The sequence below is a fragment of the Atractosteus spatula genome, chromosome 9, assembly GCF_055471065.1.
Source record: "Atractosteus spatula isolate fAtrSpa1 chromosome 9, fAtrSpa1.hap1, whole genome shotgun sequence".
Lineage (NCBI taxonomy): Eukaryota > Metazoa > Chordata > Actinopteri > Semionotiformes > Lepisosteidae > Atractosteus > Atractosteus spatula.
The window spans coordinates 17440517-17700977 of NC_142714.1; the positions used below are offsets into that span (position 1 = coordinate 17440517).

Sequence of the window (260461 nt, forward strand, 5' to 3'; positions counted from 1 at the left end):
CATGGGATTCAAACAGTAACAGCGAACAGTGGAGTAGTGGTCAGGGTTTGGGACTTATAACTGGAAGGCTGTAGATTTAAAACTCAGCTGAGGAAGACATTTCACCTGAATGTTTGGTAAAATACACTGCTGTATAAATGTACCCAATGTATGATGCTTTGGATCAAATGTCAGCCACATAAAGTAATAAAATAGTAAATTGAATAACTCACATTGATACTTTGAATCATATAAACTACAGATTTCTAGTGCCTTGCTAAAATACAAAGTAAAATATCTCAATAATAATCAATAATAAAATTAGTTTACAAATAAGGTCAATTTAAAGAATATTTAAAGCATATCTAACATGAAAACATGATTTAATTTAGATTTGAATTTTAGTCAGTGTCAGTTTTTTTGGTTTCTATAAGCTATGTACTATTGCATTTTCAATCTGTGTAATTAATATACAGTATCTCACAGGAGTGTTATTTAAAAAATTCCAAAAGTATTCAAATATTCTCTATCACAAACAGGGGTAAAAAAAATAAAAACACAGGAGACACAGGCATTCCTGAATAATGACACCGAGCAGAAGGAAACAATGAGAGATCAAGGCAGAGAATTGTAGAAAAAGGAGTAATTATTATATAAATGCCGGGAAGACTTTTTGTATGTTAGGCAACACAGGAAATGAAGAACAGTTTCAAGGAAATTGTTTAAGTAATAATGTTTTTAGCTGCAGTAAAATTAGAAAATAATGGAAACGTGTCTTTTTAAATTTTCTTTTTTTTCTTATAGCATGGGCACTAAAGCTTTTTAAAAGACACCCAGCTGACGTGCAAGGAAGCAATATCTATCGGTAAAGACATCAGGGAGTCTGTTTACAACAGATACCAGTAGATAATATATTTCATGCCTGCTGAGCAATAACAACAGATACTTCTGTCAACTGTCAACTTCTGTCAACTTCTAAAACTGGGGTATAATTTCCTGGGAGACATCTAGAACATACATGGTTATAGTGAAGTAGAATCACCAGGGGCATTCAAGAACAAGTTCTGTAGGTGAAAATCTAAAATCAATATGCTATGGGATAAATGTGCATCCACTTGTTCCTAGCTTTGTGCTAGAGGTCTGTCCCACTTCCAACGTAAACATGAATAAATACAAAAGAGTAAATACATGTTGCAGAAGAATTCAGATTGTAATAGCTGCTCATAAACATTTGATTCATTAAAAGTTTTGGTGTTTGAAGTATCCTATAGGACAAGGCTATGCTGAAGTTGACCTGTGTTTTTTATATGCTCTTTGCATGCCCTACAAAATGTCAGGAGGTGAGCATTATAACTACTGTATACTTACTACACTACCTTTAAAATAAATAATAGGAACACCTCAGTCACAAAACACTAAAAGTGTACAGTTTTCAGAAATGTCTAGACAACACTCCTAAGAGATTAATTTGGCATTAACATGGGGATTGTGCCCCATGAATTCTCAGAATAAGAAAGCAGAGAATATAGTTTCCATCACATTTCTTTAACCATGCAGAGAACAAGTTGTACTTTCTGTGATGTGCTGGTCTTTCCAAAACCTTTATGTTAGAACTTGTTCACAAACAAAATCTGAGGATTCTTAAGCTTGTTTTAAAGTGGGTGTACAATATACTGAAGCTACTCTGAAGTAAATCTAAAGGCCAAGCGTAAAAAAGTATATTTGCTCCTCACTCTCAAAGGACAGTGGTTCAAACAGATGTTTGCGTACAGTATCAGATAAAATGAGCAGATATTTATTTAGCTTACTGTTTATTGACTGAAAGCTGGCATGATTTTCATTCACAAGGTTCACCTCCAAAGAAAATGTTAAAACTTGGGATTTTGTTTCTTTCCTTTCTGCAAAATGTTTCTCCAAGTGTTTTGAGATTAGTACTACACTGAATCATACCACTGCAGAAGAAACATGGACATGACTGGTGATTGCATGCCCATCTGTGCTCTGGAGGGGGGTGCTTGTTGGTTATTCGTTTGTTTAAAGAAATGTAAACAAATTTCAAACAGAAGACTAGCCATAACATCAAACATTAATTCCAAATTTGTCTTATCTAATACACAAGAAAAAAATAGAGGAAAAGGAAGAGTAAATCAGCAACATTTATGAAGCCATGAGCTTCTCAATACCACATGTTAGTGAGGGGACACTAACATTGCTGTTTAATGATTCTTCCAGAAGGTAAACTCATCAAGTTTGTTTCACAACCTGCTACTGTTCAGAGTATTTCTGGTTAACTGTTATTCTGGGGAAGGACTTTGAAGATCACAAAAGTACTTGCCCATGAAAAAGATACTGGTATTTAAAAGTATCATGTTACAAAAGGAACATGCTAATTTTCACAAAGCCCTAAATTCAAGGGTGCTCACAATAACCTAGCTTGAAGTGTATTGCCAGTGTTACACTGTTCCTTAACTGCCAACCCCTGAACTGCTCTGCTAGAAAATGAAGGTAGATTTACCAGACTTTGTATTGTATATGAGTCAGTTCTTTCTCCTGGGTGCCTCCATGAAAAATAAATATTATTAACATCTGTGGTACTATATTTACTCGTACATCTTTTTGCACATTAAGACTGAAAAGTTTAGAAAAGTCAAGCAAATGAGCTATAAGAACCCCTACACAGTGAGGTAAACGGCAACAGCTTAGATAAGATTTGGAGTGCAGGATTTCCGCAATTCTAATGGATTTTTTTAATGGATGTATACTATTAAATACTTTAGAATCACATTATTTTGCAGCAGTGTCTTGTTAGGTCAAAGCAAAATGTTATTATTATCAGTTATTATATAGACCTGCTGTACATCTAGAAATGGGGATGGTTGATGTATTGGGATCTGGTCTGTTTGTGAAGAGGAAGTTCACTTGCAGTATATGTACAGTAACTTTCAATGTCACATCCCCAGTTTGAGTTATAACCTTTATCAATATTTGTTCATTTTAAGCACTTTTAATGCAATGAAACAAAACTCAATGAAAATAACCACAAATTAGAAGTGTATTATAGTTTATACTGTTAACTTATTTTTTAACAAGTGTTACCTACCATGTATTAGCCCATCTCTCTAAACAGGCTGCAAGATGTCCAGACATCTTGACACGCAAATGTCTTTAAAAAAAGACAACATTAATAGCTCTAGGGATGAGCCAGGCTCAGAGAGCAGCATGACAGTAAAGTGCATCTGATAAATCCAAGCACTGAAGGGAGGCTAGCCCGACCGTTCCCTGACCCAGCTTCATTTTCAAGCTACTTAAATGCACAGAGCAATTCAAGCAGAACATGTGGAGGTGAAAAAGAGAGGGAATCACGGAATATTATCCGCCCAATTACACAATTCGTATAGAGCCCTGCTGGTAGCACCAACCTCTGCACTTTATGTTCAGTGTGTTTCTGAGCTCAAGCTAGTGGCCTTACATAGCTCCTGCAGCCTACTGGAACATACTGTGGGAAGAAGGAGGATAGAAACAGGAGACACAATACCTGTGAAACGAAACAGGCTGTAGACCCCTAACTAAAAGATAAATGAGTCGCTCTTTGGCTTCAATTTAGTTCTTTGTGCGCATGCATTGTAAATCATCTGATCTGGTTTATATGATCCTGTTTTCAAGTCAAGCAAGACCTGGCATCATGGCTGTTCTGAGTTATAGACTCACACTGGTGTGTGTACTGGTGTGTGTTTTGGTTAAAGAGGCAAAGGAATCACGTACAGTCTCACATCAAAATGCTCAATTAATTGCATCTCAAACCATCTCAACACACGTAAATAATAGAAGCGGGCCAACTTCACCTCCTACTAAATTGCTGCACCAACCTGGATGATGCGCAACAGCCATTATGCTCTTGATATAAATGCTCCAGAGAAAATGCTTTACCAAATAAATTAGGCATGAACTTTACATAGACCATGGACCATAGACATTATGCCCAGAATGGAAGTTAGCTAAGACAGAAGGGTTATCACCATTATTCTTTCTAAGATTTGCATTTTTCACAACCAGGTAGTCCGGACTTCAGTTTAACATCTCACCTGAAAGACACAGCTTTCCTCCTGCAGTACCTGTAGCACCTCCTACAGTTGGTTACCATCATGGGGCACTGGTTTAGAACAGTGGCCTTTACTGTAGCCAATATCCTTTTGGATCTCCAAACTTGTTCTCACACCCCTTATCAAAACACGCTGAACAAGTTCTTGAAACCTAAGACATAGTATGTAAAAACTATGAAATGAAAGAGACAGACATGCATTTTTTCAGTTGCACAGTAAAATTAAGAATACACAAAAATTACACACATTTTGTTAAACACCTAGGTTTGATGAAACAAAATAGTTGTACTTACGTGCCCATGCTTAACTTGTGTTTTTAATTATTTATTCTCTAAAAAACTGGCTTGTTTCCACACCCCCAGAAAAGACATCTTGTACCCCAGGGGGTGCGTGAACCCCAGTTTAAGACCTACTGGTAGAGAAATTCTGTCCTGGTTGGAGGAGTGCCACCTGCTGTACCAAATGCAGAAGCAGGTTTTACTTAGAGGAAGGTGTTCATTAACATTTTCCCATTTTTTAATTTTGACTGTGTCTGGACCAAAGAAAAAAATGTTATGGAAAAAATAAGAATTTATGTATACATGGCCTTGCATCTTTTTTCATTACTGAAAAAAAACTTATGTATAGGTAAGTCTAATGTCTTGGTGAAGAGACATATTTTAGATCTTGTTACCTTCAAAAAGGATGTCATTTATTTAAACTGGAATGCACTGGAAAGCTACTGCAAAGATACGGAAATGTGGAAATAAAAACAATGAAAACTAAAATGATGCAAAACATTTTACCTAATATTTTAATAGATTCCATTACTGTTTCCTGTTCTTCTATTTAAGATTTTTTTATTATACTTTCACTGAAATAACTTTCCAGAATTAGCTTTATTGTAATGGGTGCTTATTATTTGAGATGCTTGCTGACTGTGATCAGTGTTTTGTTCTCAAAAGTAGGTGGTGAACCCTACATTTCACTTTTTCTAGAAAGTTGTTTCATACATGAGACATCTCATGAGCTCCAGACAATTATCCTTCAAAATTCTTATTCTCTGTCATGCCATATGCCCATATGTTCTGGATGAACCCTAAAAAGAGTTTGTACACTTGCAATGCGCAGATCAAAGCAAAAGACAAACTTGTTTCAAAAATGTACTTAAAACTGAACTTAAAACATATTTATACACTCTGTCTGCCGCCTGGATAACAAGTATGTGTGGGAACATTTGCCTGATATGAAATACACAAGTACTGTGAAATAAACATTTTGGATATACAGTATTTCTCTAGTGGAAAATACACATTTACGTAATATTGCACAACTGCGAGACTTTTAGTTCTACCACTATTTTTAAAGTTGTTGTCATACCATAAACATATGTTTGGCTTTCTGTTTGAGACTATGTCTTTCCACATCCAGTATGCATAGTGGGGCACAAGGTGTGAGGAAGTCAGATGTGGTTCAGGGAGAAAGCTACCTATTAAGGAGCAAAGCCTGGTTAAAATGAGACACACCTGGACTGATTGACTAATAAACTCCCAGAGGGAGTGAGATTCCACACGAAGGAGAGGAGCAGATAGTATAGGCTCTGAGTGCAATTGGTCAGTCCCCTTGACTAATGGAAAGGTGTAGAAGAGCAGCCAAGACGAAAGGCATTGCAGTATACAGTATGTTTAGGCTCTCCAGTATGGGAGGCAGGAGAGTGATTTAAATAGAGGTAGGGCTGAGCTGGATTGCAGGCTTATGGCACTCAGTAAGGGAAGGATGATTGAGAAAATATAGCTAAGGCTATACTGAGGTACACCACAAGTGCTGGAAGTGTGGTAGTTTGCCAGGCTCAGTGGGTTGAAGTTCACTGAGAAACAGGTTTGGCCAGCTGGACCAGTGATGACAGACATTAGGACTTGGAGGACTCCAAGGCTAAGCGTGAGAAGAGTCTAGATAGCACTGCTGCTCTTAGTACTCTGGGCTATACCATCCACAGATGGGTGTGCAGACTTACTATGAGAGAGCACAAAGCGGCTGATGTCAGGAGTGCTAGTGTGGTTGTTTGTGCAGTATCCTGGCCAAAAGGGATCAGCTGGTATAGAGAGGTTGTCGTAGTGATAAACATTGTGAAGTGTTGAAAGAGAAACAACTGTAAAAGTGACTACTGTGACAGGGTGATGCAGAGTACTTTGGGTAGAATGGGTCTGAATATTAAAGAGCAATTGATGGAAACCCTGGAAGAAAAACCTAGTCCTGAGAAGACTGTGTAGACTTCCCTGAGAGGCAAACAAGAACTAGGAGCCTTGAGGGGTTCCATCACTGAGAACTATGCATAGCAGACCACTTGCTAGAAGGATGGTAATTAGGGTGCTGAAAATGTTGGCTGCCACAGGGGAGCTGTTCACATGATAAAACAATAGCTATGGAACTACAGAGAAATATCCAAATTAGGTTCATTGGTGGAGTAGCCTCCTCATTTCTGGACTCGCAATTTTTCAGCACTTTTGCAATGTGTGAATTTGTCTGTGCTAGTTTTAGGAATACTATGTCATTTATGAAGATTTGGCAGTGTAGCTGTAGAAATGCGAGACAAAAAAAAATATCCATAACTTGAACCTGGATTAGAGGTACTATAACTAATATTATGAACTGTAACTTCTGAAACTGAAAATTACTAGAACATTATGACCAGAAGGCTTGAAGCATTCAGAGGGAAGGCAGATTTATATAACATTTAAACACTGAAACAGTAAAGACCTCCATCCTCAGTGCTATCTAGCTTCTATAGCATGGAAATCATGGACTTGAATTCAGGTGATTGCCTACCTATGCCAAAGCAGAGGAGAATCAAAATGGTTAAGTTTACCATCGATCAGGCCAAATCCCAAAATCAGGTTGGAGTGCATGTGCATCTTGTCATCTCTGCAGTGCAGGCTAGAGTATTGGAGCAGCCTGCCAGTATTATTAAAAAGTTGCTGTTCTAAGTCTGGGGGATGATGTGATAAAGTATTAAGACTTTCTTTAAGAATAAACACGCCTAATGTAACCAGCTCCTTTCCAGTCTGTATAATCCTTCAAATAGTTTTTAAAAGCCTAAATTACATGTTGTAAATATTTAAATATGAATGAATGGTGTATTTTACATGAGTGTGGTGTTAATACAAATTAAGCAGTGCTCATTAAGGATGTTTATTTCAAAGTGCTAAATCATTAAATTGCCACTTTTTACAGGATCCTAGTGGGTTGTGAATTAAATTGGATTGGCTTTTCACATGCTTATTGTTATAATACCTCAGCAAACCTGTGATTTTTTTTTTCATCCCAACTGCAACATCTCTTCCCAAGAACATACTTCAGCTCAAACCAGAATGACTTTTGTTATGAATGGGAGCTGCTGAATACAATGTCAAAAGTTTCAGAATGAAAACAAATTAGCTGGCAGTTGGTAAAACTATTTTAAAGAATTCTGTTCTTGTTTAAGTATACTCCTGTCTGACAGTTTCATTACTTCAACTGTCCGAGACGTTAAAAGAGAAGCTGGCACTTCAGAACTCGGAAATGGACCTAATTTACTTAAACCTGCGCCGTTCCGTTTGTTATGTACCATTCATTTTTTAAAACGCATTCAAGTTTGCCAGGTCGCACCTAAAAATATTTGATGTATTAAAACAGTCGTAGTTATTATTTTTCCGTGTGCATGAACACTTCGGATCTCGCAATTCCAGAAATCACAAAGTGGTAGCTGATTTTAAGAGCGCGTGATTAAGTGTGCCCTGCCTGGTCCATCAGCCATCAGCAGATGAGCTAACTCTGATGAAATCGGGTTCATCTGGAAGCCATTTCTTCTTTTACTTTTTTTTCCCTTCTCATTTTCATCTTAGTGGAATCCCCCACCCCCTTTTCCCTAGGGATCCCAGGGCTCAGTGACCATGATCTATGCACGCCAGGTCGGCATGGCACGCAAGCCTAGCCGCGTCCCGCTCTCAAGCACGCTAAAACCCCATGGAGGGGAACAAATAACTGTGCATAATAGATGGATCAGCAGTAGAGCACCTTATGTGAAAATGTCACGCAGAGCCACTTAGGGATGAACAGAAGTTGAAACATTTTTTCCCCGTCTCATAAATTACCTTTTTCTGAAAGTTTTGTACTTCTCTTTTACAACGTTTAGCTTTATGCTACTAGAAAGCATCTGTTTCAATAGACGTTATTATGATTCTCTTATGAAAGCCATTTGTCAGCGTGATAAGGTGGAGAACTTTTAAAGACACTTTGTTTAATCTTGTAAATCCAGTTGGAATAAAATTGCTGGAGTTTAGCATCAACTTTATCAACAATGTGTTGTCAAACAGTTTTAACTTTATTCAAATAAATCAAAGTGTTTAAACTACTACAGTATATGCTATTTTATGATAATCTTATTTAATGTAAACCATTGTTGCAATACATCAATGCAAACCGTATTAAAATTTAAGTAGCATAGAGGTTTATTTAACTTAAAACCACGACTTCAGAATGTATAAAAACGAACATATATATTACTTTATTTTCTCCGTTTGTTACAGTACTTGAAAACTAAATTCATTAAAATTAAATTAAATTCGTGTGATATATGTAGTTTTTATTACCAACGTTCTATGACGTTTAAATCATACGTCAATTAATAAATATAACGGAACATTTATCTATATATAAACGTGTATCTTTTAAGCACACATTGTTAAAATCAATCAACAATCAATAAATGTGTAGTTTCTGTGTTTAGACATGCAGAATTTGAAAAACATCGCTAGGATTCAAGTTTCGAGGGAAATAACGTGTTAAGAACTTTAAGATTCAAAATATGACTGAAGATCGTATCTTGAACTAAAATCCACCTTGTTGCAATTGCATGTTTTCTCATAAATAATTTACAGTAGAAAAATGTTATATAATGTCAACAGTAGTTTATTAGTAGTACGGATTCTTCTCCGCGGTTGAAAAGTACTTATGGAGGTTCAGAAAAGTACAAATAATGAAAAAGAAATCAGTCTTTTAAATTATTTCAACATTAAATAATTTTAAAAACTTGTTGCTGAATGATTGCCTTTTTAAAATTATTATCTTTCCAATGTCCTTGTTCCTTTTCTTATGAATACTATACAAATTTCTTTTTCCTTGTGTGCGCAGATCTTAGTGGAATACAATATTATTTATTATCAATACACATGTATTTGAAAAGTATGAGGTTTTAAAGCTTTCTTTTCTGTCGAGGGCAAAACTAAACATTAAAAAACGGTGGACTATCAAAAATATACCAAAAAAATCTTGTCAGTTTTATAAAGGGGAGAAAAACCATCTCCACAAACCCTTTCCAGCCTTGGTTCCTTATAACTTTAAATCGATTTTTTTTTTATTTGAGCTATTTGGCCTACTTGAACTTATCCAAGTTGTGGAGAGAACACAAGTATAAGTAGTTTTCGTAGAAGTATGTACAGTTCCATCAAGGCAGTCTAAAGAACGAATTTAGGAAGCAAAGATATAAGGCAAAGTCACAAATTTAAATTTTATGCAGTTATAGTTCGGGCATTTTTGCGTTTTTATGAGCTTGTCTTTACTTCACCAAGTTAAACACGCAGCTCAAAGTGGCACTAAAAAAATAAAATGAGCTATCCAGGGCCCTGAATCTTAGTTATGTATCTAATTTAGCCAGCAATAAATGCACTCACAGAGCACAGACATAATAACTCTTATGAAGCAATAATAGCAAAAGCTGTCTAGAGCTGTAATGTTAAAAAAATGCTACAATTAGTCCTCTATGAAAAAATAAAAGAGAATATTTCACCCCCAAAAAATTCCTTCTTCATGACCAGAAAATGTCTAACTTTAAAAATAAGTCTAGGTTTTATCAGTGAATATGAAGCTACTATGTATTACATTTCTTTCAGATTGATTAATTACTACAAGATTGTTTTAATGTCATGAATTTCTCAAGAAAACTGATTTGTCCTTGGTGTGAAAATAATTGAAGTATATTTTTAATTTTATTAAAATGTTAAAGGTGTGGTTTGTTAGTTTTATTTTGCCTTAAAAATGAGGTGCATTTTTACTCCCAATATCTGAAAATGATGACAATGCTTATTGTAGCAGTAGAAACACTATACTGTACATGTGCCCTGTACAGTACCTTTGTGTCATGAACATACCATGTTAAAGGCTACATAAGCAATACTGTCCTGGACTACAGCCTTCAACTACAGAGTTGATACAGGTCAACAATACTTATCCAGTCATGCTCTATTCAACATTCTGACCTAGTTTAAATGCTGCTATAATGTTAACGATAACTAGATGCACTTTGGGAAAAAATACTAGCCCCTGAATTTTATTAATGATAAGGGGTCTTCACTGTAATCAAAGAAATACTTCTACTCACCACAGATGTTTTCATGATCTCTGCGGTAATGCCCAGTGAGACTTTGCGACAAAAGTGGTATGACGTTTATCCATTTTCTAAATGCTTCTTCCAGTTCAGGGTCATAGGGTTACTGGAGCCTATTCCGGCAAGCAACAGGCACAAAACAGGGACACAATACACCCTGCATGGGATGCCAGTCCATCACAGGGCAGACACACAAACATAGACACACACTCACACCTAGGGCCAGTTTTCCCAAAAGCCAATTAACCTGCCAGAATGCTTTTGGACTGTGACAAGAAACTGGAGCCCCTGCAGGAAACCCATATGAACACGGGGAGAACATACAAACTCCACACAGATAGCACCCTAGGTTTTGAATTGAACCCAGGGTCCCAGCACTTTGAGACAGCAATGATAACCACTATACCACCGTGCCACCCAGTTGTAGAATCTCAAAATAAAATTTCAGAGTGGTCAGTAATTTTTCTTCAGTTGTTGTAAATGGGCTTTGCTGGTCTTCATATGAGTGTCATGAGAACCTCAACACTGGTTCTGTTTTGACTTTAAACCGTTCTTTCTATTACCTCTCCTAGAGACAGCTGTAGATATATTTTCAGTATAAAAAAGAAAAAAAAGACTTAATGATTAGTAAGACACATAGCTGCATCGTGTTGGAAAATGGGTCAATATTCAGACTGACCTCTGTGTTCCTTATACATTCTTATTCAAACATACACTAACTTAATCATCATCTCACTGTTTTTAAAGTTATATAATTCACAGCAATCATGAAATAACTGTGCAAATAATATAACCACACATTTATCATGGGAATCAGAAAGACTTTAGTCCTCAGAAGGTCCAGGATCTTAAGCAGGCAATCTGCTATAGCTCTATGAGTTGATTTATGTAGGTTTTTTGAAACAATCACAGAAACTTATCAGTTATATCTGTCTTCTCTGTGTTACAGTGAAGAAAAGCAGAGGCTAATGTGATCATCATGTGAAAGCAAAGAATTGCACCAAAGATCTACCATCTACAATGAATAAGTATTAGTTTGAGTGTCTTTAATAAAAATAATTTGTTGACTGGCAACTTAAACTGAAATTTTGAAAACTGTAGCCTTCTGTAGAAAAGTTTTGTTTCCAAATACCTTCTTCAAAGTTTAAGGCAACCCGATGTAAAAGGAAAGCAAAATATTGTGACAGCTTCTGATTGGAAATGGGCTTCTCATGTTTTTATATCATTTCTTTAAGGAATTGCTTTATTGCAAGGGGCCATTTCTCGAGTAAGAATCAGGTTGCCATAAAAAGGCCAGTCTAAGCTAATCCAAAATATGAATTCATTAATTTCAACAGGACTTTACAACAGTGATGATTTACGATGTTATCATTTCCCATATTACTTGCCAGGTATTAGGTAGGACTTTTCAACTCTTGTTCTTTTAGATGAAAATGGAGAAAAGCAGAATCTTTGTCTGGTCATTGTCTGCAGATTTTGGACCTCAGTCAACTCATCTAGCTATTAAGTTTAAATAGTGTTAGATGCCCATGGTTAACTTTAATGAAAGAGTGTCAGGAGGTGTTCTTTGTTCTCTTATTCTGGAGAACAAATATGCGTCAAATTTATTACTCCCGCTCCTGAGCGTTGACCCTAATTTATACCTCACATTACACCCCCCGCTGCCCACCTCCAGCCCCCAGCTCCTTCCATCCCTTCCTCCTTTGCGTGACAGTAGCTCAGTGAAAAGTGGAAATGAGACTAGTAAACAGTGATTAGCTCCAGAACTACAGGGCCCTGGTAACTGCAGCCGTCTCCTTCCAGTCGCCAGCTTTTACATGCAATGTTAGCTCCGAGTCAGCCTCAGGTCAGGGCCACTTTCACAGCCAGGTTATAGGAGATAATCACCGGCAAACACAGCAGCCACACGCAAAAACACATATGCAACCTGGCTTTAAACCTGGCTCTAATTAAAGATGATGGCAGTGTGTGTGTGTGACTGTGTGGAAAGGGAGGTGTAGAATTACATGCTGTGAGGGCTTTCCCACCAGGCTGTATATGATATTGCAGGCAGGAATCTGCAAATGATGCCTATAGCCTTAATATACACAAAGAGCCTTTAATTTTTATATCATTCAAGAGAACAGTAAGAGTCCTATGAAGACTGGATTGTTTTTGAGAGGGTTCTCAAAAATGACATGTCATTTCCCTTTGGTTCATATGATAATTGGAACTGTGGAGGAGGAACTGTTTTTATTACTTTTTAAATTGCTCAAAAGGTTTTCATTACATTTTAGTTTTAGTACTGGTAACAAGTACTGCAAAAATGACAGGTGGTACAAATGCCTACCTCTGGCACAACATTTACAGAATATCTACCACATATTGGACTTGCTGAAATAGAGGCCTGAGGTCTTACATCTTAGTAGATACTGTATGATAGACCCTTGTAAATAAATCGACTACTGCCATCTCTCGAACATTCCCTAAACTACACTGATTTTATTACATTCAGTGGTATTCTTCTTATTTTCCTACTGGAACAGAACAAGAGTTTGAGGAAAAAGCTCTTAAAAAATACAAACATATGAAAAAGCTTCACAGACACAAAAAGGCAAGATATAACATGGATGAAAACTATTACTGTAATATACAGCGTCAACAGTGTCATTAGAAATACAAGAATTCTGCTAGCTTAATACCCACACTTCAAGACCTTGTACATACTGGCGCACTGCAAAAATGACTGCGAAAATGTTCTAATTTATTGCGTGAGCCTTTCCAGGATTTTGCTTTTACATTAACGCTACATAACGTCTGTTATTTCCTACAATTAACTAAAAGCTGGAAAGTAAATGCCCGCAAGAAATAAAAAGAGCATCTATAATTTATTTCAATGGTTAAACCAACATTCCCTGGAACACTACATTAACCAGAGACAGATTACTTCAGATCTTTTGAGCATGACAAGAATGACTCAAAGATTAAGATTAAGGGCATGAAATCTGCATGTCAGTGGTATGTTGGAAGGGAGTATGGAATGTTTTAGTTTTTTTTAACCTTGTTTGTAACTTGCAACCTCCTGTTGTCTCAGATATTTTGAGAGTGGTCTTCCACTTTGAGCAGGAAGGACAAGAAATGTGTTGAAAAAACTCACACTCACTGTGCACCCAATATGGATGGACATGTGTATTCAGGTTGTAGTGCTGACACTGTTGCATTTAGTAGGAATGTCAATGCCAATAATTCTGTTGTTGGTTTGGTAATGACTGACTATACTGACTTTAGTTAACCTTAGAGTTTGTCTTTAAGTGAAAATGAAGTGAAAGTGAAACTCATTGATTTCTTTTTTACTTCAGAGTTTCAAGAAGAACAGCCTTACAAATTAAATCTAAAACTAAGTAAATTAACTAAGTGTGAAATTAAAGAAGTGAAAATTATCATTGAAAAATTAATGGATTCCTTTGAATTCACAAATGGTCTGTTTTCTTTTTCCAAACCTTTTCAGAGTTCACATTTTACTAGTTTCAGAACTTAAGAATTCCCCAAACACCGTTACAAAAAACCTCACCAAATACCAAATATCAGTAGCTTTTTAAAATACCTGGAAATACATTGAAAACCACAAACTAATAGCACAAGAGTAAGATCTGAATATCTTGGCACTTCTTGTGAGTTCCTAAAACATTCTTATAACATATTAGTCTCATATACTGTATAATCTAAATTACCATAAATATCCCCAAATTCACAGGAACACTGAGACTCAATTGCTCATTAATTTAAAGTGACACCTTCATTACTTTATACAGTTTGACTTCAATAATGTTCAGTAAATACTTACTCCACCCAAATAATTCACTTTCATAGCATTAATATTAAAAGGCTAATGCGGCTGGGTTTTTTTTTGGAAGGGTACAAGCATATAATAAAACAACCCCATTAAACCAACACAGATATCACACCAACTCAACTCACAGGGGTTAGATTCCCTCGAGCCAATATGTTTTTCCTTAGGGGTTGTGGGACTCCTTTACAGGCTGATCAGAAATTCTGAGAAGCTTTTTAAAGCCGTAAGAAGTTGCAATGTCACGCCACACAGCACTCCAGGCACTTGCCTGCTGGAAGTGTGAGCCTGAGCAACCCCCTGCTGTTTCCCTGAATAAACAAGCTCACTTTTCACCCCCAGCCTCAATGAAATTCATCACTAGCCCCCAAAATTCAGACTAGGCACGGTATCGCGCCATTTCACATTTTCCATTTCTTAATGGGCCCATGGAATGAAAACCTAGTAAAATAAACACTCCATCTTGAAAGTTCTCCTCAGAATATTTCATTCCCTGAGCTTTCTTCTAACTCCCCCTTCCCTGCAGTCCTAATCACCTCCAAATATGCTTTTTTCTCCTCCTTTGCTGAAATTTTAGTCTCCTCCTTTTGAACTTCTAACTAGACATGTCTAATTATATTAAAAACCCACCAAAGCAGCCAAAATCGCCAGTAGTATTTTGTTTCTGGATTTAACAAACAGGAAAACAAACAAAATTGTTTGTGAAAGCTTTACTTTTTTTTTTTCATACCATGAAAAATTTCTGTGAATGTAAATAGAATACTTGTACATTTGTGCTTTATCTCCTTATCCTTTATTTTGCTGTTTCTCAAAGTACATTTACAACTAACTTCTGTGGTATAATTAAAAGAGCCTTAGGAATATTTAATAATAATTTTACCACAGTCTTAAGTTGAGTGATAGCAGAAGAAACTATACCTTTCCTCATACCTGCTTTGCTGTTTACACATTGACTACCTTCCTGATCAATGCAATTCTGGAAGCTTTTAATTCATGCTTACCTCATGTCTTCTTCAACCTAACAGCATTGTACTGTAGGTCAAATTAGCTGTGATGACATGGACACCTACTGTATTTATAATGATATGGGTTTGCTAATGCCTTATTGAATTGTGAATCTGTGTACACTGGTATTTGTTGTGGGTGTTACACTATAAATGTTGTAAAAGCCAATCAATTATTACATGTTTTAGTTGTGGAATTTACTTTATTTGTTAATTCACAAATTCTCTTAAAGGATTGTGCTAAAGTACCTAGTCCAAGAATGGCCAGTTTCACAATTTTTACATAAACGTGGAAACTAATTGTCTCTAAAATGTTGTTTTATTGCTAAATTTGGCAGCTCATGAACCAAAGTGATTGGAAGAGCCAGCATAATACCACATTTGATGCCAAGAGCAATGGTATGCCAACCACAAGAACATACTTTAGTTCCAGTATTTCTGAAATGAATTTCTTTCAAAAGACAGTATTGCTCAACAAACTAGTAGTCACCTAGTTTGTATGGTAAAGCTCACTGAAATCACAATGCAGCAGTAGTATGATATGAGGAAAAAACAGTAACAAGTTTGCTTGTGTTTCGGTACTTTTTTTCTGTTAGAACTGTATTTCAGTTCACAAAATTCAAAGCTTTGTAATTCATAATTCTCCCTTTTCCCTCCACAAATTTTATTAAAAGTTAACATGTATGTGATTGTGAATGAGCTGAATTAAAAGATTAATCCTTCAGGTCAATTCTTAGTTCTTTGAAAAAAAAACAATGCTCTTTAAATTAAAACTATGAGCTGTCCTAGGAGGTCTGTGCCACATGACCTCCAATTAAGATACCTGTTCTTTTTTCTGAACTGTACACTATTTTAATTTTTCATTTACATGTACAGTATAGGTAGGTTAGGTCCCCTTTTCAGGCCATAAAGGCCCATGGGGGAATGGGGGGCAAGGGCCACCATTTTTCTCAACTATCAAACACTGTGAGTGGAGGTGATGTGGTCAGCATCACACTCTGGCTGGCATATTACCCCTGGAAGGATTAACCCCTGGTACTCAATTGGAAAGCAGGCTGAGTGGACCTGGGAGCCATCTGGAAGGAATCAGAGCAAGATACATCGCTTGCCCCTACCTGGGATTGAACCCGGGACCTTCCAGTCAGGAGGTAGACGCCCTTGCCATCTGATTTACATGTATACAGATGTACTGTATAATTAATTAACTAAAGGGCTACCGGATATTAGTTCAAGGCACATTCATGCAGTCTTTGTCAGCCTGGGAGTGCTCATCCTTCCTCCAACATTCCTGAAATGGTTCCGACTCAACTGTACAGGATTATGGTTTTCCTTGAAAGTTTTAAAAAAGGAGACGTTAACTCCCATCCTGTAATCTGTCAGTCACGCTCTCTCTACAGCTGTCCCTCGTTGTCCTGGGGCAGCCACAAGACACAGTCAGGCACAGTCTCCGCTAAACTCATGTATCGTGTCCAACCACTTTGCTTACTGTTGCATTCTGGGGCTGTGGGAATATCAAATTCCTTTCCTGTCATGCCTGCTCCTGTACCAGCTTGGTGGTCCTGAACCAAGTAGTTAAAACAACCTCATTCCCTTGCACAAACCTCTCTATGTACCCTGTGCCATCTGTATGAGTCGTGTGCCTTGTGATTAGCACTGGGTCTTTCAAAATTTGATTTTTTTTCTCCCAAGCCACAGTTTTTCCCATTCTGGGTGACAGAGATGCTTCTCACATCAGTCAGTCAGGTGTCATATTAACATCAATAGATTTACCTCAAACTTGCAATTAAATGTATAACTGTCCCAAAGAGTGGATTTGTGGATCTTAACAGACTTTGATCTAAGTGGTTTGAAGGTCTTACACATGAGAGTTTTTTTAATTGTCCATTTAAAATCTCTGTAAAGCCTCTGTAGGATCTCTATAGATCATTAGAATCTATAGTTTTATAATCTGCAAAAAGGTACACACCATTTCGCCTTAATCTCTTTTGCAATACCCGATTTTTGTCCGTATTAAAAGTTTCATAATTTTCCTTCAGAAATATTTCTTAATTAAGAGGTATTCTTTTCTTCTGTTTTAGAAGTTTGATACAAAAAAGTTTCGAAATACAGTACTAACAATCAAAACAGCCGCAGAAAACGTAAACTTTTAAAACCCGAGCAGTCATTGCTGGTGGAACATACAAGTTGGAGAATGAAAGTTAATGCCTTCTTGTCACAAGAAAATGGTAATGCTAATAGCAGTGTTTTTTCTTTGGAAAAACACTGCTCTTACCAATTACTTTCTGAGAAAAATAATATTTTCAGTTTTTTATAAGTAATTTTTTAAAATCAGTAATAAGTTCTACATTATTCGCAATTGTGTGCGCAGGGTATTACTGGGAGAAGTCGGAGTACCTTTAAATCTACGAATTTAGGAAACGTTTTAGTGTTTGGAATTAGAGTCATTATCTTCTTGCATAAATAAACTTAACCGCTGACACAGAAACCAGAAACACGAATCCCTTCTTTGTCACATGCAGAAACTTCCTTATTAAAGAACAAGAGCAATTAGTGCCTTAGCTGAAAGGTTAATTAGAATTAATGGAAAATTGTTTTCCAAGACCTTATAAATCACGCAGTGTGGGAGACTCCTGTCGTATTGTGTGCAAAGAATAACAAAGCAGTATGAAATCTTTCCTCACGTCTCTAGCCCCGGACAGACATGTCCCAGTCTAGCTCAGGCAGCTGTGTATCGTTTCCATTCATCGTCAGCATAACCAAAAACACATATATTCTTATTCACAGTTTAACTAGAGACTTAAATGTTTTTGCATATTTGTAGCCATTTTGAAAGGCATGTTTTAGTTTTAAATATTCAAATAAACATTTGTGTTTCCTCTATGGCAGCCACAACAGCGGTATGATAGAAGAGCCCGCAAAAAAAAAGAAAGCTTTGATATTACATACGCTTTAGCTCTTAAAACGATGTTGAACAATATACTGACATAAAGGTTTGTTTATTCTTATGTTAATTGTAATTAAAACACTATATCTCTTATGAGATTTGATTAAGTTTACAGATTTTAAATGTTAAAAGGGAAGCAAACACAAATGTGTGTAGAGAGGACAGTATTTTAGTTAAACTTGCTGGTAAAACTGGGCTGTCAGTGCATTTTCTGATTGACAGTATGCTAAAGTTTACTACGGTATTCTCCCAGTTTTTAAAATGCTTGTATTATGTTTTTTTGCCGTGGATTTGTTAAGGAGTTAGTGTATTGAATAGTTTGACAGACCTCCTTACCATGATTTTACTGTGGAATACTATAGTGTATCACGTCTTCTACATTATATACCACAGTAATCTATTAAAATGGAAAACTCAAATTACTTGAGTTTTTTTTTTACCAAATAATATGAATTTTGGGGGGTCTTTATTTTGTTGGGCTACTGCCTGAACATAAAACGTACAAATTTGTTTTTCAATGTCGAAGCTAGAACAAATGCAAGATGCAAAATCTACAGTAGGTAGCATTTCAAACAACCAAAAACTACAGTGGATTGGGAAATAAAACGTTTTTGATGGGGAGGGAACACTGGAATATTTAATGACATGTGGCATTGTGATTAAAACTTCATTTTCACGAAGACTTCTTGTTTAGTACAATTGTACTCAACCTTTTTCCATTTTATGTTACACATACAAAGAATGGTGAGGCATCATTTTCAATGCTATGCAGATGACCCCGGAATGGAAATGCGGGAGTTACTGTAGTGAATCTTGATATGAAAGCTATAAATTTAATCTCCTTCACAGAACAGCCAAACCCATCCAAACAGTTTTACAGATTTACTACAGAATAGGTGTGTTTTGGGTTTCTTAGACAATTCCATGTTAAACCATCCCCCTGAGAACACTTAATGGGAATCATTAAATCAGTCAATGTGTCGGAAATGGGCTGAAATCCCACGAACCAAACTGCTAATTCCATTCACAAAATGTAAGCGCATACTGCCTTGGCTAGCATCACTAAGTATAAAAAAAGGTGCTCTTTACTGAGATGCAGTAATTCTGTTACACCCCAGTTTAATCAGTTGGAACAAGGCATAGCTTTGTGCTAAAGCAGACGAATGTCTTTGTACACAATAGGCAATATACCCAGGCTGTGAGATCTGATACCTGTATACTGTACATCCAGATACCTACTCTGCTGCTCAGTGGTCCCAGTTAGATCAAAGATATCAGGTAACTAAGCGGCTTTCACAATTTACTGAATGAATAAGCGAGTATCAACAGCAGAATCTTTCTATATTTACTGTATACATACAGTACATACGCAATTACAGTACATCAGGAGAGTCATGTAACACTATTGTAGCCTACGTATAACAATTAATGTTAATTTTAAAATATTACACGTCGAAATGAGTGTTTGTGCTTCACACCTGGACAATTTCAAATTCTGACAAATTCTCCGTATCAGATTCTATATGCATTTTAATGGATTATGTTGTTATGACACCTGTCTCATTACCTTCCAATCCGCAGCTGAGTTTCAACAGGATCCCCTCAGTGTAGGCTATTTAAACAGCACCATAACAACTTAATATGATAACCTTCATTCGCTTTTGTTTATGCGAGAATATACAGTAGATTCAAAGTGCAATATTATAATCGCTAATACTATTTTTGCGTGTGTATTTTTTACATAACCTTAGTGAAGTCCACTTGAGAGGCAGATGTAATTGCAATGACCCAAAACCTATGGCTCTTCGGAACCTATGGCTCACCGTATTATATAAAACGGAGAGCAATGAACTTTTGTGCAATAATAATGATAATTCATAAACAGAAACATTTACCAGAAGAGTTGTGCCAATGTCTTAATCTGTATGCTTTTTTAATGTTACTGCTGCTTAATCTGTAACATTCCCGAGGACAATCTTAGAGTTACATCTCAGAATTGAATGATATTTAAAACCAAATATGAAATTTGATGTGTTGCGTAATTCAAAAAGTTTAATTCATACATATACATCATACTACATTATAGTTCAATTCATACGTGCATATATAATTCACAAAGTTTTAATGTATATCTCTGATCACCATTATTAACTATAAATGTATATATGTTCTAAACTATAAAAATGGTTATCCACCGAACTGATCTGTCCCTTAAAGCGCTTTGAGATCATGCATAAGGGTATACAAGCTGGTTGCAAAGGAATACTTAGCAACCTGGCAATTACTTGGCTGGAATTTCGTACAAATACATAGTTTCTGGTTTTGTGCAGATTCTAAGAACATTGGAACGTGAGATAATTAGTGATCTAGTGTTGTAGTGCACAGCGCCTAATACGTACCCCTGTCCATCTGGTGTTCACCAGAAAGCCTCTCACTCCTGGTAAAGGTCGCGATATAGATGATTTTGCTTTACACAGTATATACAATATATAATAGACTACTGCATTTATGCAGAACCTATTTTAAGATTCTAAAAAGTCACTTAGCATACGTTTTATCTTTCATTAAAAACTTTCAATATACTCCGTACTTTAATTGAAAATTTAAGTTTTATTTTCAATACATTACACAACGTACAACGTCTGGTTTAAATAATTGTTCTCCCTGTGTAACTCTAAGGAGACAGACTTTCATTAATAGAAAAAAAAATGTGTCTCTCTTTGAAAAACCGACATGCGTCGTTACAAGATAATGCTGTTTGTTTTTCAGAATTTACGCACAACATTAAGAAAAAAATCAGAATCATAATAATCTTTAATGTTCCTGGCATGCAAACAATACCCAAACACTTTTAACTTCAAAAGACAAATATAAAAAAGGTTGCATTCAATTTCACTCACTTCAAGCTAGCACTCACATGCGAGACAGACCGTATGAGGAGTTTGGTCCTCCAAAATAACTCCGTAAAGATTATCCCAAATCTACATGTGAGCACATGCTTATATACACAGTACTGTATGTACGCTGGTGGTCAATCTGTTAAATTTCAAACTTTTGTTACTCCAAAATGTGTTCGCCAGAGACGTCCCTTCCTCAGTCGTTTCTACCCTTCTTCAACCTGCTGGATTCAAACACTTCACTGGCTACTGAATATTATTACCTCTGCGCACTTTCTCTCGCTCCTTCTCCTGGAGCGCTCTGAAACCCCGCAGGAATGAGCTCATGTAATGGGGTCTCCGGGGCTGCTACAATGGGAGGAGAATGATAGAAAGCACAAGCCCAGCCCCTTGCACTACAAATGTATATAAGAGACAGTTGTAACCCTAAACAGAGCTAAGTTTGAAGCTACTCACTTTGAAGGAGAAAAAAAAATCATACTCAAGACAGACTTCTGTACCTGCTGAAACTCTACAAACCACTAAAGAATTACCGGACTGGAATCTAACCCACAACTGTACAGAAAGAACACTATCAGCGGACATTGCATAAGACTTTCATACAAAAAAGCACTGGACACAATCCTCAAAGATCAACCACAGATATTTTTTAAACTTTCTTGTGGATATTTATGCAGTTGCATTTGTATTGCAAATCTTTCAGATACATTTTTTATATAATTTCAAAAGTTTAACTACTGAAGAAGCTGTGATCTTAATCCTTAATCAGGGAATTTTAGATCAATTATTTAAATTCTTTCTTATCGTGAGACTTCAATAGTTGTTGCAACAGCAAAATCAGTTTAAATACAGAAGAATAACTTGCCTACCTGCCAGCATGGTGCTTTGGGATTCAGAGTTTGGAGTGAAGGGCAGCAGCAGCATCAGAGAATGGAGTGGACAGGTCCAGCCAGCTCTGGTCGCCTCCTTCGTTTTTCTGTTCTGTTTGGAAGCCTGCCTGTGGGTGAGAAACCTGAGACAGAAGAGACGTCTTCCTGGACCCTTTGCCTGGCCAGTTGTGGGCAACGTTATGCAGCTAGGACAAATGCCCCACATCACCTTTTCCAAACTGGCTAAAAAATATGGCAACGTCTTTCAGATCAGGCTGGGCCGCAATGACATTGTGGTCCTCAACGGCGATACTGCAATCCGGCAAGCTCTGATTAACCACAGTGCAGAATTTGCAGGAAGGCCAAACTTTGTCTCTTTTCAGATTATCTCAGGTGGCAAGAGCATGGTATTTGGCAGCTACAGCAGACTGTGGAAGGTGCATCGGAGAATTGCTCATTCATCCATCCGAGCTTTCTCTTCAGCTAACAGCCAGACCAAGGAAGCATTTGAGAAGCATGTGGTGGGAGAAGCCCTAGATCTCATCCAGGTTTTCTTGAGGCTCAGTGCAGATGGACACTACTTTGAACCTGCTCATGAATTAACAGTGGCCTCTGCAAACATTATATGTGCACTATGCTTTGGAAAACGGTATGGCCACGATGACGTGGAGTTTAGGAAGCTCCTGAGCAGGGTTGACAAATTTGGTGAGACTGTAGGAGCAGGGAGCCTAGTGGATGTCATGCCCTGGCTCCAGGCTTTCCCCAACCCAGTGCGCAGTATCTACCAAAATTTCAAAGAGCTCAATGAGGACTTTTTTCAATTTGTGAAACACAAGGTGATTCAGCACAGGCAAACCTATAACCCAGAAATTACACGAGACATGAGTGACGCCATCATTGGCATCATAGAGCACGGGGTAGGCAATGAAAATGGACTGACCAAAGCTCATGTTGAAGGAACTGTCACAGATCTCATTGGTGCTGGGCAAGACACAATTTCAACAGCTCTGCACTGGATCCTCCTCCTTTTGGTAAAATACCCACACATCCAGGCTAAACTTCAAGAGCAGATTGATAAAGTTGTGGGCAGAGAGAGACTGCCAAACATCGGGGACAAGAGCAGCTTAGCCTACCTGGAGGCCTTCATCTACGAGACCATGCGCTTCACCAGCTTTGTTCCTGTGACAATCCCCCACTCCACCACTGCAGATGTCACAATTGACGACCTCCACATCCCCAAGGACACTGTGGTGTTTGTGAACCAGTGGTCTGTGAATCATGACGAGCAGAAGTGGAAGGATCCTCACGTCTTCAACCCATCCCGTTTCCTGGACGAGAACGGAGCTGTCGACAGGGACCTGACCAACAGCGTGATGATTTTCTCCATTGGGAAGAGAAGATGCATCGGTGACCAGATCGCAAAAGTGCAGATTTTTCTGTTCACAGCCATCCTCCTGCACCAGTGCACCTTCGAGAGCAACCCTTCACAAGAAGTCACCATGGATTGTTCTTACGGCTTAACACTGAAGCCTCTCCACTTTACTTTATCTGCCAAGCTCAGGGACAAATTCATAAGCTTGGTTTCACCAGCATAAAAAGCTAGGGGTTAATCAAACCTTAAATGTCTGCCTGACCTTCATTGGTAGCAGAGGCTCCTCTGTGTTAAAGACAATCGATGACACTCAACAGTGAGTATTGGCCAATGGGTTACAACCTTGTCAAATTAAACTGCACTGATCAGTACTGTTAAGGGATTTCATATTTAATATTTAATTATTATTCTACCACAAATTATAAAGCTATTATTTTTGTAAAGGGTGGTTAAATGTTATATCACATCATATCACAGTAAAGTAAGTTATGCAGGATGGTTAAATTTAATGTTCCAAAACAGGTTACAGAAATGTCAACTGTGACAAGTGAAAGTGCTAGTAAATAGAAGTCAAGGAGTTTGTTAAGGTTGCAACAAAGCATTTTTTTGCCACAGCTATACATTTTCCAAAGTCTTGAGCGTATATTGAGTGTATATTAAAATGTGCGCAGCTAGTACACAGAAAATTGTGTAAGAAATAACAGCTGCCAATGTAAACATGCATCACATAGTGTTTATCCTGTAGTGTACACCAATGTAAATGTGTATGGGTAAAGAGACATTTTTAGGCAAATTTAGTTTCTGAATTGAATGAACTCAAATTAAATTTTCTTCATTGTTAAATGTATTTTTTCTGAAAATAATTACAATTTATTGTTACATTTAAATATTTCACAAAATACCACATTTTATCTTTTTTAAAAGAATCAAGGCAAGTTTGTTAAATGTTGTAAAGTCATACTGTAATTAAATTAATAAAAAAATACACCAACTACTGTAAGTAAAACATGACAGTGTGCTGAAGGGGTTCAAAGAGATTAACTGTTCTTCTTTTGGTACAAGCTGTTGGGATGAAGTGTTTTGTGTTGCAGAACACATTTGCTTTCAAAAACTTTAAAACTTACTGCTTGAGTTAGGAGTTAAATGTCTTTCTTTTTCATCCAAGCTTCATATGAAGCAACAGCCCCAAAACAAATAATTTCCAAAAACTACTTCCACATGTTTGATGTTTGTCATTATGTACACCTCTGTTTGCATATTGAGGCCTTCAACTTATTGTTGTAAACGTTTTAGTTTATCTGCAGTGTTTTGTTACAACAATAGAGTACATAACTCAGAAATGAACTAATTATGCACTTCGTCTTCTGAAAAACACAAACATGTGACTATCTGTTACATGTTTAAAAAAACACACAATTTATAGGATTTGTTTTGTAATTGCTACAAGAAAATGACCTGTGTTGATATGGCTGAAAGTGAGGATCCTCGTGTCATTCTGGCAGGTTATTTTGTGTCAGTGCCAGGGACAGTTCCCTTCTGAAAAGGGCAATGCATAGTCCTTGGTCTCTTAAAGGTGCAGTCTTGATAACAAGTTAGTATACTAAATACAATTTTGTAAATAGCTACAAGCTATTTTGTGAATGAAAAACTTGTTTATTTGGCACATCATACTTATGCCTAAGTGAATTAAATAAATACATTCCAATTTATCTTATTGTATATACATTATATGTAATACAGTAAATGGTATTACTTCTACCCTTAGAATGCAAAACAATTGCATTATTTTCATACAATCAATTTACTATTCTCTAGTTTTATTAAACTTAGTAAACTGTGGTGAAGTGTTAGCATCACCTCAAGCCTTGCATTAGATTCATACAAACTCAAAACTGGTTTAAAGGTATTTAAAGGTTTAAATACCACAGAATTCCAGGGTTCTTTGTCAAACAGACCACAAAAACTACTACGTATTCACTACACAGTACACAGATACAGTATCTGCACACACCTAAAAAGCTAACAAACTAGAATTATTTAGGTGCTGGTGACCTACAATTAGGAACTACTGTGGTGAGATTAGTGCATGGTATAAAATTTTTATTTTACATGCCAACCCAACACCTATTCTTAAATAAAGGAAACAATATAACCTAAGCTTTCCAAGGCTCCCTTAAACTCTGTACCTAATGTCATTTACAAGTGATTTTTTGTCTTTTCTATTTGTATTCTATAATAATAATGAACACAATTTTAACAATTATGTTATCGTGTAGCTTAACTGGAATATTTACAATATAACCACTCCTGTTTTTCCAAATGGCTTTTCATCCAATAAACAAGGGGTTTATAAGAATAAAAATGTATGTATAAAAAAATACCATAAACCTTTCAAACTCCCGAAGAAAATATTGTAGCACTAGCAAAAAGCCATGCAAAACTTTTGAAAAGTAGAACACGATTCTAAGTGCAGGTCTGCAAACCCACTAGATGACAGTTTGTATTTAATGACAAAAATTTACATGTACTGTATTGTAAAAAACATAGCTCGACATTCAAAGCTTCAGGAAGGTCCAGTGGGCAGCACGATGTACTGTAATCTTGTAAGTGTCTCTTAAATGTTGTGAACCCTTGGTGTAGTCTTTGTGTAGTGAATTATCAATCAGCTATAAACAAAGTACTGCACATACAGTAGCAGTGTTCATCCTGCAGTGTACAATATCCTTTGTCCTTTGTCCTTACCACAGCAGGTACAGTATACACCTCTCCAAAGACATGAATTGATGGAATAAACAAAATGTTATAACAGGTACATTAAAATGTTTAAGGCATTATGGTAACCCAATTACAATATGGTAAGGAACAAAAGCAAGCCTACGAGGTCCAGCAGGTCTGACCTTTGGCTTAAATACACAACCAGGTTAGAGTTTAAAACCAATACATCCATGTACTCTACCACCTACAGACATTTTTTATTTCTTAGTTTTTAATATGGCTAGTAGTTGATTAGGGATTAAAATTATCCTTAAATAAAATATCTTCCCTACTCCTTCCTGGCAAAAAATAAATAATTCAGATTCATTCCCTTGAGGAGAAAAAGTTTTATTACCCGTAAGCCTCATTCCTACTATTGCAGAGAGAATGTCTGCATTCATAGACTTTAATTTTGTGCTTGATTGTAACTTCTCTTTTTCTAAAAGATTACCATTTTCTACATTATCTCATGTATTGAATGTATACCTTAAGCTATTTTAAAGTAGCATTGTTAGACATGTTAACATATTTATAAGTAGGCTTTGCATTTATTTTTCGTTATTTTTTAATAATGTAAACTTAGCTTTTTGATATATTTTTGTTCCTTTGTTGTTTATCAACCAAAATGTGAATTCAATTTAAAGTGGATGTTTCTGAAGGATGAAAAATCACTTTCTTTTGTTTGCACAAATCAGCACACTAATAAATACATAAAAATAAAAAAATGAACAAAAGTAACTGAATTAGGCATCTGCTTAAGTACAGTATTTACACATTTCTTATGACTCTTAAACAGGGAATAGGTTTCTCCCTGACTTCATTCAACTTTAACAAATTTCAGAGGGAACAAGAAGGCATCAATTAAGTCAATAAGCAAGCATACTCTGTCCACCTGGAAACATGCATGTTAAAACCATCTTATTACAGGTACATCCCCATGGAAGAATATACAGTATACAGTACAGGAGTAAACCACACACAAGGCCAGACCTCTGCAGCAATATGTTTGCTGCATGCAGATCCCAATATATGAATCTCTGCGAAATGTTTCCTTGCAGTTTTAGTCCTTTCACTTCAGATACATCTGAAATCTCAAAGGCATATTTCAATCTGTCCTCAATTGTGACATATTTTTAATTTAGAAATTTTGACATGTCTCAGCTTTCAGAACGACAGGGCCAAGTTCTTTACTTAAATGTCAGATTGATTCCTTAAGATTTCATTATAAACTTAAAAGTTCATACTGCTCAATAAAGGATGATTCTGACACTTTCAATGTACTTCATTACCTCAAACCCAATTTCTCCCCTTAAAACAAACTGTCAATTGAATTTAGAATAATTCAGATTTCTCTGAGGAACTATCATATTCAAACTCTACTATCAATCATTTCTATTGCAACCAGTCCGTTTGTGTGGACCTCATCAGTTGTTTTGAATGAGTGACCTGCGAGCCCTGGAGCCACAAATGGAGTTCACGTTATTAAACACTAAATAATATTTAACTTCATATTTTCTGTTCAAAGCTACAGTATATAAAATAGACAGGCCTGAATAACCTTATATAAATAAGCCAAAATGTATCAAAACAACACCCCCACTTACAATACTGCAGCATTTTAGAATTTGAAGCTGCAGCTTTATAGAACATCAGCCCTCAAATATACAGTACACAGTACACAATTACAAATCAGTTGCAAGATCCATACACAAGTCCAGGATTCCATAACTTTGAGATCACAATCAACTGTATCAAGTAACTGATTTTCGAAAATGTTTGCTGCAAGGAACAATAAAGTTAATGTTTTTATTTATTAAATTGTTTATCACTCAATTGGCACAACAAGAAGTTTAGACTAACAGTTGCTTATGAATGGATAACAGCTTTGCTGATATGGCAGGTTGCAAATCTAGCCATCACATTGCCCAAACATACCATCTGTTACACTACAGGCCAGTGAAACAAAACATATCTAATAAATGATTTAGAAAGTAGGGACTTGCTCCAACCAAAGAAAAAAAACCCAACATCAGTATTCCAAAATTAAAAAAGACCACACTCCCCAGATCTATCCCCCATAAAAACTTGTAGGAAAAATATCTAATTTCTCTAAATCACAGTGCTAACCAATCCACTTAATTTTAAATCATATGACAGTTCAATGAAAAAATGTTTCGGTAGTGTGTTCACCCTGGAATATAAATTCAGAATATACACAGAAAATATGTATATATTATATTGGCTATATATTATTCATGTTAACATCTGTTATAACCATGTACAGTTTGATAATCAGCTAATGGTAGATGATTAAACTGTTCTCCTGGTGAAAAATAAAGGTAACGTACAGCATAAAATTATGGAAGTCGTAATTTTATTTAACTTCCTGGAAATATATGTCAGACAGGTAGGATTTTAGCATTAAATGAGTTAAATCTATTTTACTCCCTGTCAGAAAGTATCCGTCATTAAAAAATGAAAAGTATATGCCAAAACACATTTTAAATACAGATCACAGGGGCTATTCTCATTTTACCTAAATGCTGATTTTACCTAAAATAAAACAGGCATTTAATCAGTAAAAAAGAGATTTTGTATGTGTTTTTTATGACATCAGCACTGTAGTTACATCCTTTGCAACAGCTGGCATTTTTTTCAGTTCAGCAATAGCTACTATTGCACTATGATCTCCCTCGTTTGCTAAGATTTACTTCAACACTACTGAGTGATGATCTCCTGGAGGAATGAGATCAAGTTGTTAAGTTCAGGAGGGATACTGGGGTCTCCACAGTGGCCACAATGGGAGGAGTAAGATAATAAACCAAGTTCCAGCCCCCAAAACTAAACAGATATATAAGGGAGAGTAACAAGGCTAAATACAGCATTTCTAACCTCATCTACTCAACAGGACTGAAACAGAGCAAGCCTTTGAACCTGTGTCGGAGTATTAGGAAAAATTATTTCGAAGAAACCAAAGCACATGGGCTTATTACAGCAATGCCTTGTCATCGTCAAGATTTACAGTACCAGCGATGAACAGTTTGAATGGATTTTATTTCAGATTTAGAGGTATGTCCATTAATCAAATGTTGGGCAAAAATTAAGCACACTAAAACCTTGCTGTCAGACGGAAGAGTTGCTTTAACATTTTACATCTCATAAATAGTATGTGAATGGAAAAACCCTTTAAAAAGACACTTAAACTGGGCACCTGTGAAAGAAGATTTAACTTTTTTACACCACACAGAGCAGCATCAACATTAAAAAAAATCAGAAGGAGGATTCTGATAATTCATCATGGCACAGAGCAACACAGACTTTAGAGTAAAAGAAGGCACTGCAAAAGACTGGAGTGGACAGGTCCAGCCAGCTCTGGTCGCCTCCTTCATTTTTCTGTTCTGTTTGGAAGCCTGCCTGTGGGTGAGAAACCTGAGACAGAAGAGACGTCTGCCTGGACCCTTTGCCTGGCCAATTGTGGGCAACGTTATGCAGCTAGGAAAAATGCCTCACCTCACCTTTTCCAAACTGGCCAAAAAATATGGCAACGTCTTTCAGATCAGGCTGGGCCGTAATGACATTGTGGTCCTCAACGGCGATACTGCAATCCGGCAAGCTCTGATTAACCACAGTGCAGAATTTGCAGGAAGGCCAAACTTTGTCTCTTTTCAGATTATCTCAGGTGGCAAGAGCATGGTATTTGGCAGCTACAGCAGACTGTGGAAGGTGCATCGGAGAATTGCTCATTCATCCATCCGAGCTTTCTCTTCAGCTAACAGCCAGACCAAGGAAGCATTTGAGAAGCATGTGGTGGGAGAAGCCCTAGATCTCATCCAGGTTTTCTTGAGGCTCAGTGCAGATGGACACTACTTTGAACCTGCTCATGGATTAAAAGTGGCCTCTGCAAACGTTATATGTGCACTATGCTTTGGAAAACGGTATGGCCACGATGACGTGGAGTTCAGGAAGCTGCTGAGCGAGGTTGACAAATTTGGTGAGGCTGTAGGAGCAGGGAGCCTGGTGGATGTCATGCCCTGGCTCCAGGCTTTCCCCAACCCAGTGCGCAGTATCTACCAAAATTTCAAAGAGCTCAATGAGGACTTTTTTCAATTTGTGAAACACAAAGTGATTCAGCACAGGCAAACCTATAACCCAGAAATTACACGAGACATGAGTGACGCCATCATTGGCATCATAGAGCACGGGATAGGCAATGAAAATGGACTGACCAAAGCTCATGTTGAAGGAACTGTCACAGATCTCATTGGTGCTGGGCAAGACACGATTTCAACAGCTCTGCACTGGATCCTCCTCCTTCTGATAAAATACCCGCACATCCAGGCTAAACTTCAAGAGCAGATTGATAAAGTTGTGGGCAGAGAGAGACTGCCAAACATCGGGGACAAGAGCAGCCTTGCCTATCTGGAGGCCTTCATCTACGAGACCATGCGCTTCACCAGCTTCGTTCCTGTGACAATCCCCCACTCCACTACTGCAGATGTCACAATTGACGACCTCCACATCCCCAAGGACACGGTGGTGTTTGTGAACCAGTGGTCTGTGAATCATGACGAGCAGAAGTGGAAGGATCCTCACGTCTTCAACCCATCCCGTTTCCTGGACGAGAACGGAGCTGTCGACAGGGACCTGACCAACAGCGTGATGATTTTCTCCATTGGGAAGAGGAGATGCATCGGTGACCAGATCGCAAAAGTGCAGATTTTTCTGTTCACAGCCATCCTCCTGCACCAGTGCACCCTCGAGAGCAACCCTTCACAAGAAGTCACCATGGATTGTTCTTACGGCTTAACACTGAAGCCTCTCCACTTTACTTTATCTGCCAAATGCAGGGGAAAATGTTTAAGTTTAGATACTCAAGCATGAGGAATTTAGTACTTATCAACACTGTTCCTTGGGATCTATTTTTGAATCAGACTTTAGGAAGCCAATAACATTCAAGTGAGTATTGCGATTGTTAAAAGATTCAGAAATATTTATGAAATATAAAATATGGCTTGTTTAGTGTGCCCTGAAAAATAACAGTGACCAGTAAGTTTACATCAAAGATGTTGGCATTTTTAAATCCATAAAATAGGTTATGCCATAAAATGTTTGAATTTTTTCAGTATTCTTCATATTTTGTTGGAAGAAGAAAAGCCTAACTTAGATATGAAGTATAAATGAACTACACTGTCAGAATTAATGCAAATCAACATTTGCTTTCTTACCATTCTATAGCAATTCCAAATACAGGTAACATTCATACATTACTGTTTGTATACCTTTGGATAAAAAAGAGGTTAAACACTCTTTTTGCTAAAAAAAATCCCTTTATTATGTTAGCCAGCAATTCATGAGCAATGTTAATGGTGATGAACAAGAAAAGATCTCAGATCTCTTTGTGGACTATGGTAATTATGCTGTAAAAGAAATGTGCTTGATGAAAAAGTAAAGCTTGTTGTGGTTTATTCAGACCACAATTTTAAAAAGATATTGAAAGGGCACAATAGAAGTATATTATTCGGCTACTCAAAGCTAGCATCTACATAGGCACTGTTAAGAAGTGCAACGTTTTGGCCGAAACTGTGTTTTCTTTCTTCTTTTTTTCAGCATGGAATAAACCTATTACTTGTTCCTTTGCAGCCTACGCATGTTGACGCAGCTACCCACCTGAACTGTTAGGAAGTGTACCATTTGAAATATGCTGTTGATTTTGAGACGTGGGTAATTTACTCATTTCAAGTAAGCTCCATCCATGGTGAACCACACCAAAGCTAATGTCATGAAATGTTTTCATTCCAGTCCATTGATTCGCAGCTCATCTACTCTCTATTTTCTTTATCTGCCAACACACTTGGCAGGCAGATATTCAAACATTTGAGAAACATTTGTTTTTACCACATCTCATTAACACCATCATAGTGCAAAGCAAAATACCACAAGGCCTTGTGTTTTTTTCCTACAATTTGAAAAATAGGAAAGGTAAAAGTAGTAAAAAAAAGTTTCTAAAAAGAATTTCTAATGCAGAGACAACGTTACAGTAAAACAGGGTACAGGAATCATTTTTCTTCATGTGTACTTTTTTAATTAGAAAGGGATACGAAGGATTATTTTAAAAACCAAACTCCTCCAACATGTGCACACAGTTAACTGCTTTAGGTCATGACAAAATGACTTCTGGGTCACCATGTGCTCGCTGGTCACCCGTTCATGACCCCTGTCCTTACTAAATATAAATTCATGTAGAAATAAAAGATCAAAAGTAAATGTGCACTGAAATGAGAAAAAGTAAAATTAAAATGTAAATTCAACAGAAAACCTTAAAAGACATATTTGTGAAAAAATAAAAATAGAAAAAAGTAAACTGTAAAACCCCTTAAAAAGTTTTAGTTAAAAAATACCATACATGTCACCTTTACACCTACCTTTCAGTTAAAAAAATAACACTAGGACTTTTTCCCAGCATTTCTAAAATTCACCTCCTTACAATAATTAACATACATCTAGATGAAAATAGTGTTGAGATTTGTGTCTTGCTAAAACTGAGACTTCTTACACTCATAGTAACTCATTTATTTTAGAATTACTGTTCTGAAAAAAATATATCACATATATTATATTTGGTTTAACACAATAAATCATTTTGAATTGAGCTAAAATCAGTAAATGCACAGTGCAACTTCCAAAAAGCACAAACCTTTTTTGAACGTAAGATTTAAATGTAAGATAAGTTCAAGTTGCTTGCATTTAAGGCTATGTTGTTACTGAGAAATTAATGTGTTTTAGCCATTAAGAATTGAAGACCAGATGCAAAGCAGTCTATATACTGTATGTAGGTCACTGCCCAGATTAATGATACAGGCGTACAAATAGAACTTAAGCCATAGTGTATAGTTTTGCGATATACATAAACCTTTAGCAATTCAAAAATGCAAGTCAGCTTTTTTTTACATTTTGTTCACATTTTCATCTTTTCTAAATCATTCCTTATAATCATGAAATCAATTACTTTTGGAAGTTCTAGCAACAAAAACATTTTCACAAAGGTAAGGAATGTTCAAACAACTCTCTTGTAAAGAATGTGATGAGATAATAAAAACAATTAAAGAAAAATTGAATATTAATATAATATGTGGGTATATTTGTTCTTTACTGGAAGAATCATAGAAACCAATTATGAATGAAAAAATCACAGCTGATACAAGTCTGCCACAAATAAATGACAATAAGCATTTCAGAACAGAATCCTTGTCATGTTCTGTAATAGATTAGTGCAATGCCCCAACACCTTTCATAATTGATTTCAATTTTTAATGGGCCCCTGTAATGTACGGTTATAAGAATGTTTTATTTCTTGATTAATAAGTATAAACTATGATAATCAAGGTCCTATATGCATTACACATTGTTTTTAATGCATCTTAATTTTAATTTTGTCAACATTTATCTTTTGCATGTTACTTTATGATTCAATACCAGAAAACCAATAAAGTCTTCATTGAAAAAATGATGCATTGTCTATTGTTCTTCACTCAGAAAAAAAAAATCAAAATAAACAAAGAAATAAATACACCTGAGGTCTGGGAAGCTTCATGACACAAAAATAAATTTGAAAAGGTCATTTCTAGTTACAATATAAGAAGATGACAAAAGTCTGCAACAGAGAGGGGGTCATTCCCTTCTTGCTCATTTGGTAGTTTAACAGCTGAGTGAATCTAAAAATTCATCCAGCTGTTTCTTAAATGTGCCCTGAGTTAGCCATCCTGGCCGGAACGCCTGTTCCAGATACCCACGTATCTCTGAGCAAAGAAATGTTTCATATTCTCTGTTCTGAATGTATTCCCTTTAATGTTCCAGTTGTGATCACCATGCTCTTGTTTCAATACCGAATGTGAAAAAGTCCCCTTAGTTAAACCTAGCTATAACCCTTAGGATTTGTATACCTAGATCAAATTTGCTCTGTTTTAGATGAAAGAGATTTAGTTCCCTCAACCTGTCTATATATATGACACTCCCCTGACACTAGGATTAATTTTGTTGTACTTCTTTGCACTCTTTCTAAGGCTATATCTTTTTTGAGGTATAGTGACCAAAACTGAACTGATCTCCAGACACGGTCTTATTAGTGCATAACTTCCCAAAGATTTTACTTCCCAGGATTTAAATTCCACACTTTTTGCTACTCTCCACCTTTCACTACAATACACTCCATTTCAAACTTCAATTTTATGCACAGCATTTTGGAAGGCAAAATTATCTTCTTCATGAAAGTCTGTAACCCTCAGAATTTTGGATGTCCTCAAATTCACATAAGCTTCAGAAAGCTACCTGATACTTAAACAGGATAAGTCTTAGCATTGCCAGGTGGTTTTTGAGGCTCCTTTACTTAAAACATCTATTAAATATAAAAGTTGTGTGAACCACCCCACAAACATTGCAATCCAGCAGTTACTGTAGATGTACAGTATTTTAATGTATAAGTGAAACATAAACCTAAGGGAATAAATAAAATCTGCAAAATAGTTGCTTTCACAAGGTTAACGGCAGAGAAGGCTCAGGCAGTATAAAGTTTTCACTGTTCACATTTTGTCTCAACTCTGGCCCTATGGATTTCTCTCTGACTTGCGGAGGGAGAGAGTAGTCAGGAGGTGGGCTGGTAGCCACAGTACGTGCCTTCAGTTCAATTGCCAGTGCACACAGCACACCACAGAAACAGAGTAGCTGAAAGGGCTTCTTTTAGTAGACAGGTCAGCCATTCCTCTAGGAGGCCTACGCCTCCCGGATCATTTAATAGGAAAACAAATCTTGCATGTTCTATATCTGTACACAGACCCCACCATGTGTAAATTTGTAAACTAATGTTGGGACTCAGTAAAATCAGGAGATTTGATACTGTTCACACTTCTTCTAAAAAAACATAAGAAACATATAAAGTTAGAGCAGACCATTTGGTCCTTCTTGCGGATATGCCTTGAATTAGCAATAGGAAAGAATAGGAAGGCTGAAAAGCAGCTCCATGATGATTTTATTCCCATGACATGAGTTCAAGTTTTGTATCTGTTGTGAAGAAAACTCATTAATATTAACTTGTATCATTGTCATTGAGTTAGCAGTGTGGAGAAGTGAATAGTGTTACTGTAAAATCTTGAATGAAGCACTTTTGCTGTACCCTGAACAAAGGTACTTCCTGCCCTGCTGTATAACTGGGTACTGACTAACCTGATTTTTAGATAAATGAATATTATTAGGCAGTCACCATACAATTAAAGGAAGGATGAGGACTAAGCACCCTTCTCTAGTTTTCTGGTCATTGCTCGTTCTACAAGTCCCAAAATGTCCAAAGAACATTTATCAACGAGTGGAGAAAGACAGGTAACTACATTCACAGGCTCTTTAAAAAAGTTAAAGATGTCACAGTTATGTCACAAGCTGTGAATATGACAGTTGATTAAAGTACAACAAAACCCAAGCAGCACTCACCTTACTGTGTGCCAACACCTGGAGGGGTAGCACTCAGAATTAAGCTCATAATGTAGCCCAGACTTAAACTGGACACATCGGGACTAAAGGGTACAACCCGCAATCCAAATGACCATTTACTGATTGAGTCATTCCAAGGCCCTGAACCCTGCTCCCCACAGCAATGAGCATAACACTTAAACCTGAGCTAGCATCTTCTAGGCCGAGGGGTGTTTCTTTATTGTTTGTTACTTAAAGCGTCGTGTTTTTTGGCAACACAAGTGAATTTTAAAAATAAGGCAGGGTTTTTGCCATGGAAATTGACTCCTTCAGTTTCCCATGGTCTTTCATTCACTCAAATGCAACTGTGAAAAGGTCAGCAAGTCTGGAAACACAAACCACGCTCAGGCCCGGTCTGTCACCCCAGAGCTACTTCTTTCTCACCACTAGCAAGAAATCAAACGAGAGAGAGGCAGGAATGCTTGTAAAGGATTATCCACTTTATTAACTACATGATTTTTATTTTCCATCACAACCACATATTAAACACAGCGTACACCACAGCTGTTCCAAATTACACTTCGCATAAGAGCAGGGAATATATGAACTTATTAAGATACAATAGGTAGAATTAACAAATCAAGCCAATAAAACTAAAGTTTGAATGAAGGCAATTCAATAAGGCAGACTCTAGAACTCAGGTTTGTATTTCTAAAGACAGTGAAGGAGACTAGTGTGGTTTTGAAAGATAGCAGTCTTTAATGTAGATCCATATCTATTTAAAAGTTAATGACATTTGTAGTACAGTACCCCAAACAGAAACCTTTTCTTCTATTCCCCAAATTCCTATAATGGTTTAATAAGCATTCCTAATATCTATACCAATAAGCAGTTTCACAGCTTACAATTTTGAGAAAAATACACGTGTTTTACAGGTCAGACATATTAAATTCTGTTTCCAGTCTACTTTAATTAGTTAATTTTTGATGTAGAAACAACACAATTTCATAGACATCAGACAAAAGAGATTTCTGGGTAAAGCATTTATAAACATAAAATAAAATGGCAATTTGACAGAAAAAAACACTAAAATGTAGCAAAAGAATACTCATTTTTGTCAGTGCACTTCTTTTAAAATCCCAACAACACCTTTTAAAGTTAGACATGGCTTATACTACTATGTTTGAGGAAAAACTCCAAAGTAACAAGGCAAAAACAAGTTAATAGTTTATACTACTACTGCATATGTTATTTATATTAAACTCTGTTTAGATTCAATGACTTAAATTACAGACTCTGAAAACAACTTTATTCTGCAAATATTCTCTGTTCAGCTTTTTTACAAACTGCAGTGTCTTGAAACGGTCAGACAATAATAGGGATTTCAGGATTTGATTTAGGCAAGTTGCAGCTACATTCAGTACAAGTACCCTTTCTCATTATCCAAAAGTACTGTGATTTTAACTTATTATGAGATTGGTAGTGTAGTACATTTTGTATTTTTTTAAACACTTTTCTAGTGTTAACTAAGAAAAATGTACCGGGTTGATCTCAGCTTCCAGTACTATATACCAAATAGTAAAATTTAATATTTTAATCTGAAAGGACACAAAATGGCAAAAATGCCATCAAAGCAGTTTAGTTACTGCCCTCTTGTCACTGTGTCTGAGAGCCTAGTGAGATCATGGACTAAAAAAAGCTCTGTCACTGCTCCATCCAGTGTGACTCTGACTGTTATTTCTGTTTCCAGATCCACAGTCCCATCTCCTACCCATTGCAAACCGGTTAACTGGACTTTTGGATGTGTTTAAGTGGAAACAGATAAAAGAGGTAAGAGATTCTAATCTGTTCAACCACTGAGAAATGCGGTTTCTGTATAACATTCATAAAACAAGTCAAAGTCAAAGGTCTCTTTGAAATGATACTATTCTTTTCCCCACTTCTTTTTACAATTTGGTCTCATGCTCTTCTGAGACTCATTATCTTGTGCTTCCCGGAGGAGGCACCTCATGATTGATTCCTGTTGTCCTTCTTATTTAGAAAAAAAAGAGTAAACTTCTTAACAAGAAAAATGAACCTCAACCTCAACAAAACACAAGATCAGATGTGATTGCTTAACGATCTAATTTGCCTTTTAAACATCCCAGTACTCCTCGGCCACTTCCATATAAACCAGACTGTAGCACCTTTCCACAGATCTTGAACAACCGGATTGATTTTTATGTCACTTGTTTTCCTCTTCAAAGACAACATTTTCCTCCTATAGCCACATCACAGAAAACCCCAAAGAAACCACAGCCACTTCAAATCATCTACAAAAAGTCTGTGCGTCAACAGTTTTAAAAACAAAAAAAAGGAATACAAAGAACAATAAATTGTTTCATTATGAAAATAAAAAAACAAGTTAAGTGATGCCTGGATTGCTCGTATCACCGTTTATGCTATCATCTGTTTCTGCCTAATTGACCAGAATGCAGGTCATTCTCAACATGTGCAGTTCACAGTTCTGTGCTTCACATCTGGGCAAGGGAACGCCTGCTGTGTGTATTAAAATTCCTAATAGGATAACATGTCAAGAGCTGTGTAGCCCTTCGTTACACAACCCACGGATTACTGACATCTTAAGAAAATAGATGGCTGTGTCACATTCTCCCTGCCACCTAGTTCCGAAAGCTGTTATCTGTATGTTTGATTTTATTAATATTAGGAATAGTCCAATTCAGCATTGTTTACAAACTACACTGGAACACCTGGTGTCTCTCTCTGGCTCCAACATTCCTTTGTTTCAGACTCCCAGGCCACAACAGTCCTAAACCTCAGAGTTTATGTGCGAGAAACACTTCTTCAGAAGACAGTTGATAGGAGATAGGAGAGAGATGGACAAGGCCGCAAGAAGTAGGGTGTCTAGGTACTGTATAAGTTACTTTTTTCTTTAAGAGAATGAGAGGTTTTATCTTAAACATTCAGGAACTCTATTTTGATTTTGATTTAAAAGTGCTTGAAATTGTCATAGACTGTACAAAATGCTAAATATGCTATTTAGCTTTAATACAATGAGTTTTAAAAAGAGGGAGTTTGTTTAATTCAGTATTACAGTTTTTCTTTTTTATCTCTTTCATTATTAAACAGATAATTAAAAGCTGAACAAGCTATGTCTGCCTCCCTTTTCAACTCTGAAAATGATATTTGTCTGGGATAATATATTTTACTGTTTGTACATTTGTAACTCCCAGGGTTTAGAATAAAAGATGTTCTTATTAAAATTATCAAATCTCTCCGTTTTACTGGAGATGAGAAGTATTGTAAGTATAAGCAACTGACAATTCTACCTGTCAAAACAATCATCTGTAGAAGTATTTTAGCGTAGTTCAAAATAAGTTTATTTAACTTGTCAAATACTATACTATTTGCAGAAGAGCACAGAAGTCAGCATTTCTAAATATTCTTCAAAAGCATAGTAAAGTTCCTAAAGTTAGTATTGCTACTCCTGTTCTAACAGAGTTATTCTGGATTTTCCAACAAAATTGGTTTCTAGAATTTCATGATGTACTATGTGTATCGACAAAATGGCAAAATAATGATCAACTAGGTACGTTTTCAGCAAATCATTCTGAGGGTCTACAGAGCAATATTGAATGTAAAGCAAAACAGCATGTCACTTTCCTCTGTGGTACGCACTGTATGCATCTTTATGTAATGCAGATATAAAGTATATGTCGTTTACAGCATTGTATGATATACTCAGGTATCTCTAACATAGCAGTAATTTCAACAAAACTGCATCATAAGTAACTGCAATGTTGAAGTGCTTGTGAAAAGAACACACACAATTAGTCTGAAGTCTAAGTAACGGCAACAGAAACTTACAACTCCTCCTGCCAACTCTAAACATTTGCCTGACCACTAAATGATAAGCAGGTTGAGCACCACTTGCCAAACATAATAAAATTATTTTACAAGTATCTTATAATGTATTAAACTCATTGGATGTAGAATAAAAGACTAGTGTATTGTCTTTGTGTTTTTCCCTAATGTAGCATGACACTTTGTTTCAATTTTTAGCTACTATTTTAAAAACAATGCAACACCCTCACAAAACATCCACACACTTCAGTGTAATGCAAAACATCTACCAATATACAAATCATTCTGTCACGTACCGGAATAAAGTACAGATAATGTCCAAAGAGCATCAGTGCACGCATCACGTATAAATATCAAATATCTGTAGCAAAAATAAGTAAGAATATTCCACAGTCAGTACATACAGAATATTTAACACAAAATGTAAAAAAAACACATTGGTTATGAAACTAGGCAGAAGGAATAAACTCTTCGTTCAAAAGCTTAAAAAAACAAACCCAAAAAGAATGTTAGCTGTTTTGTTATACTTAGTTGACTGTTTATCTTGAAGGACTAACTATATTAAAAGCTAAATAGTCTTAGTCTTAATTAATAATATCTTTATCAACAGATCATAATTCTTTAGACATTTAACAATAACCATATTGGTTAGAATTTAATTTATATCTACATATTGCATAATATCACAATTTACAAGTGGGGACAAAATAAAATCACTCTTTCCTTCAGGTAGCCTGTAGTAATTACTCTTCATTTCAATGTAAATGTATGGGTTAGGAATGGATTAGGCTGTTACAGTATATTCAAATCCTTGTATCAAAACACACCTGCATCTGCAAAGAAGTTAGTTTTTCTTTGAATGGATTCAGATATACTTTTTGGAAAATGTTTTCAAATCCTAAAAAAATAAAGTGACGAGACAGAGCAAACAATGGCCAATGTTTAGACTTATAAGGGTTTCCTTCATTTTCTTCAAAGCTTCGTTACCGTTGACCAATACTTGCAAGTGAATCAAAATGTTGGTCACTGTTCTATCAAGCTCTGTAATCTTTTTTCAGAACCAAAATGTTCTGGATCTCTCTAAAGGAAAAAGAACAGGAGAAAGGTACAGTAGATGCTGTTTGATACAAGGACTTGATTGATCACTTGGTCAGCCAACAGCATGCTTTTGAATGCATAGTGGAAGCAAAATCCTTGTGTTAATGTTGTGTGCATCAGTTTTATGAAAGTGTGTGTTGTGTTGTCTCTTCTCGTTTCCTACTGAACCTCGTTAAATTTGCTTCTTCAAGACCTTAAATCAAACTGATCTGTACTTTTAAAATCCCTCCAGTTCTTAATTAATAAAACAAGGTTAGAAATGAGCATGAAACATGTCATAAATGCCAGGTTTCAGCTCTGCTCTTGCTTACGTTTATTCTTTCAAGACATCATTGAATTTTAGGTCCATACTGCACAAGAAAACACGGCTGTATTTGACAGTGTCAGTCCCACCTGGATTTGCACATCATTAAAAAAAAACTTTCATAGCTTCTCAGTAAGAAAGCTGTAAGGAAGCATCCAAGCTTTAATACATTTCAGTTCAATATATTACTTGGAAGTCATACAAATAAAGGAAATTATCTGGGAGACAAAATCCTGAGTGCAGAGAACAGTTAAAAATCAATCCACTGCGTAATTTCCAGACTCAATCAACTTAACTAATTAGGAGCTCAGCTGGAATGAAAACCAGAAAGAACTTTTTAGGACCAAGACTGGGAAACACTGCTGTCAGAGTACAAAATAACAATTTTCAGTATTTTCCAAAGATGATGGAATGAAATAAAAAATTCACAATAGTTACAAACAAAACTCTTAAATTAGAAATTATCTTCAATAAAAAAACAATATTTAAATTAAAAAAAATAAGACAAACATACTTCCATAATACCAGATATTAAACCACAATCATAAATAAAAACTATGTTTGAAAACACTTAAAAAGACCTATTGAGAATGTGCCTTGTTTGTATTGTACTGGCAGTAGTCTTTGGAATGATGATGAAAGCTGTTAGCTCCTCACTGTCAGTTTGATGAATATACTCCTTTTTCATACATCCTTCACTACACAGAGAACGTACTTATTTCCATGCTTTAGTCACAGAAATAAGCAATCCAATGCTTTGAGAGACCCAAATGGAAAGTGTCCTAAATTATATTTTAATATTTATGTCCCTCTGGCTATTGTGGTTTGCCCTGACGAAACCTTTTCCACTGGAGTCTTAAGCCCACTATGAATGATGATATACAGATATCATTTATGCCAGAATTACACCATTGCTTCATTTGAGTACAACATAAATCTTACTTTTTTTTTTGGGTGGGAATGAGTAAATTAACCAAGAAAATGCTGACTTCAAAATTAATGTGATATATGTTCTCACCACACTGAGTTCAAAAAGAGAGGTTTTGGTAACACTGAGCTCTCAAAATAAATTTTATCAGTAAAAGTGACAATACTTACTACGTGCAAATTGTAATAATTGTAAATCCAACAGTTTATACCACGTATGTTTTAATCAATAATCTGCAATTATCTGCTCATGGAATTATGTTTTCTTTTTTATCCCTGCTCATGTGGTTTGGAGTTTTTGTAACTATGAGAACAATGTATTTGTCGGGAAGAGCATTACTTTATTATGAATTAATGAAATGCAGCTATGTTCGGAAATAGTCATAAACTTCTCACTTATTATATTTGCATTCTAGATTTTCACAGTTAAAGAATAACAATTACACTGTTCAATGCACCGTAGAACATATATCTTAGTCGTTACCTATGTAATGTTTAAACATAATAAAAATAAACAATAATTTGTTTCATATTAAGACAAATACAGCATAAACTTCTTTTACATTTGGTATATGTAGGATTTCGGAGTTGCAGTTAGTTCAGGACCAGAGTGGGTGAGTACAGCGAGAGGGCACCAACACATGCAGACACTGTGACTCCCTGCTTGACGAAGGATGGAAGTGTGATTTAAAGACCCACAGAGACCTTCTAGACATTCTGACTCCCAGTGCCCCACCTGTGTGTCCTAGTTGTTTTCCATCTCACATGCAGTACAAGGTTTACATGGAATTCTCCCTCAGCGCCTCTAGTGTTTCTTCTAGGCTTGTGTTGTTAATGACCTGATGGGACAATGGGACAGTGTCGAAGTTATTTCAGGATTTATGACCTTACACCTCATACTTTTGTGTTTTTTTCCTAGTCTATCATGCATTGGAGAGCCCAATGGTATGGCACTATGTATTTTTACCAACAGCTAATGCAACAATTATTTTGAGGTAGTTATTCAATTGGAACTACTGCAGGAAATCACACATCACTGACTCCAACATTCATTTCAGTTTAGCAAAACATTGTCTTAAGTGGAAATGTAATTGCTCATTTTCAGTGTTGGCCTGGTCTTGATTAGAGTTAACTATTACCACAGACTAAAACAAATAAAGACACACAGAAAACAGAGTCACACAACAACAATGACATTAAGCAGTCCTTCCCATTTAATGTCTTAGCACCTCTGACTTGGGCTCTGTCCAAATTAGCCATTTAACCCTTATTTTAAATTGCTTTAAAATTCACCTAAAAGTACTACATATTATCACAAATGTGTTATCACCACATGTTCAGTACAGGAGGCAAAATTCACACATTTTATATCTAAGGCCTTGTGATTTTCAGAAATAAAGTGCACCTCTTTTGGAAGGTTGTTCTCAAGAACTGTTACACAGTAGGCTTTTAGACGTCACACAATATAGTAAAATACCTTTGGTAAAAAATAAGTTAATTATTGTATACTCTGCTCTCTTGGCTCTGGCACCCTATAGTTATCTATTGTTTGACAGATGACTGGGGACTGGAATGTTAATCACCTCCTCAATAGTTATGGAGATGATCAAAGGTGAAGTGGTGAAAAGAGGTACAGATCTGTCTATAAAGGAAACTTTTCAACGTACCAAGTACTTGTGACACCGTGAAGGGCTGGGTATGGCAAAGATCAGCACGAATGGAATGCAGCACATTAAAAAAATACAAAGGTACAAGAAGAAACCTCCACACATTAGTTGCATGTCCGACATGTACTTACCTCGTATGACATGTTGGGCATTTCAGATGCCAATTCTACCCACTTCTTGACTTCTGTGCTGTTGCCCAGATCCCTGTAGCACTACGAACAAAAATGTATTAATAGTTTAAACCATACTTCAACTTTTGGCATACCTGTACATGTTTGTGATGAGTAATTGTTATTTTCTTTCCTAAAAAGGAACACGAACAGCTTACACTACAATCAGTATGTACAAAAAAGTGTTTGAAGTATCATATTAAGAGATATTAATGTGAAGAAATTAATGTGAGATATTAATGTGTGGGGGGGGGGGAGGAAGCAAAACCTGTATCCTTATAAACACTGAATTCATGTGGGAAATCTTTGCTTCCCCATATGCTTAAAACCAAGGTCAATAGGAAAATGGAAACCATCGCGTATCTTCTTTACATTTAAGAGTGCTCCATTAACCCTTGTCCTTGTCAAAGAGAATTATGTTTCCCAATGACCACTTTTCAGTTTGTTCCGAAGTAGTCTCCATTACTGCTTCGAGCAGTCAACAAAACAGACTGCAAAGACGAGTTTGGGAGTCCTTAGAAGTGAAGCAGCTGAAATCAGTGGTTCAAGAATCACTGAACCAGCACGGAGACAGCAGGCCTTTCACTACTGGAACACCAGTTTCCATTAGGGAGGAAATATGTTTGTGTTGACTGTCTTCCCAGACCAACGTTTCTGTGGTTAGCCTTAACTCTTGAAAAACACGGCTATAGACAACATAGCTGTGCTGTGTGGGAAAAGCTAAAAAACAGAACTCTCAGTAAACTGGGTTAAGGGGTACCTATAAACACACATCAAACCTTTAGGTTTCAGAAATGTATTTTCAAATGTCCTTTTTACCTTTACAGTAAGCTTTTCTGAATCAAATCACATGATCTGATTGAGATTTCAATGGCTGCATAAATAATGCAGCGTTACACTCATACCCCAGTATAAGAATGTTCAGTATATGAATTTTCTCTAATCCGAACATGAAGAATTTGTACCTTGTAATGCGTTATAAGAACGGAATTTCGCTAATCCGAAATTTGAAGTTCGAAAGCGACCGACATTGGAAGAGAACCTTCTGTGATCATTTGAATTCAGCACCACGGAACAGCTGTTCATGGGTGCAAGGCATTATGAGTAAGGACGCCATGAGGCAGCAGCGCTTGTTTACGATCACAGCGAAAGCTTGTGCTTTCTTAAAGTGTTTTTCTGTGTTTGTTTTATAGTTGCTATTCATTATGGGCTCTAAGGAAGAGTTTGCTTGTTTCACATATTTTATTTAATTCTGACTAGGTTTTTTTATTGTTCTTGTCAATTGCTTTAGCGTAATAGTTGACAATAGCCTTTACATCATCCAATTGGGGTGCTGCACATTGGTGATATTATTATTATTATTATTATTATTATTATTATTATTATTATTATTATTATTATTACTACAATAGGCAGTCTTCCTTCTAGTAGTATTAGGGATGAATGGTTTGCCTCATCATGGCTAACCATGATGATCAATCAAGAGTCCACAGGCTCTCTGGTGATGCCTGGTGGAAAGCAGTCCTGTAAAGCTCTATATTTCAGATCCCAAAAACTCAGAAGGCCATGCTGATTAGGAACAGCATGCCTGATAAAAACAGGATCTCTCGAAACGGTGATACCACCAATCATTTGGCTTTGGTTTCCCTCACTCACCTTTTATTAGTACAGCAGGTCAAATAATAACAATCAATATAGGATGCTATTCCAATACATGATGTTAATCCAATAAAGCATGGGTATAAGGTTGTACACCACTTACAAATCATAAACATAACGACACTGGGAAATATAATTTGTGATTCACAGCACATTTAAAAAGATCTGAAATAAAATTCACAAATTGTCCTGTGATTTCCTGTGAAAGTACTGAATTGCAACAAAAAAATCTCATTACAGCATATACATTTTTTTTCCTAATATGGATGTGCACAGCTGTATGCACGCCTGTAGCATTATTTGCAGGAACTAGTCCAGGATGCAATTGGGCTGACCACCTGAAGACAGACTGTGCTGTCTGCTTGAGGCCATGAGAACTTCAATCAGCTTCACCCCAGAGTCGCTTCATCTAAGCCACATCTCTTATCTTTGGCTTTCCTTTTCCCTGCTGCACTTATAAACACTGCAAAGTTTGCTCTCACACAAAAGGCTGTTTCTGATCAGTGCTGCTTTATGTACTTATGCCATCGTCTGTGTTTCTGTATGGTAAACTTACTTAAATACGTTTATAGTCTTGAAAATTTTCTGGACGTTAAGTTAAGAAATTTTACAACTGTCATAAATACACAAACTTTTTTTGAACACTTTTACAAACACTGAAGTGTGTTGAATTGAATCCAGTAACTAATTTTATAAACCAGTTGTATACTTGGTTATCTATTGTACTAGTCTCTGGACTCTTACTAACTTGTACAGTATTCATCTTGAAAATAAATTTGTTGAAAATTGATTGTCTTTAGGTAAAATGGGTCCAGTCATGTGCTCTGAGACAGTTTTATCATAAAGCAGTTAACAGAAATTACCAGAATAGTATTCTGTTCTCCAAAAAATGTTTTCAAAAAACATTCACATACTGTTGGAAAACCCATCATTCTACTCATCCAGTCCCCTTAGAGACATATTAAACTTTTATATTCCTTGAAATGACAGCAGCATCAGACTCTGCCTCAAGACTATCCAAACCAAACTTTCAATTGGCAGACTTTAATCAGCCCATATGGAAATGGCTCTGAACAATACAACAATTGCATGTGCTTGTTTTTTTTGCAAAACAAGCAGAATGGATTTCTTTCTTCCTTTGTTTATTTTTTTAAACAACAAAAGAAAGACAGAGAGAAAAATAGGCCATATTCCCGTGAGAAGTTATGGAATGAGGAAATCGATAGCTATTGAGATATCAAGTCTGCTAGCAACTTATGATTAAAATGAGATACAGATCGTTATCGGTGGGGGGTGGAGGGGGATATAACAACAAAATGATTCAAAATTCACCATTGTGGGCAGGAAGACAGACACTCCAATTACAAAAAGTAATCTCTGATGCCCAAGACTATACAAACATTTGTTTTATGATGGTTGAAATGAAGGATCAAAATAATGTCATCTTCTGTTTCATGTTCCACCTTAGTTCTAAGGCCATGTGCATCCCACACAGGCCGAGCACATAAATGTTTTACAGATGTGCTGTTTACCACTTTTGTGAAAAAGGCTCTCCTAATTCACATCAAACCAATGAGATCATGGGAAACACAGGCACACCCTGATGTACATTCTGCCCTATTTCATGTGCATTTCACTTGCTGCTCTTCATCACTTCAGCTGGAACAGCTTCAGGCACCAACAAGTTTGCCCAATCAAGTGGACAGCAGCTTCTGTTTTGGCTGGCAGATCGTTTATTTCTAAGGTGACCGATCAAGCCAAAGCAGTGACAAAAAGGTCAGAGGCAGGCCCCGCCCAGTGTGAACGGGATCTGATCAAAGAAGAAAAAATGGAATGACTGATTTTACTGGTACCACAGATTTTCATGCAGGCTTCTATAAAGGGCCTCATTATAAATTCTGAGAGTTGTTCTCTGAAAAATGTCTTAAGCAATACAAAAACTTATATAAATAAAACCATTAATTTGCCACTAAGCCACACCATTCCTTGGACAAGGTCATTTTAATCCACCAAATAACAGAAGAATAACACTTCCTCTCTGAAAACGATTAATTGCCTTGTCCTTGAGAACACTGAGCTTTCAAAATGAAGAGCCTGTCAGGAAAACCAAGTCAGCCATCCCATTTCAGCTAACCCCAAGACCACTGTACTGTCAGCAGCATATGTGAACATTTTACTTCAGAAACGCTCACACGTCCTACTATTTGTGCGATTTTCTGCTGTCTTATTCTGCTTTAAAATGTTTGCTGCTCCTGAGTGGAGCAGCTAAGCAACTTGTCAGAGCCAGATTGAGCCATATTTTCTAGACATCATGGGTTTGAACTTGGGCCATGTGATTAATGACTTAAGAAGGGTCAAAGCCTGCTGAACATGTCTTCAAAGACCTGTCAACAAGGACTGTTTCAGTTCTTCTGCTGACGCCGGTTCATTTATGAGCACCTTGGGGCTCACAGCTCTAAATAAACAGATGGCTCCACGATGCAGTGGATTGTACGTTGTGTTTATCCCCCTGCCAGTGGTCTCAGGGTGATAGCAATGAGCCAAGAGGGCTGACATTTTGGGATTCCAAGTTGGAGTGGTATAATAAAGAAAATTGGCGGTTCTGAGGTTTTTAGAAAAAAAAGAGAAAACTTCATTTCTTTATGAGGAAAATCATTCCAAACCAAAAATCAATCATAAATCAATAAGATAAAGGCCTCAATATGCAAATGGAGTTGTATAAAATGCTAAACATCAAATATGTAGAAGCAGAATTTTTAGAAATTGTTTGGAGCTCTTGTTTCATAAGAAGTAAGAAACTGCTTCAGCACCAAAAAGAAATAACTCATCCTAACTCAATCTAAAACCAAATAAAATTATAAACATTTGAGTTTATATAAAGTGTTAGGAATAAAGTGAACTTAAGGTCTGCTTCTTAGCCTTTCTATTATACTGAAGCTACTTTGACTATATTTATTATATTACTCTCAGAGACTGTGCTGTGCTTGTGCTAACCTCTTCTTCAAGTATTCTGTTAACTAGAGAAGCAACAACAACATTAAGACAAGTGAGGTGTAATAGTTGTACACACAGACACCCTATCAAGCCTCACTAGATGACTGCAAAATACTGAAAAACTATGAAAAATAAATCCCAAAATTTAATACATAAATTTTATACATAAGACTAGTGCATAGTCCTATTACGTAGGTTTTGTATTAATGAAAAACCTTTGCCTTTTTCATATTTTATTTAGTCCAGACTTTCTATGGCTAAACATTTAAGCCAGCCAAGCATTCTCCACATCTATCCCTTTTAAATTTCCTTTTGGATAGGTATTGATTAGACATCAGGGCCTATTAAAAGAAATATTCCATTTACCTTGGCTATATAGACTCTCACAGCCTTGGAGAAACCAGGGCTCAACTCTTCAGCCTAGGACAAATAAAACATAAAATTAATGACTATAAGCATATCAAAAGTATTTAAATGTAAAAATATACATTTTAAAGTAAAATGTAAAAGATTGCTTGTTTTTGTTATTTTTGTTTTGAACCTACAAGCCTTCATTTCAAATAACAGCAAAAAATCCAAAGTAAAAGTACTGTAAGCCTACTGCTCATTCATTGTATACAGTATCTTCAATTTTGTTCTGCCAAACAGTTGTGGAAATATAATATAATACTAGCACTAACATTTGAATCAAGAAAGCAGAAACAAGATGCTTCCTTGGACTGCAGCTGTTAAAATTCAAATAGCTATGCTACAACCAACTCAAATACATTAAGCCAGATAAATTGCGAAACAGTGCAGCACTAAAATATTTGGAACAAGTAATAGGTTTATTCCATGCTGAAAAAAAGAAGAAATAAAACACAACGTTTCAGCCATGGAGCCTTCTTCAGGTGTGAGCTGAAGAAGGCCATATTGAAAGAAAAAACGTTGCGTTTTCTTTCTTCTTTTTTTCAGCATGGAATAAACCTATTACTTGTTCCTTTGCAGCCTACGCATGCTGACGCAGCTACCCACCTGAACTAAAATATTTGTTAGCAATTCCATCAGCCATATTTAACTTGAGGCATGCATCCTTTTTGATAACTACTGTTCATTTAGCAGATTTGGATTTGATGAGCAAAACATGGTGAATTTTCTTTCTTTCAATGGACAGTCAAGATCACCTCTGTGAAACCCAGAGGAGTATGCATAACAAAGATCAAGCAGGGATTTGATGCCTTTCAGTTGACAAAAGAAGTTTACTCAGAGCCTCAACGGGTGAAGCAGCAGGTAAATAAAAGGAGGCATAAGAAACATGTTTCCGAGCTCGGTGCTAATCATCTCCGGAGTGAGCAGAGGTAATACCTTGAGAAAGTTCTCCAGGGCCTCTTGTACAGTGGCCACGGGGGGGCTCTCGTACAAGGCAGCAGCAGCCTTCTTCTCCAGCCACCCGAGACTGGACACCTGCAAGAAGCACAGGAAAGCACAGCGTTGGACAAGATGGAACAGGCCTGTTTTCACTTTCGCTTGCTCTTCAGTTTTAGCAGAAATGTCCTGCCACGTTTTTCTTCAACGTCTTCTGTAAAGCAAACTGTGACTTGCCCAGAGTTCTGCTCATAGGCTCCTACCATCAGCTAGAGACATCAGTACTATTGGTGACAGTGAGGAAATTAAAAAAAGATATCCATGGAACCCACTGCTCAGATCCAATAGAGTGATTGTATAATTTAGTTTAACTCCTGATTTTACAGGTTAATCTTTTGTGATCTTTTTGGCTTTTTGTATGTGTGTTATGTGCACAATATTGAATCAGTTTTGCATAAAGCACTTAGAAATAAAAAGCTTTGTTTCATATGAAAGCCATGTTTTTCTCTTGTTCTGCTGATGATAACGTCTAGTTGCTGAGTTCATTTACTGAAAGCACCATCTGGCCATCAATAGAGGAGTGTAGAAATTAATCTTTCTTAAAGATATTAAAAAAAATAATTTTAATGACTTTATGTAGTAATTTTTTCTAAAGCAATACAATCACAGTCATTGTGCTAAAACTGAATCTGCATCATTTCATTTTATTTTTACTAACCCTTCAAGAAAATGGATAGTTTGTAAAGAATCTTGTAATGTGCATTTGTCACAAATTCAATTTCACATGGCAAAGGCAAGGTGGGGGAAGAGTAAGTCCTTAAAAGCTATTTCAGTAAAATTAGTACTGTTGTGAATTCCATAATAAAAGGCCAACTCTTTTTTACTTTTATCATCTTTCATGGGATGGGACACAGCTTTTTATAAGGTATTATGTCACAAAAGCATGGTTACCACAAGCAAACACTGACCTGCTACATTATCTCAGTGGGAGTAGGCCAAATATTTATACTCCCAAATATAAAAAAGACACAATATTGCATAATCATAAAATGGTTATACATAAGGAGCCATTATTCTATCATTATTTAGCTGATGTGATCCAGGCCATACAAATTAGTTCTATGCATACATAAAACTGGAAGGAATCAATGACAAGAACAATCAAAGTAAAAAAGTCCCTGTGAGCACAGTTTATTGCAAAATGTAATGGTCTAGCTTTGTGTACTGCAAAGATTCACCCCCCTCCCCCCAAAAAACATCCCAAGATAACAGTGTCAGAGTGGTAAAGGCAGCATTTTGACTGTTTGCTCTGAATGTCTGCCCCAGACATGATAAAATCTTGCTATGGTGGCCATTAATGTTACTTTGATACTTACACGATGAGAAAATCTATTTAATGCCAGTCTTTCCACATTTTTGAAAAGATTAACAGATATAAGCAAGCTGCTTCCAACAATGCTATTGCAATGACTGTCATTTAAATCTCCATATGAAGTTCTTCTCATTATTGCTTCTGAGATAAACCCAAACCATGACATTCCCAGAACAGGGTGATCCTGAACATTATTTATCTCAGCATTAAATTAGCCATATTTTATCATGATGTACTAGAAAATACAATCAGCCTGAGTCCACAAAAGACAAATACTCTTACTGGAGCCACGGTTTATCACAGTACATCTAGAGGATAATTTCCACTTGCCTGTTAAAATATATGTGATTTGGTAGATTTAGGATCCTAACTTGACTGTAAATATTTATTGGAGTCATATAAAAACAAGCCCTTCACCATATTCTCATGTACTCCCTCTATACACATGCAATGTTTCAGGATTTGTTTTTACTTGGCTTAAGCCATGGTCTACACATTCTCCAACATTCTATCTTTCTGCAAGTTTCAACTCTGCTGAATGTTAAAGCACAAGACATTCATTTTATCAATGTGAATGTTCATGCAAATTTTCATTTCTATGTTATAATTGTAGAGTATACTGTACATGGTGCATGCCGTTATTTTTCATGAAACGTATGGATTGTATCACCGAACACATAGTCTGTTTAATAACTTCAAAAAAAGGAGAAAAACAACTTCAAAACCCTTTTGGCTCACAAACCTAAAAACATATTAGGATGTCATTACAAACATTATCCAGCTGGGAATCAACCACAGACAAGTTTTCACTTCTTGAGTGAACTGTCACCACAATCTGCTATCATTAACCATATTGTACTTCGTTTTATGCCAAACAGGTATTACGTTTAGCTACTTCAAACAAATGTAACATAAAGGAAGCAGAAGCAAAGTAAAATAACATATACTGTATATGTATATATCAACATGTGCAGTCGCCTACACATTTAGACCACAGAGAATTCAACTCAAAAGCTGAAACGCTGAAAAGCTGCTGCCTGGCTATATGCTAACTGCGTTTCAGTAGCACTGAGAGAACAGTGTGAGTACTGGGCACGGTGGTAGGGATAGCGTGTGAAATCAAAGCCCTCCAATGGTCCAATTGCAGTGAAATTGATTCCAACTGTCGCACGTAGGTGGGGGGTGAGGGGTAGAAAGTTAAGAGGGGCCTTTCTATCTTCAGAATGGAGCAACAATACCACCCCACCTCCTCCTGCCTTTTGTGGTCAGAGGAACATTCAGCCCTACCTGATGAGGAAAACAAGAAGAAAGTCAGCATTTTGGTGAAAGGTAATAGTTCATCATTAGGCCTTTCCTTCCCAAACAGATTTGAGGAATGTGTATGTAAAGTTGATTCAGACTGCAATCACTTTGTTCTTCAAGATCAGACATGTGTAAGAAGTTGCCTACAATACAGATAATTAGGGTATTTTTGAAGAATGTCACATGGAGAGATTGGCTTTTGGTTACCAAGGAGACAACAGAGAAACCTGCTATACTCCCAAATACAGTATGTCCCTCAAAAGAAAAAAAAATAAAAGTACAGGATCCACTATTAAAAGAAATTTGTACATCATTCTTTAGTATTTTTTAAGTAGTTCATAGGCCATGACAAAATAATAAGCAATTGATTCTAAAATGATCAAGCAATAATATGATGAGTGGAATGTAAATCACAGACAGCTTGATTCTTCAGTCTGTATTCTTCAGTATTTATTTTTACCAAGAATATTCAAGAGAAAATTACCAAATGCACTACTGAATGACAACAGTCTTACAACAGGTTTAAAAATGTTTACATTTACCAACTCAGAAAGAGGCATGAAAGACTACGGTTGTTCTTTAGTACAAATAATAAATAAAATTATATACCTTTGTACAGACCAGATTTATTTTTCAGATTTTTTTAATCTTTCAATGAACCATTTAAGAGTTCATGTCAGTGTTTCACAGAAACTGGAAGAACTGAATTATTCCTTCAGCTGTTGATTCATGCAAAGGTGGATGGAAATCTGCTTATAATAACCATCTTGCAGAGCTGTAAGAATGATCCTGATTGTTTGAACCTGGCAATGTGCAGTGTGGTTAAAGTAAAAAAAATACTTCACTGGAATATTTATTTCCTGACTCGCTATTCCAGTTATATAAATTAAAACTGCAATAAATCAATTAAACAAAATATGCCAAACTATTATTACACTTAATGAGAGGTACAATAAGTACTAAGTACAGTACAGTACAGATCTAAGTTACAATATTAAAAAGGCCAAATGTCATGTGACAAGACTTATTTCTTTATTTCAAATACAGTGCCTTCCTAAATTATTCAGATTCTTGCACAATTTTCACATTCTGTTGTCTTATACCTTGAAGTAGCAATTAAAATGTGCTATATACACAACCTACTTCACATATTCAAAGTAAAAAATAAAAAGAAAGGAGAAAACAGATAATATGAAAGCAAAATGGAAAAGTCATGATGTCTTAAGTATTCAAGCCCTTTGCTGTGGCAGAACTTAATTGATTTAGATGCACAAAATTACTGTAATGGGTCACATCATTAGGTGAATGGCCCTTGTCTTTGTGCACTAAAAGGGGTTCTCATGATTTCTGAATAAATACTTCTGTTTCTGTTAGGTTCCTGAGTCAGGTAGAAGATTTCAAGCACAGATTCAGACATGAAGAGCTTTTAAAGCAAGTCAGGGATAAAATTGAAAAGCACAGATCAGTTGAAGGGCACAAAAGTTACTGATGTCTCTGAATACTGCGAACACTTAATCATCAAAATATAGGAATGTTGTAGCACCCAGATTCTGTCTAGATCTGGCTGTCCCTTCAAACTGAGCAACTGGGCAAGGAAGAAACTGGTGAGGGAAGCTGCTGTGAGGGCAAAGACAACAATTTTGAAAGAGCTTCAGAGTTTAACGGCTGAGATGGGAGAAAAAAGAGTATCCTTGTCACCCCACAAATCTGGCCTGTATGGCAGAGAGGCAACCCCATCTCAAACCCCACATGCCGTTTGTGACAGAGCACAGGTAAGTAATATTGCAAACATGGCAAAAGGTTTGTGGTCGGTTGAGACTGACATTTTGGTACAACCTGGCGCAAAAACCAGCAGAGTCCATCTCCCACTCACTCACCCCTAAAGTGAAGCATGGTGGCAGCATCATCACCTCAGCAGGGACTGGAAATAGAGGTAGGATTGAAGGAAAAATGAACAGAGCAAAGTAAAGGAAAATACAAGAGGAAAATCCATTTCAGTCTGCTAAAGACTTAAAACTGGGGCAAAAATTCACCTTCCACAGGACAAACATCAAAGGCCCAAGACAGATACTACACTGAAGTGTCTTAAGAATAAGACAGTGAATGTCCTTGAGTGGCTGACTTGTCATGACTTGGATTCCATCTAGACTGTGTGGAAAGACTTGAAAACTGCTGTTCATAAGTGAATGCCAAGCACCTTGAGAGAGCGTGAGGAAATCTGCACAGAAGAGTGGGTAAAAAGTTAGCAGAGACTCACTCAAAAAGACCTGTGGCTGGCAAAGACGCTTCTTCTGAATACAGAGTTCGCATTTCTGAAAACTTACACAATCACCACACAGTAGTTCAATTTTTCTCTTTAGGTTTTGTTGACATTGACTGTGTCAGCCTTAGAAGTCTTTAGTTTGAACATTCAGGTTTTGAATAAAATGTTAAGTTGATGAAAATTTGTATGCATTATTTTGCAATTTCACAGAATGGGATACCACAGGAGGGTCTAAATACTTTTGCATGGTGCTGTACCTGCATACAAATTATGAAGGATATTAATACAGTAAGAATGAAAAAAACAGAAACAAGATTAAACAAGTCATAAGCATGCAAAGAAAAAAGCAAAATGTGAGGCCGAAGTGATCAATATTTAAGGTCACTGCCATAATTCCATGTAGCCCATTGAAAGTAAAAGCAAACTAACTAAATTACTGTTGTCGTTGTTATTTTCTTCTACATACCTCACTCTTTACAAACACACATACACACAGAATAATGCTTAGATGGGATGGGTTTCCCATGCTTTCAGGCACAGTTTCAGAAAGCTAAGACACTCCTGATTAATGCAGGATAAACAGTTATGGTTTTCCCCAATGTTTACCAAAATATTATTATCCTTTCTGTATTGTTTTGTACAATTACACAACCTGTTGAAAGAAAACCGTGCCAACAGTGTCATTTTCATTTACTATGCGGTTTAAAACACATGCTTTAGGGGCATTATCATGCTTCACTTACTGTATATGTGAAGCAACATAATAGCCCATACTACCACTTCTTTGTGTTTTATTTTTTTGTGCTTAAACAACCATACTTTTCCAGATACTGCAAGGCTGTAATCTTAAAACAAGATCAATTAAGGGGAGCAGAAAAAAAAATGTTTTCTTCCTGGATTTTTTTCAGTGCTGCTCCAAAAGAACTGTAAATGCTTATCTAGATCAGATTAAACTTTCAACAAGTTTATTGATTTGGCAAGGTCTGAAAAAATGTTCTGTGCATACGCTATTTCTTAAAAATCATTTTGCTTGATTAAGCTGTAAGCTAATTTTCATCTGCAGTCTCTGGGCAGGTACTAAATGTGCTGTAGTCAGCCTGTATTTGCATCTCTGAAAGGAGTCAAACCCGTAACATAATGCATACTCTTGAAAAACACACAAAACACTGTCTACTTTGTCTACAAGTACAGTAATTACTAGACACAGATGACAGGGAATGATGTCTTTGGGCCTAAATCCATAATGCTTGTTAAAGGTACTATGCTCATTTGTAACATACAATCACATCATTGTAATGCCCAAAATATATGTTGCATGCATTAAGAATCCCACATTAAAAAGACATTTCCTTATATCTTATAAACTATGCACTGGCAGCTGCAATTTACTGATCTGTTTCATCTTATTACGTCTTCATTAGTCTAAAAAATGTGCAACTGGTTTTAATTTATATTTCTTCTTCAAATTCTGTGATGACTAATGACATGAACTTTAAGAAAGAGATCACTGATTAATAATAATTGGTCTTCGTTTATCGTTTGAAAGAAAATTAAATTTAAAAGCTCTGCACAATAGTTCACAAAAGGGTTTTGTACAGAAACCTAAGAGTTACACAATGTTGAAATTCAAGTCAAGGCAATGAAAACAGATTAAACTCTTTCCAATTTATACCCTCTTTACTTTGGACCGAAAGGATACTTTATAGTGATGAGAGTGATAAGTCTCTGAAACTCTGGTAATTGCACTGGCAATGGTAATTCATTTTTTAAGTAATTAAATCAAATTTTAATTAATCACTTGACTTTCGGTACACTTTTGCATTATCAAGACTGTTGTATTGCTTGGGTTACACAATTGCCTCTTCCCACTACAATGAACAGGTATGTTAGTAGCCTGTGAAATGTATTAATATAAGCATGTTTCCTGAGAGGCTCGCATGCTGATCGTGTAATAAAACAATTGTGTCAATCCCAGGCTGCCTCTCAGCACTGAGGCCAAGGAAGACCACATAGGCTGACCCGGAGGGGCAGATTGCAAAGAAAAACAGGAGGGGATAAAAACCGCTTAAGAGAATGTTTGTGTTAACAATGAGCTCCGGAATAGCTGTTTACACAGTCTTTTAGCATTAAAGGTATTTTCCTGCAGTTCCTTTTTGTATTTTCAGAACTAAACTGCCTGCACACAAGGTATTACCAATTATTTATTTTTTTATTCCACAAAAATATCCTAATTTGGGAAATACAATCTTATAATTGGTTATTCAGTTTTTTTAAACAATGGGGTATACAATTGATAAGAAGCGCATGAAGGTCCTCCAAATTCTGCTGAACCTGGATCAATCCCCACCCTATTTTTAATGAAATATTTAAATGAGTCTGGCAATACTTATCCAGAACCTTTCATGGTTCAGGTCAGCCAATGACCTGATACAATTTGCAGCGATTCCTGTTGACAATCTGGATAGATCTAGTATTGTAAGTTCTGCAATGATATTACCCTACAACAGTCTGACAAAAAAAAGTCTCAGCATTACATCCAAATGGGATATAACCCTAAAACTGAAGTAAGATAAAACAATTTGAAGGTCCTTTGTACTGGACCTCGACTTGGTTGCATAGACATTATTTGAATAGACCTGTAGAATACTGGAAATGTACAGTAAGTCAGAGGTAAGCACACTAGTTCATGCTTTATGGATCTGTCCTAAAATTCAGGAATTTTGGTCAGAAATCTCTAAGACCTCACACAACAGTCTAAAAGTTAACCTCCAGTTTTGTCCTTATTTGTACACTGAGCATTGAAATAAACTACTGTATTTATGCATGCATATTTTTATAAAATTAAATAATTTTGATTTTGGACAGTAATTAAATGTTTCTGGCATCATTCTGATTAAATGGTTGTTTATGACTGATCATAAATGAGTCACTGAAGTGATTGTGATGGTTCCATAAGCACTAAATCCCTTAATTACTGAGAGAATTAATTGGGCACAGGTGCTGAATAGATATAACCCTTTTCATGTCAAGCCTATTGAAAATCTAAAAGAAAAATCAAGGAAAAATCAACATGCCCTGCTTGTCAAGAAAATGTACAACAATGTACAAGACCAGGACACCCTCATTACCTCCTTATGTAACAATGGCTATCATGCGGGACAAAATATGATAATTATGACATGGATGCTCTACTTGCCTTAATTGAGTGTTTGTGGGACTTTTGGGACAAGCTAGCTGAAACACACACAACTCTGAGCCCTAGATGACTGAACAGACACATGTTAATCCAAGCTCGATGAGAGCAATGGGAACAAGACAGCACCTGTAACCTGGTGTTGGTACACACACTAACCCATGATGTTCACATTAGAGCCCCCATTGAATAAAGTACAATAAAATGTCAGTGCAACACTGTGAATTTGTTTAAGTTATAAGTGATACGTTTCTCAAGATTCTCAGCACACATTATGGAGGATCCTCAAAATGTATTGGTTCTAGACCAGCCATTATGCTTGGGAGAAACCTGACGTGAGGTTCACACAACCAGGACAAACAGCTATTAAAATTTTACACTCTGTATGAAGATCAAGTGGCACCCAATATCAAATAATAATTAATATCAAAATGATATTAAAAAATGAAACAAAACATAAAAGGTGAAGAGTGACTGGAGAACTGAAATAAATGTTGCCTCACACATTTTTACCTTTTTTAACTTCTATTTACTTTTTCTGTCATTTCCATTTTATATTCAATGTGTACTTAACATTAATGTTGTGCATAATGAAAATCCATAAAACCTTAATCACAAAAAATAATAAGGTAATATGACTGCAGCAAGTCTTATTTATATACTGTAAGTCTTATAACGAACGTCTCATTAGTTAAATCTCTGAGGTGATCTGAAGAAGTAAGCCTACACATGCTTTTCATAAGTGCTTAGTTCCATGTCACTTAAAGTACTTTGATACCTCTGATGACCTGTATTTACTGTTTTCTGCTGGTCCATAATTGCTCCCATGTTAAAACAACAAAGAGAGACCTACCTCACACTCCAGTGCATGTCACTGTTCAACTTCCATATATACAGCAAACCAAATACTTTAGCTTATGTGGTTAGCTACTAAACTTTATTTGTTTTTATACGGTATTGTCAAATTATTATGCAGTGTTTAAATTACAGACTGACCTAAACAGGAGAATAAACAAAGACATAGACTTCAAGCCTGGTGTTCTTGGAGTCTGTCAGAATTGCATGGAAAAACCTACAAAATTTGTTAAAGCTTCTCCACAACACTGCCACCAAGCCAAGTCTGTCTTGTGTTCCTGTTGTGGAACTGATTAAAGGCCAAATGTTCACTTTCAACCTCAAATTATCCTGGAAAATGGACCAGATATAGTCGAACTGTGCTGTGTAAATGCTTAATGGTTGAAAGCTAGAATGTAGTAATTTTATATATTCTATTAACCACTTCATCTCATCTATAGAGCACCTCGATCACTAGATCAGGAAATCAAGAGAATACTGAAAGGACCTACTATACAGCTGGTATTAAATACCTTTGGAACTCAGGAGCAATAAAGTTATCATACATTTCAGGAAACATGGTTTGACAAATATATCTTGATAGCACCCTAAGTTCTCAATCACATAAATACACTTTGCATAATTCGAGTAATATTAAGAGCATGACTTAAACATAAGAATTTACAGAGATGATCATAGGGTGTATATAAAATTGTACTAGAGATAACCAGAGATTATATAAAGTTTAAGATAAAAAGTACAATTTGTTTTCTGGGGGATCCAGAGTATCTCAACTTCTAAATATAGTCATTTTGAAGTTTAGAAGCTTAGAAGCTGCTGACTCGCACCTGGGTGATGTCAGTGCCAGTTATAACTAAGATTGCTCAATCAGCAGCACAGCACTGTGTTGTGGTAGGACCACGGAATTGTTTCAAACTGAGAATAGAAGGCACTCCTTTACGCAAAGGGCTATGGGAGTCTGGAAGCAGCTGCCTAACTATTTCGATGATGCTGGTAACCTGGCTTTCTCCCAAGAAATGGCTGGATGAGATCTTTAGATCAGTAGACTACGAAAAAAAAAACAGTAAGATAGACGGGACAAATTGTATCCTCTAGTTTATGATCTTTTTTATGTTCTTGATTGGCAGAGCACAACTGTAGCACATTCCTGGGACCCTTGAAACACCTGTGATTTACACCTCTGACATCAGGGAGAGAAGCGACAATCCAATCCTCAAATCAGTGCTAACTTGCATACTAAGATGCTCTGGAGCTGCAGTATGTCAAAAGTGAAATTATTCTGACAGGTGAGCATGTCTGAAAGTGTTCATTCTTCCCATCCAGGATAGAAGTCACAGCCATTAAAGGCCAGCTTTTAAGCAATTTCAGACTGAATGTTTATAACAACAAGTGTTTTTTTTTAAATATATAAGACTTGGTCACAATCTTAGACAGAACAAGTACCATGGATATTAGAATAGGTTCAGAATTGTTTAAAATTATTATATGCAGCAGTGTCCAAGGATTTTGTATTTACTTTAAAATATAATACATTTCCTGTGATCCAGAAGGGTCTCATCTTAACATTTCTAATTAAATGACTATTGGGTCATCCCCATTTTTACTTCCTTCAGTTTCTCAGAATATAGTAAACATAACATCAGCTCACCTCATAGCACCATCTTCCAAGCATATAGTAACACATTGCATCATTGGGCTTCAATCTGATTGCCCTATCAATATGTTCCTGTAGAAATGGGGAAAAATCAGAAAATGTTAAGAATGTTATGTGAAAGCAAACTACAAAATTATTTTTTCTGAACCATCTGGTTAATCAATGGCAAAACCTTTTGGTACAAGCGAAAAGTATGTGAGATTTAGACTGATAGTGGAAAACATCTAAATGTGGTGGGAAAGAGGTTTCACAATCTTAGTGAGCAACCGTGGTCTGTTTTAAAAATCAAACATGGTAGACATGAATTAATAGCATGAGATGGACTGTTTAAAATACACAATGTTTGCTATTTAAAATAAATTGCTTTAAATGCATTGCAAGGGCAAAATTTGGTTTCAGTACCAATTCAACAAATATCAACTTATTATTTATGCATATATAATATAAAAACACTCCTTGTTAAAAAAAACTTTTCCCCAAAACATAATTAACACACACAAGGTTTCCACAATATTAAACTATTCATTTACCAAAATTCCTAGTAAAAGTGGCTTCAAAAGCAGATAAAGTAGAAATTAACCACAATGGGGAATTACCTTAAAAATGTGTCCACTCTTCAGCCGTCCATGGATACTCTCATAGTGTGAAGTAATCCCAGTGAGAACAGCAAACCTGTGGAAAACACTCAGGGTCAGTGAATGATTAAGTAACACTTTCTGAGTTTACAGGAGACACCCTTCTGAACATGATGGGGTTTTTTTCAGAAACTGAACACCAACCGTCATTGCTGGGTAAATGTTGTTTGTAGATAGGACACACTGAGCCTGTCAGTCTATACAACTAATATCAGATGGGCTTTATTCCCCAGATATAATCAGCAGTTAAACCGGATATACTGAGGAAAACCAAGCATGCCTTCACACTCTGTTGAAAGTCATGACAGCAGCACACACTGGTCATTTCTAAAAAGTGGACTCTATGGTCTTTGGTGGTTTCAAATACACCATTAAGAACAGATACATAGACAACCCTACATACTAATGTTTCAGGAAGGCATAGCTTTACATACACTTTTTGTTGCAAGTGATACAGAAAGATGTCAGCTGCCTTGAAGTCCAATCTAATCAGACCTCAAAAGCAAAGCAGGAAAAGGGCTGTTCATTATTTGGATGGGAGTTCACTATTTGAATTAGGTGCACCTCAGCAATGACTTTATTGGACCACTAATTGTTACTACTCCCTCTGGACCCCAAAATTATAAACCCATGGTGACAAGGTACACAATGCTGTGGGAGGAATCAATCAACCCCATCTGAAAGAGTAGAAATCTGAGCCCAGTGCACTGGTCAAGGACCAATTCAATTGAATTTAATTGTGAACCAAAGGTTATTAATTTCATAAGTTTTCAAAACAAGAACAATAGAACAAAAACCACATTACATTTAAATACCAGCACACCACCATCACTGGTACCCTGGTAAGTCCCCTAAAACAAAATTGGACATCCACAACAGAAGCAGCAGCATGCCAGGTTTTTACTATCCCATCCCTGGAATCATGGACCTGAGCAGGAGATATATAAATAAGACAGACCAGGATCCAATGTTGTCAGAGATTTTTTAAAAATTATTAACAAGTTGCCCTCACTTTTTTATATTTTACACCTTCCACATTTGCAAACCCTAATTATTGATCAACAACTCAGTACATTGCTACAGCCTCCAACCAAGATAGGAGGAACTGTTTTACTGTTTTACCACAACCTCAGCGACTTGCCATTTGACATCTCAACACAGCACTACAGGTGAGTTAGAGCTAACTGGGAGAGCAACGTGTCACCCTGACATCAGTGCAAGCTCACAGGTACCGGGCGAGTACTATGGTAAGTATAGGAATTCACAAACAACTCTAGTCCACCTAACATGGTGTCATCTGTCTGACTGCATGTTGTCACTTCATGAATGCAACTCCCAGTTCCTCTAGATGATTAGAAGCAGTAATTTCACAGATCTTGGTCTCTACTACAATGCTGTAAGAGCTACTAGCAATGAATGAATGCTGTACAATTAGAGGACTGAAACCACAGGCAAAGCACACTGAATGGGAAAAAGCATACAAAAATGACATTAATGAAACTGCTGCTCCTCCAACTATTTAAAACGCCTCTTTATCTTGCAAGAAAATGAATGAAACAGCTGAGTATTTTTTTCAAATTTCATCTGCAGTCAACTAATGTCGAAGGCACGTACTAAGACAAAACTAAAAATTATTTTAATACAAACTAGTTAAATGCTTTAAATATGAAAAAATAACTGTAGGCAAAGAGGAGGTCTGGTTAGTTATTTTTAAAGAGATATTGATCATCTCTAGAAATTCCAGTGTCTTTGATTAGTTTAATATGGTTATAAAAATTAAAGATATTGGTTATTAATCTTCACATCTCATGCACATAGTTAAAATAATACCTTTAGGCTAGATTTCTGTTGTTGTTTATAGCATATCCAAAACTACATCTTGCACACAGATTTTACTGTATGCATCAGTCATCCAGCAAAACAGTTCAGAATTAAAAGTGAATGTTTAATACACTATTTTTTTTATTTTTGTAAGCACATCTGGTATATTTAGTAGAAGAGATGAGACCTTTTGATCAGCAACAAAACATTAAATATATATTCAATGTAATTCTGAACGTTGTGAAATCCTAGCATTTGAAATATCATGAGAATCCATGTTTTAAATCCCCATTGGATACAAAGAAATGAAACTGAATGAGGCAAATGAGAGTAAATATTTTCATAGGCAGTTTCAACACAATCTGACTGTAACCAAATAAGTCTCTATGTTATTTACAAGATAACACACTTGAAAGCAATCATTGAAGACATAAATAAACTACTCCAGTTACACTGCTCTGTTACAGAATGCCCTATGTTTTCATGCAATTCCTATATAAAATGCATGGGAGCACTGAGGTCTGAGCTGTGCTTCAGGAAAGATGTCAACCTTTTGAAAAATCAAACCGTTCTTTGTTTTTTTAATACTTTTAATGTTTATTAGATGATTAATATTTCTGATTAATTAAGACAAATGACTGATGCCCGGCTTCTTGAACAAATGCAGAATTAATTGCAATTTCCCCTTCATTAGCCCAATAGATGTTTAATCAAAAATGAAGGAAACTGATATTTTACGAAAATAAAATAACAAATCCTGCCACAGAAAGAAACTCAATATCTGGAAAAAAGCCTTAAGTCCACATTTGGGAAGTGTGGAAACCATTTACAAGGAATTTATGACAAAAGTTATTTTATAAAGTTTCCACTCTCCCAAATAACACTCTGGGCAGTTTTCTTCTGAGTCGCATGTTATTTCCAAATGTAAATTCCACATAATACCTCAATCCAGGACTAGTGTCATTATAATCTGAGACCTCTAAGACAGAAAGTTATCATAATCAGATAAACGGCATTATGAATCTGGTTTGGATTTGTAGTCCTTAGATGAAGCCTATCAGTGTCTGTGGAGCAGTTGTTCATACAGCATTACAAAATAAAAATGCAAAACAAACAAACTGGTCAATATTTACTTCTGAACCTTCTAATATGCTGCAATAAGATACTTAGAATTTAAAAGGAGCTCCAGGAATATAAACTACACTGAATTCTAAATGATTAAAACTGAGATATAATGGGTTAAAACTGTGTAAGCAGTAAGCAAAACATACCAAGCCAAATTATTCTAAACGGTTCATTAGATGACATCCACAGCCCAGAAAGCAGAGTGGGTTGTAGAGCCTGAAGGTTTGTAAAGAGGGTTTGAAATTTCATGTCCGTATTTCCAATTTCAGCAACCGTCAGGCGTGTTGCATAACTGTAACACTGATGGCTGAGTATCCAAAAGATTCAATACTATTGGTGGAGCTGATAATTCAATTCTGCTGTTTTCACTCCATATTTATATCACAAAAAGTTAAGGTTATTGCAGGTGAAAAGGACCACAAAACAAAAGGTTTTAACAAGGATTACAGTGCAGTTTAGGTTATTTACTTGCAGCAACACAGGCCAGGTTTCCTCAGGACATGATACTCTAAGTACTTGTATTAGAGGTCGTCATGGCATTTTCATTTCTATCTTCATAAAGCATTAGCATTTTGTTCAAGCAGGTTTCTGCCATAGTGTGTAGCTCAGTAAGTCAGAAGTCCAATTTAATGACTAAGGTTTTAGCGATAGATTTACATGACAGACTGGACAAACCCAAAAAGCTTTGATTGAATTTAATTCCACTTAAGCTTTAATTTAATTCGCTTTGAATATTACTGTCAAGAACATTGTTCCGAGAACACTGTTAAAAGGGAGACTGCTTGATGCACACCCTCTTCAATACAATTCAGATCAGTAACAGAACACATCTTAACAAATCAAGAATGAATATTTAATAGGATGCAAGGAGAGAAATAATAAGGCAATGCCTGCAGGGCACAGATCTCACTCAGTTTGTGAGTACCAGTGAGTGTATGACCTTGTTCAAACCACAAGATTCCAGATGACTGCAGTTTGGTTACAATAGCTTCCTCACACGCTGGCGAACAAGGACTTAAACTGTCCTACAAAGCAAAGTACGCAGCACAAGACAGCACGGTGTAGACAGGAGTCGGGGAGTCTGCTCTAAATCTCAGCACTGGGATCACATAGCCACAGAGAAACCATTACAGTGAGGCCTGCACTTTGGCTGACTCCCCCTTACAACAGGCCGCTTTTCCCCCATTTAGACCCCCCTACACCCCCCCCAGTTGCCAGGAGGCAAGATATATCACTCTCGGCAGCACACCACCTCCAAGGTAGCGGTTCTCCATACTGCCAATAAAAATAACTCCAGCCTTCTTTTTCTCTTCTCTGACCAAAGCCGTTCTGCCTCACAGAGAAGTCAAGAGAACTGCCAGAGCTGAATGCCAACAACTACAGGGTTTCAAAAAAATGACCTGACTTAACTAAAACTACGTGGAAAGCGTGCAATCAGCAGGGTCCAGTCATAGGCATGCACGTCTTGATTGTACTTTAAAGTCAACACGTACAGGAGTACTTACAGTATATACTGTAATGCTCACTTTACCAGAAAGAAGACGAGAGCTCACAAAATGTCACTACCAAATATCCATATTGACTGGTGTGCAAAAAGGTGAAAAGGGTATTCATTCAGGGCAGAATGCAGAATTTGCAAAAAATGCATTTAATGGGAAATGTTGAAAATGTGTGCTGCTGGTTGTTTCAAATGCTGGATTAAGGTGAAAAAGAGTGAAAAATGAAGAGATGAAATAAAAAATTCAACTCAGTTAATTTAGGTAGGAAACAAATTAACAAGCATCTCTCACTGCATATTTTGTTGTGCAGTGCAAGAGCTCACTTTGTCTCAAAGTATGAATATGTTAAAACTAAAGAATGTTCTTGAGGCACGCAGCATATGTTATTCAACCACAATAAGGGCTATTGATGCAATCATATTTTCAGTCTTTTTTAGAAGGCATGGTTTTTATAAAAGCAATAAGAAACAAAGATTGCTGCTGCTGAATATAATGATGCCTTTTGATACGGATCAATGGCTAACTGCACTCTAAATCACAGTAAAATGAATTTAGATGTCTTTCGCATTTAAAAGACTAACGTGGAAAAGGATACTCTTTCCACCATTCTGCAATAAGGGCTGTAGTAATTTATCACTTCTAACAGCAGCCCATGAAACAAAGAGCTGAATAACAGAAATTTCTGATTCTAGCATTTGAGGTCTCATTTCAATGGCTATTTGTTTAGAGTGCAGTCAAGTTAAAAAAAAGGTCATAGAGAGTTTTCAAAAAGCAGCTGTGTAGATGTTATTCCCATTATAAACAGTTCAAAATGGAATACAACACAAGTGTGTTATATACAGCTGGGTAACTGATCCAAAAAAAACAAAAAACAAAACGTAACACATCTTGCTATCAAAACTACTTTCAATTGCCCCAATAATGAAAAATCAGGACTGAATGGTACTTTCTGCATCATTCAGGTCATTGCCGAAGACCAGCCTTGATTAATATCAGAATCATTACTTTTGTAATGTTGTTGGTTTTAGTAGCTGCAAATTTTACAGACTTGGAACAAATAACTTCTGTAATATATTTAGAAATGCATTGAAAACAAAATGGGATTTTTAAAAAATAACTGGCAAACAATAACTGCTATATAGTTAGATTTCATTAGACAGAGTTCAGTTAATAAGCAATGACAGGCATTTTTTTAATACAGTATGTACCAAGTAAAGGTGATGACCTTATGGAATGAATAGTTTTATTACCACTTACATAAAAAGTCTGTCTGCTGAGTGAAATGCTGTAATACAATACAGAAATTCAACAATGAATTGGACCTATTAAAGCTACTCTCTGCTACATATTGGCAACAGTTTTTGAATTGGACAAGCACTGTTTAAAGGGATTTGATTCTTGCAGAGATACAAATGTAAACAAAGATTACTTTTCTCACTGAAAAACCCCCACAAAAGCTTAGAACCAACAAGGCATATTGTTTTGAAAACAGGAAATTATAATATTATTATTGCATTCTGAGTGGAATGTGTGGAACATTTTTTAAAATTATGATTATATTAAGCTTCTAACTGCTAGCAAGCACGTTCACCTAAATTGTCCTATTAAGGTACCAAACTGTATAAATTAATGCAAATGTAAGTTGTTTTTAAAAGAGTAACCCAAATAATTTAGTAAGAAGTAACTTCATTTTCTACCCTCTTTTCTTCCTTAAAAATGCTCTTGTCCAGTAATTAATACTCAGACTATGGCACATTCTAACATGCTTGACTATTTAATTGTCTTGTAGCGGGATTATTGAATAAAGTAAACACACATAACAGTAGATTAAGGAGATATTTAGTATCCTGTACAGACCCTGAAACTAAAATAAGAAAATAAAATATTTCAGATATAGTATGACTTGGAATTTTAGCTGTAATCTTAATCTCAAAATTAACAGATCTCCAAGTTTTCTCTTGGCCCATCAGAATTCAAGTGCTCACTCAATTCATGTGTACAGTACTTCATGTATCCTCAGAATATATACTCAATTCAGTTCACTGCCATGCACTGCTTTTGTACTCTATATATAATGGCATGACCCTGAATATAAGACACAGCCATAGAGTAGGAGAGCAAGAAAAATTCTCCCGTACACCAGGAAGTGCACACATTTGTTAGTTATGTTTCCATTGCCATTATGTACACCACTGTTATGCAAGTAAGCATTAAAATGGGGTTTAAATGTTTCAGCAGTGCATACTGTACCTCAACAAACTCCAATATTAACAATTTCAGTTGTTTTGATGAGTTTATAGACACTGCATGCAATTAATTGATTTCTGAGCATTTCTGTGAAACCAGGCACAATTTTCTATTTTCAAGAAGTATGATTATTAGACGAAGAAAAACAGATTAAATGAAGCTACCATTCCAGTAACATGTAACGCAACACAAGTGCCACCTTTTATCTATTTTGAGTAGTGAAGAAGAACTGCAGCATGCTAGACCAGGCTGTAGGATACTGCAGTGTGCTTTCTCTAACATGAGTTTTGATGTACATTCTAGATGGCTGCATCTGTATTAGTTCCTTAAACTTATTTTCAGAAATCACCTCTTGATGCACAAGGTCATCCAAGAATATTGGATTATAGCTACCCAAAACCTATCCTGCAAAGGAAAGGTTAGCACTGCCAGTCAGTCATTTAGCATTGCAGCAGTGGCAACAGAGCTCTATTCAATTCTACCGATAGGATTTGAAAAATCTAACTTCATTAAAGGAAAGCATTACTGACATTTAAGAGCTTGTGCCCACAGACGAATGAACCGATTTGTGTGAGATCTAGGTGTCACTATAGAGACTGAAGACTCATATGGAATTTATAAATACTGAACAGCCGTAGTCCTTGGTGGCCACCACAAATTCCTGTATTCAATCTACAGTAATCCAAAACAGAGGAAGTGTAGTCCTGGGTGAACCAAGATGAAGGGTGCTTTCGTCATTAAATTCTGTCAGCTACAAATGATGAAAGTGTATTTTGACAATTGTCAAGAAAAAAACAGAATTAAGTTGCAGAAAGCACTGTTATTGTATCCAATAAATCCTTACGTTTAAAAGCCCCGTGTTTGATATTTTCCTGTCATATTCTAGGAGCTAACTTCCACAAGACTGGACTCACCAGTGGATGATAATCTAAATTTATGGCTGACTGTGGACACTGTTAAGGAGTAGAAGCAAGAGAGAAAATATTTTTTTTAAAAGGGGATTTTGCTACGAATATTAATTTTTTACATATACTTTTGACATTCCTAACTGCAATGTAGGAACTTGAAAGATTAACACTGTCACACATTTATCCCTTTACACAGTGATAAAAAAAGTACAGTAAATTAAAAAATTAAGCAAGCACATGACCAGGAATCATTCATTGATCTGTATTATTTCTCTAAATACAGTATATCCATTTGGAATACAGCAACATCCTGACAAGTTTCCTGTCATCATCATGGCAGAATTGTATTGGTTCCTGTGCACTTCATAATCACAGCACTCAAAGGACTTCATAACTACTGAAAAACTTTTGACTTCATCGTCCAGGGGTCTATAATGATCATATGAAATGCAAACTAAAGGAGGGAAGTCACAGAAGTTTAAAAATGGAATCTCTTCAACCACAGAGCTTCTACCATGCAATAACAGAACAGCAGAGTGACTGGAATGTATCTCTTTTGATGAAAAAAGGGAGACTCCATAAGTGATAGAAAAGTTGAATTGTCATTTGAATAGTTCGAGTATTCCTTTAACATGTTTAGTAAGGCTCTAGTGCTGAATTACTGTGCATCACCCGAAGAAGGCTCCACAGCCGATTCGTTGTGTTGCTTTTCTTCTCTTTTCAGCATGGAATAAACCTTTACTTGTCCCATTTTTGAATATCTGCAAGTTTTAAGCTTTGTTTACCAAAGTACAGACAGCATTTATCCTGTGGTAAATCTTTAACACTTAAAGTCATTATATTATTTCACTAATGTTTTGGATTTTAATAAAATTGCAAGTAAAAAAAATATCTGAATAAAAAAACTTTGGATTATTAAACCATGATAAATCATTTGTTTCCATTATATACAGTAAGTAAAATATTTAACAGCAAACGATGTGGCTAAGTATTCGAGTTTGGTGTAAAATGGGTGTTTCCATTTTTTTGCACAGCTTTGTATCTTTGAACTCAAAGATCATCCAGATTTTAAATGCTGCTCATCAAATATACAGCATCAAAAATAACAGTAAAGATGGGGAAAAAGGCGAGAAGTGAAAAGACTTTTCAGTGACCTTGATTACATCATGGACCCACTCTGTACTAATGGAGGCATTAAGCCGTTAATGTTTCGCCTATAGATCCTGTTCAAAGATATCCTCTGGAAGCATACTGATGTCATCCAAATGATTGCTTAAGTGCACAAACTGTAGCCAGCTGTAAGCCTTTGCTGAAAGGGATTACACCCTATAAAAGCACTGACAGGGCATTTTTATCAGCAACACAAGCTACACGTGTATTTAATCTTAGCGATGATAAAGTTTCAGCCATATGGAGGACATCCAGCTAGATACTCCAGTAAACAGTTACAAACACTTTTATAATTAACAAACAGACAAAACAAGGGGAAAATGAAAAAAAAAACTTGGAAAATCCCAGTTTCTCTATCTCTAAAAGAATGTCTCTTGCGGGCATGTACCACACTGTAAAAGAAAATTGTTGACTTGTTGATTGATTTCCACACCAAGTCCTGTCTTTGTAATGGTTTTACCATATGAAATGTCACAAAGAAATTGCAATAAAGACAGTTTAACGGGGTATTGTTCTTTGAAGCAGAAAAATAAATTTTGGTTTTAATGCACTTTGAGTAGACACAACTTTCAATATTTGTACAGTTCAAAACTGCTAAACGTCTTCTGCTAAATGAACAGTTTTCAAGCTTTATCAGAACATTTCAACTGTTCATTGATTTCTGAATTCAAGAACCAAACTGGTCACAGATATAAAGACAAAAATAATCAAGTGCAAGCAGAGATTCAAACCAATGGACCAAACAAAGTATTCTACACAACACACAGTTGCTATGAATGTGGGAATTTATCCTTCCTGCAATTACACAACTTAATTTATTATTAAGGATTAAATATGGACAGTACAATGGGGAAGATAAATTAGAGTATTTATAAATTGTACAGATACCCATCTGTTATGAATGTTGAGGTAAAAGGTTGTGAAATGGCTGGTTGCTTTGTTCTGCTACACAATTTTGCTGGAAATATACAAAAACCAAGGTAGTACTGGCTGCAGGCAACCGGTTCACTCCCAAAACTACAGACAAATAATTTCAACACTGGTACGAATGGGAATTTACATACTGTATACCAAAAGGAAGAAAACAATTTAAAAAAATAAATACAAGACAGAAAAGTAAGAACATTTTAAACAAAAGCACATGCATTGTAAGCTGAAGCTGAGCTGACTTAATTTTATTTACTGGTAAGACACCAGTCATCGTGCACAAACCATATGAGAAAATACTTGACTTGTCTGTTTTGGTGGTAATTCAGTCCTCTCACACTGTTAAGAGGTTCCAGATTACAGCTGTGCTCTTGCTTGGGCTCTTAACTTGTCCATCACCTCTGGACTTGTTTTCACCCCCAAGCTTAGTGATGTTGTCAGAAGTAGTCATACAGTATATGATATATATATACGGGTATGTAGTTTATACAGTACATATACAGTCAATGCCCAAAAAACGCATTACATCAGTTACCAAACTGCAGTTATAATCCTGTTAGCTAGATTTCCTGATATACCTGGTCACCACCATAATATGACATAATATGAGACATTTTACGGTGTCCAGATGTACCATTTGGTTTGAAAATTCCTAACCAGATGGAAGATAAACCACTTACAGCAGGAGAGCTATTTTCCTTGGAGGTCTCCCATCCCTGACTATTTTCTGAACTATGCATTGTTTGATCGTTTTGTAGCTGATCTGCTTATACCAGCCCTTGTTAATTTTTGATGCTTCAGGTATCTGCTGCTCTGATTTGCGCCACTTAAAATGTCCTGAGCCACTCAACTAAAGTAAGGCTGACAGGCTTAACATGGCAACATGAAGAAGGCAACATGGAACAACTTTACAATGTGCTGCATAGGCCAGCATATAGTGTTTTACAAACATTTATCTTAAGATTTCAAGAAGCCCAGAAAACATTTGACAAAGTTAAATTTAATCTCTAAATAACTGGGCTTCATAGAAGAGACTGGATAGGGACAGTAAAGAGTTAAACTTGCAAGGTGGTGTGTTTGAACAACTGAGAAGTAAATCTAACTCTCAACAATCCAATTTTCTGGTCAATTTTTCTAGCAGACCATGAAAATCCCATGCTGGGGGTGTCCAATATGAAAATCATTTGTGCACATAGTACCGTGCAGGCTTACTGCTTCAATTACCCAAGCATCTCCTGAGCATACTGCAACTCGTGCTCTGATACACAGTCAAAATGAAAACAAGAGGACCTCAGGGATGCTGGGAGCTGTGTGCACAGCCATACCAAACACAGGCAAACTGGACACCTGCAGTATTCGATTCGAAAAACAATTATGCTAACCTCATCTAGTTTTCAGAAAATCAGGGGATACTGCCAAGTGAAACAACTTAGAATACAAAAGGCTGACTCGAAAATTGCTATCTTTTGTGAATGTACTGTCAGTAGGGTTAGGGGTTATGCACATAATGAGAAGAAAAAATTCCATCGAACCAAAAGATACGACTGTCAGGACTCAACTGGAAAATTAAAGGAAGGAGGCAAAGTGAACTTACCCTAAAGCCCAAACTCTACTCAGGTTACATGCTGATATCAATTTAGCACCTGTGTAACAGCCAAAAGAAGCAATTGTTGTGAACTAACCTCTGTGGTTCTATAAAAAGTGATAACTGCTGCCAAAACATATAGCTTGCGTAATGTGAGGTCTGGAAGCCAGAAAGAGTGTGATTACGTGACCTAGAGCAGTCTGTTAAAGTGGCTGAAGTAAAACCACTGAGGGAATGGCCATATAGCTAACTGCTCTCTTTCTAGTAACTAAAGAACGGAAGATCATAAAACAGAAAAAGAAAGGGAAAAGAAAAAAATTAAAACTGCCCAGGGGTCTTGCATATCTAAATTAAACTGTTTTCCCTAAAGGTGGACACAAGAAGACAAGAAATCATCTAGCCCTTATGTGTAAGAGTTGATTGGGCCAGGTAAAGAGGTGCTTCAACTGGTTGAATGTCAATCCAGGTTAAAATCCAGAAATACAAACACAAAAGTACAAATTTAGCCACCTTATCAAGACACCAATACATGTACAGTATGTCAGAGGCTGGACTAAGTCAGTGCACTGTCACTTAGCCATCTTGGGTATTAGAAACCAGCAATCTCTAAGCTGGCAATATGTTACTCCCAAACATTGTCCATCAGTGATAGGAGAAAACAAGTCTCCTCACCAAGACTGATATCTATATGTAACATGTGTAGTTATGATGATAGTCATTCTTTGCAGACTAGTCTACCACGCAGGTCCTCTTTAGAAATGAATGAAAGTTTTGTGTATTGCCCTGTTTGACATCTGTGAGTAAGGCACAGATGTGCATGATATACTAATTGTTGATTAAGACAGACCAGTCAATGGGAGGATCCAAGTGTGATCGTGATCCGGGCAGGAGTGCCTAGTTACTACAGAATTCTACTTATAACGATTTATGTGAACCTGACTGCACCGCACAACATATATCAAAGCTGGGGATCTCATTTAGTGCCATTCCTATGCTGCATCTTGACATGACAATGTTCCATCAGAACAGTCCATATTCTCATGTTGTTCCCCATAAAAACATCTTTCTTGTAAAATGAGAATGTGATAGCTATGCTGTGGATGCCCTTCTAGCCAGACTGAACATTTGTGGGGGGTGAGCTCAGATGATGATGTGTGGCATCTATGGCTCAGAGATCTCTGAACAGGCACATGCGAGCCAAGGCTCAATGAGTGGAATGAGACAAAATAACACAAGCCAGGATCGTATTACCTGGACATACCCACAAAAGTGACTTGAACAGATTATACCCAAGTTTCCTTTTACAGGCCTAAAGCTGAGTGCTCACAATAAATTACTCAAAATTAGAACTGATCGCATTGCTGAGAACTGCAACTGAGAAATGCTGAATGGTATGCACATGTAATTTTCAGAGCTCACTTCTTTCTTGTTGACTTTGTTTCAAAGACACTAAATTCGATATTTCATAGTTGTCAGAGTTCATTAACAAGAATGCCAGAGCACACTGGTCACACTAGTTCCAATGTCTTTGAACAGCTTAATTAACCAGTGTGCTCCCCAGAACTAAATCTGATAAAGCACCTAGGAGGTAGACCTTTGAAGGCACAATGGAGAAAACTTCAGAAATTCCAGAAACATTTAAAGCAGCCAACCAATGTACTGCATTAGATGCATGCAATGTGCATGGAGGTTTGTCATATGTATGTCATTTGCACTGTATGTACAGTCACAACCAAGATGTCATGGTTACAAAGCAAACAGCACTGTTTTCAAAGTTCTGTTTTTGAAAGGAAGGTTGTCTTGTTAAATGATCTGCATCTTTTAGTCTCAGATCCCTTAAGATTAAGTTCCCTTAATTACTTTGAGCAATACAATATGTTACCTAATCATAATTCACAAAAGACTGCTGTGTATTATGATACCTAGAAATTTGTGTGGCTTTGATTTCTCCCTGAATCTATAAGTAGATTTTATGTATGATAGTGTTTTAGACTTACACCAATATTTTGATTTTCTTTAGAGATTTTCCAAATTTATCTTAAATTGTGATGTTTTAGGAACCTTAGTTTTGCCTTTGTATTGTTTTAGTGAGTTGAAGGCAATAGTAATTACCATTTGACCACAGCTGGCAATTTAAAAACAGTGTAGATGATAATGGTGTAGGGAAAGGAATTGTATACCCCTGTACATACAGTATGGATTTGATTAAACATTCTGCAAAACCATTTTTGAGCAACAATGGAAGTTAGCTTTACACTTTCCAACTCTTCGCGTTTGTTTAGGCCTTTGAATCAGAAGGTAAACAAGGGATGATGACTTAAACACTGTATCCCCAAACTTTCTCCATTCTTATTTTAAATTACCACACTTGCACTTGGGGTGGGAGAATTAATCACATTTTCCCCTCAGAAGTAGCCAGCTTTTTTTCTGCCATCACTGAAAATTATTTTCTGGCTGTGTGTTGGAGGAAATGATTCATTAAATGCTGCCGAACGATGGGGGCAAGAGCGATCCGGTAGCCATTACCGAAAATTAAAACCAGGCTCTTACCTGAGGCCAGAAGCACAAAGTGTGTGAGCTGTAAGAAGGGCCCAGAGGACATGAGGTATACGAAGTCAAAAGAATGACAGCTTTCTCAATTACCTTGCTTAAGTAACCCCTTGCTGCTGTTTTGAAAGCACCAATTTCACAGCAATTAGAATGTTTTGTTGGCATCACCTTCTGATCTGGCACTTGATTAATTCCCTCACTCGTTAAGGTTGAAACCATGACCTTATGGTGCCTGCTACATATGAAATGAGGATCTGGTGTTGATAGAGAGTTGTTACAACTCTAAGAATGGAGAAACTCCTACAGGGTACAATCGACTAGAGGCCAGTTTGATTGGTTGCTAGAATCCATTTGATCTTAAGATGCCATCTAGTCATTTCTTGAAAGAAGCGGAGTATCAGGATCAATGACATTGCTGTGCACCTTAGTCTTGACTATCAAAACCTCTTGGGTAAAAAACTCCTGTGCTCAGCTTCAAATATATTTTCCCTTAGCTTCCTTGTGTGTCCTCTCTGAGGTAGGACTATTATTTTGTGTGACGTATCTAGTGTTTTGCTTTAGACTAGAAAATGATCTAAAATATACTGCATTCTGTGCTGAGCGGTGTAGTATTCACTGGACACTGTCTGGCCCCTGGCTAACACTTAAGCTCCTTTTTATGTTAAATGTAAAACAGGCAATGCCTAGAAAGTTTTCATATCTATCAAAACACACAAGTTGGTAGGCTCCGTCTGGCAGAGGAACAAGAAACTAAGTTAGAAAAAAATATAATATGAATTCAACAGTTAAAATATTAGGCATGAAATTGAGAAATATAATTGCATGTTAAATTGTTAAATGGGTGTCAAGCCATAGAGATAATTATGTTTAATCCAGCGAAAAACTCAAAATTAAATAAGGGTCAAAATTAACTTCAATAAAAGCAAAAATCCAGTAATTCAAAAAAATCATCCTGCACAATGAAAGCAACAGGAGATGGAATCCAGTAAACTGTACCATTCTAAATGATGCCAATGTGAAACAAAAGGTTGTGATGTTCTTTTAGCTGCACTTTCATAAATCAAAATCCATACAGAAACTCATGGTTTAGCCTAATTGTGCTGTTTTGCCAGGAAAACTGATTGAGGAAAGTGTAAATGGGATTAATAACTTCTTTTACAATTTCTTTTACATTCCCCTCAAACTTTCCAGTGCAGGAGAGCATTCTATTTGTGTGATGGCTTCCTGTCTAAAACGTCTATACCTACATAAAACATCTGGATCGTGACCAACAAAAAAAATCCAAGACTACCGCTGAGCTATTGAATGAAAATTTTGTTTAAAACGTATGTGAAGTGCGAAGCAAATTCACTGTCCCGCAAACAAAACAATCTGCTATTTACAGCAAGGCCAGGAATTTTCCAGGTTTTGTGCCTACTGGAACTCCCTTAAAATAATAATTAGATTAGACCTCTTAAAATATTTATAATATTGAGACTGTTATAATGGTTTTAAGTCAAATACTGCGGCCAGTACCTAAAACCACTAAGTACTATCATCTCCCTATATCAAATTTAAAGTTAATATTGGATGAGATCCTTCAATCTATGAGGAACCAAATAAGATAGACAGTGAATAACCTCCTTTCATTTGTACCATTTCCTATCTCCGATATCTGATTTAAGTTCTTTTAACTTTCTGAAAGGCAGTTTCATAGAAACTTAAGAACTGCATCTTTAGATTACACCACATATACACAGTGTGATAATACATTAGTCACTGCTTAGCAGACAAGCAGTTTGGACAAATATTGTTCCACACTGTACAAATTCTGCAAAGTGATAATGAAGCTTATAGGTTATTTTCAATGCATACAAACAGAATGATCTGCAATCCTGAAACCAAATCATATCTCTGCTCTTAAAACTTATGCATTGCACGATTTATATTCATGCTAATATCCTAATATTTACAAGTGTTGATTGAGTGTGGGTTTATATTAAATTAATCTACTGTACCTTACTAAAATGTATAAAGAAAGGTTACTCCTTTTCACTTTAACATACTGTACTTTTAAAATAGCATCTTTAGGTTCTAGAAGGGTATTATTTCCAATCACTACCCTTTTGAGATAGAACTAGAAAGCAAAAAGTCAGTAAATCACAGGAAATTAAATATAATTATTTGCTAAAGATGTTTCTAAAGTGTACATTATGACATGTGAATGTAGACATTTATATTATGTGCACTTACATTTATACTGTATATATACATATTGAACTCACCAGTGATTTTTTTTAATCATCAGTAATGTCATAAACAAGTAGATGAAAAACATCTACTGTCTATACACATTGGTGGAGATGAAATGCCTGTTCCGTACAGTACATGTATGTTTATAAACATATTGTTAAGAGGGCAGTAGGCTTGTCTGAACCACAATCTCCAGAATGCTGTGAGGATTGATCTACTACTCTCGATCCCGTGATGAGCCTAGAGAAAATAACAGATAAAATGATCATCAACAATCAGGAAGCAAAAGCTTCCAAATGCTGGTTGAATATGCCTTCTGGGGGGGGGGTAAAGGGTAAATTCATGATAGGGAGAAGCCTTAACTGTGTCAGAATGAGCGTTGGCTGAGAACTTAACCCACAGACAGCAGCTTATCTGCATCACTGTGAATAATAAGGGACTGTGAAGAAGACTGTTATAAGCACAAAAAAGAACTTAGGCTTTTGTTTTGTGTTGTCCTCACACTGTTAATAAAAGATCACTGTTTTCTACCTTCCAGCTGTATTTGTGTCTGTTTTTCTGGGCCCTCCTATTTTAAAGATCCTGTTACACAGCACCCAAATTCTTGGGTGTGTCAAAATATACTGGATAGTAATATATTACACAGAAACGATTTAAGGTTAATTCCACACTGAAAAGTGAAAAGAGGAAAACATTTTCTGCTGCGGTGTCTTCTTCAGGTATGCTGCATATATATTTGGACTACATACAAGATGTTTCTAAAAACAAAATATTTATACCCACAAAAACTGTCAAATGAAAACAATTTTGCTCCCGTACAAAGGGAATATTTGTATGGTCTTTTAATTAGCATCACACAAATAATTTATCACTGTGAATTTTGAAGGATGTCAAATAATTAAAATGCAACAAAGGGGCTGTGAGGGTCAGGTATAGGTGGCAAGTTTAGCCACAGTAACCACCTTTTATTTATAAGGGCTGTTTCAAGCTGATATATGACTTAGAAGTAAGAGAGTTGGCGCAAGAAGTGTTCAGTTTCAAGTCTGCGGGTTAAGCGCCCAGCCAGTACTCATTCTGATGTGACCGTGGTTGAACACAGTTAAGGCTTTTTAACCACAGATCTACACTGTTTAGCACTTTTACACTCTTTGGTGTGGAACTGTCATTAACCATTTCAAATTTTGTTTGCAGCTCACGACAGAACTTGGCAGAGAACTGCATGTATCACACTGCAATAAATTCCACTTATGCTGCCACAGGCATTCCTTCTAGTTTTCCCTGAAGCAAAACATTTTGTTTACTGTTATCTGACATTACCATGCCAAGACTTACTTGTCAAAGCAGAAGTCTGGCTCTATCATTATTATGTGTCCCAGGAGTCCAAAACTACAATTTCCAGAAAAATGCACATGCAAATATTGACTCATATTGAAACTAGCAACAGCCAGAATAATATTCTTCCAGGGTAATATAAAGTGGGCCTCAACTACAGAGGTCTTTTGAATTGGCATACAAATTGTCCATTATTTAGTGAATGGAAGCAGTCCAAAAACTGGCCATTTCAGCAAACCTCTGAAACTGCTATTACCGAAAAGGGAGCACATACTGTAGATGTACTCAGGCTACATAGAAAACCTAAATTATCTTTTGGCATGGCAAACAACCTGAAGAGAAAAGGACTGAGCAAGAAACAGTATAAAAGGCAGCTGGGATACTCTGTTCATGAATTACAATTTAGTTGTTCAGACTCACTATTGTGGCTTCATGAGTATGTGACAGACAGGAATAAATAATTTATATCTTGCAGTTTATGCTGTGGTATAACATACAATTCATTAAACATATTGTGAGAGATAATGTAGACACGAAAGTCTCTCACAATTATTGGGCCATGTTGCAGCTTTCCGCAGACACATGCTGGAAGGAGACCTTGTTCCTCTGAAAAAGAGAACTTTGGTCTATTGCTTATGACAAATATTTAGACTAGACAGATATAAACTAAAATCTTATTCTTAGGAGAAACAAAAAACAATCTACCCAATATTTCACTGCAGGACTTTCCTGTTTACATCCTATTTTGGTCTTTAAAATTAAGTCTTGCATTAAAAGAGCAGGCAAAGTAACAACAATAATTCATTAAGGCCTTCAGCTTATATCAGCACTTAAGTCTTTTCTTTGTATAGCATGTGTTCTTTAATGAAATACTTTAGTTAGTGAAAACTTTAATCTGACCTGTTTAGAAAATGCATCTTAAAAGGTTAAACTACTGGAAAATAATTCAATTTACTGACACAGCAACTGTCGACAAAGACACAGCTGTGTTCTTTTGCAACTCCTCTTAGGGAAAGACTTGGAGCAATGCCTAAAGCTTCAATAACTTGAAAATTTAAAAACTGGATTTGATAAAGATATTCTGACAATGCATTTTCAGTTCCAATATGACTGTGATTAACCTGTTAAATGTATTCGATGAACACAAACATCCAATCAGACTTATAGTATAACCCCTAATGATGTTTTAACTCCAATAAAGAAAAATATAGGACAGGGATATAAAGATAGAACATTCAAACCAAGTAATTTTAAGACACTCAAGCAGAGAGAAACATCTATCAATTCAGTAACCGATGAGCCTATTACTATCATAAAGACAATTACACCTCTTCTGTGTGTAAAGAAATTAGACCATGTTAGTTCCAAAAGAATCTTAGCTGCAATGTAAGCCACTTCCTATAAAACCACAAAGCATGTAGACTGGCTAGAGCTGAAATCATCTCTAAATACCACTCGAGCTATGATTAGGAGTTACTTCTGAAACCATTTCCTGTCACATTTTGAAGTTCCTTTTACCCTTTATCGAGGAAAACGTGAATGTTTTTAATTTACGGGTCCAGAAAAGAACACCAAAATGAAACATCATTAGAAAAAAAAAACAGCAACACATGGAGTTAATAGAACACAGTAGTCCAATGACATCATTGTCACATAATTGACCTCCATTTTTTTTCTTATGTATTAAGTGCCAAACTTGTTTGAAGCATTTGTGTGTCATTTATCATTTGTTATAGCATTTGAAGAACATTTCTGCTTCCAGACTGGCATACCATTCATCATAATTCTCCACTCAACTAATCATCATTTTCGAAACATATAATTCTGTATCACCCGAGCTTATGTTGTCTCTTTTGAAAAGATAAAGGAACAAGCTGGTTTTAGCAGTTAATTTCAATAGCCTATGGAGCGAAATAAAATATCCAAGGACAACCAATGTGAATTCAAAAAAAGAAAGAGTATTATTGGGTCTGTCTTGTCAAATTGCACAGCATTTATCAAATTTTGTGAATTGCAGTCACTTTAGGTTTTACTGTAAGCTGCTCAATCATAGCCGGTGTCCGTAACAATAGGTTATTTGATGATATCATCCAACTTTGGCTGAAACATGTATTCCCTATAACTGTCCTCATCTGAGAACAGTATTCTCAGTTTGAAACTGAGCTACTACCCACCACACACAAAACAACAGATCTCAAATCAGAACCTCAGCGAGCACTACAAAATAATCACAGCTGGCATACAAAACTACGTCATGATAAACTGCTGAAATTTCCTCAGATTTTGGATGTTATTATCGGCCATAATTTCAATATAAACAAAAAGAACTTAGACTGCATCCTGTTCTGTAGCTGTTGTGCTTCTGGACATAATTTTTGTGTCTTTTTTTCCAATTTTTAACAAACTCAAGCTGTTCTTTATGCTCAGCTGCGTTTTCTTCTATTGTACAAAAGTACTGAGAGGCATTATTGAAAGGCTGTTTATAAACCATTATTAAAGGTGCATTTCATGTTGATTTCATGTTTAACCAGTATAAAATCCTGTTATTCTCTCTTTGTAATTCACTATGGCTGCATTTACTCAGAGAGGTATTTAAAATATCAACCGTTGCTAAATAGGCTTTTCAGAAAAAAAAACACGATTTCCAAGTAAATAAATATGAAAGTCTTTTTGGACTTCCAAGTGGCTCAGAAAATAAGGTTGGGTCCTGTTGTTCAAGCATATTAAACTATGGGGCAGAGAACAACTGGGAGCCTTTAGAAAATGTTTTACAGTACATTGTGTAAGATCAATAATCACACACGGAACCTATTTTCAGCAGCTCTGACAGAGGTGATGGAGGGTCTGCTGACCTGCAGTTCTGAATGTAATACTTTATAATTGATAAGAGGATTATTGGCAATAATTATACATTTTAAACGATGCATTGCTGCCTTGCAGTGCTAGGAGGCCTGGGTTCAATACCTTGGGTGCTACAGTATCTGCGTGGAGATTGCATGTTCTCCCTGCATTTCCTCCAGGTTTCCTCCACTTTCCTTCCACAGTCCAAAGACATGCTGATACATTCATTAGCTTCTGTTATAAATTGGCCCTGTCATGAGTGTGTAAGTGTGTTTATATCTGTGTATGCCCTGGAATGGACTAGTGCCCTACCCAGGGTGTATTCTACCTTATGTCTAGTGCTTCCTAGGACAGGCCCTGGGCCACCGTGACTATGAACTGAATAAGAGGGTATTGAAAGTGTTGTGAAAACAATGAATTGTGAAATGACTTCAATTTAAATTTAAGTTAATTCACAAGTGCTTTCTGAAAACAGGTCCTTCTACTAGAAGATGTTGAATTCCTTTTCTGCGGTCCAATAGGTCTTAGATCAGAGTAACAGTAGGTGAAACTGCAACCAGGGATTCCCAAGGATCTGTGTGCAATTGAGCAAGCTTCCACAGGGCTGAATAGTCAGAAAGCAAGCACATAGAAGGATATGAGTTCCTGACATTGCACATGCTACGATGAAGCAGTGAGATGACTTGATTCACTACAGGTGATTTTTTTTTTAAAAAGTACTACAATTACTTACTAATAAAAATACTGATAAATCTGATTAGTCAATGTAAGAGAATGAATTCCAGATGTGAGGGAGGGATATAGAGGTGTATTTCGCAGAGACAGCACTGTGCAGAAGTATTAATGTAGAAGCACTAATACTAATGCAGAAAAATGCCCCTGTTTTACCTTAACATCAGACCTCTACATTGACACATTCTGACAAATCTGAGGATTTTATTTTACAAAAATTAAGCTACGCTAGCAGAATGGGTTTTACAAGACGCTGGTGTAAAATAGGATCTCTCTGTTCAGATGAGGTAATATAATTGACAGAAAAAAAGTAATGATCCACCTTTCTCTATGACAATGGAATACAAAGGAAAATAATATGGAAATAAGTTGAATAAGAAAGGTATACAATGTGCCAACATTTTAACTTCTAAAAGATGCAATATTGGCTAAGCCTGAGTGACTTCTGAACTAACAATATGATTTTCAGTTACACTTGTTTGTATCGAGGCTGATAAAGTATAATAGTCTTTCATAACTAGAAATTCTTAGGGTCTCATAGATCAGCTGTCCATCACAATCTACTTAATAATCCTGCTGGCCTCTTAATGAGTAATCACTGAAGCTGGCAACTCCTCGATATTGTATATAACTTTGTAATCTCTCCATATATCTGTCTGAAGCTACATCTGACAATAACACCACAACCCACTGTAAGTGTACGTACAAATACTCAGAAATGTAAATCAAAGCAAAGTTTTGAGCCATACCACTTGTGACATTCAGCGCTTTGATCATCCTTCAGGAGAGCTGCTTCTGCTTCTTCTCGACCTATAGGGGAAAGATACAGAAGAGATGAGAAACATTAGAATGTTCTTCACTTTTGTTTTTCAGCTCTAACATTTCTATGATATATAAGAGAGCAGAGGCTATAATCACAACATCAATACACATGTACCTCATAGATTATAAATGCTGAACATATATTGATGCAGGACTTCCTTTCCATAAAAGGCCCTTTGCAAACTAAAAGCAGCTAACATATACTGGATGTACAATTTGTAGTTGACCAGATTTGGAGTGAGATAGTATGTTTAAATTCAATCTGCAAAGCAAAGGCATTCTCCTCAGGTTAAAGGCACTAGATAGGCGGCAGTTCTCTTTTTAAAATGTAGAATCACCATTTATTTTTGCTCAATTCAAATTTGCTCACAGCTATGAACCCAGTGATAGCACAGGGGGAAGAATGAGGAAGGGTAGTCAGACTCCTCTGTCTCTCCACTTTCAACCCACTTGTCTTTTAACACATCACAGGCAACACAGTCTCATAACGAAGTCTGAGTAGTCCCTCACTGACAGTACAGCAGACACGCAGGCATCCTTGAGACTGCAGGGCTGAGAGAGCTCTGGCCTACTAATTTCATTCTAAAGCAAGCAGCACACAGTGGAATCCCCATCACAGACAGATAGTAACATGACACTCTCAAACCCACAATCCTACAGGTGACCCTATACTTGGACAAGCACCTTTACTGCTTGAGCTACTCTGGAGGCCTTTAAACCCTAACCTGGCATGTGACTTAACTAAGAGATGTTTTTCTCTATTTTATTCTTCTCTAAATGTGTTTCTCTTCAATGTACTGTAAATCTTGCCCAGTTTCTTCAATAGTACTTCTTTTTACGTACTCCTTTCAGAATTATTAATCGTTGGCCACTGACCTATGACACTCAGAATTATAGTGGAGTCACATTACAGATAAAGGACCTATTCAACATTTTGTATTGGCTAAGATCAGAGAACAAAACTGTTTGAATTAGGTGACACACCCCAAAAGAAATACCACAGTATGCCTCTGTATGACTTTAAAAGAATACAAAATGATGTGCCTTTGACTTATCCCCGAGTCAGTGAATGAAAAAATATAGTTCCTCTGATAGTAACACATGATCTTCTTTTGTACTTTACAAATTCAAAGCAAAATCCATCTTCTCCAAAGAATTTAATGGGCAGGATTCCACTAATGTAATTATAATTAAATCTGTGTTGCCCATAATAATTTGCAGTTGTATGGAAGATGTGATATTGTTTAGAGAATTTGAGATCACTTAAGGTTAAAACAGAGACATGCACACTGACCAGACTTCGAGTGGAGGGGTCAAAGAAAAGGGTTAAGGTCACTGTGGTAAAAAACACAGAGACTTTCACACAGTAGCTTGAAAAAATAATCCAAATGGTGTGCGAAATAGTACTGAAAAAAAGGGTGGACTGTAATGAAAAGAGATGTAAACATCTTTATAGAAGGGTTAATGAGGAGCAGCTGGTAGAGGTACATGCCGTCTGAAATCAATAATACAGAAGAAAAAACAGCCATGGTTTCCCTCAGGTGGACAAACACACCAACAGGCCTAACCCTTTCAACACCAAAAAACCACACCTGCATAAAACTGCAGATATGAAAAAAAATCAGACACCTCGTTGTTTTTAAATAAAAAAATAAATACAAATCCAAGTGAAAACAAGAATATAACAGGCAAATGAAGAACGGAGAGTGTTCATCATGTGTTCACAGGAAGGATCATTTTGTTCAAAAAAGGAATATTCTTCCTTCCAGTACATCTTGAAAAAACATTTAATGAAAAATGAAAAACAAATTAGTTATGGAAAAATATTTGCACTGTTGTGTTCTAGTCTAGACTGACTAAAGAATAAATGGTATTAAAGGTAAATGACACTTGGGTATGGTAAAACCTGATGACACAGCACCTATATTCAGAAACTCCATTCCCTGGCAACATTCACAACAAGGTCCATTACTCAAGTCAGACAAGCAATGGAAACAGGCAAGTTTCTCCCATTTGCAGTGAGGCAACAACATGCAGGTCTGCCAATGAATAATCTCAATACCATCACCATTTGAACACAACCTTCAAAAGATTCAGCACTATTGGTGGAAGACACATTTAAAAAAAAAATATATGAGCGATGATAATGCCTTTAAGTAGTGCTGGGCGATAATTCGATAATGATAATTATCGCGATATAATTTTCCTCAATATAATTTTAACAAAGTTCGATAAATGTTCGATATATATGTTTATGCTTTGCGCATGATATGCGCATGCGCACAAAATACTGCGCGAGTGTGCGTGCGTGTTGCAGACCGGGCAGCTAACGTGGTGTTGTTTACCCACACGGTGGTGGCTAACAGGATTGTAGTTAGAGTGGAGAAGAGCGACACTGAAGCAAATGTAGTGCTGCCAACGACCAGCTCGAAGGACGATGACATCGTCGACAGAAAAGGTCATTCAACTTTATCACACTGCTGTATTTAAATTTTTTTTATTAAGATATTTATTTTGTAAATTTTACTCATGCATATTTTGACATAAAAAAGACTTGAATACTCTCTACCTCAGATTTGTTTAATGTTTCTACTGTTTGGCAAGTGTTTGTTGTGTTCTTAAAATAAAGAGTTGTTTAATTTACAAATTAACTGTCTGGTTCCTTCAACTTTCACTCAGGAGAAAAAATCTGCCTTTAAACTTGAAAGAAATAATGATTTGACATTTATCGTGATAATTATCGATACCGACTGATATGAAAATTTTTATCGTGATAATGTTTTTGGCCATATTGCCCAGCCCTACCTTTAAGCATGACTGACTCATATCTGGAGCTAAAAGAGAACATTTCCATTCTGTTTACTACCTGGACTACATACAGTACACATAAAATGCACACATTGCCAAAACCGGAAGCTATTCAAACAATTAATCAAACAGAAAAATTGTAACAAAATGAGCAATTGATTTCTGAAATATTATTCACTTCAAAAGTAAACATGGAAAAGGATCATTGGTATTACGAATAAACTTTTTCTGAGATAACATTTATAGAACTTTTGTCTACAACAAATACAAATCCTGAACATTTTTCTCTATTCTTTCCCCAAAATAAAGGTCAAAGAAAACACCTCACCAGGAGATAAAAAGTATCGCCTATTAATAAAAAAATGTTCTCAGGTATTAATAGCCTACACTTATGCCAGCAGCCATATCACCCTGCAACTCACAACTGGCAACCCACTGAAGCTAAGCAGGTGTGAGCCTGGTCAGTACCTGGATGAGAGACCTCCTGGGAAAAACTAAGGTTGCTGCTGGTGTTAGTGGGGCCAGCAGGGGGCGCTCACCCTGTGGTCCATGTGGGTCCTAATGCCCCAGTATAGTGACGAGGACACTATACTGTAAACAGGCGCCGTCCTTCAGATGAGATGTAAAACCGAGGTCCTGACTCTCTGTGGTCATTAAAAATCCCAGGGCGTTTCTCAAAAAAAGTAGGGGTGTAACCCCAGCGTCCTGGCCAAATTTCCCATTGGCCCTTACCAATTTCATGGCCTCCTAATAATCCCCATCTATGAATTGGCTACATTACTCTGCTCTCCTCCCCAGTGAGCGTTCTGGCGTACTATGGCTGCCGTCGCATCATCCAGGTGGATGCTCCACATTGGTGGTGGTGGAGGGGAGTCCTCATTACCTGTAAAGCGCTTTGAGTGGAGTGTCCAGAAAAGTGCTATATAAGTGTAAGCAATTATTAATTATTATTACAAATAAAACATAAAATGTTTACTTGTAAATTATTTTACTTATTTTTGTCTTAAAGCTAGCACATGAGATGTGACTTTTCTTTAATGTCCATAATTCCAAAGCTATTCTTATCTCTGTATGGAAAATAAAAAAATAACAATTCTGTTAGAAAGGCTAGCTGAACTAGAAACACCACATAGGCCCCAAAGGGTCAAAAGCTCTGTTCTGGTTTCTGAGGTAACAAGAACAACTGCAAATCATGAACTGTTCATGATTAATCAAAGTGGAAGAAAACAAGGCCCTTAGCTAGAGGAGGCCTCATCTTACAGAAAACAAGGAAGTCAGTATGCCTCACTAAATCATCAGTTTAACTTTTATCCATGCTGCAAAAGGCATCAATTATAGCTTTCCAAGAATACAAATCAGCCCCTTAGCAGTACTAAATACAAAACTGCTGTAACAGAACATTGGAAAAGGTGGGAATCCTTTCGCACCTATCAAAAACAAGAGAAAAATACAGACTGCAGTGGGGTACAAGTTTGAAGGAATTCCACAACACAGCCAGGAGTCCCTTCAGAACAAAACCAGGTTTGCTGGTTTCTGGACAAGTGCTGGTTGGAGAAGCCCAATCTGTGCTTGATCTCAGTCAGAGCAGGTTTGTGCCATGGTTGATTTTGTGCCAGGCAAGCTGTTGTCCATTTAGTGCACCAGGCCCTGCCCAAGGCGTCTGTTCTTATTCCCACTTCCTCAACTGATGCCAAAAAAAGACTGAAGGAATGGTAACATATTGTTCTGAAACTTTGCTCAACTGCATTGGGAAACTCTTTCATCTTCTAAGACCTGCCCTCGTGAAAGCCTTCATTACACATTTTATCCCATTAGCTATGAGTTAGTTACCATGTTTGTGCTACAGATGTAAAAGCTTTTCTTACAGCTTCACAGACTGCATTGATCACTGACATGAAACAGCTGCATCAATCTCCGTGCACAAGGTATTGGGGGAAAAAAAAGACAGAATGAAGCCCATGCAAAATAAATTGATTACATGGGAATAAAATACAGAATGTTGACAAAATCTGTCCTTAAAACAGGAATATTTACTAGGTGTCACAATTGCAACAGAAAGCAACAGGAAAAAAACCAACAAAATTCTTAAGTCATATCACATAATGATTCTTTCATAAAATTATGCTGATAAACAGAAACGCAAAGTAATCGCAATTGTATTTCACCTATCTTTTTTTAAATGTGATTTACATACCATTTCAATAAAAATGATTATTAATGCTTTTATCAGTCAACCGGTATGAAAATGTAGTATATGTATGACCATGTCATTTATTCATTACTAACTACTTGCAGGATTGCCACCCTTTCCTGAAGCAGAAATTTAATAGAACTCGCCCAGTATTATACTATGAAAATGTCAATTAAAGAAGTAAAAATGATCTAGTAAAGTGGCAAATAAGTGCAGCAAACACTCATCACCATAGGCTCCCCTTAATGTGGATTTTCACAGGGAACCTTTAAGAAATTCTGGGCTAAACCATCCACAATCACTCAGTCTATTACCTGCCTACAGTGTGGTACAGACTTCCCCTTAAAGCAGTTCTCTTTAGCCTTTTCTCTTTTCTCTTTTTTTTCTCAATTCTCTTTTTGCTCAGCATCATTTACACTCTGCCCTTCTAGTTCTCCCCAGTCAGACATTCATCCCCCTAACCTCCACTCTGAATCTGCAAATGTCTTTCCCAGGTTTGACCATTTGTAATGTGGATGTCTCCTGTTGCCTCTACCCACAGGTCTTCACAGCATATAAATCCTTACACTCTGTAGGACTGTCATATAAGACCCCTGTAGGCCCTGGCTTTTACCATTACAGACGTTCTTGTTATAGCTGCCTGGTCTACAATGAGAATACCTCACTTGTTTCGAGTTAAATCAGTTAATGCAGGCATTAGTCTTCTGCATATGAAGTCAAGTTAAAGTTTTACTTTCCTCATCATCCTTATTGACAGCTCGGGGGGACTGAGCTGTCTGTTTTTCATCCATGTCTGCAAAAACTGCCTCCAGAATAGTTGGTGTATTAACCAAATTTCTAGTCAGATGCTGCATTAAAATATTGGGCCATTCAACCTAAATAACCTGCCGAGATGTCCTCTGGCATCAGAATCAACTTATAATTAGTGATTCAAGTGAATGGAGTGCAAAGTCCATTTTGAGTAATCTATCAATTTGCTGTTCTCACTAGAATATAACTTAGAATATAACACTAGAATATAAATGCTGTGATGAAGATATTGATCTCTCAATTCACTGCTGTATCAGGTCCATTTTCCCATGAATATGCATAAGACTAACAGTTTAACGGGTCAAAGTTCTACAGTAAATTAAGTTGATCGAAATTTACAGGAAACCTCTGTCAGTCTGTGATTTACAAACAATATTTTTCATGTGCTTCAACTCTGTAATGTTTCTTTCTGTGCTTGCACCTATATTTAATTCTAAATGCAGGGTGATTTTTTATTAATTTGACTATTCTTAAATGGTTATATGCAAACTTAAGTGCATACTTAAAGTACAGAAATCCTTAAATACTGAACCACGCCTGGCTCGAGAGGCATTCTTGAGGCTTCTAGAACATTCTCAGAAGCCAGAAACTTCTCGGACAGTCTCCATTACTCAATTCAAAATTCATGCATGCGTTTGTTTCTTCAGCCTTACCCACCACATCTCATCCCAGTTCTCTATTTACTCTGCACCCCTGCATCGGACTATGCATGATCACAGTCTTTTGCTGCTTTTAGTTGGCATGTGCGTGTTAAAATCATTATACACACGTAAACACAAATAAGGGAAGACAGCACTGTAAAATCATTAACTTCATTCTTGGCATCGGATTCACCAATCGTCACCATCAACAGAATATAAAGTATGTTCATGTGCATACAATACCCATCACATCTACCTGACTATTACCGTTATCAGTAACTGCAAAGGAATGCACTTCATGCTTGTTTTTAATATAGTCCCTTTTATAATGGAAAACTGCAGCACTGCACTTATTTTCTGTCATGCTCTGTTGTTATGTTTACTTACAAGGCGTATTAGGTATACTCATGGTATATACAGTATATCTAGTGTAGAGGAGACTTTTCACAGTGTATTAGTCTTTCATTATCTGCGGGCAGTTCAGGAATATATTCCCTGGGAATGTGGAGGACTAGATGCATATATACTGTATATATGATTTCATTATTCCACAGAGTTCAGATTTTTTGTATGAAAGGTGCTTTTTTAGAAAATATTTTTTTACCTGAAATGAAAAGTATAGGTTGCATATGCTTTTTAGTCAGGACCTTGTCTCATCCGAAAGACGGAGTCCACTACAGTATAGTGTCCCCGTCACTATACTGGGGCATTAGAACCCGCACAGACCACAGGGTGGGTGGGCCCCACTGGTCCCACTAACACCTCTTCCAGCAGCAACCACAGCTTCCCAGGAGGTCTCCCATCCAGGTACTGACCAGGCTCAGCCCTGCTTAGCTTATGTGGGCTACCACTTGTGAGCTGCAGGCTGCAGCTAATTCCATTAGTTAATTAAATTAATTAAACTGTAAGCTTCCACTTTTCCACTCACAGTCCTGAATATCTGTTGATCAACGATAAAAGCTCACAAAATCTTAATAAGATGTGTAGCACAAACCCTTTTTGACAAAGTAGAAGATCACACGCTATACTGAACTTACTGGCTCTTGCTGTTTGGAAGAAACTGAAATGTTAGGTAAGTTGTCTCTCAATCCCTGGCCAAGGAAGGAGAAAATGAAGTACATCACCTTGTTCAGCGTAGGATTTTCTCTCTTCTTTGTCTTCTGTGATCTCACACATGTCGTTATAGGAACGTGCCAGTCGCCATTGGAATTCTTTACTATCGCCATACTGAGGGGGGAATAGCATACCCAAAGTTAAGAGGATAACATGCTTATAGCTAATAACAGATCTTGACTACAGTAGGTCCTGTCCCAGCAACACCATTACCACCTTCTAGCCTAAATTACCTGGCCTACATCAAGAGTCCCTTTAAATCAAACAATGACGTATTCTCTCATTTCTCGATTTTTTGCAGTGAGACTGCTGCTGTACAGTATAATGAATGGCATGTCCCACCCATTGGAGAAATGCATTACAGTGGTGGAAGAAGTGGGTCCTCACCTATATGTTTAGAGCTCTGAGATAGAAAAGAGCTATATAGTTGCAAGGAAGTTATGTAGAGCTATATTTTCTGTGTTTTACCAATGTAAAGCAGAAATGGAGTGGGAAGGCAACTGAAATAAACATTTTAAGCCACTTCTGCATGAATTTGGTAATTCTCTCAGTCCAATTTTAAGGTGCTGTTTGTATACAGTTCTCAAAGTTTCTTCCCCAAAACGAAATTCTAAATAATCTTTAGGGTTTTTACCTTTTAATATATTTTATTGTAAACTGGTAGAGCTTATCCCTTCTTGCCCATAAAGAAAATTAACTGTAAACTGGTTCCAGGCCCATTCTTACTCTTTTGTGACCACAAGAGTTAATACCAAAGTGCAGCAACTGCTCAAGTGTACGTGCTACTTCAGAAGTGCACCACAGTGGAAATATTTGAACAATGTTAAAATGGGTAAAATGACAGCCACAGACGTTTTAGCTCATATTATGCAACAGCTGTTTCGACTAACTACTGGTTAACAGGATGTGTTCCTAAAATTCAACAATTCTGCAGAATTCATCCAATTATAGCACAGTGTTCCCTGCCATGCTTGTATCAGGGTCTTGGCATTTCCTTCCTCTCGATGTGTGAAATATTGCTTCCTTCAAAGAATTTTTAATTTAAGATAAAAGCTCTTCAAAGCTTTCGATTACATGTTTTTATCATTTTGAGTCCCTTGCTGTTGTCTTGTTACAATTGCCTGATGGTAACCTCAGTAATGCTGCCAAACTGAGAATGTTGTAAACTAGGAAATTCTATAAATGTTTTTTTATCTACCCATTAGCAAACGTTCACTTTTAAAACAGCCATTATATATACTTAAATATATATAAATTTCGATCCAATGTTAAACTTGTTGTTTTGTCTCACTCTAAATTGTTTCTTATCAATCACATTACAAAGGCTGGATTGAACAATCTTATATATAAAGCTCAATGTGTATGTCTGTCCTGTGTGCATTCTGATACTGCTCATCCAATTAGTACCAATCTGGCACTTAGATGATGAAGGACAGAAGGGTATAAAATATATATTTTATGGATTCCTGTAGCACATGTACACAGTGTATAAAATATGACCCAATTCAAAATTTGAATTTTTCCTATTTTGAATGTCAATCAAATAGCAGCATAGGTATATTCCAATAATGCTTTTTTAAAAATAATCTACATTAGTAGCCTTACTATTGTTATTGTTTACCTAATCAGCACCACATTTGGAACACAGGTGCAGAATTATGACAAAAGAGTTTTAGAATTAAATTGTGAATCTGTGCCTGTCAACGTGGCAGCATTGTTTTATGCATTTTTGTGCAAAGTCTAACATTTATGGTTATATAGTTATTCTAACTCCCAGAAAATGTGGCACACAGAAACAGGCTAGCTTGTTCATTTCCTTCCCTGGGTAAAGCCAGGTACCACAGCTAGTAACTTTTGTGTGTGACAGGACAAAAAAAACACTAATTAGAAGTACACAGTCTTTGTTTACATGGCTTGGGTACAAAGTAACAATTACAGATACATATCGACATTTTAGAGCCAGAATATAGCCATGCCAATTTGAGCCAGTATTTCTGACAGAGGGAGAAAGCTGGCGTTTCTTTGACGGGATCAATGATTTGGCTTAAGCTGAAAAAAGCTTTATAACGCTCTACACTGAATATTGATGCTGAAGTCTGAACTCCACCCACAGCTTTGATCTACTTCCACATACGGTTGGGGGTACAAGAGCACAACAGCTTCAACATACTTCCACATGAAGTTGTGGGATTGTAACCTGCCATGCAGGGTTACTAAAGATATCGTGCCAAAGGATCTTCATGTACAGTGGTGTGAAAAAGTGTTTGCCCCCTTCCTGATTTCTTATTTTTTTGCATGTTTGTCACACTGAAATGTTTCAGATCATCAAACAAATTGAAATATTAGACAAAGATAACACAAGTAAACACAAAATGCAGTTTTTATTATTAAGGGAAAAAAAATCCAAACCTACATGGCCCTGTGTGAAAAAGTGATTGCCCCCCCTGTTAAAACATAAATCAACTGTGGTTTATCACATCTTTGGAAAGCTGAGTTCAATTTCTCTAGCCACACCCAGGCCCGATTACTGCCACACCTGTTCTCAATCAAGAAATCACTTAAATAGGACCTGCCTGACAAAGTGAAGTAGACCAAAAGATCCTCAAAAGCTAGACATCATGCTGCGATCCAAACAAATTCAGGAACAAATGAGAAACAGAGTAATTGAGATTTATCAGTCTGGAAAAGGTTACAAAGCCATTTCTAAAGCTTTGGGACTCCAGCGAACCACAGTGAGAGCCATTATCCACAAATGGCGAAAACATGGAACAGTGGTGAACCTTCCCAGGAGTAGCTGGCCGACCAAAATTACCCCAAGAGCGCAGCGACGACTCATCCAAGAGGTCAGAAAAAACCCCACAACAACATCCAAAGAACTGCAGGCTTCACTTGCCTCAGTTAAGGTCAGTGTTCATGACTCCACCATAAGAAAGAGACCGGGCAAAAATGGCCTGCATGGCAGAGTTCCAAGACGAAAACCACTGCTGAGCAAAAAGAACATAAAGGCTCATCTCAGTTTTCCCAGAAAACATCTTGATGATCCCCAAGACTTTTGGGAAAATACTCTGTGGACTGACGAGACAAAAGTTGAATTTTTTGGAAGGTGTGTGTCCCATTACATCTGGCGTAAATGTAACACAGCATTTCAGAAAAGGAACATCATACCAACAGTAAAATATGGTGGTGGTAGTGTGATGGTCTGGGGCTGTTTTGCTGGTTCAGGACCTGGAAGACTTGCTGTGGTAAATGGAACCATGAATTCTGCTGTCTACCAAAAAAATCCTGAAGGAGAATGTCAGGCCATCTGTTTGTGACCTCAAGCTGAAGTGCACTTGGGTTCTGCAGCAGGACAATGATCCAAAACACACCAGCAAGTCCACCTCTGAATGGCTTAAGAAAAACAAAATGAAGACTTTGGAGTGGCCTAGTCAAAGTCCTGACCTGAATCCGATTGAGATGTTGTGGCATGACCTTAAAAAAGCGGTTAAGGCTCGAAAACCCTCCAATGTGTCCGAATTACAACAATTCTGCAAAGATGAGCGGGCCAAAATTCCTCCACAGCGCTGTAAAAGACTCCTTGCCAGTTATCGCAAACGCTTGATTGCAGTTGTTGCTGCTAAGGGTGGCCCAACCAGTTAATCACAATATTTCAATCACTTTTTCACACAGGGCCATGTAGGTTTGGATTTTTTTTCCCTTAATAATAAAAACCTCCATTTAAAAACTGCATTTTGTGTTTACTTGTGTCTAATATTTCAATTTGTTTGATGATCTGAAACATTTCAGTGTGACAAACATGCAAAAAAATAAGAAATCAGGAAGGGGGCAAACACCTTTTCACACCACTGTATGGTTGAGGAAGCAAGATTTTTGGCCATTTGGATTTGTCAAGTAGAGTTGATTTAACTGCTCCTGACACTACGCACATTGAGGTATTGAGTTGGAGGTTAAAAGGTTTGGTGTGTCTCCTACAAGATCACATGAGCACAATGTATTCTGCTGCAGTATGTAATTGGTTGGGAGGGTCTGTGGATAGAAGCCCCATGATGTCCAGGCAGCTTTCTTTAACCCAAGACAAGAATTTTCCATTATGTTAAAACATGCCTTTTCTTGGGGTACAGACAACAACATGGTAGCTTTATTATTACTCAACAGGCGTTAAACTGATACATTTCTGCAAATTAAAGTCATTCCATTATTTCTCAATCAATACCATCAACATTGTCTTGTTAGATAAGAACAGCAGTCTAAAGACAACTAGACCTAGCCCAGAACAAACCCTTATCAAACATCTGTGGAGTAAAACTGTGTGAATGGGTGACCAGGGTCCAGTATACCCAGTAGCTAGGGACCAGCTACATCAGGCAGGGTACAGCAACTACATTAATGACACTTTTAGTTTTAATCTTCATAGTTTATCAAATGTTACTTTAAATAGAATCTTTCGTGAAATCATGCTCCATGACGTGATGCACACAAAAAACATGTAAATAGGATACAAATTAATTAGTCCTTTTTATGCATTAAAAATATAAAAAGTAGATTACATCTGTAAAATAATTAGGAAACTTATTTCCTTGGATCAACTGCATATGGCTGTCATGACTACCACTGGAGGACAAAATAACCCATAGTTCGATTCTAGAGCAGTAACAGTACTTGAACACATTATAGCAATCTTTAACAGCTGCATTCGTGTAACTATGCTAATACATTATTTTAAATTATCTGCCAACAGAAAATTTGATGTTTGCATTTAAGCTAGTAGGTATCATGACATACAGCCTGCATCATTTCCAGAAAGGTACATATGGCACCTTTTCAAATGTATTGTGTGCTTTGTTTTTGGAATTGTGCATATTATTTCTAGTCCCAGCACTGCTGCTGCCCAGCACAGGGAGCCCTGCGATCAATTCAGGACCTGAGGTGCTTTCTGCATGGAGTTTGTATGTTCTCCCATTGTTCATGTGGGTTTCCTCTGGTTACTCCGGTTTCCTCCCACAATCCAAAGACATGCTGGTAGGTTATTTGGCTTCTTGGAAAACTGGGTTTCATGTGAGTATGTCTGTGTTTGCATCTGTGTGTGCCCTGCAGTAGACTGGTGTCCATCCTAGGCTCAGGCTCCCCCGCGAGCCTCTACTGAATAAAGTGGATAGAAAATGGATGTATGGATTGATGTCTAGTACTTAAAGCAGTTGTATTAAATATGCCAGGAGTCAGTTTATCTTCATGGCCAAAACTCAATTCACTTCTGTACATTTCTTGCTGTTATACCTGTTGTCACTCTAGTATGCACCTACCAGGGGCTTGTTTGTGAGCAGCAGGTGAAAGCCTTCAGCCTTCTCCTCCTTTGCTCCAGAGTGCAGCCTGTCACTCTGCGCCAGCAGGGGGGATAGCTCATCACTGGGCAGCTCGAAGTCAAGCTGGGAGGAAGGCTCATTGTCATCCAGGCAGAGCGAGTCTCGTCGAAGCGTCCTCACCGTTGCGCAACTCTCATCTTCCTCATCTGTGTCCTTGTCCGTTTCCCCATTGTAATCGGACTCGGCGTTAGCAGTTGTGTACCTGAAAAGTCAAGAAAAGAGAAACCTTTACTGCTCATGAAAACATTTTGAATATGTGAATGATAACAGAGCCCAGGGATGGACTGCTGCTTGCCAGGATAGGCTCCAGCTCCTCCACGACCCCGAATGGATAAGGTGGATAGAAAACAGATGGAAGGATGGATGGGTGACATATTGAAGCTTTGTTAAAGCTAAAATATTTTAACTTTGTTTATAAATAACTCATAATAATACTGCTTTTCTACAAATTTATCATCAATCCCTCGTCTGAAAATACTTAAGCCCTAAAAAGATTTATTTATTTTATAAATCTTCATAATATATTATTAACTACTAAATACAAATTTCTCATGGATCTTTGAGACCAACAGAGTCTAAAAGCAGGATCGATTGGATAAGAGTTCCTTACTTAATTTTGGCATTAATGCAGGACTTAGATTACAGTCCATTACATTACCACAAGAAAGATATTTTGTTTTGTTGTCATCATTTTAGCAAAATATTTCCAAGCACCAATTAAACTGACAAATGTATCTAACTTTATCAACATTTGTCTGAAGTATAAAAATAAATGACCTGACAAGACACGAGCCAGAAAGCAAAAAAATTTAAAAAGAAAGTTTGGGATTGTAAAGGTTATCATGCACACCTTTGGGTGGTTGTGCTTCTCTGACATTTCCTAATTATAATCATCATGTCTTTGATGTCTTATATGTTGAGCGATGGGAAAAAAATACTCCAAAAGAAGAAGACACCCATGTTTTCCCTTTCTGATAAAAGCGTAGTTAAAAGAATAAAAACAATGACAGGCTAAATGGCTCCTAAGTGCCCTGCATTTTTCTGAAGAGATCTCCTGATGAGGTTGGATCTGTGCCGCCTTTAGCTAACTGACCTGAGTTTTCTAAGGCTTTTTTTCCGCCTTTGTTACAAAAAAAACATAACACAAGCGTTATATAACACCCAAAGCTTTTTTTGGCTCACATGTACTCTACTAAACAGCGCACTTCACAAAAATAGCTCCTCTGCACTGTTTCGGAAGGGGATGATCCTGAAGCCTCACTCAAGAGGTTCCAGGGAAAATAACCACTTTCCCATCATTGTTCTGCTTCTTTTCCTCAAAGTCAGGAAGTAGGGAAGTTTTTAACACTTCTAACGTGAAGCATCCCTCTGACGATTGCTTTCCTGATGAGGGCACGGCTAAAACATCGGATGCCGAAACAAGAAAGCCAACGAGGCCTGCGCAGGCAGGGCGCTTCCTTGTGCCAAGGATGGGCAGAGCTGCACAGCCTCCCTGCCTGCCACCCCAGTGCTTCCTCTCCACCACCGCGGGGAAGCACCCAGGTCAGTCCCAGCGGGAGCCCAGGTAAGAGTGAAAGTGCATTTGGACGCTAATAAGATGGAGCGCTGGAGCTGTAACAGGAATTCACACAGGGACCACCGGAAGGTGGGGGCGGCTCAAGAAAGAGGTTCTGAAAGTGTGTTTTGGCAGGAGGGATTCTTAATTTGTTTTCTGCTTTCAGCTCGGTGCCCCTTCGGTTTCCTGTTTTCCTTCCTGGATCGGGTCTCTTCAAATCTGCAGGGACAAATTCTTGAAAAAGAAGCTCCATGGAAACCCTTCTTTCAATCAACAGCGACTTGTCGCTTTGCCCGTTTTTTTTTCCCCCCACTTTATCAAGGCCAACAACCTTTTCAAGTGAGCAAGAACGAATGCAGGCCACGTGACTTATCCATGAAGTTTCTACTCAGAGAACTTGCAATATGGCACAGCCGATATAATTTATTTATGTTTGCATGAGTGTGGAGGATCATTTAAATATGGAAACATCTTTCATATCTCCAACGATTAATAATTGTGATAGTCCATAGGCTGCTTCTACCATAACTTGCTTCCACCACCTTAATTCCGTTTTCTGCAAGATATCATCTTTCCTCAAACTTAAACTTTTAGAAAACAGCATTCTCAATCCGGAGGTGTCGACACATATATGCGTTTTTATCTTAACCTCATTTTCGCCACAGTTTCAATTACTGTTCAAAATGGTTTCCAAAATGATGTTTTGACTGTTCAGGGATCCACACGGGTGACGACACGAGAACTCTGAGATGCATAAAATACAGGCGAGTTCAGAGACCTGTGAAACCTACCCTCCCTCACTTTCCCCATCGTACACACTGGCTGGGCCTGCACTAGCTGAAAAGTAGATGGAGCTGGAGCTCATAGAGTCAGTGCGCTCCCTAGGCAGGAAGATTCTCCGTTTGCGTGCTGCCTTCTGACTCTCCTCCACACTGCATCTGCAAAACAAAGTGAAACAGAGACATAAGAAGGCTTCAAATTCTGTCACATACTGTTATTGATCTTCATGCATTAATCTATTGCTCTCAATACTGTGGATCACTCAATCATTTCAAAAAGGTTGTGTAATATCTGTCTTGATACAGTCTCACTTGTATGGTCTAGCAACTATTTCCAAAACCATATACAATGTGTAAAACCTGACAGATATACTTCACAACCACATCCAGTTACAAAGGGAGTCCTGCAAGTTTCTAGTTTGAGTCCTACTGCTTTCTCCATTTATATTAATATGGTACAGGCAATAGGCGATCTTTACTTTTCGACTGATTATGCCATTTAAGCACACTTAGAGACCTCATAAGCAAATTTACAGACTCAAAATTGGGAAAACACCTCTCTAATTTATTGCAGTTCTCAGTTACATCTTTCAATTTAAAATGTAGTACCTTCAACAAATTTAACTATCTAAGAAGAACAATATTTTTTAAACTTTTTTTCAATTTGCCATATATCATTCCTAATGAAGGGAATAATTTACAGAGTAAGCTGAAGGCATCTGCCATTGTATTCTAGGGGTCTTTTAGTTGTATAGTTAAAGCATTTCTGCCTGATCCTAACTAATAAATCCATATCCTGTTATGTTATGCCTTTTACATTTTACTGATTGCTCTTTTCTTTCTTTCACTGCTATGTTTCTGTACTAATGCTATATAAGCCTAAAATGGATTATTTTAAAGGAGAAATTGTGTAAATTGACCTTTCTGGTTAAACAAACGATTAAGTAAAAAAAAATACATTGTGCAGGAAAGAAGACCCTTTGCTCATTCCTTCATTTTTGTGCTTCTGCTTCCTCAGAAGGCATTCATGCCAGTTACAGTTCCATTCATACAAGCATTTCTCTCCTCACTTCACATCCTGGACGATCTGGTCAGCGATCCCCTGCAGACCGTTCCTCAGGTCAGCCACTTCAGCCCGCAGCTCAGCCACACAGTGGAGCACTGCATCCAGCCGGCTCCACAGCTCCCCCTGCTGTTCAGGCAACACACCCCGGTCTGGCTCCAAAGACAGTGTTCCAAGTGAAGACCCTGTACATGGGCAGATTGATTAAGATAGAGTTCAACCCAAGTTTCTGATACAGCGCTATTCAATCAAAGTAGGCTTGACAGCAATAACAGCTAAAACTATGGTCAGCCTATGACAGTTTCATGGCTTGTGTTTAATTTCTTAAACTGATGTACATGTTCCTTCAGTAACACAGAAGCATCAATACACCACTTAAAACAGAGAAGGTTTATATAAAAGCAAGAGAATGACTGCAAACACATATTATGTTTAAAAAATCATAATAGCATGAAATTTAGCAAAAGGTCAGTCTGAAGAAAGATAGAAAGAATCTGTGGGAATCAAGGCTGACATTCACAATACTATAAAGCCTGCCAAAATAAAGGAAACACCAATACAACTTGTTATTAGGATAGTGTGCTACCATGGGCCACCAGAACAGCTTCAATGTGCCTTGGCATAGATTCTACAAGTGTCTAGAATTTTGTTGTAGGGACAACATTCTTCCATTAAAAACATTCCATCATCTGAGGTTTTGTTGATGGTGGTGGAAAACGCCGTCTCAGACACCACTCCAGAATCTCCTATGAGTGTGCCACTGGGTTGAGACCTCCTGACTGGGACAGCCATGAGATATGGTTTAAATCGTTTCCATGCTCATCAAACCATTCAGTCACCACTGGTGCCCTGTGCAGGGGGGCACTGTCATCCTGGAAGATTCTACTCCCATCAGGATGACAATTGTGATCACTCAAAATGGCCTTGCCCTGCAAGCAGTCAATGCACCATAAGAAACAAGCACTTGAGCCTATAGGCTTCACTTGGCAAGCATCACACAGGTACTTATCTGCTTGTTGAGAACAGGGCAAAGGGTGACTCATTTGACCATATGACTTTTTTCCACTGCTCAATAGACCACTACTAGTGTTCTTACACCACTTTACTTGCAAAAGTACATTTTTAGCTATAATACAAGGTTTATACACTGCAACCCAACCATGGTATCCCTCTCTGTGAGGTCGACAGACTTAATTAACTCAGGAACCACACCTGTCTAAAGCTGCTTTCAATATACAGTACACTCATTTGCTCAAGCGTTTCCTTTATGTTTGCAGCTAACTGAAATATATTCTGCATGTGATTTACCTCTGATATCCAGGGCTTGTGTAGTGCTGTGAACTCCAGTCGGCCCATCCGTCCTGTGCAACACGTGTGTTGAGTTGTTCTCCAGTCTTAGCGTTCGTACCTTCCTTTTTTTCCTCTCGTTGTATATAAAGTAAATAATCAATCCAGCTCCTGCGGTAGCTCCCAAGCTCAGTGCAACCAAGGTATTTATTCCTAGTTTGCCCATTACAGAAAGAAGTCCTATATACTGTATATAAAAGCAAAGTACACCAAATGGTTCTAATTCATGACAGGTCCCAAATTAACGTTTGTTCTCCACTAGATGCAATGCTAAAATATATCGGAAAACAAAAATATCAAGTTAAGAGTGTCGTTTAGGAATAACTAGAAATATATTATTTTTAAAAATAAAACTTGTAAAATAAAAAAAACATATGAATGAAGCCCCATGTAATTTATTTAGAAAGTGTCCGCGCTTTTACTTTCTAAACGCGCTTTAAAATATGGCAGTTTCAGTGTTTCTCCTTGAATTGCACGAATACACCACGCTTTCTCCCCTCAAGCCGGTTATCTGCGTTGTACTATACTACAGCCGCTGTCATCACGTTTACTTACGCTAGAAAGCCCAGAATCGCACGTTTTTCTTCGTTTCTGTCTAAGTAAAGATTATTATTTAATGTTTTATTAGCTGATATGATAATATCAGTTTCTATTTAGTATATGTGCTCACTATTTCTGTTTCGTTTTTTAGCATGCCGGGGGAATTAATGGGAAAAAAACTCTAGTGTTACACCAAAACTCTTCCGTCTTGCAACCAGAAACTATACATGTTTATACCTCGCCCCCGCCGTAAGGTTAAAGTGACAGTAACCATTACGGACACAGGGTGACGAACATACAGTAACAAAGGTCGCAAACGAGAGATTGCCATTCAGACCGCAGCTCTCAGTTGGTTGCAAGAGTAGATTAAATCATTTCAAATTTACTAATAATACAAATCATATTATAGCAAAGCTGAATTATTTATAGTAGGAAATAGAACGTTTGAAAGGTAAAAAAACAATAGAATGCTAATACTGTATGTTACTGTATACAGTACATTTTTCACGCCATGTGTTTAATTTCTTACATTGATGTATTTGACTCGTCTGAGGAGCATTATAAACCATTTTAATTTCCGAATTTATTACATAAGTCAAATTGTTGTAATTTACTCTTTTAAGGAACAAGTAATAGGTATATTACATGCTAAAAAGAGATGAGAGAAAACACAACGTTTTGGCTGTGAAGCCTTTGTGTAAGCTGCTCTCTCCTGGTGAGCATCACCTCAAAGCAATTTACAAAAAATCACAATGCTGTTACAATGGAATAGTACATACATACAATATCTGCTGAGAATTACTCTCCCACACTTTTTCAGAAATTTTATTAATTATGCGATTTCTCACAATATGTTTTTTTAAATGTATAAAGATTGAAAACTGCTTACTCATTTGAGTCTAGTCATTATTCTTTTTCCACTGAGCCTTCGAAAGATACATGGAGAAGATATTTCTGTTGTATATTGACAGTTATTTTCAAAATGGAAAGATTTTTTATTGTTTATGAGCCTGAAATGACAAAGAGCTCTGAGGATATTAAAGACAGTATCTCAGTGTTGCTGTTTTCAGGGAAAAGGACATGAAGGTGATATTAATCGCAAGGCTTTTATTTTCACCTTCATATTTTTATTGTCAGAGCTTGCGCACTGCCTGTCTACTCCACTTGGCATTTTTATGAGTTTCCCTTTTCAGATCAGATCTTTTCATTTTACTGTGTGCATAATCCACATAAGTCTTCTTTGACTTAACCATTCTATTTTTAACTAAATTAAAGTATTTCAAAATTAGAACTTGTGTAAAACAAATGTGGATGGATACCCAACTGAAATATTTATTACATACTATTTATTGAAATTTATTAGATTATGTATTGGTGATTCATAATTATTGTAACATCATCCCTTTTCAGAGTGTAGCACATTTTTAACAGATAAAAGCAAATGTTCTCCAAATGGCGAGTAATATATTTTGATTAAAATCAGAGCATGTTTATTTTTCTCTTGCCCTAAAAATGAAACAACCTCAAAGCAGTTCTTCCAACTTAAAACAAATACACATTGATTGATTGATTGATTGATTGATTGATTGAGAAGAATCAGCTCTACTATGATTAAAAGTAAAGACAGAACTCATACATACAAGACCTCTTGACATCTTTTGAGGCTTTACTGTATTTTTGCTTGAATTTTTTATCATGGGAACATACTCATGTAAAAGAAGACATCAAGAAATATAATTACAAGTACACAACAAAGGGCATAGAAAGATAGATTATATGTGGGGAATACCCTTAAAGCACTCTCAAAACCTGAGGGATTATAGAAAAAATTAAGACCACTTCTTGGAACTGAACTCTAGTCTTTCAAAACATCCATTTTTGTTGGGAATTAAAACAGACAAGTCTGCCTTTGGACAAAAATGAAGTATTACCAGAAGATTTCAGTAAAGGGACACCATAGAATCATGTTTCTCAATTAAACTGAAAAGTATTATGGGACACCAGGATTTGAGGTTATACATATTGACAGCCTTAAGTAATTACATTTTTGAAGGATAGTTCAAGTTTTCGCAGTTGAAAGACACAAAATTAGAGCGCGGTAAGAAATTCTCAACATGTGCCCCTTTAGGAAAATTCACCATTGTTCTATGTCCGTGTTTGAGAATAAAACCACAATGGATATTATGCGACTTTTCCAAACCACAGGATTAAAAGGGAAACCTGAGCCGAACACAGGAAAACCATAAGAGGTGGCAAATCATCCAACCGCCGTGCACTCAGGGAAGACCGGGTCTGATTGCAACATTTTCAGAAAATTCTTGAGATAACTCTTTCATCTGTTTTCCTGTATGAAAAATAAACTTGTCTGAGTAGCTAAATCTCTGATGGACCCCCCTGCTATATTGATATGTACATATGTGCCGTGGAATTTTATTGCCACTTGTTTTTCTCTGTTTCAATGGTACGTAAATGCTTGTGTTTGATCAATCTACAGTATATACAGTACAGCATATATATATATTACAGAGCACTGTAGAATTATTCAGACCATTCCTATGGTATCCCATTTGGTTAAAGTACAAAATAAGTCATACACGTTCTTTTCAATATAATACTTTCTTACATCCATGAGTCTTTTTGGGTAAGTCTCTATCTACTTTTCAAAACGGCTTAGTACAATTTTTGTCCATTCGTCTTGACAGATTTGCTCGGGCTCTCTCAAGTTGTTTGGGGACCACTTAATGGACAGTAGTTTTCAAGTCTCTTAACAAATTCTCAATAAAATTCGAACCTGGACTTTGACTGTGTCACTCAAGAACATTCACTTTCATATTCATAAGCCACTGCAAAGTAGCTTTGAGCTTGTACTTTGGATCATTCTACTGAAAGGTCCATTTTTGTCCTAGTTTTAGGACTGAAGCAGATTTTCCTCTAACATATACCTGTACTTTGCCCATCCATACTTTTCCTTCAATCGTAATAAGCTTTGAAGTCACTACTAGGGTTAACCTTTCCCATAGGGATGGTGGTGATGATATGCTCTGCTGGCTTTTGCCGATTTAATACACCAAAAAGTACCAATTGTGTCTTGTCTGACCACAAATCCTTTGTTTGCAGTATCACACACCTACTGATGCAAACTACAGTGGGATCTGAGAATTTATCTTGGACGTTATTTATTTTTCATTTTGACTTTTGCTTAATATGAGGAGCGGGGTATGTACAGTACGTAACAGACGTTAATTTCTACTTGTAAGTGTCACGACGGCAAGCTCAAAGGCAACAAAATGTGAAGACGATGCAGGAGCTGAAGACTTTTGCAAGACATTATATTAGCGGCATAATAAAAAGAAAGTATAATATATGGTGGTTTTATTATTAATATTTATTAAATAAGTATTTATTGGAATTTCAGTGTGCTGGACCTAATGGAGAGTACAACTCTCCATTACACATCTAAAGACTTAGTCTGCTTGGAGGAAAAAAAAATGCTTTGCTTTCTCCATACAGATTTTAGTGCCCTTGGCACAGAAGTGTTTATTTGCCCTATGATTGGTCCGTTGCAATGGGTGTTTCCGCATTCTGCTCTGAGCTGTCAGTGTAGGAAAGCTGTTGTGGAAGAGAGCTGCTTGCTTCATTAACCGGTTAGAGCTGCACTCGCCAAATAATCCTCAGGGGACGATTTGGAGACAACTGCGAAAGGGGGTAGAACGCCAAGTCCGAGGATGCCTTACGTGCTCATCAGCACACAGATTCGACTGGTTTGTAACATGCATCGGTTGCTCTGAGAACTAGCTTGAGTTTAGCGTCGCACAGTGATTACCATTTCAGACTGGATAAGCTTTTGCTAACAAGACTTAAAAACGATAATGTCTTCTTCCCCGCCCCCAATGTTTGTTAGGTGCTAAGAAATGCTGGTAACTTTATCAAAACACAACAATCCTGAAAATCCAGTGGTACCGAAAGGATCTTAAAAATGAATTATGTGTCCTATAGACTCACCTCTGTGATATTCCGGTGTGGATGAAAAAAAATATAGTGTAGAAAGCGAAATGCACTGAGCAAACATTGCGTAAAGTGTTATAGTTTGTACTGCAAATTGTTAGACGTTTTGTAATAGATAGGGTTTATCCAGTGTATTCTGTATTGGATCTAAATTTAATGGGTTGTCTGTAAATCTCGTTGGGGGGGGGGGGGCGTTTTAATAAATGTGAAACAGACATTTTAAGGTTTACAAAAAAGCCCATCCTAAAAACTAGAAGCAGACGTGTTTGGTTTGCGATTCCAATACTGTAATTTACCATTGAGTTCATTCTTCCGCTTCTTGCCCGCGAATTCTCTGGAATTCACAAATTGGCGAAGTGTGTAAATGTGGATACATTATCTTGTGAATTGTTGTTGATGGATGCAGTTAGTTTTATAAGCGTTAATGTTATATACTGTACCCGTTTTCAAACGTATCTGTGTTGAGACTTCTTAAACTATTACCAGTAGACATAATATATCTACAGTATAAACTACAGTATCAACATGAGCTGTATGCATCAAAATATATTGATATTGTTATGCGAAAATAACTAACTTGAAAAAATATTTTGAATCATGTAAGATACAAAAACGGATGCTGTTACTTCTACTATTGATTTACAATTTACAAAGGAGATGAATTATCTCGAGCTAAAACTCCAGGAATAGCGTCTTTGGTCGTGAATCTGTTTATCGCGTGAAATATACAGTAGCTGAGGTATACGTCTTCAATTAAGAACTTATTCAAGTTTAAGGTTAAGTGTAGAACATATGGTATATCTCATATTGTTGTTGTTGTTGTTTTCTGTTAGCCAGCAATAAAGCTGCTGTCTCTCTCATATGGGTGTATAATAGTTGCATAACAAAGCAGTAGATGTAGCATTGATTTTAAAATGATTTGTGTCTTTCCTGACTGTTTCTCTTGTGTTTCAGGAAACTGGTCCTACTATGGTTGGGGATGAATACTCAGACCCAACCCTTATGAATTACTTAGGAGCCAGGAAAACGACAATGTTGGGCAACAACTTGTGAGTGATATTATTTTGCTTTAAAAATGCTAAGATTACATGATTGGAGTGGTAAATACTCAATCCATTAATCAAAACTCTTCTTATACAAATGACATACTGCTTATGACATAGGTCTAAATCATTATAAGGATTTTGTACAAGCAATTTGATTGCAGGGCTTTAAAGACCAAAGGTATGGTAGAAATTGCCAGCTTAATTGGACTGTCAGTTCAGGAACATAACTATATGAGAGGAAAAAACAGACAAATTAGTAAGAATATTAGATTATGGGTAGATTATGTAAAAACATTATAAAGCATTATATAGTATGAAATAAAAACATTTATATTTTGGCCTCTTTTTTGAAGATGTTTTGAAGTGTACTGAGGGAGAGTGTCTTCTGGTATTAAACATCAGTTATGTCTGTTAAACATCAACACACCTTTCTTAGAAATCATACATAGGGTAGAGCTGATTAATTGTCCGTACTCAGCTAGATGAACAGAGAAATATACTGACCACATTCTCTTGATAAGGACAAAATTTAATGTTTAGAAGTGGCCTCTCAAGCAGCTTATCCTATGTGTGAGAGTGGCATCAGGCTGGACATACAGTAATTATGTATTCCCTGATTGAGTAATGATGCATTTTAATTTAAATGAACATTAAAGGAGAAGTCTGATCATTAGTTTAATTCATTTAATGTAATTTCTGGCTCAAAGTAACTTGTTTTTATTAGCGGTGTGCTGAATACAAATGTCCGGAATCTACTTTAGTATCTATTTTAACTAGTGCACTTAAATTCAAAGGTGAATACCCTTTTTAACGTATCATTCATGATGGGTATCTGTGTGCATATTACCTTTTTAAAAGTTAGTTAACCTTTTTTACCGCCATGTTTCATCATTGCCCAATTATATATATCAGTGATCAGTTATTATTCAAAACTTTGAAACTCAAACATAAACTGATTGCTTAACCCATCAATATGAGTGGGGTGTTGTGGGGACAACACATCTAATGACAAAATTGTGTAATGCCAGTAAACATTTTCCGTTATGTCTTGTTGCATAACAAGTAATAAATTACACTCATCAGCCAGTGATATAAAATATTAAATCATTTTAGTGCTTTACCCATTTGAAGGTAATTATTACTGTAGTCAGTCTGTTTGTTTGTTTCAAAGACTTCTATAAAACCAGATTGAGGGGAAATATCGACTGTCTGGTAAGTAGATGAAAAAAACAAGAAGCTTTGAATTAAAACCAGAGACACATCAGCACCTAATTGCATTATGTAATAGTGTAACCAGGCAGCCAGAGTTGGTAAATAAAAGGGTTTGTGGGAACATCTGCATCTAGCATTCCTTGCACTGATAGTCCTGTTATCATGATGTGAAATTTTTTTAAAAAATATATAATAAAAAGATCCTTGTTAACTGAAGTACTAGGAAAATAATTGTGAGATATTTTTGAAGCTTATATTCTAAAATTGTTTTTTATTATGAGATGTACAGTAAGTAAAAACAATTCTGAGAACTAATCATTAATTTGCATTTCATAGTTTTGTGTGAGCAGGTAGTATTTAAATCCCTTTGTGTTTTTCTGAAAGGCCTCTTTCTTTAACAGTGTGGGCTTTGCATCATATTCCTTTGCCATTTAGTGTTATCTTTCAAAAACACCTTTCAGAATTACTGCAGAAAAGACACTAAAATCTCCAATTTTAATCTTGGGCTAAACTACAGAGGAGTTAATATCCTGTCTGTCACAGTGTGATTGGTTTTGTCAGACTGTATGTTTTATCAGTGTCTTATCAGAAAGAACATTATACAGTTCACTTCTGTTTTCCACTGTGGTCTGTTTGTTGTCACTCTAACACAGTGTAAAAAATATATATCACTCTGAGGGATAATCGAATGATCTTTGAGCAGACAAAGGGAAAGAAAAACCTTACTCACAAAAATAAAAGCATTACCAGACTTCAAATCCAGCTTGCATTTTGGAAGCAAACCAGTAAAGTTGATAGGTCCCAGACTTAGGAGGTGATGTAATGTTCGATGCACTTAAAGTGTTCTTCACAAATTAATACAGGTGTCCTCCACTGAGGATATTGTATTCAGTATATGCCCATTATATAAAGGAGCTCAGATCTCTGGTACTCTGGTAAAAAATGGACAAATTTTATCTGAAACCGAAAAAAAATTATCCTCAGCATATTGTAAGGCAAGGGACAGGTGCATTGGTTTGGCAATGTCAGTTGCAGCATGAAGTAGAGGTGAACATCCTGCACACAAAGGGACCTTCAGGATCATTTCCAGTCCCTAGCCATTCTGATCAAATCAGTGTAGATTTAGGAATATGTGGAGCCAACCACAGCAACTAGCAGAACACACACTGAGTCCTGAGGAGATAAGCGACATATAAAAAAGTAGTTCAAGTAGGTAGCTGTGCCAGCATGCGTAGGCTGCAAAGGAACAAGTAAAGGTTTATTCCATGCTGAAAAGAGAAGAAAAGAAACACTGTGGAGCCTTCTTCGGTTGTGTCCCCTGGTAATAAGCAATGTAATTTAGTCTTCCTTCTAGAATGCATGAGGTTGTGTTTCTTTTCTTCTCTTTTCAGCAAGGAATAAATCTTTACTTGTTACTTTGCAAAATATAAAACTGCCCTGGAACAGCAGCTACAAAGCAGAAGAGCACATTCAAAAGTGAGCCTCATAGACACAGAGCCTTCACTTGACCTGGCTGATTTCAAATGGAATGGCCCTACTGACATACAGTAGTAGCACAACATGGTACTGAGATGGTAAATGTAGCTGAATGCCATTGTGCATTGTTGCCGATTGAAATCTTTACTTTCTGCTGCAGTTCTGAATACCATGTAGACGATCCACCACGAATGGTTCTGGACAAACTGGAGAAGATCGGCTATCGTGTGGTGAGCATGACTGGAGTAGGCCAGACACTGGTGTGGTGCCTACACAAGGAGACACTGTGAGCCGTGCAGATGTTAGTGAATAATGGGTTCCCTGCCTTACCAATGGATTACCACAGACTAACTGCTGGATATTCTTGTGCTGTACACGTGATCGTACATTCTGCTGAAACTCTGGTGATTTCTATTACACAATACATAAAAAAATAATTCCTTTTTTGATACTTTCATCCAAATGATTTTTACCTCATGCATCCTAGAAGGGGGGCTAAATTATATTGTTCTTATTACCAGGGGAAACTGTTGCTGGGTGGAATTTATAATTAGTTTAAAGGTACAAGTAGTATTTTTAATTTGTTTTGGACAGATTACAGTATGTTCATTTTAGTGAGCAGTTAATTCTTGGCACTGAATTCTCAGTGGAGAGGACTTGAAGATTCCCTCTGGAAGCCTATTGATTCTTCCTATAATGTCTATGACTAGTTCTAGAAAAAAAACCTCAGGTGCATTTTTGTCTTCTTGGCTTCAGAAGGATGGGGTGGTTCACTGGCTTCAAATGAGCAAAAGTACACATTTTTTTCAAAACACATATTGAAGGAGATCAGTGTAATAAAAGAGCCAGTTCAAATGTTAGTTTCTGTTATCATCAGTGGGAACAGCCACAGTTCCTATGACACAGTGACAAAGCTTGAATTACCTGTCACAAAGAATTTTAACACACTGTAAAGTTCATGACAAATTCTATGGCCTTAGTGGCTAAAGTTGAATTTTTTCACACCTATTGGATATTTCTGAAGATAGCCACTTCGTTTCTCGGTGTAAGGTCATCTCATGCCACACATCTCAGCCCCACAGTTAGAAACAAGTACGTACTGTATATATATGAGGCAGATGTTTCACAGAATAATCACATTCCACTGCAGAAACATAGTTTATGTCCATTACTGTTTAAGAAATGTTGTCTGGATAATGACCCTTTCCCCAGCTTGCAAAGTCTCTTCATCATAAATGAAGACTATCAAACCTATAACTATATTTCTGTTTAGTATATACATTAAGTATAGCATAAAATGAAATGTATTCTCTAATAATCAACACAACATAATGTGAAAGTTATTCAAATATGTCTGTTTTGGACTGTGTTCTTTAAGAATGATGTAATTTAAATCACATGTGTTGTTCCCAGTGGTGTGCCTGTCACCATCGTCCAGAAATGAAGGTTGAGTTCAATACATTCTCAATGTGATAAAGTGTGAGATGGAGACTGTATAAAATTAACATTTAATGTAAAAACGTAATAAATTAGTTTTGTCCTTTATAAGCTGTTTCTTGTTTTATACATATTATTGCTTCATCATCTTAGCACATTTAATGGCAGCATTATTTTGAACATATCACAAAATAGTCTTTCTGAACAGAGAAGCAAATAGTCAATATAAGCCTCATTTGTTAAATTCCAATTACAGTACATTTTAACCTGTAAAACTGCTTCAGATAGAAGTTATTTAATGTTTAGATGAAAAGGTGATAAAAGACTGCATAAATGAAAGTTTGAAAAAGCACTTTGCAGAAAATATCAGGTTTACAGAGATTTCAAGAAATTAATATGTGCCCAGGAATTGAAAAAAAACAAAGGGTACAGATAGTCAGAGGCTATTTTGCTCATTTTACTTCTTGATCAGAGGTCTCAACCAGGGGCATCTGAAAGAGCGCTAGTCTATTTGAAAAGAATACACAACATTGGCAAAATGCAATTGTCTTGCTGACAACACAGCCTCCTGTCATTTTAAAATTTCCCTTCACAAGGCAATAATGCACTGAAGAACTTCAAATTGTTGAACATCAAAATTGGTCAATAGGAATACCCATACATGCACAAGGACATGGTGCAGTTGATGACCTCACACTTGCTTTGCCCTGGATTTCTGAAGTGGGACACTATAGCCAATAATACTACTGTACAGAACAAGACTTGATAGGCAGATGTCTTTTGGAAAACTTGGATGTACATCCTAGGCCAAAAAAATGTTTGCAAACCTCAAACATTCAGTAACTGTAATTATGAGAATTACCAGGATATGATTGTTGAATTGAAACCAGTCTTTTCTTAAACTAAAGGGTTTATTTATTTACCATGTCAAATTTGTTTTGTGATGCAATGGCGCATGCAGTAAAAATGAATGTGTACCCAAAGTTTGCTTAGTACAAGTAAGGGGGTAATTAGAATAATGTAATTAAATAATTGGATAACAGTTAAACAAGGACAGATTTTCAGCATCCCTGTCCTATAAAATGCTTGGAAACATTCTGTGTTTAGTAGTTTAATACTTCAGCAAAGACATCCTGTCACAATTAAAAGAGACTTCAGAGGACCTAGAAAAATTGTTGATACTCATCCATCTGGAGAGGGCTGCAAAATCATCCCTAAACATTTGAGGCTCTGTTTTAAACATTTACCATTTACACAGTATATAAATAGAAAATATTCAAGACCATGGTGACTTTTCTAAGACAGGTCATCCTGCCAAGATGTCCCCAAGAGCAACCTGGAAAATCATGTGGCAAAGAACCACAGGGTACTCTCTGAGGATGTGCAGGCCTCTCTCACTGCAGCTGATGCCAGTGTTCAAGCCTCAGCCTTCAGGAAAAGACTGAGCTGAAATGGTTTCATTGGAGGACAGCCAGGAAGAAACCATTGCTCTCTAAAAAAAACACTGCTGGCCATGTCAGGTTTGCCAAGGACCACCTGGATGACGAGTCAGAGGTCGAACTTTTTGACCACATGACAAACTTTTTGTGTGGCAAAAACCAAAAACTGCTTTAAAGCAGAAGAATCTCATCCCAACCGCCAAGCATGGTAGCAGGGCTATTTGGGGGCAGATTTGCTGCCTCAGGACCCAGAAGGCCTGCCATGACCCACAGAACAATAAATTTGATGTTCTATCAGTATGTTCAGGAGTCAGGCCATCCATTTTTCAACTGAAGCTGAGCCGAAAGTGAGTCATACATAAAGACAATGATCCTAAACATACTGTACAAGCAGATCCACAACAGAAAGGGTGAAGAAGAAATTTTGCATTTTTGATTGGCCAAGTTAAAATCCAGACATAAACCCTATTGAAATGTTATGGTAGTATGTAAAATAAACAGTTCATGCATGAAAACTCAAAAATATTACCAGCTGGAAGGACGAATGGGCCAAAATTCGCAAAGGTCAATGTGGGAAACTGATAAACTGTTAACAGAAAACATTTAGTTGAAGTCATTGTTTCTCAAATAGATGCCACCAGTTTCTCAGTCTGAGGGTTCACACTTATTTACATAGGGATGCTATTGGATCATTTTGTTAATTAATCCAAACATTTTGTGTGTTATATATATTATCAGGTTATTTTCATATTTTATTAAGACATTTATGTCTATTAATGTTTTAGGTCTACAATATAGAATACTGACCGACCTGGGGGTTCACAAACATTTTCTCAGCACTGTGTGGAGAATCCATAGTTCCTGTAAGATCACAAAACCAAAATGAAATCCCAGGTCAAACAGTGAACCTGAGTCTTGACATTTGCTCTTGGCTCAAATTAAACTAAAGGAAAACTAAACTAGGGAACTAAAGGACTTCCTAGAGGACAGCAAGTTTATTGAGGAGTCCTAGTTAAGGAGCTAAAGGGATCTTTTCTTGCTGCTGGAGGATTCGGTTTATAATTTATGATGCAAATGATTCAGAGAAATGAATGCCCCTTTGGACAGAAAGTGAAACCTCTGGAGTGGCGAAGCAGTTGTAGCCAACCTCTGTGGGTGGTTACATTAGAAGCAAATTTGTAAGTGACTTTCTGCCAGTTTTCATCTGAAAGAAGAGCCAAAATCAATTGGCCTTGCTTGGTGGTTTGCTTCATTAAATACCGTGACTTGGCTGAAAAGTGGCAGTAATTTCCATCAACAGTAAAATTTTTGTCAAAGGAAATGAAACTTTAGGTTTCATTCTCCACTGAACTGGCAGGTTCAAAGTGGAGGATGCACAGAAGATGGAATGGAAGATTAAAACGATTTTTCCTCTGGCTTAATTTTCTGAAATGGCAAACGCTGGCAGAGAAATGTGTCTCTTCGAGAATACATGTGATTCCATTTCTTCTTTTACTGTAATTTGAATTGGGTTATGTTTTTGGTTATGACGAATATAAAAAACCCAATCATCACAACACAAATAGAACCACCTAGAAAAAAATTGTTAACATACTGGAGAATACTGATTTACATCACAGATGTGAGCTGTTTTAACAGATTGCTGGATTTTGAAATGCGAAAGATTGAATATTGATGGAAATGTTTAAGACAGTTCCAGCAATATAAACTTAAGTAAAAGTGGTGGCATATTATTTGTCTAAGTTGGTTGCAACTAACATGTTGTTGAAAGGATAATTGAATGATGAATTTGGTCATATATGGACTTGCTACATGATGTAAATCATAGTATTGTGATGATTTAAATAAAAAAGCCTGAATACCGATGGATTCAAAATCACTTTTTGGCTTCAAAGCTAAAGTTATGCACAGCACCAATCAATTCTGAGAACAACTTCTTTCTAAATTTCTTAATTACTAAAGGAAATGTAGGCGGACCATCAATACTGTACATGTGGTGAACGGTTGAATACAAAATTGTCTATGTAGCATGTCAGGCTACACAACAAGTCAAGTGTGAAGGATTACAAATACTTGGCTAAAATATAAGCAGGGAATAAAGCAGTCATAGCAAATCCAGGGGGTTCTAGCAGTGGTGTAAATCTTCCATCCTCAAACACAATGGGGATTTTGTGGAGCGTCTCCCCATTATTCACAGGATTTGCTTAATTTATTTTTGATAACGTTTGGTTTCAACAAATATTTTTTTTATTTCCATGTTAATCCCATTTTGGACTTCAAAATCCTAAAGATGCTCACCTTGCAGAGCTCAATCCACACAAGTACTGACGTGCCTTTTCAGGAAAGTAAGCACAGCTCCCAAAGAGCAGTCTCATAGCAACAGCTCCCAGGCACTCATCCAGTGCCAAGGACTGCCACTGCCACCTGGGGCTGCTTGGTCATAGTTACCCCACGAGAGAACCGAGCTCCAAACAGGAGAGGTTTGGTCTACAGGGCTCAACATGGGATCCAGTCAGCAATTTGAGTCGTTGAGCTCAATTACACATTTTAAAATCTTTTTTTCAAACTTTTTTCCACATATTATTTAACAGATGCATTTCAGCACTAGACTTTTAAAATCAGTAAAACAATTTGAATTGAATATCATTTCCATCAGATTGAATGTTTACAGTCATAGGGGTTAATTCCATGCACAGATATATGCAGTAAGGAATTCTAAAATTTCTGTTGCATATCTATCTCCCAAAGAAAAGCATGGCAAATGATTTAAGATGTGCAGAAACACAAAGGACATTATAAAGATACACAAAATAAATCAAAAAGAACTATTCAATGAGGGAGAAATTGGCTCTTGGCTGAAATGATAAAACTGAAAAAATAAATAAGGAACTGATTTGCAATATTAGTCTGGAGGATTAAGAAATCCAAATTGGAGGAAATCCCAAAAAGCAGTTTTTACTCTTTTCATAATAGCAAGAACTCTTCTGACAGGCAGTAATGAAATGATAATAGTCCTGGGACTCAGTGTACAAAATAATAATCAGTTCCATCAAAGGGATTTTGCAATAAGTGAGGAAGTAATTGCACTGATATATAATCTAACGAAGAACCTGACTGGGCCCCTTTTTATTTCACTCATATACTGTATATGACATACTGTAACTTTCTACAGTGCTTCAAGTCACCATGTCTGTAAACCATCACTCAGTAGCCTTTCCCAAAGGGAGCTCGGGAATGAAACATTTAACACCACCGTTTTATACCTACAATGCTTCTAGCTCATAAGTCATGGAAAGCTCCCAAAATGGCTTAATCAGTAAAGTTAGCTTTGCACAGTGTGCAAGCTGAGCCCCATAGTCTAGACATTATAAGGTTCAAGCTTCGGCGATGAAATGAACACACAGGAACAGTGATTCCCCAAGATGTAGAGCACTGTCAGGTTATGCTGGGTTATGAGTTTGGCATGTTTGACTTGGTATGCATTAGAAACCCCTACCAGGAACCTGCCAGGTGCTTGTAATCTTGCAATGCTGTCACCTAGAAGACTACTGCTCCTCAAATTGGTGATAACTCTCCTCAAATGGCTCTCTAGCATTGACCGTGTGTGAAATCATGAGCAGTTCAACAGTGGGCATGTCAGAAAAGTGCTCCCAGATATCATTCTTCTCATGCCGGTGCAGAGAAGTAGGAGCAAGCACTGATAAACGATGGGCAATTCCAAATTGGAAACACATACTGTAAAAACAGCCATAATCTATGCTGCCTTAAGGTAACATACTGGTTCATAGGGTGTGCAAAAAATGGGTTCCTATGACTTGTTTTTACACATTTATTTATCAGTATGCCAACAAAGTATGAAATCACTTGATCCATACAGTTTTGTGCTTTTAAAAAAAGAAGAGCTTTATTAAACTAGAGACAGAGAGTCCTGCGGGCTAGGGGCGTGCAGCTTCCTCTTCATCCTCCCTCTGCATCTGCTCAATAAGCCGCTGTCTCTCCGCCGCCTGGCGCATCCGCATCAGCACCACGCTCTCGTAGTCCCGCTCAGTGAGAAGAGAACCCTGCAGGGGCCGGAGGAGAGAGAGAGACGCAATCGTTGAGGGCTCTCAGACACAAGTACTTTTGAAAAGACCCAAAACTTTCAGCATTCAGAGACCAGAGAGAAACATGCTTCTGCTAGACAGCCTACAGTATCTCAACAAGATCTCAACAAGAGTCCAGAAAAGCTGTGGTTTGGCTACAGGTCCTTGGATTTACAATTTAAACCACTATGGTACCAAGAGAACCACTACAGAATCTTTTTACTTCATGATAAAAGTTATGAATCAATGTAAACTAAGTAAAAGAATAACATTTAGCCAATTAGTAAGCTATTATGTGTAAATAAAGACAAAATACTTCCATAAACCACATAAAAATGAGTATCTAGCACAAATGATTCACTCTATTCAGACTCAATTGGTTAGACTACTCTAAGGCATAAAGAACAATTCAGCAGAAAAATAATCCTGGCAAAGACAGAATAAGTTGTAGACTGAAGATAAATACTTATGCATTAATGTATAATGCAGCAACAATGGATACTTGTGTATAAATTTTGTAAAATAAGCCAAAAATTAACATTCATCTTTCTCATCTCTCAACATCCTATGTAACCAAAAGGTCTGGTATTTTAATTAACTATATGGACTTTCTCCAACTCCAGGTTCATGGATGGTAGACTCATAAGTGAAACTGGTGGGTTCAAATTTTGTGTGAATAAAGGACACTGCTACATACTTCACTCCAACTTGATAAACGAGTACACACGTGGGTCTCTTTGTGTAAAGGAGACAGCCATATAAATAATGCAGTGTATACTAACTCACAGCTGTTCTACACAGTATGTTCAGAGAATGGGAAGCCTGATGAAGAAAACCTTTACTGTGCCTGTCAACAGACGGTGATGTGCCAATGACAACACTTTGGTAACCATAACTGTCACCAGTTGTCACTCTTCTGTCCAAGGCATGAGGCTGACATGACGCCAATGTAACTCCAAAGTGTTCTGTATCTAATGATGAGTGAGATGTCTGTAACAGTATTATATTTAAGTTTATTAATTTGTTGTGGCCAAAATGCTTCTATCTTTCAGAAGCGCTAGAGATAAAGAAGTGTATTACAATAACTGAATGAAGCAAAATCCATATCTGATTTCTTTTTAACAAGAATATTGTACAAGGATATTGCTCCCATGCCACACACCTTAACTTTTACTCCTAGTAATTAAACTTTCCTCTCCCATACAGCTTTAACATAAAACTAAAGGGAATCTCAAAAACTGCATCTGAAATATATCAAAACTAAAATACTCCAAGAAATATGAATTGTATAACCTTAGATTTCATGTGAAGAGAGAGCCACAATATGAGCTATTTCTGTTTTATTCTTTATTCTATTACTTTTCTTAACAGAAAAAAAAATAACCAGTAAAGGTTCTGTTTTGCTTAAAGAGTTACTATTACAGCTGTCAAAGACCAAACAGCAGCTATCTATCTTTGTGATCCAGTGGGACTTAAGATAGAGGCCTGCTTTGTCTCACTACAATATCTCTGGGTTTAAAAAATCTGGGTTTCAGAGTCAGCATAACAAAAGTGTGATAGAGTCTTAAGATTAAATTCAGAGTTTAAAAAGCTTGTTGTTGCCTTAGTTACTTTGTTGCAAGCAGGATGAAAAGGCTCCTTTGTATTAAGCTCAAAACTCCTGCATTATTTAAGGCATATTTATAAAAACTAAACACCATTCAAATACCACACTAAATTTTTTGCTGATGTTTTGTGCAAGAGACCAATGCTCATAAAGCAGAAAAATAAATTGATACCAAACAATTTTAACCCTGCCTGAATATATGATATACTGTATATAGGTTTCCTAAAGATTTTAACCTTTGGAAGTGCTGGACATCAGAGCGCCTGACAGGAAATAATAGTCTTGAAAAACACTGTTAAAAGATCACAGGTAAATTAGTTCTAAACAATATGCCCTTTGCTTTTGTTCCAGTCGACTGTAACCCGTTTTCGGTGCCCATGACAATGTGACATTTGATCTGAACTAAAGGGGTATTATGCAAGAAATGTTCATCATGCATACACATCAATGTTGATTGCTTATTTTATGATATTTCTTAATCTGCTTTTCAATGGCACAGTGGATGAAATTTGGGGTATGACAGTGGCTTCAAAGTATCCTTTGTATCCTTTGTTCAAAGTATCCTTGCAAGTATTCTGGGTTATTTTCCTACACATTTCAGTTTATGGAGCACACAGGTGGTGCTTACTGGAACATCTGTTTACATCCTGAATACTAGCAGAAGTCTGATGCTGATGTCTTTTCATACTTGTGCTTGTAACAAAATACAAAATGAAATTCCAAAAGATTTAGAAGAAAATATCCAGCTTCGTGGAAAATGAAAGACCTGCCTCATGACGCTTTCATATAAAAAATCAGCTCTAAGTTAAACATTAAAACTTAATTTCAACTATAAAAAATATTTGATTTCTTTGAAGTCACAATGTCAATAAATTATTTTGACATTTGCTTTGCTTCCTGGAAATTAAGCAAATAAGCAACCCTTAACCTAATCAGGCACTTTGAAATGCAAACTGTCCACATCCATGCAATGTATTGGCATGGGTTTAGTTACTATACCAACAAGGCTAGACTAAATCTTACAGGCCTCTTATTCTTATTCTAGGCTCTTAAATATGGGAACTGTGAATAAAGTCACAGCAGCTTTTTTAATCAGGACAGCAGAATCAGGTGTATATGCACGTGAATGAGGTGACACTTGTAATACATAAGACACATTTCAAAATGACAAAAGATGACACTGTAAAATGTTGACCTAAGAGCCTGTCATATAGAAATGGAATTGAGACCAAGCCAAAATGACATACTGTACAAACACTGGGAATAAGAAATGTTTGAATCATTCAAATGCCATCACTCCAAAGGAAACAAAATGTAAAACAAAACAAAAACTATTTTGGATTTTCTGGCACAGAAGAACATTAAATGAAAATAAAAGACACGTCTTAGGCCATTAAAAAAAATCTGAATAATTTTTGTCTTATCAGCAATGGTTCTTCAACGTTTCTTGCCACGGTAGTTAGTTTTCCAACAGCATGGGTTACAGGAAGACAACCATATCCTTTATGACCAAGCTGTTCACTCTTCTGCACTGAGGCACATCTGGAGTGGAAACTGCACAGCTTCACTGCCAATAGCAAGGCCAAGAGCTGCCACTGATATTGTCCAGTCTTTTGCAAGCTTAGCTAGCAGAAATCTTACTAACAGAAAGCATTTCTGCAAACTAATTTCATGGAACAGAGTTTGCGCAATGCACAAATATCTGTAAACAAACAATTGTAGTGTAACAGGCCGAAATAGAATTAGTCAATGTACTGCCACCTAATGCAACCAGATAAACATATAACATTGTATCTGACTAATCTTCACAACCCGTCCCTTCAATTGCAATGGTGATATGTAACAATACGTTAAGTGACAAATGTACAGTTGTAGAAGAAGTAGTTACATAGACCAGAATGCTGAAAGATAGCTGGTGTTAGCTGTCGAGGTAATTCTGTTTGCTAATTAAGAGGGATTCAATAAATTCCTTTGAAATATCATAGGCTGACAGTTCGGAAAAGCAAGCACAACTTATAACCATTAGTAAAAAAACAATGTAGAGCCAAAAAAAAAGATTAACCACTTTCTTTCTACTACAATCCTATCTCTGCTTCATCCTGACCTCTACTGGAAACCTTTGGAATTATGTAAAAACTGTTAAATAAGTACAAACTACAGTAAAATACTCAGATCAGCCATTGTTCCTTTGCAGGTTTTAGGACAGAGCAAAATTAGCAGAATAATGCCAGGCCAATAAGTAGTATAAATAGTATTTTTAAATTAAACTGTAAAGTCCAAAGGTTTTTTCGTTCTACAAATTACTCCTTTTGAATTTCCTTTTGACATTGAAATCTAACTTTCATGAGGCTTCTTTTCTGTTGTGTTCAATGAATTCAGATATCTAATGGTTTTTATTTGAAAAATATTTATTGAAAAAAAAGCTATAGACTGTAAATGATAGAATAATTTTTTCAGAAAACAAAGAAAGATATTGTTTACTGTTTGTTTCTATTTATTTCAAATGTATTACTTGGATAAAGCTCATAGTTAATATATATTCACAATTTCCAAATCGATATTATAAATGAGGCAAGAATAGGTCAACATTATTATATACATTCATAACATAATTCAATTTTTTTGATTTGTTGGGAAAAGAAACTAGTTCCTTGGGAAAATTTAACCGTTTAACATTAACTTAAGGGACTAGTTAGATCATTTTCATTTTGTTACACAAGCCTGGACATAAACTATCTGAATCTAAGAATTTAGATTTCTCCTTACCATGTTTAGCAATAATACTATAATTTATTGCGAATAAATCATGCTTAATACGCTAAATCGTGAAGCAATTTAATAAGAATTCTCTAACTTTTACAGACCTGAACATCGCATGCATGTATTATTTTTGAGTTACACTCAAGTTTAATTGTTTTTGTGGAAACTGCAGAAAAAGACACTAAGAGAAACATGCAAAATACATACAATAAATATGTACTGCATGATCACACAAAAAGCAAATGAAATAGCAGGGTAGTGTGGATGACACAAGTTGTTCTGTTGAAAGATGACAAAGAGCTGTTTATTGATGCCTGGGGTAAACTAACACCACAATTAAGAATAAACTCCAAAGAACCCAGACAGAAACCTCCTGGTCTGACCACATTATGACATCACAAAAGTTTACTGTTAGTCACACCCTGATGCGAGACACTCATATAATTAAAACATTATCTCAGCAGGAATCTCGGCTATCAATGTGTTCAATGTCAAAACCCCCACAGCTACAAAATGAAATATATATAAACAGGAGTTTGTATAGCTGGCACGCACGAATGTATGCTTAACTAAAGATTTGTTCATCTTCCACTTTCAATACCATAAAACATGTTTCTGATTTATTAAAAAAACATTTAAGACCACCCTGAATATTCAAAAATCTTGATAAATAAAAGAACTAGAAACATATTTAAGCAATAATAGTAGGGTTATTAGAGCATCTTACTCTGCTACCTACAGTATCCATGCAAGACACCCATTAGTGTCAGGTACATGTACGAAATATTATATTGTAATCCTTTCTTCATGAAGAAATATTTATAGCTTGGAAAAAAGCAATACTATATTTTAAGGTTGGGAAAAGTTTAAAGACTTTGACTTTAATGTACTGACAGCAAATTAAACTATTACACAGCTTTGGCACTCTCTTCCTAAGTTAAAACAAACAAAAATGAAGTACTTTACCCACTCAGATAAAGTACTCCAGTCTGTTTATTTACAAGAAAATTGACTAGGAACTGAAAGAAAAATAAATATGGGTATAGTTCTTTTTGATCCTTCAACTTGTGTTTAAAATGAAACCCTCAGGCATTTGGGGACCAAGTGAAACTGTCACGTACACACGTTCAAGAAACGTTCAGATCCACGCCTACTGTTAAACTCGGAAATCACTGAGAAACACGGAAGGGGTGAAAAAGATGTATCTATATTATCAAGATAAAGTACGATTTTCCCACTGAATTCACATCTGGACTTCCAAAGCATACAGTATGTTAAAGAAGCAGCTGCAGATGTAGCAAAATTCTAGTCTAAATAGACACTTCTGAGGGAGTACGGAACCCTACAATGCACAGTTACGCATTTTTAAAATTATGATAAGGGAACCAGAATTTTATTGTCATTTCATTCCACCGGACCAGCCTCCGAAGTTGCTATTTGGCAAAGTGTGGACATCCAGCCTACTGTGAGGTTACCTTAATTAAGTGTGGCAGCAGGTACACTTTGTGTCACCACAGGAAAATCCAGGTCATAATCTGTGAGAGCCAACATGGATTTATTCTCATTGTTTTTAGCTCATGGTTAGTGTCTTCTCCTAATTCAAATGAATTTTTATTGATTCATCCTGGTTTCTTAAAATGCCATAAAAAATATGAATGGTTGAAACCTTTCTTGTGTTTACACTCCACTATTAATCAAAAACTCCAAAGCATCAACAATACCAGGAAACTGGGAAAACACTCCTGACATGTACATGCATAGTATGTTCTCTGTCTTCAGAAACACCAAGACCCTTTTGTTTGTTGTGAACAGCCCAACAACAGTCCATTCATGTACAGTGTTTGTAGTTGATGAAGTAGACAAGTTAATAAAATAAATATTCCCAATGTAATAAAGTAAAATACAAAGCACTGTCATGGAAAACCCACAATGCTAGGCAGGGTAGTAGGATATTACAAAGACTGACAAAGCATAGACTGATATCTTTTTAGCTGACATTATGAGGTCATAGTACCAGACTGCAAAATGCAATTATGTCTGAGTGTACTGTATATAGCTAGCCAATAGCTGTCAGTCCATTACCTTCATAGAGTGAGATACGCCAAATACAAAAAACGTTTGGTTACATGAATGCAAACAAAATGGGACTATCTTTATAACCACCAAGGTTATTATGTTTAGCACTTTTTGGTTGATCTACATTCCTCCCAACAGGTGAAGTTAATTATGGGCTATTTGTCTATGATTTGTGTCAACAAGATTTGGAGCAATGATTTATGAGGGCCAAACACTTATTTAGAGATCATTAGGAGTGCAATACGTGCATACTTTGGCCCAAGTACTTTTGCTAAGTAAAATAAACAAAAAGAAAAAAACACAAGCCAGAATACAAACTGAAAGTAATTTGGTCATTTTTAAAATTCGATTTTCTGAAAGTGCTAACAGCTTGGGCTAAGCAAGTGATGTTTCGTTATTATGGTAACATAAAGTATATCGCCAAAGTATGTCAATATAGAAGAGCAATTCAGAATTGAATGACACCGATTATGTTTTTTCAGATGTAGTGGCACTGTAGGCGTAAGGTTAAGGACAAAGGAGTCCTTGCTTCTTTTTTTATTTTTATATATACAGTATTCATGTACATGACAAAAATATTTTGCTAGCACTCAAAAGGGGTGAAGCAGTTATATTTTGGAACAATTCTATTTTCAAAAAATCTTACTTAATTTAAGAGTACATACAGTACATCAAACGTGTTCAACAGAACAAACCATAACAGAATTCATGACTTAGGTGATTTTAAGGTTATGTAATAATTTTATTACTACTTGAAAAACCACAATGCACTTCAGGCATGAATTATTTCAAGATAAAGCCAGCACAGACATCAAATAATACCCTTGAGCAGTGAACAAGCCTGCATAAGGAAATAAGGAATAAGTAACACATTTAGTTCTCTGAAAAATACAATTGAGTTACATGAGTGTAGGGCAAGGACACAACAGTCAGCACTTGCCAATTTAAAAAAAAAAACAGGATGTTTGATGTTCTGCTTTTCATTTTTAAATAATCCAGTGTCTTTGAGTCCTAGATACTGTGGTTGTAAAAAGTTGAGTGCAAAAGGTTTTTATAAAAAAAATACTTGATCTGCTTTATTTAACACTGTCAACTTATCTTAAAGCAGAAATACCTGCAGGTGCTATATTAGAATACCTTGCTCAAGACAGAAGTCTTGATGAATAAAATATTTTTCTGCAAATAGAATAAAGATCCTAGCAAAGGGTTAAATGAAAATAAAGGGTGTGGATACTAAATGACTGTAAAAGGTAAGGAACAGTATTTGGAAAGGCTAAAAAGTTAATTCAAGTATAATTTAATTTTCTTACAAATTGAAATTTCAGAACTTTGTAAAACTATATTATTCAGGAGCATTTGAAATAATAAACTTTCATAAACAGCAGTAAAGTTGATGCAGGGAAAGACAATGAACACCTGATGGTTCTAGATCAAAGATCACAAAACAAATCCATTTATATGTTGCCATGAACAAAGCGAAGTACCCACCAATTTACTCATGGGGTGTTAACAGACATGCTAGGATTTATGACCGAGTAGGGTTGAAGGAAAACAGTCTCATACTGTTTTAAAAATATGAATACGTGAAAAGCCAGTAGTTTTTTCACTTCATAGCTGGCCACTCTGACAAAATGCAGGCCTCAGATTTAAATTTAACTTTAAGACAAAAGAAAATTTGAACTGGTATGAAGGAGATGTGTATTTTCTTGATTTCAGGATACTGGAAATCCAGCTCGTGTCACATGCAGCTGGCTCCTCCAAAATATAAGCCAAAGGAACTCCAGAGAACAACTCCAGCCATTGGGAACCATGTTGTTGCTGGGTTTGCAGTGTTCCGGAACTCTCCATGTAATAAGGAATGTTCTAAGTTCTCTAATGGGGGTGCACTTCCGTGAACATTTTCTATCCCGAATTTAATATCCTGTAGCAGGGTATTTTTAGCAAGTAGCTTTCATTTTTGCTCAGCTCATTCTCTGGAGAAAAACAAGGATCCCAATTTGTCATTTTTTCAAACCTCAGGAAGACAAAAACAAATCATGTGGAGGCCGGACCCTGAAATGGGTTTATTGTGCACATTTCACATTGCTGGGTATCACTCACTCATTCCACCGATTAAAAAAGGCAACCAGAATAAAAAAAAAACATTGAAAGGAATTTATTTCACAACAATTGGCCTCAAAACCCAAATTCAGAGTACATGAAAACTAAACAATACTATTATTCAATTCTCCAACAAACATTTTTAAAATGTATTATCATTGGTATTCTAAATGCCTTTACTTTGGGAAAACTATTCCACAATTTGCAAAATCAGCCTAAATGTGTGCAAATATGTATCGATGCCACTGTTTGCACATTATAAATTCCTCATCTGGAAGTTTAGAAATTGTCTCCAAATGTCCACTGTACTCAATACAGCTTTTAGACTTGCTTTTACAAGTCTACTCTCTAGAACTCTTTTACAGGAGCTAATAATTAGCTATTCCGCTGTGTGAATCAAATACTTCCCATTAGGAACGGATTAATATTTACCTACAATAGATTAATTAATGTTACCTTACATCTACATTGGATTAATATTAGCTACAGTACATGGCCAGAAAGCTCAAATACTTCAATCACTTCATTTATCTGTCCCCATTTTGTGCTTGACTCTTTGAGCTAAGTGGTTCATTGGCATTAGCACATACAGGGGATCCTGGATTCTGCTGCATTATAAGTGAGTGAACTGAGGGACTGAGCAAATGTTTCTCCTTGAATGGCATCCTGGTATGCTGCCGCAGCATTCCTGCTACTGAATCACACAGTTCATTGAACTGAAGGAAGAGTTTTTATAGCTACTCAGTGTGCTTTGTCTAGCCTATAAAGCATCTTACTTCTTGGCGATGCCAGCATACACATGGATTCTCCTAACAGCTTAGCTACTGGTTTCCTGGCTAATTTGGATTATTACAGCTCTACTCAGCATGTCAACTTCTCAGCACATAAGTGTGGCCATGCAGACTTAGTCAGTAGTCAGTACATGTGGTGTGGGTATTTCCAATCTTCAAGCATTAGAAGTGGGCATTTAAGACCACAAGACTGACAGTCCCTTTACTTAATAGTAAAGAGAATATGATCTTCCTTAGATTGAAGGTGGTGAATTCAACTAGTCTTTGTGATCACCATCACCAAACATCACTTAGTTTAGGTCAATCACACCCTAACACAAGTTACTGATAGTGTACCTTTCTTACATGGAAAAAATATTCTAGAAAAATTGTAAACTGATTTTTTATTAAAGGTAGGTCTTGCCTAACCTCCCTAAGCCATTGGTTAGAATTCCTTGAACAAGCAACAACAGTAATGGATACGGATAGGGCAAATAGAATATCATATTTAGATTTTCAGAAGGCTTTTGATTTTAAAAAACCTAATAAACGCATATTTCTCAAAATTCAGGAAGCAGGCATGTTGGGAGTGTTGAGAATTGGTTCTTGAATAGAAAACAGATTCACAGATAAGTGAATACTCAGTTTGGGGCGATGTAATAAGTGGAGTATTGCAGGGATCTGTACTAGAACCACTGATCTTTCTAATCAATAGCAATAATCCAGATTCCAGAATAGTTAGTCGACTAGTCAAGTTGTCATATGATACCAAATTAGGTAGAAAATTAAATTGAAAAAGATTAAAGATTAAATTCAAGACTGTGCAAACACCTGGCAAATGATGTTTAACAATTTTGTTTACTACCCTGAATCAGGAATGTACTGTAAGAACACAAGTATAAGAGTGATTCTGTGAATTTTTGTCTTGTAAATATTTTTCTTTTAAATAAATATTAATGTCTTCTAACAACACCATGAAATTTAAAATTTAAATGACAAACCATAAAAGGCATTTTGTTATGACTGTGACATTCACAAAAATAACCATGAATTTAGTAGGGTCCTTTAGTTAAGGCACTGGAGGGCTAGCTCCAGGTTATCTTACAAGACTTACTACACGAGTATAATCAAACACTCCAGTGTGAGATTTGCTAACAGGCATTTTAATTCCACTAAAGACCAGGCTCCATGGCAACAGAGCCCTCTCTTGTCCAGCACCACAACAGTGTAACACATTGCCCACATCCATTAGAGACTCCGTGACTGTGGTCATTTTTATAACCCATTTAAAGACCTATTTTTTTTTGTTTTATTTAGCATTTTAATGTAGAGTTTAGTTCTATTGCTTTCACTTAGTCAATTCAATATGCACTTATTCTCTTTCTTTTTATTTCTGCTTCTATATTTCTGTGTTCTTTTGTGCAGTAATTCGATTTTTGAAGATTGCTTCTAAATAAAACTGTATTATAATTATTATTATCATATTTAATGGATCTTCCCCCAGTACTGTTTAAAAGAACAGAGAAGTTAACCCTGATGTTCTGGGTAAATTCCACTCTGGGTTTGCACAGTCTGGCTTCCCTAAATTCTGCCTTAACTCAATTTAAGTAATTTCCTTCTCCATCTGACCTGCTGTGGACTGTGGCTGAAAAGCTGTGTGTCATCCAGGTGGATGCAGCAATTCAGTCATGGATTAAATGTGGCCCCTTCTTCATGTTAACTTTGGAAAGGTTATAAAATAGACAAACATCTTAATTATTACAGATCTCACAAAAGATATACAGTAAATGCTACTATTGTTACTGAATTACAGAGGACATAAAGTATGTATGGTAACTTTGCTTGTCTAAAAATGGTTTATCTTATCTACAGGATTAGCCATAGGTATTCCCAATATTGAGAAATTTGTTTTAATTTAATGAATGCATTAAATAAACATTGTGCGAAATGCAAGCCTTCTCACAGTGTTTACTTTAAAGCTTTTGACCTTTAACTTCACATCAGTATTTGTTTCAAAGCTGCAAAAAAATTTACATCAGCAATTTACCGTGTGAAAACGATAAGATCTTTCATGTCTACAGAAACAAAGAAGCCTGCTTCTTTTTTCCTGCCCCATTAATGGTGATGCCTAAGAAAAGTATCACTTTTATCACAAAACCTTTTTTTTTCCCCTTTGAACAGCTTCTGCATTTTAAGATTGGGTAAGAAAGAAGCAGGAGTCTGCCACTTAACACCCAGCCAACAAAGTACAAACGATTATTGTAAATGGAATATTTTATTCCATAGCTCAATCATATTATTTATGCTGTGGAATGTCAACATTGAATGTTAACTCATTATAAAACTGAATGTAGTTTATGTAGTATGAAGTTCACTTCATAGTGCCTTTTTTTTGTTTTTGTTCATCACCTGAAGAATACTAATACTAAAAAATGTATGTTCATCTTATAATAGCCATGGCATAAAAGAACATGCTGCATTCAGCTAGAACTAACTCATTTTTCAACTTTATTTTAAGATAAAATACTTCAAATCCAAACCTAAGGCCGAAAAAAAACAGTCCTAATCCAAACCACTATAACGTTATAAGTGCTCCTTCACATGAAATGCATTGGTGAATGGTATAGCCTGCTGAAGTGTGAATATGAAACCTGGTTAAACAGAATTATTAAAATATTATTAAATATTGGATTATTTTCATAATGGGTATGCTTCTTAATTTGTGTTCTAGAACTACAGAATACCAGACTCTTTTGTGAGTCACCAGCACATTTTGAGTTGTTAGATCCAGAGATAAATTTTATTTACCGCTGCATTACAACATCATTTAAATCTTATCAAAGTTTGCCCATGTTCATGAGTCGCAATCCTTTACTTTTAAATTCCTAACCTTACTGCAACTTTCTTCTAGCTCTAAAGCTATACTCAATGCAGATAACTGAAAAATTCTTTTGTAATTATCTGGCATTGCGTTCAACGTGGAGTTTGTATGTTCTCCCCCTGTTCATGTGGGCTCCCTCCCACAGTGCAAAGACATACTGGCAGGTTCAATGGCTTCTGGGAAAACTGCCCTGTGTGTGTGTCTGTCTGTCTGTGTTTGTGTCTGCCCTGCAACAGACTGACATCCCTCCCAGGGTGTATCCTGCCTTGCACCTGTTGCTTTCTGGGATAGGCTCTGGCTCCACCTGCGACCCTGTATTGGACAAAACAGTTAGAAAATGTATGGATGAATGAAGGCCCGTGAAACCTTTTTTAGCTAATGTGTGCACATAATCAGAATACTGCTGCAGCATTTATCTCCTGTAGAGCATTTCATTTGTAACAGAAAAAAAACAATATAATACAGGCTCATACTGCACCTCTGGAACTTTTTGACGTGCGGCAATGAATGATATCTCTGTATACCTTAATGATCCAAGCTCTTCTTCTTGTCAAGACATACTGTGTGCTTTTACACATTTTCAAAAAGGCAAAGTTTATCAGTTGACAACCTCAAATCAGTTAAGGAAGTAAATTTAAGTAACCTAAGGCAGTATGTACATTTCTTACTACTTCCACAAAAAAGGGGAGGAAAGTTAACTGTAAAGTTATCACTTTCTCTAATACTAAACAAATCAGCTAAAGACATGCTTCACTAGCATAAAAAATGATTGCCACAGGACTCATTGCCTGTAATTGTTTCTTGTGTTTGTAATACCCAGAGAAACTATTGCCTTGTTCCATTTGTCCGATTGAGTTAAATCGCTGTTTGCTTAAATCACAAGAAATGTTGATGGAATTAATAGCCTAATCCTAAGTAAATGTTATGATTAGCCAGTTATTTGAACAATCACTGGCAATTATACCTATCAGAATGTTCTATAAGACCTTCACCCACTGAAGTTTAGTGGGAGCAGCTCTGCCATTTCTATTAAAGTGAAAGACTTCTAAAATGCAGCCAATGAAAAGAGTTACCTATTGTAGCTCTATCATCACTTTCAGTCTAAAATGCATGTCCTTGGATACTACATGTGTAGTAAGAGCTACACTCTTGTAACAGTAAGAATCTTTAAAATGGACTCTTCAATATGCCTTTTTTAATTCAATGGAATCTTAAAGACTGTTAGGAGACTTCATTACCTTTAGTGCGAAAACGTAAATGAAAGTCTGGCAGTTAAGGTATGCTGATGTTATACGATATCCAATAGCTTCACAGAGAAGTAAGAAATGCAGTCATGCATAGTCAATTCACATTAAGGGTATTAAAGCATAAAAGCTAAAATAAATCAGCATAGGGAGATCAATAAAAATCAAGAGAGCCAACCAAATGGTTCAGATTCTTCAGAAGAAGGAATGTTTCTACGTAAGATGGCCAGGGCGTTCAAGATATGCATTCAGAAGATTGTTCTTCTACAGTTTAAAGTCACTCTCATGCAAAGAAACTCTTAGAACTATGATAATCAGAAAAATAGAAATGACTTAGAATTCTACACAGCAGGTTTAAAAGAAGACTTGCTTCTTTTGGAAGTTTATCTCTTAAATGTACACAAAACACTGCCCTTTTATTGTTAAAGATGTGCTTTAATTCAAAACCTGTTAAATATTCTCTGGCCAAAAAGAAATGCAGAAAGGCATTTAAAACACAACAAATAAGTACAGGAATCAATACCTCCTCAGTATATTAGGAACAGCTGCCAGTGGTAGGCAGTGTGTTCTTGGTTAGGAAGCAAATGTTAGTCATCACCTTCCCTGTGAAGATCAATTTATAGATCTCAGACACTGAAACTGAAACTAGTGGACAAGTGCAATAGCCTGTTATCTTACCCTCCTGACCAACTCAAATATAGGAAAATCCTAATAGAAAAACTACGAGGCTTGGTAACAAACTTTTCAGGACCTTTTAGAATCCATCTCACATCCGTTCATGCAATCTGCAGAAGTCCAATATGACATTTACTGGGGATTCCTAACATTAAAGAGTGTGTTGAGCAGGTCTATACGTGCTTACAGGTTTACAATCTTGGTTTCACATGGTAAAAACTAATAACATGATGAATTATGTGTCCTTTAAAATACATAAATATTTCATAACCATCAGCGTTTGTTTTAATATTATCTTCCTTAGAATGTAAGTTGACACTGAACTAAACAACAGAAGCTGAGGTATGTATACCTGTCTCTAAGACTTGATAAAATAATGTGTGTTGTGGTAATGCAGAACGAATTAAGCATTTAATATATATGTATAATATCTTAAAGTTATTACAAAAAATGGCAAAGCTCCCCAGACAGACAAAAATGCAATTAACACAAAATGTGGTAAAAAAGGCAAGGAAGGAGTTTTAAAACGCTATTGTTTTGTGAACTTGTAAAGGCTACCCATATGAAATAATTTCCAAAATGTATGTTGAATATATAACAACAGCTTTAACAGTGGAACAGATTTTTTCATAAAAAGGAAATAAAAACAACAAAATACAAAGGGCTGTAAAACTGTGTGAGGCACATAGAGCCACAATACTATAAATCAACATTTCTAGCAAGAGATGACGTATATTTTCAGCAGACACTAAGCATGTTTGTGCCTGTACTTCTGCTCTGAATGTGTAGCATTGCGTAATGTAATGTCTTTCTTTCAGCATTGAGCGGGAATTTGTATGCTTCTGGGAAAGTCACTAGAGCCTAGCCTATGGAATATAGGAAATTCAGAGTGCAGAGACAATGACACAAAGATTAGCAATCATGTTTTGGTTTCTTGGGTTTTTCTCATAGCTTTTAAAGTTCACCTCAAGAAGGATCCAAAAAAGCCCAAACGTTGTGTATCTTTTCAGCATGGAAAAAAACGTTACTTTTTCCTTTGCTCTTAAAGTACACTAAGTAAAAGACTAAAAGCAATAAAACTTAATACACTTAAAAATAAAGTCCAGGTAAAAGATTATACAATCCAAGTAAAAGACTACAAACACTACAGCTTGTATGTATTCATTATAATTGTAAAGTGTATGAAATTGTGCTTTATAGTAAAAACAGCAGAAAACGCATAACAAACCTGTGACCTATCAAATCTCTTGTTCAGGTGAAAACCCTCCCGCCTCACTCTCTAGGTAGACTTTAAAAAAAAGAAAGTTCACCCAATTACTGTAGTTATTTGGCTTGAGGGCGTGTGCACACAATCCCTGTTTTGTATAAGCACTCTACCTGGTCGTCAGAGCTCACTACACTTAAGTGCGTTAGTCGCAGGTGCTGGGTTTTCAAAGTGACTCTTCCTGATTTATTTCGGGGCGCTCTGAATGCTGGGATGTCTAGGATAAAGGGGAAACGGATCTAGGGAGTGATACAGGAAACCAAAAACAGAGACAAGAGAGTTGGATTTAATCAGGGTAACCTGAAAGCCTGGAGACGACGTAAACAAAGCTTTTGTCTGCACATTTCTGTTCCTTGGACTGGTAGGTTGATCTTTCCTTTAACTGACTTTTCATATACTAAATCCAGAACTAGCACCTTCCCTGTCTTGTTTCTTACTCACAGTTGAACAAGCCTGATCATGTTAAAGAGGTGTTTTCATATTTTCAGCTACTACTGTATTTTACCTTCTCTTGTAGTCTGACAGTTTGTGTATGCCTGTTTACGTGTAGGTGCAGGAAGAGACAGATCCCAGAGACACCCATCATAATGTAAGTCTTTTAAAACTAATCATTTTCTTTAAGAAACCTAGAAGTAAGAACTAAAAACTTTCAACTGCCATGTACTCTTCATATTATTACATTATATTCTCTGGAGGTTTTAGCAATGATCTTGGTCCGACAGGAACCTCAACAGGTAAATAACTTATTTAAAAGCCTGAGAAAGCTTCACAGTCACAAACTACTTCTGCTAAGAAAATACAAACTTCACTTTTTCTAGGCAAAACTGCATTCTACCCTATTTGCTGTACATACGTCAGAAGGAATGCTGCTGTGTGAACACTTGCTTTTGACACACCTTTGTGAGGAGATTTGAAAATCACCTCCAGCTATGAAAGCAGCAATAAAATGTTTATAGCCAGACACGGTATATTTACATTATGGTTGAAAAGATTTTATGAGCAAGAGTTTTACATAACCAAATCTTCGTAAAAGATATTGTTCAAGCCATGCTCCATGTTATCGCATAACATGCTGTGAAGTGGACGGTATTAAAACAGCTGCTATAATTTACTTGGAATTAGTCAATACAGTATAAAAAAGTGCAGTTAAAGAAATGCCAAATATCCACCTCTGTATTCCACTTATCGGTTTAACTGTGCCCAACTAGAATCTATCACAGACAACTAGAACCAGTCAAAAACAGGACCAAAACAGTTTGTGTATGTTATAGTTATGTTTTCTAATGCAGTTCAACGGGTTTTAAAAGTTGATCAAAATATACTTCTTAAATTTAAAATACTTTTCCTCACAAGGTAAAAAAAAAGTCTTCTAATGCAATGTCTGTCCATTTTTTTGAAAGGCAACAAACCAGATGTTTAAAATGGGGGAAAACTAAAGCATAATATTTGAGCTTTTTAAGAAGTTTGTGGACCTTTGCTTTTTCATTTGTACTGCATTGTTTTAAACTGTCTTATTCTGACACCTGACAGTAGAACAATACTTAACCTCTGTTTCTGTTTCCAAGGAAGTGACCTTAACATTGCATGCATCAAATTCCTATGACTTGACCAAGTGTAGGTAGGTCGTGTAGCTCACAAATGTGAGGTAAAAGAAAGAGATCTACACACAATTGTTAAGAATTAAATCTAACAACATGGTTTCATGCAACGAATGTTAAATACACAAAACCTATTCTGACATCAACAACTTTCTTCAGCAGTTGATTAAAATAAGATACAATGTAATAGTAGAATGGGTTTGCTAGTTCCTGGATTCCATTATAGTATAACATTCATTTCATATTTTAATTATGTAAGACTAAATTCAATTCAATGTTAGATGTTAAGATGTGGGTTTTACAGTCTTTTACCATAAAATTCATTGCTTTGGCACTGATTTCTTACTGCACTTGTTCCTTGTTAGTTTCAGACATCACACAACTATCTAAACATCTCTTTTTGCAATATTCCCATTTGTTTTCTATTGTCTTAGGCACATCTAGCTCTGACTCAGCAGAGTGTCAACCACAGATTTAGTTCTGTAAATCTCACCCTATGAGTACAAAGATCAAAGCTAAAAACATACCAAATATGTTTGGATTACATGGTCAGGGTTGTACCTAACCACAAATAAGGGGAAGGCACAGAGCTCAGAAGGACTGTTCACTAAACTAACGAACTAACTGTTCGTTTTAGAAAACGTCTAAATCTTTAAATAATTACACCAAAGAGAAATACCACCCATTTATAAGTAATCATAAAGAGTGTAAATAAATTCTGTAGTTTACTTTGCATTAGACTTACCAAAAACATCCAGCACTTCTGAATAATTTCTCAGATTTAGCTGAAAGGGCAACTGTTATTGTACCGTGCAAGTCAGTACAAGCCTTTGATTAGGCAATGGTGTGACGTTAAACCGGTTCCACAGTCATCATTCTGTCACCAGAACAGGTAAGAACACTGAAGCTCTGGCATCGGTCAAAACAGAGCAGGAAACATTATTCGTGAAATGAGTTTTCACTGTCCAAACATTTCAGGCCTTACTGTAGATTCACTGCTCTAATCACTCAGTCCACAGTCAAATGTCCACAGCCTCCATAACAACACTGCTAAATAAAGGTAAAATTAACTAATCTGTGACTCAAAACAAGATTCAACCCCAAATGTTAATGGGGAAATGCAATTACAAACAGGTGCGATCCTGAATCAAGACTGCACACTGATATCTCTTGGATTCTAATTTGCCTTGCAAAATAACTACCTTAGGAAAAATAAAGCTTGAAAATGATTCATCAAATGTTAAAGTGTACAATTAAGGAAGGAAATTCAACACATTGCTATCAAGCTCAATGAAGTGGCATAATATGCTGACCTGGACCATTGTATATATCAGTGTCATGTGCCCTCATTCAGAATTGAGCTTCGAGCATCATAAAATGAACTTTTCACAATGAAAAAAATAACTCCTCTAAACACGGATTGTCACATATCTTCCACATTTAAAATAATTTATTGAAGCAATACAAAGATGACTTTCACACAAGAGTAAAGAAGAAAAAAAACTAAAGTCATTACTGAATTGTTATTGTAGGTAATGAAATAAAATAAAAACTTTCAAATACATAAGATTATCAATAATTTGGCCAATGGTGGTCACAGTTAATATATACTGTATCATACAGTATTTACAAACAATACTTCAGCTGTTATTAAATAAATACGGCAGTAAATGTATTATACCTTGCGTTAAGAAGCTGAAGTAATGTTTCTGTGGAGCACTGCTTCTACAGTATTGTAATTTAAATGTATTCTAATATTGTTTTGACGAACTCCATGCTCTATTTACAAAATGCATATACATTAAAGAAATTAAAAGAATGCGAATAGATAAACTATTCTAACAACTGATGCAATTATCTAGCATTTCTGAAAACTCCCTCCCAGGGTGACTCTTTCTCACCATGCACACTGGATAATCAATGTACCATAACTGCATCTTGAATACAAATCTTGAATGCAGTGCTTTACTTTTTTTACTTTTCTGCAGCAGACTATTTCTCTTTTTGTACTTATTAAGCGCAGATACAACAGCAGCTAAGAACATGGTAGCTCTGCGTCAATGGCCAGATAGCATCAATGAGCCTTTTCCTTTATGGATGTTTTGCATGTGACGCTTTCACAGGCCAGATGCATGGGGCTGGAGACCAGACCGTTCACTTCTGAGAGTCTGCATAAGCAGCATAAGAAATTACAGATCTTTTCAGTCTTTTTCCTACCCCTTCTTCCTTCTCTTATCTGTTTTTTTTATACTAGCCTTTGAAATTGACTGACATCATTTTGGTGATGCACTTTTGTGAATATGGGGTGGGTTACCATCATGAGTGGGTAGGGGAGGGGATTGGGGTCTGGATCTTGCTGTATTATAGTTAGATGTTCCTACTGTCTTTTTTGTAGTAGATTACTAAATGATAAAAATTAACAAAAGAAAAAATGGCAAGGTTTTACTTTCCCCAGTAGGTGACTGAAGGCAAATCTGAATGACTCACATCCGTTTAAAGTTTAACCTATATCCAAATGGAGGCACTCCAATTAGCCCAATATGTTCTTTTATTAACAATGCCATGCTAAATTAGAATAAATTTCACAAACTGCCATTCATTTTTAATGTTGCTTTGAAGCACATGTTTGAATACCACTTTTGGTCCAAATAATGAATAATACTACTAGCCTGGGGTATACGAGCACAGGTGCATTTATTAAACACAGACTGCAGCCATTTGGGTTTTCACCTCAAACTGTAAAAGGTGACCATCGTGCAATAGCCAAGATTTGCATCTGGAGTTGAATGTGAATGCAGTCGTTTTGGAACATTTCTTTTTCAAAAAAGAGATCTCACAAGGTGTGGAATAAAAACTGTCAATGAGTAACTGTTATTTTTTGAAGTCTTACCAACAGTGCAGCTTCACTGTGTATTTTCCTGCTTTTGTGTTTGCTCTCAACTCCTTTGAAACAATTCCAGTCTGAGCAAATCTGCAAAAATGTTAGCACTTTATTTTTAATAGGCAAATGAAGAAAATAATTCCCATTGCTGCACGCTCGCAAAATTCCAGGTAAAACCTATTTAAAATAATCTTGCCTCTCTTCCTGTTTCCCCAAGAACAGCTGCCAAGGAGCAATGGAACTGGAGTTGTAATTGGAGACCTCCTTGACAATTGCAGCCTCCAAACTGTCTGCCGGCACCACAGCCTTGACCCAGAATGCCGCTCAAGTCCTCGTTGCACCTTAAATCCCCATCACCCCGCTGGAGTAAGAAGCAGAAGAGGAAGGAGGTGCTCTCGGTGAACATGATCAGCCTGCCCCTGGGCGACTTCCGTCACCTCTCCCACATCGGAAGTGGGGGAAGCGGGGACACTTTCGGAGACCTCTCCTTCCTCAACAGGGGCCACAGCCTCCTCCTCAAGAGCTCCCAGAGTGAGCAGAACCTCCTGCTGGCCTGTGCCCCCCCACCCAAGCCCCCTCGGCTCAACCCAGAGGAGGACCGGTCTCGGGAGAGTACAGCCTGGGGGGACAGCTACACCAGCCACAGACGACAGATCTCCAGCTCCCTGCCTTTGCTGGACAGCGAAGAGCTGGACAATCTTCAGCCTGAGGACCACAGCGACACCACAGACAAGCACAGCTTTAGCTCAGGGAGAGACACGGAGACAACACTGTCCTTTGAAGAGGACCCTCTGCCAGTGGAAGAGGAACCTGCCTTCTCTCTAAATCTTGACCTGGGTCCTTCAATTCTGGATGATGTTCTTCAAGTAATGGAAAAACATCAGTGAAACTTAATAGATAAATTAACAGGGGTATTAGGGCAGTAAAAAATATTAAATCTCAAACAAATAAGCAAATGCAGGAAGAATGAACATTATAAGAATATATTTAAGGATCATAATGCATAAAGGAAAACAGATCATTCACTTAAGAATTTTATACAAGGTACCTGAAATGCAGATATAGGTACCTTTACCACAGAATGTAGATTGAATGATTGAATCCAATGAACTGCTTGTATTACAGTTCATTTCCACTGATATTCAGCAAGCATTTCACAGACGTATCTTATAAAACACAAGCTAGAAGATACAAGTGGGAAAACCAGTCACTTCTTTACCCAAAGGGCTGTTAAGAGTATCACAGTAATGCGGCGAAAGATGGCTTCTTTCAAGAAATGGCTGGACAGGACTCCCAGATTAATTAGCTTCTGACTACCAATCGGGCCCAATGGGCTGAATGGTCTTCTCTCATTCGTAATCTTTCTTAGGTTTTAAAATTCAGACACCTACTTTTGAGAGAATGTAGTGCAGACATTACACAATCGGGAACTGGAATTACTGTATGTATTGACTTACTCATATTGTATTACAAGAAAAAGCATCACTTTACATCACGTTACTGGACAGAAGTGCAGCTTCATTTTGTAAAAAAGGAAATCTTTTGTTCAGCTGGAAATTAGTCTGCACTCTGTTCCAAGAGCAATGGAGACTCAATAAGTTACTTTGTAAATATTCACACTTCGTCTGTTCTTTCCTCAGGCACAAATATCTGTCAAGTACAACAGTTCCATAAGTGCAGAGTTTTTAAAATGAAGTACTCTGAAAAAGAAAAAGCTACTCAATAATAGCAGCTGTATCATAGGTATAATCCATATGTTTCCATTAGTTTCTAGAGAATTGTAGTGCTTAAAGTTTATCTGCCCACAACAATGCTGTTGAATACAGCTTGTTTGACTAGAACCAGGCAGGAGTGCACTTCATTATCTTGTCACTGTCTGGGTGTGTGAGCCGTATGAATGCAGTCCAAGTACAAAGCTATTGACAAAGAGCCCACATATGGCATGCTTAACGTCACTGACATTGGACTCATTGGAATGGACTCTGAATGAATAAGCTGCTTACTGGGTTCAATGAATCACCGATTTTAGATGCTCAGGAGGACAATTTAAAGTCTAGCATTTACTGGACATGTACAAAACATAAAAATGGTGTTTAGGATTTTTAAACTTCTTTTAAAGCTATATATACAGTATTTCAAACAGGAATGCTTGGAGTTTAGGAATGAAATAACTGGAAAAGTCTATGCAGAAGTTTTCTAATCCCAGGTACCATGTATTTATGGTTAGACACACATTGTTATAGAAATATGGGTAAGGGTTTTATGTTTTTTATATTTAAAAAAATATATATTTTTAAACAAAAAGTTTACAGAATGTTTTTGAAGCAAAAAATTATAGTCAAACATTCTCATATAACAGAAGTTAGTGCCATTCATAATTATCCTGAAAATTGAAGCATTCTCCTTTCCTACCACCTAAGGTCTTTATTTTTGCACCATATAGATTCTTCTAAGGACACCAAACTATGAGGTACAACTACACAACTCAGCAGTTTAAAAGCCAACAAAAACTTCGTGCACAAACATGAAAATATCCAAAGCTTTGAAGAGCACATTCAAGTTGATCGTGGCTGGCTCTGTGGTCTTCTATCTTATCCCGTACTCCCAATCCCTGTACTAGCAGCGTGCAAACAGTTACAATTCTGACAACAAAAACAAAACAGGAACAGTACTTCCTGAGCCACAAGAACATTGAGAGCAGCTGTCTCCCATCATACACGTATGATAATTAAGTCCCCCTAGAAGTCCTGTCAAAGTGTGATAGTTCCTGAAATAAATGTTTTTTTGTTTCATCAGAGTCATATGTGTATTATTCCTACAGAAAATACGGGTAATTTACTCACAATGGATTAAATACTGTACGCAAAGATTATAGATCAGGCTGGTTTGGGAGAACCCCAAAATGGGAGGTTTTATAGATCACTCTAAATCACTCATTTTTAAAGATTGGAAACATCGTCAATTTTTGATCAACTAAGGACATGTGTTCAATTAAGGAAACTCTCATCCTTGAGGATATCCTTACATCAAATTATCTGTGTATTCATTTTAAATATGTAATAAATCATCTGCTATCAATAACTAAATTCCTCTAAGTCTTTTGAAAACGGCAACTTAATGGTGAAGCATGAAACTGGGGTGAACTGGGCTGGAGATGCGTTTACCTTCAAAATTGTTAGAAATTATTCAGGGTTTACTGGCCTTCAGAAATATTACATACAGTAGGCATATACACTGTACACACATATACGAAGATGCAATGGGATTATATAGTATAACTCTAATGCTCAATTAATCTCTTAACCTATTATGGGCTGTACTGAATACATGACGGGATATTAAGCCTGATGCCAAAATGAATGATCTTTCACCCATCCCAAACAAAGTTCACATCACTAACAAAATCATTATGGAACCTCAGAACTCAGTGAGTTAAAGAAGAATTTGTGCAATTTGCCATTTGGACAAAAATAATGAGCAGAATTTTTTAGCTCTATTTGGGGGGTTCCAACTATTTAATCTAAAAGGGGAGCTCTTTTACTTCTCCAACCAACGTTTTTTAAGCAGTCTTTTCACTTCAAGGTTACACTTGCCCACATCTGCCGTTGTGCCTTAATAGTCAAAAGGCAATACAAGTCGATTGTGTGAAACTCTACTTATAGACCTCAATGCCTGTTCACATCTTTAAAACATTTATATGCAATTTAAGAACTGAGGTAAAATGCAAGTTAGCAAATCATCCTCAGAGATACTTTTTTACTAGCTTCATGGTTTGCAAAATATTCAAGCCATGACATCTTAGGACCTGTCTTCCAGCAAAAAGGAGCACTTTTCTGTCCCTATACATCCACGCAGAACCCTCACCAAAACACCGCTCTCTCCTGATGTCTTTATGCAATACTGCAGTAGAAATAAACGGACTCCTCTGCTTTCAATAACACAAGGAGAGAAAGCTGCAACCAGAACCAAACCAATGGTTTCAACTAAAACACAACCCCTGTTATTTTAGGTGTAATTTTAGTCCTTACTACTGTTTCTGCTCCAAAATGAGTAATAACAAAAGAAAGGCAGTATTTCCACATCTGCCTTTTGGGTTTTTGTAATAGAGCTATTCATTATAAATTCTGATGAGGGTTTAAATGCTACCTGCTGAACAAACATGTCTGCTTCTCACCACGTCTCGAGAAAGACCTGCCAAGTGCACACATCAGGGAGCTACCCTGTTCTCTTACCACCACTGCAGGAGGCAGGAGAAGACATGCAATCCAGGCTCAGATTACATTGTTACAGGTTTCATTATTTATTTCTTTGTTTTTAACAGCCAAACCAGTTATACCAAGTATGATGTCATTATCAAGTTTTAGACTTGAACTTCAAGTTCAAGAAAGCTTATCTCTGGGCTGCTTTTGATACAACAAGAGCAGAGAGGGACACAATCCTCCATGATCTATTATACAAAACAGTCAGCTGAAGGGTGGACAGGCAAACCTGCCCATGTGTAAGGATGGTCTGAAGACACAGAAAAAGGAAACTCAGTGTCTACTGAGACAGATGTTGCGTGAGACATCATGCCACTGGCTAGAAAGATAAGGGAATTTTTTACATTCCAGAGATTTCTCACGGAAGTGATGTAATAAATTTCTTGAAAGTGTCTTTTAAGATACAGTATACTGTACAGTACATGCCTGTCTACTCCTGGCTTTCCTGTTTTATTTGAAAAATGAGAAAACTGCATTTTCCTCACAAACATTAAAAGTGCTATGAAATAGGAAACATGCTGACAGCAGAGCCAACAGCATTAGGAATTTGACCAGAATAAAAAAAGAAAAGAATGTAAAATAATGTCAGCAGATTGGATAGATTTAGTTTCATTTTTCTTAAACATTCAGACAAAACTGACAGTGGGACTTAAGAGATAAAATATCTGGAGTCATACTGCACACTCCATTTGAAGATACTGGTCTTATTTTATTAGTATATATTTAACCATTGCTTGACTCAGCCTTTTTTGTTGAAATAAGATCAATAAGAAAGTTAATGAAAGGACTTCCATCATAAGTAGCAGATGAATACATGTAATAAGAAATATGAAAATCCTCACTACATCCTACATTTTAACAGTGAACAAGATTCCTCATGCTCAACAACAAAACTAGGAGCTGAGGATGCAAATGGAAATTGAATCAAGAACTGTCAGCTGGTGGGCAAACAACCAAAACTGTTCTTAATCGTACTGTACCAAAACAGATTATATGCAAATAATATCATTACTGGACACTTAAAGTTGGATGAAGCAGAACCCCCTGAGGAGATAAATTTTGCAATACAGTAAAAACAATGTTGTAATTACAGTAAAAAACACATATTTTGGTCATTCAATGACGGGACATGAAAACACTTCAGTTTTAATGATTATGTTTCATCAGAAGAACATGTCTGAATAGAAACCTTAAATATAAGATGACTCTGCGAAACTGAGATAAGTCAAACCACATACCACAAGAGCTTGCCTTTGACAGCAATCCTTGACCTGATCCATCAATGATCTCTTCATCTGCAATTCCTGTCAACCCTGTCAGGGGATTCCATTTTGGTTTACCATAAAAATCCCCAAGATTACAATACATTTTTTCACTAACTTTAACAACCACTGTTGAACTCTTCAATAATTCAAGCAGATAATGCTTACGATTTAGTGGTTTTCACAGAAGAAGAAAACAAAATGGTGCAATATCCAACAATAAACAAAATAGGGAAATTAATTTTTACAGAAAGAAAGAAATCAAGATCCAGGCTTTTCTCTGGAATAATGACAGTTTTACAGTAAAATCAGCCTTTCCAAATTCTCTTCAGTGTCATACATTTCAAATTAAATTAGCCATAATTAAAGAAAGTGATAACAGTGTGGTGTTAACAGTACACAGCTGGTTTCATTATCTTGACAAACACCACAGCAGAAAGCTTGTGATGTGTGCTGCATCTCCAAAACACATCACTTCTCTGACACATCAACAACAACCCAGAAAACATTACCTGAATGTCTTGGATAAGCTCAATGACTCTTTTTCTTAATTTTGTGCCTTTTAAAAAATAAGGTATTGTGGGACAATCTTCTTAAAGCAAGGCCTGGTTGGCTGCAATACTTTTCCTCAAACTGTTCTACAAAATGCAGCAAAAAGCATCATTGCACTAAGTAAAAGTGTAAAAAAATAATTCATGTGTATTGTTTTGAAAGGTCCCTAAGGACCACAGGTGATAGCTAAGGGCTCCAAGGCATCTTCAAGATATTAGACCTGCTTCACGTAGGTTTATGAGTTTATTCAGGCCAGGAAGGATGTAGGTCTTAAAACGCATAGTTTCATAGCACCTGCATGTAGTTTAATCGGGAATTTATCTTTACCTTGCTTTGGTCAAAATTACAGCATAAACCCAACTGTAAAAAAAATTGGGCAGTAATACAGGGTGACTTACTTTTAAAAAAGTATATGTATAGAGGTCTGCAAATTTATTGCAAGAAGAGAACAGAAATAACCGCTTCAAAACATTTAAAAATGGAAGCAATGGTTTTTAACTGCAGGAAACTTCCGTTTTGAATTTCAACAATGCAGTTAACTGTCTTATAAAAAATAATTTAGTTAAATAAAATAGCTGACACAATTCACTTCGAGACTAATCCTTTTAGAAATGACATTTGAAAGATTCCTCCATTACTGCTAGAGAAATAAATGGCCATTACGTGCGAGTCAGATAAACAGAGGGAAGGCAGGAGGACAAATTCTCTCTGACACTCCTATAGTACATCTCTCTCTGTGGCTGGGGTGTCTTCCAACATCATTAAGATGTGAGAACCCACAGCTGCACAAACTGTGCTGGGAGCCTGAATAAATGTCACAGGGGTGAGGGAGGGAAAACATTTGCACATCTTAAAAAGCCCTGCAACTTATTACTCCTGACATTTTCATCCCTTCTGCATACATACACTTACTGTATACTGCCGGACATTATGAAGGGTTGTCTGGAGATTTTATATCGATAAAGGATTTTCAGAAATAATACTTGGCAGAAGCTGGGGGAAAATCACATTTCTATCACACAAATTCACTGCCGTGTACAATCACCTTACAAGACATGAAAACTCCAGTCTAGAATGTTCTGATGGAAACAGAAGTGACCCAGAAGGTCCTTTGTAACGGTGGCTATCATTTTCTCAAAGGGCTTAATTCTGTAGATGAAGAGATGAATGACTTAACTTGAGTGGTGGTGGGGATTATCCACTATATGTGTATGTAAAGAGGGGGGGTTAGATAAAAGAAGGAATCTGAGAGTCTAAGAAAGCACAAACATTACTGACACAAAAAAGGGAGCCTCCCAGATGAAACCAGTATAGTCCCAATGCATTTCTGGTGGTATGTTCTGCTGCTGTGAATGATGTATAATTCATAATACCCATAAATGAACTGACACAAATGAGAATATGTTAGGATGCTGCTATACAAGTTAAATAATGTATGAACTTCTACAGGGGTTGTGGAGGGAAATATTATAGCTATTTGCCACGAAAAATGAGTTGTTATTATTCACTGCAATTTTTGACAGCACTCTGGAATCTATTGGTCATTTTAGGATATTTGACTGGTACTGCTGGCTGTACATTTCATACAAAACAGGAAGATTCTATTAGATTTTTTAATTTAAATTCCAACATAATTTCATTAAAAAAAAGTATCACAAGTATAATTCTGGACTGTAAACTACAGTCAGGAATTCTTTCCTATTAAACTGACACAATCAGGCCTGACACAGTGAGTACAAGCTCCTCCAAACTTTGTAAGCAATACCTTCATCAAATGGCATTTAGCTAAGTGTATTAAAATCATGTAAAGTTATTCTTAACAAGCATTATAACACAGAGGAAAGATGTGAGAACAAAGACTATAATTGGAAGACAAATTATCTTGGCACTGCATGACTGCCCAGAAGTTTTAAACTCCAAAGTGTGGCTCCACATCTGTTACCACTTTCCCCTAATTCTAATTTGATATCATATAATAAAGTCAGATATACAATACCAGCTTGAATTATTAGGTGTATTTACTGTATATGTACAATATTTTGCATTTAGATGCACTTTTTGAGAAGTCCTTTATTATTTTTTTTACAACTGTAATATTCTGTAATAGTCTGTAATATAAGACTGCAACATTTTCTCTGGCCATCTCTGCTTCTTTGTTCTGACCTGAGAAGAGTGAATGGATTTTGTGTTCTTATGGTCATCAATAAGAATAAAATCGACTGCACAGCACAGCAATGCTCTCATCAACATGGCTTCTATGCTGGATATCTTGGTCCCTGTGAAATACTGGCATAAACACGATTTAATTGGCTGTAAATGTGGTGAAGAGTTTAAGGGATAAACTTGATTTCACTTATTAGGGCAAGCCTTTAAAACTGTGTTCAGTTTTGTGGAGTGAAGCATTTCTGTGGAGGTCCCTAAGTATTTTTGTTAACAGCAAGTAAAAAAAACAACAACCTGGTAATACAGTGTATTTTTTTCCATTACTTTTTAAAATAATTTTTAAAACACAGATCTGAACATCCCTTTTAATTGTAAAATAGCACTTCCCTTATTCCCTGGTCCCTTTGGCCCCAGTACCTTTGAGCTTGCCTTTTCGATGAACTCTCTATAAATTCAACCTTGAATCAAATTACTCATTTGTAATGTTCGACATCTTTAATTTAAAACTCCTAGATTTTCAGAGATTTCCAGATTAATTTTAAATTTACTGAGTGGAACTTTTTAAACTTGAAGTGCAGCGGAAAAGAAAACCATCAGAAAGCAAGGTCAGGATCACCAGGACAGGAAAGTCTTAGTGTACAGCATGTTAATACACAGAATGACATCTGGGAGTTTTACAGTAATAGCGAGTCACTAAAGGCCTGTATCACAGAGAGGGTCCGTCGTCTCCCAGCAATGATGTATCCCTGGACTGTCCATCTACCCCACTGAGATCCCTAAAGATTCCCACACTTTACCTCTTTAAAACAATATTTTCTCCCCGGTTGCGGTATTTGTTTTCTCTTGCCATTTGAATGAAATTATAATCATTGCCACCACCAACTGATGTCTTCCTTCTATATACAGTACCTTGGCACCGGATTTCTCCTTTTATCTCCAAACAGTTTTTGTTTTGTTTCAATCATGGTCATCACCAATCTCCAACAGAGATGTTAATGCTCCAGCTGTGAACAGCAGGGGTCATTGCCTGTAGGGGTCATCCTTTTCTCCTACAGAGCTGTCTTTGAGTTTAAATTCATAAACCATACTAAAAACATCTCACAAGCCCTTTCTTTGTCATTGCAAAACAGAACATTGTTTCATCTTATGAGAAGCTGCTGAGCACTAAGCATAAATATCCTGGAACAACACAGGGAAATGAAATTCTATTTTCTGTGATGTAATTACATCTGAGCATTCAGACCCATTAAAAAAGTAATGAGAGAGACTGGTATTCTTCCAAAAGTGTGAAAGTCATTTTGAATTGACCTAACTCTTATTTCCTTCTTGCAATTATTTTTTAATATTTAAGAGTACATTTTCTTGTTACTAAGCCTTAAAATCATTGTTCTTTGTTTATAAAAGTCCTGCTCTTGTGTTATGATTTATTTTCTTGACAGAACACATCTGTTGATATGGACCTTATTGTGAAGGATGCCAGCAAACTCTTTAGCTATTTGGAAAAATACTTTTTACTTTTTATCTTGGACTTTCCATTCTTCCTAGCCTCATTGTAATCTGGGTACTTCATCTCAACATCAGTACAGGCTGGAAATTTCCAGAAGGTGAACAGCATCTTGTGACTAGGCAGTATATAAAAGACAGACAGCAAGAGAAAGAATGTATTATGAGAAAACCCTACTAAACACCTTCACTACTTTATCCCTTTTTGGCAAACCAAAATGTTTTTGATTTGTCAGGTACTGAGCACTGAAAGGTCAATGTAAATTAAGGTATAGAAACTACATTTTTATACTGATGGAGCTACTTAAATTAACCTTTGAAATCTACTGCATAAGGTTTGTCACTCTTGTTTATCTGGATGATATTTTTGGGGATCAATGGTTCTCTTTTTTTGGAGACTTTAGAGAGCAGGCTCACTTGTGGACGGGAATATAGTTTAGAAAAGCCCGCACACCTAAAGATTCATGTCCCCTTCAAAGTGCAACTGGGGTTATCAAAGTTGGAGAAGACAATGGGCTCTAATAAATTCTAAATAGTAACCTGGAAATATTTTGTGTGTCATGTGGATTTAGTAATTACTTTAATAAATCTCTGTCTTGAAAGCTAGTACCTGTTTATTTCTCCTTTTCCAAATTGTTCACAGAACATTAAAGAAGCTATTGCATGTGACCTTACCCAGCATTTCCTCACCAGTGGGGGGTGTTATTACTTAACTTTAAATTTTATAAATTGCTGGTACTCAAGCTAGAACACAAACTATTCGGCTTAATTACTTTTACACATTCTATTGACTACCATGTCAATGTGTTACATTAAACTGCCTTTACTTCCTACATTACAGCTAATTAATTTACCAACTAATATTGTACAAGAGCTGGGTTCTAATAAATTCTTAAATTTATGATATACACTTTTCACCTTGCATTGAATGAACAGCCATCACACGATGAAAGCTTTTTGAATAAAGGGATGCATTACTTGATGAAACTCTGAATGCCATACTTAAATATTTTGTTCTTTGTACTGTATGTCGAGACAAAATTAAAATAAGCTAAGTAGAAACCAGTAGAGGCCTCAGCTTGAACAGTATGCTGAGTCCTTTAATCCAGGGATTGCTGGTTCATATCTGGGTTACTAGATAGTTCACTGTGACCACGACTCCCCAGTGAGTGGCTAAAAATCATAGGGAATGCAGGGTTTGAATTTGACCAGAAAACTGACTAAGCACTTGCTAAGTTTGACCAAGTTGGTCAGGATTTCTTCAGCTTGTGGTACAACAAAATCCCCTATGGCTGACCAGAAGGCTGTACACTTGCAATTTTCTCAGTAAGAGTGGCACCAATTCTCCAATTCTCTCTTCAGGAATCTTAAAAGGGCGTTTTGGGTGTCATGGGTCGCAGTACTAAAAAAGATGGGTGACCTCATGTTTTATAGGTGGCACTAGTCTTTATCATGGTCTCTTCCACGTTGCTGTTACATTGCTGCTGCAGCCCTCATACCAAACTAACAATGAGTAAAAAAATAAAAATTCCAGATTAAAAAAATAACAATACTTGTACATTACCACCGTAATGTATGGTGAAATTTCAAATGGTCAAACTCACCTAGCATCTAGGAACTGAAACACATTGACAAAAGCTCACACTTTACTGATAGGAAAGTCAGTGGGCTGACTTCAGTCAGAGAGACAGTGCAAGTCTATAGTCAGTGGGCTTTATTCGTTAACTCTATAACCAGTTTCAACAAGTATCTTTTGTATTAGTGGCATGCTACCACACTCTTAAAAACATAAGAATGTTATAAATGAGAGGAGGGCATTCCAAACTATCCACCTCTCACTGCATTTTTCACAAATGTGTGCCAAGGATTGAGCTCCCCTGTTATAGTCAGTTAATGTAAAAAAAACAAGGCTCAAACTATCAACATCTGAACCACAGAGATACTACAACTAAACTAAATAAAACCAACAAACATTATGACTTATTTCAGATCTTAGTTTATTATATGTGTAATGGACTGTGATCTTTAATGAAGGTGGCTTAATGGATTTGAACACATAAAAACCCATGATAGTTACACCAGTCTGTGTGGGAGGTTTTATTTTTCAGATCTTGCAGGTTAAATAACAAAAAACACTCTTCAGCTTCCGCAGACAGCTATTAAACATCCAACCAATCACTAACACCATGGAAGCCCTTTTTATCCTGAAAAACTAACTGTACCCAAGAGACGACACAACTTCTATACCCTTTACAAAATACCTAATTAATCATCATTTAGTGTATCTAATTACAAATAATAGAGGCTTTTTTGTACGGTCTCTATTGGCAGATTGACTGTTAAACAGTCCCTTCAAAGACCAGCCTGCCACATGGAAAAGTATAAAAACTGCAAGACACTGAGACTCTTTACTAATCCAGAAGGGCTGGCTGTTCTTCTGCATAAACACCTGCTCATGCACTAAGGATAGCAAAACTCCCCTCATCAGGTCACATTTCTCTCCAGAGGGAGATGCGCAGTGACAGGGGGTTGTTACACAGCACATAATCCTGGTAAGCACATCATTAAATCATGTACTGATGTTGTGTAACTCTTAAGTCATAGCCACAGCTGTTTTAAGACCCAGGACAATTTTTTTGCTATAAACATCTGGAACTAAATTCTCATTAATCAGACTGAGGTAATTCCTCTCCTTGTTCCAATGTAATTTCATTATCTTAATTAGTGACTCTGGATAGATTAGGTAAAAAAGGTATCTTCATTTTAACCTGGATGATGACAAACAGGAAAAAAGGCTTCCACTGTATTAGTTTACTTTCTGAGGCTATTGGGCCTTCCTGGTTCTTGTGACTCTTACAGTGTCCCATAACATACATGTAGGACATTAATACTGTCTGGATCCTATAAATGTAAAGAGTGAAATATTTTGATTAATAATAAGAAATACGATATCCTTGTATTCATGTTCATCCCTAAGGATATCAAAAAACTTTATCTAAAGAAGGTGACACACTTTTTCCCACTTATGAAGTGTAGCACCTACCTGAATGACACACAACAGTCATTATATGATTGGTGTGTGTCATTCCACCAGCCGTCCCAGACATCCCCAGTACACAGCAGTTGTGATGAAGAAATTATTTCACCAAATTAATTAAGAGGGTACTTTGAGAGGGCCAGACTGTAAAAGCCCACAGTAGAATTTAGCCAGGACACCAGGATCAAAACCTCTGCAACTTCTGATCAAGATGGAAGAGTGCTAACTCCACCAATGTCACTTGCAGACGCCCCCTGCTTTTCCAGGGAAAATGGAAGATTGTATTACAAAATATAATACTTTTTCAGTGTATATATACCAAGCATCAAAAGTTCCTTGCAAAATCATTTAGATCCTTCCTATGGTGTCTCATTTTGTGAAACTACATGATACACGAACATTTCAAAATCTGAATGCTCAAACTGAAGACTTCCAAGGCTAAGGTAAGTTACAGTAAATTTCAGCAAATCCTAAAGTGAAAAAAACTGAAATATATTGATTGCACAAGTATTCAGATCTGAATTTAGTATTTGGCACAGGCACCATTGGCAGCAGTTACAGCCACAAGTCTTTTTGAGTAAGTCTCTACCAAATTTGGTATGCATTCTTTTTGGCAGATTTACTTTATCAAGTTGCACAGGAATCGCTTATGAACAGCAGTTTCAAGTCTTTCCACAGATTCTTAATAGGATTCAAGTCAGGACTTTTCAATGACTTTATCCGTGATTTGTTTTGAAAGCTCCTTCGTCTTGGCTTGACATTCATCATCTGCTTGAGGGAACCTTACACAAACAGGTGTTTTTATTCTGAAATCATGTGAGGCACTAACATTGCATAGAGGCCACTCTAATTGCGTGACTAATTAAGGCAACATTGTGCACAAAATAAAATTTAGGTTGCCACAGGAAAGGATGTGAAACCTTACCTCCATTCTTTGCAATTATTTTTTCTTATTATCTACTAAATGGCTACTTCACAGTAACAGGAATGAAAGATTTCAAACAACATGTGAAAACTGTACAAGGGTGTGAATACTTTTGCAAGGCACTCTATTACTTATGGTGGAACAAATGTCATAAAGACTACTTTTTTGTAGCTGGTGAACTCACATTTTATTGACCAGACACATCATAGATAATTTCACTATGCTGATTAACATTTGTCATCAACAGGGGGTCTAATGTGAAAGTCATAGGTTAACAGTAAACTTGGTCACTTTTGGAAGCAATACACACCATGGATTTGAGACATATATTATGCTTTGCACCATACTGCAGATGCTGTCTTTTAGGATGCTGTTCTACTCTTTTAATAGAGCCTGGATAAAGGTGTCTCTTCACTAGTTTGTGAGTCTGAGATGCCACAAAGAGTCTTGAGTTCATCCCACAAATGTTAAAAGAGCTTCTTGTGCGAAAAGAATGGCATCCAGGACATACTGTACTTCCACATTCCTATTTTGAAAGAAACTCCTCACCACTTTTAATTTCATATTAACCTGAATTCCTTTTTGCACCATGTTTATTGTGCTTCAGCTAAAGTATCAGTATTCTAAGTCTTCATCTCCAAAGAAACAATGATTTCCCAAAGCTGAAAAGACCCCAAGTGAGCAGGGTGAGTTTGTTCTGAAACTCCCAGAGCAGGACGTGCAGAAGACTCTAAGCAGGGTGAAAATCTGTAAGGCTGCAGGGCCTGATGGGATACCACCTTGCGTCCTGAGGACATGTGCAGCCCAGCTGACCACAGTGTTTACAGACATCTTCAACTCCTCCCTGTCACAGTCCATTGTCCCCACCTGCTTAAAAAAAACCACTGTTGTTCCACTCCCCAAAAAGGCAAAAGTGACATGCCTGAACGATTACCGCCCAGTAGCATTAACATCTGTGGTGATGAAATGCCTGGAGAAGTTGGTGTTGTCACACATCAACTGTTCCATTACAGAGTCCCTGGACCCCTTGCAGTTCACCTACCTGAACAACAGATCAGTGGATGATGCTGTCTCTCAGGCTCTACATACCACCTTGGAACACCTGGACACTAAGAACTGGTATGTGAGAATGCTGTTTGTGGACTACAGTTCAGCATTCAATTCCATCATAACCCAGCCAACTGGTGACAAAGCTCAGGGGATTAGGTCTGTGCAACTCTGTCTGCAACTGGCTGCTGGACTTTCTAATCAAGAGACCACAGGTGGTGCAGATAGTTAATAAAACATCAACACCTCTCACTCTGAGCACTTGAACCCCACAAGGCTGCTGTCTGAGTCCAAGGTTGTACGCCTGGTTCATTCATGACTGCACAGCAAGACACAGCAACAACCGCATCATTAAGTTTGCGGATGATACCGCTATAATAGGACTGATCAGCAATGATGACGAGTCCACTTACAGGGATGAAGTCGTACAGCTGCTTAGGTGGTGTCATAGCAATAACCTCGACTTGAATGTAAATAAAACAAAAGAGCTAATAGTGGACCTTTGGAGACACAGGCCACACACTCACAGCCCACTCAGTATTGATGGAATGGAAGTGGAAACCAGCTTTAGGTTTTTGGGAATTCACATCTCTAAAGATCTAACCTGGACTGTGAACACTGACTCTATCTTGAAGAAGGCTCAGCAGCGCCTTTATTTCTTGAGGTGGCTCAAGCGATGGGGGATGCCAATACCTGTGTTGGTGAACTTCTACCGCTGCACCATTGAGAGCGTCCTCACCAACGGGATCACCGTGTGGTACGACAACACCTTTTCTCGAGAAAGAAAGGCACTGCAGAGAATGGTCAATATGGCTCAGAAGATCTCACTGTGGTCTCACCAAGATTAAACAGCTCTATGGGGACCGCTGCCTTGGTAGAATTCTGGCCATCACAGAGGACAGTCACCACCCCGGGCATGAGCTTTTCACCCCACTGCCCTCAGGCAAGAGATACAAGAGCATATGGACACTTACCACTAGATTCTTCAATAACTTCTATCCTCAAGCAGTGCGATTGGCGAACACATTTAGCCATGCTCCTCACACCACACCTATACCATCTACCTCATTACGATTGCTTATTTATTGCACATCTCCAGTCACTGTTTACACATCTGCATTGTTTACACTCAAACTGTTTACTTGTACATTGTCTACTGTTTGTTTGTATATTGTCTTGATGCACTGTCTGCACTTTGTGTTTTTACACTTGATACTTTCTGTAAGTAAGAATTCTATTGTACCAGTACATGCACCGGTAACATAAGGCAATAAAGTTAAAGTTCAAATAAAAGAAACTCATGTCATGAACCTAATGTGCATCTGATATCCTTACTTCCTGCCAAGACTCACCCATTTAGACTGCAATTGCCATAGTCACCACACCAGCTATGTGCATTACATAGTGGAATAGCTTGGATTTTGTTTTAATACAGTATTGCGCACTATTACAGGTACTGCAACCAATATAAATTAACACCACATAGTGTATACAGTAAACAATAAATGAAACTTTGAAGACAGAATCCCATTTAAAAATTGTTTAAATTCTGTACTGTGTATTTATTTACCTTACACTGGACTGTTCAACGACTTAAAACACAAAAATATGACTGCAGTAAGGGGTATTTATCATTTTAAACAAAAAAGCGCAGATCGATATACAGTACAGATGATGCAGTGTGTGTGTGTAAGAATTTAGCAGTGGTGACCGTATTATGCTTACTCTGTGTTAGTCAACCTCCTAATTATTCTTTTCCTTTCTGTAATTCGAAAACTGCATTATGGGACCTATGTCGAGCCATACATAACCCATGAAACTGTACTGAAATTTTGTTAATGCATAATTTTGTAAACTATTTTCTTTTCTACTCCATTTTGTTAATTGACAATGCAGTTGATAATGGTGCATATCTAACTGATTAATAATCTATGGAAAATCTCTAGAGAAGGTTATTTTTGTAAAGTATTTAATTAGCACAAAACAATCTAAACAAAAAGAATCAATAGATTTGTGGATCTAAAAATGATCTTAAAGAAAACAGAATGTAAACTACCAAGTTAATAAGAGTAAGGATGTACCAGTGCAAAGTCAGATTTCTAAGATGGTAATGGGACTTCTCACTAACCCACCACCTTTTCCTTTTAGCTTGCCTCTCTGCCTGCAAAATCTCATTCCCATACACACTCACGTGCATTTTCCTGATCTGCTCAAATGCAAGACATCCTACATATTGTGAAACAGATGAAGCAAATTATAGAGCAGCAATTGTGCAACAGCCCAAATGCTCCCTTGCTTATTTAGTAGCATTTATCTCACATATGTGGGTTTGCTGTTTCAGCACCAAATTCTCTCCAAAGAATTCCTAGTTGAAGAATTTTAAACCATTTTCCCCCTGTGAGTCAACCTGACCATTCCGGAATGTCTGTAAACCACAGCAAGACAGGGTAAAGGATCAAAACTGGAGAGAAACCAAAATGACCCACCTGTTCTTCTTCTGTAGCTCAAAATGAAACAGAGCATTCCTTCCTTCAGTCTATGAGGCTGCCATGCTGCTGTTAGTGGGACTGATTTTAATTCTTAATGAAAGATGAACAGGGGTTTGGACTAACAGTGGAGAATTAGAGCCCTTTCCAAGCCATACAAATTTCAACATGCTTAAAGAAAACAAAGTACTGGAATCTGGAACAGCTAAATGTAAGGACTTGGGACTATTTTTGCACTGGTACAAAAATAATACCTTACATTTCAATTCTTCTCAAGAATGTGTCTAAAATATTATTTAGTTTGGAAGCCACATGGCTGGGATATTCATTTTCAGTATTTTCCAATATATCAATCATGTTTAAAAAAGTAACAAAGAACATGTGCAGAATTCAGGGTGTTGTGGTTTTAAGACTCAATCCTTGCTTATATACAAGGCACAGTTTAGTATTATCTACACAAGCTGTAAATGAACTGCATGTTGAAGAATTCACATGATCAGAAACGCTTTGGTCCAGATGTTACCAGTTCAAACCTGAGCCAGGCAATCAGGCGATTGTGAGGGATATTGAACACTGCCAGGGATCCCTCATCGATTTACAGTATGCATAAACCAGTCCTGGAACCTACAGAGTACCTAGAAGCTTGTAATGACATGGAGAAATGCGTCACTCTCACAATCAGAGATATTTCCTCTGCACGCTGGAGCAGGGCGTCGGCAGGTCCTCACTCTTTCACAATGTTCCACTCATTTAATATGAAAATTTGCTTCCCTGAATCAAACTATTAATCTGTAAAGTCAAAACAACCTTGACAAAACCAAAAGAATGTATAAAGAAATTTGGAATTTGGAAATGTTGTGTTGAATGGAGTGCTGAATGAATATGGGTTCAGGCTTAAGTGACGTGCGAGTGAGAAACACCTTATAAATTTTGGTTTTATTCGTTAATATGCTTGTGCAGTCAATGCTGAATGCTGATTGCAAGAGTTTGTAAAGTTAAATCAGTTTCTCTCAAACTATTGATTGTAGAGCAATTTAGACAACATTCCCTTTAGGGGCAACACAGTGTATATAGCCATATACCGAATGTGAGAAAAAAATGTTTAGAAAACATTGAAAGAACTGTTTTCCTAGGTATTATATCGGCCCTAAAACACAGCCATGCCATCAAAAACTGTCTATATTTTGTGGGAGTTCTAACCCTAACCCTATCTAAGGGTTTGGCTAGGTTAGGGTTAGGGTTAGGGCTCAGGGATTTGTCAAAGAGCTTTCACAATCTTCCACTCATTTGATAGAAAACTGTGCTTCTCTGAATCAAAGTATTAGTCTGAAAAGACAAAACAACCTTGCCAAAACCAAAAGAATGTATCAAGAATGATAAATTAATTTTTGTCAGGTATTCTTTCTTTGAAAATTTTGTGATGAATGGAGTGCTGAATGAGTATGGGTTCAGGCTTAAGTGGCGTGAGAGTCAGAAACACCTAATAAATGTTGGTTCTATTTGTTAAAATACATCTGCAGTCAATGCTGACTGCAAGTGTTTGTAAAGTTAAATCAGTTTCTGTCAAACTATTGCTTGTAGAGCAATTTAGACAACATTCCCTTTAGGGTCAACACACTGTATACAACTATATATGTGAGAAAAAACATGTTTAGAAAACATTGAAAGAACTGTTTTCCTAGTTATTATTTCTGCCCTAAAACACAACCATGCCATCAAAAACTGTCTATGTTTGTGGGAATCCTAACGCTTGGGTTTGGCAAGGTTAGGGTTAGGGTTAGGTCTCAGGGATTTGTCAAACAGCTTTCACAATCTTCTACTTATTTGATTGGAAAATGTGCTTATCTGAATCAAACTATTAGTCTGAAAAGACTAAACAACCTTGCCAAAACCAAAAGAATGTATCAAGATTTTTAAAATTAATTTTTGTCAGGTATTCTTTCTTTGGAAATTTTGTGTTGAATGGAGTGCTGAATGAGTATGGGTTCAGGCTTAAGTGGTGTGAGAGTCAGAAACACCTAATACATTTTGGTTTTATTTGTTAATATGCCTGTGCAGTCAATGCTGATTGCAAAAGTTTGTAAAGTTAAATCAGATCCTCTCAAACTATAGCTTGTAGAGCAATTTAGACAACATTCCCTTTAGGGCCAACACACTGTATATAGACATATATGTGAGAAAAAAAATGTTTAGAAAACATTGAAAGAATTGTTTTCCTAGGTATTATTTCTGCCCTAAAACCCAGCCATGTCATCAAAAACTGTCTGTTTTGTGGGAATTCTAACCCTAACCCTAGCTAAGGGTTTGGCTAGGTTAGGGTTAGGGCTCAGGGATTTGTCAAAGACCTTTCACAATCTTTCACTCAATTAACAGAAAATTATGCTTCTCTGAATCAAGGTATTAGTCTGAAAAGACAAAATCCCTTATCATTATAATCATGGATAAATAATTGGTATTTTGAAAATGGTGTGGATACAAAACAAAAACTAACTAGAAATTCTTAATCTAAAAATGTTTTTTTTTGCTTACAGCTCTCAAGGCTGCAAAGGAACAAGAAAACACAACGTTTCAGCCATGGAACCTTCTTCAGGTGTGAGCACCTTACTGTAATTATTGTAATGATAATGAGAAATGCACCACTCTTTCAATCAGAGATATTTCTTTTGCACGCTGGAGCAGGGCATCTGTACTGTAGGTCCTCACTCTGCAGGTCGCTCACTCCTGAAGAAGGCTCCACGGCCGAAATGTTGTGTTTTCTTTCTTTTCTTTTCAATATAGACTATAATTCACAAGGAGATATTTCCCTTCTCTAGAACAATCTCCAAACACTGTGTCTTAAAGGAAATGTTCAAATCAGAATAAACAAACTGCAAACATATGGTGCCGCTGCATGTGCCTTAATGCCAAGAACTGTCTGGAAGCAACTAAAAATGTTGAAATCATTTAAACCTAGTAACATGTATGAGAATATCTTGAAGTGTAACTGCAGTTAATACGACCACCCTGATGGGGGAATTCGCACAACAACTCAACAAGCTGCATACTGTACTCAAGAGAAGTGCCAAGTCAACAGTTCTTTGTTTACACTTTAAAATGGTGCTTTTCTATTGCTCTTTTTAAATATTTTAAATACAGGACAGCAATTAACAAGCTATCATTGTGCCCTGCTGGACTGCATTAGATGCAAGTGAAATGCCTTCAGTTGAAATTTTGCAAGGCAAATAGAAAATAAATACTTTTTTGTTAAGACATTTTTCTTATGAAGTCTTCAAAAATATGATGAGTATTTTTACCCAAGTGGAGCACAATCAGCTCCCACTGGGGAAAACAATTCTGACAAGACAGGGTATTGCATTATCCATCTTAAAGTAAAAACAGATTTTGTTCAATTCCTGAGTACATCTTAGTCGCAAAGCTCCGAAGAAACTTTTCTCACTCCATGAAATACTGTACATCTAAGATAAAGCATTACCTGGGCTGGCTTGAATGAACTGTCTGAGCTGTTGCTGTAAGCTTCTGGTGCTGGGACTGTAGGCTGTCCTTCCAGCCAGGATATCTTCAAGGGGTTACTTGTCAAGCCCATTTCATTTTTAAAAGCAAGTTCCTAGGGAGAATTAATGACAAAACTTGTTTCTTCTCCAAATCCTGTAATGAAAATGTGTTTCAACAAAAATCCTTCCAAAGATAAGCAAAACACTTATAGATCTATGCGTATTTAAGCAACTATGTTGTTAAAACTGTAGAGCACTGCCACTTGGGATACACAAAGTACAAACCACAGAGCATATATTTTCAAGGATAGGGTGGATCAGAGAGCATTGAATTGACTCAAACACCTACTACTTGTATCCAGGATGGCTTGTTCACATGGTAGGACATAGTACATGATAACAAGAAGTTGTTCCATGTCCACTGTCACTGACAACAGCAATGTGTTTACCATTGTCCTGTTGGTACGTGTTCCAAATTTCAAACCTGCACAATGTAGGCCTCCCCAAAATTTGTAAACAAGGCAGTACTCATTAAATGAGAGTGTACTTTAATTCATTTAAAAACACAGCAAACATTTGCAAATTCACAAATTCAGACATACTGTATACTGAACTTTTCCTCCCCTGACCCCCCATGGCGTTGCAAGACCCTCAGAATGTTCTGACAACAACCACACTTTGAGAGCTAGCTCTCAGAGGAAAGCAAGCATGCTCTCTTCAGGGAAACCACACACTCCATACAAACCACCACAATAAACAGAACACACCAACAAACAGGCTTTCAAAAGTTCGGAACAATGTATCCTTTTTGCCAAAGGATTAAACCGTAGCCATCAATAAATTTTTTGGTTTACTTGAAGGCATTCCCCTTTATACTTTCATTCAGCTAAAAATAATCATTTTATGTCTAGTGGGTAGAAGATTGAATGTTGTGCTGCTGACCATAGTGTCATAAATTGCTGCTCCTCGGCAGTTTTGCAAACACTAAAAGAACAGCTTGCACTTCAAGGTGCCAAAATTTAAGATTGAGATAATAATATTTAGGCATTGTTCAAAGAAAAACAGTGAACTACTAAGTCTGGAAGAGAATACTTTTTTTCCCCATTTAGTGTTACATCCAAAGAAACAAGAACACAAATGAAAAGTACTTACAGCTGCTTTGACTGTAGCAAACTCAACAACTGCACTCCCATTCTTCTTACTTGAAACAATAACATTTAACACATCACCATACTGGAAAAAAAACAGAGATGGATTGTGTATTATTTAGTCAAGCATTTTAATCCCAGTGAGAGGTATGCTTCATAATCTATCAGGTATTCTCAAGCAGCCTGGTGTCTTTTTATAATGATATATATGTTATAACTGTTGCCAGGAAAACCATGAAAGTAGACATTTGCCGCTAAAACTAGACAAAGTGGCAGATATTTTTTTAAATGTTGGGCTGTGGCTTTTAGCATAGGACAGATGGTATTTTGAATAAAGAAATATGAGCATCTATACACCAGTGACTCAATAGCAGTACAAATATGCTCACAAAACAGATCTATAAAAAGTAACTAAAATGTGAAAAAGAATTAACAAATACTGAAGCTGCCTTTAGTGATGCCCAAGAAAATGTGTTGTGTACAGTGTGTAAGCAAAATCACCTTCCTGAAGACTAAATCAACATTTGTGAGCAAAAAAGAATATCAATACATTTAGGAAATTGCAGAAAAAAATGTTAAACACAAAATATATATAAAGAGACTTTTTAAATGTTAAGAAATACAAAGTGAATGTGGTATAAATAATAAAGCATACTTGAGGTACACATTTCTTTAAAAATCTTCCTGAACTGAAATGAAGTAAAACTTTTTACGCTGTTGTAAAAGTGAGATTAATAATTGATAATTCCTTGGCTTTCCAAAGAAGTAAGGACAGTTTGGAAATGTTATACAGAGCACATCATTCTCAAACCAATTTCTAACAACCAGTTGTTAACTTAAAACCTACATTAAACTTGTCTCAGCTTAAACTGTATAATCATTATCCTTAACATCATAAGGTTCATGTGATGCACTCTTTACACAAAACAAATTGCCCTGGGTTTGCGCAGTTCAGAGTAACTGTCCAGCTGGACGCCACACTGCAGCTGAAGTGCCAGCTAAGAATTTCTATGCATGTAGGACTGCACGTGCTTTTTGTTACTGCAATTAATGGTAATGAAGATCATTATGAGAGGTACTTTATAAAAGAACTGGCAGCTGGTGTTGGTAACTATATGTCATAAGGCTGACTGTATATATATTATATAGAGTGTGTGTTAAGGGTTTTCTGAAACGTGTTTATTCTGGACAATAGCTCATAAATGTTACAGTCTAGAGTGTGCGTTAAATATAAATGTAATACGGTGCTGAAAAGACTCCAACTATACTGTGGTCTGAATCACACCAGTTTACTATGGGCCTTAATTAGTCCCACAAGAACCTAAAGAGATAGCATTAAATCACAAGCTAAAGTGATTACACTCAACTCCAAAAGCTTTCAGACATCTCTTGAAACATTATCCTATTCACTTTCCTTCACATTTCCTCTGGGTTAATCCAACCCTGATCAATAATGAATTAGATTTCTTTAAAGAGTCCCACAAAATGACAGCAGCAGGATCATTTCAGCTTGCCCAAATCTTTAGAAAAATAAGTCGTTCAGTAGCTACAAAAAAGCAGTGCAGTACAAAGTGTGATATCAAAGACAAACATCAAGCTACAAGATGCACTGTGAATGACATCATGAAGGTGTTACAACTAAAATACCATCCGAATACAAATGCCCAGAATGAGTGACAACGTGCTGCTGTATGCTCTGGTTAAACATGATAAAAATGGCAAATTAAGTTATACAAAAACTTTTCCAAAAGGAATTGGGCCATTGTACTGTATTTTTATACTTCTTAAATGATGACACAGAAGAAGGATTTAAATGTGTCTGCACTGGAAAACTAGAAATTTCAAAACTGGGATAAGGATTGGACAAAGCCTGAAGGTATAAAAAGGATTCTTCTCAACTCCACAGATAATTACTGGTTAACACTTAGAAGGGTCCACTGATTTTTTTTTAGTAAGGACTAATTTTAATTTAGTCTTTATCTTGCAGCATTCACTGGGATCGGCTGGTTGACTGTATAAACTGGATTAATCAAACAACAGGATTTCAACAGAGCAGGTCTGAGCTTTAGCACCCTTCAGGGAGTCCCAGGAACAGAAGAAGCCAAGAGTCTTCTTTCTTAATCTTTGGGAAAAGGGCAAATATTGTAACTGAAAGCACAGGACTTTGAAAATAGCCAACAATGACAAAGGGACTTTCTAAAGACTACTATTTCAGATTTCCAAATGTCTGACTTTTTGTGGGGTAGGAATCAGTTTTCCACACAAGTCCAAAATACACAAAGTCCCATTCCCACAAGGGTAGTTATTATTTTTATTGTAGCTTTACCTGACGTTTTTCTTGGCCCTGCCTGGCTATGTTTTAAAATGTCTATTTTGTTTTGCTTTTACTCCCTCTGTCTTAAAAATTAGTCCAGTGTGTTTTTTCCCACAAACCCTTGACCCAATTTCCCATGTCCAAGGCCATGACCCCTGCTAATAATGCACACACGAGGGAGAGATTGAAACAGTGCCTTTTAGATGCTTGATGCCAGCAGACTTGGACTGCCTCAGCTGCATTCCTGCAAACTCACTGCACTAATCTATTTTTAATTTGCTTAGTGTTGAAGGGCTCATCGAGATTGTGAAGCAGCAGCAGCATTGCATGAGAAGAGAACATTTTCTACCAGCTTCCAAGCCACTGATAAAAAAAAATACAAATAAAGGGGCAAAAACAAAGTTGTGTCAATGTTGAAAAGAGTATAGTAATCTGCCATTAGCAGTTTCATTTAAACAAAAATTAATGAGGCTTGCACAAAAAATAGAGTATACCACTTGGGATAAGTAGCATTCCACGTTTTCCACAAGGCACCAAACAAGACAAAACAAACGTGAATGGAAGATAGAGAAGCCAAGTTCATTGTGTATAAAGGAGAACTAAAAAAAGTTCCTTAATGATGAATGAACCACACTAATTCATACTCAGACAAGCCAGAAATAATAAACTATAATGGTCATTTTGAGCTTTTAAATTAACTTCTCAAAACTAAACTTTTAGTTTTACGGTGCATCCACAGATCGATTTTTAACGAGGTGAAAAGACCTACTTCTTAACACGGATGTGTTTTTTCTGCAATTGACCAGACATCTACAAAGTTAATCTACTACATTCTTTAAAATATCATCCATTTTTGAGTAATGCTGTGTAAATACACACATTTAGAACTGTTTTGCTGCACGTCGGTTTTGACAAACTAACGAGCCTTCTCCCTTCAGAGGAACGCAATTTTGATGCATGGCTCTGAGGCAAATACAGCCCTGGTTTTGTGACACCCACCTTGTGTAAAAGGCCAAGAAGCAAATCACGGGAGTAACCCCCGTTTGTCTCATCATCTTTCTTACTCTTCCACTTCAACTGAAAAAGAGAGGAAAACAAAAGTTGTTAGTGGATACATATTCTGTTGTTGCAAGACCTTTCACCTCACAAACTACTGGAACACATACCTCTCCGATGACAAGCAGAGTTTAACATTAATTCCAATAACAAGAACCATGCCAAGAAAGCAGAGCTAGAGGGCAGGTCTTAAATATTTGGAGAGCACCCACCCACCTGTGAAATCTGCAGACATTTAGCAGTGAAAGTGTTATAAGAACAAAATCTGAAATTAATACAAAACAGTCACTGTGCGCATCTTATATCTCATTTCATCATGAAAATCTAGAACTCTCCTTGGTAGCTCACTAGATTACATTTTCCACATATTGCACATTTGAGACCCGGCAATGTGTTTGCCTCCCATTCATAACCTTTTGTTTTCCAGACAGGACCTTCTGTTTATTTTCTTATGACAGTATTAAAAAAAAAAAGATGTTTATATAATCTGAAAAGCTTCTGTGTGATATTTAATTTCGTATCGTATTTATTATCCTACTTGCGCTGCATTCTACCCTAATGTGATCTGTGTGATTTTTGTGTTTCTACATAGCTCGCTTGCCCATTTCATGAAATAAAACAAACCTCTTAAATACAGTCTGATAGGAAGCATATGCTAGAAGCAAATTAGCACCAGATAATTCCACAAAGATCCTTTTAGAAGCATAATTTACTCATTTGTGTGCATTACTGATATACCACCATAAACCATTTAACCATTCATCATTATTATACAAAGAATTTTACTCTGTTGAAACTGTCAATAAAACCTGTCTGGTCACTGTACTAAAAAACTAAGACAACTGAAGGCACAGCTGACTCCTGTGACACTGTCAAGAGTTTTCTGCATTATGTGGAAACAACAGAGCCTTTATAACAACTTAAGGACAGACAACCTTTGGCAACAGTGCTATGTTCTGAAGGCATCTGGTTACCTAAGGGACACTCAGCTGTCTTTGAGTGGATCCTATACAATATTTCAAAACAGCTTTGAACACAGAAGAATAAATGATTCCTGAGTATAAAGAAATGTTTTACAATGACAGGCTCAAAGAACTGAATCTTTTTAGTTTTGAACAGAGATTACGAAGGGACCTGACACAAAGGGAAGTAAGAGTATGGAGTAGGATAAACAGCAAAACCGATACCTGTCTTACTTCAAGAAATGGCTAGACGAGATTCTTGGATAAACTAGCTACAGTACTTCCAACAATGAGCCTCCTCTCATGTGTAACCTTTTCTTATATAAAAAAATCGCCATACCAGTAATATTAACTTTTATTAAAATGAATTATTACACTGAAAAAGACAGATATCAAAAGAAACAGATGCAGATCTTCATACTAAAAGACTGTAAAACAGATGAAGTATTTTAAAAGTGTTTGCTGATCCTGTGAAAAGCAGAGTGTCACTGATGGTTTCCCATTCAAACTCCAGAGCTAGTTCTGACTTGCCAAGATTGTAGTTGGGGTGAAAAAGCCAAAAGTGTTTTTAAAGGATATACATCTGGTCTTATAAACTAAAATAAATTGAAAATGAGTGTGATCCTCTACAGTTGCAAGCACAACAAACAGTACAACCTTTGTTAACAGCCTCCACAGCGCTCTGAAAGCCCTCACAAGTTAAACTAAAAAAAGTTGAGTTCCAAGGGTTGCTCAACCTGTAAAGGTGTTTGTTCAGAGCTCGGGTGGAGCACTATGATCCAAATGCCTCTATCCCTAGACCATGTAACTAGGCAGAAGTTAGTGGGACACCCCAAGTGGCAGAACATCATTGGTCGAGTGCCACTGGAGATAGGACTGGCATTAACTGCCAAGGCTCTCATCATTCTGGCAAACTGAGACTCCTGTGATTGCTCGGTGCCTACAGCACCTGGGAACACCTAAGAAGTTGCTGAGGAGTCTTAAAACAACTGATGATTACAAAACTTTTTTCTACCAGTTTCTCTGAAATTAAAAGAGGCTCCTTTTTTCTTTGCATCCTGAAGTATGTTAAGCATTTTCATTAATTTACTTTTACAACTTACAACAGCTACTGTACACTGCCAATATACAACTTCCTCCAGAAGTCTACAGAAAAACAGATTTTCACAGCAGTGTGACATGCTTGTCCATCTTATTATTTATATATTACACACAGAGGATGCAGAACCATTAAATTACAAAGCCAGTCATCATTAAAACACAGAGCTGACAGTTGAATAATTTTTAATGTCATAATTGTGATTAAAACATCAGTGAAAGAATTGTTAAAATCATAAACAGAAATATCCACTTAGGTATTCAGATTTTATTTAAAAGGTTTACATCTACACAGTAGACAAGCATTTTACATGAGCTGCAAAATCTTACTCTATGAGTTCAAAATCATTTGGACTGTTAAAAAAAGCAATAATATTAATTTAGAATGAAAATCTAAAAAAAACTTTCCTGTGAGTAGTGTAGTCCCTGTTTTCACTGTTGTCAAAATCATTTGTGTTTGCTGGAAACAGTCAATCAACAGGGACTCTCCTCTCCTGAAGAAGTAGCTATATCACCTGCAGTTCACAACTGGCAACCCCTGAAGCTAATCAGATGTGACCCCAGAAAAGCTAAGGCTGCTGCTGGAAGAGGTGTTAGTGGGATCAGTAGGGGGCGCTCATCCTGTGGCCTGTGTGGGTCCTAATGCCCCAGTATAGTGATGGGGACACCATACTGTAAAGAATGGCACCGTCCTTCAGCAGGCCTTAACAAATCATGGCCTCCTAATAATCCTCATCTCTGAGTGATTTCATTACTCTGTTCTCCTCCCCACTAATAGCTGGTTTGGTGAGCATACTGGCACACATTGGCTGCTGTTGCATCATTCAGGTGGGGACTACACATCGGTGATGTTGGGAATGGAGTCCCCATTACCTGTAAAGCACTTTGAGTGGATTGTCCAGAGAAGCACTATATAAGTATAAGGAATTATTTTTATTATGCATCACCTCAGTAGGACATGTACAACCTTAAATGGAATATGTAATATGGAAACTAGGTTACCATATTACAACATATCTTTTCAGGGGCCACCAGAAAATAAGATAAGATCAGACTTTATTTATCCCGACATGTCACTGTACTCAGTGCAGTCCAAAACAGATATTCCATTAAGTTAAGGCATAAATACCAAACCTACATTAAAAAAAGATACAAAAGAAACATTTTTAGATATGACATTTGAAAGTGAAAAAAGATTAACAATGATATTGATTGCATGTTTAACTACAAACCAGACTGTCTAATTCACAAATGATTAACTGTAAAAAAAAACGGAAAATTTTCTACACAGGTTATATAACCTTTAAGGTTTTCTTTTACATAGTAATTGTCTTCTACTAGTAAAATTAAGCAATAACATTGGTTATTGCTCACAGATTTGTTTACTACTATAGTTAATTTGTTAGTGGAAATTTAGTGGAGACAGGGAGCAAACAAAGCAGAATTCCAATAGAAATGAACACCAAAAACACTCTTTAATATATACATATCTAGCAGATGCCTTAATCCAACCAGAATTATAAGGATTACTATTACTAAAATACAATACCTTACATTAGTGGTTTGCAACCTGCAGCTTCAGGGCCACATGTGATCTTTCAAAACATAAAAGGTTGCCAAACTGTAAATTGTCTGGGATTCTAAAAACCAAACAAACAATTTTCCTAATGTAAGGAACATTTTGCAACCAGTTAACCCATTTCAAAAGATTTAAATAAAAAATAAAGAAGCTTGTGGTTTCGCAATTGATGGAGAATTTGTTCCCATATAAGGCCAAAAGAGCCAAAAACAAATAAGATAAATAAGCCTGAGAATGCTGAAGTGTTTTAAGTTGAGAAGGTTCTTTAAACGAGATGAAAGTTTTCACTTGACCTCCTAGCATATAAGTACCATACAAAAGCATGTACAGCTTCTCTACATCTTGAGAGAAGCAGAACGAAAATGAAACCAAATTTAAACACTATTCACAATTTAAAGGGAGGGTAAAGTTGAAACCATGTGTGATGTTTGAATTCCCTCAGTCTTCATTCACTAGGAGACAAAGCACATTAAGCATGGACTTTAAAATATGACATGGTATGTTATTGACTTAAGAAAAAAAATCCCTTTACTGGTGTGCTAATTTAAACCAGTTATTGTTGGAATTAATAAATACATCATGCGTGCCACACTCTGTTTAAACCATCAGCTCCTTGAAGCTATGTATTAGAGGCACACCGCAGTTAACCTTGGAGGAGAAATAATAAAATTTGACAGTAACTGATGCCCCTATCTTTGAATCTCACTTGTAACCCCCCCAAGAACTAATTTATGATATTAGATTTAAGAAGCCATTGTCTGAAGGTTTTAAAACAAACAAATCGAAAAAAAAAAATCATTTCAGACTCTAAACGATATGCAGTTGTGGTTAGTTGTCTACCCCTGTCATCTATAATAAAACGCACATGAGTAAAAATATAGTGCACAGACACGCAAGCAAGCGAGGTCCGGCTTCTGCTTGAATGGAGACATAAAATATTGATCTGTATGTGAAACCGAGAAAATATTTGGTGAGCATTACTATTCTTGTGCATTCTGACTGTACAAGACAAGTTTTGTGTTCCCACAATAATGTCCGTTTTCCAAAATAAGCAAGATAATATAGTAGAGCTATGTCAGCTGATGTTTTGTGCTCCTGGAATTATTTGAAAAATATTCTGTTTGTTTTACATACAATCATTCCTGATATGTCTGACTTTTCCTACAGCACAATTTAGCTTTACATCCCTCTCTGACATTGTTCAGAGACCAGTGATGTATACAAGGTTAGTATACCTAGTAATAAAATGTATGATTTTCCTGCCCATTTATATACACTTACTGCCCAAAATATTAGAAACCCTCAAGAAGTCATCTGACAATGACCCTGCTCGAACAATAGAGTATGACAGGGTTCAAATATTTAAAAGCCTTGTAGAATATGTGCCTCATCCTGTTCTTGCTGATGAAAGAGGTCCCATTAACGTGTGGGGTTTCTTAATATTTTCAGTAGCAGTTCCATGGTATACTGCCTGGTATTACAATTTTGATTTGGGAACTTTGCTCCAACAATGAATACTCTACTATTAACAAAGACTAGATCTATGTTCGGTCAAAGTGACGGTGCCTTGCAAGAATATTCCGACCTCTCTCCATTGTTTCCCTTTTTTTGAAATTACAAAATGATGCATACACAAGTTTTTACCTAACTATTGCATTCAAAACTAGAATGCTCAAACTGAAGACTAAGGGGTAAGGGTCTTCATCTAAGGGTAAGATGAGATGCAGTAACTTTTTCATAGTGCTTTCTGCTTTGAATGGGAGGAGTGGTTGGTTGTGTATATAACAAATGTTAATTGCTACTCCAAATTGTCCGACCTGCAAGCTTTAAATTGGCAAAATGAAAGACTTTGCAAGGGTCTGAAAACTTTTGCAAGGCACTGTATTTCAGTGAGACAGATTAGAGAGGGGCAATTGAAATTGTGGGGCAATGCCATTTTATTAGCATTTCTGTTCAAAACATAACAGCAGCTAAATCACACATTTCTGGAATTTTTAATTAAAGCTCAACAAAAACAAAAAGCTTCAAGTAATCAGTTAGGTTCTCGTGAAGAATGTGCCTAACACAAAGCCACAGTGTAATATTGCAATACTGAGGACAAAACTGGTATATTAGGTATTTCTAGAAATCAAGAATAGTGAAATGATTATCATTTAGGTTTCAAAAACCGTCTCAAAAATGTGTTTTCCCGCACTGTTTCTTTCTGATCGGCTGTAACGTTTTTCCCCATTAATCTCCATGTATCAAGATCACAACAGCATGTGGGCTATACCCAACATTTTGTCTGTTGCTGCATACGGCTTGTGTATACAGTGTATTACTAGTAGCCTAAACAACTTTGGGAGGGGGTGTGTGTAAAGTGAAGAATTAATGCATTCCACCACTGGCTAAATGCTACAGTCCATTTGAGATCAATCCCAAACACCAAGACCACAAATAACCAAACATTCTGGGGAAAAAATATAAATCAAATTAAGTATTACTGTTATATGGTCCTTTTCAAAGAACAGCAGCATGTTTTTACATTGGATTTACAGAATTCAAATTCTGTTGAAACAATTTAGAGTACAATAACAAAAAAAAATCCATTCAAGATCCACAGCCACTTCATCCTATAGAAAGCTGCAGAATGCCAGAGCATAACCCAGCAGACAGGACACACACAATTTGCAGACACCAAGGGAGAAGGTTGAAGCAGCCAAACAAAACATGCTGAAGAATATGCTAACTCCACACAGGAGGCACACAATTCAAAAGGACCCACGACCTGTGAGGGAGCACTGCTAACTGCAAAACCACCTGGTTGCCCCAAAAAGCAATTTGGAAATACAGTATAGCTGCAAGCACAGATCATAAGTGACCAAGACATGACTTTCATGAGAAGTTAAAGGTCACGATAAGAAAATCTTTTATGGAAAAGTACATTTTATTTCCTTGATGGGTTCCAAATAATAACCATGACTTTATCATGAGTTGTATAACACAATTGTTCATTTATCATTATATCCATAAGCACATAAGGGGTCCCACAGTTACCATGGCCCTGTATGCATTCATTATGGAGTTAAATGGCATTTTATTTGGTCAGGAGGACCAGACAGGTCCACAACCTTACTTGGTTGCACAGTCATGTGACCAATTGGCTTTATTTGATAGAGGAATATTATCACCAAAGGCTGCTATTCAGAACAGCATTTATAGGCTCTACCTCCTACAAACTGTTGTTTTGATCTTGATAAAGAATTAATGGGGAAAGAAATTACAAGCAATCAGAAAGAAACAGTCTGTGACTATTGACGAGTCTACAACATTCATCTACAGATTTATTAACATGCATGAAAAGACATTAATATTAAGCCCATCCGAAATATGACTGTCTAATGAAAACTCTGCCTTTTAATGGAACATATGCCAAGTTTTGTTCTGATTGGCCGAGCACATTCAATGAAAACAAATCCAGTCAGTCATGGCATGTGACCTATCCACCTCTTAGACAAGTTTAAATCTTGGACATGAAGCAACATTGTGCAGCAGGTTTCCGATGTGTGCTGTTCTTGGTTTCAGAGAAAATAATTTGGGGGTATTGCAAGAAGCTCCTGTAAATTCACTTAACTGAGCCACATTTTGTGAACAACATGTAACCTATTGGTTCCTTTCCATATTCAGATCTATGCGAGCTCTGGAAGTACGAGATGTTATATGACACTGGCACAATGTACCGCCAAGACACAATGCTACTGTATATATACATATTACCTAGATTTTTACATTGATTAGTTTGTGACAGCCAACCATCTTATTATGAACATACGCTACATATTATTATGGATGTGTCATAACACAGTCCAATAGTTATAGACCTCTATTCTGCTTGGTTTCAGGGAGCAACTATTTTCAAGATTGCCAAAATTGACCTGACTGGTATAATGTACACTGTGACTACTTATCATTGGCCTTTCACCTGCCTATAATATTGCTTAATGTTTCCGGATTTCATAGGCATGTGAAAATTACAGAAGAAAAAATAATCCACACAAGCAACTTTGTTGCTTGGAACCTATTACACCTTTTAGAATGTCCTCAAAATGATATCTACCAGGTTATAATAATAATAATAATAAACTTTATTTTATATAGCGCCTTTAAAGGTGGCTTCTCAAAGCGCTTTACAGGATTGCAATAACAATAAATAAGAAGAGTATAACAATAAATAAGGAGAATACACAAGATAAGACACAATTACAATATATAGGGGAGACCGTGGATGGTGGTACTAAGAAGAGCAGAGGGGTGAAGAATGGAACCAGTTAAGTAAAGGCTTTTCTGAAGAAGAGGGTTTTGAGTCTGGATTTCAAGGAGTTTAGAGAGGGTGACTCTCTGATATCCTTGGGCAAAGAGTTCCAGAGCTTGGGGGCATAACAGGAGAAGGCCCTGTCACCCATACAATGTAGACGGGCTTGGGGGACAGTAAGGAGGGCAGAATTTGAAGAGCGGAGGTTGCGAGGTGGGGAGTGGGGCAATAATAGTTCAGACAGGTACTGAGGTGCCAAGCCATGCAGAGCCTTATAGGTGAGCATGAGGATTTTAAAGTCTACACGGAATTTGACAGGAAGCCAGTGCAAGGACTCCAGGACAGGAGTAATGTGAACACTTGCACTAGACCTGGTCAGGATTCTGGCTGCTGAATTTTGGACGTACTGCAGTTTGTTTAGAGTAGATTTTGATACCCCTGCGAGTACAGCATTACAGTAGTCAATTCGAGAGAATACAAATGTGTTGATCAGCTTTTCAGCCACAGTTAATGATAGCATAGGGCGTAGTCTTGCGATATTTCTAAGGTGAAAAAAAGATGTTTTGACAGTATGCTGCACATGTGGGTCGAATGTTAAGCCAGAATCGAATATAACCCCAAGGTTTTTCAATTTTGATTGAAGCTCAAGTACAGAGCCATCTACAGAAAGGGTTACAGGACTGGCTTTACAAAGTTGATGGGGGGTACCAATAAGCATGACTTCAGTCTTGTCGCAGTTGAGATGAAGGAAGTTTTGAGTCATCCAAATTTTTATGTCAGAGATGCAATTAGATAAAATAGAGACAGCCATGTCAGTGTCAGATTTGGTATGGATGTATATTTGAGTATCATCAGCGTAAAAATTAAAGCTGAGGCCATGTGATCTTAAAAGCTGACCAAGAGGGAACATGTAAATGCCGAAGAGCAAGGGGCCCAGTATTGAGCCCTGAGGGACACCAGACTTAACAAGACCAATTTCAGACCTGTACCCATTAAGAGAGACAAAGTGACAGCGATCAGTGAGGTAAGATTTAAACCATTTGAGGGCAGTGTCAGAAACTCCAAACACAGTCTCAAGACGGGAGAGTAAGATGTTATGGTCAACAGTGTCGAAAGCAGCACTGAGATCAAGAAGGATGATTATAGAAAGAGAACCAGAATCAGAAGCTATTAGAAGATCGTTGGTGACTTTGACAAGGGCCGTTTCTGTGCTGTGAAGTTGACGGAAGCCAGATTGGAGGGGTTCAAAAAGGTTGTTTGTCATGAGGTGGTTATGTAACTGAAATGTGACAGCATGTTCCAGAATTTTAGAAAGAAAGGGTAAGTTGGAGATGGGGTGAAAATTGTTAAGATTGTCGAGAGCCATGTTAGGCTTTTTTGGCACGGGGGTAATGGCAGCAGTTTTGAGGACCATTGGCACAATGCCAGCGCTCAAGGATTCATGTAAAATATTGAGGACAATGGGACAGAGAGAAAAGAAACGGGACTGGAATAAAGTGGTGGGAATGGGATCTAAGATAGATGTGGTGGGTTTCATGCGTGTAACTAGTTTGTTGAGGGATGCTGAGTCAAGAAGAGAGAAGCTGGAGAGAAGGGAACCAGAGAATTTGGATGAGGAGGGAGGAGGTATGAGGTTAACCAAAACAATGAAGCATAGAAAAATTCATTTCCACTCAGATATTTGTCAATCAGGTCATGCGTGACTTTAGGTTCTGCCAGATAGTCTCACATGCAAAGAGTTTGATTAAATCAATTTTTGACAAATACATCACTTGTTCACTGTGGACAACTGGTTACAATGTAGTCCCATTCATGGTTATACACACAAAAATATAACACTTATAAAGAGGCTAGGCTAGGCTGCTCTAGATGTAAGACATACTGTACACTGCTGTGCAAAAGTCCATGCTCTGTTTTCACTTTTTTATTGCTTTAAAGCTTGCAATAATGGCACTGTGACTTAACAATTAACATGTTATATACACAACCTACTCCACATCCAAGTATAGGAAGTATAAAACAAAAATAATTAAATTGATAATGTGCAATCATGACTTTCCATTTTCTTTCAAAAGTATTCTAAACATTTGCTGTGGCAAACCTTAACAAAATTAAATTGAAAAAAAATACCTTAAGGAACCATACCTACTGTAGTTTAGAGGGTCATTTGCAATAACTGTGTTTCACATGATTTCAGAATAAATGAGCCTTTGAAAGATGCCTCAGTCAATGAATTTCAAGCTAGAATTCAGAGTTAACAAAGCAATTCAGAGATAAAGATCCCAATGTCTCTTTGAGCATCCTGAAGTTAATCATTAGGCAGTTGGCGATACCCAGTCAGTGGCTAGATAAAGTTTTTCCTCCAAACCGAGCATCCGGACAAGAAGAAAACTGGTTAGGGATGCCGCTGCGAGCTTAACAATAGTGAAAGAGTTACAGAGTTCTGAGAGAGTACAGAGGCTGAGATGGGAGGAAATATCCATGAGTCACACGTTCATAGGTCTGAATATTTATGCAATCAACTATTTCAGTTTTTTCTCTTTCGTTTTTGTTTACATTTACTGTAACTAAAATACGAATTTGAATACAATACATTCATATATATAAATATTTGAATACAATACTAAGTGTATGCATCATGCTGTAATTTTACAAAATGGAACACCATAGGAAGAGTCTTAGGAATACTTTTGCAAGGTTCTGTAAATAACCTTCTTATATATTTTAACCTAGAATCAGAATACGACAGCTATATTATGAGATACTGGATCAGGAATTTGAACTGGAGACATTACTGATTAGAAATAAAAGACTTTTCAGTAGGACCAACATCTCTGAGATTTGTCTATGACATGCCACCTACCTCTTGAAGAATTGCTGTCTTTTTTATTTGCTTCTTAATCTATAGGACATTCTTTAAAGCAGTCAATAGACTTCTAAACAACATCCAATAGATTCAGGTTTGCTCGTAAAAATAGTAAGATCCCTACACAGATTGCTTTAATGGGCAAATAGTAACTGTGATCTACTGTATATGGTGGTCACAACATATAATGCGGTGTCTTCACAATAATGTCAAAACCCAAAGTGCAGGACAGAAATTTATTGTCCACTTCTTGGACCTTTAGACCTTCAGATGGGGATAAATGTAACGAATGTTCTACTTCATATAAGACTCTCTTTACAAATCTTCCTTAGGTGCAACAATTATTGTTTTAAAATGTTGATCATACTACCTTGTCGCAATCACAATCCAACACTTGATTGGAAAAAAATACACTTTTTCTTCAGATTAAGACATTTTGGATAAAAGGGAAAAGGGTTTTTGCCAATGAGCAATCATTTCAAGCACTGTCCCTGCAATTTGTAACTGGAAGATGCATCCACATTGATTGGGATCAGACATCGATGTGCTTAGCATCCTATTAAAAAGACTTTACTTTGGGTATTGTGGTACAGTAATGGTTATCTTTATTCTTCTTTCTGAGAGCTGTAAGGTCTTGTTTGAAAGTCAGGTGGTCATTCTTCAGATGACTTACTTGTCATTAAGCATTTCCTAGCAGATTACACATTTCCTCACATATTCCAAAAGCCTGGATTGACACTGGTCATCATTGCCAGCTTGTATTATGTCCACATCTGACCTGGACTAGTGTCTTTACAAATTTTGTGCAACACTACACTATGCATTTTCTTGACAACCTTTAATATTTGATTTCACTGCTGAAAACACAAAGAGTAGTTAGTTTATTGTTAAAGATATTATTCCTGTAGTGAATTCCTAAAGTATACATTCCCCATGTTTCCTTTCAGTTGCTAATTTAGTTATGGTGCTCTGGATAATAAATTAAAGCTGGAATAAGGTACAGATAAAATAAATAGGCAGTATTTTTACTGCCCCTAATGTTCTGCTATACAGTGACCTGGTTTCAATCATGACTGCTGTAATCACAAATATTCCACTGGTTTTCTAAGAGTTGCTTTCCTCTCAATGTCCCCTGACCCACTGACTCCCTGGGACACCACTGAATAATTCCAAAAGAGCTATCTGCAAGAGTCACGCAATACTCCCCTGAGTATTCACCCCAATCGAAAAGCAATATTTTAATGTCTTACTTTTAATTTGGGGGTCACATGTGTGTCGGATCGTGTTCCACCCTGAGTGCCTGTGGGAGGGAAGACGAGATATTTGAATTTTGCCAAAATTAAGAAAGAACAGTATAAATAACCTGGACATGTCAGGAAAGGGAGGAAGGGGGGAGGTGGTGCACACGCGGTCAAAGAGTGATGGAGGGGGTAGCTCCACTAGAGGGACAGGAACAAGCTGCACTTCTGTCAAATGTACTCTAACACTGTTGTATCACTTGCTGGTCTCACACAATTTTTTTTTAATTCATTTTCTGGCTCCAGGAACCACACTGTTGATCTAACCGGCCTTTCTGGAATGAAGATTTCCGAGAAACGAGGAATGCAGAGGGCCTTCTTGCGTGCAAGCGGAGAGCAGACTGAAAACAGCATCCTTGCGTGCCTGCCTTGTTTGAGGCCTCGATGGGGGTTCTGTCCTCTCATTACCTGTTTTTCTACCATTCTTTCTCCTTTTTTGTATTCTTTATTAACCCAACAGAACCCAGCCTTATTTCCATTTCAGGTGCTTTTCTATCCAGTGATAACAGAAAAGAGGAACGATTGCTTGAATCTCCAATAGGCGGCTTGGAGTCCAAGGGGAAAGCTAGTTTTTGAGAGTCTGAACCCAGCTACAGTATGCCGGCAATGGGACAGGATAGAGTCAGAGATTGTTACAATAAAGCAGATTCCCCTTCTGCTGGACTGCTATGACTTGACTGTGGTGCAGCACGTGTGAGCTCTCAAACCGACATGCAGACTCTACTCAAAAGAGTAAATGAAATACCAGATAATGTAAGTCTTGGAAGATCTATGACTCCTAAAAAAGCCTCTTGAGTGTCTACTAAAGTTTCATATTAATTTTTCAATTAATGCTGGTGTGGCTTTGGATGTTTTGCTATTTTACCACATGGGGGGGGAAGAAGGGGCTCTCGGAGAGAAAGAGAAAATATTAAGAATTGTATTTTGAAGGCTGTGTCACAATACCTTTACATCCCATACAAACACAGTTTGATCTATGATGCAGGGCCCTCCTAGTGAAGGAGATTCCAGGGATGGTGAGGTGCTCCAGGTTCTAATATTGGCATTATCTACTTATTTGAAAGCCATTGAGAGCTTCTGCAGTTCTTGGCACCTGAATTTTCAGCCCTAAGAATGACCTTCGGAAAGAAGGAAGATGCAGTCAGGTGGCCATTTATAGGAGTGCACAGGAATAAGTAAAAACAGGTCTAGCAAAGAAAATACTCTCAGAACGAAGACGGCAACATGCCAGAACCTTAAAATGAGAACAGACATCCATACTGTTCTAGGGTTCAGGCAGCAGAGTTTTTTTAACCCAACGAAAAGGTCTCTTTTTCCTTGTTAGACATTCATTCTCACATCAGTTCCCCATCCCCAGTCCGAATTTTGCTCTAAATAATTGTCACTGGCAAAAATACATTAATACACTTAAATACAATGGATATCAGATGACAGACATTTGCATTCAAATACTCTTTTTTTCACTACACTATAGACAAAGTGCTGAAATGCCACATTTCGTTAATACTAGAAGCAGCTGTTTATTATAGACTTTTGGTATTAATCCATTTCGAAGAGCAATATTAAAGGAGTGAGTGGTTCAGAAGGCACAAGGATTAACATCTGTCTTATTCCAATTCCTGAAAGACCTAGTCTGTTTTCACAGAAGTCCTCTCCACATGAGAAAAGCTCTGGAAGGATGACTGCATAGTTTAGTTTTCAAAGAAAATAAATAATAAGACATAACAAGCAGCCCTTGTCTGATTCCCATGTACTTCACCGAAACACAAACAGCTTTCAGCTGCTTTTTTTTCCCCAAACTCCAAAAAATCCCTGTGCATCCCCACCTGCAGAGTCTGCATGCACATGGAGAATTGTTTTAAAAAGATTTGTTTTCAGATGGTGTTCCTGTCTTTGGATTGTTGTTCTAACTGATAGGAAGCTTTTGGGCTTGTAAGATTCTGTATAACATGACCTGGTTTCAGTTTGAGCTGCCATGACAGATGACCTGACACTCTGAAAAGGCAGCCATGCGTCAATCAGTGCGGCATATTGTGTTTTATACGCAGACTAACTTCTTCAAAATTCTCAAATTAGACATACATGTGTCATAGTCAATTTATCATTATTCAACTTGAATAACGTATTTTTTTCTTGAAGGGGATACAACCAGTCAAAATCAGTCCTGACTAAAATATTGCTTACCATGTAATTCTACATATACATTGATTGGTGTGCTCTCCACTTGTTAGGAGAATGCTTTTATGAGAACTGATAATTACAGCAGCATACTGTTGCTAACTAACACCAAGCCCTTAGAGTGAGTGTTTTGTGCTATGAGGACTCTTTGCCAGTGATGAAGCAAAACCTAAGGTCTAAGTGAAGACCAGCAAGTGAGAACTAAGAAGGTGTGAATTTAGGACAAAAAACAGGAGGCACTTCTTGACACAAAGGCTTTTGAACATTGGAAACATGCTCTATGGGTGACAGGGCCTTCTCCTCTTATTCCCCAAAGCCCTCAAATTTTATCGCTAAAGATACCAGAGAACCACCTTCCCCGAGCTCTTTCAAATCTAGAGTGAAAACATTGTTTTGAAGGGCTTCTTCTTTTCCAAAAAGCACTTTGACAAACCACTTTTAAAGGTGCTATATAAAAGGGTGTTTGTTATTATTGTCACACTACCTAGCCTCAGTCAAAGTGGCCACTTGTCATTGGTACCCTTTCTTATGTTCTAATGAGGAAATATTTGCACAGAGCTTATGTCCAGTTTTACTTAGAAAAAAACAATGACTGAAAAGGGCCTGCTCCATGTTATCAATAAGAAACACTGCATGCCATAATCATATAACATAGGAATTTCACGTTATACTGTGTGCGAGTGCTTGGTGCTGTGAGAAGCCTGCACCAAGCAGCAGTATCTGTATGGCATGTGTGCTGTTAGTAATAAGAGGCAATGGCTTAATGTGCTGGTAATAAGAAACAGGGTGCACCTTGCTTTGTGTTCGTCCTGTGCACTCTGCCCTCCCGCTCTCGCTGGATCTGTTCCTTTATCAGCTGCTGTTCTTTTTGGAGCTCTCTGGACCCTTCTTCCCGCAGCCGTATGATCTGGGAATAATTCAGAAATCAGTAATCAAGCCCTTAAAAGTAAGTACACCTTAATTCACAAACCAAAGCATGAATCATATCTTTATGAAATCTGAATAGACAGCACAATGCACCTCAGCATCTTTGACATAATGATTATACAGTACATAACCTGGGGTGCTATCTGCATGGGGTTTGAATGTTTTCCCTGTATTCGCATAGGTTTCCTGTGGGTGTTCCAGTGTACTCCCACAGTCCACAGATATACTGGCTCCTAGGAAAACTGGCCCTGGTGTGAGCTTTTGCATATTTGTGTTTGTGTCTGTGCGTACCCTGCAATGGACTGGCATCCGATTCAGAGTGTTTCCTGCCTTGTGTCTATTGTTTGCCAGTATAGTCTCCGGCTTCCCCCTGACCCTGTATTGGATAAAGCAAGTACAAAATGGATGGATATATTTTGAGAACGGCTGGGAAAATTCTATCCAATAACATGCTAAACGGTATCCTTCAGAATCTCAGTTTTGCTTCTGAGGAACAACTGCCTAAAGAAGAGCAGACTACTATTGTAAAAGCCATGTCAGTTTAACACTAATGCCTACTGAAGTGACAACTGAGCACTGCCACCTGCTGGCTGTGTTTAATACAAATATCCTGTCTTCTTCAGAACCCCAAAAATATCTGCACGTAATGCTTGAATTTTTTTTAAGATAATGTATTCCAAGCATTGCATAACCCTAAAACAAAAAAAAATGGGTATATTAAACTATACAGGTTATGTGTTATCAATACAGTGCTGATTAGTGTTATTTTAAAAGAACACTTCAAGGCTTGAATAAAACAGACATACAGTATGCACACCTAGACAAACATAAATAGCCATGTGGTCACTTTAAAGTGCAATTTGTAATTCCTAAGAAACGGTGAAATTATTTTTAGTGTAACGTACAGCTAAATTCTTGTGGCAGTCCCTGATCTTTGACTTTGAGTTAAAAGTTTTCTTAGATTTCCTAAGCTCTCAAGTCTGTTTTATGTTATTTTATGCTTGCTATGACCACATTCAGAAACACCATACAATTGGTTCGGAATGAACTGCGCGCACAGTTCAAGTATGTAAAAAACAGGATGTTAAATAAACAAAACAAAAACTTGTGTTCCTCCTTGCTGTTTCTATCTAAAAGATTCAGACACTAAATGAGCTGGTGCCTTAATACTCAAATAATAATCACTGTTATTGCTGTTATTATACTGATGAAGATAAAAAAAAATATTATGGAATAAATAAAACAAACAGAATGCAATACTTTCAAAAATCAAAAGTAAACTGCCTTTCTAGTCACATTACTTTAATAACACTGCTCACCTCCTCTTCTAATGTACGTGTTATTTTAATTTCATCCTCTTCAGCAGCCTGAGCTTGGGCTTCCCTCTCTCGGGCCTCCAAGTCTGTGAAAATCAAGATCACTTTATTACAAGCAGGCGAGAAAGAGATCCTAGGTTCTTCATAAAATGAATCAGGAAAATCTTATTTTTTTAAGTTAAAAGATAAAAGCAGTTGACAAAATTACGCTAAACCACTGTTTCTCCTTAGAGCAGAATCCAGCCTATCCAAGTTAAAAAATTAGTTGAATGTTTTTTTTGTTTATTGTTCAAGAAATGAAAAAATATCCCTTCACCATGCTCTTCCAATTTCTGCAGCAGAAATAAATAATCGGATTTGAAAGAATATATTGTAAACATTATTTTTTTTATGTAAAACACACCACTGCAGTTTGTCTCTTACAGCATAATATGTGGAAGAGGCTTGTTTTTTTTTTTGACAGATACATAGGATCACAGGCATAAATTGAAGCTTTAAAGTAACACAAGTTACAACTTGGTCTGAAAAATAAAAATATGGATTTTATCAGGGTTTACATTTGGAACTTTTATCTGAAAAGAAACTGAAAAAAAACACTTCCCTTCTTTGGGTAGTAAGCAAGAACATTAAAACATGAATAAAAGTGTGCTACAGATATCTTCTTTTGACAATCGTTCTTTATCAGACTTGAAAACACAAAGTTTACCATTCAGAAATAAAAAATGTGGAAATGACATCTGTTAGTCAAATAAAATAACTGCATCATTAAAGTGGAAATGCAATAATTTAGCACATTTTGATTAGATTGTTTTGCACTGTACTTAGCCAACTTAATAACTCATCTAAACTAAAAACCAATTACAGTTTCCACAGACATCCTGCTTCCTGATAATAGACAATAGGTAAACAATACTGCACATTAGTTACGTTTTATTGCTATTTCCAATGACGGACAAATATGTTCCGAGGACAGAAATTAACAGAGGGAGATTTTCTGCAATAAATCATAAGAACAGCCATAACAAGAACCATAAAAACATTTGAAAATGCCATTTCTCATTTAGAAATCTCTAAGAATGTTGACAGTCACCAAATGTTTCATATTTTGTTTGAAAAGCAGATTCACCTTAGATAAGGTGATTTAAGTAAAAAAAAGTTTTAATTGAAAAGTACTCTGTTATATTTAACCAGCTTAACTAACATTTTCATAGTGAGGTGATAATGCTGTTGAAAACAAAAGTAATAATTTAGAAGACGCTGCTACAAAAAATGACTTGCAGAGATTATGAAAAAAAATTATCAGCAGCTAAATAATTTACAACATAACTTCAGTTACATATCCCATCTGAACAACTCGGTACCAAACAGCAAAAGCATTGCTAGTAGCAAAGGGATTTGAACCTGGAACCTTTTTTGAAGGCAGCCCATTGCCTTCATAGCTAAACCTCCAAAACCTTGCAATAAGTTTTTTTCCCAATATAACTATCTTCTCTGTAGAAGAGATTTAAGCATTAGGTATATTATCTGTTAACATCAAACTGACTTCGTGATATTTACAGCTTAGAAAGACACTTCACCTAGTTTAATCTTTTTTCTTTTGTCATCAAGTCTTCTGGTTCGCTCTTCAGCTTGCTTTTTCGCTTTGCGAACTTTGTCGTAAGCAGCCTGGGAAGAACATGAAGGGAAGAGTCATTTCAAAGTTAACAAGCAAAGCAGTGTCGCAGATAAGCGTACTTGTTTAAAAGTTAAAGTAAAGTAAAAGTCATTTTAAGAGTATAAATCCATGAGAAAACTGTAACTCTGAAAACATTTTTTCTCCAGAAATAACATGTACTCCACATTTTCTGAAATATACTGTTGGAGGGTGTAGATCTAGTAAGAGATGCAGTATCAAAGGAATGAAAAAGGGAATGCATTCTGTTTTGGATTTAAAGAAAGCAGTGCAAATTGAGCAGTGCAATGAAATGTCCTTTTAATGGACAAAGACTTTAGCCTTAAAAATCTAGTGCTTTTATGTTGAAAGTAATAAAGAACCAGAGAGGAATCACATTTAAAGATCACATACATTTCTTTTTTTTCTCTTTCCTCTCTAATGCAGGTGAACAAATACTGTGCATTCAAATACATTAAGATTTGGATAATCGAAGAATTTGTCAGTTCCAGGTGTTCATTTTGAATGTTATTCTTGTTACATTTTCTCACATTTTACAAAACAGCTCTCCTAACTCTGAGGAAGATTGATAAATTTCATGCATAACAAACCTGTGTCAGATCAGAAATTAATAATACTGATTGACAGCCAATGTTTACTTCATGGGAAGCTTTATTTGAACAACCACAGCTGGGGAAAAGGAGACTTAAGTTACCACTGAACCACGGTTTTGTTTTGCTTTTTAGTAAGAACATCCTTAGAACCACATGTGCGGAACAGAATGAATGGGAAATCAAACCAGAAGGCACCAGTTTAACAGGTCATTCATACTGAAGAAAACATCTTCAAATCATTACAAAGTGAAGAGTGGCATTTTTTTTCATTATGTCATCTGACATACAGGGTGTTCCTTAAAATGTAGCTGGCCTACTCAAAGACCTGTTGCTGTAAGACTGAACTTTAAGCTAGCTTCCAAAAATACAGAAGTGATCAGAAAAGAAGTCTGCACAACATTTTTAAAGTAGTGATCTATTCCAGAATGAGTTTTGCTTTGTCATTGTCACTGGCAGGCAGTGAAAACTAAAGGGAAATAATGCAGAATTCATGGAATACCAGCTACTGCACATGTTGGTTTGAAGGTAGATAAATGGAGATAACTGAGAAAATCTAAGAGTGGTCTACGGCAGTCTTACCCTGGCAGCAGCATCAGTGAGGATTTCTAAAGCCTGGGACAGCTGGTGGAAGAGCTCAGCTGAAAAGAAAGCAAAGAGCACCATCAGACAAAATACACCCAAACACCTCCCATATACAAAAACGGAAAAAACAAACACAAAATTAAATTCACACCACATGCATATGTAGAAAAGGAATCTTTAGTCTTGATAAGAATGACAATGCACTATTAAACCTGCAGGCCATGTTTTTATGTGTTCTGAAGAAAAATTGCATTTCATTAACCAAAGACCTTTCGCATCCCTCGCAGTCGAGCACTACCACATTAGAAACTAATTAAAAATAACATTGAAGGGTGGTTCCTTGAAGAGTCTGCATGACAAGAAACAAAAGTAACCCTTTCCATGACACAGACAGAACATTAAGAAGCGGTCATGTCCAAAAGCAAAACTTGATAAAATAAAGACAGTCGAATTAAAAGGCTTTTAAAGACATTCAAAAGGACTTATAACAGAGTGGGTGCACAAAACAAGGCAAGACAGGGGTTAAGCAATGAACAGAAGTGTACTGTTCATCGACTCAGTGCCAAACACGGCTGATATTAATTGAGACATTTCCTGCAAAAAACGTGCTTGAAGTCTCACGCAGACTGTTTCCTCTAATGATATGCTGTGAATTTTCTCACGTAAATTCCTGATTCTTTCTGTCAAACAGTGGGGTCCGCAGAAGGGCAGAATATGTACAATGCACAGCTAACCCCCAAACCTGAACCTGCCCCTTGCCATCGCTTGGGTTTAATAACTCTGTTGAGATTTTTTTTATATATATATATAATGAGCTGCAGGAATCTTAGGTTTCGCCTTTCTCCTGGCTTGGGGGAATACAGATTAATGGCGGGAATTTAGTACATGTGAGAGTAGAGTTACAGCCTCCTGTTAAGGGTTCAGAAATCTGTCGACTTTATAATGAAACATAAATAAACATGTCACGCTACTCCCAGAAATCACAGAATACCACAGAGGAATTCCAACCTGGAACTAAAGGAATTGTACACAAAGAAGAGCAGCCTTAGCTGAAGAGAGGTGCATTTACAGGTTTGTTCATGGGCTCACTGGGATCGGGCTTTGGAGCGGAGGAAATGACAAGACTCAGACTAAGGTTCCCCCTTTCTAGTTCTACACATGCTATTCTCAATGGCAGTATCATTGACAGAAAACAGTTTGAACAAATCAGGTTTTGTTTTACTGTTAATGTTCAGTGACAGAGACTGACATCCATCTTGAACAGTTAAACATCTTCATGGCCAGTCTCTCACACTAAAGAGTAGAAATTATGAAGTCTTAGAAAAATTAACCTAGAATATTGGGATAGTGTGGTTAGAGATAAAGACGTTGAAGCCATTTAGAGCTGCTCTGCACTCCCAAAGAAAGGCAATGAGAAAGCACTGTAAGAAACAATGGATAAATAACTTTAGTTCAAATAACTTTCAAACTGCCAAAGTGATCCTAATTCCACCACATCTGTCATTACCTTTTCCTTTAGTGTGACCGGGTAGCATCCCATTCAACCCAAGAAAATCCTAACTGAATTATTGCAAAGGTTCTGGCTTCCTAAGTTTTTGTTTGTTGTTTCTGTTTTTCAGAGAAAAAGATCCACTTGTGGGTCTGGAGCTGTCTTCCCCCTCCCCGGCCCTCACATACATACACATATCTTCCTTGTCTGTTAATCTGGCATAATGCAAAGAGATCCAGGGACCACAGACCTCAATGGAAAACATTCTACTGATTTTCAGGGTGCATTTTTCACATTCAAATTATATTTAAATTTCCGAAACTGATTGTTTGCATGTTTATTGGCATAAGGCCTCAGGAGAGTTTCAAAGACAGAAAAACATGCATCACCTCAGAGTGGCTACTTATGCAATTACAACCTAATATTTCTGGTTATTTCGCGGTCCTTTGGGCTGGGGCCTTAGTCACCAGAGAATTGCTGTAGCTGGTTAAGTTGCATGTTGAAGGCCAAACAACTCATGGGGATGTGGCCAGTCTGCAACCAGAAAGGAGTTTAAGAACTTTACAAATTACAAGTGCTTCAAGGCTTGGAGGGGTATCCTACATCTGTACCGATTTGTTTTAATTTATTTTTCAACTAGTATACTCCATACATTCTATAGCTAATAAAACAGAGAAGGTTTGGTAAATTTGGTCAATATACACTAGACATCTAAAGAAATATATCATTATTTATGGTGGGTAGCTGCATCAGCATGCGTCGGCTGCAAAGGAACAAGTAATATGCTGAAAAGCATGGAATAAACCTTTCCTTGTTCCTTGTCATTATTTTTACTATATGTGCATGTTTTTACAAAAAATTTTATTTTGGATATTGTTTTTGATATCATCTTAGTTAACTGATTCATGACCCATGACTGACTGAGATACACTTGAGTGACTTGAATAAACATTAAATCACCTCAGCACAAACACTACTAAGTTCATTTTACACACAGACTGGAATGCTTCCAGGCCGTAAAATGAAAAGCTACACTGGCCAAACTGACCAGGTAGAGAGGCTACAATGAGAAAAAAACCTTGCTGAACTACTGGTTTAGTGAACACAGCCTGGCCACAGAGGGCGACACAGACAAACCTGGCAGTCCAGAGAGGACCTGCTACGCTCCCACTGCCACTAGGGAGAAGCAGAGACAGTGCTGCACTTTCTGCTGCTCTGCAAGATATACCTTAGAGTTAGAGAGTCATTCTTCCCTCCAAAATAACCAGTAAACGATCAGAATTCCAAGTGTCACCTGAGTCAGAGTTTCCAGTCCTAATGGAGAAGGGGCCAGGAAACTCAATACAGCTAGCAGCCCTGTTTGTGATCTCCTGTTACTGCCTGAGGAAGAGCGAGGATCTAAAATAAATAATTAAATAATAATAAGAAGAAGAATACCATGCACCACAAGGGCACAGTGGTTAGCACTGTTATTCATTTCCAGGCCTGGGGTGCTATCTGTGTGATGTATAGATAACATCCCCATGTTAACGTGGGATTCCTCCAGGTTTCCTCTCATAGTCCAAAGATATACAGGTAGGTTAATTGGGTTAACTGGCCCTGATGTGCGCGTGTGTATGTGTGCCCTGTGATGATCTGGCATCCTCTCCAGGGTGTACCCTATCTTGCACATGTTGCTTGCCCTTGCAACCCTGAATTGGATGAAGGGGTTACGAAATGGATAGATAATAATGTAAATAATTGTAAATCTCTTGCTAATTCTTAATGATTTTGAAAGACTACAATTCCTCAGTCATCCCAATAAAGCTCTTTGAATTTGTAAAAAAAATTAGTTGATTGAGTCCATGGGATTAAATGATTTAACCTGTTGATTGTCAAGCTTAATGCACTTATCAAGAGAACAACACCTTAATGTCATCAGTATGATAGACTAAGCCCAGTCTTAAGTTACTTGATGTCTGGGTTGTTAATTTCTAACTTTGTAGCCAAATACAGCAGACTATGAGACACAAACATTTTTTTCAGGTCAATGGGGATGGGTATGACTCTCTAGTGATTGAGTGCTACACTGATCAAGCCCTAAGACATCACTTGCTGCCCTTTCTATGGGATGATCTTGATGTAACAATATTCCTGCAGTAACAATAACACACGTCCTTGCACTTCTGGTATAACATTTATATGACAACTTATGTCATGGATGCCCTATTTACCGGACATGAACCGGCAAATTTTTAAAATGACCTGAGGCAGCAAGTGACATACAGTATAGTGGTCAGAGACCCATAAACAAGCACATACAGTACTACTTTTCCAAGTTCTGTGAGTGGAAAGGGACAAAATCCCACAAAGAGCATCTGCTCTGCAACCCAGTGTAAACTACTGTATGCAACACAGATGTACAGCTTACAATGTTTTCAACAGTGGGTACACAGACATACATGTACTACTAGATATTCACAATAGACTCCACATTGTTTATCCCTGATAATCACAAATATTAATCAGCATTACATTTTCCCATATAATATATTTTCAATAGACTGTCACTATGCCTGCTACAAAAAAAAAACATTTTGTGATATTTTTCTTTTGCCGCTCGTTGATCCAGTTGCCTTCTCTAGCAAGTGGTGAAACCATTAATTTTGTTGTTGGAAAAACTTAAAAGCAAGGAAGGACAAGATTTTGTTAACAAAGGGTTAAAAGATAAACCACAAAAGCTTTGATTAATCTGATAGGTTTCTACAGTTTTGTCTACTCACCTGCTTTGGGGTTATCTGGGTTCTTGTCAGGATGGCATGTCAGGGCTCTTTGTCTGTAGGCTTTCTTGATCTTCAAGAGGCAAGATAACAAAAGCATGGTTAATACAGAGTCCTAAAAACTCACACTGAGAAGGAGTAAAGTCTGGTACTCATACAAGTGGGAACGTGCCAAATTAATTCTCATCGACAATCAAATCAAATTCACATAGAGTTTACACAGAACAGTTTCATGTAGGTATGTTCTGTGTCCTTCTACACATGCAAGCTATTATAGTGTTGTATACTGTTATTTTGCAGGGAAACGTGTTTCCCATGATCCCATTTGTAAGTGTACTCAACAGTACACAGTTTTCCTGATCAGGCACGCTGAACAAAAAATTGCTCTGATTCAGATAGTTAAATCAACTGAGCTGTGGGAACAGTTCACCACCACGCAGGTCTCTTTAAGGATATTGGAAAAGTAGTTTCCAGCACATTCTTTACAGCAGAACCTGAAAAACAGCCAAACTTGAGGTCCCTATAAAATAAGTTAAACCTTTATTACCAAAAAGAAAAAAAAGGCTGTTTTTAATGAAGCTCTTGAAAGATGATGGGTATTACTATGGGATGGGACTGAGGTTCATTATTCAGAAGAACAAAAAAAAATAAGGCGAAAAACTATGGCGCCCTACCTTCTGGCAAAAGGCTTAAAAGTCCTTATGGTAAAGCTCATTCAAGCTATAACAATAAACAATTGCAGACTCCTCCATTACATTTCAAGCTTAACCTTTGTAATAAGACATGAAAAGGGAATACTGACAGATTTTAGCTTGCAAGAGACCTCAGCTACTGAATACCGTTCTGACCTTGAACCTGAAGCTAGTAGCATGTGCCGTCTGTTTGTCTGCTGCTTTGACAAGAATGCCTAAATAGTACTACTCTATTATCTATGGAGAAAACGGAATAATAACCTAAGACGATATTTGCAAAAATGTGCAGTAGAGGTGTACAACTGCCTCTGATAGGATGCCACTGTACTTCAGACTATAGTGTGGAAAGAAACAAAAGCAATTGCTGGAAGCTTGACTCCGAGAAATTAACTGAAAAATAACCGATTTGTAAAATGCTCACGCTCCTCCACACACATTCCCTGAGAAGGCTGCCCAAGACTCTAAATATTAGTTACCATTTGCCCAAGTACCAAATAATTTTATTGCCTTATTGAGGCCTTTTATTTTAATATCCTGTGCGTCCCAGCACAGGATTAACATAATATACAGTACTGCCTAGTTTGGTTTCTTTCTCCATTCTTGAATGGGTAAAGCTACTATATAAATTTATTCAGCTGTCATTATTAGCCATTTATACAGCTGGGCATTTATGGTAGCAATTCAAGTGAATTCCAGGTGTAATTACAAAGCCCTAACCATGCCCCACACTTTTTTGTTATTAATTATTGATGGTTTAGTAACAGAGAAAAAAGTGATTCTCCTTCTCTGTTAAGCGCATAGTAAATAAGGGATAATACATGAACTTCACTCTGAAAAAAGCAGTGGCTCTGATACATATTTGTACATTACTAACACACATTTGAGCCACTATGATGCTGTGTTTGACAGAGGAAGGTGAAAACCCTCAAAGAAGACTTAAAAATGGTCTGAGGGGAGACTCCTGCCATGTCTCATGATGAAGCTGAAGGAAAAGGCTTATAAGTGAGGGCACCCAGTTCCAGAAAATGTGTGGAAGAAACTTATTCTGAGCTGAAAATGTATCCTCGCTAAGCAAGAACACAAGAATGAAGAGGAACATAAACCAGATTTATATGAGCATATTTAAAGATGTACCATATCAAAAAATGGGTAAATGCATATACATTGTATACATATGCATTATCTGCACACATACTAACCAACATTGTGGACAGATTTCGAGAAGGAACAGGACCGATGCTCTGAAAATGTGCAACCTATTATTTTTTAAGCAGTTTCTCAATGTGTGTATTTGCCACCATGACTGTACAGAGCAGTTTGGCAGTGCAGTTTCCTGACACTTGCCTTGCTAGGTCTAAAACAAGAATCATCCTTTGGAGGTACACTTAGCAGTCTCTCTGATTAAGGCAGTATTTGCCAAATGGGAAAACTATTTTAATTACAAAAGAACCATCAACAACCCAGAATGCGTATAGTAGGCAAATGTTTGTTCCTTAATGTATGGTAATAGATCTTAAAATACATTGCTTTATGTTCAGTGTGGCTCTGATGTCAAACCTGGGAAATAAACACAAGCTTAATGATATTTTAAAGTAAAACATTAATTCTGATCTAGTGTTATTAGCCGGTGATAAACAATCCCTAGGAGCAAGGCTGGTTGTAATTGTGGTTTTTGGTCTGTGGATAGCAAAACTCTCAGTCTTCGTGGTCAAGGAGATTAGTATTCTCCACCAGGTTTATTTTTAAACGCACTCTTAGCAGGGATAAAGGCAAATTTAATTCAAATTGCAAGGCATTATTTATTCCTGTTATTCCTATTTTTGAATTTTCAATAATTAGGGAACAATAAAAGAGACAATAAAATGTAGTCAGAGTCTAAGAAAATATTCCCTTTGTTTTTGCCTGTAGCAATTTGGAACCACACGACAATCATGGTCAACTGCAGCATTTTTTAAAGATGTATATCATCTTTCAGAAGAAGCCCACAACAAGAGGATAAGGAATGTATATACCTTTTAAAATTCACATTGAATAAAGAAACTGCACTCCTCTTAATTTTTCAAATGGTTAAATAAATTGTGATGAATGGGATTATCATAATTGTGGAGATTTTACAGGGAACATCACATTATGGCAAAGGAATGCTAAAAAGAACAACATTTTTCCAAATGGTATGAATTAAACAATAATACTGTACACATCAAAACAACTCGAAGTTCAATGTTTTCTGAACTTAAAGTTTTTATTAGAACATTTTATTTACACCTTCAAAGGCTTCTTTTTCAGGATCTCAGTTACAAGTTTCTTGACACTAACATTTTAGTCTAAAAAAAGCTAAATCTGAACATACTTTCAATTGAAACACAAGGATCTCACACGCTTGGCACGTCTGGAGTTTCGTATGATACGGTACGTTTCTACACATGCCTTTTCCATGTGTACTGATAGACGCTCTTGTATCTGTGGAATGTTCAACACGAACAGCCTCTAAGACCCTCCCGGATCAAGTCTTCCTCACACGCTCTTGACAGGTTTAAATCGTCTCAAATGCACCAGGCCGCAAGCTCCACTGGGACTGCCCGGGCCAGTCCTGAGACAGCCACAGCCGGGGAAAAGCAGAACAGGACATAGTTTGCTAACAGTTAACAGCAACGTGTGCCTTTATCCTTATAATCAGTTTCGACACAGTTCAGTTCCAGGGCTTTCAGAAATAAAAACATTGTTAAAGCTCCCCAGCATCGCTGACTGGTACTTAGGCACTTCCTCCAGAGACAGGTCTGACACGCAGAGTGCTGGCCCCCTGCCAGAGAACCCTGGCTCCCTCGCGCCTCGGTCTCCATCTGTTTTCAAGACAAGCCGGCCTCCTTTCCGCAGAGCCCGTCAGACTCACCTACCAGTCACCCACAGGACAGGCAAAGAGCAGTAGCACAAAAGCCCCAAGGTCACAACTCCCAGAGAAGGAAAACCCTGATTATAGGCTACAGCAGCTCGACATCAGCTTGTTCTGATTAAAAACAGTGCTGTATTTTTACTTTTTCAAAACAACACATAAGAAAAATGAACATCCAGCTATTCAGCCCATCTAGTTTGCTCAGGTAGTGATAGCTCTATTGATCTGAGGAGGTCATCCAGATGTTTTCAAGGAAGTGAACACGTTAGCTTCAACAACACCGATGGATAGCTTATTCTAAGCTCCCACAACAATTTTGTATAAAGAAGTAACTAATCAAACTAATTTTCAATATTAAATTAACTACTCTAGTTTCCATTTATTTCCTCAAGTTCACGTTTAACTGTTGGTCCTGAAGAAGCTCATTGGATTGACTTTGTCAATACCTTTGAGGATTAAGAACAGCTGAATGAAGTCACCTCTTAGTTATGACTGTCCACGATTAAAGAAATGTAGTTCTTTCAGCCTGTAAGTAATATACTTGGTGGCTCTTCTTCCAGAACAACAATATACTTTTGGTGATCTACAGTAAAAACGAACACTCTTAACCTCGTATCTCAATTTGTGTAATCATATCAAATCTTTACTTAGACTGTATCATTATTGATATGCATAAAGGTTCTTCTAGGGCAGACTGGCAAACTGAACTCCCAGTTGTTATTCCTAATTGATCCATTTCATTCAATTTGACAATTCAGGATATGATAAGAACCATCTCTACCAGAACTATCCATACTCTTCTTTCAATTTCAATTTTTTTTTCATTTTACACACAATAAACTATACTGCCTTGAAGCATCAATATCAATTGAGAAAAATAATGCAAAAAAGCTCATTTTACTCCACCAACATAAAATTTCCCTTTTCAAATCTCAATTTAGTTTACAATTCACCTGCCTGAGTCAAATTAGCACCCCAGTACTGTATAACAGGGGTATTAACATGAAAAAGAAAAGCCACGAAAATGATGTAATGTGTTTTTCTAACCAAGAGGTGACCTGGAAATTGTGGCTTTTTAACTGCATGTTTTCGGCACTGATGCAAGCTTGAGAGCAAGCCAGATGGATAATGATCTTTCTGTACCACTGACCATGGGCACAGAAAAAAAGAGGAATAAAACAGCAGGAAAGAACACAAATATTTATTTGTGGTACAGAGCCTTGCTGCGCTATTGCTCTAATTGACCAGGAACAACCCTGCTGGGAAGTCTCTAACACAGGCCTGATGTTAGCCGGCAGTAAATTAGAGAGGCTGAGCCATGCGGCATGTCCACACACTGCCTTTTCTACCACCTGTCTAGCTGTCCAGTGGGCACCACCTTAATGGATGGACACAACACTGTCTGTAAAGTTAATAGACTTTGCTCTAAGTTGACTATAAGACCGTGACACAGTATACGGTACTGTAAAACAAGATGTTTTTCTTTGTAATATACTTAATTTTAGGAAGGTAGCTGTACCTTCTTAATCTTACACTTGTATTAACTGTCAAAGATGCAAAATGCATAACTCTCCTTCTATATGCATTTCTGAAACAGTGTGGGTCAGTTCTAATTATGCAGTTGCAGACATAAGTATTGTCTTCCTTGACTTGAAACAAAGCTATTCATTTCAGAAATACTGTTCATGAAAGTGTATACTAAGAGGCATACAAAGTGATCTTTAAATTTAACACTAGTTACATTTTTAATGATCATGGTATACAATATTAATGCCAAGTGAAATGATTTCAGAAAAATGATTTTAACTTTCCAGGGCCATTAAAACTCCCAGTGCATTTCTCGAAAAGAGAATCACGGCTTCCTAATAATCCACATCTAGGGATTTACTTCATCACTCTCTTCTCCCGAAAAAGAGCTAGCTGATGTGGCTTGAGCATACTGCACCCTTGAGCTGTTGCATCACCGAGGTGGTGGATTACCTGTAAAGTGCTTTTAGTGGAGTGTCCAGAAAAGCATTTTATTTATTTTGTTTATTATTATTATTATGACGACAACTCTACATACTAAAGGTTTCAATCAAAAACTTTTCTCTCTAACAGAAGGGCTGCAGTAGTAAGGGCCTAGGAAAAGACAAAAAACAAATAATGCAGGGGAGTGCATTCCTGATCCTCAAGGCTGGCATGTCTGCAGATTTTAAGGGTCTCATTAAAGCAGTATCACCTGATCAACTAGGAGACATTGTTCAATTAGTCCAGTTTAGCCTTTAACCAGCTGGTTTAGCTCACTAAGCACAGAGTTGGAGTGAAAACTCACGGACACACTGGCTGTCTAATTATTGCCTCTGGATTAGTGCCACAATTGAAAGTCATGTTTTACAGCAGTTCAGAACTTACAGTACGTGTATGTGGTGAAGAAGTGATGCAGGATTTATGAACCTCACACAAACATTTTCAGTTACTGCTTATGTCCTTAGAGCTGAAACCCAACTTGGCAGGTACAGAACACAAAGCAAGACTGCTCCCTGAACACATAGCCATCAACAAAAAAATAATCTAGTCAAACTTAGTCAAGATAAGGTGAGATAAGGTGGTTACAGAGTAGAGCAGGTGTCTTAATCAGTCCTAGTATAAGCAGTGTAAAAGGACCTTATATGTAGGAGTACACAAAAACTCCATCTAACAAGTAAAAAAACAGCGATATATAAAAGAGAAAGAGGTATAGAGTATGGAAACATAATAATAGTTTCAGAAAAGAGAAATCAAAAAGAATCCAGGACTCCAGGAAAAGAATTAAGGGAGTGTAGTCTATTTTCAAGACCTGTAGTGTGGTTTGATATGCAGCGCTTGGTACAGCTAAACCGACTAAAACGTATTATATATATATCATAAAGTATACTAGGATCTCCCAGACATATTGTTGGGAGCTATCTGTAGGAATGTTTTGGAACTTTGCAAAATGAAGCAGGAATTTCCTGTGGGAAATTATTTTTTTAAAACATTAGTCTTCTGGACGACTCACATACACATATAGGTTGTGTTTTTTTCTTTTTACTGTGTTGCCCTCCAGGTCTCTCAGGAAATTGTTCTGACCAGCAAAAAACATGACAATAAACATGTGATTGAAACCATGTGTGCCAGGGCTTGGAAAGGTGCTTTATCAGTTTTTTACAAGCTCAAAATGGACCATTATTTACAGCTTGGGGAGCAACAGAATTCAAAAGCCATCACAGAAAACTAAGAAAAGGAAAAAAAAACCTCTGTGATAATTAGACTTCATTTTTTGGATGCGTGCAAGGAGCTAATACGTAGCTGCTCTTGTAAGTGTGACTGTATAAGAGTGTATAAGGTCACTGGGGGAGTCATTGGACTGGGTGGTGTACAAAGCTAAGACCTGCTTCTTTCATGCTATTCCTGAAAACACTAAATGCTTTTTGTTGCAAAAGCACATATTCAGACAATTTAGAATAGTATATCAAACAATCAGTCAAATAGGTTTTAGGACACAGCACTAAATAGCTGGAGAAAAGTGTTTTAAGGTTTAATACAAACAGCAACAATGGAATGGGTGTGAATTAAATCAATGACTCAAATGAACCAGAATCCCTGTTATTTAGCTCTTACCCCAGTATGTTCAGGATTTATTTAATGAAAGAATGGTTAATGTCTGGGCCTTTGAGGAAGAGGAACAAGAATGTTCAGACAGAACAAACACTAGAAAATGTTTATGTGGTAAAGAACATGTTTAATCATGATTTATTGCACACTGAACATAGTAACAAAATAATAATAATGAAAATAATAATTCCCTACACTTATATAGTGCTTTTCTGGACACTCCACTCCAAGCACTTTACAGGTAATGCGGACCCCCCTCCACCACCACCAGTGTGAAGCCCCACCTAGATGATGTAACGGCAGCCATAGTGCCCCAGTGCTCTCACCACACACCAGCTATTAGTGTAGAGAGGCACAGAGTAATGAAGTCAATTCATAGATGGGGATTATTAGGAGACCATGATTGGTAAAGGCCAGGGCGAAATTTGGCCATTTTTAATGACCACAGAGAATCAAGACCTCGGTTTTACATCTCATCTTTAGGGGACTTTTTTACAGTATAGTGTTCCCGTTGCTATACTGGGGCATTACGACCCACACAGACCACAGGGTGAGCACCCTCTACTCGCCCCACTAACACCTCTTCCAGCAGAAACCTTAGTTTTTCCCAGGAGGTCTCCCATCCAGGTACTGACCAGCCTCACACCTGATTAGCTTCAGTGGGCTGCCAGTGGTGAGCTGCAGGTTGATATAGCTACTGACATTAACATGTGTCAGGGAGCCAAAGGGTTTTTTTTAATACAGTAACAAGCATGATTTTACATTTAAAAACAGTTAGCACTATACCCTATGAGAATTAATGACTCACGAGTTCCCCATAGAATGCAAAACCATGCAAAGGAATCCCCAGTGTATATACATGACCATACAAGGGCACCCGTGCTGGATAAGCGGTGGTGATTTGCCATCGTGCAGCTGAGCACCTCATCTAGGGAGAAGAAGCTCTTGTGGTTCCCAGAAGAGTATAAACGTACACATAAACACACACCTCCCTCAGGCATTTCTGTCCTGCAAAAATAACTTACTGCAGTGGATCTGCTTAGAAAAATCAGGACCGCTTGGCCACCCGCTGCCTGATATACTTTATTGCCTTCCTACATCTTTTTCTCATTACGACAGTCTGTGTTCGTTATTACTGCTGACGACTTACTAAAAAATTGCCTGTGCGGGTGGCTACGCGTCCCTCTGAGAGCCCATCTTCTGCAATTACCCAGACTTGGCATTTACAGGAAAAAAAAAGAATGAAATTACAGTTTACGGAATGCAATATGAGTTCACTTGCCTGACAGAACCATTTGTCAGGACAGTCATACAGTGGTAGGAGTAAGACTGGTAAGTAGTGGGGAAACGGCTTTTTTTCTTTTTTATTACTGTAGTTGGTGTTTCTGGACACTGCAGGAGACCTCGATTTTAACCACAAGGAGTTAACAAGGGACTGTATTCCCTCCCATTTAAGAGCACTCTATTAGCTCCTGCTGTTTCTGTTCCGGTGAACAAGACCTCAAGACTAACAGCACTGTGATGTGTTTCCCTCATATTTTCAAACAAAATGTCTCAAAATATTTTCTAAAGAATGAAAAAATATGGAACTTGAAATATACAAAGCCCACGACACCACTGAATACTAACGCAGAATGTAGCCGCAGAGAAAAACAACCCAGTTGAACCCAGTTTTGACTTGAGGACTAGACATTAGGTAAAACATGTTTTTCTCTGAAAAGAAGAGAAGTTCAACGGAACACGACATAAGCCAGAGTACTACTTGCGTGAATATAAAATATTAAGTTTCCGCCAGCTCAAGGGAACACAAACTAATGGTTAAGGCCCTGGATCCATTACCAGATGTTTATGAGTTCAAGAGCCCCATGTGGACATTGCTGTTGTATTCTTTAGCAAGGTACGACTGTTCCAGTCAGCTGTATAAATGGGTACTAGCATTGCTCGAGGGTAAACCTGATATAGACATGTATCCTTATACACACACTGGGATTAGTTCCAGCCCAATGAGTCAGTAGGCTCGTGAAGGACTTTAACTTATATCCCCTGGTCTCACATTTGGCTCTAAATGCTCAATTCTTAGCTACCTAAGTTGCGTACTGAAATTTCAAATAAATAATTTAAATAATGGAGTCAATTAATTAATTATAAGCCTGGATAAAACAGAAAACAAATGGCCCCAGAACCCTCACGGACCACACTGTTGGCTGACGCCAGCCTGAGCCTTTTCGTTATGTGAACTGAAATAACATCAGCATTTAGCTCATCAACTCACAGATACAGCATGCCTCAGAGTCCCTGAAATTCACATGACTTTAATGAGGATCATGTGAGAGGTAACAATTAGCACCATGCCAAGCCATTAAAAAAAGATTTTTACAAGCTCTGGAGCAGGCCAAATGCAGTCCTTAAACATCTTTCACCTTGCAACAGACCAACCCTAGCAGGGCTCCTGGGCTTTCCAATTTCAGAATGCATGTCCTGGGCTCACAAAAACCAACCAAAGAGCTGGTGCTGCTAATCTGTTGACATCTTTGTTTAAACCACACTGTTCCCAAATCCGTCCTCCGCAAACTTGCTGTGTCTAGAGACAATTATTATCAAACTGAACTATCAAAGACCTCACAGAACTTGGCTTAAGCCAAATGTACTCTTTGGCCAACCACAAACTTCCACAGCAAATTTTGGGATGACCCCCACCCCCCACCCGATCTTTGTAATTCAGTAAATACATGACCTTCTTTCCTCAATTTCACTGCAATGTTAATTGGATTCCGGTCTCTGCTCTCAGAATTCTGACATGTTGGCAAGGTCAGGAGGCAAGTGAATGGGCTGCAGCCCTTTTTTGTTCCAGACCACATTACTTATTGGGTGGAAAGGACAACGGATCTTTTTTCTGTCCCAGAACTTTCAGAGTCCAAATGTAAAATACGTGCATTACTCCAATAAACACAGAGCCTATACTGTTTTGTCATATGAGCTCTGGCCAGTAATCATTTGTAAAACCGTGATTTTCCTATATACTAACCACAATTTGGTAATAACATAAGGAGAGAATTATCAGACATTTAAATTTTACAGGCAGTGAGTTTCTGAACTGGTCTGTATTTATGATGATTCCCAATGTGATTATTGTAATTGTGCGTGACTCGGGATGTGGAACAGCGTTTATTTCAGAAGGGAGCTTTCAGGCCCAAGTTCTCTAGAAACAAAATTCACCAGGACCTACCTGAGAGCACATGAAGGCGAAATAATGCAGTGTAGCCTCTGCAACACCCTGATCTTTCTTTTTCTATTGATAAATATGTGGCTGTTTTGTTCAGCAATAAAGAACGTGCATTGATAACTTTTGTGAAAGGGGAAAAAAAACATTCAAAGCTGTGGATTATATAGCTGTGGCAACATAGCTAGTACCTGCCTAAAATAGCTAAATTTCAAATAAATTACACATTTTAATATATACAGCAACTGAGTCTGATTGGTATACAGAGTCATGGTGTAAAATGACAGCAGTAAGGAAGCTGCTTGCAAAACTTTTTAGGTTTAAAACTTAAAAAACTGATTCACACTATTGACTATCAAAACTAATCAAACAGTTTAATATATGAATAGGCTTAATGCACTGAGGACACTGTAATGGTGGCCCTGGGTTCAATTCCAGACCTGGGGTACTGTCTGAATGGCGTTTGTATGTTCTGCCTGTGTTTGTGTGGGTTTTCTCTAGTTGCTCCCACAGTCCAAAAACATACTCACAGACCTGTGAAATGGCTTTTGGGAAACTGACCCTGATGTAAGTGTGTGAGTGTCCATGTTTGTGCTTGTCTGCCCTGCGATGGACTGGCATCCCATCCAAGGCGTATCCTGCCTTGCACCCACTGCTTGCCAGGATAGGCTCTGGCTCCCCCACAGCCCTGAATTGGAAGAATTGGACAGAAAATGAATGTATGGATGAATGAATGAATGCACTTAATAATGAGCTGCATATAAAGCTATAAGGAACACATATATTGAATAAAGCCTAAAGTGACTTTTTGGGGGTGACAGTAGCAGAACACTGGCTCTAGTACCAGACCACTGAGCCTGGATCATGGTCCTAAGCAAGTGCCTCCAATGGTGTATTGATCTAACACTCCTGCTCTTATAAACAGTGCAGAGATTTTTAATGACCAAAAGTCATTAGTTCCTCAGTTTAACATCTCATCTAAAGGACAGCACCTCTTACAGGACAGACTGCCAGGTCAAATAATAATTTTATCAAACAGCCTTTGTCTTTTTTTCCCCACATAGCTAGGCACCATGTACAGAGGATCTTTACATGACAAAATCTGTCTGACGTTTGATAAAACTGTGTCTCCTTTAAACAAAACTGAATTATATTTCAAATATCATGATATGTTTGCACTCTACGAATGACAAGGTGAAAAGGTTCTTTGATGCCACGCCCAGATACTCTGCCACAGCATACCAAAAGAAATCAAGTACTTAGTCACACTGGTTGATTTTAACTCTAGTCTACAAACTTAACTTTTTTCAGAAAGGCTCTTGTATGATTAACTGCTGTATTTTCTTTGTTTCCTTTGCTCTGGGATTTTCTAAAAATGTATTGGGTAAAGTGCTATAAAGTAAACTATAGAAGGATTGAAAATTTGCTAAGCACACCAAAAGAAAACAAAATCTTCAATACATCAAAGCTGTTTTTATAAAGTGAGTGGGTGTCTCTAAAAATGCAGAAACCTTCTTTAAGTCAACACCCCCCTACAGTAAACCCCAGGTTTAATGGATTGCACATTCACTGCCTTTGGATTTAATGGACAAAATCGGCTAAAGGGGAATTTTGTCTGTAAAATCAGAAATACTCGCCTTTCCCAGCAATTACAATGAAATGTACAAATGGTAAATCAAGGTAAAAATAAACACATTGCCCAAGATATAATTCTATAGGTTTAAAATTTAGAAATATGAATGGTACCCTAGAGGAGTAGGTCAATAGCCTCCAATTGTGTTTTGTATGCTTATGCAAATTTTATACAGTATATTTATGACATGAATCGTATTTATGATAAAAAAGGCACAGGAAAATTCACTGACTGTGTTGTATGCAATTGTTAAAACATAAGTAAAAAATACAGAAAGCATATATGTATTACACATAGTGATATAAACCAAGGATTTACTGCACTGTAAAAATGTGCAATATTGTGCACTATAGTGCCACCTAATGGAATTAACCTTGCCAATAGTTTCTTTTCTTCTTAAATGTACTTATATTGTACACTATATTATTCCCACCTTCTTTAACCCACATCGACAGCTGAAAGTCTTTACATATCCAGAAAACAAACTGTGCTATGACTGATTAAGATCCAGATTGTAGCACCGTGTTGCTTTTCAATAGGCCACATTGTAGTTTATTGACTTAAAACTTTGAATATTGAGACATTCTTGTTGGTAGGTGCAGTTTTCTGTAAATCAAAGCAGTATAACTAAAGCTCATACATAGGGGAAGATACATTGTTGATCAAGCTGTTTATCAGGATATTCTATAGTACCTACAATATTGATAATTCTGCATTTAATGTATTTAAGATTAGTAAAAGTGAATAAAAAAATGAACTCTAAAGCACACAAACTGCTCTTAAGCATGATAATTTATTTTCCATTTTCCATCTTAAATATAAACAGAGACCCTTTTAGCACGATTATTTCAGTTTAAAACAAGTTTTCTCTGTTCCAGTAAATGTCCTTTCAACAGCTCAGATGAAAACGACTTCTTCACTCCCTTTTCCATATGCAATTAATCAAGGTTCTGCGCATATGAACACTCTGAGGTAATGGTTACAGTGTACACTTTAGACCTTATTGCTCATGAGATACCTTATGGCATAACAGTTCTACCTAGTTTACCCAACATTTATGTTGTCAAAACTTCTACACTTATTTTTTGCAAAAGGTGGCTTCAGTGCCACTTTATTGCTCCTGGAAGAGCAGTTTGCTCATTCTCTGAAATGTGAGATAAAAACATTGGCCCACTACATCTTCTGTGATTAAACTAAGGGAAAATCATTTGAGAGTGATAACAGGAGAAAATGCTTTAGACATTGTTGTGGAAGTCTGGAATAAGTTAACTGGCCATATTGGTGAGGCTGATACCCCACAGTAGATAATTACATCCAAATAAACTAGTTTAGCCCCTTCTAAGCTGTAACCTTTCGTATATTCTTCTGAACCCAGGACAAATCACATCACTACTGTTTTCATACATTGTAGCCAAACAGTTCCATTATATTCCCACTCTGCGAACAGAGCATCAGGTGAATGTTAGAAATTAAGAATATAAGTGAAATATTTTGTATAGTAATATACAGTACCAGTCAAAGCTTTGAGTACACCTGCTTGAAACCAGGTGTTTCATGATTATCTGTGCTTTAAACTGTATAAACCTGTCTATAAACACTTAATATTTAATTACATGATATGTGTATTTATAATCTTAAGTGAACTGCACTGAAAATGTTAATTTTTCAATTTCAATAAAATGAACACCCAAAGCAAGCAGATTTCAGTCTGAAGCCCTGGTTAGTTAAAAGTCAGAAATGTGTTTAACATGGTGTTAGAACACTTAAAGAGGTTTAAAATTGTCTTTGTTAGATGTTCTCACAGTTAACTAGCATGTTACCTCATTTACCTTTTGTCACTAATTACTGGTAAACAGGTGAGGGTCCACGATTACTATAAATATAGGGAGCATGGGCAAAAGTTTGAAATTCCTGAATAAACATGGCATAATATGCCCAGTTAGGCAAGGAAAAAAGACAGTCTCTATTTTAAGAAATGAAGGTCCACCTTTAAGACAAATTGCAAGAACTTTGCAAGTGTCAGTTACTGCTGTGGCCAAGACTATCAAACAATATGAAGACACTGGCACTCAGAAGGACCGAAAAAGGTCCGGCAGGCCAAAGGACCTCGGAATAAAAGAATACGTTAATGAGAGTCACAAGGCTGCGAAACCAGCGACTAACTGCCCCTGAAATACAAGCTGAGCTCAATGCAACTAGAAGTACAGATGTTTCAACATCAGCTGTTCAGAGGAACATTTGACTGGTACTGTATTGCTATAAGATATAATCATGTATGTGTTATTACATACATTAATAATACACACAGTATGTTGTGTAATTATATACTATAAATGTGCCGTAAACAAATAACATTTTAGAGATATTCAGGCATACGCTCATGTTAAATTTAAGCTGCAGATCTAGCACACACTCAGGCTGTCTGGATTGGAGACAGTACTCAGAGGACCATCAGCAATGGTAGGAGTCTGGGGTGGAATGGTCATCTAGGTAAACAAAACTTAGGAAAGAACAGCTTTTATATGATGCAATTATTTTCAGCTTCTCAGAAGATGTTTCCTTTTTGCATCCCATTGTCAAATAAAAGAAAACAGAAAAACACAGGCTTGTAACAGCAGCTGTAGATTAGCTTCAGGCTACATCCTGGGAAGAAAACATTACATGTGTGGTGCAGTAGCAACAAGGCCGGAACAACACAGCATCTACTAAGACAGCTCTGGCTGCATCGGGAGATCAAGAAGAACATAACACAGGATGATAGCGCCTCTTAGTGGTAAAAACAAACTAGTGCAGAAGACAAAGTTCTCAATAAGGTGGTAATAATAATAATAATAATTGCTTACACTTATATAGCGCTTTTCTGGACACTCCACTCAAAGCACTTTACAGGTAATGGGGACTCCCCTCCACCACCACCACCAATGTGCAGCATTTACCTGGATGATGCGACGGCAGCCATAGTGCGCCAGAACGCTCACCACACATCAGCTATCAGTGGGGAGGAGAGCAGAGTAATGAAGCCAATTTTTAGATGGGGATTATTAAGAGGCCATGATTGGTAAGGGCTAATGGGAAATTTGGCCAGGATGCCGGGGTTATACCCCTACTCTTTTTGCAAAACGCCCTGGGATTTGTAATGAGGAAGAGCAGAGAGTCAGGACCTCGGTTTTATGTCTCATCCGAAGGACGGTGCCTGTTTACAGTATAGTGCCTCCATCACTATACTGGGGCATTAAGACCCACATGGACTGCAGGGTGAGCGCCCCCTGCTGGCCCCACTAACACCTCTTCCAGCAGCAACCTTAGTTTTTCCCAGGAGGTCTCTCATCCAGGTACTGACCAGGCTCACACCTGCTTAGCTTCAGTGGGTTGCCTGTTGTGAGTTGCAGGGTGATATGGCTGCTGGCATAAAGGACACAGTGGTTAGCACTGCTCCCTTGCCATGGTGGAGCCCTGGGCCCTGACTGTTTATTTGTGTCTGTGAGTGCCCTGTGATGGACTGGCATCCTGTCCAGGATGTACCTCTCCATGTGCCCATAGCTTACCAGAACAGGTTCCGGCTCCCCAGCAACCCTGAATTGGATGAAGCATTTAGAAAATGGATGGATGGATATTCTCCATATTTTTTTCACTAGGATACATCTTTTCAAGAAAAAAAAACTCTCAGTAAAAGCCGAGATTTCTACACAAAATCACAGCAAAATAAGCTGTGTAAATAAGGATGGTGGGCAGCACAGCAGAATTGAGCGTTTTCCTAACAGCCTGCCTAACAGCTCTTGGGCACTGGGATGGATTCAGACAAAGATAACATTCTGTGTGGAGGTTCATGCTCATCATGTGGTTGAATGGGTTCTCTGCAATTTCTCAGGTTTTCTTACACAGTTCCAAAACAACGCAGTCTAGGTTAAATGCCACCTCTAAATTTTAAGCCCTTCGTAATGTGTGAATGAATGTGCCCTGAGATGAACTAGCATCTCATCCAGAGTGTATCATACTGTGTGCCCAATGTTTGCCTGGACTCCAGTTCACTACAAAGCTTTCTTTTGGACTAAATGTTTATTGACCATAGAGGGACATATGAATGTAGTGCTAACTTTAGTACAAATTTAGTACAAATTAAAGCATTCTTAGAACAGATCCACTTTGTGAAAAAACTTGATTTTACATAAATTGAAGTTGCAGAGATGGTGTTTGATGATGTTTCTTTCAAGACTGTTTTACTTGTACTGGCAGAAAACGATTTCAGTTGTAGTAGCAGTTTTGTGCCAAAATACATTGTGGAAACGCAAGTAGTAGTAGTAGTAAATAATTATGTTGTTATAGTATTTATTTTTCTTCCTGAAGTGTTCTTAAAATCCAGATTATTCACAGAATTATTCATTTTGGATTTGGATCTAGGTCAACCTAGCTAAAATTACAAAATTGAACAAACGTAACAGTCACCTCAAACACTAATGTTCAGTGCAATATGTTTCCTTTGCTATGCAAGTGTAGACTCGTAATGTATCGACCCCGTGTTCAGAGAGCTTCTACACATAGCAGTGTAACTACTTTCAAGACATCAAACAGCTCTGCATTTTAATTTTAATAGCGTTAGGAAAAAGGTGTCATTTAAAAGGCTAGCGATATCCACCTTCAGTTTCTGAAAAGACTGTAAATATCTATTTGATAATATGTGTTTAAATAAAGATCACCTGCTGTAGCTTTATCTATTCCAAGTTGCAGGTTAGGCGACTGGACCTGGCCTTTCCAGTGTATTTTACTTTAAATTTCTTAACAAACAGCATATCTAGCTATACAGAAAATATGTATAGTAACTACTGATTTCAGAAGAAAAGCATTCATTACAATTCCATCATAACAATAAAAATAAAAGTCACGTTTACGATTATTTCTCACATCATTGTTTAAATTACTCATTTCGAATAATAATACTTCTTATAATGCGATTCTGTTTTACCTCTTTCTCGGATGCCCCGTCTTCTACTCCAAGCAAAGCATACAGATTCTTCTCCAGCAGCTCTTTTGCTGTAGACATTTTCGTTATGTTTTATTTATTCCTTAAAACTTAAGTTCCTGTACAGTCCGTAAAAACCTACACACCATTTTTCCACTTTAACCCCATACGTCATAAGATAAGTAGTACGTTGCATTCTGGGAATTGTATTCTTTTGAACAACAAAGTGGCAAGTGGCCAAAATCCACGAAGAACTGCATGCTAGGATTTGTAGGTTTTTTAAAGATTTATGTAATGCAAATACAAATCCATCCATTTTCGGGTCACTTGCCCTGCGCATGTACACATAAATAAAATAAATTAATGTAATGTACATTGCAGTCCAGTTACAATGTATATTTACATTGGTAATGGCAACAAATTAATATGGTGCAAAGGGTGATTTAATGACGATAGAAATGTGAGATGACCAACTTAAATACTAATACAGCACAACACAAGTTTAGAAGTATTAATACAGCAAAGCAACATAATGTAACTACACATTTAAGTTTCATTTTGGAAACGGTGTACACATGCGCAGTTCAAAATAATCAGGTCACATTTAACTTAATTGTAGTTGAACAGATAGGTAGCATTTCCAACACTAGGTGGCAACACAGCCAAACTATTGTGTAGCAGTGTAATTTCACATGCGATAAAAGACCGATTTAGTACAAAATAATATTTTGAATTCAGATGTTTTCAGATTGTTTGTGAAGATTTCCTTTGGCCGTTATTTAATTATTGTTAAAAATATTTATATAACCACTAGTAATTGATAATAATTTTCATTACCCTTTGTTTTTTTTTATTTTCTGAAGTGAGCAGCCGATTCAACTAATTCAGTAAGACTTGTGCATTCCATCCAAATTCTCTCTTCTCTAAGAAGCCCTAGTGTAGCTGGAGCTCTGGACCCGTTATTGTGGAGGTGTAAAGGTCCTTGTGATATCTAAGGTGTGGTCAGAGCTAACTGCTCAGGGCTCATTGGTCAAGTGGCTGTATTCAGATGGCCAGGTGTAGAGATGCACTGTGTATTCGCACCCTGTTCTAGAGCCTCCTCTCAGCCTGAGACGCAGTTAGACCTGTCTCACACTCCCACGTCATCTCTGAACTGTGTGGTCCATTAACAAGTGTCTGTGCAAGGACCTTTGATCAATGAGAAGCTTGAGAAAAAGGAAAGTCAACATGGCCCCTGCCACCTGTTGTCTCATACCTATTTGTTTCACTCTGTGACATTTGCATTACATTCATGGTGGTGTTCAGAAGAGCTATACGTGAAATTAAACACAAAAAAACATCATAAAGTCCAACATCTAACATTTTAAATGGTGTGTTCTACTCCAGTAAGCATCACTCCTGCAGCTTCCAGCTGTTACTTGATGTTTGCAATGTAGGCTGTTCCTTTTACTCTGTCACTTTACTATCATTCAGTAAAGGGAGGTGGTATGTTCCCAGATGTTTAGCATTCTTTATCAATTATTTGTCTTTCATCCCCTGTCTGTTGAGTCTGAAACAAGCAACATGTTTCTTCCTTCTTATTAAAGCAACTCATTGTCATTTTCCTAAGGAAAATAAAAATTTGCATCTTCTTTTACATGAAGAAATGGAGATCTCTTCCCATATGCTCACTTATAATTCTCTTGTTTCTGCTATTTTGAAAGCTATACACAGATGAAGATTAAAAATTGACTGTGATAAGAAACATTATGCCTTCATTATCCTCTGTTTACAATAACTTACAATGGATTTGAATGTAAACTCAAATTTTTTAAATGAAAAATCAAAACCTTTGGGTGAGTGCATGTTATTTGCCTACAGCCATACCACTCTGAAACTCACAACTGAAAACCCACTGAAACTCAGCAGGTATGAGCCTGGTCAGTACCTGGATGGGAGACCTCCTGGAAAAAAAGGTTGCTGCTGGAAGAGGTGTTAGTGGGGCCAGCAGGGGTGCTCACTCTGTGGTCTATGTAGGTCCTAATGCCCCATATAGTGACAGGGGCACTATAATGTAAAAAATTGACATCCTTTGAATGAGATGGAAAACCGTGTCCTGACTCTCCGTGGTCATTAAAAATCCCACAGTCCTTCTTGAAAAGAGTAGGGGTGTAACCCTGGTGTCCTGGCCAAACTTCCCTTTGGCCTTTACCAATCATGGCCTCCTAATAATCCCCATCTAAGAATTAGCTTCATCACTCTGTTCTCCTCCCCACTGATAGCTGATGTGTGGTGAGTGTTCTGGTGCACTATGGCTGCTGTCGTATCATCCAGGTGGAGCATTGGTTGTGATGGAAGGGAATCTCCATTACCTGTAAAGCGCTTTGAGTGGAGTGTCCTGAAAAGTGCTACATAAGTGTAAGCAATTATTATTATTAAAACTGTATTATAAAATACTAATGAGTACTTTAAGGTGTACAATTGCCTTATAAACCATAGTGTTTTGGCTTTTTATTTTTACCTCTTTTCACATCCATGCCGCAGTGTATCATAGTGCTTTGTGCTGGGAGTATATTTTTTATAAAAATATGGATTATAATCAAAACATATTGAACATTCTTTTCCAGTTAGACTATGTAGGACAGTATTCAGAGCTGAGTGGCTCCAACACATGCAATATTACTACATCTGATGGACATACCCCCACAACACTCCAGAAAGACCCTCTGATGGTCCATTCTACAGAAACTAGTTCTCATTTTCCCAATCTTTTCCACGGACAAGTGTATGTTTTCAACAACTTCATACCCCTCTATTTTAATCCTCACTAGAGCCACCACCCTTGTCCACTTTCTCCTGAAAAAGTGAACTAAAAGAAGGAACTTCTATGACTGCAAAAGTTTGAAAAATGTTCTTGTTCCAAAACTCAACAACTGACCTAGTCATTCTCATTTTAGCACAAATATCTCTCCACCCGTGCCTTTTGCCTCTAGTCAACTGAAAACCACCTCCTTCAGCATCTTCCTTCCTTCCTTAACCAGCTTTCCATGGGAGGTGGTGTCTCAAAGTTCATCAAAATGGAAAAACCTTCTCTGTCCAGGATGCAGGAATAAATCCTTGTTCATGAGCATCATCAGAACTGAGAGCCATGCCTACTGTCAGAGCCATGTTCAATTCTTCCTTCAGGGTCTTGTTAGTGACATCTTTATTGTCTTTCGCAGGCTCAACTCTGACAGTCAGCACTTACTGCATTACTGCTGCCCGGCTGACTCGGATCTGGGTAAGAGTAACCTGGACATGGGGACACTACCTTCTGAGGTTCCCCTCCTGGCTACACACTGCACACTGTTTATTATATTAAGTAAGTATTCAGGTATGCACAAGGATCATGCATGATTATTCAAAACCTCATCCAAGCAAGCGAGGTCAATCAATCAGTCAACCAAAGTTTATTTATCAAATGCACAACAATACAGTAGTGTAACAGTAGTTGCTGGAAATGAAATGTCTTTTCTGCGAGGGGGGGGGATGGGGAGAAAAAAAAACAAAATTAAAGTTTCAAAATACGGTTACATAATAGTGCAATAGATATTGAATAAACTCAGACAAACTCAATATAAACAGAGCTGCGGTGTGTCCATAATGTATTGCATACACCCTGTCTAAGTAGTGCAGTATGCCAAATACACTGAACACTGTATGTCCATGTAGCCATTACATTTGATTTGTTGTAGGAACTGCAGCTTGGCTATTAAGCAGTCTTATTCCCAGGTGGTAGAAGCTGTTCCATTATCTGTTAGTCTTTCACCGAATCCTTCAATACCATTTACCAGACAGAAGGAGAGAAAACAGTTTGTGACCAAGATGACTGGGGTCCTTGAGAAATGACCTGGACTTCTTAAGACATCTAGCTGAGTAGATATCCAGGATGTTTGGTAGCTTACACCCAGTAATGAGCTGCGCTGAGTTCACCACCCTGCACAGAACTTGGGGATCCCAGGCGGAGCCATTCCCATACCAGGCAGTGATGCAACCAGTCCGGATACTCTCAATAGTGCACCTGTAGAAGCTGGCTGGGATATGTTACATGGTGATAGGTCCCCATGTGAGATGAAAATGGCCTCTTTTCTGCTATGCCCTGATTCAGCTGCCACATTGCTTCAAAGAATTATTACAGAAAATTGCAATGTGATCAGCAGTCCCATTCCTCTGCAGGCAAAAGATGTGCTTTGGCATCAGTTTCAGGAACTGGAGCACAATGCTCCTTACAAACTCTATTCAGAGAAGCATTATCTCCTGCTAATGCTTCTTCTACTTGCATATAAGGCCATTTTTCTGTCAGATCCAAAAGCTCGACTGTGAATTAAGAGAAATGACAGGCATTACCACCAAGTGCATGCTTTTGGAATTGAAAAGGAGTTAATGCTACAGTGTACTAGTTCTGCTCAGACCTCCTTGTCTTTCCAAAAATGTACACGGCAAAGACTGAGTGTAAGGACGGGCCTCACACAGAGCTGCCAAGCAGGTTAGCTCATCTTATTTAATTAAGAATGGGAGTTAACAATGACATTATATCATTAACCTGTGGAAACTTACAATATAATCAGCTCATTAGCCATGACACTTGTTATAATTGTGTGAACTACACAAAGAAGTGTTGAATGCTAAGCGAGGCTATACTGTAAATACTATTCAGTTTTTGTTAAAGTAATTTATGCAAATAAAATCAAACGTGCTTTGTGCAAACATTAGTATTGTTCAGTGGAATTGAGATTGCAGTCGAAAACTTCAAAAATGTTAATTCCAGTTTACATCTAATTCCAGTTATAATTGACCTATGAATGAATTAACCTACCTAAGCTGTTACCTACAGTATATAACAGGTATTTATTCAACTAAACAGGTATAATATAATTGGCGTATCAATGCCATCATTAAATACAATTCTTCTGTATTTATCATTTTTACCTCTTCCATTTATTTTTTGAGAGCTTGAACTATAGGCTGGAAATGGCCATACATAGTATGAATGCAGATAATGGGATTTGTCATTGTGAAACATGAAGACAAGAATACGTTGACTGCCATAAAAAAAAAGATAAGCTATTGTTTTATACTTCCTTCGGTGGGGCAGGAGGAAGGGAAATAGGAAAAGCTCATCTGGCTCAAAGCCAGTGTAAGTTATTCAGCATAGACTCAAAAAGCAACAGCCCAGTTTCTATTTTTCTTTTTTCCCCAGGTCTGTCTTATTTGGCCAACTTGTTGCAGGACCTCTTAAAAATACATATTTTGAACTTTGTTAAAAAGGGGGGCATAAATAATAATGACTTCAATTAATTGCCAATTAATTTAGAGTTGGATCAATTTTCCGTCTTACTTGAAATTGGGGTTATACTCAGTTCAATAAACAGAAACTGGTACCACTAATTCAGAAAAAGCTGTTTCAGTGAAGGTCATGTTGAAATTTTAACACTAGAAAGAGTATCAATTAATGTATGTGTGCATATTTCTTGATACTTAAAAAACTAACATATGTATGTAGGATTAGAATTTGTCTTCAGAACAATAATCATCATAATTACTAACATTTACAAAGTTTTTTTTTTATTCCAAAAGATCCTCATGTGTTTTACATATAAAAGAGAATGAGGTTAGGGTCATTTCAGTTACCACCAAAATGCAGCTGCCAGCTGGGGGTAAACCCACACAGTTTCATGTCATGATGCATATTAGATTACCTGGTCATCCAGTATTCATGTTCTTTCAAATATGAGAATGGGTGGAATATAATGTAAAATTATACTCGGGGGTTACACAGAGTGCCTTCACAACAAGTGTTGGTTGACTCATTTTGTTGTGTGGAAGTGGGGAACTGTGGCAGTGTGCATTAGCTGCAAAGGAGCATGTAAAGATTCATTCCAACCTGCAAAATAGCCGAGACATTTCTGCTGTTGAGTCTTCTTTGGGTGACACCAGGAGTCTAGGAGAGTTCTTCTGTCAGTCCAGGAAAATATTTGCCAGTGGGAGGAAAACTCTGGGCAATAAATCTGTTGTGAGGCGGAAGCATCGAGTTGCATGACTACTGTTATCCTTCTGTTGTAAAGAATGAAGTTAATTGCTCCTATGGGGACGAATAAAGTATGTTGAATTTAATTTAACTTCTGTGATGTACCCATTATTGATTGTCAAAATACTTTGTGGCTGTTACAAAGGGCCGTATACCACCTTAATTAAATTTAGCATTGCAGAATTTCTCACAATACTGATCTTAAAGATCCATGAAGACCATTTGGTTAATTTCCCCCCCCAACACCTCACAGAACATTGTGCTATTTACTCCAAAAAGATTACAGTAGATAAAGCAACATCTCTCACATGTATGTCATTATTGGATGTTCCTGTACCAGTACAATCCTTTCAGCCATTTAAAATAAACAGTATATTTACAATATCCATTAATTTAATATAAGACGGACACCAATGAAACAACTGAAGAATGCATTAAGTGTTTTCAATTCTACAGAGAAAGGTATTTATGTGAATCTTCAAAGAAAGCTAAAACCTAATGAATGTCCATCAAACATCAGATCTTGGTGGGTAAATAACAGTGACCGCATATTTACCTTAATTAAATGCAATTTTAATATTATGAGCATCCAAATCCAAACCCAACTTTTATGTCTGATGCTATTTATCAAATTTTCCTGCTAAGGTCACAAACAGACTTAAGAGAGCACACTGATTATATTCCTTGACTGGACAATGGTAGCTCCTGGTCACCAATGTTCATATTGTCTGTTGGTCTAGAAGCCACGTGGCTAAACTGCTCGTTAGACAACAGTCCGAGTTCACTCTGAAAAACAGTCATGCCAGATAAGGAAATCTTTAAAAACTGTATCTAGACTCGCCTGCTAAAGAACTGACTGAGTGAAGTTGTTCATGTGTACTTTCCCCCCCCATTATAGTTCAAAAACATAATTCTAGATTTCACCAGGAATCATTTTCTGATTACTGGTGCTCTACCTAGTCAGTCTACTTTACTGTCTGTCTTATATATCTCAAGAAAAAAGGGAATTCTGTGAAAAATCTGCAAAATAATCTGTGGCTTTCACATTCAAGACACAGCATTATATAAAAGAAAACCTTTAGCAGTTCTAGTTTACCACCAAACCTCAAACAAGGAAATGCACAAAGCCAATTCCCCTGGAAACAACCTGAACGCTGCTCGAGTACTCCCTCCCTATTAAGAAAACAAATATTAAGGTTTCATTTTATAACTCAGTTAAACATGATTTAGCCTTAACTTAATAATTACAAGCAAAGTCTCAATACGGTTTACTACATAATTAAAGAATGAACTTTGAACATTTGTAATCAGTTGTGTGTATTTGGTAATTTTTATCAGTTTGCATTGTATTATTTAGTCTGTTGCAAGTAAGTACCCATTGTGCATACCATTGAGTATGGAATATAAGTGTGTATTTAACAAAATGAAGCAGCCAAGAACAAAGGCTCAGTTACAACCTGGATGGCACCCATTGACAGAGCAAGCATTTTACTGGGGGTATCCAAGTAAATTTACTTGGTCATGGATGAAATGGCAGCCCCTTGTCACTGTACACACTTCAGAGTCCAGAGCCCTACCCACACTGCAGCCCCAGTGTAGATGGGCCATCTAACAAAACTAATGCTTGCAGAATGAAGCATTAATTGAACAAATTTCAAGAACGTGGCTTGGACTTCGACACACAAGAACTGCTTACTTATTTCTGTTCCAACTGTTTTTCCGTCACATAGGTCTGCCATGAGCAATCAGAACTTCTTTGCAATATGTTATTGTAACGCTGCTCTGTAGAGGTGAAAAGGATCCGATGCAGATGCAGGAGTCGCAGGGAGGTAAGTAAGCGTACCGAGCAAATCCAGGAGTTGAGTCATAGTCCAAAGGCGAAGGTAGGTCGAGATCCGGTAAAGGCACTGGTGGCGAACAATCCAAAACGTGAGACAGAATCGTGGTCGAAAAGAGGGCTACAGGGTCAAATCCAAAACAGGCAATGATAGCAAACAATCCAAGGGGCGAGACGAGATCCGAAGTCCGAAGGCAAAAGGTGCAGGCAGAATTCCAGGAAGGCAAAAGAGGGGTAAGAACGCTAGGCTGAGCAACAAGTAGAGAACTCAATACCGAGCAACGGGAATCAGGTAAGAATGGTATAAATAACCCGGCGTGCCGCACGGTAGAGCAATTGCAGGTGTGTTAACTCGTGCGGCGGCGCTTGTTAGTAGTAATCCGCTGCTGGTGCTGATTAGCTCGCTTACGTGTTGATCTCAGCTGGCTGGTGGTCATGACAGTTATTTTGTTTCAGGGTGTTCCGACTTCACAATATGTGCACTTGAAATGCCATTTACAAACCGTCCCTCGCTGAGGTACTGTTTGTCAGACAGTACCTTTAATTATTACAAGGCCTAGATCCATGAATGGCAGTAAAAAACAGAAACCATGCTAGTAATACAGTACTTGTAATACCTTAATAGAAACTATTGTCAAACATTTCCTGTACACCCAATGGATTCCGGTTATACTGTATATTACATATTAACAAAAACCTTCATAAAGTGCTGAAGTAACTGATATTAGTAAGAAATAATGGTTGGCAGTGAACTTTCTTTTACTGAAACTCAGTTGGTCAAAAAAAAAACCATCTCTGTGATCGGCTATTAGACAAAAATGAAGCTTTAGTTTAATGGAAAGATCATCAAGCATGGCCCAAAGTAGAGTACATCTACTCCAGTTTTGGAGGGCTGCTCCTGTTTTATACAGTAGGTCTCTTTGAATCAGCACCATTCCAAGACCTGGGAAAATCGTTTAAGATGCTCTAATTAGGCTCGAATGTTAGAATGTACCCAACCGCCCCCGCCCCCAACCAAAACCATGGAACTCCAGGATAGGGTAGGAGAACCCCAAGTCTACGTAAAGAGAGAGTAAGACTAGATAATTAAAGAATGAACTTTGAACATTTGAGAACCCTCACAATTGTGCCATGGTGCTCTTGTTTGTAATCAGCTGTGTGCATCCATCATTTTTATAAGTTTTCATTGTTTAGTCTGTTGGATACTGACTTGCATTTTGCATACCAGTAAAGTGTGGAATATAATTCTGTATTTCAATTTATTTTTATATAGCACTTTTCACAACAACGTTGCACCAAGGTGCTTAACAATACATTTTATCAATACAGAACAGAAAACAACAGAGGAGAGGAACCAAAAACTCCTTAGTAAGAAGAGGAAAAACCTCTAGAGGTCCAAGGTCAACTGGTTGCTCAACCCCTTTGGATATGCTAACATTATAAAATTTAAAAAAGGAAACGATGAGGGTATTAATCCATCCAGCCATCATGTCTTCTGTGTGTTAGTACTCAATGCAGATCCCTGTAGACCAGTAAATTCCTCCTAAACAATAGCTATATCCACGATGTCCCTCTTGGATCCATGGCAGTGATGCAGCATCCAACTCAGATGGTACCCAGCCCGGGGACCATCCAGACATGTGGGGAGGAGAATAGGATAGTTTGGTCAGAACAGATGTATCTACCTGGTGGGCCAAAATAGAGACACACAATGGCATGTACAGCAGAACCAGCACCCACGGTTGCAGCAGGCTATAATGCAACATAATGTACTTTATGTAACAAAATAAAGTAGCCGAGAACAAATGCTCTCGGCAAAAAGTCTACAGTGAGTGCTGCATAATTGAATGATACCCCATCGCCAAAAACTCAATTTTGCACATATTCTAACATGTATTCCAACATGGTTATTTGGTTCACATTAAATTGCATATTCTCTTACGTCTTCAATGTGTTACACTAAGAACGTGAATATTTAATCGTGGAATTCGCGAAACCAATAAATTACGAAAGTACCCAAAATCCCTGGTTAAATACCTAGGGATTTTATTAAATCTGTTTTTTTTAAATTACTGTAATATACACATCACAGTACTGAATACATTCTAACATTTTTATAGGGAAGTATAAAATCCATCGCAATAGGTATAAAAAAAGAACGTGGAGAAAATTTGTTTTGTTATGCGCCTTAGTAAAAACACAAATTTCACATAATACATACTGTGTGGGAGTTAAATTCAGCACCCACACACTGGCTGTTAGTGTTTCAGTGGCACAAGTACTGTTGAACTCATTTTAGGTATCCTTGCCAATACATTTCAGATGTCCTTTCACAGAGCCAGAGCAGTGTGAGAGAAAGTAGTTGCAAAAAACATGCATACTCCCTCAGATTATACCTTCTCCCTTATTGAACATCTTTTTTTTTTAATTACTGTCCAGTCTTTTTTTGCTATATTTTTTGGAAAGAAAATCTCACTGTAACTTTCATGTTTTTTTTCCCGCTGTAGGCTCTCTCATTTGAAGTCTCATGTCCTTACAGACTACCCGGAAAAAACAAGAATGAGTTTAGAATTTCGTGGATAATGGCAGGACACATTATAGGAATGATTAGGACCGACCAGTTTAAAGGGTCTGTGTTTTCATGTTTGCCTGGTTTTACATCATGTCTTATCCAACCCTGTCGCCTGATTCAAAGGCCCTTACATTCCTACGATCTGCCTTCAGGGCAGAGAGAGGTTTCTTCAACTCGGCGGTAGCGAAGAGAAAGGACAGGGGCTATTTTGATGCAATTGTTTTAGTAAAAACTGACGCACTTTCCTAAACTGCTGTGGGTAGAAAAATAAAAACGGAAAATAAAACCGGATTTTTTTTTACAGAAATATACACAGGATCCGACTGTGCACACCTGGAAAAATTCCAATGAAGTTGCGGCGAGCTCCGAGAATGAAGGGAGGAGTTTGCCAGCTGCTACAGTAGAACGGTCACACCCATGGACTATAGATATAGCGGAGTGCAGGAGCTTCACGGTACTAGAGCAGAGGTTCTTCCCCTGGTACCAGAGCCGTAGGATATTCATAAACCGCAGATTGCATAGATTTACCTCTTCTGTAGATAACGCTAAAGAGGATTTTAATACGACTAAGAAAGAATTTTACACCGGACCCATTTAGCATAGACGTAAACGAGGTAAGATGAAGTTTGCAGATACAGAATTCTATGAAACTTGCATATCGGTGAAGAATCATTGTATTTTTTATACGTTTTAAGCAAAGCGATTCCTTCATGTGCTTGTTTTCAATTGTGATTATTATCGTGCTTTTACTTTCATTCATGATAATTTCGCCGTGATGAAAACTGATTTTTCCTCTCCTTTAAATGTCAGCTAAGAAGCGAATTCAAGTAACTGCACTGAATCTGTTAGGCGAATGACTTTTCTTTTTAATAATGTCTGTAGCTATACCATTTCCCACGGTAGGGGAAAAAAAAGCTCTGTACAAAAAGGATCTTTTTTTTGCTTATGGAAAGGCTGAGTCATATAACGGGATTTCTGAATTTTATTTGCAACAGCCAATCGCTTGATTCGGAAGCGAGAGTAGCATTAAAGCTAAACTGCAAACCTTAGGTGGGTAAAGAAAAAAAAATCAACGAGTTTTGGAATACACAGACCCGTTGGCGCTGCTTTAACAAAAAGTACACTTACAGTACATTTGCTAAGAAAAAGTTTAGAAAGATTAGAAAAGGTGAAAATTGTGTTTTTTTAAAAATGATCTTTTGAGAATTAACCATTTAAATAGAAAACGAATGCCATGCGTTTCAAGATGAGTAAATAAACATTTAAGGTGTTTTTAAAGCCAAAGCACGAAATCTGATTGAGTTTTGAAAATTTTTAATTGAATCCACGTGTATTTTAAATGATCTATTCCATTGATAGTTCTAGTAATACTGTACCTAGTTTAAAATGACTAGGTCTTTGGGCGGTGATGGGATTTAGTGATGTAATCTCAGAAGTGAATGAACTGCTTCAGAGATTCCACCCCCCAAAAGAATGAAGTACAACTCCGAACCTATAGCAATCTATGTGGTACTTGACGTGAAGATTAGTCTTCCGACTTGTCTCGCTTTTTTATATCCGAGCTTTTGGGATTCTTCTACTCTTGAATTGCCGATCAGACAACTAATAAACTTTTGTATTGTCACCATGTCAAAGTTAGAAAAAGACCTGATAATTCTGGCAATACCAGTATGACTGTGATAAGTGACTAAGACGCGTTGTTACGTAAATGCTCAACAATTATCTCCTCAGTAAGCCCTTTTTAAAGTGGAAATTTCAAAGTTAAATAATATAAACACACGAATTATATAAGCACTGCGTTTAAAAACACTTTCAATTTCCATTCCACTGTTGCATTTAGAGGTTTTCTTTGACTGGGAGACCATGAGATCAGTTTATTTACATCTAAACCTATAGCCCCTTATGGAAGCACAGCAAATGACTGCGATTCGAACAGAATCAAACAATTAAAGGACTAAGATGCACGGAGTTTCTGTATTCTCCTTCCAAGACAACTACTGGTTTCTGCTCAGATATGCCTTTTACATAAGCATGTTTGTACTTTTAAAAACCCATTTTCAATTAAGTGGGTTTTTTTCAAAATTTCGCTGTAATATGCTCTGCTGCCCGTTTTTGTTAGCAGTGGTTTCTGAAGGCAAGGAGTGGCTCATCCTCCATGTTGTGCTTGTCAGTGTTTTAGGAGAAAAATCTATTACAATTCTAATCACAAGCACCTTTACAGTCCCCCCCCAAAAAAATATTTAAGGTGGGGTGGATTAACCTCCCCAAAGCCTAACGCAAGAACCTAATTGCAAGTTATGGTGTCATCTTGCATATCTAGAATATCGCCAAGTTTCATTTTCTCATATATCATACATATCATACTGGGAGAATTTATAAAATGTTACATTTCCATAATCAAAATAAATATGGATAGACTATATTACTTACTTCAAAGCTGCATGTTGCTACTGTAAGTGAGAAAAGAAAAAGGATCTCTGATTACTGCATGAAGTTTCTCTTTGTAACTTCAGGCCCCTTTTTCTTGTGATGTCAGCCTTTAGTGGGTTAATTGATTTGCCAATCAGAAACCCCCACTTCTAGCATTCTCATGCAGTGCACTTGCTTTAAATTACATCTAAATGTGTAAATTAGGTCTACAGATGACAAAGACCAAAAAAAGGAAAGGAAAAAGAATTCTAGTGTATACATTGTGGGCTAAGAGAGACTATAAAGGGGAATAACAAGGTAAGTTGCCAGTGTTGGTCCACAAAGCATAACCTTTCAGGGACTTTTCCCTATTGTTTCAGGTTGCAGTAATGTGAAACTGTGTCTATGGCCACCATTGTAGAGGAGAATTTATTCGCTATTCACTTATTTGGCTAAATGAAGTAATCAAGTTTAAACATCTAGGTAATGCCAAATTTATACAGCCTATCACAAAGCAGTGACGCCTGACCAATATGCACTGTAGGTAATCAGTTCTGTCTTTTCTCCCTCTTACTTTAATTTAACATTTTAATATTAAAAGAATGCGCAGAGTTCTTTTTAATTTCATTTCATTTTGCAGAATGTGCAAAAGAATGTGAAAAATGAAATATTTAAAAAAATATATTTTTGCTGTTTTATTTTAAAGTGCTTTGAGGCAATATCATATGATGAAAGACGTTACATTAAATCTAAATTGGACCAGTTTCTTTATGCAAGCAGTCAGCATTTGTCTATGACCCCCTAGTTATTGCACGTGGATTTTTAACAAGTCATGCCTTTTCCTGTTGGAAGAAATTCAATTGTCATCTTCCGGAAACTTATGTCTTGTGGTTTTGCTGTGGAAAGTATTTGAGCTATGTATAGTATGTAAGGTTATGACAGACTCTTGTCATTTTTGTCCAAATTATTTAGAGCTTCTCAAATTACTCTAATTGGCCTACTAAAACAGCTATTCAGTCTTCACAGTTGCTTTTTCAATATTGGTTAAATTTACTTTCTGTGACAGAAGGATGATCAGTCCTAAAGCGGAAAGATCAATATTGGAGAGTTTAGTTCAATTAAAGCCTCAATCTTATTAAAAAGAACAATGGAATTGGTATGAGTTTAGTACGTTCCTACTGTGTCAATGGTATAAATATTGGTCTTCTCTATAGCCATGTATCGGAATGCTGTTCATGGTTAATGCACCAGAAACTGTGGATTTGTGTCTGAGCCATTGGTTGCATTGTATTGTGATGCAATTGACTAGATAATGTATAAGCCGTGTGTGGAGCCATGTGCACATTTATCAGCTGGTATAAAGGTTTCTTCTTTGCAGGTTTCTCTACATGAAAATGTATTCTATTTCTACTATTTGTAAATAAGTAAAATAGGGCTGTGTCTCCCTAGTCAGCTGCAGCTTAACAGAACTGGAGCAGTTTAAGCCAATAATTAGTTGAATTGGCTCATGAAAGGCTGAGCTGGAATGTGATGATATGCATTAAGTTTGCCTTACCATACATTTATAGGACATGCGAACTGGATAGGTGCTCCAACAGGAAGAAGCATTTACATCATTATTTATTTTCATGCTTTCAAGTTATTCTGACTTGGAGCCATCGCTGTGATGACTCAGAGGATCATTGTGCATTCTGAGTGACTACACTGATCATTGCAGCTTGATTCATATCCTTGAATAGATGAAACAGGGTGTTTTTTGAAAACTAATTATTTGCAAAGATCTGAACAAATTTGGTGACAATAGACTCCAGAAGTTAAAAGCTGCTACCTTTGTTGACACATCTGAAACCTATGGCTGCAATAGACTTACATGGTGCCTGTGTTACAATTAGTTTCTCAGTTCATTTACTTAGGCTGCAGTATCTCAAACAGTAGCCTACTGTAGATGTGGAAGATGACCCAGTATCGGCTTGATATTTCAAAACTGTTTCATAAGCCATTAATGTCTAGAACAAGGATATTCAGAATTTGAATCCCTTTGAAAGATTAACTTTCCCTACAACTGCTGCTTTCTGTTTGCTCTGTATTTATAGTGGTGGCAGAGGAAGAAAGTATACTGAGCATCAAAAGATGCTTCTAATTGCAACAAAGTCATAAAGTTATTGACTTGGTAAATTCATTATGATTAACATTTGTCATCAGTAGGGTTAATCAGCAGGGGCTCTAATGTGAAAGTCACAGACTAGTAGCTCATTTACTATGGCATGCAATACAAGCTGTACATCTGTGACACAAGCTTTGCAACAGGTTCCAAAGGACGCTTTGCTGGATATTGTACCATTCCTCTTGTAGAGACTAGATAAGCTTGGAGACTGTTTACTGGTCTATAAATATTCAATGCGCCTCAGGTCTACTGCATAAAATATCCAAAATATGGGAATATTTTCTCTAAGGGTATAATCTCTAAGGGTATCTTAGATGTGGAAAGTGAGGAAATATTGAAATAAAAATAGTCACAAACAAAAGGAGGGCATTTAGCAACCTATTAGTTAGTAGTTCATTGATTCGAGCATCTTATCAAGCCATTTCTTAATACAACCTAGTGAATCCACTTGAACTATGGGGCTGGTTAGCTTGTTTCATACTCTTGTAAGCTTGTAAAGCGTGTTTAAAAAAGCGTGTTTTCGTGTAGTTTCTGCTTGTCCTCTGGTTCATGTTCCTCTTCTCTTTCTGAAAAGCTAGTCTTTTCTGCCAGTGAGAGCTAAGGAAAAACATAATCTCTATCTTTTCTGTTCAAGACAAAAAAAATGTTCGGTTCCTTGAGCCACTCAGTGTAGGTGACTTAATTATGTGGTCCTTCATTTTTTTTATCCCTTTGTCTTTGCTCTCCATGTAATCTCTCTTTAGATTTTCTTTGGTTTCTCCCCTGACATTCTCGTTTAGATCTTTCTGGATTTCTTAGTCTCTCACATATAGTGATTATATGATACTTATATACTGTAGCTTAAGTGATTTTGACTATTTCAGGAATACAAAAATTCCTTGGATTTCATCAGTTTCTAACCATTTCTAATCAGGTCTAACCATTGCTAATTGTACACCAGGAATAAAGCCATAAAACTGTTTTGGATTCAAAACAATATTTTCAAAAAGCAAGTAATAAACTAAAAATAAAGTTATAACTGCAACAGGGAGATGGAGTTGGGGCAGCCCAGAAGTACCACTTTGATATCAAGATGTATCAAGGATGGTTGGATGAGCATAAACAATCCTTTAAATACAATAATCCCTGACCTTTGGATCAAAAGCATGACTAAACTTCTCTTCAAAATGGTCTTATTGGCCATCAGTTTTGTTTTTTTCATATCATTAGAAGAACTGCCTTGGATTAGCCTTTAGAAGCCCTGAGGATTTCTGATTCATATGGAAACAAATGCTTAAGCTTATGTCACGTGCTGCATGAGCACCGACTAATAGAATAAGCCTGTCTTGTGTAGAATAATCAGTCATGTGAGGCATGGTTCCTCTTTCACAATGTAGGTTATTGGCCTTTTTGTTCAAAAGAATAGTTTCATCAAAATTAATATCTAAAGTGCAATGTCTGTTCTCTTAAATGATTACAGCTTGTGTCTCAGTAAAAGTACAAGCTGCTTCCTCCTCTGTTTCACCTGAGAATTTGAAAATGTGTCCCCTGAGGATTTCAAATGCATGAACAACTCCCCATGCTCTAAAAGAATCATCAAGCATTAGAATGCTTCTCTTGATGTTGTTTTAAATTAGCATAAAGTCTCCTAGCCCTTTCCACAATTATGCCTAAACACAGCATTATACCATTAATCTTGATCCTACAGTGAAATGATAAACAGTTTCTCAACTAGCACTGGAAGTCCAAAATAATGTTTAGTTATCACAATCAATTGCATAGGAGCCAGTACCTTATTACTCATTTTTAGGTTGTCAGGGGGACATCCAAAATGCATTGAGACCTCCTCTTTTTTTTCAGATCTCTTATTACCATTTTTGTTTCCATGTTTCTTAGAAGAAAAACATCAGATTCATACTTTTCTGCTATCATCATGGGCAAAGTAACCCCCTCTGGAAACATTTTAGAAATGCCCAGATTTACCAAGTAAAAAGGGAATGGGAAGAGAAACAGAGTCTCTTTGTTCTGTGCTGACAGTCTCCTTGAATATTGATGCATGTGTATGATCTTTTGAACTTGTTTGTTAGCATGGTGTTGTGCAAGCACGAGCCTCAAGAAGTTAAAACCATCACCAGATATCTGAAATGGGCAGTGAATTTATAAAGGTGATGTTTGTAAATGTAAACAGATAGAGGTATGCGTCGCTCGACGACTGAAAGGTTTAGCCCCACCTCCCCAGGCACCTGTTGTCACTGGTTAATGGATTCATTGTTCTATAAAATCACCCAGGAACGGTAAAACAGGTTTAATTATATTAGTCTGACTAATTTTATCATCCGTTCAAAGTTCCCAAACTAATCTAGTCAATAAGTTCATTGATTTGCAGTGCAAAGATAAAAATTGATTTCTTTCGAACAATCACAGCAAGAACAATCCCGGATTTTGATCAGGGACTGTGGCCAGTGTTTTATAGGCCTGGAACATGATGGTGTTTACTTCTGTCCAATGAAAACAATGTCCTCTGCAGCTCCGTTGGAGACTTGTAGATTCTGGTGTGAAAAAAGTGGGGGTGTAAAGGATCGTCAGTGGGCAAAAAAAGGAATTTATTAACATGAAAAAAGTATTCGTTTTGCTGACCAAATAGGAGAAATGAACAGTACTAAAAACTCAAAAAGTTTTCATTCCAATTAAGTTGTTTAAGTTTATTATTGAGCTGTTTGCTTAACTGCATCATAATAAATCGGCACACTGGATATCCACCCCTGGCGTTTTTTTTTTTATTATTGGTATTTCAGGCTCAAAGAGAACCACAGAATGTCCATAAAAGATTCTGTATGTGTTGTATTATTAACATCCTAAGCATGGTTAGATGAATTGGTTAATTAATTAATCCAAGTAACCGTCAAGTGTCATTTTTAGAAACTCAGATTTAGCTTTGTGCTCTGTGAAGTGTGGCCTTAACCCCAAGATTTTGTATTTGTTTCATTAGTAGAACTTTATTTTAGGGATCACCTGCAAGCCTTGCGTTGCTTCTTACTTACTGAAAGCTTAATGAGCATTGGTAAGTAATTAATGCATAGCTAATGCGGGCCTTGTTAGTGCAATAGATAGGCCATGTATTGGGCATTTATTAGTGACAATAACAAAAGTACTGAGTTAGCATTTATACAGGTGTTTTTCATCATTTGGTAAGTGTTAACAGACAATATTCTTCACCTTTTCAGGCCCACTAATCAGTGGACTCTTGCAGGTAGCCAGTTCCATTTTAGTTTTCCACTGCTTTACAAACTGAAGGGATACTGCCTCCCCCCTTCCAATCCTTCTTTTGAAATCCCTATGAACAAGCTAGGTCAGTCTTTTAACGGGAATTCAGACCTCTAGAAAGTTTATACTAACGTCGTCTAGAGCAGATTTTTGTTTTGGAAATATTTTGTAGCTGCTTAGTTACAGCGTGTTTCTGATAACTTTGATCAGTGTTCATTAAAATGTTTTGCCTTAGTGGCAGGGTTGAGAGTGGGAGCTAATGAAGGTGCTGTTTTTTGTTAGAACCTGTACTCTTAACAATGAAGAGTACAGGTTCTAACAAAACTTTGAGCACAAAGTCTGTCTTGGCTGTCTGTCAAAACAGTGAACATTCCCTGACAAGTTTAAGCATTGCTGTTGAATAAAATAAAACTAAACATCTAATAAAGGGATTGATTTGAAATAATTTGATTGTCCTTGCAATAACGTTTACCAAGAATAAGTAGTTTTCTGAAAATAGGTGGGTGATCTTTAGAGCCTGTTCACACTAAAGGGGTTTTAAACCTCACCATACTGGGTTTTTGCATAGTTAATATCAAAGTTCAATCGCAAATAAACTGTACTGAGCAGACGTGAAGGTGGTTGCAGTCCGTTAGGCAAACGGACTGGATACATTGTGCTTTAGAAACAAGAATTTGAATGAAACAGGCATGCTCTTCCATTTCAAACCAGAAAGCATCTTTTCTAAAGCTCGAAAGACCACTCTGTCTGATTTACAGTGGTGTGAAAAAGTGTTTGCCCCCTTCCTGATTTCTTATTTTTTTGCATGTTTGTCACACTGAAATGTTTCAGATCATCAAACAAATTGAAATATTAGACAAAGATAACACAAGTAAACACAAAATGCAGTTTTTACATGAAGATTTTTATTATTAAGGGAAAAAAAAATCCAAACCTACATGGCCCTGTGTGAAAAAGTGATTGCCCCCTAAACCTAATAACTGGTTGGGCCACCCTTAGCAGCAACAACTGCAATCAAGTGTTTGCGATAACTGGCAATGAGTCTTCTACAGCGCTGTGGAGGAATTTTGGCCCACTCATCTTTGCAGAATTTTTGTAATTCAGCCACATTGGAGGGTTTTCGAGCCTTTTTTAAGGTTATGCCACAACATCTCAATTGGATTCAGGTCAGGACTTTGACTAGGCCACTCCAAAGTCTTCATTTTGTTTTTCTTAAGCCATTCAGAGGTGGACTTGCTGGTGTGTTTTGGATCATTGACCTGCTGCAGAACCCAAGTGCGCTTCAGCTTGAGGTCACGAACAGATGGCCGGACATTCTCCTTCAGGATTTTTTGGTAGACAGCAGAATTCATGGTTCCATTTACCACAGCAAGTCTTCCAGGTCCTGAAGCAGCAAAACAGCCCCAGACCATCACACTACCACCACCATATTTTACTGTTGGTATGATGTTCCTTTTCTGAAATGCTGTGTTACTTTTACACTAGATGTAATGGGACACACACCTTCCAAAAAGTCCAACTTTTGTCTCGTCAGTCCACAGAGTATTTTCCCAAAAGTCTTGGGGATCATTAAGATGTTTTCTGGCCAAACTGAGATGAGCCTTTGTTCTTTTTGCTCAGCAGTGGTTTTCGTCTTGGAACTCTGCCATGCAGGCCATTTTTGCCCAGTCTCTTTCTTATGGTGGAGTCATGAACACTGACCTTAACTGAAGCAAGTGAAGCCTGCAGTTCTTTGGATGTTGTTGTGGGTTTTTTTGTGACCTCTTGGATGAGTTGTCGCTGCGCTCTTGGGGTAATTTTGGTCAGCCGGCCACTCATGGGAAGGTTCACCACTGTTCCATGTTTTCGCCATTTGTGGATAATGGCTCTCACTGTGGTTCGCTGGAGTCCCAAAGCTTTAGAAATGGCTTTATAACCTTTTCCAGACTGATAAATCTCAATTACTCTTTCTCATTTGTTCCTGAATTTGTTTGGATCGCAGCATGATGTCTAGCTTTTGAGGATCTTTTGGTCTACTTCACTTTGTCAGGCATGTCCTATTTAAGTGATTTCTTGATTGAGAACAGGTGTGGCAGTAATCAGGCCTGGGTGTGGCTAGAGAAATTGAACTCGGCTTTCCAAAGATGTGATAAACCACAGTTGATTTATGTTTTAACAGGGGGGGCAATCACTTTTTCACACAGGGCCATGTAGGTTTGGATTTTTTTTTCCCTTAATAATAAAAACCTTCATATAAAAACTGCATTTTGTGTTTACTTGTGTTATCTTTGTCTAATATTTCAATTTGTTTGATGATCTGAAACATTTCAGCGTGACAAACATGCAAAAAAATAAGAAATCAGGAAGGGGGCAAACACTTTTTCACACCACTGTACATGGCTTTGGGGTAGATTATATTTTTTCAAATTTGAAATTGATTGTGGTAAGCTTTCTTATTCAACATGTTTTATGTTATCTCTGTTTGTCACATCATTGCCTACTGTAGAATATACTCTCCACTAATGGGTCCTGTGTCATGTTTCTTGCAATAAAAAAGCTCTTAAGTGTTTTTAATGACAACTTGTACTGTGAGTACAATTTGGTGTTCTCTTCAAAATGCCATTAAGAAAGCACTTTGCCAATTATTGTGCAATAAATAACACCTTTACGGTGATAAATGTCACGAGTAGAATTTTAAGAAAAGAATATTCAGGACGTTAATGATGTTAAGTTCAGGTAGTAACATGCATGCCTTTCTTTGTAAATAACACTGAAGGTTTTATTATTCTTTCTGTAACACATACCTCTTCCAAGAAGAGGACCAGAGTTGTGTAGCAACTTCACTTAAGTGGTATTGGTTTCACACACAGGCCATGCTTGTTAGTTTCAGAAGGTAGTTATTTGGTAGATATAATTGCTGATAATAGCTTGTGGATAGAATTTTATTAATGCAGAATATCATAAGCTTACAAAACTAATATGAAGAGGATCTTAAATCAAAAGAGAAGGGGGCTATTTGAATACGTTTTGTAAATTAGAAAAATACGGGATGTGACGGTTTGGGTCTGTATATGTATTATCTGCAAATGAATATACTGTACCATTTAAGATTTAGTTGGGTGTAGACTGAGCTCCTTTATATATATATATTAAGCTTAAAAATTAGAATGTTTTTGTTCAGGTTAAAGGCAATACTAGATGGGTCCCTTCTCATTTGTAAGTCTTCCTGCATTGTTAATCTCTGAATAGTCTTTGAGTAGGAACAGTCTTTGACTTGTTGGTATACCAATAGATAGCATCTTGTCATCCATGTAATCCATGCCAAAGGAGGATTTACCAAAAGCGCTGGCAGCAGGGTAGTAACACGTACATGTGACTTTTGAGTTTTTTGTAATATAATTACATTTTAGTGAAAAATGTTACTTTGCTATGTACAATGCTTTTAAGTTTAATTGTTAGGTATATCGTAAATTAATGCAATAGATGTTGCTGGATACATGAAGGGTAATCCTACCAGTTTTTGTACCAATTGATCATATCCTTATAATTTGAATTGTGACTGTACTGTTGTATTGGGAAAATTGGATCTTCCCTCATTAATATATTAGTAGCAAAAATATTATGTAATTTTCATCAGGACACAAAGGTTGGAAGTTGTGGTTTTAACTAAAGAGCCACCTTGCTGTTTTGGAACACTAGCAAATAGCTTTGAATTTGTCAAATGAATTTTCTGGTACGAGAAAATCTTTAAACCTTTTTTGAGGTATTACAGAGCAAACAACATTTACCAAAATACAAGATGTTATGCACAACTTTGGAATTTCCTGTTCTTATTAATTTCACCTTGACTGCACTTGTACTACCATGGAAAGGATGACTACTACTCACCTGTTATTGTGAAATGAGCACTATTGAGCAATATGGCATTTTTTCACTCTGCGAATCCAACTGTGATGGCAGAAGTTTGCAATGATTAGGGAAATGATGCAGCTCTCACTGGAGCTGGAGGGCTTTACAAATGTTTTCTTAACATTAATGAAGATATGCTACTCTATCCAAATGAAAATTGTCTCTGTACCCTGTATCGGAACAATTCATGTTACCCCTGTACATGTGACCTGGTATGAAAATGTATCTATGCGTATAGTTCTTGTGCTGTTTCGGCAGCGAAATGCCAGATGGGTGGTTTACATTCACAAAGAACATTTACACAAGAGACTGACATCATGAAATCTGGGTTTGCACCGTGATATCTGGTTTAAATTAACTGAAAGTGCAGTGATAATCTGGCTTTAATTAACCTGCAAAGCCTTGTGTGCTTGTTTAGTACTGGCGATGCTGCTCCCCTTCTTGTCCCTGAGGCTGTCTGAATAGGAGCTCATTTACATTTTCACCTGAAATGTGGATTTCCTTGTGAAGATGGGTGTGGATTTTGTATTTCATGTCATTCCCGCCTGAATGGGATTTGGCGTGGCCTTTTCCAGGGCTGTTTCTGTGCGCCACAAACATGCTTGCGTATTGCTACTTCCTGGGCCAATGCCACCGCAGGTAAACATCCCCAGTGACAGCACTGCAGGCTCACCTGACATGTTCCAGGTGTGGTTGTTAGGCAGCGAGCAGAGGGTACTATTCACCCAATCACAGTGGCCAGTGTGTTTCCACTCGGGGAATACCAGTAACGGCAAACTAATATTTCCTAGACTATAGCCAGTGATTTCAGGATTCAGTAAGAACCTACAGTATAAAACGGAAAGCTCCCTACTGTTGTTTCTTATATCACAGAAAAAATTACAGCCACTTTTTTTGGTTAAAGTCCAGTGGGGGATTGATGTAAAAAAGGAGGCAGCAGAGGAATCTGGTTGTTGACTCTGTCTCGCAGTTCTGGGAATCCTGAGATTGATTCTGACCATTAGCATCTCTCTGTGGGGGGGTTTTCTCCTAGTGCTCTGGCTTCCTCAGAGATGTCAGGGATTTGTTTGACAAATCTACATTGTTGCTTTCTGTAGTCCTATAATCGGCCATCATCGCTGTCAGGAAAAGAGCTGTCCCAACCAGAGGAAGTTGTCAGTTTTGTGGATTAGATTCTGTTTTATGCAATCTTCAATACAAATAAGCAGCTTTCTGTTAGTGCTTGTGAATGGACAAAGAGTGGAACATAATATGATTTCAGGTTTTTTCCAGTCACTTTATCAAAATAAGTACTTTATATAATCATTACTACTTTGTGACATTTAATTTGCTCTTTTGTGCTTAATGATGCCTTCATGTAGTATGGCAGAAGCACATCTTCAGATTATAAAGTACATGTTCCTGGAAGAACTGCAGTCTGCTTTTTCATAGAAGTGTAAACTCACTGTTCCGGAACATAATTTGATGGAATGCAAGTATAAAGTCTCCTAAAAACATTACTTTGTGACAGAAGGGGGGAAGGTTAGTCTTTCTTGGTGAGTGAAGGTGAATCAAAGATTTTTATCTTGCAAATGTGGTTTGGCTGTTGTGATGCAATCCTCCACCCTGATTCCTCAGCATTATTGAAATTGCTCAGATGCCAAAATGTGACTGAAGCAAATGCAGTAAATGCAGTAAATCAAAAATTGACAGGCATAGCACACTTCACTTCCCAGAGCCACCACTTAATTGTCTTTTAATTCGTTTTTTGTTGTCTCCTAGGTAATGATGAATTTTCAGACTTCCAAAAAATGTAACATTCAGAGCTTTTATTAAATACTGGTGTAGATTTTACACATGCCACAATAACAGATACAGGAGTGTTCTTGTGCTGTTTACTAAAGATTAAAAATAAAACTCTACTTGTCAGTTCTGTTTGTTTTGTAATTTTGAGTTTTAAGGTATCGAGTGACCTCAGCACAATATGGCCACTATATATGGTCAATATATAGTAGAAGAGTTAGAAGTATAGTCCAAGTCAAAAGTTTGAGTACACCTTCTTGAAACCAGGTGTTTCATGATTATTTGTGCTATAAACTGTATAAACTTATCTATAAACAATATTTAATTACATGATATGTGTACTTCTTAAGTGAACTGCATTGAAAATGACAATTTTTAATTTTCAGTAAAATGAACACCCAAAGCAAGCAGATTTCAGTCTGAAGCCCTGGTTAGTTAAATGTCAGAAATGTGTATAACATGGTGTTAGAACACTAAAATAAGTTTAAAATTGTCTTTGTTAGGTGTTCTCACAGTTAACTAGCATGTTAGGTTGCGTGAAGCTGGCCTCAAAGGTCCAGTTTCTGTGTTTTTTGGCCCAGGCAAGTCTCTTCCTCTTATTCTGCACTCTTAACAATGGTTTCTCTGCAGCAGTTCTTCCTGGTAGGCCAGCTTCACACAACCTCCTCTGAACAGTTGTTTTGAAACATCTGCAAACATCTAGTTGCATTGAGCTCAGCTTGTATTTCAGGGGCAGTTAGTTGCTGGTTTCGCAGCCTTGTGACTCTAATGAACGTATTCTCTTATTCCGAGGTCTTTTGGCCTGCCGGACCTTTTTCGGTCCTTCTGAGTGCCAGTGTCTTCATATTGTTTGATAGTCTTGGCCACAGCAGTAACTGACACTTGCAAAGTTCTTGCAATTTGTCTTAAAGATTGACCTTCATTTCTTAAAGTAATTATATATTTTTTTCCGTGCTTAACTGAGCAAATTGTGCCATGTTCATTCAGGAATTACAAACTTTTCCCCATGTTCCCTATATTTATAGTAATCGTGGACCCTTACCTGTTTACCAGTAATTGGTAACAAGAGGTAAATGAGGTAACATGCTAGTTAACTGTGAGAACATCTAAAAAATACAGTTTTAAACTTCTTTAAGTGTTCTAACACCATGTTATACACATTTCTGACTTTTAACTAACCTGGGCTTCAGACTGAAATCTGCTTGCTTTGGGTGTTCATTTTATTGAAAATAAAAAAAATACATTTTCAATGCAGTTCACTTAAGATTATAAGTACATATAATGTAATTAAATATTAAGTGTTTATAGACAAGATTATACAGTTTAAAGCACAGAACAGCATGAAAAAACAGGTTTCAAGCAGGTGTACTCAAACTTTTGACTGGTAACATATGTGGCTAACAAGACTTGCTTTTATGGTTTTATTTTTTGCATTGTAGAACACATTGGAGTAAATATCCTTAGGGTGTAGAAAGCAATTGTATTATTGCATGTGGAAATTGTATTAAATAAGTTAGTAACTAACAGTGAAAAGGGAAGGGAGTGTCAGATACTTCACATTTTTGATAAGCCAGTCTTTATATTCACATATGAGTCAAGCATGCATAAGAATGGATTCACAGTGCAAACAATCCACCTTAAATGTGTATATATACAGTATATTTGCTGGCTCATGCAGTCTTTGCTCAGATCCTGGTATTATGTAGATACAGAGTATTTAATGTCGGACCAATCATATACTAATTAGATATCCTGGCATTTCTTGAAATGATGCCATCTTGCATTTTTCTCATTCAACAGTGAATCGTACAGTTGTATGATTATCCATATATCATATTAAATATAATTGGGGAAAAAAAAGTATTTTAAATATAAAGGAAAATAGCCTCACTATTGCTTATTCCTTGTGTGTGGAAATTTAATGTTTAACAATTATTTTAGTATTTAAGAATTTATGTGAAATTAGTTTTTATGGCACCACTGTGTTAAGTTCATAGTTGCTGTAAGATTAAATTATATTCTGTCAGTTACTAGGAAATAACTGATTTTGACACCAATAACTTATTGTGCAATGTCTTTTACTGTTCTTCTCTTGTTTCTTCCTGAAAATGTCACATTTATCTCACAGGGTGCTTAAAAGAAAGTGACAAAAGCATGAAGAATTGTTCCTCAGACGTCTTATCTGTAGCTCTGCACCCTGGCACATTCTCAGCATATTTAATCTTTCAGGATAAGGGCGCAGATTGAATGAAAACCTTGTACTTTCTGGCTTGAACCCAATGGCTTCCACCATCTGGTACAGGGTTTGAAATTTGTGATAAGTGGGCATCTTGAAGTTTTCTATTGTGGGCCTGGTTCAGACAACAGTTTTGAATAACTTTAGTAGTATACTGTTTTTCTGATCCAAGAACAAAATGATTAATTCTCATCTGAATTCGGGTTAATTCAACCAAGAAAAGAATTCTTGAAAGCAGCTCTAAATCAAAACAACCACCATTATCTGAATACTGAGACAGGGTGAAATCTGCTTTAAATCTCTCATCCCTGGTGTTTACAGTTCTACATTCATTTAAGGTTATTTCCCAGATCTATTAAAGGGGAACTACAACACTATTTTTACATTTTGGGGTTAGAAAGAATCCACATTGAGTGTATTTCAAATCACAGTAAAAGTAAGAAATACACAGAAACTTGTAAAACCTCAAATTTATACCACAGAATAGACAATTTCCAGGTTTGTGCGGCACCATATTCTGTGATTCAGAATGAGGCAACAAAACTTCTGGTGACGTGATGCGGCCCTACTGTATGACATTGTTAACAAGCAGGCTTGTGAATACATAAGCTTTTAATCCGATGGAAATAATATTCTTGACTTCATGATGGTTTTGCTGAGAAGTCGAACTTACTTATTCACTATGCATTCAGATCACATTGGAAACTTTCTATGGTGAAATGTCTGCTGTACAACTACATTGCGCTACATTGGTCATTACAGCGACTAATGAGCAGGAAGGGCTGTATCACGTGGGAACTCTCGCTTTCGCCTGAGGCAAGACCAGGGCTTTGCGCCAACATGGCGACTTGCAGTACTTTCACAAAGGTTACAGTTTTTTTGCTCAATTTGAAATTTATATTTTGTTACTAAGTTTTAATAACTGGTCTGAGAGACTCCAGTTCCCCTTTAAATCGCATACACTGATTCAAAGTCTTTCCACCTTATTTTGTTAAAGTAATTATAAACGAAAATATAAGACGGGTATGTTCAGTATAGAAAAAGGAGGCAGTATGCACTTTTTTAATTTTAACAAGACTTTTATGTGGCAATAGAAAATGCAGTATGAATTTTTCTCGTGTGCAGAAAGCTTTAGGAGGTTTCTTGTTGCTGTTGTTTTTCAGAATGTAAGGGATATAAAAACCAGAAGAAGCCCTTTGGACTTAACGCATATCAGGGTATATACACCAACATTTTTTGGACCATACATTAATATATGAGTACCCTGTGTATTGTATATTTTTTCTGTATGTTACAAGGTACTTGGAACCATCCAGGCACACATACAGGTATACATGCAATTGTTTTCAAATGCTGTTCTAAACCCACCACTGACAAAGTGTCCTTCTAATGCTAGTCTGCCAAGGATCCTCACATCTGAAATTTATAATTCTGCGTGCAGTGATTTTTCCCATTTGTTTAGAATCAATTTTTATTTGCCTAATATAGTACCAGTTTGTATTGTAACATGGCGCTCTGAGTAAGTCTTGCATTATTAATATTTTTTTCAAGTAAATATTCGTTCTTTCTAGACTTTTCTCAAAAATGAAGAATTGTCTACAGTTTCCCCAGCTTAATGCAGTTTAATTTATTTCTGGCTCTGAATAGCTCTTTGTTTCCCATCCCTAAATGGGATGGGGACTGAGCAGTGCTTTTGGCACTGACAGTGCTGAGATAGCAGCTGCTGCTTCATCTGTTTCTGAATATGCAGAGTTTTCGCTTTCCCTGAATGTGCAACCCTGGGATTTTTTCCCCCCGTATCCTTTAACGAGGACACAATTAAAACAAGCCTGTCACAGTGTCTGTGTGCACTTGTTCAGTAAGATGCCCCTCCATTTATTGAGAACAAGCTGCCAGGATATGAAGTGTATTACAGTGGGCTAGTATGTTTTTATTGCACCTTAATTTAAGGCTTACTAAGATACAAAATAGTATTTTCCTTGATCTTCATTCATTCCTTCCTCATTTCACTTCCTGTTTGCTGTGCTGTGGTTCTCTGTCAAGGATTTTGCTTACAAAGTTGTATGCTGTAGGAACAGGCCATTCATTAAAAACAAAATGTGTAAACGGCTTTGGAAATCTGTCTGAATTTTTATGGTGATCCCATTTCTAAGGAGGAATCAGAAAACCTTTCTGCATAATATATCAGGATTATGGTGCACAATCAAACTGGTCTTTTTATATATTTGTGTATATCAACAAGAACAAAAAATACATTAGTTGAACTACACTGTTGCACACACAGCAACTCAAAGCCAACTACAAAGATGGAATGACATGTTCAGTGGTATCTCACAGGAAACAGCTGGTATGTTCCACAATTCCTTTCCTTACACAGCAGATGTATGCGTGTCCTGTAATGGAAGGAGCAATCTTGTGCATGTCCTCTGTAGATGGTTAAATGGCCTTTTAAGATGCTCTTCTTACATTCTTCAGGTACAGTGTGCCTCTGTGTTTATGTGAAGAAGAATGCCTGCTACATTACTGCTTTGTAGTGGCTCTCTATGGTAAAAGTCTGAACTGTGTCTTGTGAACTGGTGAACTTATTAACAGAGCATTGGCCACTGTTCAGAACTGCACCTGGGATTGAAAGCTAAAATGAAAACAATTCAAAATACAGGTTTATAATGATGTACCATATATAGCTGTGTATGCTATATAAAACCACCTGCATCTGGCAAACAAAGAAAAGAATGTGTTTGTGAACATGTTGCCAGAATAATGAACCATCCTCTTTCCCATAACCTGTTATACCGTCTTATGTTATTTAATGAGTATTTTATCTCAATACATCCACAACTGTGGTAACATGTCCTTCTTTGCATGAATATCTGCATCAGAGCCCGCTGATACCTAAGTGCAAACTACTATTTTGTGTTTTTGCCTCAGTTGTGTAGCCTGTGTTGTCTACTTTCATGCTTTATGTGTGTTATTCAGTAGATTTTAAAAACCTTTTCCTCTGTATTTAAAAAATTCTGTCAACATGAAGTAAAAACTTGAACCCTTCATCATTACAGGACTGGTAGCATTGGACAGCAGCATGTCGGTGAAGACGGGCAGGGCCCAGACGAAATGGGTCACTCTCAAGAGCAAACTGAACACCTCCCCAGACCCCGACACCCAAGCAGAGGCCAACCTCGAGAATGCGGATCCAGAGCTGTGCATCCGCCTGCTGCAGGTGCCCACGGTGGTGAACTACTCAGGGCTGAAACGTCGGCTGGAGGGCAGCGACCAGGCCTGGATGCTGCAATTCCTGGAGCTCAGCGGCCTGGATCTGCTTCTGGAGGCCCTGGACCGGCTGTCCGGCCGCGGCTGCTCCCGAATCTCGGACGCCCTGCTGCAGCTCACCTGCGTCAACTGTGTGCGTGCCATCATGAACTCCTCCTACGGCATCACCTTCATTGTGGAGAACGAGGGCTACATCCGCAAGCTGTCGCAAGGTAGGCTCCGGTCTTGTAGACTGTTGGGCTGCCTCCACCTACCAGTTCTCTTCCAGCCTGAGCTTTCCATTAGTTCTTCAATCGCTTGCTAATAGTGCATAAAGGTTATGTGAAAACATGATCACATTTCACAATTGCCACCTTGGATTTCTTCTTAAGTGTTTACAACTTTGACCAGCCCACCAGTTGTAAATTGCAAACTCAGTTCTTGGTGGCTGCTTAGTGTTTGCTTCTTGATTCTACCAAAGAGTACGATACTCACCGTCAAATACCGATTTTATAATTTACAAGTGCTACAGGGATCAAAGTTCTGGTTTAGTCTGGACCCAAGTTTTCACACTGCTTTCTTATCAATGGTAGTTTTTATTGGTCGTGCATATTAAGTTAAATGTGTGTTAAATACAGTATGGTCAGACATTTATGCTGCAATTTATAATAAGAACAAAGGTTTAATATTGTAATATCAGTATTGCATTCTCAATAACAAGTGAAGAATAATCTGCTGTTCTGGTCTAATTTGTTTTCTATTGCAACAGGTCAGGAAGGTATCTATCAACTGCAATAATTGCACTGTGAAATTAAAAAAAACTAGTTCAATTGCAGTGAAAAAAAGAATTGTTATTCACAATGTGTTCCTACAAAACAATGACAAGAGCCCATTGTGATGTTTACAGCAATTATTCCAACGACACTGAAGACAAAGACCAATCACAGATTGCAGCAGGATCAGACATATTTATAGAAACATATTTTCAATCAGTTTTTCCCATAAACATTTTCTGAAACTTCAGAAATTGACAGAACCTTCTGAAATACTGTATGTCTTTCTTTGAAGTTGTTGAGCACAGATTTATAATTTGGGGCAATTAGCTGTATTGTGAAGAAAGACCTTGGTACTTTATTTAGTGGTATTGCCCTTTTGGATCGAATATAGGACTGTTTTGTATCGCAATAAACCTGCTTTAAAGATCAGTATGTTTCAACAGTAAAACATCATCCATGATTGACACTACCAGTTTAGAAAAAAAATCTACCTGATGATTGCATGATTTGCATAAATTGCAAAATAAAGGGTTTAAACCAGTTCTGTTATAATTAACATTCCTGTCAGGAGATGTGAGAATTGAAAATTCCTGTTGGGTATTAAATGTACTGTAGTTTACAAGGTTTAAAACAAAAAACAGCCTTGTTTTTGTAGCTGTGAAAATTTACTGAAGGTCCAATAAGTCAGTTATTGTTATGGAAGAGCTAATTAAAATAGGATTTCTGGACTGAAATATGAGACTATTCACTGAAATTTATCAAAGCTTTCAATCAGACTTTGTTAACAAACCCATTGTTATTGCTTTATTTTTACAGTATGTCAGCTTGTAATGAGATTATTACTGCTGTAGTGTTCTGAATAGAAGTACTATGCTCTCTAAATGCCCGAGCTAGGGTTAGGGTTTGAGCAACATCTAGACATTTTGTAATGCATTTGCTGTGCTTTATGATGTATTTGAAATGCAGGAAAAGTGTTGTTTTGTTATTTTCTCAAAAGAAAATTTGGCCCAATTTTGCACTTTCTGCTGACCCGTGCACATGTCAATCAAAAATGGTCAATAATCAGAAGCTTGAAAACAGACTTTTTACATGCTAAAATCTCTTATTTATTGCACTTAAAACCAAAACAAAATTATATGTTTAGCCAAAACCTAGTGGTAATTAATGTACTTATCTGTAAATGGTACCAAAAGGCTTAGTGTATTCACTATTTCAGCAGCAGGGTACAAAAAACAAAATACTGGAAATTTGAAACTGATTCACAGCAGAAACATTTAAAAATCTTTAAAACTTACTTTAAGTGTTTTGGGATAATTTGGAGTCATTTAGGTAACTTTTTGAACAAAGTGTTATACTGCAAGGCTTTTGAAATGCTTTTAGGGCGAAAACAAACTTGTCAGGGTTTTAAAAAAGAAAAGAATATTTACATTTGTCATTTGAACAACAGAGCAGTTTATTTTCTGTAATAATGGATGGAATATGAGCATTGCACGTTTGTTTAAATGTATGTGCTTCAAATAATTAAAACAAAGCATATTTTCTGTGGTGGGGAAAAATGTAAAGATTCAAGATCAAATGACTGTGTGAAGTCTTAATGGCCTTATTTTCCTTGAGAGGAGGGGTAATGGGTTTGTATGTCACTAATCCAACAGATTGAGAAATAGTAAATATTATTGATTTCAGCTCTGGACACTTCAAATACTATGGTGAAGAAGCAGGTGTTTGAGCTGTTCGCTGCTCTCTGCGTATATTCCACTGAAGGCTACAACTTGGCCTTAGATGCTCTGGAACATTATAAGGCAAGTAACTTGCATAAATGTGTAGGGTCATGCTCTTGCAGAGTACAAAGGCACTGCCTGAAATGTTAGAACTATGGATGCAAGCATATACTGTAATATGATATCTGTTGGAACTGATGTGTTGCAATGGAGCAAAAATTACAATTATTGCATAAACTAGTGCCTATTTTGAGTCACTAGGTTATTTGTATTTTAACAATCCAGATTTTTACATCTGCTTTAGAACATATTTCTCTTTTTTTCTAAAAGAAATATGTACATCCTTTATTTTATGAAAAATAAATACAGTTCATCAGAAATCAAATTCAATGTAAAAAAAATTATCTGTGGCTTTTATTTAGCATGTATTTAAATCAGCACAATATAACCAAACTTCAGCTACTGTACATAACACCAGCACCGCCTGCCCTGTAGTGTACATGATTTTGCAGTATATAATTACGTTCAAGGTGCTAGCTGGCTGTGATTCTTATTAGGAATAAACAGCTTTAAGACCAATTTATGCAGCCATGCAAAATTAATTTTTGATCACATCCTAAGTAATTTACAGTCTTTTTCCAATCTATATTTAAGGTAACACAAAATCTTTGTTTGCATTTTCTGAGCTACACATGCTTTAATTAAAAGTAGATACTCCGTCTCTAAACATTTACATGTTTTGGAATAAATTAAGCTCATTTTGTTCAAGGGCAGAAGACTCTTTGAATATAGTAGAGGTGAAAAATTGTTTGCAATGTTACAGTATGTACTGTATGTTATCATAAAAAACACCTCTGAAAAGTTGGTGGATGCCCTTGAAATGAATCATATTTGTTGTGCAGATCTGAATGTTAACTTGCATTTATTTTGATTTCCCCAACAGAGTGTAAAGACCCAGGTGTACCGGTTCAGTGTGATCATGAATGAGCTACAGACCACAGACAATGTGCCTTACATGTGCACCCTTTTGAGCTTCATCAATGCACTCATTCTGGGAGCTGAGGACCTGCGTCTCAGGGACAAAATCAGAAACGAATTCATAGGTGCCTTACTACTCTCTTACTAATCAATCAGAAATACAATCCAGAAAATTATTTTTATGTTTGAATGAATCTGGAACACTCTGCAGTTCCTTGAAGTCGGCCTACGCACACACTGACATTATAGTTTCTCACGGGTTGGGTTATGCTCAATGCTCTGGGCTGCTGATCCCTTAAAAACAGTTAGGGCCTGAATGTAATTAATGGGAGATGTACAGTAATTCTGTCTAGTTCACCAGTCCAGCCACATCAAGCTTATGATTGTGTGGTTAATATTATTTATTTTTGTACATTCAATGCCAGCACTCATTTTGTCTTTGATTGTGCCAAAGATGTATTTTTGCACGCATTTCCTTCTGAAGAGATCAGAACTGCCCTAGCTGTGTTTCTAGGCTTAATAAAATTGAATATGCACCTTTTTAAATTCAATATCTGCAACAATTAAAGCTTTTGAACTAAATTTAAGAGGAGCTGCAGGCACTTTGTGAGGTATATCCAAGGAAAGCCAAATCCATAACAAACTAGTGTTTTGCATCCAAGACTCTTAGTCATGTGAAAATCACATTTCTATAGCTGAAAACCTGAATATACCTTTTGGTCACCAGTGGCAGCCTACACTGTGACACAGACAAAACTTTGAATGGCAAAATAGACTCAAAGGACAAGTTTTTTTTTTTATACATAATCACAGTAATGAAAATATTAAACAAAACATCAGTCATGAAAGACATGAGCAAACCGATGCCTTTCCTTTTCCCCATCTTCAGCTGCTTAGAAGGGGATTCCTTGATTTTAATAATTTTAGAATTACTTCTTTAGTATTTAGTATAGTACTTTAGTCTGAAGTACTATAAAGCCTTTTCAATTCTACAAAATCCCACACCTCCATCCTGGCTTTTCCAAACTCGAGAAGCACAGTGGAAAAGTAGGTGAACACATTACTGAATTGTGTCACACAACCACTTTGTATAATCAGGGCAGCCAGAAATCTAGGCAAAGACATACGGTAGGTAAATGCATGAATCGGGATCTTTAGATTTGCACTTTTTCAGATGTACTGGACTTTTGTTTTTTGCTGCTGTTGATTACCTGTGAAACAAGTCATTCTTAAGGAAAGACAATAGAAATACATTTTAATTTTTCAGGTGGTGTATTAATGCCAGTATCACTCATTAACCTCATTCTGGGTCATCATAATCCTTTTACTGTTTTACTGCCATGAAACTGAGGTACCATATTAAGGTTGCTAGTGTTTAAATCCATTAATGGCCTCTCAGCATAAGTTTTCATCCCCTAAACAAGAAGGCAATTAAAGAGACAACAATCTGTCCGTTTCTAACACTGTACCTGGTTCCTTTGTTATAGGTGTATTATGCCTGAAAATAATTTATCAGGACTTTATCCCATTCTTTGGGAGATTTTAAAATTTACTACAACATCTACAACTAGGCCGTTAAATATATTTTCCATCACAATTAAATCGGTTAATGTTATTGTTAATGGTGAACCCCGCAGCAGCTCAAGCTATAACGAGCACTACTGATCCTACTGATGTTATCCGTAACACATGCTTTCCCGTCACATCGTGCTTATAGCTGCCTCCTATTTTTAGTTTTAGCGTTGAATTAAAAGGACCAAATACATACAGTAACCCGCTGTGACTAAGACTACCTTGATATGTGTAATATGGTTCGGTAGAAACATACTGCTGCATTCTACGTTTTATATTTATAATAAAGATTAATTTAAAAGGCTGGTCAAGTTTTAAATATAATAACACTTTTTGTAATATGCTTTAAAACTAATCATTTTATCGCGAATAATACCTATTTTACAGAAAAATATTTAAGACTTCATCTAAATCATCTACATGCCTAGAGAGAGCGAAGCCCCGCCTAATACAACAGCTAACTTTTAATTCTCAGTACTACGAATACTAAAACATTACTCTAGCTTGTTCTGAACAAGAAACACCCGAATGCTTCTTACAAATATTCGTAAATACGAGCATATTATTTTTTAGTTGCATTTTAGTATATAAATTATTCTTAGCGCATGATAATATGTATATACTTCTTTTAATCGTTAATTGAATTCTAAATAGTATACACATGAAAGCAATTAGGTTGGTCTTTAGTCCTGTGGCTCAAACAATGCATGTTTTCTAACTTCCATGTTCGTAAACGAAAGTCAATGAAACATACCTTAAAGTCAAGTGTTTAACAAAAGTTAAAAATACAGAAAGTAAACGTCTTCCTTAAAAGGACAATCCAGTGATCATGTGTATTCTTCTTTCCTTGTTTTAGGGCTACACTTGTTGGATATACTGCCGAACTTAAGGTAAGTGTGCGGTATGTTTATGTTGATCGATGATACGGATACTTTGTTACACCTGTAATGTCTACTGACAGACAATGATTGCATGAAGCTGAAAAGCACCCACGGTTCATTTGCTGTGTCCAGTTTGCACCGTATATGGTTTGCGTAATCTTAATACATTCTGGTCTATATCTTTTAATTTGTTGCTGCACAATTGTACTTTTGATTACGCATGTTCTGGGTTAAAAGATTTTCATCAAATTAACAAAGCGAGATAACGAAATCGGCAGTTGCGCACAATAGCGATTATCGGGCTCTAAGGCAATTATCCCCATTAATAATTGCCTGCTGAAGAAATGAACAATATTTAACCGCCCCTCCCCCTTTTTAAGAGATCCTTATAAACCCCACAGCATGATATCCGCATGATTTCAAGTGTAACATAGTAATCAAAGTTTTCCAGCTGTAGTAAATCATAGAATAATACATAATAGTTTATCCCCTAGTTAATAATATGAATGTGAAACTGGTCCCAATGATACTTCTATTCCCAGATTATTTAAATTTAGATTTTATTGTGCAGGTTCTCCAGAATCATGATAATCTTCCAAACGGTTGTGTGGAGGCCCAGTGGTCGCATAGCAGTTAGCTTCACAGCTCTTGGATCCTGAGTTGCTTTCCAGATTGTGGTACTTTCTATATGGAGTTGACATGTTCTCCTCAAGTCCATGTGAGGCCATGTGAGTCTCCTGTTGCTCCAGTTTCCATCCAGAGACATGCAGGCTAGACTGTTTGGTTTATGTTGTCATTGTCGCTGCATGTCCTGTCCGGATTGATGTAGCCCTGTTTTGAACCACATGTTTTCTGGATCTGGGTTACTGAGCCCTTACTGGGAATAAATGTCTTACGATAATGGATAGTGAGATTGACATTTGTGTATCCATAATGTACTCTGAGATTTTTCAAAGTGGCTGATACAGGAATAACTCAAATGGCTCTCAAATGAAAGATTTCAGCATACAGCATGATGTATACCTTGAACTTAAAACTAACTGTAGGCAAAGATTTTTGTTTGTTCAGGAACTTTTCATTTTCATTCCTCCAGGTTTTGAGAGCTGTATCTCCTTTGATGATGCAATTTCTTCATTCTTACCAACAGGGAGAAGGAGGATGTAGACCTGATTATCCAATGTGAAACATTTGAGGAAATAATGTCTGAGGATGAGGAAGAACTGTTGAGGATATATGGAGGCATCGATATGAGCAACTATCAAGAGGTTTTTACCACACTCTTTAATAAGGTAAGCATTTATAGCATGTTGCATGTGCAGTATTTTTAATACAAAGGTTAAGGGACTACAGTGCGTGTCAACTGTGTGCAATGACCATGTGTACTGTATGTCTTCGCTGAAAGCCTGTTATGATTAGTGATTCCATCTCTAAAACCCTGTGAATACATTCAGGTGAGTCATTACACATTGGAGGTTGTATAATCAGCTTGCCAGTGTCCGTGGAAATACCGTACACTACAAGATTTTTAAAAAATCCTGCCTCTTAATTTCCTTAATAAAACTTTAGAACACTAGAACACATAATACAGAGTGGGAGTTCAAAGTTAAGAAATCCATTGTAAGGTCATCTTGAATTGCACGAATAGTAGCAGATATATGAAAAACACAAGACTGGCTACTTATCTGCCCATCTGGATGCTTTTCATGTTTTTCATCTCTTGCCAACGTGAATCATTTTTAGTGGGCTAAGGCTATAGAGGAGACAGCAGTCGAGGATGACTACCTGAACAGTTTGTCATCAGTGAAGCTGAAAGCTATATGCGGTGTAATTCGTATTTGTAATGAATCATTCGATACAATGTCACATGTCAACAAAAATAATCTTGTGGTGACTTTTGTGATCGTAACTTGGGAAATATATTGATCTTATCCTGAGCAACAAAACAGAATTGTTCAGTTACTTTTATTTTTTTATTTTTCATTCCTCTTTACTTTTTCTATATTTATCATTTTCCTGCTGTATTCCAATACAGCTTTTTTTCTGTTTTGCCGTTTTAAAAAACCCTAAAACCAGAGCCAGCAAAGTCTCGAGCTACTTTGTGTTATGTCATATGTTCCCCAAGATTCTTTAAGTCCTGTTGTGTGAGCTGGGAGATTTTACTGCCCACTCGGTGTATCTCATTTTTTCATGACCGGAACCTGATGTTCCCTATTATTCACGGAAGGATCACGGATGATCACAATCTAGAAAAAGAATAGAAAAAGAAAGGCTTAATATCGTAGTGGAAAGTAATAACATTAAATAATAAGAATAAAGCTGCAATTTAGAACATGATAAACAGAATAATAAAGGCTGATTTCATAAAACAAAAGAAACATAGCCATAAAAGGTCTAACAAAGTCATTGAGCCATCAGTTTTTGCATGGTTGCATTCTTCTCCAATTGAGAAGTGTCAAAGTTCCAACAAGACCAGAGTGTTTTAGGTTTGCAGCCTTGCCAATTTTGATAACAATATTGAGTTCTTGCTGGGGCCCGGTTATTTCTGACCCAGGGCCCAAATCTGATAGGATATCTGTGGGACAAATTCAACAAAGCCATCAACAGGAGTTAACTGCTGTCTTCACCAGGTACACAGGAAGAGGTGGAACATTTGACAGCAGTCTGTTCAGGTCTATGTGATGATACTGACATGGTTCTGAACATGTAGAGGGTGGTTATAACTAATACTATGTACTGTTTTGGTATTGAAAATATATTGGGACTTTATTTATCTTGTTATTTATGCATTCTGTGATTTTGTTTATCAGTATAAATTGCATAATGACTCTTGCAGGCCTGGATGAAGGGTAGATCATTTCTCTCCTTTGTGTTTCAGGTGAGCAGTACTCCTGTTTCTGTCCAGCTGCTGTCGATTCTCCAGGGTCTCTTGCATCTAGGGCCTGCAAACTGCAACATCTGGCAAGCACTAGATATCCTCACCAACAGAGCTATACTGCTGGCTGAAGACGGTGAGTCATCTCCCCACCCTTGCCAGCTTGCGCTCTGGAAAAATGGAATTTGTGCAAAACTTTCTACTTCCAAGTTTTCTGTTTTTCAGTTTGTGACGACTCGGTTGAAACCATTATGAAACGTCTGGTAATCTCCAAAAGAAGGTCCTGCTGGGAAATTGCCACCAATGGAAGTTCATCAAAGAAGGTGGACATGGGGGTGCAGACTGAATTTACAGGTGGTGGACATGAGAGATCCATCCACTGCCCTGTTTCTGTGACTGTGCCAGCTTCCTGTCAGAGTGGGAGAACAACGCCTTCACCCCCTCTACCTGATACGGGGAGTCCAATACCTTCTCCTCCAACTCCTGTGCCTGGGGTTGTGCCACCTCCTCCTCCACCTCCCCCTCCTCCACCTCCTCTGCCAGGCATGGGTGGGGCCATGCCCCCTCCTCCACCTCCTCTGCCAGGCATGGGTGGGGCCATGCCCCCGCCTCCACCTCCTCCACCTCCTCTGCCAGGCATGGGTGGGGCCATGCCCCCGCCTCCACCTCCTCTGCCAGGCATGGGTGGGGCCATGCCCCCGCCTCCACCTCCTCTGCCAGGCATGGGTGGGGCCATGCCCCCGCCTCCACCTCCTCTGCCAGGCATGGGTGGGGCCATGCCCCCGCCTCCACCTCCTCTGCCAGGCATGGGCGATGTTGTGGTGGCTCAGACCTCCCAGTCCCTCGGTTTTTCCTTTCCAGCTTCTTACAGGTCCAAATGTTACCCCACCCTCAGAATGAAGAAACTCAACTGGCAGAAGCTTCCTTCCCAAGTGCTCACAGGTAGGAGAACTTGCACTAACCCAAATGTAAAAAAAAATGCACATAAAGTCACCAAAATGACTGGAAGTAGACTTGATCATACTTCTCCCCAGTATGATGATTCCCTGTAATTTATTCTGTTTCTCAGGCCCAACTTCCCTGTTAGATGTCTGTCATGGTCACTTTGTTCAGTGATGGTATTCTTAGTGTGTATGATACCTGATATATTGTGTCAATAAGGAATAGGTGAGGGATGGGTAACCTAAGTCCTTAAGGAATGTAAGATCCTCTAATTTATTCACTTTCTTGTACAAATTAGTTCAATTTAATTTAAATAATTTAATTTAAATGTCAAATAATAGTTGTGCAGTACACAGTTTTAGAAAACTTTTACTCATTGCTGTTTTGAAAGCAGTGAATATAAGATTTTACATGCCATGCTTTTACTTCTCATTGATTTGGCTCATGCACCGTTATATGATGAAATCAGTGTTGCCCTGTTTCATTAAAGAGAGCATCCATGTCCTGTCTCTGTCTGAATACAGATAGCCATTCCCTTTGGTCTTCAGTGCAGCAGCAAAGCAGCCCCTTGGAGCCTGACTACTCCAGCATTGAGCAGCTCTTCTGCCTGCCTGTGGCCCAGCCCAAAGGCAAGGAAGCCACCACACCAGTCAAGAAGGAACCCAAAGAGGTGAGCAGTAGAGGGTTCTCAATCTGGCCTACACTGTTCACCTCACACTATTAGAGTACTGCTACAAGAAATACATGTAAGAGATTAAAAAAAAGGCTTGTGTATGGATTTTGATGGAATATGGCAAATCTGAAACAAATATGCATATTATACGACAGTGGAAACCCCTTTTTGTGTCGCTTGGCTTTCAGATTAGTTTTACAAGAGTACATTTTAGTTTTAAATTGTAGTGTGTTAGTGTTCACTTCAAAATGCATTTTTAATGATGGACTTTTTGCATTGTCAATCTCTAAATCAAACATAGTGGGAGTTTTGTCACAGAGCCACAATGACATCATCATCATGTTTATTTTTATAGATATTTTGTGGTGGGAATGGTACCAAAGCTGAACAATCATGGCCTCTAGTGGTCAGTAAGAGTAATTGCACTCAGGGTGTTGTCCATTTTGCAGAAGCCTGTTTGTAAAGGTACCTGCACTAAATTGTGAAAATAATATTAAATGCAAACACAATGAACTATAAAGGCAAAGGCCATGTAAACAGAAGCAATTAGACCAGTGGACCAGAATCACTAAATTTAAATTGAGATTGTGTATGTTGAGGGCAGGTGTATCTGGAATTGAATTATAGAGAACACCTGTTTGACCAGTTTTCATTGATTTGATTTTTTTGTGGTCAGGAAGGATGACAGAGGCCTCATACTCTTCAGTCAAACCATTCATTACCTGCTACTAAGACAGAATTCTTTTAATGGGTGGGTTTCCCAGCAAGGGAATAGAGATGTTTTACCTTTTGGTCTTTTTTTTATTAACAGATTACGTTTATTGATGCCAAAAAGAACCTAAATCTAAACATATTTTTGAAGCAATTCAAGTGGTAAGCCATTTTTTCTTCTGTTTCAGAATATTGTCTAATATACAGATTGAGGCAGTGGTTTAAAAATTTCCTTTTGTTGTCCCAGCTCCAATGAAGAATTCGTTGCCATGATTCAGAATGGCGATCGCTCCAAATTTGATGTGGAAGTATTGAAGCAGCTTCTGAAACTTCTTCCTGAAAAACATGAAGTGAGTTTAAAGGATAATCTGCATGGATTGTGTCTTGGGACTTGTGTGGGAGAAAGAATCCGATTTAGTCTTTTTTGGGGTGTACTGAGTGTTTATAGTCCAGTAATGCTTTGAGGTGTAGTTCACCTTGAAATTTAGTTAACCATTTTGAAGGTGTGGAAAAGCCCATCATTCATTTTGTTTATTTTGTAATGATCCTTTCCTCACATAGAAGTGATATATTGCTACATTTACTTAAACACTGCTTTATGATATTAGTGCTCTTCCCTAAATTTTATGATCCCATCGCAAAAACAGTCAACAAGTGTCATAACACTACACATTTTCTACAATGCCTTTTAAAGTAGATACAGTAGAACTGAAACACTAGGGAGAATAGTCCTAAAGAAAACACTGATGGGGGGGAAATGTATTCATCTCAATTTACAGAAAAATTGTTGTGAAATTTCATGTATTGCCACTGAGCTCTGATTTTTTTTTGTCCTTATGCACAGTTTGTATTAACTTTTATTTTTTCGAACAGATTGAAAATCTGAAGTCATACCAAGGAGAAAAGGAGAAACTGGCAAAAGTGGATCAATTTTATCTCCTGCTTTTGGCTGTCCCATGGTACTTTTATTTTGATCATGCATAGAATCTCCAGTCTTTGTCAACATATTATATAATCTATAAATAATTGGATAGATTGATATATTTTTTGGGGGGCACATGAGCTCATCTCATGAGAAAAAAGAACGTGCGTATTTTCCTGTGTAAAGTTATTCATTAGCTGAGTCTCTTACAATGGACTGTTTCAATCTTGAGTGACGGATCTTTCTCTCGCCCCCCAGCTACCAGCTGCGGATTGAGTGCATGCTGCTGTGTGAAGACACAGCCTCCGTGCTGGAAATGCTGAGGCCTAAATCTGAACTGATCCACACTGCCTGTGAAAGTAGGTTTAAATCCACATGAGGTTTTGTGTGACTTTTCTGCACGTTTAGGTTAATGTAGGGTACGTGTACATTGAAAGTCCACAAATCTAAAATAGAATCCACTTCAGTGGGCTTCCACAGAGTGGGGCTATTTATGACTGATTTAATGAATGAAAATGTTATCTGTTAGCATGTTGCCCTTAAATCATCAAACATATATTCAGATTCAGAGCCATCCAAAACGTTGGGTTTCTTTTCTTCTCTTTTCAGCATGGAATAAACCTATTACTTGTTCCTTTGACGCAGCTACTGTACCTACTTGAAGTATTTTCAGATTTGCAGGAGATTGGGCTTCATCTTTCTCCTGTTACTCTCTACACTCTGACGGTCATAGTTCGCTTTGCTGTAATACGGAACAAGTAAAGGTTTATTCCTTGCTAAAATAGAAGAAATAATATATGCTATATATGCATATAGTTTTATGCCGTAATATAACTAACTGGTCTCAGAAAAATTAGTTATGCAGGTGCATGAATGGCACATTGCTAATATCCACTGAAATCAATTTAAAATTGATTAATATGAATCTAACATGTTTATTTAAAAATAATTCCTGATTAAGAAGTGTAATGAGTGTTTTTGGTAAATTATAATTGGTGCTGTTTCTTTTAACTTTGCATTGCAATGCTGAAGCTCTAGTAGATTCGTGCTCTGCAGGGCTGTAGGAAGTCTGTTCTGTGCCGTCTGTAGTCTACTGTGTGAATTTTAATTTCTTCATAATTTTTCTGAACTCATGAAACCTTTCCACAGACTCCACAACAGTCTCATCTTTTTCCTCATGTCTAGGTCTCCTTACAAGCACACGATTGCCAAATTTCTGTAGACTAATTCTTGATGTTGGGAACTTTTTAAACTACGTAAGTGTTGAACGCTTCGTATTAAAAGAAAAAGCTTACTGCATGTGTTATTTAAGGGATCTTGATTAAAATGGTAAATGATTTGTGTATGAAGCCTGGGTGTTTTCAGTTCAAATGTAAACGTGGAAAATTTCTTTTTAGACTTAATAGTACCATTTCTTAGGAAAATCTACTATCCTTTACTGAGCTTTCCAGCATAAGATATGCTTGCTTCTCTCTACATGGCGTTGAAGAAATAGCTTATAAGTCCATTTTGAGTAGCATTAATTTGATCTTTTATTTGATTGAGTTATATTTATTTAATTGAGTATATTGACTTATTTGAGTTAATTGAGCACATTCTCATTTACAATGGTACATTTTCAACCCATGAGCCTCTGGCCTGGATTCCATTGCCCTAACCATTACTCCACATTTATATTGCCATTCTGTTGCCAAAGAGAAGAGTTTATAGGAGCCTTTAAGTCTATATTGTATGTTTTGGATGGAAGTGCAGGAAATGGAAATTGAAAACATGAAAAAACTTCTGATTATTTTGTTTTTTGGTTTGTCCTTCCTTTTGTAGGGAACTCACACAGGAAATGCAGAAGGATTTAAAATTAGCACCCTTTTGAAACTAACCGAGACCAAGGCAAACAAGTCGAGGATCACGCTACTACATCACATCCTGGAGGTAGGATTCAGTTACCTTCAAGTCTGAGTTGTAATAAGTAGGACAAACTGTCACCGTGACAACAGTAGTAGTCCCTGCTGCAAGCTGTTCCCAGTGCTCACAGCACCACCACTAGGCAGCCTTATTTTCACATTTTTCCCCACAAAGGCCCAACATGCACCGCTTGGCGCATGTATACCTTAATAAAGAAGGAAACTAACCATCTGCTTCGAAGAATGAATAAAATTGACTTGCATCCGGGAGTGAAAGCAAGTAGTTAGATCCACATATTTTTTTCAACAAGTGGATCAACACCATTTAAAGTACATTGAGCCTCTGCCAGTTCTCCATTCTCATACTGCCCAATGTACAGTGAAATGGAAGAGGCCCATAGACCAATTGTTGTAACAATAGTGAAGGGAATAACAATCATATCATTATACAGAAATTGTATTGTTTTATTGCCAGACCTATTTCCTCTGCTGTAATATATCATGTTGGGGCAGAATGCAGTTAGATGTATTTTGTTTCTTTCGCTTAACGTTTCTATTAATACTAATGAAACCAATTGCTGAATGTCTTGTTTGTGTAAAGGAGCTCTTGAAAATGTTAAATTTTATTTTTTTATTTTTTTAGTGAAAGACAAAATGAGTCTATAAAACTACATGACAAAGCTTGAATCTCTAGGCTTGTCAGTGTTTACACCTCAGCTGCAAACATACTACAGGGCACAGCATACATGTTAGAGCCAAAATGCATAAATGTTTGAATTAACGACAATTGTTGTTGTTTTTTTCAGGAAGCTGAGCAAAACTACCCTGATTTGTTGAACCTACCAGATGATATTAAAGTCTGTGAAAAAGCTTCAGGGTAAGAGATAGTGCTCACTCTTATTTCTTTTGATTTCTTGCTATGATTTGATTTCTCATATGCAATTACTAGTTACTTGCAAACATCCAGTGACTACAGCTCATTTAATTTTAACTCTCACAGTGCTTTCCTCTTTAAAGGTTATCCACAACTCTCCTTTGATTAAAATAACAAGATCCCAGATCCATTATTTTACTGTACTTGTCCAAAAAGTGTCTATTTCAGAGAGTTAATTGAATGAACTGAACAATGTGTTTGTCCTTTTTTTGTATTTTATCTGTTATGTCTACACATCCTAAATTAAAATGATGTGCATTTAAAGAGTCACTTAGATAATTGCACAGTTTATTTTAAGTGTTTGCAACAATATTTTAAAAAACAATCTCCAGTTTTTCTTTGAGGTGTAAAACTTCCTTTGAAAATCCATCCTGCTTTCTAAAATCTGTGCTGTGTTTCAATCTCACAGAATCAACATAGAATCCATCCAGTCAGAAGCTAGCTCCCTTTCCAAACGCCTGAAAGATGCCACAAAGAAAATAGCCTCATCTGTGGACGATATCAAAGAGCAGTTTGAAAAAGTGACACAGGTATGTTTAAGAAATTAAGTAAACCTTTTATCATGGGGACACACTTTAAAGCCTTTTGGCCCATTTGAGATATTACAGTGTAAATATAGTCCTAAAAAAGAGGCCATTAATTAATTATAAACTTAGTTTTCCTATCTGTAGAAAAAAAAGAGCTTTTTTGCTTTATTTAAGCATACTCCTGTATAGCTGAGAAAAACAGTATCCCCTAGTTTAATAACCTTGTTTGACCTTTCCTCCTTCTAATTTTGTCCTGCAGTGGACACAACTCTTCCAGAGGGGCTGGGGAATGTCTGAAGGCATATTGCTGGCTGGGTCTTACAGCAGTGGACTGGAATAGTGCTGTAGCATCATGTTAGCCAACAGAGGGCATCTGTCTTGTGGTGTCATGGCTGCAAAGTCAGCAAGTGAAATCTATTGGCATCAAGGGAATATTCTATAAATAACTTTCTATAGGTAATAGCTGATGAGATGGAGAATAGCAATTAATATGAAACTAATAGTAAGCCACCTGCCAAAAACATTACAAGTAAGATTTAGCATATGGGGCCTGATGTAAGTCTTTCTAGTTTTTATTTTAAGTGCCTTCAGGTTTTCCTCATTTCACTAGCTTTGCATAGAGAGCAATTAATTATATGAGAAAAAGTCACTAAAGAATGCATGAGAACAGCTCTCCAACTTCATTCTTCTAACACATACTTCAGGATCCATTCTACTTGGTGTTGCCCATCAGGGTCTATAGCTGGCGTCAATTAGAAATAATGTACTTTTCTCACCTTGGTTTAAAGGAGCAGATTCAAGATGGAATCAAAATATGAAATGCAGGGAAGCTGTTCTACATACAGTATGAACTATATCTTTGTGCAAGAAAAGAATAAATATTTCTGTTAACATAATTCAAAACTATACAGCCACATTCTCGGATAATCTGCACAATGTGGCTGAATAATGCAATGTTTGGCCATACCAATTGAAGTACAAATTTAAAACCTGATGTACAATGTCAACGGTTTAGATTTTGTAATGACAGGTTGAGTAATCACATGGTTTGTTTCCAAATTGGATAACTTGAAAAACAATCAAAGGACATTTTCTTTGGTGAATTGGAATGAAATTTGTCCTACAGTATGTAGACTAAGACAGATTCCTTCTGAAGACTGTTTTTGAGAACATAGAAAAGTGTGTTATGCCCCTAAAGAGCAAGGCTGTCCAGTCGAGACCTTGAAGGGTGCGTCTGTAAGGTTTTTAACTGTCTTAAAGGCAGCAGCACTTTAAGAATTAAGAGAAACCGTTAAATTGGTTTGATTAAGCCAGTTGCAATTTGACACAGCTCATAAACAGCCGACCTGGACAGCTGCTATTGAGGGTGCAGACGGGGCTTTAGTTATTATGGAACACAGATAGAAAATCAAGTTTTCTGAATCCTCTCTTTAAGGTAAAATGCAGAACTATGTACCACTTGGAACATATGTTGACTTTTACTCATGAATAATCACTGCTTCCACCTACATAATTTTTTTGTTCTTTGGGTTTCTAGCAAAATCTGGAAGAATGTATGAAACTCGAAGACTGTTTTGTAGCCATAGAAAAGAAGAAGGAGGAGCTAGCTGCTTACCTGTGTGAAGACCCAAGCAAACTGTCCTTAGAGGAGCTTTTTAACACCTTAAACACCTTCCAAGGCCTCTTTGTGAAGGCTCTCAAGGTACAGTTACACCATAAACTGTAAGCCATATACAGACCAGATTGATACCATTTGCTACTTAGAGAAGTCACTCTTCTGTCTAGTATGGGTATTATTTTCCTCATATTGATTGAAAACTCAGAATTGTCTTCATAAAAAAAGAAGTGTGCAGAACAAATATTCCAGGTGGCGTTTCACTGAAGTATTTCAGCTCAAAACCAAGAACTTATGTATGTCTTTGAACAGCTAGGCACAGGACAGGTTGTTAAATATTGGTCCTCATATTCTGACTGAAGGTGATTTAATGTCTTTCAGTTTTTAAAGATCTGTTAGCCTTTTCCAGTTTTATCATTATTAAGAAAACGCGTTCTTTTGACTGTGAAGCCATCTTTTTTGTTAAAAACTACAACTTGCTTTCCATTTTCAGCTGCTTCATTTTTATGCTTCTGTGAGTCCTTTCTCTCTCCTCCCCCCCTTTAAACTTGTACGTCATAGTACCGCTGTAGGATGTGCAGCAGGAATCGCATTGCCTTCTCTCAGATTCAGTCCCAGCTCTGTTCTACACAGAGACACCTCTCACAGTGGTGGGTCCTGCTACACCAATACCCCAGCCTCCCCTTCTCAGGAGAATTAATGACTAATAGCTTTATATAAGCGAAGTTTTGTGCAACACAGAAGGCAATTAGTCAGTTACCATCTTGTCAAGTAAAACCCTGCCTGTTAACTTTCAGGAGAACCACACATGGAAGGAGCAGGCTGCGAAGGCAGAGAAACGAAAGAAGCAGCTTGAAGAGGAGGAGTCCAAGAGGCAGAAGGGGGCAAATGGAAAGATAAGTAAGTCATATGCAAGATGGTAAACATGGATTTAGAAAAGGTGGATCTTGCTTAGAGTCTGTTAGCGTTCTTTGAACAAGCAACAGCTGGAGTTTTAAGTAACTAGGCTATATGTACAATTATGTCTGGCTGGTCTTTGAAAGTGATGGTTTAACACTGAACTGTCACTAGAGATCAGTTCATTAGATTACTGGTGGTGGTGAAGTCCTTGGGTGGGTTGTACTGTAATTAATAGTGTTTGGGGATGTAAAACATCTCCACTATGTTAGTGGTAGGTGGTTTGGGTGTTTGATAGCAGCTAGGAAATACTGCAGAAAAGTCTGCTTAGCAAATCTCTACAATAAAGTCTTCTTCAGCTTCTGTATTTTCCTTTGTCTCCATTCATATGCAACCTTTCTTACATTCTTGTGAGCCTGATGTTTCAGCAGTCCATGGCCCATCTGCAAAATATGTTTCCTGCCTCTTCGACCGACTTTTCTTCAAACTGCGCATGAGCCAAAGCTGTTTCTCTGCTTCTTGCAGTAAGAAAAGTCCCCGCAAAGCAGGAGGAAGGCTGCATTATCGACTCTCTGCTGGCTGACATTCGGAAGGGCTTCTCTCTGAGGAAGACTGCACGGCCCAGGTGCGAAACAGAAAGCCTTCCCTCTAGTGAAACACACAGAGGTAAAACACAGCCTGGTAAGGACAAGACTATTACAGTACCTGTCCCTGCTTCACCACAGAAATTAACTGGTTATGCCAGGTGTTGTACAGCCTTTGCAGCTCGGCTTTCAGCTGTGTTCCTGTTTCACTGTTTCTGCTGCTTTCAGTGTCACTCCTGCAGCTTGTCAGGATTTGGTCTTGCTGTGCTTCTGATTTTGCCTCTGTGTTTGTTTGTTTTTTTGTCATTTGGATGTAACATAGATATGATTGAGAAAAGTCTCTTGCTTTACTAACTTCTTTCATTAACCTAATCGTTGGGTTTATCGCTACAGAATTATTTTTTCTTTTACTAAAGGAATTTTCAAGTAACCTGTAAGGTGCAGGATGATACCATAAGTACTTCTACCACCACACTTCTACAAGATGGTACAGTAGATTTGTGTTGGAATACCACCTTTCTTTGTAGATTAAATATCAGAATGAATTCATTTTGACAAGTGTAGCCACACTCTTTACTAATAGTTTTTTAGTAAGCCCTAAATTTAGTAACTTTTTTGTGATGCACCTGAAGGAAATTCCCCTCTTTGTATATTGGTTCTAAGCCAAATCTACAAATCAAATTTATGATAAAGGATTTATTAAAGGGCTGTCTAACAAACTACTTTTTACTGCAGAGTTGTTGCACAGATGTTAAAATTCAGCTTCTAGTTTATTTATTCTGCCCAATTTGTAAATTACTATTAGGTGATCCCTTTGTTTTTCCAAAGATGGCCTTGGACAGCAATAAGATAGGTCATACTTTTGTATAGTCGATGTACATCCTGCTCGGAATTTATATTTATTTTTACTACTGTCTTCCAGTTCAGTTTGTGTCCCAGTCACTGCTACTTCTGAGGCATTGATAACAGACTGAAATAATGATCTGCTTTCCAAAGGCATCACCTTGATGTCTGCTGGGAAACCAGAAGGAACAGACCACACAGGCTGCAGTTGCTGGGTTTACCCCCCTTCCACCACCTTTTTACAACTATAAACTCCCAGCACATTTATAATAGGGAGATGTTGGGAAATAGTGTTAAACGATATGTCAGTGGTTAGCTTAAGCAAAATCTTCCATCCAAGGAGGCTTCTACCCCAGCAGAAGTACCTGGTGTAGGCTGCAAGAGTTACAGCCCCTTAATTTGAATGTTCTCGTCTCCTTTTCTCCAACAGACAAGTGTGCTATTTCTGCAGGAGAAGAAGGAGCTTCAGCATCCGCAGACACCACGACGGACAGCAGCCAACTAAACGGGACCACGACACAAGCCCTGGAAAAGGATGACACACTTTCTCCTTCTGCAACCGACCCCGTAAAAGAGGCAGAACATGATGTTGGTAATCCACAGCCTGGCCTCCCTGCTGAGACCCCACCAGTGGATGATGTTTCAGAAGAGAAGAATGCAGCTACAGAGCTTCCTTCTTCTCCTCCTCCTACCACCCCGGACAATGATCTGCCAGAACTGAACAATAATGGAAAAGGATATGAAGTGGAAACAATGACTTGTGCAGCTGACGAAGCGCAGGAGGACTGTGAGGCTGAAAAGAAGTTTGCAGCAAACTCTGACAGTGAAGTGACCATCCAGCACAGTGGAGGTCCGTTTCTGCCCAGTGACCAAGACTGTTGTGACCCTGCCTCACAAAATGCCGACGGGAGTAATGACACGCCATCGGCAGCATATACAGATGATAACTGTCACACCTTATCCCAGAGCTCTACTTCAAACTCAACCACCAAAGAAAATGATGTGCTTGATGGTCAAGATGTTGTAAATGTATCCGAGGTGCCTTTCACAGTGAATGATTCAGAAGGAAGTTCTTCCAAGTCAGCAGACTGCACAAAACCTGAATCTAAAAGGCTGTCTAAGCACTTCAGAAAGAATAGAAAGAGTGGAGAAGGTAATACATTTAATTTTTGTTGTTCAGCCTAATAAAGATAAATTTATCATAGTATAAAATTACAATATTTGTCTTAGATTCAAAGAAAGGTGTTTAAATGAGAAATAATTATGTATTTTTAAAACCTATTTTGGGCACAATGGTGATTTGGCAGTTAGCAATGCTGTCTCACAGGTCCCAGGATCCTGGGTTCGATTCTGACCTTGGGTGTATCTGTGTGGAGTTTGCAGGCTACATCTTCACTCACATGGGTTTTGGACAATTGCTCTGGTTTTCTTCTCTGCCATAAGCTCATGCTTTCTGGTTTGGATTGGCTCCATTTATTGCTATAACTATGTTTGCTATATGGTCCCTATTTCTCTATTTCTCTTTGATTCCCACTGTCAGTCCTGCCTTGTGGCCTATGCTTTCAGGACAGGCTCTGGCTAAGACCCCAGTTGAGCTAAACGGCTTTCTGAAAATGGGTTGAGAAAATATAGTTTAGCAATTGAGTGTGAGTGTGATTTTTTTTTTTTAATCTAAGAATCTGTTTTTTTCTTCCACACCCACATGTTTTGGATAATGGCCAGTTGTGTGTGTGTCACATCTTGGCTTATGCCTGCAAACCCTGCCATTTCATATGGGGGAGAGGGAAGAAGTGCAGACAGACTTCTTTGACACACACCTGCCTTTGAGCCGCTTGTCTTTGAATGGGTCACAGTCTGGAGGAGGGGCTTGGGTCGTACCCACTGTGCCACGATCCTGAAAGTCATTGCCAGCTAATCCCACTTTCCCTGGGTGGTGCTCAGCTGATTGTACACTGTGACTGGGGGAACCCAGGTCACAGTTGCTATTATGACCCAGGCTCAAGCACATGAAACCTGGAGCATAGACCTCAAACTGCTCTCAGGATGCAGGTCTCGATATGCTCAGCACCTTTGCAGGTGGAACCACTCAGCAGCCCCAGTAGATTCTCTTTGTGGGCCCTGATTGGATCTGACATGTCCTTTTTTGCTAGAAAAGAAGATTCCCACTAAGAATTTTACAGTTTTTGTTCCAACTTTAAGGTTTGACTATGCTACAACTATCTGCTATGTGGAAATTTCATATTTGTCTCAAAGTCAATACAGATATTTGAGACTTGTATAGTAGTCTGTTACTTAGTATTCTGAAATTTTGAAAATAATATTTAAATTTTAATGTATATGTACTACAGTCTTTCTCCAAAATTAAAAAAAAATCTATGATTGAAAATAAGTATTTTATGGAAAATTAGCTTTAACATTAGTTTTTCAAAAAACAGTAATGAATAAAATATTGTAAAGTTTACTTTTCCCCAAATTTTTTCACAGTAAGAATACCTGCAATCTGAGGAACGCTTTTTTTTTAGATTTCTATGAATTGTCCAATTGACTCGTGTTCCTAAGAAATAGACTCATTTTTCTTTTTTCATTGGGAACCTTCTGACCACAATTAATTATTTTAATATAAAAAAGGCAGAATCACAGAAGATTAAACTTGATGACCCCGATCTGCTGTTTCATTCCTTTGTGATCTCCCCCCCCCCCCCAAAAAAAAAATGTTTTTGGATCAGATGTACAAAAACTCCTAAAATAAATCCTGATTGTTTGTTTTGCTGATTTTTTTTGTACAGTTAAGGTCTACATATTTTATGTCACTACTTGCACAGCATTTAATACCATTTCCTAGTGACTTTTCACTGTAGTGGTGTGAGTATTTTGGGTTTAGTGCCTGAAAATTCTTTCATTTAGGTATTATATCCAAACCACAGAGTTCCAAGATTTTGTACAGCCATACAAGAGGCAAGTGGCCTGCTCTGTTCTGCAGTAAGTTTCATATTGTTCTAGATAGAGACAAGTCTGCTCAGTGCACCAGAGCCAGAGCTTTATTCCATGTGACACACCTTGTAGAACTTGTACCTCTGCATATAACACACCTACAGTACCTTGCAGAAAGTTAGACCTGCTGCATTTCCAATCTATAGTGCTTTTTGTTGCGAAATAAAAAATAAAAATTGACCAGAAATTATTGTGACAAGGAAACTTTAAAGACATACTCATTTTTAAAAATCAAGTATAAAGTGTCAAAAAGCTTAGCAGTATTATCTATTAATTGTTCACCCTGTTGGTTGTATAAAACCATGTACGTTGCTTCAGTTTCTCATTGTGTTTCAATTTTCTGAAAACAGCTGTTCACAATGGAAATGGACACAAAAATTCTAAAAAGGGTTGTGTGATGCAGTAAGGTAGGTGAAATAGATGTGTGTTAAACTAACAGCCTCTCAAGGGAATATCCTTGTGACTTACAGCTCTGCTAACTAACAAATCCACATTTCTTTAACCAGGTCCTTGCTGAATTTTGTTTTAACTGATTTTCCTTCTCATTTTGGAGTTTTGGATATGCCTTCTTTCATCTCCTGTCCAGTAACATCGTGAATCCATCCTGGTCATTCTAAATTATTGGGATCACTAGGGAGAGGGCACAGTTAATCTCTATAGCTTGAGGGGGAAAGTATGGGGCCAAGAAACATTCAGGGACTTTTAGCAACTCCAGCAATGTGCACTGAGCTGGGTAACAAGTCTAGAGTACATGGTAAGCATCCACTTGCAGTAAGGAAGTGAGATTGCTTCTTAACCTAGGATTAGTTAAACAATATAAATCTCACTTTCTTGTTTAGTGCAAGAATGTTATTCTGGTTTTCTTTTCCATAAAATAATACATTTAATTTAATTGGAAATATATTTCATTTTTTCTTAGTTGTTATACAAGATCAGGCTCTGTAAATCAATTTAGAATTAAAGTCTCATCATCTTGCGTTGTAATTATACAATATGAAACTTTGTTTTAAGTCTTAGTGTAGATCACTTTTCATTATGCCATTGAAACGAACAGTTGAACAGCTCTTTGGCAGAATTATGTCCATTGTAAATAAAAATTACACCTTTTCATAAAAACTAACACATTTCTTTCCTGTGGCTGAGGGAGAACTCCAACTACAGTTCCTTATATCCTTTCCCCTGCAGTAACTCAATACATTCTTACAAAGGGGAATAAGAATGTTTTTGCAAGTGTGAAGTCGCTTAACTCCTACTAAAGAGAAAAAAATGTAGTTCTTACACCGTTTTGTTTTCTGCCAAAGTGAAAATTGGAACTTGTTCATGAAGGCGTCTTTACTATGTGGGAAGGATGAGGCTTATACATTTTCCTTTGGAAGGCCTTTTTTGCGCTACGTTTGCTATTTCCAGAGAGAGAGTACGGATGCACACAGAAGGGCCAGTGGATACTGGCTCCCTGTAGTGTCACCTGATCTTTCCCCACCGACAATGGCCTGGGCATCTCCAACTGTCAGAAATCTGGCAGAAACGTGGTCTGTAAACTACCAGAGACTGGTCTCCCCCATTCTGAAACACAGAAGGGAACCTTCCCTGGATACCTTTTCTGGTTTCTAATTTCTCCACACCAAGGGGTCTCCCTTACTGACACTAATACCAAAACCCAGACTTGACCTCGTCTTTCCTGGACTATGGGGCTCAGCCTGTACTGCAAGAGAACACCTTTATTGGTCATGTCACATGACTATAGTACTTTTGCTCCCGTCATATGTCTTTTATCTTACGATTTCTTTCAGAGATGTCATAAATGAACCAGTGGGATGGTCCCCAATTAATTCAAAATGCAGTTGGCTGCTCATGTTCAGAGATTATAGATTTAAGTCTAGGTCTAGGATGCATCTTTTGGGGACTGTGACTGAGCTTCTCCAGCCACTGAGTGTTGGCGAGATGGAGGTAGTGTGGTCAGCTTTGATAGTATGAACTTCCAACACACAGCTGACCCATGTTGAGTACCACGTGCTGTTGGCAAGAGCTGCATCAGTTTTTGTTGTACCTCTTTTCTGCTGCTCTTCACAGTTTGAAGAAGGCCTAACCTTGTGTATGCTTGTCTTCATCTTTTCTGTACTGGTGCAAGTTTTATAGCAGTGATGGGAAAAACCCAAGATTCCTTGTGTTGAGGGGAAGAAAAATAGGGTTGACATAAGCAATTCCAATTATTTGTTTCAGAAATAAAATACTATAAGCTTTTCTCGCCAAGTCCCTCTTTGTTTTTTAAAAAAGCTATCGCACATATCCATGACCAGGTCCTTACAAATAGTTAAGCATTTTGTTTAGAATTTTATTATTAGTTTATTAGCAAAAGAGAGCTTCATCCATTGTTGCAAAATTGAATAAAGCCCTAGATTAAAAGTGGTTTCCAGTAAGTTACATGAGCTGCCTTTTTGATTTAAGTCCAGATCTCAAACATTGCTATTTATATCTAATTCATTGATTTATACCAATGGGTGGCTGGAGCAGTGGAAAACTGATTTTCAGTTTAGCTCTGCTTGCCAGCAGGTATAGGAAGATCTGTCAGTTTCTCAAAGGAAGCTGTGCATTCTCCTGATGCAATTATGCCAAGATAATGATCTTTTTAAATTAAAGAAGAATTAAAAAAAAGAGGATCAAGCTTCATTTCTGCTTTTGCATTAACAAATACGACATTTCTGTTCAGTTTAAAAAAACATTATCTCAATGCGGAGACATAAAAAAGAATTCTCTCAAATTTTAGTCAGTTTTCAGTAAAACTGCTGCTGCAGAGACTATTAAGCATCATACAGCAAATTCCTTAATCTTCAGCTTATAAAAGACAATTGCCCAGCATTTTCTGTGAATGAACAGGCTACAATCACTTTTATTATTTTGAACTTAATCAGTGGTTAATTCACAGAACATTTGGTCTTTCCCCTGTGTCGGTTTAGCATCCATCTTCAACAAAATAAAATACCAGAGGTGCTCCATAAACTGATGATCATAGACTGGTCATGTAGTGCATCTATGCCCTTCAGAAAAATATTTGTATCTGTGTTTCACTTACTGTTTTTGCACCAGAATCCATAATGTCTTATCATAAAATCACATGGCATATTGTGTAAATATGTGTACAAATAGGTCACATAATGGACATTATTTAAAGGACATCCTGAATTAATCTTCAATATTTTCACTCTTCTTATCCCTTTCAATGACTGACTTCACTGCACTTAGTGATTTCATTTTCAATTAAAAGTGTTAATATCTTCAAGTGAAAATAAAAGTAATTTGGTAGTTGCATTCTGAATGAATGAAGAATGAATCTAGACTGCTGCTAGAGTGAAGATGGGTGGAGAGAGAGGTGCTGAAAAAGATACATGCATAGGGGACTCAGTAAATGAGTATTTTTGTAAGAAAGCAGAAGTATGAGATGACAATTTTGGCTCCCAAATTTCTTAATGACACCATTTTGAACCTGAATTTCACATCTATAGTAAACAAAATGGAACAGTAAAATTCATTGAGGGGGAAAGACAATGGATAAAGGTTGTACACAAGAAGAAGAAGAAGCTTTTAGGCTGATGTATTGAAGAAGATGGATGTAGAAATGTTCTGCTGGTATATTGTAAATTGGTTGTTAGCAGTTCATGGTTAAGATGAGTGAAACAGTGCACATACTCCTTTTTTACTGTAGCTCTTTGGCCACAGTGACATTATATCCAAGATGATCACTATATGTGATTTTTTATGAAAACTATAAATCAATTACACGTTCAATTTCATAATGAAAGATATGATATAATATATTTTGAATTATTAAAATCATTCAACCCACGGATGTGAATTGGGTGAAGTGATCAGAAAATGGATGGAAAATTATTCAAAAGTAATTTAAGATTGACTAGTATACAGATTTCTTTTATCTTTCATGTTCTGTAATGGTAGATGTTATTCCATTTAACCCACTTAAGCCTTTTCATCAATCTTATTTGTCAAACAGCTGCTCCGTTTCTTGTCATAAAAGCAATATGTCTGATTTCACGCAATGTCATCTTTTAAAATGAGAACTTTATAAAACATTAGCAGTAGGTCTGCCATTTGTATTTGCCTTAATTTGTGCTTAATGGTTACCTAAATGTTTGACCAAAATTATGTTTCAAAAGACGGACCTTTCCTTAGTGGTAAACTCCCTTATATGTCCTGATAACAATTAGATTGAGTCTCAAGATAACTTTAGAATTTGAATCTTGTTTTAGGCATCCTGTTAAGTGTTGACCATATAATTGTTAAAGAAATACTGAAGCACAATTTAAAATAGGTTTACCTTTTATTAAAGAACATTTTCTTGAAATAAAAATCTCATTCAATTTCTCATTTAAATTTCTAATTCCAGTTTCTCCTTTGTGTTTTGCAGGTTTGTCCAAAAAGAAGAAGACAAAAGTCAAACAGAAATCTTGAGATTTTAAGTGGAGATCTCCTCACAAGCCTTGAAAAGTATTATCACAGAACTCTGCAAACTCCTGTGGGAGTAGCAGTTCTTATTAACTGTGTTTATGGAACAAATCAATTGTTTGAAATGCAGCAGAACGAAGACTGGGATTTGTTTTACGCTCCAAGGCTCCAGTTAATTCCCCTGTTCACCCTTTGAGGAAAAATATGATCCTTCTTTAAGAATTGAAGATCTTCAGAAGTCAAGCACATGAATAGCCTACAACATGCAGCACTGGCAAAGATACAAGTTCATTATGGACAACATCAGAAAATCAATTGTGGCTGATCTGACCAATTGTACGACACGGTTACAGAAACCTGCAAGAATGAATTCCTAATTCTTCTTCCATGGAGAACTTTGTAAATACGTTTTGCATATTTGGGAGACAAAAAATAGAATATTTTCAAACATGTAATCCATACTTTTCCACGTTGTCAACAATGTATAGCAAGTATTTCTAAGTTGCTCCGTTTTCTCTGTCACAGAAGCAGAACAACACAAAACTAAATGGCCCATGTCAGACTTCACAGGTTTCGTTCACATTTGATAATACAGTGTTGCCACTGTTAGGCCATTAATGGTCTAAAGACATGAGCATTATTTCAAATTGAATGTGAATAAAGATTAATCAATGAAAAAAAAAATCATATGTCTCTACTGAGCTATAGAGAAACTTTTAGTGAACATCTGAATGTAATTACAGCAAGGAAGATCTTTGTGATCAGCAGGCATAACTATTTTTTTATTTTCCCAAATATTTATTGTGGGTGGCAAGGTGTCATTGCACATTGGGACCTGTGTCCGATTGCAGACTGGAGCACTGTCTGTTAGGAGTCTGCGTGTTCTGCCCCAGTTTGTGTGCATTTAGTCTGGGTACTTAAGTTTCTTCTTGCTTCCCAAAGACATGCTGGCTAGATTATGTCTTTGAACTGTTCTCTGTGCATGTTTTTACTTTCAGGATGTAGTCTTGCCTTGTGTTCCCAGGATAGACAGTGGGTTGCAGCAGACCTTAATAGGAGCAAGCAGCTTCCATGAATAGATATATTACTTGCATGTACTTAGTAATGGTCACCAGTATTAACTTTTCAATGTTAGATGGGTTATTTATTAGTGTTTTTATTGAAACAAATAATGTACACATAAATATATTTGATATACTGTATGTGCTGAAAAAAGGACAGAGGAAATCCTTACATAGCACAAACGATGTAATCATTCAGAGGTTCTTCAGAGAAAGAACTTTTGTAAAATAAGAAATAAGTTATGACTTCCATTTGTCACATTCTAGAGACCAAGCTGACTGCATACAGAAACATTTTTGTGGATTGTAAAAACATATTATAGTAGTGCTGTATAAACAACAAGAGATTACTTTTATCATTGGGGAAAAATAGGTGCAATCTTGGAGTAATCCTATAAGGTTTTTAAAGATGATCCATAGTATGAGTCTTGATGCATCTTGAAGGTTTCTGAAACACATTTTATAACAATAATGAAAATAATAAGATCTACCTATGAATGATGAAAGCTCACAAGGCAGTAGATTTACAGGAAAATGAGGGTTAAGCTCCTTCATTAAATTTTGTGTATGTTCTTAAGGGCTGGAAGGTGATACCTACTGTACCAAAGCATGAATGTTAACTTGCACATCTTAACACTTGCCAAACGTCATAGGCATTTACTGTAGGCCAGTCCCCCTTAGCTGTGTATCTTGGTCACAGCTGTGGATTAAAAAGAGTTATGAACATGTGTATTTGTACAGTAAATCCACTTTCCAAACAAACTGCAATGATTTGTTATAATACAGAAGGGCAAGAGATGACTGTTTCCAAACTGAGAACAAAGTATGGTTTTAAAATTGTGTTTTAGTGACAACCTGGAAGTTGCGCAGGCTTGCTGCTTTAATTCAACTGTTACTGAGGTAAAGAGAAAAGGCAGTGTGTGCCTTAGTTTTCTTTTGTACATGTATGTACAGCAGTACATGCATATGTTATACATATCCTTCCTGCTGGCTGTTCCTGCTTGGATTTCTAATTGCTGTGCTCAGTGAAAAGGCTTACCAAATCCATACACAGTCATGACATAAGAAAGAGTCAGATGTGTTTAAGCATATCCATCTTAATCAACAGGCTCAAATACACTGCACATTGCTAATTTGCTTCTCCTCTATACCAATAAGGTATAGCAGTAAGGCTTCATGCTACTTTTTCTTTACTAGAGTCTAGCACGGCAAATAATACTTTAAGCAGAAACAAGAATAAACTTTATTTAGAAATCAATTGGAAATAATGCCTTTTAGAAGTAAATAAAGTACTCCTTTAAACATTTTGTTCTGTACAGGTCAGATTGCTGTGTAAAATATACTTTTATTAATGTATTTTTGCAGTGTGTTCTTTGAGCTGATTAGCGTACTGTGTCATTGCATTTTTACTTATTGAAGCTGTCAACATGATCTAGAATGAGTTATAATGCCTTAATGTTCTAAATAAATTCATGAAAGCTGTTTTAACTGATCTGTTCTTATGAACCGTGATATAAATGATATCAAACCTTCATGTAACTGTTCATTTTTTATCTGTTTCAGAGAACTTTAATAATGTAATCAGATCACAGTACTGGTTGTATTTCTGTGGACCGGTTCAGGGAGTTTAATTTACATATACTTCTGTCTCTACTGGAACTGTGTTTGGTGAGCGTCTGGTATGGCGAAGCCTCAGCTTTATTCACTAGTGTACCTTAGCGTGTACTGGATATGTGTACTGAATGTGTAGAGGAATGATGAATGGCTACTGTACTTAAACATATTCATCACTGTTACAAAAAGTCTATATAAAACTTAGCTCTTAGTCTACCTTTTTATTGCAGATATTTTATTGAAATTAAATGTTTTG

General features: G+C 37.1%; 5 protein-coding genes and 2 pseudogenes across 10 annotated transcripts; 5 read left to right on the forward strand and 2 right to left on the reverse strand.

The window, feature by feature from the left end:
• The first annotated feature begins 21594 nt into the window (after window positions 1-21594).
• Window positions 21595-27963, forward strand: LOC148828317 (cytochrome P450 1B1 pseudogene; annotated as a pseudogene). Its single transcript, XR_016091669.1, has one exon. The product of XR_016091669.1 is annotated as a cytochrome P450 1B1 pseudogene (transcript).
• Window positions 27964-29442: 1479 nt separating this feature from the next.
• On the forward strand, window positions 29443-31026 carry LOC148828318 (cytochrome P450 1B1 pseudogene; annotated as a pseudogene).
• Window positions 31027-41878: 10852 nt separating this feature from the next.
• Window positions 41879-101101, reverse strand: rmdn3 (regulator of microtubule dynamics 3). Its single transcript, XM_088925511.1, has 12 exons — window positions 100322-101101; window positions 99021-99198; window positions 97963-98109; window positions 95557-95818; window positions 90268-90370; window positions 82621-82681; window positions 60864-60939; window positions 60262-60339; window positions 49629-49727; window positions 48651-48704; window positions 43593-43673; window positions 41879-42633 (listed from the first exon to the last, which is right to left on the reverse strand). The coding sequence occupies exons 1-12, from the start codon at window positions 100524-100526 to the stop codon at window positions 42574-42576; spliced, it is 1404 nt and encodes a 467-aa protein (XP_088781637.1). The 5' UTR covers window positions 100527-101101; the 3' UTR covers window positions 41879-42573.
• A 3392-nt stretch (window positions 101102-104493) lies between these two features.
• Window positions 104494-110184, forward strand: gchfr (GTP cyclohydrolase I feedback regulator). The gene is made up of 3 exons (XM_088925975.1): window positions 104494-104661; window positions 105860-105954; window positions 108800-110184. Exons 1-3 carry the CDS (start codon window positions 104626-104628, stop codon window positions 108927-108929), a joined length of 261 nt encoding a protein of 86 aa, XP_088782101.1. The 5' UTR covers window positions 104494-104625; the 3' UTR covers window positions 108930-110184.
• Window positions 110185-115333: 5149 nt separating this feature from the next.
• dnajc17 (DnaJ heat shock protein family (Hsp40) member C17) lies at window positions 115334-201487 on the reverse strand. Of its 2 annotated transcripts, XM_088925976.1 has the most exons (11): window positions 201316-201487; window positions 184309-184378; window positions 180055-180113; window positions 178788-178875; window positions 177214-177296; window positions 175760-175874; window positions 172742-172791; window positions 160639-160716; window positions 157330-157410; window positions 156159-156290; window positions 115334-115576 (listed from the first exon to the last, which is right to left on the reverse strand). In XM_088925976.1, the coding sequence occupies exons 1-11, from the start codon at window positions 201391-201393 to the stop codon at window positions 115451-115453; spliced, it is 960 nt and encodes a 319-aa protein (XP_088782102.1). In that variant the 5' UTR covers window positions 201394-201487; the 3' UTR covers window positions 115334-115450. The 2 variants fall into 2 exon arrangements, with proteins under 2 accessions (XP_088782102.1, XP_088782103.1); XM_088925977.1 differs by lacking the exon at window positions 156159-156290.
• On the forward strand, window positions 131080-138244 carry LOC148828322 (cdc42 effector protein 2). Of its 2 annotated transcripts, none has more exons than XM_088925978.1 (3): window positions 131080-131334; window positions 131524-131562; window positions 135670-138244. In XM_088925978.1, exon 3 carries the CDS (start codon window positions 135770-135772, stop codon window positions 136337-136339), a length of 570 nt encoding a protein of 189 aa, XP_088782104.1. In that variant the 5' UTR covers window positions 131080-131334; window positions 131524-131562; window positions 135670-135769; the 3' UTR covers window positions 136340-138244. The 2 variants fall into 2 exon arrangements, with proteins under 2 accessions (XP_088782104.1, XP_088782105.1); XM_088925979.1 differs by having other exon boundaries at window positions 135675-138244.
• A 10706-nt stretch (window positions 201488-212193) lies between the features above and the next one.
• inf2 (inverted formin 2) lies at window positions 212194-260075 on the forward strand. Of its 3 annotated transcripts, none has more exons than XR_016091659.1 (23): window positions 212194-212381; window positions 230546-230968; window positions 233195-233310; window positions 234173-234332; window positions 236636-236669; window positions 237808-237949; window positions 239536-239668; window positions 239758-240474; window positions 240999-241144; window positions 241959-242020; window positions 242106-242208; window positions 242732-242817; window positions 243039-243139; window positions 243966-244036; window positions 244602-244709; window positions 245488-245558; window positions 246025-246145; window positions 247680-247844; window positions 248555-248657; window positions 249180-249279; window positions 250512-251234; window positions 253423-253479; window positions 257493-260075. XR_016091659.1 is itself a non-coding variant. In XM_088925747.1 (23 exons), the coding sequence occupies exons 2-22, from the start codon at window positions 230569-230571 to the stop codon at window positions 253476-253478; spliced, it is 3774 nt and encodes a 1257-aa protein (XP_088781873.1). In that variant the 5' UTR covers window positions 212194-212381; window positions 230546-230568; the 3' UTR covers window position 253479; window positions 257493-260075. The 3 variants fall into 3 exon arrangements, 2 of the variants coding, with proteins under 2 accessions (XP_088781873.1, XP_088781874.1); XM_088925747.1 differs by having other exon boundaries at window positions 249180-249335; XM_088925748.1 differs by lacking the exon at window positions 253423-253479 and having other exon boundaries at window positions 249180-249335.
• Window positions 260076-260461: the final 386 nt, after the last annotated feature.

Excerpts from the sequence above, each read along its gene's own strand:
- rmdn3 (XM_088925511.1), bottom strand. The coding sequence starts at position 100,526 with ATGGGCAAACTAGGAATAAATACCTTGGTTGCACTGAGCTTGGGAGCT. Across the intron at positions 95,819-97,962 it reads GATGGGGAAAGTGAGGGAGG|GTACACAACTGCTAACGCCG; the intron begins GTAGGTTTCACA and ends TTGACTTTTCAG. Across the intron at positions 49,728-60,261 it reads TTGGAAGATGGTGCTATGAG|GTGTCCAGTCTCGGGTGGCT; the intron begins GTGAGCTGATGT and ends TGCTTCTTGCAG.
- gchfr (XM_088925975.1), top strand. The coding sequence starts at position 104,626 with ATGCCTTACGTGCTCATCAGCACACAGATTCGACTG. Across the intron at positions 104,662-105,859 it reads TCAGCACACAGATTCGACTG|GAAACTGGTCCTACTATGGT; the intron begins GTTTGTAACATG and ends CTTGTGTTTCAG. Across the intron at positions 105,955-108,799 it reads ACAATGTTGGGCAACAACTT|TTCTGAATACCATGTAGACG; the intron begins GTGAGTGATATT and ends TTTCTGCTGCAG.
- LOC148828322 (XM_088925978.1), top strand. The coding sequence starts at position 135,770 with ATGCCGCTCAAGTCCTCGTTGCACCTTAAATCCCCATCACCCCGCTGG.
- dnajc17 (XM_088925976.1), bottom strand. The coding sequence starts at position 201,393 with ATGTCTACAGCAAAAGAGCTGCTGGAGAAGAATCTGTATGCTTTGCTT. Across the intron at positions 175,875-177,213 it reads CACGTACATTAGAAGAGGAG|ATCATACGGCTGCGGGAAGA; the intron begins GTGAGCAGTGTT and ends AATTATTCCCAG. Across the intron at positions 156,291-157,329 it reads TTGCTACAGTCAAAGCAGCT|GAACTTGCTTTTAAAAATGA; the intron begins GTAAGTACTTTT and ends AATTCTCCCTAG.
- inf2 (XM_088925747.1), top strand. The coding sequence starts at position 230,569 with ATGTCGGTGAAGACGGGCAGGGCCCAGACGAAATGGGTCACTCTCAAG. Across the intron at positions 237,950-239,535 it reads TTACCACACTCTTTAATAAG|GTGAGCAGTACTCCTGTTTC; the intron begins GTAAGCATTTAT and ends TTTGTGTTTCAG. Across the intron at positions 245,559-246,024 it reads GTCTGTGAAAAAGCTTCAGG|AATCAACATAGAATCCATCC; the intron begins GTAAGAGATAGT and ends TCAATCTCACAG.